A 206,307-nucleotide genomic window follows, 5' to 3' on the forward strand; every position below is an offset into this window, starting at 1 on the left:
AAGAGTTAGAGCACCAAGATCACAGTTACTGATTTACTGCACATCAGTGTTAACCAGAAAGTGCTACTGCACCACTATAATATGCATCTTGATGATTCAATTACAAGTAATTTTTTTTTATAAAAACTGTTATTTTAGTTGACTCATCAGAATTCAATAAGTGAGCTTTAAGGAGAATTGGAATAAAGAGAGAGACGCGGATCAGAATTGGGAGGGCATTCTGAGTGAAATCCAGCACTGGACAACCATAAGCCCTCAGAGTGGCAAATTTCTGATGGGTTTTGCTGGACTTTTTCCATTGAAGCCAACGTAAAGACTCCCATTGATTGCAATGAGACTTGGATCAGGACCTAAAAAAGTCACACTGCACAGACAGTGGGAAACAGAAAGAAAATTAATAACCAAGGCTCAAGGTTTGTGGCCGAAAAGCTGGACCTTTTGCAAAATGTCTATAACAAGGAGAACAAAATTTCAAAAATAGAGTCATTAAATGCATGATCCTCTCTTACCATCCATGTAATTTGCACTGAAATGCAATAGGATTACCTTGAAAATAAACAAATATATTGTCATGGATTCTGAGCAGCCAGGGAAGGAAAGCCCCCTCGCATGTGTTATCCCTTCTGTGGAGAAGAAATGAGTGGACACAGAACACCATATTCTTAGTTTGTGTTACTCACAGGTATTTTCATTCCTAATCAGAGATGCGGATGTCAAAAAGGAAAAGCACAGCTTGCAATTCCCAGGGGTAGCTCCACTTTCAGAACTACAGCACCAGCTGTAGTGTTAGAACCTTTCCAGCCAACCAGCAGCAGCACTTCTCCACTTATTGTGGCTTCTCCCAGTACAGCTGCATGTGTTTGCTTTTTAACTCTGCAGCCCAACACAAAGTAGCCTCACTGTTGAGGCAGTATCAGTCTAGTAACATGGCTTAGGGCCAGCTGAAATCAATTCCATATCAGAGTCTGTGTTTGTGGCTAGGCATATCCATTCTCACTGATCACACATGAGAAAGAACTTTGCCTTTAGGATGGTAGGTGGCAAGCACTATACAGGCACTTGCTAACCGTACTTGCTTGAATGTGGCTGCTAGAGATCTTGATGCCTGCTGGTCCCAGTGCAGTTAGTTTATCTCACTAAAGCAGTGGTTTTCAACCTTTTTTTCCATTTGTGAGCTCCTAAAAAACTTCAGATGAAAGTGCAGACCCCTTTGGAAATCTTAGACATAGTCTGTGGACCCCCAGGGGTCTGCAGCCATAGGTTGAAAACCACTGTTTTACGATAATAACAATGTTTTGCAAACCCCTTAGACATAGTCTACTGCTCTATCTCATGATGACAAGTCGCAGAGGGAAGGGAGGAATCTTGTCTTAAGATGCTTTGTGCTTTTCTGAAAGGAAAATATTCCTTTTGAAATCCATGTGACGGAGGTGCTAGCTCCAAAGGGATCTTTTGATGGCACTACCTTGAAAATTAAAGAATAAAATACTAATAGAAAGGCAATTTTAAAAAAAATGTATTAGTTAACATTACATTTAGAGCATTTGAGAAAGACTGTAACTATTGGACAAATGAACACTGATCAGCGAACAGGGAAAAAACAGAAATTCAAAAATAAACAAGCTGCATGAATTCCTGTTTGCACCTCCCAATAGGAGTTCTTATATACAATCTTTTTTTTTTTTTTTTTGTTTGGTGATAGAATCTCTTTCAAGTTTGTTGTTAAGGACTTATTTTCCAAGTCCCTATGTTGGACAGTGAATGCAATTTTGTTTTTATCTGCTTAGCTCTTGATATGTCTAGTTGCTTGAAGCACATTGAGCAAATGCGCATCTGAACTCCAGCAGACTCACATATATTAGTGCTCTGTGTCATGATTTTCTTTGATTTTCTCAGATATGGCTTGCTTTTTCTATTCTTGTTCTGATAGACATGACATATCAGACGGATATGATACTTGTTTAATTAAAAATAAACCAACTTGCTACCACATTCTTTGCTTTTGGTGAAAAGTTGCAATAATATTTCTCCCACACACTTTCAGGGAAAATATAAAACAACTCATATTTAAGATTATATTGCATATGTATATATTTTAGGACTTTGTAAGAGAGAATTTCGGCAGCTGTGCTTGTCTGGGTAACACACATGCTGTCCCCATCTCACACCATTGTCAGTATCTATCCAGTGCATGTGACCAGACCTCCCCTCAGTTCCTTCTCAGGCATCCTTGGCCTGAGACGGAGCTCCCAGCAGTGTGAAAACCAATTGCTTTATTTAGTGTTTAGAATAGCTTTTTAGAGTAGTTTTAGTATACCAGTTAGCTTTACTTATCCTTTTCTTCCCTGTTTATTTTCTCATTAAAAAATCATATATTTTCCTACCCCTTTGAATAGTTTGTGTTCGTCTTCATGGCTGAACCACCATAGTTCAAGTCATGCCAGTTCACCAGGCTTCAAGTGCTGGCTTTCCTGCCAGGAGGCTGTACTGGTATCAGATGGTCACTCTCAGTGCGTCCAATGCTTAAATCAGACACATATTCCACAGAAGTGGTCTCACTGCAGTAATCTAAAGGCTCGGGCCAGGAAAGACAGAGATCAGTATATTTATGGAGAAGTCTCTGCGCCCAGCATTTGATCCTGGTCACCAGACCCCCTCTGGACAATGATCTCCAGACACTTCATCCTCTTCACAGTGGAATGCTCATTCTTCCAAAAAGGCAGTGAGGAAAAGAGCATCAACTTCTTCCCTGAAAAAGACATGGAAAAAGAAATGGTCTCCGGCTCACTCTGTGTCCTCTGTACCGACTGCACCACAGCTGAGTACATATGAGGCACCGGGATCCTCTGGTACTGTGTGTATTGTGACAGCTAATGACCCCAAGGGGGCAGGCCCACAGTCGAGAGGAAAACAAAAGCCCACCTCCTCTGCTACGAAACCAATGGAATCACTCAAAGACATGACATTGAGACACTCCCTGCAAGCTGTGGCACCACCACCTTCTCTGATAGCGCAGAGCACTCAGATGTTGGCACTGAGGAACACAACTACATCTTTGGCACCAACCACTTCAGCGCCTAAACTGTTGGCACCATGCCATTTCCTGCAGCACAAGGACTTACTTGTCTCATTGTTGCCTGAATCTCCACTCTTCGGTACTGATGTATCTCTGGCACTCATGGTATCATGTCAACCTGCTTCACTGCTGGCCCCTCCATTTTCTAGCAAGAAGGAAGATAATGAGGAGGATGAGGAAGAGGGTGTTTTTTCATCACACCACTTCTCTCCCATACAAACAATTGCAACCTTAGGACCATGTGTATAGCCTAAACCTCATCACAGGCTTGATACCCAGACCTCTATGCTATATCCCACTCAATGACTTTATTGTGACCCTTGGGCAGTATACAGGAGACAATACTACAGGCCCCTAAATTCCTATAAGAGAGATTTAGATTTCCCCCAGCACCCTCATCAGCTGCACCATCATAGCCCTTTGAGGAAAATTTTGAGGAACAGGAAATGGCCTTGAAACAGGACATGACACCACCAGCCAACATTTCCTCCTCTTCCCCAGACGAGACTATAATGCCTCCACCACCCACAGCTGCTGATGACTTCAAACATTTTCAGGAGCTCTTCAAGAGTGCTGCAGACTCCTGGGAGATCCCTCTAGAGGAGGTCCCAGAGTTCCAACATAAGTTACTGGACATTTTGAAAACCTCATCAGTATCAAAAATAGTATTTCCAATAAACCAAGCACTTTGGAGCCAGCCAAAAAGATATGCTACAGACTAGGGACCAAGTGGCTAGTTGGCAGTTCTGCAGAAAAGGACCTGGGAGTTACAGTGGACAAGAAGCTGGATATGAGTCAACAGTGTGCCCTTGTTGCCAAGAAGGCTAACCGTATTTTGGGCTGTATAAGTAGAAGCATTGCCAGCAGATCAAGGAACATGATCATTTCCCTCTATTCGCATTGGTGAGGCCTCATCTGGAGTACTACATCCAGTTTTGGGCCCTCATCACAAGAAGGATGTGAAAAAACTGGAAAGAGTTCAGCGAAGGGCAACAAAAATGATTAGGGGGCTGGAGCACATGACTTATGAGGAGAGGCTGAGGGAACTGGGATAATTTGGTCTGCAGAAGAGAAGAATGAGGGGGAATTTGATAGCTGCTTTCAACTACCTGAAAGGGTTTCCAAAGAGGATGGATCTAGACTGTTCTCAGCAGTACCAGATGACATAACAAGGAGTAATGGTCTCAATTTGCAGTGGGGGAGGTTTAGGTTGGATATTGGGAAAAAAATTTTCACTAGGAGGATGGCAAAGCACTGGAATGGGTTACCTAGGGAGGTGGTGAAATCTCCTTCCTTAGAGGTTTTTAAGGTTAAGCTTGACAAAGCCCTGGTTGGGATGCTTTAGTTGGGGATTAGGTCCTGCTTTGAGCAGGGGGTTGGAGTAGATGACCTGCTGAGGTCCCTTCCAATGCTGATATTCTGTGATTCTATGATACGGCAGACCCCAACAAAAGTACTGCCAACTTGCAAGAAAGGGGATAAAAAAGTATTATGTCCTCTCAAAAGGGATGGACTTTTTCTCACTCCTCACCAAACTCTATAATCATTGACACAGACATCAGCATGGTAGACAACACCAATTTAAATCCACACTGCAATTTCAAATTGCCAACCAATGTGCATTGATGGATAAATATGGCCACATAAACTACTCCAAACTCACAGATTTTATTGATTACATCCCAGAAGACAAAAGGGACCAATTCAAAGCCATCATGGCTGAGGGCCATTTTCTAGCTAGAGCCACCTTACAGGCATCCCTAAATGCATTAGACATGGCAGCATGCTCCACAGCCACTACTATAGTTATGCGCCTAGTGGCATGACTTCGCTTGTCTGGCTTTCCCAGAGAAGTACAGTCCACAGTGAGGGATCTCGCCTTTGATGGACAGAACCTGTTTGCCTCAAAGACAGATTAAGTCCTTCATACCCTGAAGGATTCTCAGGCAACTCTCTGCACCTTGCGGATATACACACCTGCAGCCACTAGAAGAGAGGATAAATATTATCCCTCCCAGTGCACAAGATCCACCCCATAGGTACAACAGAGACATTATGATACACATCAGAGACAGGGACCTCCAAGGTGTTGACCACCTCCACCTCAATCATCAGTGTCCCAACTATCCTCTGTGAAACAATAATTTTGAGTTTTTGGTTGAGGGCCTGAGCGATCTTCCCCATCCATCAATGCTGACCTCACTACCAACTATCCTCCATTTTGTACAACCATTTGAGCCCTTTCTATTCAGCATGACACTCGATCACCTTGGACAAATGGGTCCTAAAAATAATCAACACAGTCTGCTCAATACTATTTACCTCCATCCCCCCTACTCACCCTCCGTCCCTGCCCCTTCTATGCCAAGAGGTGAACCACCTCCTACATCTAGGTGCAATGGAACAGGTACCACCGTGACACAGAGGCAAGGGTTTTTACTCCCACTACTTCTTAATCCAGAAAGAGAACAGACGATGGAGGCCTATTCTAGACCTCAGGAAACTTAAATTCATAAGAATCCAACAATTCTAGATGGCCATACTAGCAACAATAATGCCCATTTATCCTTTTATGTAGAGATTGTCCAGTTTGGCCGATGCGTCTGATGAAGTGGGTATTCACCCATGAAAGCTTATTCTCCAATTCTTCTGTTAGTCTATAAGGTGCCACAGGACTCTGTCGCTTTTTTCATAGTGAAGACACAGCCCTAGTGTGGACTAGCTCAGAGGGGGACTTCACTCTTCTCCACTATAATCAGGTTCCCCTTGAATTACTTCCCTCCAAAGTCATTGGCTATTGTCATAGGTTTTACTCCCCCTCTGAATTTTAGGGTACAGATGTGGGGACCTGCATGAACACCTCTAAGCTTAACTACCAGCTTAGATCTGGTCTCGCTGCCACCACTCTCAAATACTAGCTCCATTTTCTGGATAGTCTTGAGAGACTTCTTCAGGAAGTCCCTGGTGAACACCGATCCAACCCTTTGGATCTTAATACAAGGAGAATTTAACCATCCCCTTTCCCCCACTAATTAACCTTTCCCCCACCAATTCCTGGTGAGTCCAGATCCAATCTCTTTGGATCTTAAAACAAGGAAAAATCAATCAGGTTCTTAAAAAGAAGGCTTTTAATTAAAGAAAAGAAAAGAAAAGAAAAGAAAAGAAAAAGAAAAAAACCTCTGGGAGACAGCATACAAGCTGATCTCACAGACAACAGATTTAAAACACAGGATGTTCCCCTGGGCAAAACCTTAATACACACAAGAATACCCAATTTGATAATTCCCCTAATTGCACAAAGACAAGTTACAAAAGAAAAGAAACATAAAGCTATTTATTCCTTTCTAAAACTTACTACTCTGATAAGAGGCTGGTTCCTTGATCTTTTTCACTCCAGCTGAAACTGACTTTAAACAAAGGAAATTTCCCTCTTCCTTTTGAAACATCTTGTTCCCCCATTGGTTCCTCTGGTCAGGTGTCAGCTAGGCTAGGTGAACTTCTTAACCCTTTACAGGTAAAAGAGGCATTAACCCTTAACTATCTGTTTATGACAGCTATCGACTACCACATTGATGCTGAATCTATTGAGAGGATTGTCACAATCCACTACTGCATTGCAGATTGATCTTTAGAGTGTTGACAAGGCCCCAGAGGAGGAGAAAATGGGGATAAGTGGGGCTCCATTTGAATGTGGCCTTGCTCAGGCCTGGGAATAAGAAGGGCCTCCTACACTCAATAAATGTCAGCCTGCCATAGATTTGAACAACAGAGTGGGGAAACCTGTGGTCTTCACTCACCTTTTCACTGCTGCCTGGAAAGGTTGCTCTTATGAGGAAGCTAGTAGAGATAGTTCAATAAAGCTGGCCACTTGGCTACACAATAAATAAATAAATAAAATCCTCTCTCTCCTTATCCATTCACAATGTCCTCTGAGAGCTCTGGACGGATGGTGCTACAGCACTGAGTACAAACTTTTGCTCTTTCACTGAGTAGCTCAGGAACTTTACAGTGGCTTTACTTCAAGGTCTTTATTATAGCTGTTAAGGGCTTCAAAGGGGACTAGCGCTTTAAAAATGTTTGAAGAAATTTAGCTCACGTGCTGAAGTTCTGGTGATCCAAAACGAAAACAGTAATGAAAATAAAATGCTAGACATTTCCAATTCTAGATGAATGTTTTCAGCAAAAAGCCATTGGTTAAGGGTCTGTAAGAAATGCCATTAGAAATCCTTATTTCCAGGGTTTTATAATTTATAAACAAATCTGCTCAGGGTTGAAATCCAATGTACAATGTTTATTTTATTCACAGGCAACATCTGTCCATTAGATTTGGTTTAAATATACTTGGGACGTTTAAGAATCCATAAACTCTTATATATTTCCCTGTGCATCTGTATTCTAAAGGAAAATTTGCCAAATGAAATATTGCAGGCATTTAGTTTACAATTTAGGTTTGTTACTTTTACTATTTTGGAAATATTGAGAATGATAAAGTTATGTTTGGTTAGGAAAAAGTGAGCATGAAAAATAAACGTTTTGACTCAAAAATCCTGGCACCCACATTAAATGCGACAGACCTGTAAAGCCACTATGTCAATAATCTAACCAGGAAATAATTCTCCACAGGTAATGAAGGAATAACTTGTACTGATTAAGTCTATTGAATCCAAATGTAAATGTATCTCAAAAGAGACAGTTCCATTGACCCTCTTGGTCAGTGATTGGAAAATTTCTTAGATACTTTGTTTCCCAAACTTTTTGACATCTGGGACTTTGAGCTTCCAGCCCTAGGTGGATTGGTATTGAACAGAAGGATGTTGCTCAGGTTGCTCCCCTTGGAAGTGACTCTCTTACCCTAGAACTTGACAGTACTGCAATCAGCAATTTTGTATGTTCAGCCACTGCCAGCTGAAAACCAAATACCACAGAGCTAGACATAATCTTAGGCCTTTGTGAGGCAAGGTCAGACAGCTGCATGCTTGCAGTTTGCTAATCAGAATGGAAGGATGGGATAGAGAATTATGGGAGAGTGAGTGAATAGCAACCTTGGTTTTCGATGCCACTGACATGTTGTTGTTTTGGTTAGAAATACTATAAATGTTTTGAGATAATAAACAGTTTGTTGAAATTAGAAGAATTGGTGACCCAGTAGAGGTTATTATGCTGACCCACTAGGAGTCACTATAGGTCACGTGCTTCATTAGAGTTAGCTATACAAGATTAGGTAAAAGTAAATACCTCGGAGCAGTCCAAAGGAGCGGACATCTTAACTCTTCATCAGCTGGATGGAAAGAGGGCCTTGGAAGCCTGGTTGGTGATCACTCAAAATCATCTCAGACAGTAACTATATCTGGGATGTCCTAAACCTGTTGCCTCTGTATGTGTGTGTGTTTTAGATAAGAGCATGCTTGCTTGTATCAATCATTTATGAAATGGAAGCACTGTGTTCCCACTGATTGATTTGTGACACCACCTGGAGAGAACCAGTTTAGTTACCACTACTTTGGGTTCTGAAATTCCCAGGTAACAGCTCCACCGTAGCTGTGCAATTCATAATGGTTGGGGGGAAGAAGGTTTGCATATCTTCCTCCACACTGAGGGAGGAGGCGAATTTCATAAACTTATGCTGTATTGATCTCTATACAATGCAAGACAATATAATTTTGCATTTACGCTACAGAGGATGTGTGCACAGGAGTGCTGGGCAATCCCCGAGCTGAGTCCTCCCACACAGAGCTGATGGCAGACTCTGTGATTCTCCAGCTGGGTGTGTCCCTACCTCTGTGTGTGCTGGAAGGGGACTTGAGAGCCTGTCACAACAGCACAGAGTAAGGGGAACCCAGGCAGGTGGGACAGGCGGGCTCAACGGGACTGCAGCACATCAGGTGGCACCCTGGAGGGGCGGGGGAGGCAGCCCATCATACCAGTATGTAGTCTAGTATTTATGTCAATAAATTTTTTGGTTGGCACCATAGTGAGAATCTCTTCCATTTTTGGAGGTGGGTATGGTGACTGGTGGATCTCCTGCTATTTATTAACACCTGTTTCATTCTTTCTGAACAGGTGAATTCATCACGTTGGAACCATGTAGGAGCCATGCATTGAGGTGAAGTTTCTCTAGATTTGGGTGGAGAATCTGGCCTTAGTTCTGTGAGAGGAGATCCACCCGTAAGGAGAGAGCTCATGGAGAACACACTGCTAAGCGCATCAGGTAAGGGAACTAAGTCTGTCTGGGCCACATTGGAATGATCAGTTTGATATGGGCCCTGTCGGTCTGTGTCTTGTGAATGACTTGTGGGATTACAGGTATTGGTGGAAATGCGTACATGAGTGCTGTGTCCCACGTGATGAGGAAGGCACCTCCTAGGGATTGGGGTGCTAGTCCAGCCATGGAAGAGAAAATTGGACACTTGTGGTTCGTTGCTGACAAAACAAGTCTACTAACGGAAAGCCCCATTCCTGGCATATCGCTTGGAGGACACTGTCATGTATTTCCCATTTGAGCTCCTGGGAGAAATATCTGCTTAGCATGTCTGCTGTCATATTCTGGCACCCCGGGAGGGCAGATGCCAAGATGGTTACATTATAGTGAAAGCAGCAAAGAATCCTGTGGCACCTTATAGACTAACAGACGTTTTGGAGCATGAGCTTTTGTGGGTGAATACCCACTTCTTCAGATGCATGTGGTGGAAATTTCCAGGGGCAGGTATATATATGCTAGCAAGCAAGCTAGAGATAACGAGGTCAGTTCAATCAGGGAGGATGAGGCCCTTTTCTAGCAGTTGAGGTGTGAAAACCAAGAAAGGAGAAACTGGTTCTGTAGTTGGCAAGCCATTCACAGTCTTTATTCAATCCTGAGCTGATGGTGTCAAATTTGCAGATGAACTGAAGCTCAGCAGTTTCTCTTTGAAGTCTGGTCCTGAAATTTTTTTGCTGCAGGATGGCCACCTTAAGGTCTGCTATAGTGTGGCCAGGGAGGTTGAAGTGCTCTCCTACAGGTTTTTGTATATTGCCATTCCTAATGTCTGATTTGTGTCCATTTATCCTTTTCCGTAGAGACTGTCCAGTTTGGCCGATGTACATAGCAGAGGGGCATTGCTGCCAGATGATGGCGTATATTACATTGGTGGATGTGCAGGTGAATGAACCAGTGATGGTGTGGCTGATCTGGTTAGGTCCTGTGATGGTGTTGCTGGTGTAGATATGTGGGTAGAGTTGGCATCGAGGTTTGTTGCATGGATTGGTTCCTGAGCTAGAGTTATTATGGTGCGGTGTGCAGTTACTGATGAGAATATGTTTCAGGTTGGCAGGTTGTCTGTGGGCAAGGACTGGCCTGCCACCCAAGGCCTGTGAAAGTGTGGGATCATTGTCCAGGATGGGTTGTAGATCCTTGATGATGCGTTGGAGGGATTTTAGCTGGGGGCTGTATGTGATGGCCAGTGGAGTCCTGTTGGTTTCTTTCTTTGGTTTGTCTTGCAGTAGGAGGCTTCTGGGTACACGTCTGGCTCTGTTGATCTGTTTCCTTATTTCCTCGTGCGGGTATTGTAGTTTTGAGAATGCTTGGTGGAGATTTTGTAGGTGTTGGTCTCTGTCTGAGGGGTTAGAGCAGATGCGGTTGTACCTCAGTGCTTGGCTGTAGACAATGGATCGTGTGATGTGTCTGGGATGGAAGCTGGAGGCATGAAGGTAGGCATAGCGGTCGGTAGGTTTTCGATATAGGGTAGTGTTAATGTGACCATCACTTATTTGCACCGTGGTGTCAAGAAACTGGACCTCCCGTGTAGATTGGTCCAGGCTGAGGTTGATGGTGGGGTGGAAGCTGTTGAAATCATGGTGGAATTTTTCCAGAGTCTCCTTCTCATGGGTCCAGATGATGAAGATGTCATCAGTGTAGCGTAGGTAGAGAAGGGGCGTGAGTGGACGAGAGCTGAGGAAGCGTTGTTCCAGGTCGGTCATAAAGATATTGGCATATTGTGGGGCCATGCGGGTGCCCATAGCAGTGCCACTGATCTGGATATATATATTGTCATCAAATTTGAAATATGTGTGTGTAAGTATAAAGGTACAGAGCTCAGCAGCCAGTTGTGCTGTGGCATCGTCAGGGATAGTGTTCCTGGCAGCTTGTATTCCATCTGTGTGTGGGATGTTTGTGTAGAGAGCCTCTACATCCATGGTGGCTAGGATGGTGTTTTCTGGGACCAATGCATTGTAGTTTCCTCAGGAAATCAGTGGTGTCACGGAGATAGCTGGGAGTGCTGGTGGCATAGGGTCTGAGTAGAGAGTCCATATATCCAGACAGTCCTTCAGTGAGAGTGCCAATGCCTGAGATGATGGGGCGTCCAGGATTTCCGGGTTTGTGGATCTTGGGTAGTAGATAGAATAACCCTGGTTGGGGCTCTAGGGGTATGTTGATTTCTTCTGGTGTTAGTGTAGGGAGTGTCCTGAGTAGATGCTGTAGTTTCTTAGTGTATTCCTCAGTGGGATCTGAGGGAAGTGGCCTGTAGAATTTGGTATTGGAGAGTTGTCTGGCGGCCTCCTTTTGGTAGTCAGACCTGTTCATGATGACAACGGCACCTCCTTTATCAGCCTCTTTGATGATAATGTCAGGGTGGTTTATGAGGCTGTGGATGGCATTGCGGAAACAGACCTAACCAGACACCACGGTGCAAATAAGTGATGGTCACATTAACACCACCCTATATCGAAAACCTACCGACCGCTATGCCTACCTTCATGCCTCCACCTTCCATCCCGGACACATCACACAATCCATTGTGTACAGCCAAGCACTGAGGTACAACCGCATCTGCTCTAACCCCTCAGACAGAGACCAACACCTACAAAATCTCCACCAAGCATTCTCAAAACTACAATACCCGCACGAGGAAATAAGGAAACAGATCAACAGAGCCGTGTAGATTGGTGGGGTGCTATGAAGTCCGTTTGTATAGAAGTTTGGTTATTAATGAGAGTCTCCAGGTTGGAGAGCTCTTTTTTGATGTTTTCCTGTTTGCTGTATAGGATGCTCATCAGGTGGTTCCTCAGTTTTTTTGATAGAGTATAGCATAATCTCTCACTGTGGTCTCTGTAGTGAATGCACTAGTTGCACAATTTCATGCCTTGGTGCAGAGTGAATCGGACTGAGCTCCTCCTCGGTGATTGATATAGAACATGCATGCTATGTTGTTGGTCAGTGTGCGGAATAATTCATTTTGTATGATCAGGGGAAGTGCCTGCATGCATTTTATACCGCTCAGAGCTCCAGGAGATTGATGTGGAGCAGAGTTTCTGTCACTGACCACTTGCCTTGTAGGGTGTGCTGGTCCAAGTGAGCTCCCCAGGCTATTAACGATGCATTGGCTGTGATTATTAGTGATGGTGGATCCTGTTGGAAGGGGATCCTTGTGCAGATGTTTTCTGGTTTCATCCACCATTGTAGGGACGCAATAACTTTTGGGCATACTGTCACCCTTTTGCTTAGACTGTTTGCTGGGAGCATATACTGTGCTCAGCCAGCCCTGTAGACAATGCTTATGCAGTCTCGTGTGTCTCATGGCAAACGTCATAGCCGCCATATGACCTAATAATTGTCGGTAAGTTCTGGCAGATGTTTGAGGGCTGTTGGTGATGTCGAGATGAGATTGATTATTGTTCTGGCCTGTGATCAGGCAACAGGGCTCTCGCCTGTATGGAACTGAGGTAGGCGCCAATGAATTCCAGTCGTTGATCTGGGGTCAGTGTACATTTCTGTACATTTATTCATAATCCCAGTGACTGGAACAGCTCGATGATGGTCTGCACCATGTTTGTCGCTTCTTCCTGAGTTGTACCTTTCAGTAGACAGTTGTCTAGGTATGGGAAGATCATCACTCCTTTTCATCATAAGTGGGTTGCCACTACCGCAAGGGTTTTGGAAAAAACTCGAGGGGCGATGGAAAGGCCTAAAAGTAGTACACTGTGTGGAGAGTGACTGAGGCCAACTGTGAATCTTAGAACTCGTCTGTGAGCCGGATGTATGGTAATATGAAAATAAGCATCTTGGAGGTAGAGGGCTGAAAACTAATCCCTCTTGTCTAGCGCTGAGATGATAAGTGGCAAGTGTGACTATTTTGAACTTGAGATTCCTCACAAACTTGTTGAGCTTCCGAAGGACTAAGATGGGTCTCCATCCACCATATTTCTTTTTGGTGAGAATAATGGGAGTGAAAGCCCTTTCCCTTGTATTGAGTTGGAACTTGTTCCATGGCACCCAACTGTAGAAGATGGTTCACTTCCTGGTGTAAAAGGTGATCATGAGAGGGGTTCCTGAAGAGGGACAGTGAAGGGGGTAGGGAGAGGAAAGGGATGGCAAAACCCGATCTTATAAATTGCCAGCACCCATTGGTCTGTTGTTATTGCTGCCCAGACACGGTTGAATGGACACAGACAGTGACCAAAAGGTTGAGTATGAGTATCTAACAGTGCTCTATTGTCGGGGAAGTCATTCATGCCCTTGAGCAAGACTTCAAAACTGTGGCTTGTTAGTAGATGGCTGTGAAGATGAGAACTGATTTTGGAGAACCCTACATCTTTGTGAGTGTTGCTTATTTCTGTTCTGGTCAAAGTGATGTTGTTGTGGGTGATGGAAAGAGGTGTCTCTGCCCTTTTGGTATGGTTGATACCAACATCATTTGTTTGGTGGCGTGTAGATGCCTAACATACATAGAGTGGCCTGAGAGTCCTTCACTGAGTGAAGAACATTTCCAGTTTTTGTGGAGAAAAGTTTCTCCCAATCAAAAGGTAGATCCTCCACGTTGAATTGGAGCTCCTTCGGGATCCTGGACAACTGGAGCCATGAGGCCTTGTGTATTATGGCAGCTGTGGCTGGCGTTCTTGCAGCAGTGTCCATTATGTCCATTGAGGCCTGTAGGGATACATAGGCAATTAGTTGCCCCTCCATCAGGAGAGTGTTGAGTTGGGGGTGTTTTTCCTCTGGTAAGGCCTTGAGAAATGTTTGTGGCTTACTATAGTTATCAAAATTATACTTGGCTAGAAGGGCGGAGTAATTGTCTACCCTGAATTGGAGTGTATCTGATGAGTATACCTTTCTACGGAGAATGTCTAAACATTTGTGTTCTTTGTCTCGTGAAGTGGACGGGAATTGAAGTTGTTTCCTGCGATGACTGGTTCCTTTCACAACTAGGAAACTGGATTGTGGATGAGAGAAGAGAAAGTCCATCCCCTTAGCCTGGATGAACTACTTTCTGTCCACTCATTTGCTGGTAGGTGGTATAGAGGTGGGGGTTTGCCAGATATTCTCTGCTGGTTACATTACGGCATCATTGATTGGTAGAGCAATTTTGGAGGTAGTGGATTTGCAGTGGCTTGTGCTAGTTTTCATGCACCTCCCTTTCATGCACCTCTTCTACGGGGATGTCTTGGCTGGCAGCTTCTCTTTTAAAAAGAGTTCCTGAAATTGTTTCAGGTCATCCACTGTGCTTGGAGGCTTTTCCCACATCACTTCAGATCAGTGGGTCCTAAGCACAGTGGTATTTGGATACACTCTTCAATTTATTTCTATCCCCCTTTCCTACCTTCCTTTCACATCCCTCCTCAGGGACCACTCTCACGAGGAGGTTCTCTTTCTGGAGGTGGAATTTCTCCTCCTTTTGGGAGCCATAGAGGATGTTCCTCAGTTATACAGAGGGCAGGGGTTTACTTCTATTATTTTCTAATCCTCAAAACAAAGGGAGGTCTCAGACCTATCTGGAAGGGATCAAGGCATTCTCCATGAGATTGTTGGCCACCAAACCAATCAATTTCAAACTCATCAAGAGATATTTCCCCCATAAATAGGTTTGCACTTGAACAGCTTTCCTCCAATTTAGTATACTGGAAAAAAGGTGAAACTGTAAAGGAAATGTTATTCATCCTGCACAATAACTGTATTTCTTTGACATGTCTCTCTCTATGGGTGCTCCACTTCAGATGTGCATGCGTTTCTTGAGTGCTAAATCAGAGATTTTCAGCAGCATTCATTTGGCCCACTCGCATGCCCTATGCCTCCTTGTGCCAGACACCAAGGCTATATAAGGGCAGTTCTCTGCACCCCTCTTCCCCCCAATTTCTTCTCTACTCAGTCATCCCCTAGGGAACAACTGAAGCAGAGGGAAGGAGGGCAGCCAGTGGAGCGCCCATAGGGATACATCTTGAAGAACTACGGTTACTTCACAGGGTGCACTAGCTGCATAGTACCACTGCCATAGCAGAGATTGCTGGAGCTGGAGCTGATGGTACCAATAGTGATGGGTGTACTGCAGGTGTTGTAGATGTCAGGTGCCAATGATTGCTCAGTACCAAGGGAACCATTTGCACAGATTCTTCCTGCACACATACCACCGGCTGAGCTGCTTGCATCAATACTGAAGGCTGGGTTAAGGCATGTGACAGCTCCAATGGCTGAATGGGATGCCAATGGCAGGGTCAAACTCCATGGTAGCCTATGCTTACCCTCCTTACTGAAGAAGCCAATAGGTGCCCTACTGGAGTTGAGCTTCCTCTCCTTAGAGCTCTGGGGCTTTGCAGGCCTGCCAGTATGAAAGGAAAAGTCCTTGGTCTCAATGGCACCCTCAGGAGAACAAGGACCTTGACAGGGACTTGGTCTTTTTTGGAGCTGGCTCCTTACAGTGAGATTCTGCGCTCCTCTTTTTGGGAGCCTTCCCGGCAGGCTCCAGGCTTCTTTTTCTTAGGGGAAGTATGCCCTGAGGTTGTCAGGGCACTGGATCTGTTTGGGGACAGGTCTTCTGTCATGGGTAAGAGGGAAGTTGTAGGAAGCATTCCATAGCCAAGTGTCATAAACAGATGGTTACGGGTTAATGTCTCTTTTACCTGTAAAGGGTTAAGAAGCTCAGTGAACCTGGCTGACACCTAACCAGAGGACCAATAGGGGGACAAGATACTTTCAAATCTTGGCGGAAGGAAGTCTTTGTGTTGTTGTTTTTTTGATTCGTTGTACGCTCTCGGGACTGAGAGGAACGGGACATCATTCCAGGTTCTCCAAACTTTCTGAATCAGTCTTTCATGTTTCCAAATAGTAAGTAAAAGCAGGCAAGGCGGATTAGTCTTATGTTTGTTTTCTTAACCTGTAAATGCGTCTTTTTGCTGTAAGGATTTTTGCTGGAAGGAAGTTTGCTGTAACTTTGAATCTCAGGCTGGGGGTGAGGGGGGAGTCCCTCTAGTCTATATGAATCTGAGTACCGTGTAAAGCATTTTCCATCCTGATCTTACAGAGATAATTTTTACCTTTTCCTTCTTTAATTAAAAGCTTTCTTTTTAAGAACCTGATTGATTTTTCCTTGTTTTAGTATCCAAGGGATTGAGTCTAAACTCACCAGGGATTGGTGGGAGGAAAAGGAGGGGGATGGTTAAATTCTCCTTGTTTTAAGACCCAATGGGTTAGGGTCTTGGGTTCCCCAGGAAGGTTTTGGGGGAACAGAAGTGTGCCAGACACAGACTTCTGGCTGGTGGCAGCGTACCAAATTTAAGCTAGTAATTAAGCTTAAAAGTGATCATGCAGGTCCCCACTTCTTGAACCCTAAAGTTCAAAGTGGGGAAAAAACCTTGACACCAAGTCTGAGCTTTATCTGCCTGTTCTTCCTAGCCTTGGGCTTAGGGCCAAACAGAAGGAACATTCCTGGGAACTGTGGATTCCTAGAGGCAATGGACACACTTGTAGTGCCTGTCACTTACTGGTATAGCCTCCTGGCAGGAGAGGCAGTATTGGAAACCTGGCAAACACTGCCAGGAGAAGACATGTTTCCTGGAGAGAAAAAAAAAAAGATCCGCGCACCTCTATGTAGCCTCAATGTATCCCATGAGGAGGCAGAGGGCGCATGCAGAGGTCAGATAGTGCTAGCTAGAAATCTCCGACTAAAGTCTCAAGAGGCACATGTGCACCTAAAGTGAAGCACCTATAGGGACACTACACAAAGAACTATATGGATCATTAATGAAACAGGCTTATGGGACCTTACACATAGGTTTTTCTTTTCTTTTTTGTATGAAGGCAAAAAAACCCCACAAAAAAACAAAAACTCCACTCATGGTTTTCATGTACTTCAGAAATCCAAAAAGACACAGCACAATGTACAGCTCCAAGAAGCAGATCAATAATTTTGGTTTTAAACTATCTTGTCACTTGTGATTTTTTTTTAGACCTAAAAGTGAACGTGTAGACCAGCGGTTCTCAGACTTTTTGTATTGACAAATCCTTCCACACAGCAAGTCTCTGAGTGACTCCCTCCTCCCTTCTACATTAAAAACACCTTTTTAAATATTTTACACTATTTTAAATGCTAAATTTATAACCCTATTGTTTACAATGAATTTATTTTCTCACTACTTTTAAATTAAGACAAATATATTTTTATTAAATAATTGTTATAAGCAGAAAAGGTTTTTCTTCCAATAGTTACTGTTTAATATTGCAGGGGGTGGGGGAAGGCGAAGAAACTTTGTTAAAATCAATTTTCACAGCAGACTTAGCTCCTCATTGCCACCCTTATGTCTGCACTGCTGAGCAGCTCGATGCTCAGAGCACAGTGGCAGCTGGCCAGGCACCCAATTCTGAAGGCAGCACTGCCACTAGCAGCAGTGCAGAATTGCAGGAGTAAGGGTGGCAATGCCATACCATGCCACCTTACTTCTGTGTAGGATTTGACCTTTGTGCAAGGAGGGGTTGTCATGGTATAATTCCCCACTCTGAACCTTAGCGTCCAAAAGATGGGGTACCAGCATTAATTCCTCTAAGCTCAATTACCAGCTTAGTACTTGTAGCGCTGCCACCAACCAGGAATTCCAGTGCCTGGTACACTCTGGTCCCCCCCAAAACCTTGCCCGGGGACCCCCAAGTCCCAGACCCTCTGGATCTTAACACAAGGAAAGTAACCATTTCCCTCACCATTGCCTCTCCCAGACTTCCCCTCCCTGGGTTACCCTGGAAGATTACTGTGATTCAAACTCCTTGAATCTTAAAACAGAGAGGAAAATCCACCTTCCTCCCTCCTTCTCTCTTCCCCTCCCAGACTCTCCCTGAGAGAGAAAGTAATCCTAACACAGAGAGAAAATTAACCTCTCTCCCCCCTTCCCCCCCACCAATTCCCTGGTGGATCCAGACCCAGCCCCCTAGGGTCTCACCAGAATGAAAAAAAACAATCAGGTTCTTAAACAAGAAAAGCTTTTAATTAAAGAAAGAAAAAACAGTAAAAAATATCTTTGTAAATTTAAGATGGAATATGTTACAGGGTCTTTCAGCTATAGACACTGGGAATATCCTCCCAGCCTAAGTATACAAGTACAAATTAAAATCCTTCCAGCCAAATACACATTTGCAAATAAAGAAAACAAACATAAGCCTAACTCGCTTTATCTACCTAGTACTCACTATTCTGAACTTATAAGAGCCTGTATCGGAGAGATTGGAGAGAAACCTGGTTGCACATCTGGTCCCTCTGAGCCCCCAGAGTGAACAACCACCAAAAACCAACAGCACACACAAAAACTTCCCTCCCTCAAGATTTGAAAGTATCCTGCCCCGATTAGTCCTCTGGTCAGGTGACAGCCAGGCTCACAGATCTTGTTAACTCTTTACAGGCAAGAGAGATATGAAGTACTTCTGTTCTATTAACTCTTACTTATCTGTTTATGACAGGGGTGGCTATGGCCTCCATAAGCCCCTTGCTAGCACTGCCCGTGCCTGTGTGTCTGACTATTAAATCATCATTTTTGTGTGTGCTGATCTCAGTGTTCTGATTGGTCTGAGATTTAATGCTCCTTGAGCTGCTCAACAATCAAGCCCTGTAAGGTTGTCTCAGTTCTGCCTTTTTAAATCTAAAGACAACAAACCTGCACACATGATACTACAATCGCCAGAGTGCCATTTCCTTAAAATGGTGATAAAACAAATATATGTTTTGTTTAGGAACAACAATCACTGCCTTATATATTTACATATACTTTTTGAAGTAAATACACTACATTACGACAGAAAGCTGTGTGTAATTTTCCCAAAAAATGCTAGAATTACATATTTTATAGTACTTGCTCTCAGTTTTGTGCATGTACTCACAACCTGCACGTAATAACTTCAGAACACCCCATGAGGGGTCGCCACCCCTCGGTTTGAGAACCCCAGTCTAGATTTTTCACCTATAAAAACAGCAGCCATTTTTAAAAAAACTACAGTCCTTTAGTACTTTTGCAACCCTTCTCTAATACTTTGTTAAATCTTATCCTCTGCAAACCTTTTTGCTGCATTTTCCTTTAGGTGGTGTTTATCTGTAGACAAGAACAAATATTTCAGGCTGGAATCTTGTCACTTCCTCTGAGTTGCATCTTAACTTTACAAAGAGTCATATTAAAATCAATGGGATTAATATAAGTCTGGTAGAATCTCTTATATGTATCCATATTCATTGCATCACATGACTTGTCACAAAGGATTCAGTGTTTGTCTACATGAATATATATTTTAAAATGCATCATTTTGTTCACTTTTCTACATTCTACAAAGATGATCAAAGGGATGGAATGCAAGCCATATGAACAAAGTCTGAAGGAACTGGGTATGTTTAGTTTGGAAAAGAGGAGATTGAGGGAGGGGTCATGATAATGGTCTTCAAATACTTGTAAGGCTGCCATAAAAAAAGATGGAGAAAAGTTGTTCTCTTTTGTCAAGGAGGGCAGGACAAGAGGCAATGGGTTCAAATTACAGCATAGCATATTTAGATTAAATTAGGACTGTCAAGCAATTAAAAAAATTAATTGCCTGATTAAAAAAATTAACTGTGATTAATTGCCCTGTTAAACAATTGTTTAAAAATTGTGCTGTAATTGAAATCAATCTATTTGAAAATGTTGAAAACATCCAAAAATATTTAAAAGATTTTAATTAGTATTCTATTGTTTAACAGTGCGATTAATCACGATTAAATTTTTTTGAATTAATAATGTGAGTTAATTGTGATTAATTGACAGCCCTAGATTAAATCTCAGGAAAAGCTTAACTGTAAGAAAAGTAGGACAATGAAACAGACAGCCTAGAGAGGTTGTGGAAGTACCTTTCCAGGAGATTTTCAAAAGGAGGCTGGATAACCATGTGTCTTGGATGGTTTAGACGCAACAAATCCTGCATCTTGGCAGAGGGTTAGACTAGATGACCCTTACGGTCTCTTCTAACACTATGATTTTATGTTTGCCCTTCTTCTGTCAGCTGGTCGTTCAACAGATCTTATCCCTTTCCCAAACAAAACAGCTTAGTTTTCTACCAAAAATAAATGTTTACTACTTTCTTAGCCTTTGTTTTACACCGTGTCTATTCAATGGTTGAACCAAAGTCTACGTATCACACATGGCCTTTTTGGCCTATGAACCTCAGAGGCTACATTATTTGTAATCAGCATAGGACCCGAAGATACTATACCTAATAAGTGCAGCCAGTTTTGTATACCTGAAAACCTCCATAGGTGATGTTTTCTATCCAGTCAGGTGTTATGACTGGCATTACAATGCACCTCCTCCCACGTCACTAAAATTACACAAGCTGTCATAACTATAAAGGGAAGGGTAACAACCCTCCTGTATACAATTCTATAAAATCCCTCTTGGCCAGAGGCACCAAAATTCTTTTACCTGTAAAGGGTTAAGAAGCTCAGGTAACCTGGCTGACACCTGACCCAAAGGACCAATAAGGGGACAAGATACTTTCAAATCTTGGGGGAGACTTTTGTTTGTGCTCTTTGTTTTCGGATGCATTTGCTCTTGGGACTAAGAGGGACTGGACATCAATCCATGTTCTCCAAATCTTTCTGCACAAATCTCTCATATTTCAAACTTGTAAGTAACAGCCAGGCAAGGCATGTTAGTTTTATCTTGTTTTCTCAACTTGTAAATGTTCCTTTTGCTAGAGGGTTTATCTCTGTTTGCTGTAACTTTGAACCTAAGGCTAAAGGTTGTTCCTCTGGGCTCTTTGAATCTGATTATCCTGTAAAGTTATTTCCATCCTGATTTTACAGAAATGAACTTTACTTTTTCTTTTCATAAAATTCTTTTAAGAACATGATTGATTTTTCATTGTTTTAAGATCCCAGGGTTTGGATCTGTGTTCACCAGGACTATTGGTGAGGGGATTACCAACCCTTCCCAGGGAAAGGGATGTAGGGGATTGGAGGATATTTCTCAAGCCTACCCAGGAAAAGGGGTGTAAGGGCTTGGGGGGATGTTTAGGGGGAAGAGGAACTCCAAGTGGTCCTTTCCCTGTTTCTTGTTAAAGCACTTGGTGGTGGTAGAGAATTAAAATTTAACCTAAGCTGGTAAAAATAAGCTTAGTGGGTCTTTCATGCGGGTCCCCACATCTGTACCCTAAAGTTCAGAGTGGGGAAGGAACCCTGACAGAAGCACATTTACAATTTTGTAAAAACAAATTTTAAAGGTTACAAAGATTTTTTCATTTTGATGAAGGACTAGAAATGACAACCATGAGGGCAGGAATATTGGTACAAACAGGTAAAGGGAAAAAACTGGAAATCAAAGCAGAAAAAAAAAAAGTACATTCATAGTGGCCACTAAGCTAACAATCTCAAGTCTTTCACATCCAGGTACTTATTTCTAGGTCCAAGTCCCGTATTTTGCATTCGATGAAAGTTTTTCACTGAAAGTTGGGCAGACTGTTGGCTCTTTACACACGTATTCTCCAGTGCTTTAATGTCCTTTAGATACTAGATACATCAGCAGTCCCTGAATGCTTCGAGAGGTTTCCAGTTAATGAGGATTTGATACTTTGCCATCAGCAATGTTAAATGAAGAGACCTCTTTGTATAAATCCATTGCGAATCCTTCACAGTCCATAACAAGCACAATTAACGTCAAGATGAAATTTCTATATGTAATAAATTGTGTGTCTTACTGCTTATGAATACATCTCCAATTGGAGACATGTCCAGAATGCATGTAAGAGCACCAACGGGAGTGGATGGCATATGGACAATATGGAGAACTTCTTTTATATGATGCTAAACTATGCATGGTAATGTATACTTTGTGTAGCAAAGACTACACACTGTACAATTACTTATTTTGCTACATTAAGAGTGTATTTTGTATTTTTCCTGATAATTCCCCAGAAGTATTCATTTCAACATTCTTTTACCATCTGTTTAAAAAGATTATATATTTTATTTTACTTACAATATTATACCAGTAAAGATTAGAAAATGTCTTTTCCAGGTCTCAACTGCAACTCTTACTGATCACATTTCTGACCTCATTATGAAAGATCACATTAATAAAGATATTCAATATTTGCAAATAGATTCAGATTGTTTTGAAATTGTTTAAATTAATTAGACTCTCCATCAAATAAATCATTAATCAGAATCGCTTTGATTTTGAAATATTAAACAAAACATGACTTAAGTGGAAACATCTTTGTCTATATCCAGTTCTTTGTACCTAAGATTTTTCATATGTTAAATATACATTCAGAATTTGACCTTTTCTACTGCTTGCACATACAAGGTATATCGTTTTTATATACAAGTAAATACATACAAAGTTCAGAAAGCAGTTACCAGTTGCAAAGGCAAACACCTGCACATACTTCTAAAACACTGTCCCTCGCAGAAACTAAACAGTTTGCACACACACAAATCTCGTTTGTCCAAAGTGCAGTTATTAGTGTTTTAAAAGCACAGATGTAGGTATTTGTACTCCCCTATATATATAATTCCAAAATAAGGCTGCACTGAAAAAAATCAGACCCCAAAATGCTCATTTGAATTTAACTGTGCATGTCTGCTCTATTTAACAGGCTGGAGTGCCATTAGTGTTACTGAAAAAATGAATGGCAAACTGTAGTTGGGCCACAGTATAAAAATAAAAATGCTAGTCTATATGTAAATGTTTATACCTACATTTATCATAGCAATTAGATCTCTCACAGAAGTAAGATAAGAGAACTGAGTCTAGAGCTAAGTAGGAGTTGGACTAATGCCATTGCAATTACATTAATATGGCTAGTAAGTGAGGCAGTCTGCACCTGGTTCTCTACATCTTAGACTTTGGGATAATAAAGATGCATAGTTTTACTCAAAAAGCTATTCAAACTCTACTTATATGATGGAAACAGAAAACAACCATTTGTATGTAAATGTTAATATATACTAATGCACAATTGACTGCAGCCTTTATTTCCACCAAATACAAACATTAGATCTGCATAATATGAAGAGCAAGACACAAACTGACAAAAGCCAGAAAAATTCAAAGTTATAGATGTAATCATGCCCATTATTCAAACCAGCTATAGAAGAACTAGTCAAAAAAGAGTTTCAGCCTCAACTACTAATCTTGTTGCATTTGTCATTTCACAAACCTAGATCCAGACTCTGGCTGGCACAGTGCATACATGCAGGCCAGAAAATAAAACAGTCAGCAGCACTGTGCAGTGGAACAATGCTGATCACTCCAGTTCTTCCTCTGGGAAAAAGTGAGGAACTGCTCTGCAGGTCATCCGTGACTTATAGTGCACAGAGATGCAACAAGACACAGCCAAAGGGTGAGAGGATGCAATGTGCATGTTTAGGGGCGTATGCATATTTGATTCCCTGACTATACGACTGCTCCATGAAAATTGAGCTATGACCCCTTGCAAATTATTCCTATTGCTTCCAGAAAGAGCCTATCCATGAGAAAGTGCATGTAAGGATTATCGTAACCAGGATCTCTGAGCACAGTACCACTGCTTTTGGCAGAAGTCCTTCTGCTGCAGTGCAAACATCAGCCAGAGTTTGGCCCAGGTATTGAATATCCTTTAGTATTTGTCTATTATAATCTTCAGAAAAAAATTAGAATGGTTTATTGTAGTTTTAGCAAAAGAAAAGGCGCACATTTGAAATGATAAACTGAAGATATAAAAAGTCATTTTAAACTTTTTTTAAAAAAGATTTATGAATGTAATGTTTTAATTATTTTTAACTTGCAGAATAATACATGTTTCAGTTATACACATCCAGGGAGAGGAACCATTACAAAAAGAGCATTTGAAATAGATTTGCACCTGTAACAGCCAAATGGGTTCCCCAACATTTTGTAAATAGCATCCACCACATTTGCTTGCAGGCTGGGACATTCTAAAGAGCTGTACCTTACAAAATGAGAGCACTCCAAGGTAGTTGCAGATTCTCAGCCAAAACAAAAACCTCACCCAAAATCAGGTGACCACACCCCACACATTCTGAATAATCACATTTTACTACGTCTGAGTCTGTGGTAGCATATGACAGATAAAAGCCTCAAAATAAAATGAATGTAAAATGGGAATGCGAAAGTAACAAATATGGCTCTGCACTGGCAACCATTTAATTATGGATTTTTTGAGCAGAAAAGTAGGTTGATTTATATCAGCATGTATGGCTCATCCAGGCAATTGATCTTTTAAATAAAAAACAATACTCTTAACTCTTTAGAAGGCCATGGAAACATTATTCTATGCTAGTTTTTTTTAGCAGAATACATTTCAGGGTCCATTCCCATTGTTAACAAGTGAGCACAGTATTCAGAAAAAGGAGGAACACTTTTTCCACTTTAGTCAGTTTTTGCTGCTGAGTAAATGTGACCTTGTTTGAAGCTCAGAACATTCTAGCAGCATCCTTTCCCTTACTATTTGTTATAACTAAGGCTATGAAGAAGGTGACAATTGTACCTGACTTTGCTTAATCTGTCCCAGAAGATAATGGAAATTAGCTTTAGCTATCTAAGCCTTAGTAAGTGTAATTTTATATGGAATAGTTGAATTATTATTCATTTATTCTGGAGCTTCCCTCCATTGAAGAAATCCAGTTTCACAGTTGATCTGACTGATACATTTTCCCCAACATGAGCTGACTCTTTCTGCATTATTTATTCCAGCTGGTTATGTTTTGGGTCTGAACTCAGGTGTGTACAAATCTCAGCTTCACTTAGGCTGAGAAGAAACGAATCCAACTATTCTCTGCCGCATGCACTTGGAGTTAGTATAAAGCAAAGCTTTTTAAAATATTATAATAAGTGTCCTACTATATTGTTTTTGACATTGCTTATTTACTCAGTGAAAATTCAGAAGTAGGGCACACATGAAACTACATATTCTAGATAACAGAATATTAAAGATTTTTTTTTGTTAATTGATAGTAAAAATAAAGAGACATCATGGAGGTTGGGCCCAATTGTGTTCTCTAACTCTGGTCCTGAAGTTTTTTTTACTGTAGGATGACTACCTTTAAATCTGCTATTGTGTGGCCAGGAAGGTTGAAGTGTTCTCCTATAGGTTTTTGTATATTGCCATTCCTAATATCTGACTTGTGTCCATTTACCCTTTTACATAGGGGCTGACCAGTTTGGCCGATGTATATAGCAGAGGGGCATTGCTGGCACATGATGGTGTATATAACATTGGTGGACATGCCGGTGAATGAACTGGTGATGTTGTAGCTGATCTGGTTAGGTCCTGTGATGGTGTCTGTGGCATAGGACCAGACTTCAAAGAGAAACTGATGAGCTTAAGTTCATTTGCAAATTTGATACCATAAGCTCAGGATTAAACAAAGACTGTGAATGGCTAGCCAAGTGCAAAAGCAGTTTTTCCTCCCTTGGTGTTCACACGTCAACTGCTAGAAGAGGGCCTCATCCTTCCTGACTGAACTAACCTCACTATTTCTAGATTGATTCTTGCCTGCATATTTATACCTGCCTCTGGAAATTTCCATTACATGCGTCTGACAAAGTGGATATTCACCCACGAAAGCTTATGCTCCAATACATCTGTTAATCTATAAGGTGCCACAGGACTCTTTGTTGATGCCTAGAAATATCTCTGTTACCTACCAAGCTGAGACATTTCCTTCTAATATTTGATATAATCTGAAATAATGTAGAAAAAGACATGCAACATGGGGGACAACATAACACAGATTCACTGTTCAGTTTATATAAGTCACACGTTTTTACTTTATCTTTTATGAAATTTAAAAGTACCAGCTGAAAGAGATACTTAGGAATCTTAAGCAAAAATCTAAAACAGGAGGAGTTCGAGACCAGCCAGTTTTTCATCTTAACCATGTTGGCAATGTCTCTTTAAAGATGTTAAAAAATACTATAGATCGAACTTCTGACAAATATATATATTTATTAAACAGAACCTTACATTGTTATGGTCAGCAAGGCCACTATGTAAAAGCAGAACCTCTTTCTTAAGCCTTATTCCTATAAGCTGAGCATATGCAGCACAGTTATAGGAATATGAGATAATGGTTAATTAAACCCTAATTGCAGAATCTATATTCATGGTGATTAAGTATAAGGCAGAAGCAGCACAGCTTGAGTTTTGTATCTCAGGTTAAGTTTGACTGCCAGGTAATAGCCCATGATTTAGTGGTAAAGGATCAGATTTCATGTGGAAGTAACTGATATACAAACTTAGAATCTCACAACTGCACTTCAACCTGTACCATTTTAAATGTCATCAGACAAATGTTTTCTTCTCTCTCCCTCTGCCCCCAAGAGAAAACTACCAAAACCATTTTAGTTTTTAAGTTTTAAAATGTTTGAAGATTTAATGGGAAGCACAAATGTGTCTCAATCAGATTACTACAATTGCATGTACATAATGGGGTTATTCGACCTGAATAAAAAATATGCCCGAGAAAAGCAGATGCCCCAACACATCATCATTTAACAAATGAGCCATGATTTGCTAATACTAAGTAAAAGACATTTAAACATAAATTGAGACTAAAATTTTCAAAAATAATTTAAATGGCTCTGAAAATATCTATTATTTGGGGAACGTGTGATCTTTGCCTTGTGTTTATATAAGCTTGTAATAAAACAAGGCTTTGTTTTATTTATCTGAATAATACCTACAGAGAGAAACTGTGGCAATTATACAAAATAGAAATAAGTGAATACTCAAGATCTTCTTGCATGGCAGAAGTGTGGTGGAAAAACTATATGACAAAAGCAATGCACGGATGGATCATTTCACACATGGACGTTCTCACAAACTTCAGTGACAATGGAGTTGAAAAGCTTTATCTAACTGGGCACAGAGACAAGTTCCAGTGAACATATTTTGGTTGCCCTTTTAAAAATTAAACAGACTACATATGATATTTTACTTCAACTTCAGTAGTATGTGAATTAACTTTTTAGCTAATATCTCATCATTTCTCAGACCAATTGTGAATACAGCCAAGTCAACATGACACATTGGATAATTAATTTTCAGTGTTTACCTTTATTAAAAACAAGGATTTTGTTGTGAGAACAAATAATCTCTCATTTGTAGCTTGAAAGCCCAAGATAGGATCACTGGCTTCCAGGGTTGCTACCAGCTGCTTAGCAACCTGCCCTACTTGTCTTCCCTCCTTCCTGTTGTAGAGAACAGTGGATAGAGGAGTGGGCTGTCGATAGATGAACACTCGACGCAGGCACTCACAAATAGCAGCATAGGAATAATTTGGAGGACAAGCAGTGAATTTCTTGTCTTGCTTTGATGCTTGGACATAACCTGCAAAGCATACAGATATACAGAGGCAAGAAAGAAAGTCAATATATATTTCAACTGTGCTTTATATTGCCATTTCAGAAACCTGTGCTTATATTTTAAAATTAATACACAAAAGGGCACAAAAAGATAAAAATACACATAAAGGACAATTTAGTACTAATGGCTCCCTTTGTCCTCTTAACACTTATCTCTGATACCTCTATGCATGCCCCTCTCTATGCCTGAAGACTCCTTCTTGACAGAGACATTCTTCCACTGTCTCCTCCTCAGAACATATTTCTTCAGTGAGAACTATGAGGCCTGGTACCACTTCCCAAAGAAGCGAGAACAAAATAGCTATTAGCAAAACTCTAAACACCACACACTGTATTCTTCAAAAATGTACAGCACATACTCTCTGAATACTCACTGAAATATCTGTAGGCTACATCTGAAGAATTTTTATTCTTCAAAACCATGAGTTAAATTAAGTCCGTTCTACATTAAGAAATGTAGCATCCGGTGCACATCGTTTTTGCCCCAACACATCCTAACAGTAAAACACAGATCCATCAAATTCCTCATAGAGTTAAACTCATTGAATTATTATGCATAGGCTACATAAGGGGCTGAAGAATAAATATTTTCCATCACTGAATAACGTTAAACAACTGTCCTCTTTCAAACTGACTGCCATCCAATATTGTGTCAAATGGGAGAGAGGCTATAGGGCCGATCTTAGCAAAATGGGCTACCATCTTCCAAAGGTAGTTTGGTTTCACTCTCATTGAAAACTATGTGGCCATTTTGAAAAAGACACCTCTGTTAGTAGCAGAGATGCATTCTATTTCCTCCTGTTCCCCTAGGGTGTCATTGCAGGGCGGAACTTAGGTGGTTTGGGTACCTTAGCTGTCCATACCTTAACATGTTTAGATTTATTTTATGTTTAAACCTAACTCTAAACTTCCTGAGGAGGGATAGCTCAGTGGTTTGAGCATTAGCCTACTAAACCCAGGGCTGCAAGTTCAGTCCTTGAGGGGGCCATTTAGGGATCTGGGGCAAAAATCTGTCTGGGGTGTGGTCCTGCTTTGAGCACGGGGTTGGACTAGATGACCTCCTGAGGTCCCTTCCAACCCTGATATTCTGTGATTCTATGACAACACCTTCATATTAAATGCTCGTTTTTGGAATAAATACAACATTCCTGCAATGCCTGTATTCTTAAGTTACTGATATTTGCTCAACCTTAACTCCAGTTTAACACAGTTTTATCTGGAAATAACTTGTTACCACTAAGCTAGACAGCCAATGGCACAGATAAGGACCCATGGTTGCTCTAAGAGGTAGTCTAGCCCAGCCCAGGAAAAGTTTTTATAAAGAGTGCTAGCTAATACATTTAATTCACATATTTTTAAATCCTAGTGTAGACAAGGTACGTCGGGTTTAAAAACAATCCTGGGGGTGAGGGAGTCTAGAGCCAAATCGCTATCATATGATATGTTGAAATATGTCTTGGCCTGTTTACATTGCAGCTTAAAAGTAAATGAACATGTTTTAATTAATTTTTAAATGTCTTATTTTCCTAGTCTAGACATAGCCAGGGCAGCAACATTGGGTTGGTAGCAGAATACAGATTGCTGAGCAGCCAGGAGACAAGGAAGATTTCAAGTCAGTCAGGGATTTAGAAGGGGAAAGACCAACACTCCCATCCTTCCAACAAGCTGCAGAAATGAGAGGGGAACAAAACCCCTGTAGAGTTATACTACCCGCCGGATCATCGGGTAGTGTTCGATGCATTGGGGATCGATTTATTACGTCTAGTCTGGAAGCGATAAATCGATCTGCTAATCGATGCCTATACTCCACCTCAGCAGGAGGAGTAAGTGCAGCTGACGGGGGCGCTGCGGCAGTCAACTTGCCGCAGTGAGGATGGACAGGTAAGTCGAACTAAGATACTTTGACTTCAGCTACCCTCTCGCTAGTGTAGCCCAAGCCTAAGCGCGGGGGGGGGCCCCCTCAAAAACCAACTTTTCCTTTACAGATTCATGGAGCTGAAAGCCAGAAGGGACCATTAGATCATCTAGTTTGACCTCCTGTATATCACAAACCATTACATTTCACCCAATTACCCCTGTATCGAGACCAATAACTTGTGTTTGGTTAAAACATAACTTTCAGAAAGGCATCCAGAGATGGAGAATCCACTGCTTCCCTTGGCAGTTTGCGCCAATGGTTAATCACCCTCACTTAAAAATGTGTACTTTATTAGGGATGCAACATGGAAAATCTTTACCTCATCTCTCTCACAGTGGTGACTACTGCAAGGAAAGGGAGCAAAGGCATTGTTCTTTTGGCTCTACTTCACACAAAGAGGAAGATTTGGCCCCAAATGATCACAATTCTCCAATCACTCTCTCTGTACTGTGGGACTGATTTTAGACTAGGAACGAAAACAGGGAAAAGAAGAGAACAAGACTATAGGCATTGCGTTAGTGATTAAAATGAGCACTGTGGATTCTGTAAAACTACCTTCTTTACCCCACAAGATGCTCACTTACTACCACTGACTGGCTCTAGCATGATATTTCTAATGTTTGGTTGTAGATAAACAAGGTGGTGACGTATGTGTTTTCTGGCAAATAAAAGGTAAACTAGATTAGCACAGAAGTGTAAACTTCAACATGGTACTGTAAATGATAGTACAGTAAGGAGGAAAACATGGAGGAACAATGATGTTTTTACCCCCACAAGCACAGAAAGCTTGAAGAGAAATTTTAATTTTCTTCCATTTATTTCCAAAGTTATAGAAATATTGGTGCACCTAAAGTCTTAAAAGAGTATTAATAATTAATTGTGAGATGCTTAAAATTAACTACTACTAGTTTGGAAAAAGATTTGCCGTGTCTTTTTTTAAAGCATTATAAAGCCAGTTTGCATACAAAAATAATGACAAATATACAAAGACTGAGAAATGATAGCAGATTTTAAAGGTACTTGAAGCCTAATGTGATATTAGATCAAGGTAAGAAGCTGATAATAAGATAGTTCAAGTACAAAATAAAACAACAAATACAAAAGGAAAAGAAAATCAGGTATGAGAGTTCAAATCCCAAAGTAGACAACAAACACAGTCTGGTTTGATTAGGTAGGCCACTATCCAGAATAAGTGTGTTCTCAGACTTTGCTGAAGTTATAATGGAAGTGAAGGATTTCTTAGCTTCTCTCACTGATTTAATGTGGGCTTGTACCAATGACCAGTGTTTACTGGACTGAGATCTAGTCTTTTCTGCCCTCCGATTTCATCTGTTGGAAGTCATTCATGAGTCACGATGACTAGGACAAACAATGTGAAGACAAGAGGCCACCACGAGAGCAGTGGTCTGTGGTCTGTTGCATTCTACTAGCTTATCAATACCCTAGTCAGGCAGTTCATTGTTTCGAGCCGCAAGTCCTGGAAATCTATGGGATTCATAAACTTGCAAGCATGCAACAACAGTTATGTCTGCCTGTAACTGGAGGCGCTGAGATGACAGTTTAGGCGTTTTTACTGTGGCTCCAGCACACTCACTGAGGAAGAAAATAAGTTCCAGAGACCACGGGGAGGGACCTTATAGTTATCACAGTGTATGTGAAATCTTGTGCTTGAGTGATTTTGATGGAAATAAGATATAGAGATCTCAGAGCTACAACTCTTAGATTCAGAAATAGAAACCAGATTCAAAAGGCTGAAATAAAATAAGAGATATTTTATTAATAACTGGTTAATAAACTAAAGGACAACACTGGCATAAGAGAATCCTGTGGCACCTTATAGACTAACAGACGTTTTGGAGCATGAGCTTTTGTGGGTAAATACCCACTTCATCAGATGCATGTAGTGAAAATTTCCGGGGGCAGGTGTATATATGCAAGGAAGCTAGAGACAATGAGGGTAGTTCAATCAGGGAGGATAAGGCCCTGTTCTAGCAGTTGAGGTGTGAAAACCAAGGGAGGAGAAACTGGTTCTGTAGTTGGCAAGCCATTCACAGTCTTTGTTTAATTCTGAGCTGATGGAGTCAAATTTGCAGATGAACTGTGGCCAGGGAGGTTGAAGTGTTGTCCTACAGGTTTTGTATATTGCCATTCCTGATATCTGATTTGTGTCCATTTATCCTTTTCCGTAGAGACTGTCCAGTTTGGCCGATGTACATAGCAGAGGGGCATTGCTGGCATATGATGGCATATATTACGTTGGCGGATGTGAAGGTGAATGAACCGGTGATGGTGTGGCTGACCTGGTTAGGTCCTGTGATGGTGTCGCTGGTGTAGATACGTGGGCAGAGCCGGCATCAAGATCAGCCACACCATCAACCTCCCTGGCCACACTATAGCAGACCTTAAGGTGGCCATCCTGCAGCAAAAAAACTTCAGGACCAGACTTCAAAGAGAAACTGCTGAGCTTCAGTTCATCTGCAAATTTGACACCATCCGCTCAGGATTAAACAAAGACTGTGAATGGCTTGCCAACTACAGAACCAGTTTCTCCTCCCTTGGTTTTCACACCTCAACTGCTAGAACAGGGCCTCATCCTCCCTGATTGAACTACCCTCATTATCTCTAGCTTGCTTGCATATATATACCTGCCCCTGGAAATTTTTACTACATGCATCTGACGAAGTGGGTATTCACCCATGAAAGCTCATGCTCCAAAACGTCTGTTAGTCTATAAGGTGCCACAAGATTCTTTGCTGCTTTTACAGATCCAGACTAACACGGCTACCCCTCTGATACTTGACTGGCATAAGAGCAAATGGATATAAACTGGTCATGAACACATTCAAGCTGGAAACAGAAGAAAGCTGCTAACCATCAGAGGAGTGAGGTTCTAGAACAGTCTTCTAATAGGAGTTGTGGGGGCAAACAATGTAATTAGTTTTAAGAGAGAACTAGACAAATTTACTAGTGCAACTGTGTGATTTGATTGTTTTTGATGGTACGGGGGTAGCGTTCAGCAGCCCTGGGGCTCACTTCTGGTCTATGTCTTATGTTCCTAAAAGCGCACATTTCAGCTGGCCATCTGCAGGAGTAAGGAAGGGATGTTTCTCTCCCCTAGTGTATTCTGAGATTTTTTTTTTTTTTTTAAAAGCTCTCTCTGTGATGCATCAGGATTGGCTAAGTATGGAGATGGGACCTAAGATGGGGAAGGCCAAAGCTCTAAGGTGGCACCAAGCAGGTGCTTGGTTCGCTGGGATTCTTGCTCACATGATCAAGGCCTAACTGATTGCTGTATGTGAGTTCAGGAAGCAATTCTCCCCCAGGTCAGATTGGCAGTCACTTTAGGGAGGGGTTTTGCCTTCCTCTGGAGCCTGGAGTGCAGGTCACTTGCCAGGATTATCGGAGTATATCTCACTTAATCAGTTTCCTGCCATGTGGAGTCTTGTGCACCTTGTTCCTTCCTATTTTCTGCCTGTGGCACATAATATGTCTAGTCTCCTGTGGGCTGTAATACTTCGGTCTAATTTCAGCTGCTGGGTGGTGTTGATGGCCCATGAATCATAGGTCAGGCTAGATGACCTGGTGGCACTTTTTGGATTTGAACTATATGACTATGATGTCTACAGACCAGCAGCTAGATAAAAATAGCCAAGGTGTAAAAGATGAACAATATCAGTCTCCTTGCTGCCAAGGTTAATTATTTAAAAGAAAATTACACGATAGTTACTAAGATGAGCCTTTATTTTAAATGTGAAAAGCTGAAAAATAATACAAAATGTGAATGTGAGGCTACTTGGCCTGTCACCTGGAACTTAAAGAGTCATCAGACTCTGAAGACCACTTATTAAAAATGTACCTTGCCATGAACATAATACACCTATACTCTATGCCCTGCACTAAATGCCTGCTGGTTTCTGGTAGACTTTAAGACGTTTGTTGTGAGCTAAAAAGCTTGAAATTGCCTGGGGCCTACTTACCCAAGAGACTACCTCTTTTCCTGGGTCATATGGCCACAGCTGAGGTCAGCAGTGGTACTCAAGCTGAAACCCTCATTATAAAAGGGAGCGTTCTCTAACCGTTGAGCTCCCCTCCATGATCTGAAATAGCCCAAGTCTGTTGACATTTAAGGCACATCTCTTCTCCCTGATATTATGTCAAGTATTCTTAAACCTCTTGTTCACATATTTATAAACATTTAGTTATGAAGAATGATGCATTGACCTCAACGTTCTTCTAAGCTAATCTTCTGTCAAGGCACAAACATTACCTATACCTTCTGTTCTAGTATTTCTAAAATTAATCCAACATTCTCTCATCAATAGAATTAATGTACTAATCAATCAAAATTTAATTAGAGTAACTCATGAACAAAATATAGATCTAATGGAAATAAGATGCCAAAACCTTGAGTAACGTTTGTTAGAAAGAGACAGGCCACTGAACAGTTCATTCCATACCTAAAGCATTGAAAGTTGCAATGTGCTCCCACATATTGTCTGGTTGGTCAGACCGTGGCTGCCAGAGAATAGCATCAATATCATGCCGCAAACAGAAGCAAGGCATTTCTTTGGGATCCACCACTGCTGAGAAGAGATACTGGTTGCTGCCAAGATTTACCTAAAAAAGAAATTAAATAAATCTTGAAGATGAATTCAAAAATTGCAAAGTACTCACAATACAAATAGCAGCAGATTTTCTGTCATAAATACAGTTAAGAGACTTGTTATAATTTTAGGACCTGGGAATGTTTTCTTGCAATATTGTATTACTGAAACATACTTGTTTGCAATGTTGTTGTAGCCATGTTGGGCCCAGAATATGAGACAGACAAGGTGGGTGAAGTAATATAATTTAATAGACCAACTTCTGTTGGTGGAAGAGAAGCTTACAAGCTTTGCAGAGCTCTAGAGCTTGATGGTCTCTAGGATATGGGTTCTCCAGCTGGGTGTTGAGGCACCCAGGATGGGGTCACAAAAAAGGTTTCAAGCAGTTTAATTTTATTGACTCAGTTTGATCATAATGATTGGGTTTCAGACCACAGCCCTAATTATCAGGACAAATTCTATTCACTTTCCACATGTGAGTGATTCCCACTGACTGCTGTAAGATAGCTTATATGGGAAAAGCTAGTAGGATTCACTCCAGTATCCTATTTAAACACAACATGCAATTAAATGTCACATATCACTTTAATTTACTATGAAACAGTCTTCTTGGATATTTAACAACAATATGTTTATGTTACACTGTAGCTACCAAATGCTCAAGAAAGAGGTTAGTATTATATGAAAAAGGGAAAGTAATTAAGTGGCATGGCCAAGGCCACTGAAGGATTAGCAGTCACGAGTTCCTAGTTCCCAGTTTGATGCTCAGATCACAACTATGTTTTCTAGAGGAATAAATGTACCTGAGATCTCCTTTACAACTGAAAATGTTCTCACATGCCAAGAGTATAGCAGTTGTTGCTAAATTAAGATACTCTGAATTATTGTAATTTGAAGCAGGTGATGGAGATGTGAGATTGCTACACCTGGTTTCAGATCATGCTACAAGTTTATTAGTATTATTACTCCTCTAAGTAGGTTCTGTAGGATACTGAATCTTGTAGATCAGTACTTTGGTAAGGGCAGTCCCCTCAGTACTTGGAATTTTTGTATTGATTGTTAATTATTTGTATTGTGTAGTATCTAGAGGCCACAGCCCCATTATGCTGGGCACTGTACAAAAATATAATAGAGATGGTCCATTCCCTGAAAAAAACCTTACATTCTAAGGATAATATGAAAGACAGCACATAGATACAGCAGATGGAGAACAGACACAGAAAGATTAAATTATTTGCCCAAGGTTATGCAGGAAGTCTGCAGCAGAGATGGGAACTGAACCCAAATCTTTAAGTCAAGCCTCAGCCATAACAGTGAGAGATAATCCTCTTGCAAAGTCAGGCCTCAGCTACAAAGCATCTAGAGTACAGGTATTGAAGGGTATGTGCTGTTTAGGAAAGACAAAAATAAAGACAAAGGTGGTGGAGTAGCATTGTATATCAATGATGAGGCGGACTGTACAGAAATAAGAAGGGATGGAATGGATAAGACAGTCTGCCTGAGCAAAAATTACATTGGGGAAGAAAGCTACTAGACCTCCCCTGAGATAGTGCTTGGGGGTGTGCTATAGACTGTTGATTACAGATTGCTCTCACCCCTCGCTCCACCGATATGGCCACCAGGTGCCCGTTATCTACCGGGTAATGAGCGTTGGAATAGGGCGGAGGTTCGATCACTGGATGCCCTGGGGGGGGTGACAAGTGCCCAAGGGTAGTGACGGGGATAACGCAAGCAATCAGTCGTAGTGTTAAAGATTAAGGATTTATTAAATGAGTCACAGATAAGGATAAGGGACCACACGATTAGTTACAACTTGGGCTTACAATATAATACTAGAACAAATAACACAAACACTACAATTACAAATAGAAGCTGGCCCTGGTATTTTTCTAAGTCCCAGTAATTATGCAGGTCGTCCCAGGGGTTAGTAAAAGTGATATTGGTATTATTATTAACCATAAATGCAGCAGCTAATCTTACTAAACACAGGTCGTGAGGCTTGACTGGCCCCCCTTGCTTTCAAGGCTTCCTGGTTAACGGGTTTCCCCTAGCAGGAGCCTTGGGGCGGCTGGAACCAGTCTTTGCCTCTTATCTAACAGTACAGTTATACTTAACAGCTAATTCTACTTACACACACAAACCACGAAAGTTTCATTACGGCCGGCAAGCTGTCAGGCTTCAGGAAACGCGTGAGCCTGGGAGAGACTGCAGGGTGATCAGGCCTGGATACGGTTCGACGGGAATTCGTGTTCTCTCCACCTGTCCCCGGGAGGGGGCCGACAATATATAACGAATTTTTCGTCATAATTTATGATAAGCCAATTGCGGGGTCGCGAGTGGCTCATGCCCATACAAGGGAGGCAATCGGGCCCCAGCATCTCTACCCAGGAAGCGACTGTCGCGGGGGAACTTCCCCTCCTCAGGTCGGCCGACCGCAAGGTGCTGTTTCCTGTTACAAGTTCTGCTTTCTGAGCAGCTACGTGATCAGTGGCAGTTCTGGGGGCTGGGGGAAAATTCCGTTGGGGAGTGGAGGCCGGAGCACCTGTTGTCTGGCCCTGGGGCCCAACTTGGGGGTCTAACATAGACCACTGGGATCTGATTTCGATATGGATAGAGACCTTTTTAATGATTTTAATGAAGTAAATATTAATGGGAATTGTGTGATCATGGAAGACTAACTTCCCAGATATAGACTGGAGGACAAGTGCGAGTAATAATCATAGGGCTCAGATTTTCCTAGATGCGATAGCTGATGGATTCCTTCACCAAGTATCAGAGGGGTAGCCATGTTAGTCTGGATCTGTAAAAAGCGACAAAGAGTCCTGTGGCACCTTATAGACTAACAGAAGTATTGGAGCATAAGCTTTTGTGGGTGAATACCCACTTTGTCAGACGCATGTTCACCAAGTAGTTGCTGAACCAACAAAAGGGGACGCCATTTCAGACTTGGTTTTGGTGAGTATGCGGACATCATAGAAGAAATGGTTGTAGGGGATAACCTTGGTTCGAGCAATCATGAGATAATTCAGTTTAAACTAAATGGAAGGATAAACAAAAATAGATCTGGGACTAGGGATTTTGATTTCATAAGGACTAACTTTAAAAAACTAAGGGAATTAGTTAGGGAAGTGGATTAGACTGAAGAACTTGTGGATCTAACGGCAGAGGAGGCCTGGAATTACTTCAATCAAAGTTGCAGAAACTATCAGAAGCCTGCACCCCAAGAAAGGGGAAAAAATTCAAAGGAGGAGTTGTAGATCAAGCTGAATAAGCAAGCATCTCAGAGAGGTGATTAAGAAAAAGCAGAAAGCCTACAAGGAGTGGAAGATGGGTATGATCAGCAAGGAAAGCTACCTTATTGAGATCAGAACATGTAGGGATGAAGTGAGAAAGACCAAAAGCCATGTAGAGTTGTACCTAGCAAAGGGAATTAAAACCAATAGTGAAAGAGTCTATAGCCATATAAAGAAGAAAACAAAAAGAAGAAGTGGGACCGCTAAACATTGAGGATGGAGTGCAGGCTGGATAATCTAGGCATAGCCCAATATCTAAACAAATACTTTGCCTCAGTCTTTAATGAGGAGCTTGGGGATAATGGTAGGATGACAATGGGAATGAGGAAATGGAGAAAGATATTACCACATCTGAGGTAGAAGACAAACTTGACAAGCTTAATTGGATTAGATTGAGGGCCCAGATAATCTTCATCCAAGAACATTAAAGGAACTGGCACATGAAATTGCAATCCCATTAGCAAGAATTTTTAATGAATCTGTGAACTCAGGGGTCGTACTGGAGAATTGCTACATTCTTTTTTCTTAAAGATAGAAACTAAGAAAAAAGTGATCCGGGCAACTACAGGCCTGTAAGTTTGACATCTGTAGTATATAAGGTCTAAGAAAAAAATTTGAAGGAGAAAGTAGTTAAGAACATTGAGGTCAATGGTAATTGGGACAAAATACAACATGGTTTTACAAAAGGTAGATCGTGCCAAACCAACCTGATCTCCTTCTTTGAGAAGGTAACAGACTTTTTAGAGAAAGGAAACACAGTGGATCTAACTTACCTCGATTTCAGTAAGGCATTTGATACGGTTCCACATGAAGAATTATTAGTTAAATTCTAAAAGATTGGGATCAGTATGAAAATTGAAAGGTGGATAAGAAACTGGTTAAAGGGGAGACTACAATGGGTCATACTGAAAGGTGAACTGTCAGGCTGGAAGGAGGTTACTAGTGGAGTTCCTCAGGGATCGGCTTTGGGACCAATCTTATTTAATCTTTTTATTACTGACCTTGGCACAAAAAGCGGGAATGTGCTAATAAAGTTTGCGGATGACACAAAGCTAGGAGGTATTGCCAATACAGAGAAGGACTGGGATATCATACAGGAAGATCTGGATGACTTTGTAAACTGGAGTAATAGTAATAGGATGAAATTTAATAGTGAAAAGTGCAAGGTCGTACATTTAGGGATTAATAACAAGAATTATTGTTATAAGCTGGGGACGCATCAGTTAGAAGTAACAGAGAAGGAGAAGGACCTCGGAGTATTTGTTGATCACAGGATGACTATAAGCTGCCACTGTGATATGGCTGTGAAAAAAGCTAATGCAGTCTTGGGATGCATCAGGCGAGGTATTTCCAGTAAAGATAAGGAGATGTTAGTACCGTGATACAAGGCACTGGTGAGACCTCATCTGGAATGTTGTGTGCAGTTCTGGTCTCCCATGTTTAAGAAGGATGAATTCAAACTGGAACAGGTACAGAGAAGGGCTACTAGGATGATCCGAGGAATGGAAAACCTGTCTTATGAAAGGAGACTCAAAGAGTTTGGCTTGTTTAGCCTAACCAAAAGATGGCTGAGGGGAGATATGATTTGATTGCTCTCTATAAATATATCAGAGGGATAAATACCAGGGAGAGAGAGGAATTATTTTAGTTCAGTACCAATGTGTACACAAGAACAAATGTATATAAACTGGCCATCAGGAAGTTTAGACTTGAAATCAGACGAAGTTTTCTAACCACCAGAGGACTGAAGTTCTGGAACAGCCTTCCAAGTGGAGCAGTGGGGGCAAAAGACATTTCTGGCTTCAAGACTAAGTTTGATAAGTTTATGGAGCGGATGGTATAATGGGATAGCCTAATTTTGGCAACTAATTGGTCTTTGACTATTAGTGGTAAATATGCTGAATGGACTATGATGGGATGTTAGATGAGGTGAGTGGGAGCTGAGTTACTACAGAGAATTCTTTCCCGGGTGTCTGGCTGGTGAGTTTTGCCCACATGCTCAGGGTTTAGCTGATTGCCCTGGAGGAAAATTCCTTCCCAACCCCAAATATGGTGGATTGGCAGAGGCCCTGGGGATTTTTCACATTCCTCTGCAGTGTGGGGCAAGGGTCATTTGCTGTAGGATTCTCTGCACCTTGAAGTCTTTAAACCATAATTTGAGGACTTCAATGGCTCAGACATAGGTTTGATATAGGAGTGGGTGGGTGAGATTCTGTGGCCTGCATTGTGCAGGTCAGACTAGATGATCATAATGGTCCCTTCTGACCTTAAAGTCTATGATTCCTTGGACAGCAGCTCCTCCTCCTCTATGCAGCTTCCACAAGCATCCAGGCTCTTCAGATGTATTAGCAGTTGTAAAAGATGTGAAGTAACCCCGCAGTCAATAGGGGTTTACTGCAACAAGGAGAACAGCAAGGACAGATTTCCTAGCCATCAGCAGGTAAAGACCTGCCAGTATGGCTGGAGTCAAGAGCATCAATTAGGTACTTTATGGAGAGTGGGCAGTGAGATGTAAGAAATTATATTTTTACTAAAGGCTGAAAATATGCTCAGCACTGGGCAAAATGGAAAGTCCAAATAGTCTATGCACCAAAGAAGTTTATAATCTAGCAGACGGAAAAGTTCCAAGTAGTAAAGCAGAAACAAGCAGACCAGCCGGAATGGATACCGAGGAGCACAGCAGAGTGTCACAGAGAGACGTGTGTAGGAAGTGGGGACTGAAATGAAGGAAGGAAAATGGCAGTGAGGGGTTTTTGGGAAAAGAAATTAGATTTTTTAGGTTTTACTAACTGTAAACTTCAATTCACATAATCAAATATGTGGTTTGATTTTAACATTACCTATACATGTACAGATTAATCTAGCCCTTTAATTGTATCTTTGCAATTTCTAGGGTTCTTATCCCCATGGTATCTTAGAACTACAATTGCCAGAGACATTGTAGGATCACAAATGGGATCAAAATCTATGAAATGCTTTCTCAGGAAGTGGTCCACACTCTGAAAGTGTTTCAGATTCCATTGTGGGGCTCTGTTTTTTAACCACTGCTTTTTAGTACAAATACAGTTGATCTTCACAGCCCTAAAATCTGTGATAATACATTTAGATGCACTCCACACCTACCTGGTTTTCTATGACAACTCTGGCTGGCTCACTAAAAAAGCAGCTTTTGCTCTCCTGGCATTGACACCTCCTCATCAATTATTGGGAGTGGACTACATCCACTCTGATGGAATTGGCCCTTTTTTTTCCCCAGAAGTAATTGTAGTATTTTGAAAGACATGATCAGTGATGTTTAAGATGGTTTAGACATATTATTGTATTTCAGCATTGCAAATATAACAAGCATATATTTTGCATGGAACTGACATTTCTATGAACAGATCATTTGGATTCACGATGTATATTGGAACCAGCTACTTCGCAAAAGGATTATCTCACACTATTATCCAAAAGAAGCAGAAACAACCAAACAGAGGGAAGAACTATGCAAGTTTGAAGCCATCATGGCCTTGCAGCAGCAGGAATCAGACGAATCTAGGACAGAGGCCACTGCCTCTTCCCTCACACAACCCTGTTCAACTGGCTTTCCTCCCAAAAATCTATGCAAGACATCTCACGTGACATTCAGTCATGCAGGCCTAGCATAGACCTGTAGTCCAGATTGAATATTGTGTGTTCAGTTAGGAACAAGTGGCCTGCATTTGGTCCCCCTGCTGGATATGAAAGTGTGTGTGGGGGGAAGGTTGGGAGGAGCCACCAAGTGAGAGCTGCGACAGAAAGAGAAGAGAGGTGGGGTTGAGTGCTGCCACGGTTTACCCATTCTGCAAATCAGCCAGCACCCCCCAACACAATCCCCAGCCAAGTCCCAGCTTCCACCCAGCCCTTAGCCACTATACTCAGCTACCTTCCAGCTCCATGAACTCTACCTCCAACCATGGTCATCTCTCCCCAGGTCCCACCCTGAACGTCCCCACAAGCCCAGCTGTCTCAAACTTTCACCTACATTATCTCCAGATCTCTCTGCCCATCCTGCTCTCCCAATTGCTGAGCCTGTTCTCATCTTTCCCAGTGGACAGTCCTAGTCATTCCAAATTTCCACTTCTACACTACCAGAAACCCAGCTGCCCTGGCTTTTCCATTCCAGAGAGCCCCTATCCAGTGCCCATCTATGTCCCAGACACGCTTCACCATCTATTCACCTGCCAAGTTTTCTGCAGCTCCATGTCCTATTCCCACCACTGCTTGGGGCAGGATGTGTTGACCTTAAGCTGAAGTATATGGTTAGATACAAATTACCTGGGTAACACACATGCGTTATCATGCAAGATTTGACTTTGTTTCTCCAGGGAAGGGGAAGTGAAGCAGTGGGGAAAGAGACATGAATCTTAGTTGGGCATTGTGTCTTTGCACACGCATGAAGAGCAAGGTAGGGCAACTAAGAAAGACCAGAAACTGCAAGTACAGGAAGTTACCAGTAGTTTACCAGACATGCTCAGCAGCTCTTTGGAGGTAGTATGGCAAATTTTCATTGTGGGAAACCTACTCGTCAGACCTTAATTATCCTCTGAAAGCTCAGCCAGATAGCAAAGGGGAAAAGGTTAAAAATAGCTCTTTAGACTTGAGTTGATTGATTTATTCAGGACCAATAATTGTGTTTGCTGTGAGGGCTGGGTCTCAATAACTGTACCTATTCAGAGTGCAAATTTGTGTTTCACCAATACCTGAGAAGACTAGACAGCTGCTAACCCAAGGTCTGGAATGCTGTTAGCTGTGGAAATCTGCAGACTGCTTGTTTGCTGACAGGGTTCTGAAGTGTTTGAAAGACCTGAGATGCTGCCATTTCTCTGATGAGTCCAGGTCACACACACTACATACTATAATCACAGAGTGAAGACTGAGAAATCATCTCTGAGAGAAGATCAGAGGGGACGTGTGTTTTGAGGTGTGTGCTAAAGTATAGAAAATGTTATGTTGAAACCTTATATTTGAATATAGGTAACAAAGGTGGGACAGTCTGTATTAGGTACACCAGTAGATTTATTGTCCAATATCTTTTCCTCAAAGTTAGTCATGGTATTCCAAGTATTATTATTAAAATGTGTTCTGTGTACATTAAATGTGTTACTACAAAAGTCTATAGTGCTATCTGAAATCGACTGGGAGGTATTAACACTTATTTATCAAGGATTTACTTATAATAGCCCTGAGGATTAACAGTGCATAATAGTTTTCAAGAAGTCCTGAAAAGTCAGAACTGTGCTTCAGCAAGAAGTTAAGTTGAGATACAAGAAGAAAGGGAATGTAACAGTTATGTAAAATATTGCCTGATCATCCCCATATCCTATAACATTTGTAAATACACAAATTATTCAGTGAGCTAATTTATATATGTTGGAACTATTATTTATGCAGGGTTTTACCACAACACTAATTTAACAATACTTTTTTTTATTAAATCCAAAGGCCGAATGGTATTTGTACAATTTCCCTAAACATGGCTAACAAACTTAATAAGCAAGCAAATTTCTACATCCAGATAGAAACAAAACATTTATAAGCATTTGATCAACATACAAATGGGCTAAACCCAGAGGTGTTTAGACCCATATCGGTTGGCTCCAAGTTGACCAGGCAGGTATTAGCAATGAACGCTATAAGAGATTACTTTTTTATATACCCTTTAACACACAAGTAATGTCCTTGCCAATTACTGACATTAGCTAAAAACAATTTGAGACCGTTCATCCTTATTTCCAGTCTTAATCCAGATAAGATTTTCAACCTCCTCTCTCCAAGGCCTTTCCTCTTAATCTCTCGCCCTCCTTCTTGCTGCCCAACAGTTTTTCCATTGGAACTGGGTTCACATAGCCCTAATTTTTGAGACAGCACTGATATGTGAGGTGGGAAGGTCCATATAGACTCAATCTAAGACAACTTTTTTTCTCTTACTTAAAACCATCTGCAGTCACCCCTATCGGTCAGAGGCCTTCTTTTTAGAAACTTTCCTTTATTTCATGTGTTATTCTTGTGAACCAGACAGCCTCCTTATTTTATTCCTTCTGGCCTTACAACTCGTTACGTTCAAGGGCTTTCTTTTATTTGCTAGTTAGGGCCTTTCTTTAAAGCACATTCTTTTAACCACATTGTAACTTTAATTCTACAATTTTATATTTATTATACAACATATTTGCAAATAATTTGCACAAAATTTGGTAGCTGTGACCTCTCCTTCATGGTGGAGAAAGAGGAAGTGACAGGAACCACACAGTGATTCTAGACGTAAGGAGCCCCTGCCGGGAAATCTTCTCGTATCTTCATCAATCCAAAAATTTTTCCTTTTTCTTCCTTCACTCTACACTAATCAACTATTTTCAAAGTACCCAGGTCACATAGTGTGTCCAAAGCCCATCAGTGCCAGTTCTGTTCTCACACAGCTATTCCTCCACAGCAAATAGCCCGGCCTTTCATAGCAAAACCAATCCCTGTTGATTTGGGAATAAAACAAACTGAAGTTTCCAGTCCTGATCCATGATAACATATTGGGTTGCCACTGGCCTAGCCCTGGTTATTGCTGTTCATAAAGCTAAAGGAGCATGGAGAAGTTAGTAACTTTTACCTCCTAACTTTTAAAGCAAGCAATCAGTATAATTCCTTATACGGAAGTTGAACAATTCCATGTGTTAGATATGACAAGTGTTATTTTTAAACATACAGATTATTGGACTAAATTATCTTATTTTTCTTTGTATCACTGAGATGCATTATAAACCATGAAGACATCTGTTTCTGGACTACCATGCTGGAATACTCTAACAATAAGGAATTATAAACTCAACTATTAAAAGGTGCATCTGAGGAAGTGGGTATTCACCCACGAAAGCTCATGCTCCAAAACGTCTGTTAGTCTATAAGGTGCCACAGGATTCTTTGCTGCTATTAAAAGGAAAATATTTTAAAAAGTGTTTGGTGTTTTAAAATTTTAAAAAAAAGATGGCTCAAGTGATTTGTAAGCTTTGAGATATATAAAGCAATTAAATTGGAGTAGGATGGATTATATGCAAAGACAAAACATTTAGCACATCTTTCAAAAAGGCTGAATACTATGACTAGAGATTATTGCTTTTTTAACAGATAAAAATGAAAATGAATTAAAAATAGACATGTATTTATTTCCCCCTCTCCCCATCAAAGGAGTTTGGAAATGGTGCAGTTCATTAGCATTCCAGTTGATTAGACTTTCAAAGTGCAAAGCAGCACTGTTTTGTGGATGGGGCACAGGACTGGGAGTCAGGAGACCTGAGTTCTAATCCCTGCTCAATCACTAACCTGCCGTGTGACCTGTGGCAAGTCACTCCACCTCTGTGTCTCTGCTGTTTCCCCTCCCACCTTTTGTCCTGTATATGCTTTTCAGGGCAGTGACTGTCATCACGTCTGTACAGTTTCTACACTATGGGGCTCCAGATGAGCCTCTGAGCACTATTAAAATACAAACAGTCACATACACCTTGACAATTTGGTGGATAGCTCCAAAGGACAGCCAATGAGATCATAGAATATCAGGGTTGGAAGGGACCTCAGGAGGTCATCTAGTCCAACCCCAAGCTCAAAGCAGGACCAGTTCCCAACTAATTCATCCCAGCCAGGGCTTTGTCAAGCCTGACCTTAAAAACCTCTAAGGAAGGTGATTCCACCACTCCCTAGGTAACCCATTCCAGTGCTTCACCACCCTCCTAGTAACAAAGATTTCCTAATATCCAACCTAAACCTCCCTCACTGCAACTTGAGACCATTACTCCTTGTTCTGTCATCAGGTACCACTGAGAAGAGTCTAGATCCATCCTCTTTGGAATCCCCTTATAGGTAGTTGAAAGCAGCTATCGAATCCCTCCTCATTCTTCTCTTCTGCAGACTAAACAATCCCAGTTCCCTCAGACTCTCCTCATAAGTCATGTGCTCCAGCCCCCTAATCATTTTTGTTGCCCTCCGCTGGACTCTTTCCAATTTTCCCACATCCTTCTTGTAGTGTGAGGCCCCAAACTGGACACAGTACACTAGATGAGGCCTCACCAATGTCGAATTGAGGGGAATGGTCACGTCCCTCGATCTGCTGGCAATGCTCCTACATATACAGCCCAAAATGCCATTAGCCTTTTTGGCAACAAGGGCACACTGTTGACTGATATCCAGCTTCTCGTCCACTGTAACCTCTAGGTCCTTTTCTGCGGAACTCCTTCCTAGCCATTGGGTCCCTAGTCTGTAACAGTGAATGGGATTCTTCTGTCCTAAGTGCAGGACTCTGCACTTGTCCTTGTTGAACCTCATCAGGTTTCTTTTGGCCCAATCCTCTAATTTGTCTAGGCCCCTCTGTATCCTATCCCTACCCTCCAACGCATCTACCACTCCTCCCAGTTTAGTGTCATCTGCATCCTCCAGATCGTTAATGAAGATATTGAATAAAACTGATTCCAGGACTGACCCTCAGAGCACTCCGCTTGAAACCGGCTGCCAGCTAGACATGGAGCCGTTGATCACTACCCGATGATCTAGCCAGCTTTCTATCCACCTTATAGTCCATTCATCCAGCCCATACTTGTTTAACTTGCTGGCAAGAATGCTGTGGGAGGCCATATCAAAAGCTTTGCTAAAGTCAAGATATATCATGTCCACTGCTTTCCCCATATCAACAGACCCAGTTATCTCCTCATAGAAGGCAATTAGGTTAGTCAGGCATCACTTGCCCTTGGTGAATCCATGCTGACTGTTCCTGATCACTTTCCTCTCCTCTAAGTGCTTCAGAATTGATTCCTTGAGGACCTGCTCCTGATTTTTCCAAGGACTGAGGTGAGGCTGACTGGCCTGTAGTTCCCCAGATCCTCCTCCTTCCCTTTTTTAAAGATGAGCACCACATTAGCCTTTTTTCAGTCATCTGGGACCTCCCCCGATTGCCATTAGTTTTCAAAGATAATGGCCAATGGCTCTGCAATCACATCCGTCAACTCCTATAGCACCCTCGGATGCAGCGCATCTGGCCCCATGGCCTGTGCTCGTCCAGTTTTTCTAAATAGTCCCGAACCACTTCTTTCTCCACAGAAGGCTGGTCACCTTCTCCCCATAGTGTGCTGCTTAGTGCAGCAGTCTGGGAGCTGACCTTGTTTGTGAAGACAGAGGCAAAAAAAAATCATTGAGTACATTAGCTTTTTCCACATCTTCTGTCACTAGGTTGCCTCCCTCATTCAGTAAGGGGCCCACACTTTCCTTGACTTTATTCTTGTTGCCAACATACCTGAAGAAACCCTTCTTGTTACTCTTAATATCTCTTGCTAGCTGCAACTCCAAGTGTAACTTGGTCTTCCCGATTTCACTCCTGCATCCCTGAGCAATATTTTTATATTCCTCCCTGGTCATTTGTCCAATCTTCCACTTCTTGTAAGCTTCTTTTTTGCATTTAAGATCAGCAAGATCAGATGTGGAAACTCTTACTCCAAGGCCAATTATTCAGACTTTGTTTTGGTTAATGGAAGGAGATGGGGCAAAGAGAGGAAGAAAATAACAGGAGGAGATGAATTATGTAAGGCACTATATAAGGAAAAAATGTACTGTTAAAGGTAGTGATCAAGATCACACATTTAATTCGATGTATCCTTTTCTAAAACTGCAGAGTGTGTATGCGTGCTAAGTTGCAGGGTCACTGATTTAAAAACACCCATAATTCAAGTCAGGACAGAAATGACTATGTCATCTCTATCTGTCAGCTATATGGTGCTATCACTACATTTCCTCATGGACAGGTGCTGAAATCACAAAACCATCACCATAATAAGTATGAATACTTGTTAATGATATCAATAAAGACATTATCTATTGGATGATCAGGGAGGCAAAATTTCCCTCTGACTTCTATAGTTGTCCCTGCTGTCAAGGGCTAATGTTTATTAAGAGCCACTTTAGGGAAACTTTTCACTGCCTATGCACTTGTTGAATTCTGTGGATGAACAGGTTATCTTGTTTTTTCAGATTTTAATCTGGCATTTTCTAAAGCATTACAATTTGCTTAAGAGGAAAAGATTCAGTATCCACACAAAAACTACAGCTGTTTGCATTCAGTTTAATTAAGTTTGCCTAAACTGCACTATTTTCCAAAACACTTAGAATGGCTTGGGGTTTGTGGCCATGAAATATGAGAGAGGAATTTATTTAATTATTTAAGATTTTGAGCTTGTTGTGACTGCTCTAATCAAATCTGGCAAGTGGAAAGGAAAGTCTCATCTTTGGAAACCGCATAGTATGTAAAAGTGATGATATGTTCTACACTATTTGATGAAAACTACACATTTGGTGAAAACACTATCAAGTATAAATCTCTTCAGATCTGGAAAAACAGACAAACGCCATTCAAACTGGGATTAAATCAAGATTTACAACATAATTAAGAAAAAAAATTATTATTTACTCAAACTTCTCTGAGCAAGGAAAAAAATTCAGGAGTCTTGACTCCTAGTCTTCTGCTCTACTAGACTGAACTCTATCCCAAAGAAATATCATCCTACTGGTGCTGAGAGCTTTAACCATATAGTTGCACAATCCTCTGGTGCATATGGAGATGCATAGGCTCAGAGGAGGAGAAGAGGAAGAGAGGTTTTCTTCCAATAATGAAGCAAAAAAAAAAATCTATGATTCATAGATATAAAACTTAAAAGGAACATTGATCAGATTAAAATCATACATTTCAATAAATTCTTACTTCTCGAATCTTGTGTCCAGATTGGACGTTAGTCAAATAAATACATAAATACATTTAAGAAACCCCGATTTTGAACCAAGAGGGATGTCATTTTTCAAAATTAAATCCTTCTCTGTCAATGCCTCTATGCTGGCAGAAAGGAAAGCTTTGAGACTCATGTGGTGCAGATGAGCATACATGGGTATAAAAAAAGCCAAAACTGAGTTCTGTTGTTCTCACTTTGCTCTCTTCTTAACATGGTACCTGGAAACATTAGGAATAGTCACTGATGAATCTGAATGGTAAATGGGTCTGAAATAAACCTGTTTGCTGGGATAAAACACCTTGTTGCTGTTAAACGTCATTCTAGCTCAACAAGCTAAGATCCAAACAAAACTAACTCATTTCCTTTCAAAGCATGCAACCAACCTAAAGAATGTCCCTTCCCACTGTACAGAAGAGAGTAGGGTGTTGTTCTCTCAGTGTTTGGCCTTTCATATGTGTAGCTGCCTTTTAAACAGTCCCATTTTTCTCCTATATTTTACTAATTAGAACTGTCAAGATCTCCTAGCATGGACAGCTCCTACCTAACTCTTCCTGGGGCAGAGGGGGCGAGGTAGGCTAGAGAGAAAATTGGGGATCCTGCACTATGCATCTTGTGGGCACACTTTTTAAAAAAAATGCACTTAAACATGTGTTTTTAATCTATGTTAGCCTCAAAAGGAGAATAAAAATATGTATAGACAGATGAGTTTTAAACCTCATCTATGGCAGGTCACCGGTGCAACATTTATTCACAAAAAATCAATAGGAAAAAAAGCTAAGCCAACAACCAACCAACTAAATAACAAACAATAAATAAATGCAAAGTTCTGGAAAAAATTTCTGTTAAATAATATTAATAGCTAACTACTTTAAATCGGATAAAAGTACTATATTATATTTTAAATTTAGCCATTTGCACATAAAGTTGGGGATGTGAACTGGGAAGGGAGGAAACAGGGGCATTTCAGATTTTGGTTTGTGTATGACTGTGGTGGTGGTGGTGGTGGTGATGGTGGTGGTGGTGGCAGTGACACAGGACAACTTTAACCATGGTTCCTGGGGCTACGTAGGCACCTGAAAACTAGTTTTTTTTTGCAGATGAGCATACATCTTAGAAATTAGCTAATTCCTGTATAAAGAAAAAATATATATACAAACACCAATTAAAGTCACATTTTAAATGTATATGTAAGTTTAGAACAATCAGGAGATAATACAGCAAGATACTTCCAATCCCAGATCAGGCATCAGAAACATAAGTTTGATACTTTGTACGCTATCTTGAGTAGAGACAAATAAAAGTAAATAAAATATGCTTACTTTCTCTAACTTTCTCTGTGTTACTGCCATTATGTACTCTATTTTAGTCAACTATTTTTCACTCCACTAAAAATGTATGTACTTAATTTTAATGTGATTTTTTTCCTCTTTTATTAAGAACTGGAATTCATTTTTCTAATTATTTTGGGATTTATGTTTGCCAATCACAATCATGTACATAACTCACTAACATTTGACTCCATCATTACTATTAGTATTAAACTTGGAACTGCATTTATTTTCATAAGAATTTTAAGTAATTTGACAGATATAATTAAAAACTACAATTTGAAAAAAAAGTGACCTTCATTTGCACAGTGTCTGAAGTGGTGTGTTTAGATAGATAGATAGATATTTTTTTTTAAAACTAGCACTGCCTAAGGTGAATAAAAGATAAATTTACATTTTCCAAGGATACTATTATTTGATTTTAAATAATGAGTGACAAAGCACAATATGGTAATAAAAGTAATAATGATAATTACTCCAACCAGGACAGGTTAGGCATTTTAGAACTCACTACTCAAAGAATTACATTTAAGCATCAGATAATAAAATTATGAAATGCACAGATCAGTCAAAAAACTAATGTAACAATACTGTAATTGTCAATGAACTTTGAGAGAATAAAATTATAGAGAATATATGTGCACCACACATTTTGTCAGGAAGTACCAAGAAATACCACCACCACCTGTGTGTGTTTGAGAGACAGAGAGGGTGTATGTGTGTGCTTTGGGGGCAGTCTATGGGGGAGACTGTGTGTGTGTGTGTGTGTGTGTGTGTGTGTGTGTGTGTGTGCTGTCTCATTTTTTCAGTACAACAGCAGCCACAGCTCCCACTTCTGAGTCAGAGTCACCTCTCTGTCCCCCTGCCCCAGCTCAGCTGAGACCCATGGCCCAGGCATGGCCATCTCTTGCATCAACAGGCTCCCCCAGTGTCCTGCCACCCATGGATCAGCTTCCCAAAGAAGGAAAAGATGGCAGTGACAGGAGGCGGGTGGCCAGAGAAAGGCAGCTGCTGGCCGGGTGCCTAGCTCTGGGACAGTGGCTCCAGGAGGGCAGTAACTCCCTGCATACCTCCCCCTGCAATGCCCCTGATTCTTAGTCCTATAGCCAAGGTTAATCTTCCTTGAAATTTTTCCTATTATTGAGCATAAAGAATCATTTGAAGACCCTCCTTACTTACATTTCAAGTGCTTTTTCCCTGATATTGGTTTGCTTTCCTTTGCATGAGGAAGAAGGAATAGGGCTGTTAAACTGACTGCCAGTGGAATAGCGTAGCAGGAAAAAGGTGGCATGTTACATTAAAATGATTCACTGGAGAACACAGAGTACCCTCCATAATGTAATGAAATCACAATTAGCTTTGTAATTTTGTTGTGTGAAAGGCCTGTAACTTTAAGAGACTTTGCTGCATCTCCAGAACATCTAGACCCTGTTTATCAAGATTCCATAATCAGGAAAGCTGACTGAAAAGACGTCCTATCTGGATGAGGAATTTGATCCTAGTTCTTTCACAGATCTCAAAGAAAAAGAAAAGAAATGGAGACTACTGTCAAAGGTAAGTTCCTTGGGCCAGGACTATCTTTCTGATGGGTCCATACAGTATTTAGCACAATAGGGCCCAATTCAAATAATAAATCTAGAAGACTGAAAGACCAGAAATGATCTAAATTCACAGCTCTTAAAAATACTGAAGCTTTGTGGTGTTATACCAAAAACACTGGCAACTAAAGGAAGTTGTACAGAAAGTTCTCACTCCTCTACAGGTAGAAACCAATGGTTAAGGAAGCAAAATTTCTTTCCTCCACTGAAACAAACCACTGAAATTTGCTCAACATACCAGGATTGCAAAACATATAATTATGTTTATTGGCTTCATAATCCATACAATCTATTTCATGAAGAAAAAGGGAAAGAAATTAAATACTTTTCTTTCATTTCAACTGTATTATAAACTAAAGCACACTTTGTACTACATATACTGCATACACAAACCACATTTACACTGAAAATGTCAAATAGCAGTTATTAGTAAGTTACTGCTAATGAAGGGCTGACATTTAAACATAAGAAAAACAGAAGTATTCAGACATCTGCTTTTACAAAAGGCAGCACTATATTACTGAAGTCTTGGTTAATGTAAACTAAAAATAATATTGCAAGACAGTGGGAAATTTAACTTCAGGTAGCTCTGAGACCAGATTCAGGTATTCATGGTGTTCTTAGTACTCATGGTTGTGCTGTCTTGTTGAAAGGCAGACAGATCACTCACTGGAATTGAGCACATCTCTGGATTGCTCAAACCTTGGCCTTCCTTTGACTTACAGTACAAGGGGAGGCCTGTTAAGTAAGACTGAAATTCAGGGCTCTCTTGCTGCATAGTGGAGTACGGAGGCTCCTTTTCTCTTCTCCTACCCTGACCACGTCAGGACAGCTCTCTTCCCTCACTGCTAGTTAAAGCTTGTCTAATCAGGGATCATGCCTCCATTGTACTAGGTAATGTACACAGGTGTAATACAAAAAAGGTTCAGCCCCATATATCCCGCATCTTAGTACACAGTGAAAGAAAACAAGTATATACAGTAAACAAACAGGGAGGTGAAGGATAGAGAGAAGAGTGAGAGCTGGGAGTCGGCTGTGCAGGTGTTGCAATGCAAGAAAGGGTCAAAGGAGTAAAGAGATGTAGAGGGTAAATAACAGACAGGGGAGAACAGAGAAGTTAGAGCAGAGGAGAGGTCATGGACACTGATCAAGTGGAACTCACAGAAGGATTGGATGCTGGGAAGAAGAATGAGGGAATAGTGAACAATGTTGAGGGAGACAAGATGCTGGCCAAATAGGGAATTCAGCAATGGCAAGTGAGAACTGATCCAAGGCGGCAGTTTAAACAAGGTGAGTACAAAGAGACAGGAGGCCAAATGGGAACTCTACCTATACTAAAGGTATGAATTACATAATTTTCCTCTTTATAGGACCATTTGTGATGCTAGCACACCAGTTGCCAGCTTATGCCAAGAGCTCTAGGAATCAACTGAACACTGTTAAATACAGGGCTGGAACAAGGCTGGCTTACCTGTGCATTAATGTTGTTAAAATAAGTATTAGAATTATAAAAATGTCCTTAGTGTTCAGACTTTATGGAATTCTTGTAAGTTACTGCATGCATTAATCTCACTTGTACTATCTGTATCCCATGTTAGAAGGTAATATTTAAGTGCTTGCTCTGTAACTGTACATCACCAGACAGGAGAGTAGTATTTCACACTTGTTAATGCTTATTTGCTGGTGGAGGTGTTATCTCCTGCCCAACAAAAGAAGGCCTAACTACACAGGACGAAACATTATGCAACATCAGAGGCCAAAGACTTCGTTGATTTCTTCATGGGTAGGGAAGGGAGCAGAAACATGCAACTGACTTCCTCCCAACATCTGAATTGGGAACTTGAAACAGAAGGGAGGGGAATCCAAAGCCCTAATAAGGAGAAACGATATCTTATGCTGCTTGGACTCTGCGGGGCAAGGATTACTAAGCATAAGCAAAAGATCCCCAGTGCTTGGCCTAGGTTAGTTCTAAATCTGAAGTGTTGTCTTTGGTGTGAGATCTAAGATGTGACTGATCTGGGTAAGTGACTGGTCCTTTGGGACTGGGAGTAACCTGAATATTGATACAATCTATGATGTAAGGAACCAGCTATCACAAAGGCAAGCTCACCTGGATGGCAAGATAGATTAGAGTAACTAAGGGGCCTCTGTGACTCCATGTTAAGGCAGCTATAGTACTTGAGGAGTTCACATTTGATAATTGGTTGGTGAAATCTAAGTATAGAACTCATAACCAATTTGGGGCTTATCTCCTACTTCTTAACAGTCTGTTCTGAGGTTGTTACTAATGCTCTTGAGTGACTGCAGGACAGCTTGATACCATTGATGGCATAGACATTTATATTTGCTCCCTTGACTGGAAAGCTTAAATGTGTCCACAGGATCCTATTATGTGAAAAGCATCGATGCACAATCCAAAAAGGTCCCAAATCTTATTTGCAGGACCGTGATTCTAATGAAGCACAATAAACAGAGAAAAAGCTAATCCAGTAAAGCTGTTTCCTCTGGCTAATCATTCACTCCTATTGTACTTTTTGTCATTCAAGTTTTTCCAAATAATTAAAATCAACTATAAGCCTTCTTTCTTCTCTTTTCCTCATGCATTCACGTATTCAAAATATGACAGAGTTCTTCAGTTCTCATCTTTAATGTGCAGACTTCCTCTACTGACATGGAAGTACTTCATTTTGATATCTGCAGTTGTGGTTTGAAAGACTGTTTAACTTGAACTCTCCACAAATGTTATATTTCACTTCATTGACTATTTTCTCTTTCTTGTTTATCAGTTCAGAGGCTAATGCATCTTCCTCATCTACATGTGAAATAGGATTGCTGCTTCAAATCTATCAAAGTAGATTTTCAATCTTGGGTCTTGCATTCATTGGAGATTCCAGTTCTATATTCAAAGCAACAGCTATGTGCTTTCTCCCATGCTGCACCTCACGCTTAGGAAGTGTGTCCTAAAAACACATGCAAAGCTCACTCATCCTCCTTCACAACTTTCCTTAAAAGTCTTTTTCTGTGATGCCGCCAAAGTACTTGACAATGGTTAGCCTCCTGATGTGCTGAGACCACTGCCTAATGAGCTGATTGATAGTGTCTAATTGTTTCCTTTTACTCTTCCTCTCAGTCTGTCTCCATCTTCCGTTTCTTGTATTATACTTGGATTGTAAATTCTTCGGTGCAGGGACTTTTGTTCTACATTTGTACAGTGCCTAGCAGAATGGCGTCCTGGTCCATAACTAGGGCTCCTTGGTGCTACACTATTAATAAATCATATTATTTGAATTTTTAGATATGTTACAAAGTGATCACTCTATTATCTAATTTATTGGTCCTCACTCTCAAAGGAAACCTGAACACTACTTTCAAAAGACTAGCCTTGGAGCTTAAATTCATAACTTTACTAGACACTAAACATCATGGTCTTAAAGACACTGGATGAATAGCTTATTACAGCCACCTGTAATCCAATAGCCCTCCTCTGTGTCCTATGACTACAGGGGTGTCAATAGGCCACTTCACTTTGAATAGTCCCTTAGAATATCTGTTAGCTACTTATGCTAAACTATCTGTTCAATCTTGTATTTAGCTGTGACACTCTGACTATCTTTCCCAGACCCGAAGAAGAGCTCTGTGTAGCTCAAAAGCTTGTCTCTCCCCCCAGCAGAAGTTGATCCAATAAAAGATATTACCTTACCCACCTGATCTCAACGATGGCAGTGTGGCACAGAGAAAAAGTTATTCACTCAAGTAGGCAAGCCCCAACGCATTTAGAGATCTAGGTCATAACCAACACCTTTAACTACACCTAGAAGCCAATGGACAGCCAGTGAAGAACATGGAGCATCAGTAACATATGCCTCCACTGAGAAGCGCAGGTTAACAAACGGGCTGTCATATACTGCACCATTGCTAAAAACTCCCTTGAAATAGCTATGTTCAGATCACAATGTTACTTTCCATGTAGGCTGGTTCTTAATGAAGTTTTAAAATGTTCATCTTGACTAATTTTAAGATTAAAATTTTAACACTGACCAAAAGCTACTCATTAAATATATTATTATTGTCAGCACCTAATAAAGAGCAAGACAGATGGCCCAGCAGCCAAGTGAACATTTTGACTGTGTAGCTGGTTTATTAAAAAAGGAGAAGTTGGATTAGGAGTCAGTTTTAGGTAATTCTAGAATCTGAACATTATCATGAAAATTCACATTTCAGGCCAATTTAATAACACCACTGAAACCATTTTCCGCATGGCTCTTGCAAAGCAAGCAGAAAAAAACCAAATGCCTTTAAGTTCATTTAATCAAATTCTACAGCTAATTAAAATAAAGCCACCATGTCAGTTATTAAAAGAATTGAGAGTTCTGACTATAATTACATTAATTAATTAGAATCATGTTATCCCTTTTGATTTACATGATAGTATCCACCTATGTGAGATAAAAGACCAGCTGTCCTTTCTTCAGTCTAAAAAAGAGAGACAGTCAAACAAAATGATGTGTTAATAACTGCTATTAGCTTCTTGATTCCAGGGATGCACTTTCTCTCTCAAATGAAAAGGAAGAACGATCTTGATAATGCCTGGACATCAATTATTGGGGGCTTGTAGGGAGAACACACATACACCCCTACAGTATCCTTTATTGCAGTCATTTTCTTTCATAAAGGTTTGCCTGCTTAATCAATGGTTAAGTTTTCCTGCCCCAGATATAATAATTCACATACCTAGTCCTTACTTGGAAAACAGCTATATCTTAAAATCATGATACAAGAACTGTTATGGATAAAAGTTTACTTGCAAGTAGGGGAAGGGAGAGAGTGAATGAAAAAAATATACGTAATGCTCAGTGTTTCGGATATCAAAAGCCAACCCAAAGAAGTTCACACTGGACACTATCATGCATATATACTCTGTAGGCTAAAATAATTTGCATCAGTGCTCATTCCATAACATTTTAACTTTATTCCAGCTCTATCACCAACAAAAAGAATCAACTGAAAAGTAGATGTGTAACTTTAAGTTACAAATAATATAAGTGAAGATACACAGTTCATAAACAGAATTTGTTTTAGAATTTTTCTAGACAGTAATAGGCTGCTTACTAACTGTTCTTGCCATGAGGCTTTCTTTAGCCACAAATCTGAAAGTCAACTTTATTTAGATTAAAAGGGCAGGGAAGTGTCTCTCTCTCTCTTTCTTGCTAATAGCTGGTCAGACACACACACAGTATTCCCTATTACAAGACAATAACTACTACTACCACCACCACCTGAAATAAAACCCCCTTTCATCAGGTGAAATGACTCTATGGCCTTCTGGATTGTCTACAGTATCCCCTCCTGAGACAAGGCTATCTGGACAACAAATTCAGAGGGCTTTTTGAAAATGAAACCTCATAGCCCCACCATGTAATGATCAGGTCCCAAGTCTCCAAAGTGAACAGGGACAATCAGAGGCGAGAGACTTTAAGAGATCCTAGGAGGGTATAGAAAGTGACTGGCTGGTGGGCTATGCACTCTAGAAACCTTTAGAATCAGCTTGCTTGTTGAAAGTAGTCTTGCATTCTGCCACAGGAGATGGAGGTGGATAATGAGCTCTCAGAGTCAGCCTTCAGAGAAAGCCATAACTTTCCCCTTGTGGGAGAAGTCCAAGGGACAGGATCTATATACCCAAGAGAATACAGGATATGCTTTGATTCCTTAGCAGAAAACAAAGAGATTCCACCTGATTTTTAAAATCATCTCTGGTCTAATGCAGGTCCTCATGTTTTTTTTTTGATCTTCTAGTGGAATCCAGAGGCCTACAGGAAGCAAGGTGGATCTGAGGATGTCCATTTCATCCTGACAAGAATTCTTTTTACCAGGTTACCTGTCTCAATAGATATCTGACACTGATAACGAGCCAATTCTACAAGTATTTTTGGTCCATTTTATTGTTTTGATAAGTTTCCTAACAGAAAAATTGTAAACCAAATGTCAGATCTCCTCTTCTGGCTAACTTAATAACCTACACAACTTTCCTTCAATTCTCAAAGACTATTTTTCAGAAATAATCGGATTAGAAACTTTAACATCATCACTATATGAGTGTCCTGTCCAAATCTGAACAAACAAAATATAAAAGTCACTGAAGTGATCAGTCATTTAACAACATTTTTGGAAAGGATTACAGATTCTCATCCACAATTGATCATGACACACATGAGAATGAAACAAAACACAGATAGATTTTGAAGCAGAAGGCCACAACTTCTTATATTTTTAACTTTAATGAGAGAGAGACACCAACTCTCCATTTGTCTGAAAAAATTCCAGGAATTTACTTGTATCCAATGTGATGTTAAAGGGCTTCCATGCCAAATATCTAGCATTCAGGGTTGGCTCCCTTCAGCTTATCCCCCTAGGATTCAGCCAGCCTCTGAATTCTCTTGCATTTCTCACAGGACAAAATGATGGTACACTCAAAAGATACCTCAGTCTGTGAAGAACTAAAGACTCTCCTCCTTCCTCCAGACGAGCAAGGTCAACAAGCCAACTTTTGGGTCTCTTATGCAGATTCATAGAAATGCAGGGCTGGAAGGGATCTTGAGTGGTCATCTATACCAGACCCCTGTGCTAAGGCAGATCCAAGTAAACCTACACTATCCCTGACAGCGTTTATCTAACCTGTTCTTAAAAATCTCCAATGACAGGAATTACATAACCTCCCTTGCTAACCCATTCCAGGGCTTAGTTAGAAAGTTTTCCTGACATCTACCCTAAATCTCCCTTGCTGCAGATTAGGACCATTACTACTTGTCCTACATTCAGTGAACATGGAGAACAATTGATCATCATCCTCTTTTTAACTGTCCTTAACATATTTGCTGCAAGGAGGGTATAGATACTCTGCTGGTGTTGCCCTGAGAGAAAAATCCCTTCCTGACCCTAAAATCTGTCAATCAGTCAGACCACAGCATACTGGAAACACTGTTCAAACTATCTCTCTACTGTAGGGCAAGTAGGGTGGGGCAGCAAGTGTTGCTGAATGGCTGTTACCTGTCTTCAGGGATTCACAAAACAAGGAAGGTGTGGGGGAAGGGGCTGAAAAAGAATTCAACTCTCCCCCATTTCCCCACAGCCTAGCCAATGACAGCAGGGAGAGGCAGAAAATTCTCTTCTCTGCCTCAGGGAGGATCTACATATGTGCTCTAGGCAGGGGGAAAGAAAGGAGGGCTTATGAGTAGCCTGAGCCTATCCCTCACCTTGTTCTCAGGACCAAAGGGTTGTCTGTCACCTGTGGGATGAGGGGGATTTAATAAAGTATTTTAAAAACAAATCAATTTGCATTGAGCCTGTTCTTTCCTAGTAGCCAGATGCCAATTATTTGATCTTTGAGTGTAAAGAGGAGTTCTCTCATCTCATAAGCATCTCTTTGCTTGTTATATGTACAGTTTCTATAATGATCTTCCCCACAATGATTGCAGTTAATATATTAGCTTCTTGGGTTGGACACAAACAAGGTGCATTATTTATTCTCACATACAGTACTTTGGAGAAAGTGCTTTGTTGATTAGTCATGGAAGATTATTTTTCAGCAAACAGCAACTCTTATAAAACCATAAACAGATTTGTGAAATACTGGAACAATTTTCTACTAGTTCTGAAAATATTCAACTAGTATGAAAGATGTTTTCATGCACTGTTTGATCTTCAGGGATATAGCACTTAGCATCCACTGCTTTGATACACAAGACTTCTCCCGTTCAGAATCTATTTTCATATATGGTAGAGTTTATAAGTGAAATGAGTTTGGTAGTTTTAAATCTAATCCATGGGGCATATTTTCTCACATTAGAGCACCATATAATTTAGCAAATATAATGCAAATCAGAAACACAGCTATGTTGTAACCCATGCATCACATCTGCTTGCTAATACTTCCAACAATAGCAAGTGCTACTGAAACATCACTTTAATAAGAATGAACAAATTAATTCAAAATCACTTTTTATAAAAAAAGACTATTTGCAAATGACTAAACTTGCCCAATACTAGTGCAAAGACACCGGAAGAACTACTAGTCAAGCAAGTATCCAAGACAAAAGTGGAGCACAACACAGATTGCTAAACAGGCAGTATATGTTGCCTCAGACTACTGGACAGATTTCATTTTTGGTTTTGAATATTGACATTTGTTCTATCTACAGTTTGCAAAGATAAACTAAGCTCCTCTGAATCCCATCTACTCAACTACCCCAAACAAACAGATGTAACTGGGAGAATCCATGGGAAGGGAAAAAATGACTGTAAGCAAAACTTTGTGAAGCAGGAAAAAACAGAAAATGTACACTTTCCTTTTACATAGATTAGATGAGGGTATATTATTTAGGCTGATGGAACTCACAAAGACCTCATAACTATTCTCTCTGCACATTTTCAGTTCAGTAAGAAGTATCTGTGCAGATTCTACCATTATATTAGGATGCACAATGAATCACAACCGTGCCCTATGATTCTCCAAGTTCCTTAAGTGTAGGGATTTTTTCCTCCATTATTTTCCCTGAAACATACTTGCACTTGTTGACAGTCTAGCCTCAATAACTTGTATAAGCTCTGTGAACAAGAGAATTCAAAAGAGTTCTGACTTTACTGAAAGAAGCCCATAGGGAGGCATTCACACCTTCTCAAGTAATCACTGTTAAAATGTGTTAAAGATGTTAATTTAAAAAAAAAGTTATTAAATTGATTTGAAAGTATTAAAATGTTTCCCCTCCACACATTTTTTCTAATGTTCTTAAACATAATTATTCCTGCACTGATTATATGAAGATGTGCATTGTAAATGGCTTTGCAATCATTCAGCCATCTATTGTAACCAAGCTTGAAACAAATGACTCTTTCATGCAAGTCTCACAAATTTGGGGTAGGGTGTTAAGTTCCAGACATATGCGGTGCTTAGATGAAAGATACTGATCACTGTGTAAGCTACAACGACACTCAATCTACTGCTCTCACATTATTACATTGAAAATAAACACTTCCTAAGAAATCATATTTTAATAGGTGAGTTCAAGACCGTAAGATGTTTATCTCAGCATGACAAGGGGTAATTCTTACATATCAATTGTACTGTTCAGAAAGAAAACAAGGAAAACATACTTTTTTCTGGCAAACTCGAAATGCATTCAGCAGAATGGTTGGTTTCTACTTTCTTAAATCCTTAGTTTGAATTTATTCCCAATTGCTGCTACTATATTCTTTTAAAATTAGTATTAGGCTATATCAAATGCACAACTTCTAAACGCAGCCTACAATACCAAGTAGTAATTTTTCTGCAGACTGCTAGCTTCAAGAGATGAAAGATTGGATTACCATTTGAGTTCAGCTCTGATGTCTTGGTCAAATGCTCTTACCTTGGGAAAAGTGTCATGAGTTCTTTAATAACGAGTAATGAGAACCTCAGTTTTATTTCTCATCTGAAAGGTAGCACTTTCATTAGACAGTATCCTCTATCTACACCCTGGGGCATTAGTTCTGTACCAATTTATAGGTAAGAGAGTGCCACTTGCTGAATCACCTAGCAAGTGAATTTTTCTAATTAGTCAGAGCTTTAAATATTGCGTGAAAATGAAGATAAATATAATAGTTGCCAGCAAATGTTACAATTTACTCTGTGTTGAAGATGCCACATTTTATCAAACATTTGAGAACTGAATTCCAACTCATCTATTGAGCCGAACACAAAAAGTGTATAACTATTCACAACTCATGATCACAGAAATAAAACCTCTATTGACGGAAAAAAAACAACCTATGGAAAAAAATTTCAAAAGGAAAAACAGTTATATAAAAGCATATTATAAAATTTAAATTAAAAAGTCAATCTAGATTTTTAGTGGAAACAAATCTGTTTTTAAATTAAATCATTTATTAAATGTGTAAGATAAGATTAATATTGTTCTTGTCTCATATAATTACAGCCACCTGTAAAAACCAATCAGTGGTTATTCTTTAAATCTCAAATCACACGGTAACTTCCATTTTCTAATTTTATATTTTACTGATCCTTAAGAGATTTTATACCTATTAATTCTCAAGGGGGACAATCATCCCACTGCACAGTGCACACACAAGGCCCTGAGCATCACTTAGGTGCACTGCGCTGATGTGACCAGATATCAAGCTGTGGGAATGACCTCCCTTGGAGCAGAACAGGCAACACTTTGTTGTTCAAGGTGGCAAAGAGGTTTTCCCCTGGTTTACACAAGCGCTGGCAGATGTTGCAGAGAACAGGTCTTTGAACTCCCATTTGTGATCTTATCCAAAGCATCTGCAATGGGAGTCTGCAACTGTATTCTGGACACCTGGTAGATATGCTGGTATTTTTATCTGATGGGAGATGCCCCAGTTCCACAGCTTTCGCGACTCTGAGCATAAGGACTGGGATCTTTAGGGGACTGACCACTGAGAAGCCAGTCATCCAGATATGGGAACACTGATATTCCTGACTGAGCCACTACCACTGAGATCGAATGATGGAATTATGGTAGCTAATGTCATCATTCTGAACTGTTGTGCTAGGACACAGCTCAAATTCTTGAGGTCAAGGATTGGTCTCCACCCTCTACCTTTCTTGGGAACAAGGGAGGAACTGGAATAGAACCCTCTTCTGAGGAACTCTCGTGGGACTGATTCTATTGCTCCTACGAGGAGGAGAGACGGAACTTTTTTTAGTAGCTCCTTGTAACAAGTGTCCCTGAAAAGGGTCAGGTAGGGGCATGAGGAGGAGGAATGAAATGGAAGTGGATAGAGTAACCCACTTTGATGAGCTCCAGTATCCATTTATCTGAGGTAAGGTGCTCCCAGGCAAGTAAGAAGCATGATAGATTATCTCCAAAGGAGGAGTAGTTGCACAACAGCTGCCTGATGCCCTCGACTGAAGTGTCAAAATTGCCTCTTAGAGGGAGTGGCTGATTGAGTAGAAGTAGGGGTGAGAGGCCCCCGTTTCTACGGTCTGGACTTTCTCCTGAAGGGTTCCTGAGGCTTAGTGAAAGTGTGTGGATGGTAGTGGAATGATCTTGATATGTGAGTGGGATGGGATGTATTATATTGCCTTTTCACTGCAAGTACATAAATGGGACCTTTCCCTGGGGACAGACGTTCAGGATGTCCACAAAGGAATATTTTGACTCTTGGACTTCCTTTACTGGAATCTGAAGAGTGTTCACTAGCCTTTCCATGCCATTCTGGAAGGTCTTAAAATCATCAGCATAGGAGAGGGGGTGGTGCCTTGTCTGGACATGAATAGGACTTTACAGATTGAGATGACATCTCCTCAGCCAGAAATTCTTGCTCCTCCTGTATATCGCCTAGTACTGGAGAAGTGTGCAGTACTGAAGTGCACAGTACTGGAGGATGGTTTGTACGTGTTGGTGTATGGTATGATACCAGTGGGTGCTAGTGCTTTCTCATAGTGGCCCCATGTGTCCCAGTAATCTCACTACAGTGGGTGAAAGGGAAGGGATTCCAATGATAATCTCTCTCTGGGCATATGACATTTGGTGGGTTTCCTAAGATCCTCATCATGAAAGGAACATATGGTGGTAGAGTAGTATAGTATCAGGACGGATCCCAAAACCAAAAACTCTGAGTCCAACAAATCTTTCCCTGAGCTAAGGATCAGGGTGGCCTCCAATGTCTTAACTGGTACCAAAGCCTGGAGACTTAAGCAAGTCTCAACTTGCTACTTTCTCAGAGGTACTGAGGACATGGCACTGGTAGATCTTCATATTGGTGACCCTGGGTTCATGAGAGAGAATGAGATCCTCTGAAGAAAGGAACTGGGAAGGAGGTAGAGGGCTCCGATAGCCTTATATGAAGTTTGGGATGGTTCTGATTGGCGAGATGGAGGCTGTTGAGGTATCGAGGTAATTGCGGTGTCATCTCCTCTTTCAGAGGTATGGTTAGATGCTGCTACCATCGCACTGATGATAGATCTGTTTTTCTTGCAGTGCTGCAAGCTGTCAGACTGTGCTGCCTCAGTAGTTGTTCTGGTGATAGCTATGTCCAAATGAGGTTTTGCCTTTGTACCAAAGCTTCAGTACCACACTCAGTCGGAGCTTCTACAATAACCTTAGAGGGATGAGAGGTCTCCTGAGAACGGGTCTTATGGGGCTCTCTCTTTTCTTCATTTCCTTGAAGAGATAGGTTTCCTCTTCTTTAGAGTTTTATTGTCCAGAACTGCAAATGAAGCAGCAACAAGGACCGAGATGGCCTATGACCAATGCTCCTGGGGATAGGGACTTTCCAGAGCTAGGACTGAACGATCCAAGAAGTGGAGGGAAAGGAGACCCCCTCCCCTCTTCTACTAACACACAAGTGTTAAATAAAATAAATAAGTATCAAAAGAATGCAGAAACAACTACTCAAATAAATAAGGTAAAGAATTCACAAAATGAAGGCAGGAAGCTGCATACAGAAGAACTCTTTCTTAGACACAGGCAGTTGAGAAAGAACAGTGTGGTGGCAGGCTCATTCCTCCCCATAACCTCTCATTAAGAGCATGAGGCATTGCTCTCCTACAGTCACTACATTGTAGCTACTGGTTGCAATTGCATGCACACATCCTGTAGTGGAGCACCGACAGGAACATATATTAGAAGAACTTAGATTTCCAAAATAGCATGGTTGTATAAGCATCATCAATTAAAACCTGTACTGGGGAGAGATTTTCCATTTTTGCAGAAGCGTACTGCTACAGCATATATATTTGTGCAAATACGCAGCTAACTATTACTGAGGTTTTTCATTACAGAAAATATTTACAAGATTTCAATGATGCTACACCAATTTATACCAGCTGAGTGTCTGGTGTGGTTTTTAAGATGTCTCACCACAGAAAACAGAAATCAAGATTTTTCAGTATAGAAATATGAAGGTGAGATACTTGGGTAAGCATAATTGGATTTCATATTTCACTTACCACATGAGTGATTTTCAAGATGTTACCATCAAATCTGCATAAGCTTGTGCTGTCTTCAAGAAAAATATCACACTCCTCTAATTCCTGTGCATTACAAGGAGGGTTTTCTTTGTCAGGGTTTGGATTCTGAAACCAGAAAACAATTAAATGCACATAAAATCTGAAATACCTGGTACACAATATTATACTAAACTATATATTCATAATGAAGCTTTACAGATCAACAGCAATGATTTATATAACAATTTACAGTTCTGCAGCTTCTTTCATACTCAATGATCCAAAAGCATTTCATACATTTACTTATCTACCAGAAAAGCAGCCACTTCTGGAGTGGAAGGTAGTAGATAACTGGTATGCAACACAATGTGCAACAGGGTTGGAAGGGGAACTTTTTGTTGAGGAATACCTGGACAATTCTCTTCTCTTAGGGAAAGTGCCATGCAATCTTTAATATCCATGTATATCAAATAAAACTTGCATTTAAAAGATCTCTTCCAAAAACCTCAAAATAAACTTGGTAATCATGGTAATCATTTTAGCTACTGTACCCAATAAAGGGCTGGGAACCTTGCTGGAATGAGAATTAAGGTTTCACTTTGTTCAGGGCCAAATTTAAGTCAATGGATTTACATCAGGGATAAGTATGGTTCCAATCTAGGTATTTCAAACTAAAGTAATCCCTTCAACTAATGGTTATGTTACTTGTCATAGCACAGCTATACTCCTAGATTCACATGTGTATGTCAATTTTGCATTCATTGGAACTGAAGTTGTAGAGCCTTTTCATTTGCTTAGGATACTGACAAAAGAATACTCACAAAAGGAGTGTTTCTATTTTGACTTTGTTCACTTGTGGGTGGCCCTTTGGATTGTCTACACCTTTTACCAGTTGCCATGCTTCTCCCACACTTATTACATTGACGGCATAGTAAAGTGTCATCGCAGTGAGATAGGTGTTTTCACCTTCAGTTTTAAACCTAGCAGAAATGCCAGAAAGTGATGGGATGACTCACTATGTAGTAGCTCCTGTTTATCTTCCAAATACAAACCTCCTCTCAGCACTTCTAGTAATCACTTACAATTGACATAAGATTTATAGCTCTCTTATCCTTCTGATAATGGAAAAGGATATATGCTTGGCCTTTGGCTGACATTTCTCAAGGCAAAAATTGAGAGCATAGTATGTAGTGGATATGTGCTAAGGGAGATGCACTCAGGAAAGCAGATAACCAGCCCTTTTTTAAAAAAAATTCACTTTAATAAACTAGACTTCATAAAGTACTAGAATTTCTCTCTTGCTTTCTAGCTAGGCATTGATAAAGTACTCAATCTACAACTGTAAGGAACAGTTGTACATTGAAAGGGGATTTATTACTGTTGATAAGCTACAGTATTTTCCATCTCTAATTTCTAGGAATCAAAGAAAAGTGAGACTTTGGTCAAAGGTATTAGTCTGAAATCACAGCTAGTCATAGTACAGACAATTTTTAACAATATCTGGATGGAGGAAACAGTGGGCAGCCTGACTTTGGAGGTGGGGGGAGGGAGGGGCTGTTATGAGGAAAGGTTTCTTCTGAGAGAAGTTGAGCTTCTTAGTGGACAAGAGACTCAGGCCATGTCTACATCTAAAATTTTGCAGCGCTGGTTGTTACAGCTGTATTAGTACAGCTGTATAGGGCCAGCGCTGCAGAGTGGCCACACTTACAGCAACCAGCGCTGCAAGTGGTGTTAGATGTGGCCACACTGCAGCGCTGTTGGGCGGCTTCAAGGGAGGTTCGGGGAATGCGAGAGCAAACCGCGGCGAAGCTGGTCTCCTTCCCCGGTTTGCTCTCGCGTTCCCCGAACCCCGAGCAAGCAGGTCTCCTTCCCTGAGGTTTGCTGGGTGGTTCCGGGAACGCGAGAGCAAACCCGGGAAAGGAGACCAGCTTCGCCGCGGTTTGCTCTCGCGTTCCCCGAACAAGCAGGTCTCCTTCCCTGCGGTTTGCAGGGTGGTTCCGGGAAACGCGAGAGCAAACCGCGGCGAAGCTGGTCTCCTTCCCCGGTTTGCTCTCGCGTTCCCGGAACCACCCAGCAAACCTCAGGGAAGGAGACCTGCTTGCTCGGGGTTCGGGGAACGCGAGAGCAAACCGCGGCGAAGCTGGTCTCCTTTCCCGGGTTTGCTCTCGCGTTCCCGGAACCACCCAGCAAACCTCAGGGAAGGAGACCTGCTTGCTCGGGGGTTCGGGGAACGCGAGAGCAAACCGCGGCGAAGCTGGTCTCCTTTCCCGGGTTTGCTCTCGCGTTCCCGGAACCACCCAGCAAACCTCAGGGAAGGAGACCTGCTTGCTCGGGGTTCGGGGAACGCGAGAGCAAGCCGGGGAAGGAGACCAGCTTGATTACCAGAGGCTTCCTCAGGTATGCTGGGATACCTGCTTATTCCACGGAGGTCAAGAAAAGCGCTGGTAAGCGTCTATACTTGATTACCAGCGCTGGATCACCAGCGCTGGATCCTCTACACCCGAGACAAAACGGGAGTACGGCCAGCGCTGCAAACAGGGAGTTGCAGCGCTGGTGGTGCCCTGCAGATGTGTACACCTCCTAAGTTGCAGCGCTGTAACTCCCTCACCAGCGCTGCAACTTTCTGATGTAGACAAGCCCTTAGTTCAAATTCACTTTCTAATAGAAGCTTTCAAAATTACGAGGCGTGAGCACATGTGGATGTGTGTGTTTTTTGAAGTTTGACCAAAGTGAATTTGTTTATGTTTTGTATTTATTGCCTCCTTCTTGCATTTTGCCTATAGATTGGAATTTTTGATCCTGAACAAAAGAAAAGCAGTTTATGCTAGAAATTTCAATCTTGTCATGTTCAGCAGCCTTTCACGAAGGAAGGAAACAATCCAAAGCACAAGTTAACTGGTTGAGCTGTTTTAGACTTCTTCAGTTTCACACGCCTGTTAGAACTTTTTCCAGTCAAGTTTCTGGATGATTTATGTTACCTTTTTTTATACCTCTAGTAAAGCTACTTCCTTTTAGGATGCGTTGGTGAAAGGTGCACAGCAAGTAAACAACACCTTTCTCCCTTTTTTCTCTTCATAATTGGTACCTGCTTTGCTTAGGAGATGAAGAGCTCACAGCCAAGGCATGGTGCAGAATTAGAGTAGCTGATGTTTTATCCTGAAAGACAGTTACATCTAGTTCTCAGGCATCTGCTCAAGGACATTAATTCTTGAGAGTCTTTCTTAAAATTATTATTCTTGCATATGGATGCCACCAGCATAATATTGTTCAAATTGAGAAACGAAAGAAAACATTTGCTCAGAGATTACGAGTCTATTTCATGAGTGGATTGGGTGAAGTTAGAACATAAGAACGGCCGTACCAGGTCAGACCAAAGGTCCATCTAGCCCAGTATCTGTCTATTGACAGTGGCCAATGCCAGGTGCCCCAGAGGCAATGATCAAGTGATCTCTCTCCTGCCATCCATCTCCATCCTCTGATAAACAGAGGCTAGGGACACCATTCTTTACCCTTCCTGGCTAATAGCCATTTATGGACTTAGCCACCATGAATTTATCCAGTTCCCTTTTAAACATTGTTATAGTCCCAGCATTCACAACCTCCTCAGGTAAGGAGTTCCACAAGTTGACTGTGTGCTGTGGGAAGAAGAACTTCCTTTTATTTGTTTTAAACCTGCTACCTATTAATTTCATTTGGTGACCCCTAGTTCTTGTATTATGGGAATAAGTAAATAACTTTTCCCTATCCACCTTCTCTACATCACTCATGATTTTATATACCTCTATCATATCCCCCCTTAGACTCCTTTCCTTTCCAAGCTGAAGAGGCCTAGCCTCTTTAATCTTTCCTCGAATGGGACCCTCTCCAAACCCCTAATCATTTTAGTTGCCCTTTTATGAACCTTTTCTAGTGCTAGAATATCTTTTTTGAGGTGAGGAGACCACATCTGTACACAGTATTCGAGATGCGGGCGTACCATGGATTTATATAAGGGCAATAATATATTCTCAGTCTTATTCTCTATCCCCTTTTTAATGATTCCTAACATCGTGTTTGCTTTTTTGACCGCCTCTGCGCACTGCGTGGACATCTTCAGAGAACTGTCCACGATGACGCCAAGACCTTTTTCCTGATTCGTTGTAGCTAAATTAGCCCCCATCATATTGTATGTATAGTTGGGGTTATTTTTTCCAATGTGCATTACTTTACATTTATCCACATTAAATTTCATTTGCCATTTTGTTGCCCAATGACTTGGTTTGGTGAGATCTTTTTGAAGTTCTTCACAATCTGCTTTGGTTTTAACTATCTTGAGTAGTTTAGTATCATCTGCAAACTTTGCCACCTCACTATTTACCCCTTTCTCCAGATCATTTATGAATAAATTGAATAGGATTGGTCCTAGGACTGACCCCTGGGGAACACCACTAGTTACCTCTCTCCATTCTGAGAATTTACCATTAATTCCTACCCTTTGTTCCCTGTCTTTTAACCAGTTCTCAATCCATGAAAGGACCTTCCCTTTTATCCCAGGACAGCTTAATTTACGTAAGAGCCTTTGGCAAGGGGCCTTGTCAAAGGCTTTCTGGAAATCTAAGTACACTATGTCTACTGGATGCCCCTTGTCCACATGTTTGTTGACCCCTTCAAAGAACTCTAATAGATTAGTAAGACACGATTTCCCTTTACAGAAACCATGTTGACTATTGCTCAACAGTTTATGTTTTTCTATGTGTCTGACAATTTTATTCTTAACTATTGATTCGACTAATTTGCCCAGTAACGACATTAGACTTACCGGTCTGTAAATGCCGGGATCACCTCTAGAGCACTTTTTAAATATTAGCTAACTTCCAGTCATTGGGTACCGAAGCCAATTTAAAGGACAGGTTAAAAACCTTAGTTAATAGTTCTGCAACTTCACATTTGAGTTCTTTCAGAACTCTTGGGTGAATGCCATCTGGTCCCGGTGACTTGTTAACGTTGAGTTTATCAATTAATTCCAAAACAGCCTCTACTGACACTTCAATCTGTGACAGTTCCTCAGATTTGTCACCTACAAAAACTGGCTCAGGTTTGGGAATCTCCCTAACATCCTCAGCCGTGAAGACTGAAGCAAAGAATTCATTCAGTTTCTCCGCAATGACTTTATCGTCTTTAAGTGCTCCTTTTGTATCTTGATTGTCAAGGGGTCCCCACTGGTTGTTTAGCAGGCTTTCTGCTTCTGATATACTTAAACATTTTGTTATTACCTTTGGAGTTTTTGGCTAGCTGTTCTTCAAACTCCTCTTTGGCTTTTCTTATTACACTTTTGCACTTAAGCTGGAAGTGTTTGTGCTTTCTATTTGCCTCACTAGGATTTGACTTCCACTTTTTAAAGGAAGTCTTTTTATCTCTCACTGCTTCTTTTACATGGTTGTTGAGCCACAGTGGGTCTTTTTTAGTTCTTTTACTGTGTTTCTTAATTTGGGGTATACATTGAAATTGGGCCTCTATTATGGTGTCTTTAAAAAGGGCCCATGCAATTTGCAGGGATTTCATTTTAGTCACTGTACCTTTTAACTTTTGTTTAACTAACCCCCTCATTTTTGTATAGTTCCCTCTTTTGAAATTAAATGCCACAGTGTTGGGCTGTTGGTGTTCTTCCCCCCACAGGGATGTTGAATGCTATTGTATTATGGTCACTATTTCCAAGCGGAAATAGTGCTATAGTTACCTCTTGGACGAGCTCCTGCGCTCCACTCAGTATTAAATCTAGTGTTGCCTCTCCCCTTGTGGGTTCCCGTACCAGCTGCTCCATGAAACAGTCATTTAAAGTATCGAGAAATTTTATCTCTGCATTGCGTCCTGAAGTGAAATGTTCCCAGTCAATATGGGGATAATTGAAATCTCCCACTATTATTGGGTTCTTAATTTTGATAGCCTCTTTAATTTCCCTTAGCATTTCATCCTCACTATTACTGTCCTGGTCAGGTGGTCGATAATAGATCCCTAATGTTATATTTTTATTACAGCATGAAATTTCTCTCCATAGCGATTCTATGGAATATGTGGATTCGCTTAAGATTTTTACTTCATTTGAATCTACATTTTCGTTCACATACAGTGCCACTCCTCCCCCTGTACGACCCCTGTTCTGTCCTTCCGATATATTTTGTACCCCGGAATGATTGTGTCCCATTGATTGCTCTCAGTCCACCAGGTTTCTGTGATGCCTATTATATCAATATCCTCCTTTATCACAAGGCACTCTAGTTCACCCATCTTATTATTTAGACTTCTAGCATTTGTGTACAAGCACTTTAAAAACTTGTCGCTGTTTATTTGTCTGCCCTTATCTGATGTGTCAGATTCTTTTTTATGTGACTGTTTATCATCTGATCCGGCCCTTACATTATCCTCTTCCGTCCTCTGTTCCTGACTATGACCTGGAGATTCCCTATCATCAGACTCTCCCCTAAGAGAAGTCTGTGTCCGAGCCACATGCTCCTCTGCAGCAGTCAGCTTTCCCCCATCTCCTAGTTTAAAAACTGCTCTACAACCTTTTTAATGTTTAGTGCCAGCAGTCTGGTTCCACTTTGGTTTAGGTGGAGCCTCTCTCTCCTGTATAGGCTCCTCCTATCCCAAAAGCTTTCCCAGTTCCTAATGAACGTAAAGCCCTCCTCTCTACACCATCGTCTCATCCACGCATTGAGACTCTGAAGCTCTGCCTGCCTACCTGGCTCTGAGCGTGGAACTGGGAGCATTTCTGAGAATGCCACCATAGAGGTCCTGGATTTCAGTCTCTTCCCTAGCAGCCTAAATTTGGCTTCCAGGACATCTCTCCTACCCTTCCCTATGTCATTGATACCTAACATGTACCACGACCACTGGCTCCTCCCCAGGACTCCACACAAGTCTGTCTAGATGCCTCGAGAGATCCGCAACCTTTGCACCAGGCAGGCAAGTCACCATACGGTTCTCCTGGTCATCAAAACCCAGCTATCTATGTTTCTAATGATCGAATCTCCCATTACTAACACCTGCCTTTTCCTAGCAGCTGGAGTTCCCTCCCCCGGAGAGGTAACCTCAGTGCGAGAGGCAACCCCAGTACCATCTGGAAGGAGGGTCCCAACAATGGGAAGGTTTCCCTCCGCTCCCATTGACTGCTTTGCTTCCCTGGGCCTTTCTTCCTCCTCAACAGCACAGAGGCTGTCTGAGCTGAGGTGGGACAATTCTACAGCATCCTGGAAAGCCTCATCAACATACCTCTCTGCCTCTCTTAGCTCCTCCAGTTCTGCCACCCTGGCCTCCAAAGTCCGTAGGTGGTCTCTGAGGGCCAGGAGGTCCTTGCACCAACTGCACACATTTTGAAAGTTCTGTGGCCTGCAACCTGCAGGAGGTCAGACTGGATGATCATGATGATCCCTTCTGGCCTTAATGTCTATGAGTATAGGCAGTTCAGAGGTACAGACCACAGATCTATTGCTGTCTCAAAACCTGTGACAGAAATATGATCTGCTATAAATAACAGTTTCTTTTCTTTATTTCATAGAGAAAATGAAAGCCTAAATTAGATGAATAAATTATTTGCCAAAACTGTAGTTTCAGGTCAGCCCAACTATTTGCGAATTTGACACAAATCTGCCAAATAGTTTTGGACAAATAAAATTTTTTGAGCTAGATCACTAGGGGACCTATGCACCACTCACTAAACAATCAGAGGAGGAGGAGCAGAAGCAGCCACTCTCCCTAACACCCAAAAGTCCAGAGGTTAAGGACATTCACCCAGGATGTGGGTGATTCAGGTTCAAATCTCTGCTCTGGAGCAATGAGTTGAAACCAAGTCTCCCCTCTTAGTGCCTCAATCCCTGGGCTATTAGTTATTCTGGGGTGGGTCTCTCAATCGCTGATGTTGAAGATGCTCCTCTTTGTATGAATAATTAAAAACTAAATAATTAAAAATTAAAAAAATAATTAAAAACGGATTGGAGCAGGGACTCAAATTTGGTCTCACATGCTTCATGAGTGCCCTAAATACCACACTCTATAGAATCATCCTCTCTCTCTCTCTCTCTTTGTGACCCAGTGCCATTCAAGTATTTCATACAATTTGGAATGGCAGAAATCAGGGCTGCATTCTATTAATCTTAAAACAATTTTTTCAGAGACCGAATTAAGAACATGCAGACTCTACCAAGTGCAATATTGCTGTAGGTCTCATTTTCAAAGTTTATAATAAAACACAACTCTGTCTTCTAAACTTTTTATTAGAAAACACTCTCCTGGAGCACTTCAATTTATTCTACCACAAAAAGTATTCTTTAGCAAACAGATGCAAATGAATAACAATGAGCCTTCATTTCAGATCGAAAGATTAGAATCAAAGTATTGTGCATGTTAGAAAAATATATTTTATTGGATTTTCTAAAATGATTATTTTTAAATATTTTAAAAATCTGAAAATTGCAATGGCATTTTAAAAAAATTCTTACTTTGTAGCTCAGCATCGTTTTAACACAAATTAGTTTTAAAATAAAATACTAAAGTTCAGGTTTTAACTAAAAACAGTTTATGCCTTTTTAATCTTAACATTAACTAGCATTTTTGTTTATCTCAATAGCTAAATCCATTGTTTGTAAATATAAAAATTTAACACTCCTGATTCACTAATAAACTACTATGTGTATAATTTAAGATTACCTGAAAAGTCACCCAAATATTGAATCATATCACCTATACACCACAGAATTTGACTTGCAAAATTCAACAATGATTTTAATAAAATGTTCTCTGGTTACTTTACATCACCTACTAGGTTATCAGCATTGACATGAAGGGCAGTTGAGGGCACTGAGCAGGATCAAGCCTTATATAATGCATTTATAGCTATAAAAATCCAAGCTCAAAAAATTTACACTATGTTCTTAAGAAATCTGTTAAATAAGGTGAATTACTTAACAAGTTAAAACTACAGCTTAAACACTGGACACCTACCCTTCTCCCCCCACAAAAACACAAAAAAACAACAAAACCATCCGAGAGCTTTTTTTTTTTATTTAAAAAGTGTAACTCAAAAATTACATCACAAGTCGCTAATTGTGACTTAATGACCAAAAGACCAAAACTCTTTTCTCTTTAACCCCATCTGGAGGGGTGGAAAAAAGATTAATTCAAAACTTCAGTCAGGATCCACAGGGAGTCACACTTCCTAGATTTCATATCAGATACCACTTTCTAATTAAGCCCAAGGGGCAGTTAAAATAACAGGTTTTTTGTTTTAAACAGGACTTCCGGGATGATAAAAGAAGAGAAAGCTTCATATAAATGTGAGTTAAGCTTATCTTTTGAGATTTCTTGTTAAATGTCATTTACACTCAATCAATATTAAACTGTGTACAATTTCCCCAGAGAGGAAAACGTAGAAGATACTCTAATTTATTAAAAAGAAGAATTTAAATCATAGTGGTTGGAATTTTACTTATTATTTTGATGTATTCATGGGCCAAATTAATCCTTCATGCAACATTCATAAGGTCGAGTTATGCCAAGGATGAATTTGGTTCTGAGTTTCTATATACTATGCTTGTTATATTTACATGACCATAACATATTTAAAAACCTATTTAATTCTCAACCCACCCGTAACAGTATTGCAATATATACTGCAGATTATTACAGGGGGGATGGTTGCACTGCCTATTAAGGTTGCCCAACACTTCTCGCTAAAAAAAAAAAAAAAATGTTTTTAGTGGTTTAAAGCTTTGCCAAACTTTAACCACTCAGGTTGAAATTATCCATGCTGTTGTCTGCCTCAGTGATTTTTCTGGAAATGTTCAGCAAAAAGGGTTCAGCTGTTTCCAAGAATGAGGCAAGGGGGGAAAATATGTTTTTACCCATGTTACAAAATTCTAGTGACTTCTTTGAAAAGCTCTAGCTCTCCCATGCTTTATAGCAAGGACTCAAAATTTGGTAGGAAGGTAACTTGATAGGGATGAGCCTTCTTCCTTCTCTATGAAAAATTTGGCCAAGTTACAAACTTTTGAAAAAAAAATCAGTGTGCACATGTTCAGTAGCAACTTGCTAGAGCTTAATAGATAATATTTCCAAAGGTTCCATCCTCACTGAGCATGCTTGAGCCTCTCAAGTGCTAGTGTTCCAACCGAAGTCAATGGGAGCTGCACTTTGAACACAAAGTGCTATACAATGCAAAGTTCTCTGAAAAATCAGGTCCTAAGCATTTCAGTTTGGACACACGAAGCTAGTGGAATTTTTTTACCTTAATCTTTGTGCCTGTGCTCCCCTTTGTCAACTGGAGATAATACCACCCTCATTATTAATAGTCATCATTATTTGTGAAACATTCAGAATCTCTAATGATGAGCATCACAGACAAACCATAAGGAAAGCAATTATTCTGTCTTCAAACCAGGATTTGAATAGTGTGCACTAAATAATGCATAGGGCCATACAATACTGAATAGCTGCTGTGTAACTACTTTTATTTAGCATGTGTATAGTTGTCTAGCCAAGCGATGATGTGGTGCAGTTATTCGAGGCCATCGCTGAACCTAGTCAGCAGGCACTCATCGTGTGTCATCGCCTGTGTCACGCTGCAGCTGCACAAGGGGTTGTCACAAAGGCCCCAGGATACTGGCTGGCTGAACAGAGACCTTGGCTGGTCCGGAACCTGTTCAACAGGGACCATTCGTGACAGGTCAGGTAGGCAAATTGTGGGGTTGGTTACAAGGCACTGGTTGGGGATTATAACATATCCATTCCTCTCACCAGAGTGTTTCCGCTCTAACATCCTGGCATGGTGGATGAGACTATAATGGGTGACGTGACAGCAAACGTGCAGCTGGTGGTTTAAAAAAAGTCATTGTGCAGCGGCAGGCTTGAGCTGGCGCATACTTGCTCCAGTAACTTGCCAGTGGCAACTTCTCGTCTGACAAGACGAGCAACAATATTGCTCAGAACTGGAAGCCATGGGAGTGGTGTTGGACACAGGGTGCCGGAGATGATACGCTTGGCGTCATGTAACTGTGTATCAACCGGTTTGGTGTGTGATGATCGACTCCAAACTGGTGCGCAGTACTGCACCACCGAATACAAGGTGGCAAGAGCTGACGCCCACAAAGTTGGAGCACAAGTACCCCATGATGAACCTGCCAGTTTGCTAAGAAGATTGTTGTGCATCTTAAACTTTAGCTGCTGTCTTCTTCAGGTGGGCATGGTAACTCAGTCGTCTAAGGTCACACCTAGATAGATCGGTTCTACTTCATGCTTCACCTTCTGATCATTCAGATAAACACTGTCTATCATAGGTACTAAATGAGGCAGGGGGCCTATGAAAAAAATAGTATCTGATTGCATAATTAAAGTCTGTATCAAAACGCACACACACTAAGGGGTCAAATTTAGGATGTATAAGCATAGTTAATTCTAGCATTTCATACCTTTTGAGTGCTTGACTTTGCAGCCTTGTTAATTTTTCTGTATTATAAAATATAACAGTGGAATAATTATGAAAATGCCACTTGCTGTTTCATAGTTGACAGCATTGAGATTGGCACTTAAAGCATGGATTCAACTACTTTGTTATATATGAAAAATGCACCTTATCCTCCCCAAAGTTACAGCACTTTCAGTACTGAATGAATTTTCTGAGAATTTGCAAGTAAATGTGTTAATCAATTTAGGAGTTAATTTTAAAATGAGTCCTTTAAGAAATTTACCACTCTGTCAGACAAATTTTTGGCATGAACAATCTTTATAATAGAATAATTAAGACCTTTCAAAACTTCCCATATAGTTAAAACTCATTGAAAATTCATAACTGGGCTATAATTCTTTAATTACGATTACTGAACTTTTTGCCATCACTTTTCAAACTGAAACTTAAGTCTTCAGCAGGGGCTGATGAGTAGTGTTCTATTACTGAGAACTTTGCTCTTTCAAAAAAGGCTCCATTCGTTCGCAATGGGAGTGAAGCAAAAGTACCTTTCGAGGAAAAGGTTCACCCAGGGCAGAAATTGTATTCAATAATCATCATTGTGCACAGTCAGACCGTGCAATATAATGTTGTAAGATAACAGTCTCATCTCTGTGATAGTTACAGTGAGACTCATTCAAGCAGGCAATGGTCTCACCCACTCAGACATGGATAGATCTCCAGTGCCGAAGACACACTAAAATATAAAAATCACGTCCATGTCTTTGCCTGATCATCACTTCCTTAAAAGAGAAGTTCTCCCCAATATCTTTGATTCTAGAAGCAGGAAGAACCACACAGCGCCACCTTTGAAGCTCATGGACTTTGTAAGGATTACTATACGCCATGCCAGAGAATACTATCCTTCTCCAAAATCAGTTCTGGTAAAACATCAGGACCTCTCACCATTCGCAGCTGACACACTGGCCCCAAATATATATCAGCATATTACCCGGACAGAGCACCATGGTTCTTAGATACACTCACCGAGTTTAAGCACAAGGGTAGAAGCCTAGAGCACCATGGGAATCAGACCATGTGCAGTATAAGGAATTCACATGAACTTATGTCACAGAGGTGACTGAAGTCTAAAGATGCTTTTTCTTGACGATAAAAATGTGAGCAAATTTTGAACAATCAAATTGTTCCACATCTTCAATTGTGCAATGAATTTAGATTGCCTCTTAGTTACAGTTTGGCCACTTCTAACTGTGAGATACATTCCATCTACTCTGAGAATCTGAGCGTCAATTTGGGTCTGAAATAAGTGTTTGACAAAAACCCTGCACATTACTCACCACATCAGACTGGACCCAGGGTTCTCAAACTTGGTTCATGGCTTGTTCAGGGTAAGCCCCCTGGTGGGCCACAAGACGCTTTGTTTACCTGAGCATCCGCAGGTACGGCCACTCGCAGCTCCCAGTGGCTGCGGTTGGCCGTTCCTGGTCAATGGGAGCTGCAGGAAGCGGCGCGAGCCAGGCCACCACTTTCCACAGCTCCCATTGGCCGTGAACAGCGAACTTCAGCCATTGGGAGCTGCAAGCAGCCGTACCTGCGGATGCTCAGGTAAACAAAGCGTCTTGCGGCCCACCAGGGGCTTACCTTGAACAAGCCGTGAACCAAATTTGGGAACCCCTGGACTGGACCCACTCACTGCAGATAGAGATATTAAAAGACACCCAAAGGTATGTGCCTTCATCTGAGAGCTAGATAAAAATGTCTTTTACAGTCAGAAGCCCACATTTTAAATTTGGGCACTTACATTATGACATCCAATTTACAATGGTGGCTTCACAAAATGGCATTTTGGCTCTCAAAACAAGTACCTGAGTAGCTATATGCTTGTTTTGATGCTCATATGAGGAAATGACTACTTTTGCTTACATGTCAACTACAAAGACTGGGCTTTCTATACAGAATATTTCTGTGTTTTGGCTAAACAACTGAAAATGAAATTCCTAGGTTTTCATTAATTTTTTGTAGTTCATAATTAGGTTTTACTAACATCTCTCTCAGGTGAAAAACATCCTCCAAAAAATTACTTTAATCAACTCATCTTGGGACAGCCATTTCACAAATGGTAGGTGCAGTAGAAAGAAAGCCTGAAACATGAGGTCTGGTATAAGAGGCCTGAAAGGTAATAATTGGAGATATATCAGTCTCCTAGAACTGGAAGGGACCTCAAAAGGTCATCGCATCCAGCCCCCTGCCTTCACTAGCAGGACCAATTTTTGCCCCAGATCCCTAAGTGGCCCGCTCAAGGATTGAACTCACAACCCTGGGTTTAGCAGGCCAATGCTATCCCTCCCTATAGTGGTCAAGCCTTCCTGATATAAAGCAAAGTTAGTAAAAGTTGGCTTATGAGCAGAAGTCAGGCCCTGTCACAAAACATATTTGCTTGCAAGTTCACAGAATCTAGTAAGAACAGGGCTGGCATTGCAAGGGTGATGAATAGAGATGTTCTGATCTAATCAATATGTACAAGGTAAACGGTGGTAATTAACCACACCAGAGGGACAATACGTAACTTGATTGTACTAGTGTAGAAAAGAAGGGTCTCAGAAGCGAGGGATGGAAAGTCCCGCCATTCACTGAGCTGGTCCATTGTTACGGCCATACATGTGTTAGTCGTCCTGTAAAGTCTCTGGGACACCAGGACTATGCTTTATTGACAATAAATCTGACCAGGTGCCTTGGCTACTGAAATGGGTCTGTGGTTTTATTGGGCAGTTCGACTGAGATCTGCTGTGCCTTGTACCTGTGCAGAGCTGGGATAGCATACTGAAAGAACACACATGCAGCCAATGACTACATATAGTAGGAAAACAAACACACAACACACTACACTCAATCATCCTTGTGTGCTTTGTTGAGCAAACACTAAGTCAGAATGTGTGTGGTTTACATTACAATTTAAACCTCATATTGTATGTGTAGATTATGAAAAATTATTAAAAAGCTACTTAGTGCTACTATGGTTTGTTAATTGTAACTAACCAGAAGAGAAATGTTAGTCGTTATAATCCTAAATGACCTGACTGACTACATAACGTCAGGGAAGGGAGAGCCTGGCTCCTCAAGAAGGTACAACTTGAGCATCTCCATGAGGATTTTCAAGTGTTATTTTTATTTTTAATTTCTTACCATTTCTTCAGAGGTAAGATGCATCAGACGTTCAGCTACTGCAGAACACTGGGAAGAGTCCATGATGAATTCTCCTTGTGCGTCGCCTACTATAAGCTCTGGCCACATGGGTTCTTCATCTTTCTTAATTAGAGAAATCTCCAAACTAAAGGATAAATATGGGGTTGGAAGGTAAGAATTTATGTAATATTACAGATATCACTATGTTCTCAAGTTGACAATCACCACCTCTAAATGTGGATTATAGAGGGCGGAAAGGATTAACAATCCAAATATTATATCCTAATTTTTGCCATTCACATAATTTGCAATAAAAAGTTGCCTTTTGTAGTTACTCCAAAGAAATGATATCTATCAGAAAGGCAAAACAAAAATAGATGCAGGTGACAGCTAGAGTTTTTTTCCAAGGCCAGAAGGGACCATTTTGATCATCTAGTCTGATCTCCTAAATAACTTCTCCAAAATAATTCCTAGATCATATCATTTAGAAAAAGATCCAAGTTTGATTTAAAAATTGTCAATGAAGGAGAATAGACCAAGACCCTTGGTAAGTTGTTCCACTGGTTAATTACTCTCACTGTTAAAAATGTATGCCTTATTTTCAGTCAGAATTTGTCTAGCTTCAATTTGCAGGCATTGGATTATGTTCTACCTTTCTTTGCTAGATTGATGAGCTCAGTATTAAATATTTGTTCCCTATGTAGGTTCTTATAGTCTGCAATCAAGTCGCCCCTTACCTTTCTCTTCTTGAGTTAAATAGATTGAGCACCTGGAGTCTACCACTTTAAGGCACATTTTCTAATCCCGTAACCTTTCTTGGGGCTCTTCTCTGAACCCTCTCCAATTTATCAATATCTGTGGACACCAGAACTAGACAAAAGTATTCTGGCACTGGTGTTGACCACTCTAAACACACATGTAAAATTGCCCTATTTGCTCCTGCTTGAGAAACCCCTCTTTATAGCTCCCAAGATTCCATTAGCCCCTTTAGCTAGTGTTGTACTGGGAGCTCATGGTCAGCTGATTCTCCACTACTTCCCCCAATTCTTTCAGAGAATCGCTTCTTCCTAACATAGAGTCCCCTATCCTGTAAGCATGGCCTCCATTCTTTATTCCTAGATGTATACTTTTATAAATATTCATATTAAAATGCATAGTTAATTTTCGCCCAACTTAAGCAACCCATATTCCTCTGTCTCAGTGACCTGTCCTCTTCATTATTTGCCACTTCCCCCAAATTTTTGTCATTGGCGAATTAATAATGATTTTTTGTTTTCTTCCAGGTCACCGATAAAAATGTTAAATAGCTAGAACCAAAAACTGATGCCTGCAGGATTTCACTAGAAACACACCCACTCGATGATTCCCCCTTTAAAATTACATTGAGACCCATCAGTTAGCCAGCTTTTAAAGCACTTCATGTGTATCATGTTAATCTTTCTAGTATTTTAATCAAGTTGGCATGTACGACCAAGTCTACGTATATTACATCAACATCTTAATCAACTTTAAGAGTCTAAATACAGAAAGACTTATTTCTGTGAATCCTCATTGTTTCTGAGTATTCATTTTAAATTTAGTGTAATTAAAGTAGGTATTAAAATTGTATGTATGTGTATTTTATATATAAATACCTACTTTAAATATATATACTAGGTCCATCAATCACAATTAACTCAAAAATTAAAATGGTGATTAATCGCACTGTTAAACAATAGAATATCAATGGAAATTTATTAAATATTTTTGGATGTTTTCTATATTTTCAAATATATTGATTTCTATTACAACACAATACAAAGTGTACAGTACTCACTTTGCATTATTATTTTTTATTACAAATATTTGCACTGTAAAAGTGATAAACAAAAGAAATACCATTTTTCAATTAACCTCATACAAACTAAGCTTAGGGGAAGAGGTTGATACGCTGGAGGGCAGGGATAAGGCCCAGTGTGACCTAGACAATTTGGAGGACAAGTGCAGAGTCCTGCACTGAGGAAGGAAGAATCCCATGCACCGCTATAGGCTGGAGACCACTAGCTAAGCAGCTGTTGTGCAGAAAAGGACCTGGGGATTACAGTGGACGAGAAGCTGGATATGAGTCGGCAGCATGCCCTTGTTTATCAAGAAGGCCAATGGCATATTGGGCTGTATCAGTAGGAGCATTGCCAGCAGATCAAGGGAAGTGATTATTCCCCTCTATTCGGCACTGGTGAGGCCACACCTGGAATAGTGTGTCCAGTTTTGATCCCCCCACTACAGAAGGGATTTGGACAAATTGGAGAGAGTCCAGCAGAGGGCAATGAAAATTATCAGGGAACTGAGGCATATGACTTACGAGGAGAGGCTGAGGGAACTGGGCTTATTTAGTCTGAAGAAGAGAAGAGTGGCGGAGGTGGAGGGGAGGAAGAGGAGGAGAAGGGGGTTGATAGCAGTCTTCAACTACCTGAAAGAGGGTTCCAAAGAGGATGGAGCTCAGCTGTTCTCAGTGGTGGTAGATGACAGAACAAGAAGTAAGGGTCTCAAGTTGCAGTGGGCGAGGTCCAGGTTGGATATTAGGAAATACTATTTCACTAGGAGGCTGGTGAAGCACTGGAATGGTTACCTAGAGAGGTGGTGGAATCTCCATCCTCAGAGGTTTTTAAGGCCTGGCTTGACAAACCCCTGGCTGGGATGATTACTTGGTGTTGGTCCTGGTTTGATCAGGGGATTGTACTAGATGACCTCCTGACGTTTATTCCAACTCTAATATTCTATGATTCTATGGTGCAGTGCCTTTATCAGGAAAGTGTAACTTACAAATGTAGATTTTTTGTTACATAAGTGGACCCAAACAAAACAACGTAAAACTTTAGCTCCTATAAGTCCACTCAGTCCTACTTCTTGTTCAGCCAATTGCTAAGTCAAATAAGTTTCTTTACATTTACGGGAGATAGTGCTGCCTGCTTCTTATTTACGATGTCACCTGAAAGTGAGAACAGGCATTCGCATGGCACTTTTGTAGCCAGCGTTGCAAGGTATTTACGTGCCAGATATGCTAAACATTCGTATGGCCCATAATGCTTCGTCCACCATTCCAGATGACATGCTTCCATGCTGATGATGCTTGTTAAAAAAATGCATTAATTAAATTTGTGAATGAACTCCTTGGGGACATCTCCTGTTTTACCCGCATTCTGCCATATATCAGTCTCATGTGACCCAGCACGTTCATTTTAAGAACTTTCACAGCAGATTTGACAAAATGCAAGGAAGGTATCAATGTGAGATTTCTAAAAATAGCTACAGCACTCGACCCAAGATTTAAGAATCTGAAGTGCTGTCTAAAATCTGAGAGGGATGAGGTGCGCAGCACGCTTTCAGAATTCTTATAATAGCAAAACTCCGATGCGAAAACTACAGAACGCGAACCCTCCCCTCTCCCCACAAAATCAACCTTCTGCTGGTGGCATCTGATTCAGATGATGAAAATGAATGTGTGTCAGTTTGCTCTGTTTTGGAATGTTATCGAGCAGAACCCGTCATCAGTATAGAAGCATGTCCTCTGGAATAGCGATTGAAGCATGAAGGGACATATGAATCTTTAGCGCATCTGACATGAAAATATCTTGTGACGCTCGCTACATCAGTCCCATGTGAATGCCTATTCTCACTTTCACGTGACATTGTAAACAAGAAACAGGCAACATTATCTCCTGCAAATTGTAACCAAACTTGTTTGTCTGAGCAATTGGCTGAAGTAGGACTGAGTGGACTTGCAGGCTCTGAAGTTTTGCTGTTGTATTTTTGAATGCAGTTATTTTTTTGTAATTCTACCTTTGTAAGTTCAACTTTCATAATAAAAAAATTGCACTACTGTACTTGTCTTAGATGAACTGAAAAATACAATTTCTTTTTTTACAGTGCAAATATTTGCAATAAAAATAACTATAAAGTGAGCACTGTACATTTTGTATTCTGTGTTGTAACTGAAATCAATATATTTGAAAAATGTAGAAAACATCCAAAACCACTGAAATAAATAGTATTCTATTATTAAACAGCGCGATTAATTGTGATTACTTTTTTTTAACTGCTTGACAGCCCAAAATGTTTATTTAGAGTTGTTTATTGGGTAACTACTTGAAAGTACGCTTTCATAATGTGTCATCTGGGGTTAATACATCTGTTCCTTATGTTTGATAGAGATCATATAGCTACAAAACATTGAATAACTGTCTGTCCTGCGTATAAAATCAGTTTTCAGAAAGGATGTGTTAACTGTGTAAAGATAAATATGGTAAGACATGAAATGTTCCTTCCAATACAAAAAGTATATTTTGCATAATTAGGATGTATATTAGTCTATACTAATAAGAATTCTAAAACCTGTGAATAACTGCTTTTCCCCAAAAAATAATCACAAAGAAATTGGAGATACTAGGCCTGAATGAAGAAACTGTGAATCAGGCCCTTTTTGTATAAATTTATAAGATAACGTCTGATGTGCATGTAGTATCCAACAATAGAAAATGATTTTATAATTGACTGATTGCTACACCACAGTGCAAAACTATTAGTGTGGTTACTAGTAAAATGAGGAACAGTAAGTACAGTTTAATATATAGAAATGTACAACTTACTATTTAAGAATTATACCTTTCCCAGTTCACTGAAAGACTGAGAAACAGATCATGCAATATAACCCACATGATAGATAGTTTAGTGCCACTGAGTAATTTTTCACCATAGCATTTAATACCAAATTAATCACTGAAATGTCATTTTAGTACAAGTGAATTCAAAGTTTAACGTCTAGCTATTCTATTACTCTTTTCTCCCCAAAACTATCATTTGCATAGGATTTGCATCTTCAGGAAAGGGGAATATTTTTGTTAATATTAACTAAAAGTATTTGGAGTGAGAGGAACCATTAAGAAACAAGAAAAATACTTCTGTTGAAAGAAATATCAGAAGCACTGCTGTAACGGGATGCCATTCTTTGGTTTTCTTATGGCAACTGCTTTCTAAGGTACATACTCGCAATTATTTCAAAACAAACATTCACACAAACATTCAAATAGAACTAATACTCAGTTCTGAAAATCCCACTTTCATCTTTAAGGCCTCAATCCTGCAAATCACTTATGTACATGGGGAGGAGGGTTAGCTCAGTGGTTTGAGCATTGGCCTGAGTTCAATCCTTGAGGGGGCCATTTAGGGATCTGGGGCAAAAATCTGTCTGAGGATTGCTCCTGCTTTGAGCAGGCGGTTGGACTAGACGAGATGAGGTCCCTTCCAACCCTGATAGTCAATAGTCCTATTGACATCAATGAAACTATGTATGTGCTTGGCTGAACTGGGGCTTGAAGCAGCAGTTCTGGGCTTGAAATTGTATATGGGTTAGTATATTTCCTAAAAGCTGTACAGGGGTTTGTGAGATGGAAAAATGCTCTAAGACGCTGTCTGGTGAATGAAAAGTAAAGCACCTACTGGCTGACTGCACATCATGGGGTCCCACAGGGATCAGTTCTGGGTCAATTCTATTCAATACCTTCATCAATGATTTAGATAATGGCACACAGAGTACACTTATAAAGTTTGAAGATGATACCAAGCTGGAAGAAGTTGCAAGTGCTTTGGAGGATAGGATTAAAATTCAAAATGATCTAGACAAACTGAAGTAAATAGGTTGAAATTCAATAAGGAGAAATGCAAAGTACTCCACTTAGGAAGAAACAATCAGTTGCACACTCACAAAATGGGAAATGACTACCTAAGAAGGAGTACTGCAGAAAGGGATCTGGGGGGTCGTAGTGGATCATACGCTAAATATGAGCCAACAGTGTGACACTGTCGCAAAAAAATGCACAGATCATTTTGGGATGTATATTAGCATGAGTGTTGTAAGCAAGACACAAGAAGTAATTATTCCACTCTACTGTGCACTGATTAGGCCTCAGCTGGAGTATTGTGTCCAGTTCTGGGCACCACATTTCAGGAAAGAGGTAGACAAATTGGGGACAGTCCAGAGAAGATCAACAAAAAACTCCCCTGTAGGTTATTTTAGGGTAATGAATCTCTTTTCAAACCACCATATATATTCACCATATAGGTATTCTTACTTCTAAATTGACATTTTCTGGTTCAATATCTGCAGACTCTTCAGCTGGGTTATATTCCCTGCCCAATTCTATCACCAAATAAAAGATTGTTATTACAATTTAAATAATCATATAAAACAAAGGGTTGATCAAAGTGATTTTATCATTGTGTACCAATTTTCTCCCACAACTGGAGCATCCTACAGGCCGTGAGATTAATTATTTTACATTCCTCTCTCACCAACTCTCAAACGAAAGCAACTTTCCATATGGTACAGAGGTAGATGCAGTTCCTTGTACCAGCCAAAGGGATGAGCCTAGAGTAAATTTTCACTCTTACTCCACACAACCCAGAGAATTAGCACAATTCACATGGTTAAGTACTTTCATGAACTGGGGGAAACTAACAGCACCATAGCCCACTTCTATCAGTCATAAAACAAACTCAGGGTTCCATCGTCAATATATATTATGGTAAACAAAGTCCACTAGACTGGATTCAAATCTCTCTAGTAATTATACTTTAATTTTGATTTTACAATTTTTAACAAGTGTAAAGAGAAAAAGGGAGAAATCTGTATCCAGTGAAGCTTCCGTTCAAATAATAAATATTGCAGTTCTGCAATGCATTTACCTGTTGTACAGAATGCCAAAAATTCATTAAAAGAAGTGTAATGGCTGAAGCTGATTTTCAAAAAACTTAAGACAAATACTCCTTTTCTATTCAATTGTGACTTTCAATATGGATTTTGGATTAACATTAATGTCTCTACTTCAGAGAGACTTCAGATTGTAGTGCATTACTGATGGCAAGAACGTGCCATTTATAAACAATTTTTCATGGATTCAGAGAATGTAACTGGTACAGATTCAGAGAACGTAATTGGTGACAAAAGTTCACATTATAAGCTACACCTGCTTATCACACTGAAAAACTGAAATTAAGAATACTGTTTCTTTTATCTTTTTACAGAGCAAATATTTATAATAAAAAATAAAGTGAGCACTTTCTTTTGTATTGTGTGTTGTAAGTGAAATCAACATATTTGAAAATGTAGAAAAACATGCAAAATATTGAAATAAATGGTATTCTATTATCGTGTAACTGTGATTAAAACTGTGATTAATAAGGATTTTTTTTTAATCATTTGACAGCCCTACATCTAATTTATAACACCAATTATTTAACTTCTCAGTTTGATCTAGTAAGCCTAGACTAACCTTTGAGAGAATTTCAGGTGTCTGGCAGATGCGTATGTAGGGGAAGGTGTCTTGTTTTGTTTTTCTAAATAGGTAATTGCTCAAGATTTACACTTCACAATGGCAGTGCAAACCAATAAGCCATATATTATTTTTCTCAAAACAGGATGCTGTTGATACCTAATTGTTTATTTTTCACTCTAATTCACTACTACTAACTCTACCTGTGTATTAAAATAGAAATTCAATACTATGACAAACATAATTAAAAACATTGGTTAGGCTCATTCCTATTAAACTCCTATGCAATTTGCATTAGGGTCCAGCTGCCACCCTGAACATGTAACCACAATAGCTCTCACGCAGTGAAGGTAGCAATAGAACTACCTTGAGTTAAGATATATATCATATCTGCTGTACTTGGCTAATGAAAAAAGATTGGCTTGCTAGTAGTCACAGATATTCTGAGAATACCAGTTTATAAAAACAGTTTTCCAGTGAGATAAACTGGACAATTCCAGTTCACAGTAAGATAGCATTTTACAATATCTGCCTTGTTAATAAAATTTTGAATCCTAACATGACGAAAAAAAATCTTAAAATATTCAAATAAAGTTTCAGAGAGGTAGACATGTTAGTCTGGATCTGTAAAAAGCAACAGAGTCCTGTGGCATCTTATAGACTAACAGATGTACTGGAGCACAAGCTTTTGTGAGTGAATACCCACTTCTGACTTACGAAAGCTTATGCTCCAATACATCAAATAAAGTTGCGTGTTCTTGGGGGGGGGGGGGGAAGGCCCCAAAGTCACAAAGTTCAAATCCAGATCTGAACTTTCCCAAAGTTCTGGAACTGTGAGGAGGTTTCAGATGTTGGGCTTGGTTTTTGATCGGGGGTGGGGTGGGGGGGGGAAGAGGGGTTTTCAAAAAAGACAAAGAAAGAAAAAAAAAGACAAAGACCCAAATACATACTAGCTAGTCTCAACTTTAGCAAAGCTTTTGATACGGTCTCCCACAGTATTTTTGTCAGCAAGTTAAAGTAGTATGGATTGGATGAATGGACTACAAGGTGATTAGAAAGCTGGCTAGATTGTTGGGCTCAATGGGTAGTGATCAATGGCTCGATACCTAGTTGGCAGCTGGGATCAAGCAGAGTGCCCCAAGGGTCGGTTCTGGGGCTGGTTTTGTTCAACATCTTCATTAATGATATGGATGATGGGATGGATTGCACTCTCAGCAAGTTCGCGCATGACACTAAGCTGAGGGGAGAGGTAGATACGCTGGAGGGTAGGGTCCAGAGTGACCTCAACAAATTGGAGGATGGAGGCAAAAGAAATCTGATGAGGTTCAACAAGGACAAGTGCAGAGTCCTGCACTTAGGACAGAAGAATCACATGCACTGCTACAGGCTGTGGACTGACTGGCTAAGCAGCAGTTCTGCAGAAAAGGACCTGGGGGATTACAGGTCAAGATTACAGGACAAGAAGATGGATATGAGTTAGTGTGCTCTTGTTGCCAACAAGGCTAATTACATATTAGGCTGCATTAGTAGGAGCACTGCCAGCAGATCGAGGGAAGTGATTATTCCCCTCTATCCGGGATTGGCAAAGCCACATCTGGAGTATTGCACCCGGTTTTGGGCCCTCCACTACAGAAAGGATGTGGACAAATTGGAGAGAGTCCAGCAGAGGGCAATGAAAATAATTAGGGGGTTGGGGCACATGATTTATGTGGAGAAGCTGAAGGAACTGGGCTTATTTAGTCTGCAGAAGAAATAAGTGAGGGGGGATTTCACAGCAGCCTTCAACTATCTGAAGGTGGGTTTCATAGAGGATGGAGCTTGGCTGTTCAGTGGTGGCAGATGACAGAACAAGGAGGAATGGTCTCAAGTTGCAGTGGGGGAGTCTAGGTTAGATATTAGGAAAAAAAAACTTTCACTAGGAGGGTGAAGCAGCACTGGAATGGGTTACCTAGGGAGGTGGTGGAATCTCCATCCTTAGAGGTTTTTAAGGCTCGGCTTGACAAAACTCTGGCTGTGATGATTTAATTGCGGTTTGTCCTGTTTTGAGCAGGCGGTTGGACTAGATGACCTCCTGACGTCTCTTCCAAGCCTAATTTTCTCTGATTCTATGAACTGTTTAGGCTCCCAAGGAGACCATTTAGAGATAATTTGTGAAGAGACCACTTGCTCTTCATACGACAGAAACAGGCTAGGCGAAGCACAGAACAATTTAGTCCTGTCCAAATATAAGGCCAGACATTGTCTCACATCCAATGTATAGAGACACTGCTCCTCTAGAGATGAATGTGGCTTAGGAAAGAATACAGGTAAATACACTCCCTGCTTCAAATAAAACTGAGATATCACTTTACACAAAAATTGTGTTTGTGGTCATAAAGTCACTTGGTCCTTGGAGAACTGTGTATAAGAAGGCTCAACAAGTAGAGCCTGCTTCTTGCACTCACTTCTTGTGGATGTTATCGCTATCAGGAACAAAGTCTCCTGACACAAAAGCAGAAAGGGACAAACAAGATGAAGGGGCTTGAATGGAGGTCCCTTAGAGCTGTTAGGAACATGTTCAAGTCCCACAGAGGAACCAGCTCTCAGACTGGACAATGAAGATGAAGAACACCTTTTAAGAATCTTGCTATCATGGTATTAGAGAAGACTGATATTCCCTGAAGGGCGGATGAAACACCACTATCACTGCCAGATTCACTCTCAACGAGTTAAGTGCAAATCCCAAGGATTGAAGGTACAGCAAGTATTCCAAGATGTCCTGAATAGAAGTCACCATTGGGTGAAAACCACATCAAAAACAGCTTCCATTTAGCTAAATAAGCCATTCTGCTAGAGGGCTTTCTACTGTTGAGTAGGACCTGTTGAACAACTGCTGAACACTATTCTTCCTCCTCATTTAGCCGTGAAGCAGCCATGCTGTGAGATGAGGGAGCTAAACATGGGATGTAAGTTTTGTGTGAGTAGGTCAGGATGGCGAGGAAGGGAGAAGCTGAATTGACAGTGCAAGAAGGTTGGAGAATCACAGAAGAGCCAACTGCCAGCTGAGATGGAAAGCTTTGGACAGGGAGCCAGGGATGAGGCCCCTTTGAGAGCAGATCAAATGATATTTCCTGCTGTGTCTCGTGGCAACCAGATCAATCGTCAGAATGCCCCAAGCTGCAAAGATGACCTAGAGAATGAAGCCCTGGCAAGGTCCTGGACCAGTGGAAAGGTCAGGACAGAAAGGGAGAACAGGTCCTGATACACTGCTGGCACAAAACCAGCCAGTACTGGCACTGCCCTTGTCAGTATAGGACTCAGACACCCTGGGCCTGGAAAGGGAGTTAAAGGTAAGGGGTCTCTTTCCTTTCTGTGTCGTACTGCGGAGCAGTAGACGGGACCTGCTCCATCCATAAACTGGCATTCACAATGTGCTGGATTGCGCTCCTTCAGCAGGAGGCAGACAAGTCTCCATACAACCAGGAAAGGCCATGATTGGTCTTATGTGACCTTTTACTCAGTGCACTTGATGGGAAGCAACTTCTCAGTCCCTTCGGAGAGGCACAAGCTCCAGGATGTGAAATCAAAGCTTCCTCAGAACCCAAGGGTGACCTCTGATCCAACAAGGGACTCAGAGCTGAACCAGAGACTGTAAGACCTGTTCGAGCAGGTGCTGTTTTAGACGAAGAGCCATCATCACCTGAGTTCGCTTTGTGAATGATTTGCAAATCAAACACCTTTCCTTGCCTGGGCTTCACCTAAGCACAGCAAGCACGTGTGTGGGGATTACTTCTCCACACGATGGACATGTTTAAACATTGGTGAGGGCATCACCAAGGAAATATTTGAACTAAAGCTAATGAATACTAAATCTAACACTACACTAAGGTACTAATTAGTGCTGTTAATCGCAATTAATGCAAAAGATGAATTCAAACAAATTACCAAGATTTTAAAAATAATCACAGTTTTAATTGCATTGTTAAACAATAATAAAATACCAATTTAAATTTAATATTTTTGAATGTTTTTCTACATTTTCAAATATATTGAATTCTATTATAACACAGAACACAAAGTGTACACTGCTCACTTTATATTATTTTTTATTACAAATATTTGCACTGTAAAAGAGATAATTGAAACATACAGTCTCTTTTAATCTCATACAAGTTCTGTAGTGCAATCTCTTTATCATGAAAGTGCAACTTAAAATGTAGAATTATTATTTTTACTTTAGAGCCTACAAGACGAAGAATGAAGGGGCATACAAATGTTCAGCATATCTGGCACATAAACAACTTGCCATGTCACCTACAACAGTGCCAAGCAAACACCTGTTCTCACTTTCAGGTGACACTGTAAATAAGAAGCCGGCAAGATTCTCTCCCATGAAAGTAAACAAACATGTTTATCTCAGCGACTGGCTGAACAAGAAGTAGGACTGAGTGGACGTGCAGGCTTTAAAATTTTACATTGTTTTGTTTTTGAGTGCAGTTTTTTAAAAAGATAATTCTATATTTGTAAGCTGCACTTACATGATAAAGAGATTGCACAACAGTACTTGTATGAGATTAAAAGAAACAGTATTTTTCAATGATCTTTTTTACAATGCAAATATTTGTAATGAAAAATAATATAAAGTGAGCAGTGTATACTTTGTGTTATAATGGAAATCAATATATTTGAAAATGTAGAAAAACATCCTAAAATATTTATAATATAAAGTGGTATTCTATTATTAACAGTGCGATTAAAATTGCGATTAATCATGACTTTTTAATCTCACAATTAATTGCAATTAAGTTTTTTAATTGTTTGACAACCCTAGTTCTAATTAGCTGTGTACAACTAGAAAAGTCATTAAGAAGTAGAGAATTGTGAGGTTACAACCACACAGAGGTCCCACTCCAGCCATAAGCAGTAAGAAGAAATAGGGGGTTGTGGAGGCGGGGCAGTTGAGCAGTGTCCTCTCACATGGCCAAGGGAGGTGCTAGGGCCACTAGGTATGAGCGCTGGCTGTCTATGGGTACTGCTAGGCAAAATTCTTCGGCTCCAGTGCACTGGGCACATGCAGTGGAAATACATGGCTGTACCTACTCGAAGAACTCTTCACTTTCAAAATTGCTCTTGGAAGGAAAAGGCCATATTTTGAACAATAGGGGAAATAATTTCATAACCAGTTGGAACAGAATCCATGCCTCAATACAAAAACGGATTCAGATCATAAACAATTTTTTTTTATTTAACTGGCTGCTGAGAACTGTATCTGCATCTCAGGCTGCCAAATATATTCAGTACAGTCACCTACCCAACAATAAATGGACTCTTATTGAAAAAAAATGAAGCTCTGGTGTCAGAATATTAGACTGTGAATACGGAAGACCAGATTCTGATCTCACCTGATGTTTGGCATTGAATCAGCATGAACTGCACTTGACTCAGTGGCTTTCAGAAGACCTCTACAAATGTTCTTGGCTACCTACTTTTGCTCATATAATGAAACCTAAAGCTAACAAAGCTAGTTATTTGGCCCCTCATCGATTTGCTCTCTCTTTCTTCTGGAAAAAGTGTTAAAATTAAGATTTGTGTCAACAATTCCTTGACATACACTGCAGTCTGATAATTAATGTAGTATAATTTTACATTTAAACAAAATTAATTTCCATGTATATTATGCTCTTAATCATATGTTAAAAACAAGGAAAGAACATCATGACACACAATACTGGAAGAGTCAATCAACAGGGCAGAACAAGGTGGTAAATTCAATTACCAAAGGTCAATTATTTCAGAAGAGCAGCAGCCACAGCATTGTCAATTGTAAAAATAAATTATTTTTGAAGATGTATATTCATTCAACTCCTCATTTAAGGCCAGATTAGATAATCATAATGGTCCCTTTTGGCCTTAAGGTCTATGAAGATATGATATTAAGAAGGTTGAAAAAATGTTTGAATACTTTTGCCAAGTTTGCTGCAGGTGGAATAACCATTTGGCTTCCAGATTTGTCTTTCTTTAGCTGTCTGATTGAACAGCCTCTTTCCAAACTAAGAGGCTACCAGAGAGCATTTCCCACTAAGATGTCACAAAAACTTTGCTCCAGAAAGAAAAAGTTAAAGAATTTTCCATCCCATAAGTAGCCTTCCATTGTACACTATCTGAATACATCAAATTAAACCATTCTGAATAGCGGTTGCTGTGAAAGCACAGTAATTTAGTTCAACAAAAATTCATAAGGAAATCTTAAAACCTTGACATTAATGTGTATACATGGCAGTTTCACGGTTCCTTTTAACTGTAATGAAGAAATTGGCTTACAAGCTGAGCCAGTTAAGGCTTCAGTCTTTGAAGCTGTATAACCAAAAATGTTTAAAGGGGTACATTTTTAAGAGGGCAGGAGCTCCAGCCTCCCTTTTAGCATATGCATATGGAGCTCACTGTATTTGAATCTGGAGAAATGAATTGTGGGTGGCAGTCTGAGTACGTATGCCTCTAACTTCCTAATTTGCACCCACAACTGATCTTTGCATATACAAATTCTGCAGACCCTGACACCAATTTAGTGAATAGAGATTATTTCAAAACCTCTCTTCTTCCAAACCACCTTATTACTTACAAAGTTCTACATGTGTATCACTTTGAAAGTTTTAAAACATTTTCATTTCAGAGAGAAAGAATGACTGGAAAATCACGAGACACTTGTGCATGTTGAGCTACTCATGCATGAGTAACTTACAGAAGTGTTCGCAGGAGCAGGCCCTTTTTGAATAAAGGCCTGATCCTTCACTAGTTGACATCAGCTTCAATGGATTTTATATGGTGCCTGTTGCATGGACTGGACTGGAGAGAAACAAAGAGGATTTTTTTAAAAATAAAACTGTACTTTGACTTAATATATATTAATATGACAAGTAAAATCAATATATAGATTATTAATACCTATTGTCTCTAATTATCCATGTGCAGCTTTCATGGTCAATAGATGAACAGAGTTTTCCTTCCACCAAAGGAGGCTGACTTTTCAATGCTACAATGATATGATCAGGAGAAAACTGTACTTGTACGTCATCTTTAGTGATGTCTTGCGGAAGATGAATTGTTACTGTCAAATCATCTTCAGTCTGTTGCCAGTAATAGACAGGGTCTACAAATGGAAACATACATATAAAAACAAAGTCAGTTACAAAATGCAAAGTATATGGGTGTGTGGGGGGGGAGGAATTTGGTAAAGTATGTGTATTCACTTTCTACTCTGAAAACTTCATATGGAAGATATTCTGATCACTTCTTTAAAAAAGAGAGAGGAACAGAGTTTTCTGGCTACCAGTAGCTATTTGACCAAAGTCCACTTATGTCTCAGTTATGGAGAGTTGCTTACACTCATGTGTACATTTAAATATGCAGGTGTACATTCAGCTGAACAATATAAATATGGACTTGTAATTTAACATGTTTCAAAAGGCATTTTTAAATAGCCATAACTTTATGAAATCAATACACAAATTAAAGTAAGCAAAGGCACTATATATCAGTGAGCATTAATCCCATTATCTAGGTTCAGCATCTTTTGAGTTATCTTCATGAAACCACAGTAACAGTGGTTCTTTGAGATGTTTATCCACATATATTCCACTTCTGATACATGTGACCCACGTGTGTGAGGTCTGAATCTTTTAAAATACTAGTGTTCACTGGGGCCATGCCTGTACCCAGTATGCCCTCTGGCACACTGTAGCCAAAGGAATAAAGGGCAGGATAGCTGTAACTAGCCTTCAGTCTCCTAACTGCAGAACCCAGCCAGGAAGGACGACAGCTTGTGAAAATACATGTGGTCCATTTAGATACTGTATTAGGAAAAAACTATAGGAGTAGTTAAGGTCTGGAAATAGTCTTCCAAAGGAGGTTGTGGAATCCCCAATACTGGCAGTTTTTAAGAAGAGATTTAACAAACACCTGTCAGGGATGGTCTTTTTACGTGATCTGCCTCAGCACCAGCGGTTGGACTTGACTTCTTGAGGTCCCTTATATCCCTACATTTCTATGACAATAAATCACAAAAACCAGTTACCGTACTGTAAACAACAGTTCTGTTTTTGGAGTGGTTGTCCATATGGATTCCATTTTAGATGACTCATAAGGAGAGATCTCATGTCCTCGAAGTGGGTGCTCAGAGTCTAGTGAGCCCATGACTAAGACAGCTCTGCCAAAGTGGGCATCAGATCTGGAACCCTCCACCAAGGAGTAGTGATGGGTGAGTGTGTGAACTGAACTCCAGGTAGCTGCTTTACAAATCTCGAAGATTGGAAAGTTCATTAGGGAAGTGGAAGAGGCTTCTTGAACTCTGGTGGAATGGACTCCCATCTGCACAGAGGGTCCAGGCAAGCTATTGTACAGCAAAGGCTAATACAGTCCAACACCCATTTAAATAACCTTTATGTGGTTATTTGTGACCTTTCAGTCAGCATGGATTTGTCAAGAACAAATCATGTCAAACCAAACTGATAGCTTTCTTAGATAGGGTAACAAGCTTTGTGGATGGTGGGAAGCAGTAGATGTGGTATATCTTGACTTCAGAAAGACTTTTGATACTGTCTCACATGACCTCCTTATAAATAAAATAGGGAAATACAACCTAGATGGAGCTACTAGGGCAGTGAATAACTCATTAGAAAACCATTCCCAAAGAATAATCATCAGTGATTCATAGTCAAGCTGAAAGGGCACATCAAGTGGTGTCCCACAGGGATCAGTTCTGGGTCCGGTTCTCTTCAGTATCTTCAGTGATTTAGATAACGGCATAGAGAATACACTTATAAAAGTTTACAGATGATATCAAGCTGGGAGGGACTGCAAATACTTTGGAGGATAGGATTAACATTCAAAATGATCTGAAGTAAATAGGATGAAATTCAATAAGGACAAATGCAAAGTACTCCAATGAGGAAGGATCAATCAGTTGCACACATACAAAATGGGAAATGACAGTCTAGGATGGAGTACTGTGAAAAGGAATCTGGGGGGTCATAGTGCATCACAAGCAAAATATGAGTCAACAGTGTAACACTGCAGCAAAAAAAAAAAAGCAATCATCATTTGGGATGTATTAGCAGGACCATTTTAAGTAAGACACAAGTAGTAATTTTTCCGATCTACTCCACACTGATCAGGCCTCAATTGGAGTACTGTGTCTAGTTCTAGGTGCCACATTTCAGGAAAGCTGTGGACAAATTTGAGAAAGTCCAGAGAAGAGCAACAAAAATGATTAACCGTCTAGAAAACATGACCTAGGAGAGAATATTGAAAAAACTGAGTTTGTTTAGTCTGGAGAAGAGAAGAATAAGGGGGGGGAGGGATCTGATATCAAGTATATAAAAGCTTGTTATAAGGAGGAGGGAGAAAAATTGTTCTCCTTAACCTCAGAGGATAGGCCAAGAAACAACGGGCTTAAACTGCAGCAAGGGCAGTTTAGGTTGGACATTAGAAAAACTTCCTGTCAGGGTAGTTAATCACTGAAATACATTGCCTAGGGAGGCTGCGGAATCTCCATCATTTAGATATTTTTAAGAGCAGGTTAGACAAACATCAGTATAGATAATACTTAGTCCAGCCATGAGTGCAGAGGGCTGGTCTAGATGACTGATTGAAGTCTCTTCCAGGCCTACGATCATACAAAAACAAAAAGACACACGCCTTTCTAATAGAATTAGCCTGTGCATATTTCTGGCTTCTTTTAGCTACAGCTTTGTGGAAGGTTTCAAATACACATCAGTGCACCACAGCAAATGATTTCATGTGAAAATAATCCACAAATAGTGTTTCCTATAAAATAGCCCTCCAATGATCCTGATTAGGATACACTCAATAGGCAAACCAATATGACTACCTGTAGAGAGAACTTCTTTTTTTTTTTTTTTTTTTTTTTTTTTTTTAAGAGGATTTGAAAATGATTTAGAGATTATTTAGGATGGAGGCAGTAACTAGCAAACAGTTTAAAAAAACAAGAACCAATCTAATGATCCTGAGCCTGATCCAAACCCTAAAAAGTCAAGGAGAAGACTCCTGTACTAACTAGTACAATCACACAGCATGTTGATGATGAAAACATTTGGAGGATTTTGTCTGCCTGCTGAGCTAGTGGTTGCCCTTCACATCACTTATCAGCGCATGATGAAGTTAGAATTCAATGAATGTCCTCTCTCCACAGATACTTACAGCTCAATTACTATCTCTATTTCTAGATGTGTAATACTGATTTTTCATGCAACGACAATGAAAGCATGAACTTTGTGCGTCTTCTGCAGACGCAAACTCTTCTCACATCTCTAGGCGCAAGGCATCTTCTACAATTAAGAAAGGCAAACACTATATACAAAGAGAAATTACATACATAAAATAATACAAATATCTAAATCTCTTTGTCCAGGAAGTAAACATTTATAATGAAATTTAAAAACAGTGAAAAAAATATTGTAGTGATATATGGAAATTCATTAAATCATATAGCGTTATTATTTTGTTACAATAAAGGATAGTTTTGTTACAGAAGTCTAGGAAAACAGGACCAGAACAAATGTTACCTCTCTTTTTATCTGCTATTTTCCCATCTTCCTTTTTTTCAAGCTGATTCTCCTCATCCTGCATAAATCTGAATGGTTTGTAGGAGACAATCATTAGACCATCCCCATCTGGCTCTATAGCTGCATAATGAGGGACTGACTTTCCTTGGAGAATTCTGCGCTTGAAGATTTCATATCTTTGATTATCTGTAAAAGTAAAAAAACAGAAAAGTAATATTTTCTAGTAAGAAAAAATTCTATTATAAATGTGACAAATGGATTGTACCTAAAAATAATATTACAGCCAGAGTCAATTCATAATATTGCAGCCCTGAAACAGCAGTTCATCTCTGTTCTTGATACCAGAGATCTGCTACACAAACCAGCAGCCACAGGAGACTGAAATTAATCAGGATTGAAATTAAAGCCCTGTAATCAGGTACACTGTTGTTTTTCCCACCTATTTTTCTAGCCTCCCACATTAGCCACTACTGGAAACATGATAAATAAAAGACTAGATGGGCCATTAATTTCTTCCAGTATGGTAATTATTTATCATTTGTTCTTTTGTATCACCTAGAGTTCCAAGCAGGGATTAGAGCCCAAGTGTGCTAGGCACTGTACTACTACTACAACTTCAATAACAAACAACAACAAGAAAGACAGTCCCTGCCCCATGCAATTTACAATCTTAACATATGATGAACCAAAGGTGGGGAGGAACAATGGAATGAGAGAGAACAAGTAACAGTGAATCTAATTTGCTATAATGAGCAGCAATCACAGCATGCCCACTGCCTACTCATTCTTAATAATGCAGCATAATTCTTATTTTCTCCGCTACTACATGGAATTCGGCCTTGCTATTGGAAAGTTCTGTTTTTCAACTTTTAGAAATGGGCTTCCGCTTTCTTGTTTTTGTCAAATTTAAGGAAATTTTAATTTTTAATGAAGTTTGGTCATCAATTCAGTTGTCTTCCAGGAGAAATACAGAGCAGAATATCGTTTTCAATAATAATTTGCAGAAAGTTATACATGCATGGCCTGTATTTAACTGATGATGCCTTTTAGAGGTTCCACACAAATCCTGGTTAATGCTAACTGGCCCTTCTTAGTGCAAAATGCTCATCTTGTCCAGCATTTGTACAAAATGTACAGCTATCAACCCATCCCATGCCGTGCTTCCAACAATATACACCGAGATAAACAGAAGCATAACATGCTGACATTGGTATCAGCATTTCCCCCCTGCCTCAATATCTAAATTCACTCAGCTCAATAGTAACTAATCACTTTTGAACAAACATTGATGTCAGAGAAGCTAGTTAAATATTTTAGACCTTGTTCAAATTCTCTTCAGATCAAATTTATTCTTGATCATTGATTTCTAGTTGTTTTCAATACTCCATATTTAACTTCTATTTCCTTTCATATGAAACTATTGTACTTGTAAATAGGCTAGTACCTTACTAACTTAGAAGTCACTGGAAGTAGAGATGTGTTATACAAGGACACATTATTATTCCTCAAAATGTAGTGGTGTTGTCTGTTTTTAAGACCAGCAAATACAGCAATACGGACAAATATTTCAGATCTGCCAAATTTTGTACGCCAAGGCAGCTTTTCAATATAAAGGCTAGACAGACCTTTATACATATGAAAACTGTATTAGAATACATGACAGACAAGCTAGGCAAGTTCAGGCATGGTCGCTACTTGACCATAACGAACCTTTGGTCTGACCCACTACGGCCGTTCTTATGTCCAAGGAAAATTAAGATACTATTAAAGGAAATAACACTGTACAACCGGTGGCACAATTCACTAAGAGTCAGTATAGATAGGTCTATATTGCGTTGTAAACCTGGATTCAGGTTTGAGCCCAAATGCCCCTACTGTCTACACTCAAATCTTTCTGACTCAGGTTAGCAAACCCTTGGGAGGAGGGGGGCGGAAAATGTGGGTGCCTTAGTCCTGCTGGGACTTGGATCCAAGCACTGCCATTGTGCAGTATGGAGCAGCTTAAGGCTGGGTCCCCAAATTCATGACTGGAGAGTTGGCCAATGCTATCCTACAATCAATCTGGCCTGTGTATCTCTGCCCTTAAATTCAATTCCTAGGAAGTGGAAGCATCCTCGCTTGGCTCAAATACAGTTCATATGCAGCTGCTTGGCATTAAAAACTCTGCCTTTCCACTCTCACCACTCACCTGGAAACACATTTAGCAGTCGCCTACATTAGCTATGACCGTCGATAGGAAGAAGTCCTACAAGTGCACTGCTAGCCAGTCACAGGAACACAGATGAATTCTGATCAATCTTTAATGGAAGGCGAGCCAGACATTTACTTCAGTAAGAGTGCCAGAAATGATCATGTGTACAAACAAGTCTCAAAAAAAGCTTAAGATATCCTCTGGACCACCTATCAGTACAGAGATCAAGTCATGTGGCTTAAAACCAACTACTGCAAGTTTAGGGATAGTAACAGCATCTGTGAGAACTTGCTTTTTAACTGCTTCTTCTATGCACATTTGAGCAGCTTCTGGGGCTTCGGCAAGCATTGAGCCCATAATAGTGTATGACAATGCACCCTTTTAATCCCCCCAGGTCAGAGGAACTACCAGAGAAGACCAGCTGCCATCAGATAAAAAGTTATACTGCCAGTCAGGGATCTCCAGAACTATAACATTCTCCCATGGTTGCCTGCCTAAAAGGACAGTAAAATCACAGGCAGTAAAGCACAGAGAGTGGCACCCACCACACACAATGGTGGGAAACGGTGGGAATTTATAAATGATTTACATTGAATTTGTTAAGTGCATCTTATCATGATGTTTGAAGTCTTGAGGCTGAGCTAGGTAGAGCTCACAGGACTGTAAGACAATTTTTTGCATGTGAAAAACCTAAAACCCAAATGATAAAAAATAGCATCTTTTCACTTGAGGTTGCCAGAGCCCCGCCATATGCAGCAAATGCGATGTAATTTTTTTTCCTCCTCATAACATGTTTTCATTCGCCTCAGCAGGCCATTCCACCTCATGGTCTCCAAGGCCAGAAGGGAACATCATGATCATCTTGTCCAGGGGTTCTCAAACTTCATTGCACCACGACCCCTTTGTGACAACAAAAATTACTACACGACCCCAGGAGGGGGGACCAAAGCCTTAGCCTGCCCAATCCCTGCCACCGTGGGTGGAGGCCTGGGGGGAATATGGGGGGTGGAAGCCAAAGTCCAAGGGCTTAAGCCCTAGGCAGAAGGCCTGTAATCTCAGGCCCACTGCCCAAGGTTGAAGCCCTCAGGCTTCCAGCCCCAGACAGCGGGGCTCAGGCTCTGGCCCCTGGCCCCAACAAGTCTAAGATAGCCTTGGCAACCCCATTAAAACAGGGTCGCAACCGACTTCGGGGTTCCGACTCACACAGTTTGAGAACCGCTGATCTAGTCTGACGTCCTGCACATTGCAGATCACAGAACCTCATCCACTCAGCTCTGGAAATAGACCCATAACCTCTAGCTGAGTTACTGAAATCCTCAAATCACGATTTAAAGATTTCAAGTTACAGAAAATCCACCATTTACACTAATTTAAACATGCAAGTAGCCTGTATCCCATGCTGCAGAGGAAGGTGAACCCCAACCCCTAGAGTCTTTGCCAAGCTGACCCAGAGAAAAATTCTTTCCCGACCCCAATTATGGCAATCAGTTAGACAATGAGCATTTGGGCAAGACCTACATCATCAACCAGGAGCCTTGGGGTGTGAGCTGTGCTGCATGGGCACAGAGGGAGCAAGCCCGAGACAAAGTAATGGGTGAAATCCTGCAAAAGGCCAACCAGCAGCTGGAATACCGAAGAGACAAAAATACAAGGCATGGGTGGTGGGGTGGGAAGAGAGAGGCTGAATGGCATGAAGAGATTGGCAGTGCAGATTTTGGAGCAGGAATGCAAGTTGAGGGAGGAAGAAAGAGCACACAGAAAGAACTGTGTGAGATGATGCTCATGGCAATAAGACTGCAGGCTCTAGCTGTACTTCTTCCTACGGTAGCCCCATGCTACCATGTCCCGCAAGCCATGCACCCTTCGGACAACACTGGGCTTGGGTGGTTTATGTCACAAGGAATTAACTGTAGTTGGAACTGCCAAATATACTCTCTACAGTCCTCCACTTGACTCTAGTCCAGCAGCAGCCTGTGCACATGAAATGCATTAGAAGGGCCAAAGAGAACAGAAACTCCGTTCAATGCCAGTGTCTAAGTGTTTTGCACCACTGCGCACTGTATTTCCACCAATCCACTGTTCTGTGGGTTTTGCACTGTTAGTTGTGTTGTAAGTTTTTCTGGCAGCTAGTCTGCCTATCAGCTTTTTAACACTGAGTTTCTGTTACACGCTTGTTTACAAATAAAGTGTTCGACATGCACACAAGATATCATCATCATGGTTTATTACATTTACTTTGGAGGAACTTCCTCACAGTAATCCATAAACTGTGCTTTGAGTTTAAACAACATGCATAAAAAACCCTCAAATGTCAAAGTTTCAATCCCACAATTAAGCTTTGTGTTAAAACATATGGCCAAATTTTATAGACCAGCATGAAAATTTTCACACATACTATGACAGTCAAACTGTGTGATGAGGTACATGACTTGAGTATACAAAATGCATACTACAAATTCAGAAAAAATGCCTTCCAGATCTGGCCTATACCCAGGGAATTACTGTGGCACAGTTACAAATACTATTTCATTCCCTATTCACTCATATTACTGTACATATATATACACAAATTATTTCATTGCCCCTAATTCATTGGACTATGCAAACCCATTATACGACTGCACAAAGCATCTCTGATTTCTGTTGCACGTGTGAATTCTGCCCCAGTAATGACACATGTACTTTTTGGCTATGTGTATCCATCTGGATAGAAGTCTAGCATACACGTTCTTAGCAATGATGCTTCCTCCCACACCCTCATAGTTACAAACAGCAGAGTTATAAACTCATTAGGAACCAGAAGTATGCAATTAGATAGCAGCAGAGGACCTCCCCCTCCTCCCCCCGAAAAGGTGGAGGTAAATATAGTACAGTACTGAGTTAAATGTAAACTACTAAACAAGAAAAAGATTAGAAATATTTGAAAAGTAAGAAAACTGTTTCTGTGCTTGTTTCATTTAAATTAAGAGGGTTAAAATCAACATTTTTCTTCTGGACATCACAATGGTTAAAACTCTTGGTGTGGCCTAGGATCATGCCTTACTGTAGCTGTACACTACATGGGTGTAATTCATAAAGCCAAAACGGCTGAGAATTTAAAAGTTGTATAGTAATAGATTTTCAAATGCAGTGATGATTCAACTCGGTGATAATCTGAACAAAAACAAAAAAGCTCTCAATCATGCTTCCATCACATCACATTGACTCAAGGTACATTCTAGGCTTCTGAGTGACAATCCTGGAATTTTATTACATAGATTATGAAGCATGTATTGTGGCTTACTACTTAAACATGCTGTCATCTCGTTACCAAAAGATGTTTCAGAGGTTTAACAAAATATAAAAAAAACTATCAAGCAATTGGACCATAAACGAGTGATATTTGGTAGTGTTAAAAACAAAAGCAAAAAACAAAAAACGCACACACGAACACACAGTTCATTTGCACATAAGGCGGTCAGAGCTCTGACAAATTCTCTCTCTCTACTGAGACACATCTGATACACAGAGAAGCACTAGAGATATATTTTGACTCAGATAGCCATAAGTGTGTAAACATTCAATTATGTAATGTAAACTTTCAATTATACAACCAGCTACTGACATTGAACATTCTTCATTTAAATAATGTTATGACTAACATTTAATTTTAAGAAGTCGATACAAGAAATTTTGTGTGTGTAAAGCACTTTGAAGACATAAGGCATTATACAATGTCTGAGTTACTGAAGTCCTCAAATTGTGGTTTGAAGACCTCAAGCTGCAGAGAATCCACCAGCAAGTGACCTGTGCCTAATGCTGCAGAGGAAGGTGAAAAACCTCCAGGGCCTCTGCCAATCTGCCATGGAGGAAAATTCCTTCCCGACTCCAAATATGGCGATCAGTTAAACCCTGAGCACGTGGGCAAGACTCACCAGCCAGCACCCAGGAAAGAATTCTCTGTAGTAACTCAGATCCCATCCCATCTAACATCCCATCACAGACCACTGGGCATACTTACTTGCTGATAATCAAATGTCAATTGCCAAATTAATTGCCAAAATTAGGCTATCCCATCATACTATCCCTCCATAAACTTCTTGCTGTTTTGTCTTTTCACTGATACAAACCTTGTTACACAGAAAATTAAGAATTATACTTTGTGTTACTCAGCTAGATTAAAGTAAATAATATAAATGGCTCTTTGAAAGAGAAGCAAAACCTATTTGAGATATATAGTTCATGTATCATCTACAGTAGAGCTGGTCAATATTGTGGGAAATGTGTTTTTGTAAAAAAAATTAATACAGAAAAAATTCATTTGACAATGTTCTGGTTTTCTGACAAGATCAAACCAAAAAGATTTAGTTTTTGGAAACAGATTTTTTTTTCCAAGTTACTCATAAAAAATGCATGAAAATGTTATGGTGAAGTTTGAAGAAAATTAAAGAAACTCCAACATTTTCAGCAAAAAAATCTATTTTCAACTGCCTTTAATCTACAGCCCTCTTGCAGAACCTTTTCTACAAGGTTATCTGCTCTGTAAACTTTAACTGAGGGTAGGAAGAGAGGCACAAATTATTGTATTATAACAACTGTTATTTCCTGGTAAAATGAATTATTCCAATTCCATAAAGTATTATCTAAGTAAAATTATTTTCCCTTATATTTCTAGTGGTGTACATAAAGCTAGAGTAAGATTATCATTTTGGATTTCTGTAAGTGATTTCAGCTCTAATATTTTCCTCTTTTTACATACATCAAACTTAATGGAAAAAGAAAATCTACATATGAAGGCAGCATAGAAAACTGGGGTGAAGATCAGAGGTGGGAAAACTACGGCGACCTGTCAGACCTTTTAATCTGGCCCTTGAGCTCCAGCCAGGGAACGGGGTCAGAGACTTGTCCTGCTCTGTTCGTGCCATGGCTCCACGTGGCTCCCAGAAGCAGTGGCATGTCCCCCCTCTGGCTCTAGCTAGGGGGCTCCGCATGCTGCCCCTGCCCTAAGTGCTGGCTCTGCAGCTCCCACTGACCACTGGCGCTGCACCTCCATGTAGAAGTCAGAGGGGGGACATACCTCAAGCATCTCTCAGAAGCAACGGCAAGCGCCTCCTGGAGCCTGGCACCCCGAGCCTCCCCTGCACCACACACCAATCCCCTTGCCCCAGCCCTGGCTCCCCCTCCCTCCCTCCGAACCCCTTGGTCCCAGCCTGGAACACCCTTCTGTGTCCCAAACCCCTCACCCCCAAACTCACCTGAGTCTCCACACGTCCAGCCAGAGACCTCACCCCCTCCCGCATCCCAACCCCCAATTTCATGAGGATTCTTGGCCCGTCATACAATTTCCATACTCAGATGTGGCCCTTAGGCCAGAAAGTTTGCCCACCCTGCTCTAAACCATGCTCCTAAATTTTAAGTCTCTTTGCATAGCTGTATGAATACTTCTTACAAGATTATCAACTGCATTCCGAGGTCTCTCCTGCTAAGCTATCAGTGAAAGCTCTGGCCACAAGTTAGTGAGACAACTCATTGGAGAGCTAGCACACACAGCACAGCACACTGAGCTCCAATATCACTGATTAGCAGGATGAAGCTAGTCTCCACACTCTTGTTCACATGAAGTTGCCAAGGAACTTAATGGGCAGGGGCTAGAACTCAAAAGGTCTCGAGCGCCTACTTCTCATGTCCTCAGTGCATGGATTAATTGGAGGTAGACATGGAGAGGATATAGAAAATAAACTGGGTTTGAAGACAGTAGGTGTCAGAGGGGAAGGGAAGAGATTCGACAGAAGGGAAACAGATGAAGGGAAAATATGAAGCAGCATTATTAACACTAATGCTACTCTTGGTCACCTCAGTACAAATTTAGTAATGCGATGCTAACCACCATGCAATCAATCAATCAATCATATGCACAAGTACTATCCAGAAGTCACTCTTTGTGGAAGAGTAAGCAAGTCCCCCTTTACCACTTATTCTGTGCACTACGCAGAATCTAATTTAGGAAATGTGGACACATAGGTTCCCTCCACAACCGGGCTCCATGATAGCCCCAAACAGCTTGATGTTAAGGGTACTGATAGGTAGATAGCCTACAGATCTACCCCTAGGCGGAGTCCCATACTAAACAGGGGCACATGGAAAGACACTGTTGACAACCTCCCCAGAAGCTGTATGGTAGACTATTCACCCCCAATCCCTGCACAAAGCCAGCTACTCTCGCTGTTTGTGAGAAAGTGTGAATTTCACACACAGTGAATCGGTAACTTCGGGTTTGGCTACACTTGCAGGTGTGCAGCGCTGGGAGTTAAAGCTCTCTTCATACAGCTGTGTAGGGAAAGCGCTGCAGTGTGGCCACATTTGCAGCGGTGTTGGGAGTGGTGCTTTATGGGCAGCTATCCCAGCGTTCAAGTGGCTGCAACTGTGCTTTTCAAAAGAGAGGGGTGGGGTGGAGTGTGACAGGGAGCGTGGGGGGGGACAAAGAGTGGATTTTTGGAGCTGACACTGTGTCAGCTCCCTGCCTTGCAAGTTCTAAGGACTTGAAGATACACAGCACCAACCTTCAATCGTTTTAAAAGTTTCAACCCCTTCCTCCACCCCTCTCTCATTCACTAAATGCAAATAGCCTTCTGACCAGATAAGCAGCTGCTCCAAAACAGATCCCCCCACCCCCTCTCCGGGCTGCTTCTCGCCCCCTCTGCTCGAGCAAACAGTAGCTGTGTTTGTTTTTTAGATAAGCAGCTCTGGGAGCCCCGAGTTCACAACAAAACAAAGAGGCATCACAACAAAACAGAGTGTTATATTTACTTTAAAAAAATTATGGGAAGGTTCCGGAGGTCAGTTACAGCGTAGTAAGATTAATCACTGTTTACACTGGCACCCCAGCGCTGCAAGAGCAGCGCTGTTCTCTTTATTCCTCTCGTCGAGCTGGAGTACATGCAGCGCTGTAGCCAGGGAGATACAGTGTTGTATGTGCCTTGCCAGTGTGGATGGGGAGTAAGTTACAGCGCTGTAAAACCACCACCAGCACTGTAATTCTCAAGTGTAGCCAAGCCCTTAATTAAAGTCCACCTGCGTTTCAACTTAGGGCTTGGCTACACTTGCGAGTTACAGCACAATAAAGGAGCCCTGGGCACACTAGTTCACTACCAGTCCACACTGGTAAGGCATGTAGAGTGCTCTGACTCCACACCTAGAGCGCTCCTGGTACTCCACCTCAGCGAGAAGAATAACGTTTGATGTGCCCCTGCTGGAGCGCCCCAGCATCAGTGTGAACGAGGTGTTACATTACTGTGCTCTCATCAGCCTCCAGAAACGTCCCATAATCCCATAATTAAGTCAAGTGGCCACTCTTGTCATTGTTTTGGATATGCCCTTTGAAAGCTCCGTTTGACAACTGGCATGCTTATCTGCTCTGAGACAAAACCATTACTGTGGAATGCTGTGTGAGAGAGAGAGGTGGGGGGGGAGAGGGGAAGGAGTAGATCTGCTGCTGTCTGAACTTACAAGACAGCATGCTGACATGCTCTCAGCCCCCCCAAAACCCACTCTCTCTCCCCCCCACATACACACAAACACACTCCCTGTCACATTCCACCCCACCCCATGTGAAAAGCACGTTGCAGCCACTTGCATGCTGGGATAGCTACCACAATGCACTGCTCTCTGTGGCCACTGCAAGAGCTGCTAATGTGGCCATGCCAGTGTGCTGTCAGCTGTCAGTGTAGACAGATTACAGCGCTCTCTCTACTGTGCTCTATGATGGCTGGTTTAACTCAAAGTGCTCTAAATCTGCAAGTGCAGCCATGCCCTTAGTCCATGGCCTTGCATTAGGAGAGGGTTGTGTGGACATATCTTGTTGCATCAAGATGCAGACTGTCTACACGTTAGTTCTTTAAAATGACCATGGAGAAAGCTGAAGACTCTCAACCTTTAATAAAGAATATAGTACAAAACCTTCTAAAGCTCAATACAATAGAATTGGCTCCTTCTGCTTACACAGACTGCCTTAAAGCAGATATGCCATCTTAAATATCAATGCTGGTAGGTAACATAGTATGGTAACTGCACTTTCCTGCTAACACTGGTGGAATTTTCAGCATAGTGGAAAAACTCCTCTTTGAGTATATGATTTCTTATACTCTCACTAAATGTAAACCAGGATGAGCACAGAGAATTATGCTCAGTTAGTCACACAGATGGGAATACAGGGGATATATACAATTATGCATTACTCCCTTCATTCCTTAAAGCTGTACTTTAAAATAAGCAGGAAAGAGAGGGGGCAAGAAAGATCTTTACTCCAAAGAAGTAAAAAGAAGAACAGCAGCCAATACAAAGAAATTTAAAAGTCATTTAACTAAAACATATGGACTGAATAAATCTTTACACGTCTGTATCAACTTATCAGAGGATCTCAAAGCATTTTTGTAAAATTAGAAACAAAAATTGAAGTTAAACTAGAAATAAAGATAGTACAAGGAAGAGGAAACAAAACCAAAAGTATAATCAACTGAAACAGATAAACAATACAACACTAGAGCTAAATTCAGCTGAAAATAATAGCAGGCTTTCTTTACAAGCCTTAAATCCTGAAGTAGGCCTACCTAGCCAAAACAAATTTCAGCATAAGAAGCAACAGCAACAAAAAGTCAACACCCCAAATGCAGGTTATACTCATCCAGGAGGAGGGGAAGTCATAATAGTAATTTCCTTAATTTCAGGCTCCAAATTGCAGATTCTCAACTCCCTTTAAAATCCCCACCTCCCACTGCTATGATGCAAACAGGATTTAATGCAGATCTAGGCTGGATTAACCCTACAACAGTGCTCAGATGAGATTTACTGGAGGGGTGAATCATCTAATACTTCTTTATAAATGCAAAAAGCTCCTCTCCTGCAACCACTGAATTTCTGCATGGGGCCTTCATCCTTTAGAGTACTTAAGCATAGTGCTAAGGAAGGAGGAGATGGAGAAACCTCCTCAACAATACCCAGATTTTTTTATTTTATTATTATTACATCTTCAGGCCATTTATTTCACTCTTAACTGACAAGTCATCTAGAAAAGAGTCTGCTCCAATGTTAAAACATTTAGAGACCTCATAAGCATGTTCAATGGAGTCTAATTCCCTGAGAACTAGGATTATATATACAAAGTCCATAATAGACTTTAGACCTCTTGGATGCAGAAGGTATGAGTTAACAAGCCTGGACTAGTTGATTCTGCTCAGCTCTGTTACCATAATATACATACATATACATATATACATATATATATAATGTATAATATATATATATTATGGCAACAGAGCTGAGCAGAATCAACTAGTCCAGGCTTGTTAACTCATACCTTCTGCATCCAAGAGGTCTAAAGTCTATTATGGACCAGAAGGCATTGAGACACTATTTAGGCTGCAATGGACCCTTAGAGATTTGATCTAGGAGAAAAGGCTGGGGGGTGGGGGAGGGTGGCAGAGAGAGGAGAAAGAAGAGTTAACATGTTAAGACAGAGGGCTTGGCTACACTCTAAACTTCAAAGCGCTGCTGCGGCAGCGTTTTGAAGTGTGAGTGTGGCCGCAGCGCCAGTGCTAGGAGAGAGCTCTCCCAGCGCTGCACGTACTCCGCCTCCCCACGGGGATTAGCTTGCAGCACTGGGAGCCGCACTCCCAGGGCTGCGGCACTGTTTACACTGGCGCTTTACAGCGCTGTATCTTGCAGCGCTCAGGGGGGTGTTTTTTTCACACCCCTGAGTGACAAAGTTGCAGCGCTGTAAAGCGCCAGCGTAGCCAAGGCCAGAGAGAGAGAGAGAGAGAGAGAGAGAGAGAGATTGGGGGGTGGCGGCGGACCAAGATGACAGAAAAACGTAAATTAGCTGCTTCAATTTTAGTTATAAGCCAGGATAAATTAAATTAGTAAAACTTAAAAAATGCACTCTCCCCCTACCCCCAAACAATTACTGGTCATCCTACATTCTGAAACATGGGGTCTTAGAGTCCTTATAAAAGTTATCCTATTTAATGCAACTGTGGATGTTTATATTAACTCAGTCATCTAACTATCTCACCGTATACAGGGTCGGCTCCAGGCCACAGCGCGCCAAGCGCGTGCTTGGGGCGGCACACCGCGGGGGGCGCTCTGCCAGTTGCCGGGAAGGCGGCAGGCGGCTCCGGTGGACCTCCCGCAGGCATGCCTGCGGAGGGTCTGCTGGTCCCGCAGCTCCGGTGGAGCACCCGCAGGCACACCTGCGGGAGGTCCACCGGAGCCGCGGGACCACCGGACCCCCCACAGGGAAGCCTGTGGGAGGTCCACCGGAGCTGCAGGACTGGCAAGCGGCAGAGCGCCTCCCGTGGCGTGCCGCCGCACTTGGGGTGGCGAAATTGCTATATATACAAACATACTTTGCTGGATTTTACTAAACTCACTGAGTTCCACAGTTTAACCACTGTATACTAAATCATTGTCAGATGAATTAAATGTCTCCTTGTTTTTATTATAGAAAAGGTTAAAGAACATTCAATATTCTCTCCATATATCATTGATTTGTATTCCTATACTATGTCCCGTTATAGTCATTTTCTAATCCTAATTTGTAAATCCCTTTACCATTCAAATTCCAAGCCTTTTAACCAGAGGCTGAAAATAGTATCTAATTGTTCAGTGGTTTGGAGATTAGAACAAAGGTTTGCTAAGACTAAGGTGAGAAGACCTAACTCATTTTTATTTGAGACCTCTCTGGGAATTTGCATTGTATATCTCTACATGTAAAGTGCTACTGCACTAACCTGTTTTTCTAGTCACTCACATCATATGAACATTTGTATTGTTTACCCATTACTTGGCCTCAGAGATATTTAGCAAATTATAGGTTCACATTCCCCACTCCCAACTTATATTGGAAAAAAAAAAAGAAGATAGAAACTGAGTTAAAGTTTTGAAAAACATAATTAAAATAATTAAAATTGTGAAACGACTAATCAGAGGGATAGCTCAGTGGTTTGAGCATTGGTCTGCTAAACCCAAGATTGTGAGTTCAATCCTTGAGGGGGCACTTTGTGGATTTAGTTGGGGATTGGTCCTGTTTTGAGGTCCCTTCCAACCCTGATATTCCAGATACAATTTTTTTTTAAATAGTGAGGTTTCAACTTTTCAAAGTATCTGCAAAGAATATAAACATAAAATACTCACCCTCTTTGTCTACTTCTGTGATTGTAACCCATTCCAAGGACACATGGAAGCCACTTCCTTTTGCATCCAGTTCATCTTTTTCTACTCGAAGCAGAAGCCCAGCTACTGAATGCACATCTGACTTTACAAAGGAAACACTGTGGGCTATAACAAAGGGACTCCCAAGTTCTTCATTAAACATAATCTGTAAAGCAGAAAGAAGAAAAAACAAACAAACAAACAGGTTGGAGGGGGAAGGGAGGAGTCCATAGTAGTTACTTTGCTATCTACTAGAAAAGGAATGAGAAAGTTGACTGAAGCTACCCCAAGGATTTTACTGCCAACACAGATCTCTCAGTGGCTTCCACCTCCGGTTTGTTCGTCCTGCCTCCTTTGCCCAGATAGGTTTGACATCCTTTTTATTATTAATTTGTATATTAAAGTAGCAGGTAAAAGGCCCATTTTGCTTGGTGCTATGCAAGCACAGTAAGATAGTGAATACATGATATGATGGTTTTGATGATAAATCAATTTTGGAAAACAAATCAGATTTTTAAATAACCTCCTTTGGTTAACGAGTTGTTTACCATTAAACTCTGAAGGGTTCCTTTACCAGACAACTGTAAAAAGCTGTGTATGATAAATGCCTATTATTAAATGGAGGAAGAGGAGGAAGTTAATGATTTTAAAACTGCTGAAATGGGGGAGCACCTTATTAAAATCTGTGAGTGGAGTTTGGAGAAGCCCAATCTGCTCCTGCATTTTGATAAAAGCTGATCAGAACTGTCTGATCTAGTTTAAATCTTGAACGATACATTCATCTGGTAACCACTGTATTAGAATGTGAGATTGTTGCACAAAAAAAGTTCAATAGTTTGAGTCATTTAAACTAATCTAGAGATGGGAGCTACAGCAATAGAAACCTTGGTTCTGGAGACCATATCTTTTTATTCTGTCTCTGGTGAAACAAGCACTTATTTAGCACAGTATCAAAATGTTGATAAAATTGATCAAGATAAAAAAGGACATGAAGATAGGAATGTTTTAATTGCCTGTACATCTATACCAGGAGCCTATGTAATAAAACAACTGTAATTAGAATTGCTCATTTATGAACAAAAATCCACCTTAGTTGGTACGGCTGAAGTCTGGTGAGGAGACTGGCATGACTGTAAAGTTAAAATCAATGGTTATAACCTGCTTAGGAAGAATGGAGTTCAAAAGAAGGGGAAATGAGATTACTAATTTCCAAGTCACTGACAACTCGAAAGAAAATGATCTTGCATGCTGACAGATCAATGTCATAACAAATAAAGCACAAGACAGTGTACTATTTGGTGTCTCCTACAGACCACCAAATCACATCTGAAAACAGGATCACTACCTCCTTAAGCACCTACCCACAAGATGAAGAAAAACCATTGTTCCATGGTGCTTCACATTGGATAAGCAGTCATTGAGTTTTAACAAGCAACAATTGTCCCTAGTCTATCAGTAATGGTGGCACACACATATAAAGACACACACACACACAGTATAATCTTCTTGAACTACCTCAGCCTTGTGAGATAATGTGGCACAATTATAAATACTATGTCATTCCCCATCATCCATGGCACCATATAAATCCATTCTGTGGGCAAATAAAGCATCTCTGAGTTCTGTTGTGCACGTGAATACTGTCCCAATAATGACAGGCCCAGCAGTGTCTTAGATCCATTCCTGGTGAAATGGCTCAGCTTTGGCCTAGCAGACATTGAGCAGTGCTCATCAGGCCACAATGTGGACAACACTGGCATCCAAACCGTTCTGAAGGCCGCACCACCTTCATTTCAATCTACTAATCCCACATTCAACCACCATTTTACAGCTACTGAACAGGTAACTGAACCTTCTTTTTGCCAGGCCTTCTGCAATCAGGTTACGGACCCATAAAAGATGGCAAAAGGGGGTAAGCAGAGTCCACTAGAATAAAGTGGGGACAGTTACTCCATTTATAACAATGTCATTTGGTAGGAACAATTTCCCGGTTTGTCCATGAAGGTACAGTCTCAATCTCTGGAAAACACTGGCATCATGCATCTTGCTAGTAAATCCTATGCTGATGTCTATGACCTTGCCTCTCTGGTAGTCCAGGGCCTGCAAAATGATGGAGTAGTATCACTTGTGGTGTATATACTCATGTGTTCCCTGTAGAGGGGAAATTTTGGGCACATGAGTTCCCTCAAAACTCCAGGCCAGTTTGGGAAGCCCATTCTCTCAAAGCCAGCAATTATTTCAGGAACATTTTTAACACCTGTCATAAACAGATGGTTATGGGTTAATGTCCCTTTTACCTGTAAAGGGTTAAGAAGCTCAGTGAACCTGGCTGACACCTGACCAGAGGACCAATGGGGGGACAAGATACTTTCAAATCTTGGTGGAGGGAAGTCGTTGTTTGTGCTTTTTGTTTGGTTTGTTGTTCGCTCTCGGGACTGAGAGGGACGAGACATACACTCAGGCTTCTCCAAATCTTTCTGAATCAGTCTTTCATGTTTCAAACTTGTAAGTAGCCAGGCAAGGCAGATTAGTCTTATGTTTGTTTTCTCAACTGGTAAATGCGTCTTTTTGCTGGAAGGATTTTTACCTCTGTTTGCTGTAACTTTAAATCTCAGGCTGGGGAGAGGGGTCCCTCTAGTCTATATGAATCTGAGTACCCTTTAAAGCATTTTCCATCCTAATTTTACAGAGATAAATTTTACCTTTTCTTTCTTTAATTAAAAGCTTTCTTTTTAAGAACCTGATTGATTTTTTCCTTGTTTTAGAATCCAAGGGATTGAGTCTAAACTCACCAAGGATTGGTGGGGGAAAAAGGAAGGGGGGATGGTTAATTCCTCTTAGTTTTAAGATCCAAGGAGTTTGGACCTGTATAGCCTCTCAAGGCAACTCAGGGAGGGGAGAGTCTGGGGGGAAAACAGAGGGGGATGATTAATTTCTCCTTGTTTTAAGACCCAAGGGGTTTGGGTGTTAGGTTCCCCAGGGAAGGTTTTGGGGGAACAGAAGGTGTGCCAAACACAAACTTCTGGCTGGTGGCAGTGTACCAGATTTAAGCTAGTAATTAAGCTTAAAAGTAATCATGCAGGTCCCCACTTCTTGAACCCTAAAGTTCAAAGTGGGGGGAAAAACCTTGACAACGCCCAACTTGTTTAGGTAAATCACAGTCATGATTGCCTCACAAGCCTCCACAACCACCACCCTATCAGTTGACAGGCCAACACCTAACGGGTTAGCCACAGACATGTAACAGGCTGGGGAGGCTTCTCTCTGATGGCTATAGAGACCCACTTCTGAGCTTGCATGGCCCCTTCATGCATGTGTTTGGACGCTGAAGAGTCATGACAAGTTGATTACCAGAATATCTACTTCTTCATACAAAAGTTCTGGGAGCCACTGCAGGTCATCCCAGGTCCACATGATGATGTGATCCCATCAGTCTGTGCTTGAGGCATTACTCCAAAAGCACCAGTCTACATATGGAGAATCTGCAGTTACGGCAACAGGCATGAGCATGATCGCCTGGTTCCTCAGATTTTTTGTTTTTTTAAACACAGACATACTGAGCTTTATGAATTAGGTCAGATTGTACATTCCTTCAATTAGTCTTCAACTGTAAGCTGAAGTGTATGGGCTACCCTTCAGGAGGGGATCAAAGAAGAAATCAAGGGAAGACTAATTTCATTGAAAGTGGATTGTGCCACACAAAACTGACTGATCCCTTTAGGATTTGATATATTATTGTGGGACAATTTGTTCTTCTGACTCCAGCATTTAAAGAGATCAAAAGAAAGACACACCTCTAAATATTTAAAAATCTATGATTGTTAAAGTGGGTTGGTATGTATATGTATGGCTTGGGTGATTTCATACATACCAACCCACTTTATTATTGTAGTTGCCTTAGCTGTGAACACAGGAGTCCAAAATACCTTGTGTTATAGTAGACTTCTTGATGTGGGTTCACCAGAATTGCATGCATGTTGTCATCATTTATGATTTTTATTCTGTAATTTTTTTTTCTAAAACAAATGCAGCATACTCCTCTGGGTGGTGTCTTTGAGTGTGCCTTTCCAGGTTGGCAACATAGTTGAAAGGCATTCCGGTTTCCCAATTTGACAAGCACATTTTTTTTAAAACACTGTCATATTTGAAGGACTTTCTTACATGATTCTCAGTTATTGTAATAAACTATATAATTTCTTTTTAAATAAACCAAAGGCAATAGTGCAGCCCAGTTGCATATTTCCAGGATCTAATCTAGTATGGTTGTGTTTTTGCAAAGTATCAGCAAGAAGTCTGCGAAGTATTTCAGAAAGGGATGATCTTGTGTCACAAATGATCCATGCAAGGTAATTTACCTTGTAAACTTTCACAGACCTTGTTCTGACTCTAGATTCCTCCTTTCCAAATTACAAGCCCCTTCTCAGATTCTTTGAAGGTGACAATACTTTGCTAATATACTACGGGGCCGTTAAATTGGGGAGAAGCTGGAGGTAACAACCTGTAGGGAAAAGATGGAGGGGCCTAGAGTAGCTAGCTGAAGAGGCAGGAACTATCACTCCTCTAGCCTTACGTGTGAGGTTGAATGGAGGGAAGGGGAGGCTACAGACTTCTCATTCACTCTTGAGGACAACAGAAATAATTCTCTTACATATGTTTCATCCCTAAAAAAAAATGGATGGCTAAAAGACCCAGAAGACTAGGGACACTCAGAGACTAGATTTTTAATGTTTCTTTTATATTGAAGCTTAGAGATATCTAGTTTAAAGTAATATACAGCTGGTATTATTCCCAGAATAGGTGTAGAGACCCAAATTGGCCAAGTCTCCTTTAAGTGGGGAACAGAATCCAAATCTTCTGGAAGATAAATAATGAATAAGAGTGATGCAATTTGCAGTTTTGTTATTCCACTAGAGCCTCATGTTTTTATTTCAGGACAATATTTTTAACTTCGTGTTCTGGGAAGCACAAAGCATGTGGCTGTCCTAGATATAAACAGTAAGCAATGTACCATGTAGATACATTCTGTAATTCAGAAGTTAACATCAGCCATCAAGTGATTATGCAGCACTACTTCTCAGGAAACCGAGCTCATTACTAGTGGGTTTGACCTGAAAAAAAAGGTGCTAAAGAAAACTAGCATACAGCTCAATAGAGGTAATTTACTTCTAAGGACACCAACCCTTTGTTTCAGTTGCAAAGGTGTAGAAGGGTATTGATTTAGTAAGGTTATAATACCTACTACTACATGGTCTCGTGCCACTTGTTTTTACATTTTGTCATACAGCCATCACTCCCTTTACATGCTAATACTACTAAACTACTGTTGCTATGCCAGTATATAGTTATCTTCCTGGTTGCCTAAGCAAAGATACATCTGGGTAGAGATGGGTCAAAGATCCCCTGCACCTCATTTTTTAATAAGTGTCAAGCTTCAAAAAGGATTGAGGAGGGTAGCATGCTACTGTTTAGGACAACAAAAAGCAACAAGACCCTCTGATTAGATATACAACATAGCTGCTTCAATTGCACTTGAAAAGAGCCTGAAATCTTAATCGATATTTCAGATAGCCAAAGTGCTGTTACAACTTTTACCATGAAATGGAAGGCAAAATAGCTCAGTTTCTATGCTACAAAACAATGTTTACAAATCCCATCTACTGTGCGTTTTAAAACTTAACTATCTATATAAATTCAGAGTCAGAGGGAATAAGCTGTGAACAAAAATCAGATCTCACATTTCAGGAAGCAACTAATTATGGAACAGTATTGGGAGGCATGTTTCAAAAGAGTACAACAAACGAGGACAAGCCCTCTTGAGAGAGACCCCAGACTATTAACACATTCCTAAGAATATTCTGCAGGATCCTTTATTCCACTGTCAAAGTGTCATGCAAGACCCAGATAAATTGAGGTTAAACTGGAGGTTTTCCGAGATGTATGGTGCCTATTTGTATTCCATGTGCGGGTACGTGTGCACACCATGCACTTGAGATGGGAAAAATCTTGCAACCTCTGTGCCTGAATCCTGGCTCTCCTTGTGCCTTGCACCCAGGATATAAGAGGACGTGCGGACTGATTGCCTGTCCCAGGAATCTTCTCTCCCAGGAATCAAGTCATGATCCAAAGCAGAGGGCAAGGAGAATGGGTAATGGAATACAAATAGGGACCACACAAGTAAATAACCTCCATTCCTTCTTCAAGTGCTGATCCCCATGTGTATTCCGCATGTGGGTGACTAGTAAGCAGTACTCAAATATGAGGGAGACACAAGGATGCAGGAGTTATAGACGTAACACTGAAGATCCAAAGGCTGTGTCAGCACAAAAGACTTGAATCAAAGCATAATGTATTGTGAAAGCACGCATGGAACTCCAGGTTTCCATCTTACAAACATCCAGCACCAGCATTTTTCAAAAAGAGATGTTACTGAGTTCACTTGTGCTGTTGTGGAATGGACCCTCAACCTGCCCAGAGGAGGAAACTGCTTCAAATGATAGCAAAGGAGGCAAACAGAAATACCTTTTGAGAGACTTTGAACAGATATCACTTATTCCCATGCTCACTCAACTAGAGCAACAATCTACATGATAGCCTAAACAGTTTTGCTCTTTGCAGGTAGAATACCAATATCTTCTGATGTTGAGAAAATGAAATCTCCTTTTCTCACGGGAAGCAGGAAACTTTGGAAAGAATCCCAGTAAGTGAATCAATTGGTTTATGTTGAACTCAGAAATTACTTTCAGGATAAATTTCAGGTGGAGGCAAAAGGATACCCACTCTTTATAAAATATAGCATATGATGTCAGCCACGAGGGCCCCCTACTCTACGAGGGCCGACATAATTGTGACAGGAACATGATTTTCATAGACGAGTAAGACATCAAGTACACGGCCAAAGGTTTGAAAGGTAGCCTGTAAGTTTTGAAAGTATAAGACTGAGGTCTCACTGTGGTGTTGGCATGACTACTGATGGGCATTTGGTAGATAATGGGTGAGTAAAAACAATGTGTTGGAAGATGGCATACACTGATAGCTCTCTGTGGATCCACCTAGTAGCAAATAGAAAGACCTGACATCATGAGAGTGGGGAGGTAGTTTAAAATAGCAGGAATACCTGCTGACCCTTATAACTGATTCTATCGTGCCCAGGTAGAGAAATACCTCATTTGGCTAGATAACATTTTCTGGTAGAATCTTTCCTGCTGTGATTAAGTGTAGTTTATACAGCTTCTAAACATGAATGCTCTAGATCTGACATGGATCCAAATACTAAGCCATGAGGTGAAGAGACTCCAGACTGGAATGTCTGATCCCACCATTCGCCTGAGTTGGCAGGTCCAGGAAGGACTGAACGCTCATGGATTGACTTCCTTCAAGCTGGCTCAGAACAGCAAGCTAGAGTCCTGACCTAGTGCTGTTCTGGAATAATATATGCTGAACTTCTTGTTCCTCTGGGAGACAAACAGGTCCCAAGATAGTCTTCCCCACTGAGTGAAGTTGTTGTTCAGCACTGAATTGTCTAACTCCTACTCATGATCTACTCCTGGGGGAATTCTGCACCAAAAATTTTTAAAAAATTAAAATTCTTCAAAATTCTGCATATTTTATTTGTAAAAATAACCCAGTAAAATCACACCAGTTTCAATTATTTTGGTCATTTAAACTACAATACAATGGACTGAGAATAGGAGTGGGGAGCATTGAAAGAAATCCCCAAACCCCCTCTGTCTAATAGTAATGAGCTAGGTTTGATCCTTTATTTCTAGTTATTAGTCAAATATATGTGCAACAACGTGCTCAGTATTACTTCATAGGCAACTGAAAAGCAAGTGAGGGCTGAGGGATGAAATTCACAGTTTATATTGGTTATTGACCATCTCTAGAAAGGTCAGTAGTAAAGTAGTTAATGGAGCACATTTTGATAGGAAAATTTTGCAGTCCATAAATTTAGAACAGTTATAATCACTAAAACACCAAAACACATTTATAAGGCCACACTATCATTTACAATAAGGGTCCTTTACACCATTCTGGCTATGAAAAGGAAAATTAAAACTTTTACACGTGTTGTACGCTCCTGGGGGAATTCACTAAGAATGGGAACAAACCATTAACAACAACGGCAACAACTAAGCAGGCAGGCTGCGACATTATGCTCTGCCTCAGGAGACAGAGCATGTCTCACGCCTATCTCCAAACATCTCAAAGCCTGGACCGTCCCCATGCCAAGTGTGCCACAACAGCGAGCCAGAGGGACAGAGTCTCTCTCGTCTGCTTGCCCATTCAGCTCCACCCCCTCCGGCAGTGACTGACATCTCCTCACACACGCCCAGACCCTCTACCCTTCCCCCAGTGCTGATTTACATCTCTGTCAGCTGCTCTAGGCTGCCAGGGAGGAGTGAGTGACCACTTTTGTGGCTTCCCTTTCCTTCCCCTCATAAGTCATTTTTCTGTGGGGAAACAAAAATCTGAGGATGACATGAATTCTGTGCCTGCGCAAATAATTGATCAGTGGTGAAATGCTTGCTGGCTGCCAGCGCATGCTAACCACCTGGAAAGGAATGTTGCAGAGACTGTGATGTGGTTCCAGATACTCTAGTTCCAGCTGACAGCCTCTATGCGCAGCAGAAGGGATTTTATCCCTGCTTGGTTATACTGAAGATAGCCATAAAGTCTGTAATTATCTGGACATGTCGTGATTTTACACGTGGCAAGAGTGTACTGTAGGCCCTTCTAACCACTGTTCATTCCAGGAGATTGATATGAATCCTGGCTTCTCAAGGTGTCTACATGCCTTGCGTTATGTGACCACCCATATGGGTTCCCCAGCGTATGAGGGATGCATCTGTTATCATCATAACATTGGATATGGGAGGTAGAAAATCAACTCCAATGCCCCTTTAAAGTCTATGATCTGCAGAGCATTCACAGTAGACTTGTCCATGTTCATGTAGATACCCAAGAATGCTAGAAGGCAGAGAAGGACAAGGTTGCTGACTAAACCTCTAGACAGGATCCGCCTGTTAAAAACCAGTCGTCCAAATATGGGGAGATCAAATGAAAGTATCCTGAACTGGTAAAAGTTCCTGTCCTACCAGAAACCTTCTTTGGGATGAGTGAACGTAAAGTAAGCCTCTTCTGTGTTGAGAGCTGCAAACCTTTTTCCAAGGAGGAAATTACTGATGCCAATGTAACCATGCAAAATTTTCATTGGCAAATAAAAATATTTATTTTTATATATCTATATCTGGTATAGGTAAAGCATGGGCCTCCATCCTTCCTTTTTCTTGGGAAATATGAAATAGTTGGAATAGAATCCTTTCCCTTGTTGCTGAGGTGGCACTCACTCTACAGTTCCTCACTTGAGAAGAGATTCCACTTCCGGTTAGAGGATTTCCATGTGAGAGTGGTCTCTGAAGGGGAGGTCAGGAATAGGGTTTTGGAGGAGGTGGAGAAAAACTTCATAGCATAGCCAAAGTGGAAGATATCCAGTACCTACTTGTCCGTTGTTGTAGCTCTCCAGTTGCAGGCAAAATACACCAGTTGGCCAACAAAGCTGACTTTGGAAACAGGTGGGGATCGCATCCTTGCAATGGTGTGCAACTCAAGCATCCTGTCAAAAGTAACTTTTAGCCAGCAGATGAGGTTGGGTAGCTATTGTCAAGAAGGATGGGGCTGCTGTGATATTCTGTACCTCACGGGAACATCCTACACCCTCATATTCATCCTTACAATATGATTGAGTGATGCATTCTGCATCTTGCATTTTGCATCTAATGCAAAGTTTGCCATGTTGGGCGTCTTCAGAAGGCTCATGACGTACTGAGCATTGTTATGGTAATGTTATAGTAAATGGTTACAATTTCATGTATATAGTTATGAGGCTGAAAATGTTCCTCATGGCTTAAAGCAAGCCCAGGCAAAAACTCTAAGAGCAGAGGAACAGTTCACACCTCATCAGGGCGTGTATAGGATAAACCCATCCCAGCCTCACAGGAACAAATAACACTGGCCTAGGCAACAACAAAGGATCTGTTGGACTCTAGAGTGAGTCACTCCTCTTCCTTTGGTCAGCTGGGGACTGCGATGAGGTAATGCTCACCTGGCTGTGAAGAAGGGAGGAACAAACCAAGAGGAAAGAAACAACATGATAAAAGGGAGAGATGTTTGCTATGCTCTTCCTCTCTTCCACCACCATCTACAGATGACTGAAGCGCTGATCAAATGGGAGCCTGGCTAGAGGGCAACCAGCCAGCCTGTGGTGAGAAGCATCTAAGTTTGTAATGGGATGGAAGGTGTTAAGATCAGCTCAGAATGAGTTTTATTTTTATTTCATTTGACTAAATCTGACTGGCTATGCTTTGACTTATAATCACTTACAAAATCTATCTTTGTAGTTAATTCTACCTGAAGCAGTGCATTTGGTTTGAAGCGTGTCAGAGACTCCCCTTGGGATAACAAGCCTGGTACATAGCAATTTCTTTGTTAAACTGACAAACTCATAAGTCTGTAGCATCCAGCGGGCATAACCAGACACTGCAAGACGGAGGTTCCTAGGGTTGTGTCTAGGAACAGAGATATTGGCTAGTGTCATTTGGTTGCAGAATCCAAGGAGCATCTTACATGACAGAGGCTGTGCGTGAACAGCCCAGGAGTGGGGGGTTCTCACAGCAGAGCAGGGTAAGGCTGGCTCCCAGAGTTGAGGATTGGAGTGACTCAGCAGATCACCAATCCAGATAACACCAGAGGGGAACGTCACAGCTGCACACCTTGGTCTCTGCAGCGTTTGGTGCTTACGTGGCAGTTCACATGATTGTTGGTGGTAGAAAGGATATGGAAGAGGCCTTGGCTTATAAATCTGTTCATGATGCTTCCTCTTTGGGGCAGGAGTATAAATGCCCAAGGTGTGGAGAGATGTTCTGGAATCTTAATGAGTGCAAAAGTTAGCCTGTTTTCTTGTTAAAGAGATTGGTTTCACTGAAGTGCAAATCCTCAGTGGTGTTCTGAACCTTCCTGGGAAACCAAAGAGTGAAGCAGTGACTCTCGATGCATTACCGCTGCAGTCACTATACATCAGAGCGCAGTGAGGTTTTATCCGCAAGTCTACCTTCCTCAACAAGGGCTGGGAATTTAATTCCCCCAGCAGGACAGGACCCATTTTTGAACTTCAAATAGTTCATAAAATCATATTTTGCTTACATAAGCTGGTAGTTAAAGATTCTGAACTGGAAGCTGGTGGATGCGAACACCTTCTTCCCCAGTTCAAGGAATTTAGTTCCCTTGTCTGCATGGGTGGTATTAGGACATTGTTGCCTGTACTACTAGTGATTGGGGGAGGGCACGATGAGTGAAAAAGAATTCTGCCCCTTTTGCAGGCACAACTGGATCCAGCCAGTGTGACAAATGTCTGTTGGTGGAGTCCTCAGGAAACAGGTAAAAAAACTGCAGGAGGAGCTGGATCATCTGCGTAGCATCGGGGAATGCAAGGACTTTATCAACTGGACACAGGATGCCAACCAACTATAGATCTGTTCAGGGTCTAACCTGCCCAAATGGGTGTCCATATGCCGTCCTTGAAAGAAGGTTAAGATAGAACTTTATCACAGTTCATAATTTATAAATACCTACATGGGGAACAAAAAAAATTGATAGTGGACTCTTTAATTGCACAGATAAAAAATTTAACACAATCCAAAGGCTAAATATTGAAGCGAGGCAAATTCAGAATGGAAGTAACGCCCAAATTTTTAACAATGACTAATTTACTATTGAAACAACTTACTGAAGGTTGCAGTGGATTCTCTATTACTGGCAATTTTTAAATCAAAATTGGATGTTTTTCTAAAATACATGCTCTAGTTCGAACAGGAACTAACTCAGGGAACTTCTGTGGCCTGCATTATGCAGGTAGTCAGACTAGATGACAATGGTCCCTTCTGGGCTTATAAATGTATGAACTACTCTGAAAAGTGTGCAACCCTTTGCAAGACTGACTCCTAAAACAGGAATAATATGAGAATGACACTTAAACTAATATTTTAGCAAACTTACTTCCCACTTTTCAGATGCAGCATCTCCACGTTTGCCCGTTTTAATAAGATATAAACTTCCTGTTCCATCTGAAATGGTAACCCAGGTAGAAGATGAAAAGTGTATTGATGCACAAAGGCGATTATCACAAGCTGTCAAGTCTGAAGGTAGCCTGAATACTTCTCTGGGCTTTCGAAGGGCAGTGTCCTATAAAGCAAAAAGAATGAGATGTTGGAAGAATTAGATATGAATAAAATCACTTCATGCATAGTTGTTTTATTACACCTAATTCTAGATTAAGAAACCTGTCCACCAGCTTCTCAGTTAATAACCACTGCTAAATCAGACAAAATACACCCACATTTCAAATTTAACTGCATGGTACAGAACAAGCTAATTCTATTTTATAGCTAGCTCTTACATCTGTCACCACCAACATGCTAAATATTTTATTTTAAGAGATTATTTTCATCTTGGATCACTTTACAAACTGAAATAGACATAGTACAAACACAGGAATACTGCATCCACTATTGAGATGAAGCCACTTCCATGTTTCAGTTGTCAGCAACATTAGACTGTTTAGGACTGAACTGACCACAACCATATTTAACTACAGCTGCAGAAACATTTTAGTTAGAATATAATAACCCAAGTTGGAATTTAAGCAGGAGTGTGTGAAAGTTAACATCTCTATTCTCATAAGAAGTGCTAGGGGACAGAATCAGAGAAATATAAAAAGTCATCAAGCCCAATTCTCTGTGTTGATACTTAACGATCAAGAAGGGATCAGACTTTAAATGAGTCTCAAAATCTCCTTTATATACAGATCTAACAAACAGAGTGGACACAGCTGTTCCAAATATTATACAGTACTATCAAGCCTGCCTTCTCAAAGCAACAGTGAATTGTGGGTGCTCTACTTCATCCAGACACTAGGTCTTTATTGAAAGAAAAAAATTGGTATTGTAAATAGTGAAAGGTTACTCTGGATTAATAATAATAATTAAAAAAAATCACATCTTCCAGAAGCTTACACACATCCTTTGGCAAACGCTCATATTCTTCAAGGCCAGAAGAGACCAGATGGGCTTGAGATAGAACAAGTTATTTTACTTCATTAATGAATCGACTATTATAAACAATCCAGATTTTAACCCAAATCAAGAATCAGAGTTTCAAAGATGGAGAACACCATGGGAAAGCCAGTTGTTTAGATGGTCAAAAAAAATTTTTTTAATTTGATTTAGAAATTAAAACCAACTTTAACTGGCCTATTAAGAAATGCATTCTGTTTCTCAACTTTCTAGAAAAGTTGTTTTATACAGAAAGCTAAACTTTAATAGAAATGATGGCTAGCAAACAGTAACTGATATCAGTCTTTTCATACGTGACATGGGGGGGGGGGAAGGATTTGGACAGGACTGTGCATGAATTTTGATATAGTTTTTAATGTCAAGCTGACCAGCCTACGGATACCCAGGTCATCCCATTTACTCTTTTTAAATACTGGCACTATAATACCTTTCTTCTAGTCACCACTTCAGAGTTTCTTGGCCAGCTGTTTTTAAACTCTCAGATACAAGTTGTCTAGACCTAATGTTTTAAAAATATCTAATGTTAGTAGCTGCTGTTCTATATCGTCCTCGATTAATACTAGAAAGAAAAGTATATCATATGACATGACTACATCCGGCTTCTTTCCCCAAATACAGAACGGGCATCTCTATTGATCACTTCTGCCTCTTCTATATTATTAACAATTCTACCATTTCAAATGAATAATGAACCAGTGTCATTCTTCGGATTCCTTTCTGTTTTCACATTTAAACTTAGTGTCCTTAACTCTGCTGGCCATTGTTTTCTTCTTTGGCCTTTTTGCTTTATCAAATTTCTACAATTTCTAGCTTCTAACTTGTATTAGTTTTTATCAACATCACTTTATTCCATTTGTTAAAGAGAGAGAGAGAGAGAGAGATATGCTTTCACTTCCCCTCTAAGACAGTTTTTTTTTTTTTCCCCACCAGTAGAGTCATCTGTCAATTTTAGAACTGTGGGTTTTTGGGCAGTTATTAAAAAAACTTTAATCATTCCGAATTATTCACATTTCTTTGTTCGAATTCTCTCTTCCAGCTAATCTGGCGCAAGTGATATCCACTTTCTGAAATTGGTCTTTTTAAGACACCTTGTATACATACTACTGATTTACACTTTATTCTGTTTGTGCTCAACAAATGTAAGTAATGATAACTTGCACCTAAGCAACCACAGATTTTTAGTTCCCTGGTCAAGTCCTCTTTATCAAGATGAAATCTAATACAGAATTTGTCCATGTTGGATGCAACAATTTCTGAGTTCAGAAACTGCCATCGATCATTTTAGAAATTCCATCAGTGTAACCTGTTTGGATGTTCCTGTTAAACTATATTTATTACATAGCTTAATATTTGAAATTTAATGGTGAAAACTCTATTCTGCATCCAGTGATCAATGCAATTGTGTTTGTTTTTCCCTTTATGATTCTTCAGCTACAGAATAATTTAAAAACACCAAACGCCACTGTCATAACATTTCTTCCCAGATCTGGACCTCAGCATCCAAAATATGGGTGTTAGCATGAAAACCTCCAAGCTTAGTTACCAGCTTGGACCTGGTAAAGCTGCCACCAGCCAGGAATTATACAGTGCCTAGCTCACTGTGGTCTCCCCAAAATCTTCCCTGGGGGACCCCCAGACTCAGATTCCTTGAGTCCTACAACAAAGGGAAATAACCCTCTCCCCTTGTTTCCTGGTTACCTCCTCCCAGGCTCCCCTCCCTGGACGACCGTAGGAGATTCCCTGCTTCCAGTCCTGGAAACACAAGTACCGAGAGAGCTAATCTCTCTTCCACCTTACCCAGAGAGTATGCAAAGTCAGGCTTAGTAAATCTAACACAAAGAGATTTTCCCCCTGACTTTTTCCTCCCACCAATTCCCTGGTGAGCTGCAGACTCAATTCCCTGGAGTCCCCACTAAAGAAAAACTCCAACAGGTCTCAAAAAGAAAGCTTTATATAAAAAAGAAAGAAAAAGACATTAAAAATAGTCTCTGTATAACGGTGAAAATATACAGGGTCAATTGCTTAAGAAAAAAAGTGAACAAACAGCCTTATCCAAAAAGAATACACTCCAGAAACTACACACATGTAAATACAAAAAAAACCAATATAAACCTATTGTCTTACTATCTTTGTACTTACAACTTGGAAACAGAAGATTAGAAAGCCAGGAGATAGAAAAATCACTCTTATCGCCGAGAGGGCACAGACACAAGACAAAGGACAAAGAACTCACACCCCAAAACTTCCCTCCACCCAGATTTGAAAAAGTCTTGTTTCCTGATTGGTCCTCTGGTCAGGTGTTTCAGGTTACTCCTTTCCAGGTGAAAGAGACATTAACTCTTAGCTATCTGTTTATGACAGCCACACTCTGTGCTCTACATCAATTCCATCAAAAAGGAGCCAGAAATGTGCCTAAATGTTATTCTGTCTTTATTAAGTGTGATGCTGTATGACTGAAACATGACTATGTATACCATTGATATTGCCACAGTTAGACAATTGCAACAAATTTTGTGCAAAGTATATCATGCAAGGTGTCAACGGAAAGTTATGAATTGTTAAATAAGATTATCCTGTTTAAATCCATATAGTACTGTATCTGAAGTTATGAATATTGGCTACAGACCTGTATTTCAAATGTGTGTGTTCCTGGGGTAACACCCAAGGTAGTTTACACCCAGTCTAGTGAATGGCCTACTCAAGCTTGATGACCCATTAAAGACCCTTAACTCTCACAATGGGCCATAGAAGAGACTAACTTCACCCAGATGTCTCTTACTGGAGATTCCTCAGCCTCCAATGGCTACCCCCTTGTGAGTCATCAAGACATGTAAAGATACATGATATGCTCATGTGACCCTGGACTCCATCTTGTGCCAGTAAACTTTCCACAAACTACGTTGTGAGCTTTGTTTGAAATGGAAAATTTCCAGACAAATGGCAGAGGGTCTAAAAGACCCCTGGAATTACTCCATTTTGTCTCTTTCCTGCCCTGATTCTCTGGACTGTGGATTTATGACTTAAAAGGACCATACTGAACTATGAACTGAGGATGTTCCATTCTTTTGAAGTTAGCAGAGAGAACTTACAAGTCAGCAGTCTATAACATCATTGCTACAAACCTGATAAGAACATTGTAATTATTGCATGTTTATGATCTATTAACCATTTTAACTCTCCTCTTTTATTAATAAACCTTTAGATTTTAGTTACTAAATGATTGGCAGCTGTGTGATTATTGGTTAAGATACTAAGTCACATTAACCAGGCTATGTGACTGATCTCTTCAGATTAGAAGGACCCTATACGTGATTAAAATGGTTTTCAATAACCACTCCTCCTTCGTTGCCTCTGTTTTTGCCTACACTGGTCTACCTGTCTAGGCACAGAATACCACTGAATCATTTGAAACTGAGGTCAAAATTTTGCTCTTTTGGTGGCTGGTGTATACAGGAATTTCAACACTGCCTTGGAATCTTTTAACATATGTAATGTTCATCAGTTTTCAGGACACTAAAGCACAGTCTTCGAAGGGGAGATCTTCAGTATTACTTGTACTTCCACAAGAATCCCCAATTGGTGCCACAAGCAGTTCATGGGTACTGCCATCACTGTTATTCTAGGCAGTTGAGTCTACAGGATCCAGGGAAGTCTGCAGAGCAAACTTTACAACTCGTCAACCCTTCAACAGGAGGAATTGGAACTCGGCTCTGAAGTCTTCAGGCAGTTTACTGATGAACCTGAACACAGCATCCAAGTTATAATGGCTCAAAGGGCCTGATGGTGAGTTATGCAGAGCTATAAACCTTTAGATTAATAAACCTTTCTACCAAAAATCCCTTTGCATCCTTCTCTTTACAGTGTAGCCTTTGCTCTATCTTGACAAAAGTCTTTCATTTTCTGCTAACAAAACAGCAAGTGTGAGGATCACTTATGGACATCAGTGTGATACACCTGGAGCAGGGCTTGAAGTTGGAAGGCCTTGTTATAAGCTTCCCAAGTAGACGGCACAGCCTGGATCCCACAAACTATTGGGGAAGGGGAAAGGGGGAGAAGAAAGGGGGAAAAAAATGAAAGAGGATCCAAAGGGACCCCAAAACAAGTGCTGTTAACTAGAACCAGATAGACAACTAACCATGAAGGCACTTTCACAAGAGGAATCAAGCATCCATGCCTATAAGAAGGAACTGAAGGACGGACAGGGCAGCACTGCCATTTACACCCTCAGCTTGGAGCACAAGGGACATAAGGTCACAGGTATGGCTGCCCCTACTGGTACGGAAAATTCTCCCACAGCAGTGCACAAGGCGCGCGCACACACACACACACACACACACGGACATTTCCAGCACTCAAACAAAAGCTTTGTGTTATAATAAAAAAGTACACTGGGATTTTACATCTTGATATGTAATACTCTACATTTTATCTGATGCATCCTCTTTTTCTTACCGATTGTAAGCATCAAATACAATGGATTTCTTATATATGCAATTACTAACAGGAAAACAACCTCCGATTTTCATAAACAGGTGTCCATTTTATGCACAGAAAGCTGAACACCAATATCTTAAAATTACATATAAAGCCTTGCAACTGCAGTAGTATAGAAAAATTGCTCATAACCCTTTTGAAAGATGAAATATATGTTGCCTTTATTATTTTTTTTTATTATTATATTATGCCTTTACCCGAGCACCAAGACACCACGGTGATGAGTGCTACATAGCAATTAGACAAAATGGATAGGATTGGTGAGGGCATTCAATTGTATGGCCAGGCTTTCTTTCAAATACAGTTTGATTTGCATATCAAGTAACTAATATAAAATATCGAAGAAGCTCTCTTAGGTGGCAAGGGTCAGAAGGTGTTCTTCCCTTAAAAATCAATTCCATCATTGTATCCGCTTCTATTTACCTAAAATCTAAAGTTCTGTTTTTCATAACCAAGATCTCCAAGGTAACCATGCCTGAATGGTTAGCATTTACTATGGGTAAAGCATCAAACATATGGAATACATTCCTGACTTGCTTCCTGAATCAGTTTGCAGTTAGATCAGTATGTCACTCTAACCTTTCTGTTATGAGTGCTAATAATAAACAAGGGAGGTAGAGATACATTAAAGCAGCACATCCAAGCACAGTTATTAGAAACAGAAACATCTTCTTTGGGGTACTGCCAGTTTCACAGAAGAAGAAGTCTTATAAGCCAATCATGAAATCTCCACAGCAGAAGTACTGAATTTTTCTCTTATCTCTCGATGTATGATTCAAATCACTTGTTTACACGGACATACATCTTTTCAACCACCTCTATCTTTGCTATATTACAAAACTGTCCCACATTCCTCCCATCCAGCCAAATATTAAATCAGCAATTTTTTCTTCTTTGGATTTGTCCACTGGTGTATGATTTTGAAGATCGGTGGGCAGGCCCTGTAACAATTTTAAGACGTTCTTCTGTAAGGCTACAAATATGGCAAGTCGTTATTTTAAATATTTTTCATCCACCAATGTATCAGTATTAACACTTTAGAAAAGGCTCAATGAAGCATCAGTAGTGACATGTGCTACCACATGGGGGCAAGGAGGAAAGGGGCTTCAGTGAAAGCATCTTTTATTCCTACAGAAAAAGCCAGGGAATGCTCAAAGAGATAACCTTGCCCAGTGCCCCATAACCAGTCTGTCATGCATAGACCCAATTTCTGGATGCCACATGCTTCCAAGGCCAACTTGGTCTGGGTAGCTTTTTTTGGTCATTCCTCCTAGCTCTGGGACTCTCTCTGGGAGGACACACACTCAGGGTCAGACCTGTGGTTTGACACCTTTATTTGGGATGTAGGGAGCCACTGTTGAGCAGCTTTAGGCATTGAAATCAATGTGTGAAACCTCCAAGCACCTCAGTTACTTACATGCTCTCTCATAGCTCCACCTTGGCTGTCAGGATGCTGGGCTTCTAGTTTAGGGAAGGACAGGGATTTCAGGGATGACATAGCAGGAAAAGAGCAAGGAGTTAAGGCTAAGCAAAGTGACTTCGTTAAAGCACTTGAGTGTCATCGATCTTTGAAAACATTATAAGTCCTCAAACACACACACCCAGTCTCAGCTCACTCTTTCTGAGGCCTTGTCTACACTACAAAGTTGCAGCGCTGGTGAGGGGGTTACAGCGCTGCAACTTAGGATGTGTACACACCTGCAGGGCATTACAAGCGCTGCAACTCCCTGTTTGCAGCGCTGGCCGTACACCCGGTCGTGCCTCGGGTGTAGAGGATCCAGCGCTGGATCACCAGCGCTGGTCATCAGGTGTAGACACTCACCAGCGTTTTTGTTGACCTCCGTGGCATAAGCAGGTATCCCAGCATACCTGAGGAAGCCTCTCCGGTAATCAAGCAAACTCCACTGCCCTCCAAGCAGGTCTCCTTCCCCGCGGTGTGCTCTGGTGTTCCCTGACCCCCCCTCCAAGCAGGTCTCCTTCCCCGCGGTGTGCAACAGCGCTGCAGCGTGGCCACATCTAACACCACTTGCAGTGCTGGTTGCTGTAAGTGTGGCCACTCTGCAGCACTGGCCCTATACAGCTGTACTAATACAGCTGTAACAACCAGCGCTGCAAAATTGTAGATGTAGACATACCCAGAGATTCTGTGTCAGGGTGGGCAGAGTCTGCCTGTCCTCTCTCCTGCAAGTCCTGCTTACACATGGTCAATCCCCCTACACAGGCAGAATCCCTCTCTTAAGCAGACCTCTGTCTTCCCTGTGCTCCTGGGACACGCGTGGCCAACCAGTGGCTCCAGAGCTGCATGCAGCTCTTCAGAAGTTAACATGCGTCTCCTGGCACAGGCGCTGACCCCGGGGCTACAGCTATAGACACCAATTTTCCAATGTGCTGGGGAGTGCTCAACCCCCAGCTCTGCCCCAGGCCCTGCCTCCACTCCAATCCTTCCCCTTACCACCCCTTCCCCTGAGTGCACTGCATCTTCACTCCTCCCTCTCCCCCATCGTCTCCATGCTCAGTGCCCACCAGCAGCCCTAACAGCCCCCTCCTCTCTCCCACAATGTCTCCTGCCCTCCAGAGGCCGCGTCGATCAGCACTTTCTCCTCCCCTTCCCCATGCCTCCCACCTGCCGTGATCAGTTGTTTTGTGGCATGCAGGAGACTGTGGGGGAGAGAGGGGAGGAGTAAGGATGCGGCACTCAGGGTAGAAGACAGAATGGGGGGGTGTGGGTGGGGGAGGGGCAGGAAGAGGGAAGGTGGGGCTGGGGAAGGAGTGGAGTGGGGGCAGGGCCAGGGCAGAGCTGGGGGTCGAGCACCGCTCCCCCTCGCACTTTGGAAAGTGGGCGCCTGTCTCCTTGACTCTTTGCACAAGCACAGGGTGAATAGCTTCCATAGTCGTTATGTCATATCACACCTGTGTGACATTAAACGACTGCTCGCGGTGAGCACATTACTCAGTTTGGACTTGGAAATGGGAGTGTAAACATTGTGTGCGCTGCTATGGAAATTTTTAATCAAAATTTTTCTTACACCATCTAAGAATGGAAGGAAAGTGAAAATGGAAAAGAAAATACACAAATGAAAATCCAGGCTTCCACAGGACTGGGAGAATAAGTAAGTACTTTTTCGTTGAACAGAATGGTAAAGCCATGTGTCTTCTTTGCCAGATATTTAGCTCTCAATTCAAACTTTCAAACTTGCAGCACCATTTCACTTCGAGCCATGCACATACGGATTAAGAAATCCCCCAAGGTTCTGAACACCACACTCTAAAACTGAAAACTATGTAGAAGCCCAGTTCTTCATCAGATTTGCCAACCGATCGCAGGATGTAATGTTAGCCTCCTATTATATGGCCCAACACACTCCATGCGAAAAAGCCCTACTCTGAAGGTGAGTTTTTAATAACGTGCCTCACTGATGTGATTTCAATCCTGTCACCAGAGAACAAGAATCTACAGAAGAAAGTTTCTGGCCTGCAGCTTTCACACCACACAACAGAACGCCAAATCTGTGACATCAAATCACAACTGCACTCAAGACTTCAGCAGTGTGAGTATTTGAGCACCGCTTTGGATCAGTCATGCAATGTACAGGATACACCTCAGTTATCAGTATTTGTCCACGCTGTGTCTGACGACTATATTGGGAAGGGAAGAACTCCTCGATATCACGTCACTAAAGGACAGAACTTTAGACAAGACCTAAAGGAGGCATTAATGTTTGTAGTTGCAGAAAACAAACTTTCCTTTACAGAAGCTCACTGCCATTGCAATGGACAGGGCTCCATCCATGTGGGGATCTGTGAAAGGATTAGTAGGGCTTTGTAAATCTGACGAGAGCTTCCCTGAATTTTGGACATTTCACTGTATTTTTCACCAGGAGCAACTGATATCTAAAAATTTCAAGTTTGATCACATCATGAAATGTCTCTTGCACATTGTCAATTTCATTCGCTCAAATGCACTCACTCACAGCCAATTTCAAAATCTAATGGAAGAACTGGATGAAGACGACTCCCCTGCCAATTTGCCATTTCACTGCAGAATTCAATGGGTCTTGAGAGGTAAAAAATTTATTTCCCATTTTTTTTCAAGCTCCTGGAATCAGTAAAATTGTTTATGGAGTAGCAGCACAGAATACACCATGAGTTTACAGATCCTGGCGAGTTCTAGATTTGGCATTTCTTGCCAAAATGCTGCTGCATTTGAATAAACTAAACACGGACTTATAAGGAAAATTGCAGTTGCTGTCTGATCTAGTGCAAAGTGTATTTGTGCTCATGAACAAACTGCAGTTGTTTCACAGACAAATGTTTGAAGGAGAGCTGACACACCTTCCCTCAATACCACAACTTCAAGCGATCGAAAGAAGGCGCAGCAAAACCCCTAAAACAGAGCACAACTAGATACGCAAGCGTAATTAAAGATCTTAAGGACAGTTTTGGAAAGTTAAGGAAAGATTCCAAGATTTGCAGTGGAAAAGACCTCAAGTCAGATTTCTGATTGACCCTTTTAGTGCTGAAGCTGAATGTCTGAAGCTCCCTTTAGTCACTGAAAAAAGCAACATCTGTGACGGGGCAAGGTCAGATGCCTATAGGAAAGTAGTGAGAAACAGGTATGTTAGCCCCAGGTTAAACAAATCCCTGTTACCATGGTAACCAAATGGCAGCTGCTCTGGGTTAATAAAGACACCTTGGGCCAATTAAGATCCTTCTAGATAGCAGTGGAGACAGGTAGATTGGAACACCTGAAGCCAATCAAGGGCTGGCTGGAATTAGTTAAAAGCATCCCAGTCAGTGGTGTATGTCAGGAGCAGTAGGAGGAACCTGTGCTGCTGGGGAAACTGGGCAGTACAAACACTATCAGGAACAAGGAAGGAGGTCCTGATGTAAGGGTGAAGTAGACCCGGGCGGTTCTGCTATGGGGAAAGTGGCCCAGAGAATTTTATACCTCCTGTTTCAAGAAGTCTGCTATCAATAGCTGTTACTATTAGGGGCCCTGGGCTGGAGCCTGGAGTAGAGGGTGGGCCCAGGCTTCCCTCCTCTGCCTCCACTCTCCCTGATTAATCACAGAGACTGTGAGACAACACAGACTGTGTGAGCGAGGTTTGCTTCTTCCCACCTCCCTTGCTGGCTTATGATGAAAATGGCTCAGTAAGCTCATAGACTCAGATTCTAGGGTCAGAAGGGACCCATGTGATCATCTAGTCCGACCCTCTGCACAAAGCAGGCCACAGAACCCTACCCATCCACTTCTATAACAACTCCCTAACCTATGTCTGAGTTATTGAAGTCTTCAAATTGTGGTTTGAAGACCTCAAGCTGCAGAGAATCCACCAGCAAGTGACTCATGCCCCACGCTGCAGAGGAAGGTGAAAAACCTCCAGGGCCTCTGCCAACCTGCCCTGGAGGAAAATTCCTTCCCGACCCCAAATATGGCGATCAGCTAAACCCTGAGCATGTGGGCAAGACTCACCAGCCAACACTCAAAAGAATTCTCTGCAGTAACCCAGATCCCAACCCATCACGGACCACTGGGCATACTTATCTGCTGATAATCAAAGATCAATTGCCAAAATTAGGCTATGCCATCATACCATCCCTTCCATAAACTTATCAAGCTTAGTCTTAAAGCCAGATATGTCTTTTGCTCCCACTACTCCCCTTGGAAGGCTGTTCCAGAACTTCACTCCTCTAATGGTTAGAAACCTTCGTCTAATTTCAAGTCTAAACTTCCCAGTGTCCAGTTTATACCCATTTGTTCTTGTATCTACATTGGTACTAAACTTAAATAATTCCTCTCCTTCCCCAATATTAATCTCTCTGATATATATTTATAAAGAGCAAGCATATCCCCCCGCAGCCTTCTTTTGGCTAGACTAAACAAGCCAAGCTCTTTGAGTCTCCTTTCATATGACAGGTTTTCCATTCCTTGGATCATCCTAGTAGCCCGTCTCTGAACCTGTTCCAGTTTGAATTCAACCTTCTTAAACATGGGAGACCAGAACTGCACACAGTATTCCAGGTAGGGTCTCACCAGCGCCTTATATAACAGTACTAACACCTCCTTATCTTTGCTGGAAATACCTCGCCTGATGCATCCTAAAACCGCATTAGCTCTTTTAATGGCCATATCACATTGGCAGCTCACAGTCATCCTGTGATCTACCAATACTCCAAGGTCCTTCTCCTCCTCTGTTGCTTCCAACTGATGCGTCCCCAATGTATATCTAAAATTCTTATTATTAATCCCTAAGTGCATGACCTTGCACTTTTCACTATTAAATTTCATCCTATTATTATTACTCCAGTTAACAGGGTCATCCAGATCTTCCTGTATGATATCCCGGCCCTTCTCCATGTTAGCAATACCCCCCAGCTTCGTGTCATCTGCAAACTTTATTAGCACATTCCCGCTTTTTGTGCCAAGGTCAGTAATAAAAAGGTTAAATAAGATTGGTCCCAAAACCGAGCCTTGAGGAACTCCACTAGTAACCTCCTTCCAGCCTGACAGTTCACCCTTCAGTATGACCCGTTGTAGTCTCCCCTTTAACCAGTTCCTTAGCCACCTTTCAATTTTCATATTGATCTCCATCTTTTCCAATTTAACTAATAATTCCGCATGTGGAACCATGCCAAATGCCTTACTGAAATCGAGGTAAATCAGGTGTACCGCATTTCCTTTGTCTAAATAATCTGTCACCTTCTCAAAAAAGGAGATCAGGTTGGTTTTGCACAATCTACCTTTAGTAAAACCATGTTGTAATTAGTCCCAATTACCATTGACCTCAATGTCCTTAACTACTTTCTCCTTCAAAATTTTTTCCAAGATCTCACATACTACAGATGTCAAACTAACAGGCCTATAGTTACTCGGATCGCTCTTTCTCCCTTTCTTAAAGATAGGAACTATATTAGCAATTCTCCAGTTGTACGGTACAACCCCTGAGTTTACCGATTCATTAAAAATTCTCGCTAACAGGCTTGCAATTTCATGTGCCAGTTCCTTTAATATTCTTGGAAGAAGATTGTCTGGGCCCTCCGATTTTGTCCCATTAAGCTGTTCAAGTTTGGCTTCTACCTCAGATGTGGTAATATCTACCTCCATATCCTCATTCCCGTTTGTCATCCTTCCATTACCCTTAAGCTCCTCATTAGCCTTATAAAAAGCTGAGGCAAAGTACTTATTTAGATATTGGGCCATGCCTAGGTTATCCTTAACCTCCTTTCCATCCTCAGTGTTTAGCGGTCCCACTTCTTTCTTTGTTTTCTTATTATTTATATGGTTATAGAACCTTTTACTATTGGTTTTAATTCCCTTTGCAAGGTTCAACTCTACTTGGCTTTTAGCCTCTCTCACTTTATCCCTACATGTCCTGACCTCACTAAGGTAGCTTTTCTTGCCAATCCCACCCTTCTTCCACTCCTTGTAGGCTTTCTGCTTTTTCTTAATCACCTCTCTGAGATGCTTGCTCATCCAGCTTGGTCTACAACTCCTGCCTATGGTTTCTTTCCCCTTTCTTGGGATGCAGGCTTGTGATAGTTTCTGCAGCTGCTACTTAAAAGTAATTCCAGGCCTCCTCTGCATTTAGATCCACAAGTTCTTCAGTCCAATCCACTTCCCTAACTAATTTCCTTAATTCTTTAAAGTTAGCCCTTTTGAAATAAAAAACCCTAGTCCCAGATCTATTTTTGTTTATCCTTCCATCTAGTTTGAACTGAATTAGCTCATGATCACTCGAACCAAAGTTGTCCCCTAGAACCATTTCTTCTATGAGGTCCTCACTACTCACCAAAACCAAACCTAAAATGGCATCCCCTCTTGTCGGTTCTTCAACTACTTGGTGAAGGAATCCATCAGCTATCACATCCAGAAAAATCTGAGCCCTATTATTCTTGCTAGCACTTGTCCTCCATTCTATATCTGGGAAGTTAGTCTCCCATGATCACACATTTCCCATTAGTGTTTACTTCATTAAAAACATTAAAAGAGGTCTCTATCCATATCCAAATCAGATCCCGGCGGTCTGTAGCACACCCCAAGCACTATCTCAGGGGAGGCTCTAGTAGCTTTCTTTCCCAGTGTGATTTTTGCCCAGACTCTGTCTTGTCCGTTCCATCACTTATTTCTTTACAGTTAACCTCCCCATTGATGTACAATGCTACTCCATCACCTTTGCCTTTATTTCTGTCTTTCCTAAACAGCACGTAGCCTTCAATACCCGTACTCCAGTCATGACTACTATTCCACCATGTTTCTGTTATCCCTATAATATCCGGTTTCACTTCCTGCACCAGTAGCTCTAGTTCCTCCATTTTGTTCCCTAGGCTCCTCGCATTAGTGTACAGACATCTTAATTTTTGCCATTTGGCTTCACTCACATTCTTTACCCTGTTAGGCACAGACATTCTACCACTAGCATCACCTGTTAGTCTGCTATCTACACTACCCTTCCTCGTTATGCCAATTCTTCTGTCCACGGCTGTATCCCCTCTTACTTTGTTTACTTCCCTCTCAAGGATAAATTCCGGCGTGGAGATCTCCTGAACATCTCCCCCAAATTTCTAGTTTAAAGCTCTCTTAATTAGGTCGGCGAGCCTCCATCCTAGAAGTCTATTTCCCTCCTTACTCAGGTGAAGTCCATCCCAAGAGAACAATCTTCTGTCTGTAAATGCTTCCCAATGGCCGTACATCCCAAAGCCCTCCTTATAGCACCACTGCCTGAGCCATCTGTTGATCACCATAATCTTGTCACACCTTTGTTGCCCTTCTCTAGGAACTGGCAGAATCCCACTGAAGATCACCTGAGCCTCGATTTCCTTAAGCGTCTTCCCCAGTCTGGCATAGTCTCCCTTGATACATTCCAGAGAGAATCTAGCCATATCATTTGTTCCCACATGAAGGACAATCAACGGATTCTTCCCCGCTCCCGCTAGGATCCTTTTCAGCCTCAGGTCCACATCCTGTATCTTAGCACCGGCGGACAGCACACCCTTCTGTTCTCCCGATCAGCTCTAGTTACAGGCCTGTCTACTCTTCTCAGTAAGGAGTCTCCAATCACATAGATCTGCCTTTTCCTGGTGACAGTGTGATTCTCCGGTATATCCCCCGCACCCACTGGCTGCAAGTCCTCTCGATTCCTATTCCCCCTTGCAATCCTCCTGGGGCTCATATTTGATGTTGCCTCCATTGACTCCTCCCCTCCTCTTATAGGACTATCAGCTCTTCTCTTTTTCCTTGCCCTCTCTCCTTCAGCGGCCACCTGCTGTGCCCCCTCTTCATTTTCCAACTCTGCAAACCTGTTCCTGAGTTCTAGTTCTCCTTCACTGGCCCGTCTTTTCCTCTGCCTGGTTCTCTTAGTCAATGCTTCCACCGTCCACTTTCCTCTCCCAGCAGTCTCTCCTCAGAATTCTTTGGTCCTGCTTCCATCTGCACGTCTGAGCTTATCCCTTCAGCCCCCTCGTGTCTGTGCTCCATCATCTGCTCAAACCCCCTCCTAAACTCGACCAGAGTTTGCACCTGCATCTCCAGTCCTCGGATCTTTTCTTCCATCAGCTCTATCAGGTGCACTTCATGCAGACAAAACCCTTTTCAGGCACCCCCTCCAGGATCATGTACATGCCGCAGCTTCCACATCCGGTCATCCTCATTGTGTCTTTCACTGCTACCTCTGTATCAGTCATAGCCTTCCCACCTAAAACCTGGTAGTCAACACAACACAAACCCCCAGCAGGCACCAGACCACCACCCTATCCCTTAACTAGCTTGTCAGTTCCTCTGCTTTAGTCTCCCCTGCAACCTCCCCCTGGAAACTCCCACAGAAACTCCCCTGTTTACAGCTCTGTTTGCTGGCTCCTGTGCCGCTGCAGCTGTGACTCTTGCCTCTAGAGAGAGAAGGGTTACGTGGAGGGTCACAATGAGGCTAGCATAATCCACCTGGAAGTGCAGGACCCACTGAGACAAGGTTGGAGCTTTGTCACACATCCCTCAAATGGAAGTAACAGAATTTTTGTTAAGATAACAGATTGAAATCTGTTCATGTGATAGGGCACACTTGCCACACATTGGTACTGCGAGGATTAACGCCACTCTCTGGGCCAACAAGACCAAGCTTCTGCAGCCCTGCTGGGCATGCTCTAGCTGGAGACTAGGTATAAAAGGAAGCAGCTCAGCTCATTAAGGGCTGGCTGCCAGAAGGGAAAAACCTTGAAAAGCCACCATCCCAGTCCTTGCCTGCAGGAGCTGGAGATCCTGAGAGTCAGACTGGAAGTCTGTGGCCAGCAGAGTCCTAGAAAATCATCCACACTGAGAAGCCCAGAGACTCCGATAACCCATGGACAATGGCTTCAGGAAACACGGTAAGAAATGACCCAGGGAGAATGAACGAGTGGTATCTCCCACCCGAGTAAGGTCATTGTGTTTCAGTGGGAGTCCCCGCTGACACAGTGGCAGAGTGGTCTGCCACTGTTAGGGTTCTGGATTGGGGCCCAGTGGAGTCGAGTGGACGTGAGGGTCTTCCTAGCCAGGCCACCGCCCCCACCTACTGGCAGTTCTCCCGGCTACTGGTCACAAGGCCGCACTGCCCAGTGTCCAGGGGTCATGATATTGACTCTGGCTGCCAGGCTACGCTGACCTGAATGCAAGGGGCGCTGTAACTGACCCTGGCCATTACACATACATAATCATTACATATTACTGTGGCTCTTTGGCAATGTACATTGGTAAATTCTGGCTCCTTCTCAGGCTCAGGTTGGTTGGCCACCTCAGTCCTAGGAAGTTATAGATCCACTCACTTGTCCCTTTCCCCTCAAGAGCCTCTGGTAGAAAACCCATTGTTTCAGGGGGGTAGGCCAGTAGTCAAAACACACTCAAAATCACTGGCCCCAGATTGTGGTCTTTGATTTCTCTTAATGATAGCCCTTCTTAGGGAAGGCTCTGTTTGGAATGCAGTATAACAGGTTGTCTGTGGGTATGTCCAGGCTTGTGCAGTCAATGCCAATATTTCCACACAGAACAAAAGTGTGTGAAATTATAAACTCTGACATATCCCACTCCGTTGCACTCTGTTTCAGGGGAAGAATAATCTTGTTGCTCCAGTAGCAACTTATGATAGCTGCTAGGTTCTGAAGGGAGCTACAGTAGTGTTTGCAACAATAGACCCATGTTTACATTGGCAACTCACCCACACTCTTCAGCCCCTAGCCCTGGATTTCATGTCCTCAGCTGTGTTCTTCCTGTTGACATCAGCCTTTGCATGTTGGGGATATAGGGCAAGATGCAGATTTCACTGACTACAACTGAGAAACATTCCTGTCAATAGTCACAAAATTGCATTGAAAATATCCTAATACCAATCCTTAAAACTCTATCCAAGTAGATCTACTTTTGCCATGGTCTTCTGTGAATAAATGTTTGGACTGCTAGAGTACAATGGCACAAATGTGGCCCTGGAAAAAGGACAATGTGGCATAGTCAACTGTTAAATGAGTAATACTGTGACAACGTTTGCAGTGAAAGATCTACAGTTAGACAGTACCCGCCCCCCAAAAGCATACAGTCTTAAAGATGTCCAGATGATTAGGAGTCCTTGCAATAAATAAGATCAGTACCATAGAACTGATGAAGCCCTACGGATATACAATCTACAGGTCCAAGAGGCAGTGATCTATCCAGGAACAGGCAATGAAGGTAGAATATATCCTTGTTAAGGGATACCATGCTTATGTTTGGAAGGAAAAGGCAGTGAGGTGTATGTGTTGTGGGGGGGAGGGCAAGGGCTGTGGGAGAAGAGCAACCATAGAGATTAACAGTACTATTCAACAAGACATCAATTCTGATTAGGCAACATGTGAGCCAAGACTTCCACTTTTTTATTGTTACCTTATGCTCTCATCTCTACCCCACACTTCTGTCTGAGCCCAATGACTGTTTCATATCAGATAACTGCATTGTAAATCCTCTCAGGCAGACAGCCTTCTTCATTTCTTGTTAATACAGTGCCTAGCACAACAGGACCCTGATCTTTAAGTTTATACAAAATTAAAATGTTTAATAAATAGGGGCTACCATAATAAAAACAAACAGATATATCAGTATGGTACAGGTAGTGAGGGCAGCAAGCCCCCAGGAAAGGAGGAGAAAAAAATAGTAGGAGAAATGGAATGGAGTGAGCCATTAGATGAAAAGTGGTGCTGCACTTCAAGTCAGACTCTTCAGTCCTCATCCCAGTGTGGCATGGAAGCCCACATCTCAGGTCTGGTCCACACTACGCTGTTAAACCGATTTTAACAGTGTTAAATCGATTTAACGCTGCACCCGTCCACACTACACTGCTCTTTATATCGATTTAAAGGGCTCTTTAAATCGATTTCTGTACTCCTATAAAACGAGAGGAGTAGCGCTAAAATCGATATTACTATATCGATTTAGGTTTAGTGTGGACGCAAATAGACGTTATTGGCCTCATTCTTTTACAGTAGCTATCCACAATGCACCGCTCCAGAAATCGATGCTAGCCTCGGACCACGGACGCACACCACCGAATTAATGTGCCCAGTGTGGATGCGCACAATCGACTTTATAATCTGTTTTATAAAATCGGTTTTAGCTAATTCGAATTTATCCTGCAGTGTAGATGTACCCTCAGTTTAAATTGTAATCTAACATGCCTGCACTAGAACACCATGGAAGACCTTAACAGGGTGCAAAGAAGCTGGGACAGATATGCAAGGAGAACAGATGTGATCATTTCACAAAAAGGGAGGGTGGGTCTTTGGGAAGTGATTGGAGGGGTTATTTGGAAGCAAAAGAACTGTAAAGAGCTTATCTCAATTGACTGGCCTCTTACAGTTAGCATGGCTACTTCCACCTTTTCATGTTCTCTGTATGTATAAATATCTCCTGTCTGTTTGTTCCATTCTATGCATCCGAAGAAGTGAGCTGTAGCCCACAAAAGCTCATGCTGAAATAAATTTGGTTTGTCTCTAAGGTGCCACAAGTACTCCTGTTCTTTTTTTTTTTTTTTTTTTAAAGAAAAAAGAGCGACAGTAGGAGAGAGCAAGAAGGAACCTCACACAGTTCAACAAGCTTCAAGGACAAACTTCTCAGATCCATACCTCAGATGTTGCCTCCAAAATGTTTTCATAGCCCTAGCTGGAGATCTGTGACTATAAGAACAGAGTCTGGACAGAGATGAATAGAGACATGCATCTTTAAGAGAAGATTTTTTCACTCAACCAGTAGTGATGCTTAAGGCATGGATTATCTGTAGCATTGGTATGAATGAGCTGAAATACTGGAGCAAGAGAAAAGCTTGAACTGTAGCTACCTCACTCTCATGAGCATTATAGTCTTCATATTAAACTACACTAACAGGTATTTTTCACCCAGTGATGAGGAAAGTTCTCCAAATGAGTCCTACAAACTGTTTGAAAACAAGCAGCAATTACACATAGTTAATACAACAGTAGCACAGCTGATACCAGCTAGTAATAACTAAATACATAGTTGTCAGCTATAGCGTGAGACTGCATATATCTACCTATCATAAACAGCAGATTAGATAGAACTTCATACTACCTTACTAATGTTGTCTCATTAGTTTTAATTCAATTATAAAAACAGCTAGCTGGAAAAATGTCACATACAAATGTTTTAATTTGCAGTGCAGTCTCTATATAATCCCATAAAAATGCATATTAAAGTTAGGGCTGGTTGTCAAGTGATTAAAAAAAATAATTGCGATTAATCACACTGTTAAACAATAGAATACCATATATTTAAAATTTTTGGATGTTTATTACATTTTCAAATATATTTCAATTACAGCACAGAATACAAAGTGTACAGTGCTCACTATTTTTTTTACAAATATTTGCATTATACATAAAAAATTGTATTTTTCAATTCACCTCATACAAATACTGTAGTACAATCTCTATCATGAAAGCTGAACTTACAAATGTAGAATTATGTACAAAAAACCTGCATTCAAAAATAAAAATGTAAAACTTTAGAGCCTACAAGTCTACTCAGTCCTACTTCTTGTATGACCAATCTCAGACAAAACAAGGTTGGTTACGTTTGCAGGAGATAATGCTGACTGCTTCTTGTTTACAATGTCACCTGAAAGTGAGAACAGGAGTTCACATGGGGCTATTGTAACTAGCATTGCAAGATGTTTACGTGCCAGATGCCCTAAAGATTCATATGTCCCTTCATGCTTCAATCACCATTCCAGAGGACATGCTTCCATGCTGATGATGGGCTCTGCTTGATAACAATCCAAAGCAGTGCAGACTGACAACATATTCATTTTCATCATCTGAATCAGATGCCACCAGCAGAAGGCTGATTTTCATTTTTGGTGGTTTGAGTTCTGTAGTTTCTGCATCAGATTGTTGCTCTTTTAAGACTTCTAAAAGCAAGCTCCGCACCGCGTACCTCTCAGATTTCGGACAGCACTTCAGATTCTTAAACCTTGGGTCAAGTGCTGTAGTTATTTTTCGACATCTCACATCGGTACCTTCTTTGCGTTTTGTCAAATCTGCTGTGATAGTGTTCTTAAAATGAACATGTGCTGGGTCATCTTCCGAGACTGCTATAACATGAAATATATGCAGAATCTGGGTAAAACAGAGCAGGAGATATACAATTCTTCCCCAAGGAATACAGTCACAAATTTAATTGACACATTTTTTAACAAGCATCATCAGCACGGAAGCATTTCTTCTGGAGTGGTAGCCAAAGCATGAAGGGGCATACAAATGTTTAGCATATCTGGATGTAAATACCTTGCAACACTGGCTACAAAAGTGCCATGCAAACACTTGTTCCCACTTTCAGGTATTCTATTGTTATAAGTGCAATTAATCGTGATTAATTTTTGTTAATTTAGTTAACTGTGATTGACAGCCTTAATTAAAACCAACTTATAGTTGGCAATCACCACTGCTCACAGTAAGCGTAAACACATTATACCTTGATTAACACATTAAGAGTAACAGCTCTTTCAAATTAATCTTATAAGCAAGACATAACACATAGTAAACACAAAGTTGTATTGGGCTAAAAATCTCTCACAGGAGAATGTACAAGGAGGATACGAGAATACCTGGTTTGTGTCCTTTTTTGCTTCTTTATGGGTTTACAGAGGGCATCCAGAATCTCTTAACTAAAGGGTGTTTTTAAAAAAAAAACAAAAAAAAAACTAGTAGGGCTTTGTGCCGATTACGAAAAATAGGTGTATTTTTAACTGACTGGAGGTAAAAAGCCTAATGAAGACCAGACCGTTTGTAGTTTTCAGGAGTTAAACAGACTGAGTTAAAGATTAGGCCAAGTTAAGAGCACAGTTTTGTTCTCCTTATAAAGACACAGCCAAGGAATTCAAGTCTTTTACATTTTGAAAGACTAGTGAAGGTAGAACTATGAAACTATGATATTAAAAGAATTCAGAGACATCAAACAATCAAGACAGAAAATATTTTTATATTTAAAATTCTGCTTTGGAGTATTCGTGTTTTTTAGTTTAATAGCTAAAACTCCAGTGACTGATTAACATTATATAAGTGTGAAACTAATGAACTCCCCAAAAGACCCAATGGTATGACAGCCCTGATTCAGTAGTCATTAAAAATAAAACAGTCTGTGAAGTGACAGACAATTATTGGTGTTTTATCACAGCAGCTTCACTTCAAATAAGGCATTATTCTGGCTACATCCTATACTGCTGATAGAAAAAGGAAAAAAAGACCAAAGAAAAGGAGGAAGTAAAATATATACTAAAACCAAAGAGGAACATGAGAAAAATAAAGATTCTGGAGATCAAACTAAGAGCAGGTCTACACTACCACTTAAGTTGAAATAACTTATGTTGCTCAGAGGTATGAGGAAGCCACCCCGTCAGCGATGCAAATTACAGCGACCTAAGCGCTGTCCACACAAACACTAAGTTGGAGGGAGATGCTTGCCTGTAGACATAGCTTCTATCTCTCATGGAAGTGCAGTAATTATGGCAATGGGAGAACTCTCTCCTTTCGGCATAGAGCATCTTCAGCAGCTGTGCTGATGTAGCACTTCTAGTGTAGACTAGTGCTAAGTAAGCAACATAGAATCAAAGAAATTAATCAAGACTTAAGGAAGAACTGACAAATGTAATAAGGAGACAACTAAAAGTAAAAAAACTGAGGGGAAAAAAGAGCTGGAGAAATACTTTAAGGAGAAACAGGACAGGGACAGAACCTGAGGTAGACTGCTGGTTGAGACACATTTTATATTTCAATGTATTTAAAAAGTACACCTCTACCCTGATATAACACAACCCAATACAACACGAATTCAGATATAACGTGGTAAAGCAGTGCTCTGGGGGGCTGGGGCTGCACACTCCAGTGGATCAAACCAAGTTCAATATAACGCGGTTTCACCTATAACACGGTAAGATTTTTTGGCTCCTGCGGACAGCGTTATATTGGGGTAGAGGTGTATTGCCAATTGAGTACCTGCATATTTTTATAATGAAAATGGTGGATGGAACTACATTTCAAAATGAGAAGTCCTTATGTCAAAGTATTTTCTAGTGCAACAATGGAAGCTACATCCAATTTCATAAAATCCTGGGGAAATATGGTACCTATAAAAAACAAGGACAACTTCTCCAGTATTTTACTTGTGTTCAAGGTCAAATTCACCCTTTTTGTATAAAAAGTTTCCAAAGGAGATCAAGAAAACAGAGCACTGTTGATAAATAAGAAGTGTCTTGTTACAGATCCTAAAGTCACAATAACACTATTTAAACAATGTGTATGTACTTATGGAACCTCATCTTTGCCTATTATGTATTCTGATATCACACACTAGAAAGAAACAAAATGTTAGCTTTGGGTGTTTCCACTCCTACTATTAAAAAAACAAACAAACAAACAAACCCACACACCTACTCCTTGACCTGCTTGAAGCAAAAACCCCACAAAATATACAATATGCAGAGCGGTCTTTAAAATGGGTCAAAACTTTTTTTGTGAAAGCCCAGGCTTTGTCTGCCTTTTACACACTGTATTTTTGAAGGTACTTGAAACTCCTCATATCTTGCAGATATTAAAAGTTAGGCCTGCATTCACAGTATGTTCGTGGGTATACAAAACAAATTAGATTTAAGGTAAATACCATTTTAATAAGCAGTAGCAAAATTGACTGGCTGATGTGCAGATGTAAGAACATATTACTCAATTGCCTTTTGGGCCTACTTGAATTCAGATTAGAAATGACAGTATATTACACAAAGCTGTCAGGGCAATTAGAAAGCCTGTAACTGAGTAGTTGCAAATTAATTCCCTAACGGTGATATACTGAGTTGCTACATATGCATCACTACCCCGCTTGAACTACACCACTCATTTAACAAGCCTGTTGGAGGGCAGAGTGAAAGAGCAAGCAAGAGCAGAAGTAAGTCATTTCACCTCCCTTATTTTGACTTGATTTTTAAGCTTCCATTGAAACATAAGATTTTCTTTAGGGTGAAGTAGCCTATAATATCTAGCAAGTTGTGCACCGATGATTATGTGAGAGAAAAGTCTTTCCTGACCCCTGTAATACCCTATAACTGAAATAAAAGCATCCACAATACAGCAGTGACACAGGGCTACGCTCAGGTTATGTCACAGGAGACCATACATCTTTCAACCTCCAATTGAGAGGAGAGGAAATAGTGAGTCTTAACTCTAAGTGTTCAAATAGTCTCATTCAGGTTTCAGAACTGTGTGACATCACCAGTCTGGTCCTCCAACCAGAACAGGGAAAATCAGTACCTGACAGATCTAATGTAAGAAAGCAACAGATTGCAAAAAAATCTGGAAAATAATCTTCCCATTTGGAAGTACCTATCTTGAAAGGAGCATTTAACCAAAATGAGCTGCCATAAAACCCTCTTTTCAAACAAAATTGGAGGCCCAGATTTTACACCTAATATTCTATGACTCTAAACCCCAAATGTTACTGCTGGAAGGAGAGAGAAAAGAAAATTGAAAATCAGGGTTATGTTCCATCAGCCAGATTTCAGCCACTTCCAGTGCTGCCAACTCCAAGTGTTCAAATATCATGAGTTAGAACTGTCCCCCTCCCCACAAATCACAAGACTTAAACATGAGCTTTCTAAAAAATAATAAATTTGGGATTTGTCTTGTGGTTTTTGAGCCTTTAGGCTAAACTTTGGTCACATTTTCCAGCTATTCTCCACATCAACGGGGACTAGAACCTTAAAAAAAATAAATAAATAAAAATCAGAACTGTAGGACTGGAAGGGATCAAGGGGTCTTCAGTCCAATTTCATAGCAGGATTAAGTATTCTCTAGACCATCCCTGACCATCCTGGTCTAACCTGCTCTTAAAAATATCCAGCAACAGAGATTCCACAACCTCCATAGGCAATTTATTCCAGTGATTACTACCCTGGTAGTTAGGAAGTTTTTGTCCAACCTAAACTGCCCTTGTTGCAATTTAAGCTCATTGCTTCCTAGCCTATCCTCAAAGGTTAAAGAAAACAATTTTTTCTCCCTCCTCCTTGTAACAACCTTTTATGTACTTAGAATCATAGAATGTCAGGGTTGGAAGGGACTTCAGGAGGTCATCTAGTCCAACCCCCTTCTCAAAGCAGGATCAATCCCCAGACAGATTTCTGCCCCAGATTCCCTAAATGGCCCCCTCAAGGATTGAACTGACAACCCTGGGTTTAGCAGGACAATGCTTAAACCACTGAGCTATCCCTGATAGAAATAGTTTTCATGTCTCCCCTCAGTCTTCTTTTCCAGACTAAACAAATCCATTTTTTTCAATCTTCCCTTGTAGTTCATGTTTTCTAGACTTTTAATCATTTGTGTTGCTCTTCTGTGGACTCTCTTCAATTTGTCCATCTTTCCTGAAACGTGGTGCACAGAACTGGACACAATACTCCAGGTGAGGCCTAATCAGCCCAGAGTAGAGTGGAAGAATTACTTCTCATGTCTTGCTTATAACACTCCCGCTAATTCATCCCAGAATGATGTTCGCTTTTTTCCCCCCTCATGTGTGTTACACTATTGACTCATATTTAGCTTCTGATCCACTATGACCCCCAGATCCCTTTCTGCAGTACCTCTTCCTAGGCAGTCATTTCCCATTTTGTATATGTGCAAATGATAGCTCCTTCCTAACTGGAGTACTTTGAATTTGTCCTTATTGAATTTCCTATTTACTTCAGACCCTTTCTCCAGCCTGTCTAGATCTTTTTGAATTATAATCCTATCCTCTGAAGCACTTGCAACCCCTCCCAGCTTGCTATCATCTGCAAATTTTGTAAGTGTACTCTCTATGCCATTATCTCAATCATTGGTGAAAACAGGATATTGAACAGAACCAGACCCAGAACTGATCCCTGCAAGATATAACTTGATATGCCCTTCCAACTTGACTGAACGACTGATAACTACTCTCTAGGAATGTTTTTCCAAGCAGTTATGCACCAACTTTACAATAACTTCACCTAGGTCAGGGATGGGCAAACTACAGGCCGTACCTGGCCCATCAGGGCTTTGGATTCGGCCCGCAGGACTGCCACCCTAGTGGCTCCACAGGGCTAAGGCAGGCTGCCCTGCCTGCCCTGGCCTCACACTGCTCCCAGAAGCAGCCAGCACCATGTCCCTATGGCCCCTGGAGGAAGATGGGGGGGCAGATAGTTCCGTGCGCTGCCCTCGCCTGCAAGCACTGCCCCCTACAGCTCCCACTGGCTGGAAACAGGGAACTGTGGCCAATGGGAGCTTTGGTGGAAGTACTCGCAGGTGAGAGTAGTGCGTGGAGCTCTGTGCCCCTCCCTTCCCAAGGGGTCGCAGGGATGCGGTGCTGTCCACTTCCAGGAATGGTATGGGGCCAGGGAGTCTGCCTTAGCCCCGCTGTGCACCGCTGCCACCCTGGAGCCACTCAAAGTAAGTGGCACCGGGCTGAAGCCCGCACCCTGAACCCCTCCTGAACCCTACACCCCAACACCCTGCCCTGAGCCCCCGCTGCACTTCCTCTGCACCTCAACCCCCTACCAAGGCTCCTGCACTCCTCCCTGTACCCTAACCCTCTGCCCTGAGTCCCTTCCTGCACACTGCACCCCTTCACACACTCCATCCTGCATCCCAACCCCCTGCCCCAGCCTCATGACCCTGCATGCAATTTCCCCACCCAGATGTGACCGTCAGGACAAAAAGTTTGCCCACCCCAATCTAGGTTTTATTTCCCCAGCTTGTTTATGAGAGAATCAAAATTCTCATGTAATGCCATCTTAAGGAGCTGGGGCCTCAAGAAAATACAGTAAATATTGCAAGATTCTCAGTAAAATCATGAGACCTGACAATGCTGCTCTTCTTCCAGTTCTGGTCCATCTACGATCTGTGTATTTGGGATCAGTCTTGTTGGATAAGGGCTTGTTTAAAGTGCATTAGTAAACACCAACTGGGGTGTAAACTCCAGTGCACACCATCAAGTCACACACTAATGGTCTGTGTGGACCCTGCTGGCACACATTAGAAATTCCTTAGTGAGTGCTGATGTAGTGCACACCAGCGTGTCGTGTACTAACTATGTGGGACTACAATTTACACCTGAGCTTCTGCACAGTAATAGACCATGTAAACAAGTGATTAAAAAGATTCTACACCTTCTCAAATTTTTAGATTGTGTCCTCATCCTCATGTAGTTCTATATCCTTGCTATTAATTAGATTAAACCAGATTTCCACTGAGACTGCAACAGTAATGTCTGCTTGTATTCTGTCAAGTGCCTCCCAAGCCTCCTTCAGTTGCTTCTGTAAGGGGGACACCCAGGACAATTAAGACAAATTAATGTTCTTTCACGTCACACCTCTGGTTAAAAAGTGTACTAAACCTCTGTGGGCAAACTCTCATTCAAAAGTAGTGTGGCCTTAGTTCACTGTAGCTGGAGGATGTCAAACAGATAAGAAAAGTTAATAGCACAGAAGTACTTTATAGCTCTTTGACTATAAAGGGTTAACAAGTTCGGTAAGCCTGGCTGTCACCTGACCAGAGGACCAATCAGAGGACAGGATACTTTCAAATCTTGAGGGAGGGAAGTTTTTGTGCTGTAGTGTTAGTTTTGGTGGTTGTTCACTCTGGGGGCTCAGAGGGAGCAGATGTGCATCCAGGTTTCTCTCCAATACAGGCTCTTATAAGTTCAGACTAGTGAGTACTAGGTAGATAAAGAAAACAACCATAAGCCTAACTCGCTTTATTTGCAAATGTGTATTTGGTTGGAAGGAGTTCAAATGTGCATTTGGCTGAAGGGAGTTCAAATTGGTATTTTGCTGAAAAGATTTTAATTTGTACTTGTATACTTGGGCTGGGAGGGTATTCCCAGTGTCTATAGCTGAAAGACCCTGTACCTAATTCATCTTAAATTTACAAAGATAATTTTTACTGTTTTTCTCTCTTTAATTAAAAATTTTCTTGTTTAAGAACCTGATTTTTTTTTTATTCTGGTGTGAGACCCCAGGGGACGGGGTCTGGATTCACCAGGGAATTGGTGGGGAGAAAGGAGGGAAGGGGGAGAGAGAGGCTAAATTCTCTGTGTTAGGATTACTGTCTCTCTCAGGGAGACTCTGGGAGGGGAAGAGAGAAGGACGGGGGGGAAGGTAAGTTTTCCTCTCTGTTTTAAGATTCAAGGAGTTTGAATCAGTGATCTTCCAGGGTAACCCAGGGAGGGGAAGGCTGGGAGAGGCAACGGTGAAGGAAAGGGTTTACTTTCCTTGTGTTAAGATCCAGAGGATCTGGGTCTTGGGGTTCCCCAGGCAAGGTTTTGGGGGGGACCAGAGTGTACCAGGCACTGGAATTCCTGGTTGGTGGCAGCGCTACAAGTACTAAGCTAGTAATTGAGCTTAGAGGAATTCATGATGGTACCCCATCTTTCAGACGCTAAGGTTCAGAGTGGGGATTGTACCATGACAGAGGATAAAGCTCTAATGAAAAACATTTACCTGTTCTTCTGTAAGGGTTGTTCTTGGAGATGCAGGTGCAGATTTGTATTCTACTCACACGTGCGGCCACCAGCCAGAGACACTTCTTCCCCTCTCCTGCCCCACATAGCAGTATCCATTAGGGTGGCATGCATGCCCTACACCTCCTTTTAACATCTCCTGAGGCTATATAAGGGCAGTGCTTCCCCAGCACTTAAGTTCCTTCACACCAAAATAATGTTCAGTACTCCGAAGAAGGGACAGAGGGTGGGTCATGGAATACACATCTACGTTCACATCTCAAAGAACAAACAGTTACAGAACAAATTAGTAACTTTTTTTCTTCAAACAGTTGCAGATGTGTATTTTCAAGTGAATCCCAAGCATTACAACTTGAAGGTGGATTCAGAGTCTAAACCAGGACTGCAATATTGCTATATCAGAGTTCACATCAGATCTGGAAGTGGCAGTAACAACGTCAAGTGAACGGATGCACTGAGGACCAAATAGCTGACCTACAAAATGTCCAGTATAGGAACACCTCTGAGGAAAACAACAGAAGCAGTTTGAGCCATCATGGAATGGGCTGAGAAACTTTGCAGAGGAGGGGTATTAGCTACTCCATAAGCAGTTATAATACTACAGGAAGTAATTCATATAGAAATAGCCTGTGCTGATATTGTCTGGTCCTTCATATGATCACCACAGGAAAGAAATATTTCATGATCTGTCTAAAGGGCCTAGTCCTGTCAAGATAAAAGGCTAGCAATCTCCTGATACCTAAGGTATGTAGACTTTCCTCCTCTATACCAGAATCTGGTTTCAGAAAGAATAGTGGGAGATAAGTTGTTCCATTCAAATAAAAAGCTTTAGTTAAAAACTTAGGGTGAGGATGCAGGGCTGCCTCGTCTTTCAAGAATATTGTATAAGAAGGACCTGCCCTCAAAGCCTGTAGCCCTGTCGAACATAATGACCATGAGGAAAGCAATTTTTTGACTTCGGTGAAGCCAAGAGCTCAAACAGCAGATTCATAAGTGCCACCAATACAGTGTTGAGGTCCCAAGGTGATAGTGTCTTTAATAGATGGATAGAAGTGTGCGACTCCCTTGAGAAACCTAGGCACCGTAGAACTGGAGAATACCAAGCCCTCTTGTACTGAGAAATGGAGAGCAGAGATTGTAGCAAGGTACACCCTCAGAGAACTCAATAAAAGGCCAGAGGATTTCAAGCGTAAAAGGTGCACTTTGTTCTGCTGGTTGTATCCCATGAGAAGTGGGCCAAACGGAGAACTTCTTCCACTTGGCCAGGTAAGTATACCACTGTTAATTGCCTTCTGGTGTTGAGTACAATCTCTTGAATTACAAAAGAACAAGCCCACTCCTCCTGATCTAGCCATTCACAAACCATGCTATGAGGTGGACTTTGCATAAATCTGGATGCAGCATTTGACTGTTTTGCTGCGAGAGTAGCTCTGGAAGGGGGCAGAGGGAGAGGAAGCTGAACAGAGACAGAGGAGGTCTGAAAAAACAGTACTGTCTTGGCCAAGCCAATCAGGATGAATCTGATATGGTCTCACCTCAACTTGTGAACGACCTGTGGGATCTGATGGATTGGGGATAACGTACATTAGAACCTGGATTCAGTCCAACATAAAGGCATTGGGAGGGTCACAGTCCAGGCTCACTCACCAAGAACAAAAAGCAGTGACATTTCTTGTTTTCTTCTGTAACAAACAGAAGAACTTTAGGGATGTTCCACATGCGAAAAATGGGCCTCAACACACAGCTCAAGAGACCACTCGTGGTTGTGAGAGAACTTCCTCCTAAGAAAGTCAGCTAGCCAGTGCTGGAAGCTGGGAACTGTGCAGCTATCAGGGTGATGTCTTCTGTGATGCAACACTCGCAAAAATTCATTACCTGTTGGCAAAGTTTGTTGGAACAAACCCTCCCCCGCCCCACCTGTTGAGATAATATATTGCCACTGTATTGTCAGTCAGAATTTGGAGCGCTAAACCTGATACAAGGGAGGATGTCTCAATGGAGCCGATTTTTCCAGAGTTTGACGACACTAATATGTAAATTGGATTCTCATTCTGACCAGAGCCCTTGCATTTGCAACTTCAAGTGAGCACCACAGCCTATTAGAGAGGCATCTGACACCGAGCGGGAAAAGGGCACACCAGCACTTACATTGTCCCAACTCATCCACCATTCTAGAAAGCTTTGAACAGCTGAGTGGCAGTCAGACTAATTTGTACAAATGGTGCTTACTTGGACAATAGACTGACTTCAGCCAAGTCTGAAGAGAGCACAAAGGCACAAGAGGCCATGTGGCCTAACAATCTCAGGCAAGACTGAGATATGGTGGATTGGGAAAACCTGAAGGACATAAGTTTGGAAACATCTAAAATTTTTGCTGGGAAAAAAAGAAGGGGTCAATGTCATAAAACCTAACAAAGCCCCAAAGAACTCAAGTTTCTGAGTAGGGAATGATTGTTGGACTTCTATCTTTTCAGGATGAGATCCAGTAGATTAGTTTTTTCAATGATGGTAACAAACCTGATCTTGGAAGGACATTCAGACCAGGAAGTCATTGAGGTAAGGGAAGATGCACGGAGATGACAAACCAACAGCACCATGTACTGACAGCAGCGACCCCTATGACAAACTGGAGGAACTTTCTGTGGCTGCACAACACTATATGAAAATAGTTATCCGAAAGATGGAGGACAGCAAACCAGTCACTGCAATCTAAGGAAACAAGGATCAATGCTAGGGTAAGCCATGTGGAATCTCACCTGTTGATGGACTTGTTGAGAGAATGAAGATCCAAAACAGGTTTAAGTCCTCCATTGGACTTCAGGATCAGGAAACAAAGGGAATAGTTTCCTCTATAAGCTCCCAGGACATGGAGAGCTCAAGCCTCTTGAAATGAGACTCAAGACGGGTCCCTGAAAAGGGATGGAAAGGAATTATAGCAAAATATCCCAGACCTACTTATCCAAAGTTATTGCCTTCCAAGCACGGAGAAAGTGAGATCATTTGTCCACGAACTGAGGGGGAAGATAGATCGCTGCTGGTTGCCCAGCTGTCCTTGAAGAGAATTCTAAAGAGTTGTTTCCCTACAGCAGGCAAGCATGACTGGGGTGGGCTGGAATTAGATGCCCTCCTTTTCTGAGACCTCTGTCTCCTCCTAGAAGTGTCATATTGTCTAAGAAGATGGAAGTGTTGCCTGAGGTATTGTTACAGCAGGGGCTTATACAAGCATTTCTGAGTGGCTTGGGGATAGATTCTCAAAGCGTCACACCTTTAAAGGAGTGCAGTACTCCCTCTGATTTGTCCAAAAATGAAAAAAACTGTCCACCAAAAGACAGATACTCAGTGGATTGCTGAATATCAGCTGCTATCCTGCAATTAAAATATCTAGGATGCCCTCCTTTTTATGACTGCAGAGGTGATAGCCCTGGCGTAAGCATCTGTAAGAGAGCTGACTGGAGCAAGGTTTTCGCCACCTGGCCCTCCATCAAGACGGCTCTGAACTCCTCTCTGGAGTCATCTGGCCACTTGTCTGTGAGTTCTCAGAGCGGCAGCCATTCTCCTGTGCAATTCCTGGTAGGATTTGAAATCCTCTGGGACTGGAAAAGCTGAAACTTGGGACACTATCATTCAGAGAGGACAAGAACAAGATCACTTGAACCAAAGGTGCTTTTTGGGACATATGCTGATTCTTTAGCAAAGGGTTCTCCAAAAAAGATAGCTCAGGTTGTTCTGCGCTTATGCATAGGTTGCTCTGAGGTTTGGGCCAGCTGTGAGTAGGGGGAATCTTACATCCAACTGGTATGGGCATCTGTGGGAACATAGATGCACCCCAGAAGTCCCAGAGCGGACACTGATATGCAACATGGCATTGGAGGCCAGTACATAGTGAGTCAGAACGGTCTGTCCTTACTACAAAAATGGTTCCACGTTCAGTACTCATATTTAGCCTACGTGTTGCACCAAGTGTTTTGATGATCTTCCCAATTTCTTTCACTGAGGTGGAAGACTCTGACCCAGCATTTGATGTGCTGTCTGAATAGCCCCCCTGGAGGGACTATTAGATAACCTGACTTGTCGACTGTGCAATGGGGAAAGTTAACATTGGTACTGTGGAGGGAACTATGGTTGGCATTGCAAAGACATCTTGAGAGGTAGCAAGCCTTGCAGCAAGGTCCATTCAGAGCATGGGTACACAACGAATGGCAAGGGGCCAGACACATTTGGTTCCCACTCTGAAGGATCCACCAGTACTGAGGACACAGACTGTGCCGAGGGGGAGGGCAGATCAATACCTGCCCACTTGGCACAGGAGCTGCGGATGGTGCCTGATTCTGCAATGGTAACAGAGCTGAAGGCAATCTGTCCCAAAGCTGAAGAGGATGAAGAGCCAGGAGTAGGCTGGTACTAGCCCGGTGCCAATGCTCATACAGACAGACAGAAAGCAAGCCTGATGCTGCCACGTAAGCTGGTATGGTCAAGTGCACCAAAAGTAATGGTGCTGCAATGGTATCCATAGGTACCCAGTAAACAACCGCCCTGCAGATGGTTTCAGAAATGACACTATGGTGCCAGCATCCTCCTGCCTTGGTACAGCAGAGACAAGGGTTGGCACCCAAGCTCTACCCTGGAAACCTGAGTCTTGCTGATGCTGAGGTCCCGTTCTATATGAAGAGGAGGACAAATCCCTCTCCAATCTCTGGACTGTTTTAGGAGTCCTCTGAACAATGGACATTCAGAGGCAATGCACAACCATTCCCCTTCTTGAAGGGGGAATCAGAGTCCAGGGATCTGTTCTGACAGAGGTAGAGAGTGTCTGAGGACAATAGACCAAACAGTCTGAAGAAGTCCCAGTGTTGAGGCAGCCTCAGTGAAGGTCTCCAGCAACCTGAGTTCTTTTAAGAAAAGAACGATCTAACACTTTTCTTTAACATGGCCTTTGCCAAGGCACAATAAGCAGGAGGTCACAGCCCACATGATGGACAATGTTTGAAGCCCATAGAGTGCTGCTTAACCCTACAGTGATGGGCAGCACATACTAACTATGACCTCTAAACAGAACATAATAAACTAATTACACTACACTAAAACCACTACAACTACTATCTGCTGCTAATTTACATTACTAAGGTCTGAGCCACAAACTATGATGCAGAAGAAAAGCCACGAGGAGAAAAACAACACAGGGAGTTCTGATTCAGGCTGCACGTGGTAAGAAGGAACTGTAGGGAAAGCAGTCAGGGCTGTGCCAACCTCGTATAGCTTTGAGAGGAGCCACAAGGCCTATAGGGCATGCATGCCACCCCAACAGATCTTGTTACAAGAAAAATATCTCCAGCTCTCTGTGCGCTAGACAATCATACACCTGAGTGGAATACACATCTGCAACCACTCAAAGAAGAACTAAAATCAATTTACTTCTGAATAAGACCTGGCCTACACTACAGATTACGTCTACGTCATAAACTACAATGTTGCTCCTGCCGATTTAAGTCGTTCACTATGCCAGTCTAATAACTCCACCTCCACAAGAGACGTAGCTCTTGGGTCGATGTAGTTAGGGTGATACAGTATCTTTGTAGACACTGTATTACTTACATTGCCTGTTGGCTGTCAGCCCCTGGCAGCAGGGGGAGCCTCCAGCTACAAGCCCTGAGCATGGCTCACAGCTCAAGCTATTGGACTGTGGCAGCTTGGAGGGCCTCCAGCTGCAAGTCCCACAAAGGGCTCACAGTACCCTACAATGCACCACACAGTTAAGTTGATCAAATAGAATATGCATTTTACATAAAACTCTTCTCAACCTCAACGTAAATTCCAACATAGGATGCAAATGTAGAAGCACAATACTCAAGAGTTCCACTGAATGTCACTGAGAAACTGAGGTATCAGTCCTCCTTTCATTTAACCACCATGAGGCTGAATGTGATAGTGGAAGAATTTTTACATTTCCACACTGTGCTTTCGGCTCAGATAATGTTACTTCTTTCTCAACTAGGTTTAAATAGCGTTCTGAACACCATACTGCAGTTTAGAACAAATGTACATGATCATCTCTCATCTTTTTCATTTTATGTTTGTTATCTGAAAAAGAAGCAAAGACTTCCTTGTAGTCATCTCTGCATTGTGGATGGCATCTTTGGTAAGCTAGTTATAATAGTTATTTACATCATATTCGCAGGTGTATGTAAAGCACTTTGATCCTTAGAGGAAAGTTGCTACAGAAGTAGATATCTTGTAGATCCTAGCAGAAGAGAAGGTATTTACTTGCCTTTTTAAAAATCTGGTAAAGTAATGAAGGAAGGACACAAGATCTATCCCCTTGGAAAATAAATTTGGACTTAGAATATATATGTTCTTCATTTCACTTTCTATTTTGATAGATATTGCCACTTAAGTCAATGGTGATACCATTTAACTACATGATATAAATGAGTATCATTGACTGGAAACTATATCTTGTACAGATATACATTTGATAGATATGAAGTTTCTGTATACAAATTAATTTTCATACCTTTAAAAAGTTCTCTCTATTTCAAACAAAACAGTCATGAAACAAGTGATTTCTCTGCTTAGAATATGAGGATGTGACAAGTAATCACAGACTTTAATAGAACAAAAAAACTCATGGGAGGATATTAATGAGTCTTAGTGATATTTCCCTATTCGTTGCCAAGGGATTTCTGTAGAGTGAATTGTACTATGAAAAAATATCCATGTGATTTCAATTAACTGCATATGACAGATGCCAATGACTGTCTCTTATGAAGTGGGCAATTATGTTCTTGATTAAATGCTCAAAAAAATTATAGTTGGATAGAGTATTTCACTATTTTTAACAAACAAAAAAAAGTTAGACTTCGGTGTGATGGGATCCATAAAAACCTTCCTTTCTCAGCCCTATAATACAGTAAAACTACAAATAATTGGCCCTGTTGCAAACCCACTCTTCACAAATGCTTCCGTTGGACTGGTGTCTTTCTCCCAACATTTCTGCTAGGAATACTGACTGTTCCCTGAGATTTGGCAATGTCCAAAACCCATAGGTAACGTTTCTGTATCTCTAGGAGAGACTGTCAACTCCTTCTACAGCCTTACCTTACAAGAGGAAAGCAGCTTATAGAGTGTCACTCTTCCCCAAAAGCCCTACGATGGGGGTATTTCATGCCCAGTAGCTTTGCGCAAACACTTTTAACTCAAGAAAGAGAGGAGCCTCTGTCATAGTATAAATTCCCAAATCTGGACCTTAGCGTCCAGGATATGGGTACTAGCATAAATTCCCAGCTTAGATCCTGTACTGCTGCTACCAATCAGGACTTAGAATAGAGCGTCTGATAGACTCTAGTCGGCCCCAAGACCCAAATTCCTTGAGTCTCACAACAAAGGGGAATAAACTATTTCCCTTCCCCCTCCTCCCCTCCAGGTGTTCCCTCCCTGGGCTCCTGGAGAAATATACAGATTCAAGCTCCGTGAATCTAAACAAAGGGATTCCCCCTTCTCTTTTCTTCCTCCCAGATCTTTCCCGCCCTGGGTACACTAGATCACTGTGATTCAAACTTTTTGAATCACAACACAGAGAAATCAGGTGGGTTCCCCCCCACTCCTTTTTCTCTCCCTCCCTTCTCCTTCCCTGTTAAGTACAGACTCAATTCCCCTGAGCCTCAACAAGGGGAAAAAAAATCAGACAGGTCTTAAAAGCAAAACTTTTAATAAAAAGAAAAAATAAAAAGGTCTCTCTCTGCAATTTAGATGGTAAAAAGTTACAGGGTCTTTCAGCTTATAGACAATAGAAAGCTTTCTCCAGCAGAAATACAATTTAAAATACTTTCACCCAAATACACATTAAAACTCTACCAGCCAGATACACAGTTGCAAATACAGAAAAACAATTAAAAGACTAAACTGTCTTTCTACTTTTGTACTTACAAAATTGGAACAGAAGATTAGAGAGCCTGTAGGTATGTGTGGTCACTCTCAGAGCCTAGAAAGAACAAAGCAAAACCCAAAACCCACAAACAAAGGCTTCCCTCCACCTAGATTTGAAAGTATCTTGTTTCCTGATTGGTCCTCTGGTCAGGTGTTTGGGTCCCTGTTTGTTAACCCTTTACAGGTAAGAGAGACATTAACCCTTAACTATCTGTTTATGACAGCCTCAACCCATCCACATACTAAAATGCTCCAGTTCCAAGTCCTAAACAGAATGAGCAACCTGGGTTCCCTCTTAACCTTGAACTGCCACCGTGGACCCACTTAATCTCTCAGTGATTGTTTCCTTCATCCCAGAGATTTGTTTTCCAGTTCAATCACTGAAATGGATTAGCATAGCCATGGAGATTCCATTCTCCATCTTAAAGGGTCAGATATCTCATTACTGCCACTAAGTGTAATTGTGGCTTAAATACATGACAGCAGGGTTAATCCAAGTTCTGTAGAGTTCAGAGATAACAGTATAAAAAGACTGCATGGTCCTGAAAGCAATATGCAGAAGATTGTGTATCTAAAAGTTAAGGTGACAAAGCAATATGCAAATTGTCTAGGCCATTTGAAGGAAGATAGGCCTTTTGAAGGAAGATAGGAAATAGGGTAGCTGGATAATCTTTTGGTAAGACAGACCATCTCCTTCCTCATCCCCTTTGCTGAGTCAGCTGAGGATTCCCCTCCATTTTTATCTCTAACGATGCCACTCTTCAACCTCATCATTGCAGCCAACTTGCTTTCAATCAAGGTAAATGGGAAAGTATATGTAATCATCACTGGTCTTAAACATCTACAAGATTATAATTAAGTGATTACAGATATCCCTTCCCACCTCCTAAAAATCTTTAATGGCCTTCATTTCAAACCCAGACATAGCCTGGGAAAAATCCCACATTTCAATAAGGAGGCCACCATCAAAACACAGATATGAGAAAGGAACAGGAAAGTAATAGTAAACGACAAATTTGTATTTTATAGGCTTATAGTCTCTATAATTCTCAAGCTGTAACAATGTTCCACAATTCCACTGACATGTTATATAAATTCAGCACTGCTTTGAAAACTGAATTAGCTGCCCTGAGTCATTCACTACAAGAGAAAATCTTATGTGAATGAGCTATCAGCATTTTATTTTGCCTCTGACCTTAAAATGTTAAATCAAGAAAATGCATGAGGCACTGCTGTTTAAATTAACAACTAGATCCAATTATGAACAAAGTGTTTATCTAACCAAAAGAAAATGTTTAAATCCATACTGACCAGTGAAAAGTGTTGAGTCAATCACAAGTTTTCAGCCATGTTCTTACACAATACTTGGAAAGATTGTCCAATAAAATATAAGCCTCAATTGTCAGAGATATAGACAGGGCCGGCGCTACCATTTAGGCAGCCTAGGCAATCGCCTAGAGCGCCAGAATAATTAGTGGGCTCCGTTTTGCTGGAGGGAGCGGCAGGCAGCTCCGGTGGAGCTGCCACAGTGGTGCCTGCGGAGGGTCCGCTGGTCCACGGCTCAGGTGGAGCTGCCACAGTCGTGCCTGCAGACGGTCGGCTGCTCGCGCGGCTCCGGCGGAGCTCCCCCAGACACCACTGCGGCAGCTCCACCGGAGCCGCAGAGCACCGGACCCTCCGCAGGCACCACTGCGGCAGCTCCATCGGAGCCGCGGGACCAGCACGCAGGGTGGCGAAATTGCCATCTGCCTAGGGCGCTCAAACTCCTTGTGCCAGTCCTGGATATAGACTTAATTCACATGGGATGGGCATGTCCGAAACTAAAAATATTAACTTTGAAAATGACATTTTAGTATCACCAGTAACATGTTCTCCTATTCCCCATGAATCCCAATGTCTGCTTATTACAATTATTGTTAAGTACAATACCAGTCATGTATCAGAAACATTGTGTCCAGGCAGTATTTTCCCTTGCAGAATACAGAATTACCATATAATGGAAACTATTGAATCCAAATAACATAGCCTCAAAATAGAGCATAGATTCTATTACTGGAGAATGCTGATATAAAACCACAGAATCACCATCTTTTATTGTTTAGTCTAATTCAGCGTTTTTCAAAGTTCAGGTCGTGACCCAGTACTGGGTCATGGCATGTCAGGCACTGGGTTGCTCTGGTCAGTGTCGCTGACTGGGACATTAGAAGTCCCATCAGTGGAGATGCCCAGGTAAGGCAGGCTAGTCCCTACCTTTTTCGATAATGAACTGCAACCTGAAAGGGGCCATCAATGGGTCCAGCTTCTAGACAGGGGGGCCACAGGGCTTCGCGTGCTGCCCCCACCCCAAGCACTGGCTCTGCACTCCCACTGGTCAGGAACTGGCCAATGGGAACTGGGTGGGCAGGCAATGCCTGTGAGTGAGAGTCGCGTGAAGCTGCTTGCGCGCCTCCGTGCAGGAGCCTGACCTGCTGCTGGCCACTTCCGGTGCGCAGCATGGTTCGGTATGCCTGGACGGGGGGAAGGATGCTTCTGCAACCTGGCTGCGCTGCTAACTGGGAGCCGCCGGAGGTAAGTCTGTGCCTCAACCCCACATTCCAATCCCCTGCCTCAGCCCTGAGCCCCATTCCCAACCTGGAACTCCTTCCTGCACTCTAAATCCCTCATTCCTGGCCCCACCCCAGAGCCTGCACCCCCAGACCAGAGCCCTGACTCCCTCCCACATCATAAACCCCTCATGCCCAGCCCCAGACATGAACAATTTTCTTCAGCTGGATCCCCAGAAAAAAAGAAGTTTGAAAACCACTGGTCTAATTTACTCTGATTCCACTCAGTAAACCCAAAGGTCCTTCACCATGTACTTGGCCCAAATTAAGTTTTTGGTCTGTACATGCCCTAGTCACTAACTCCCACCCCTCACAACCTCTCTTCCTATGCTTATACAGTGAAGAGACTTTCAAATTAAAAAAAGAACATGTCAAGGAGAATTAAGGAGGATTATTTTGCCAACTAGAAAAGGATGCCCACTCTTTTCTTCCCTTCATCCAGCCACTAAGCACCCTCCTCTTCCCCTTTCAGAATGAAAATAAAGTAGGATACTTTTTAAAAAAGGAAGAGCTGGGAGAAAACAGTACTGAAACCCATCACTTCCTTGATTTTTGTTTCAAACACCACACCCTACCTTGCACCCTCCTCTCTTTTGCCAAGTCATAGATACCAAGATCAGAAGAGACCATGGGTGGTTATCTATAGTCTGACCTCTGGTATAACAAAGGCCATAGAACTCCCTCTCAACTTCCCTTGTAGATTCCTCCCTTCCCGACCCCTCCCCCCCACTTTCTACACTCCTCCTAGGATTTTCCCCTCTTCAGTTTTTTGAGCTTGCATACTATTCATTTTCTTTTCTCTTGTCCCACCATACCTCTTCCATTTTTTTAAAATAAATGTTATTCTTACCAGAGTCACCGATAAATTCATAACCCTTCCAAGTTGATCAACATAGTAGACATTATCCTGGTACCAAGAATCAAGATGTAGGTAATTATACATGCCAAAGGCACGCATGTGGTCCAGGGTATACTGATCATCTCGAAGTTTCACTTCTGCTACAGCTGAAAAATAAAGCCAGAAAGACTGTTTTAACAATGAGAAAATGCAGTTAATCATATTGCATTATTAACCTTTTGACCTTGTAGTTGGGTGGCGCGCCTTCCAAATTTGTGCTGAAAGCTTAAGGATTTTAAAGTTTTTTGCATGCAGGCTGGCTTAAAGAGACTGAGGATGGGAGGAACTATGTTTATGTGATCACTACTACAATCCATGCCTTGGCTCCACACTGTCCCTCCCCCACACATGCAACCTCTCAGAAGTGGTGTGCCAAGTCTTCTTTTATTCACTCTAATTTAAGGTTTCGCATGCTGGTAATACATTTTAACGTTTTTAGAAGGTCTCTCTCTATAAGTCTATAAACTATTGTTGTACGTAAAGTAAACAAGTTTTTTAAAATGTTTAAGAAGCTTCATTTAAAATTAAATTAAAATGCTGATCTTATCAGTTTAGTGCAGTGGTTCTTAACCTGGGGCGATGCACCCCCTGGGGCAGGGCCAGTGCAAAGATATTTTGAGCCCTAGGGGAAACTTCCACCTTGGGCCCCCCCACCCCGCACATCAGTTCATTGAGGGGCAAATCCCAACAAGCCTTTATAGATCCCAGGGGCCAGCTTGCCCGGGGCCAGCCGTGCCCAGGGGCTGCTCCCCAGATGAGGTCCCCCCCCACACTCCCTGAACTCCCCTGGAGGGTGCACAGCCCCCCCCATGAGCCCTCCCCACCCCACCTCAGTGGCCCCTACCCCGAGTCTACTCACTGGCTTTCCTGGGCTTGGGCCGCTGCAGCGGCTCAGCAGGGAGGAGCTGCCTTCCGGAGGCACCAGAGAGCCAGCATCCCACTTGCGGCAGCAGCGAGCCCCAGCCATGGAGGTGCTGGCGCAGTGCAGGGAGGCAGCAGCCCTGCATAGGCGGCGGCACCACTAGTGGGGAGCAGCTGTGCCCCCTGTCCCTCCTGCCCAGGCTGCGGCCCTTTTCCACCTAAGGGGCTCCTGCAGGCTGCAGTGGATATATGCGGGCACCAATCCCATGCGCCTCCCCCTCTCCAGCTCTCCCTCACCTAGGATTACGATATTTCAACAATCAAAAAGAGGGGAGAGCCCTGTCTTAGCCCCACCCCCATCCACTCCTCCTACTTCCCACCCTGACTGCCCCTGTCAGAACCCCCAACCCCACTCCTTGTCCCCTGACTGCCCCCTCCTGGGACCCCTGCCCCTAACTGCCCCTCAGAACCCCATCCCCTTCCTAAGCCTCCTTGTCCTGACTGCCTCTTCCTGAGACCCCCCTACCCTAACTGCCTCCCTAGGGCCCTACCCCCTACTTGTCCCCTGACCACCCCAACCCTTATCCATACCCCCGCCCCCAGACAGACCCCCGGGACTCCCACGCCCTATCCAACCATTCCCCGCCCCCGACAGGACCCCAGAACTCCCAACCCATCCAATTCTCCCCCTGCTCCCTGACTGCCCCCTGGGACTCCTCTTACCATGCCTATGCTGGTGAGACGCTGGCTCCACGTGGAGACAAATTCCATGTGGAGTGCTGAGGCAGTGGGAGGGAGGGAGCTGCGGGAGGGGCAGCGGCAGCTCACACTTCCGGGACCTGCAGAACCTGAGTGCGGTGAGGGGGAAGCCAGGGGGCATGCCTGCACAGGCTGTGGCCTGGTGCCCCCCCAGGGGGCTCCTGCATGCATGCAGGCGGCGGTCACCGTGTGCCTCTCGCCTCCCCGTGCTCAGATTCTGCATCTCCCAGAAGTGTGAGCCGCCGCCTCTCCCGCAGCAGGCTCAGGGCCATGTGCCCTTGCGGCTCACACTCCCAGGAGCCGCAGAACCTGAGTGCGGCGAGGGGGAAGCCGGGGGGGGGGGGGGCACGCTTGCCACCAGTCTGGAGCCCCAGCCGCCAGCCCTGCTCAGCCTCCTGCCAGCTGAGTGAATGGAAGGCCAGGCTGCCAGGATGCTGAGCGGGGCCGGGACTCCGGCCAGCAGCCGCACGCCAGGCAAAAATCGGCTCGCGTGCCACCTTTGGCATGCATGCTATAGGTTGCCGACCCCTGATCAAAAGCATAAAGGTTTCTGAGGCCTGGTCTACACTATGCGTTTATACCGATTTTAGCAGTATTAAATCGATTTAACGCTGCAGCCATCCACACAACGAGGCCCTTTATATCAATATAAAGGGCTCTTTAAACCGGTTTCTGTACTCCTCTCCGACGAGAGGAATAGCGCTGAAATCGGCATTACCATATCGGATTAGGGTTAGTGTGGCCGCAAATCGACGGTATTGGCCTTTGGGCGGTATCCCACAGTGCACCATTGTGACCACTTTGGACAGTAATCTGAACTCGGATGCACTGGCCAGGTAGACAGGAAAAGCCCCACAAACTTTTGAATTTCATTTCCTGTTTGCCCAGCGTGGAGCTCTGATCAGCACGGGTGGCCATGCAGTCCAAAATCCAAAAAGAGCTCCAGGATGGACTGTAAGAGACATACTGGATCTGATCGCTGTATGAGGAGGCAAATCTGTATGGGGAGAGCTCCGTTCCAGAAGATTAAATGTCAAAGCATTTAAAAAAAATCTCCAGATAGAGGCCACAGCAGGGACTCAGCATAGTGCTGTGTGACAAGCGAATGGAAAGCCAAAGAATCAAATGGACGCTCATGGAGGGAGGGAGGGGGTACTGAGGACTCCAGCTATCCAGCAGTCCCCACAGTCTCCAAAAAGCATTTGCAATATTGGCTGAGCTCCAAATGCCTGCAGGGACAAACACATTGTCCGGGGTGGTTCAGGGTATAGCTCGTCAATTTATACGCACACACACACCCATGAAAGAAAAGGGAAAAAAATAGTTTCTTGACCTTTTTACACGTCACCCTATGTCTACTGCATGCTGCTGGTAGATGCGATGCTGCGGCACTGAACAGCAGCACCCTCTCCTCTCCCCTCCCCGGTGGCAGACGGGTACAATATGACTGCTATCCATCATCATCATCAGCCAGTGAGCGCTCCTGACTGGCCTCAAGTGAGGTCAGCCGGGGGTGCCTGGGTAAAAATAGGAATGACTCCCTGTCATAAACAGATAGCTAAGGGTTAATGTCTCTTTCACCTGGAAAGAAGTAACCTGAAACACCTGACCAGAGGACCAATCAGGAAACAAGACTTTTTCAAATCTGGGTGGAGGGAAGTTAGTGAGTGAGTCCTTTGTTCTTGTCTTGTGCCTGTCTCTCTCTCGGCTATGAGAGGATTTCTGTCTCTTGCTTTCTAATCTTCTGTTTCCAAGTTGTAAGTACAAAAGATAAAATAGTGATTTATAGGGTTTTTATTTTGTATTTACATGTGTGTAGTTGCTGGAATGTTTTGAATTGTATTCTTTTTGAATAAGGCTGTTTATTCACATTTCTTTTAAGCAATTGACCCTGTATTTGTCACCTTAATACAGAGAGACCATTTTTATGTATTTTTTTTCCTTTCTTTTTAAGACCTGTTGGAGTTTTTCTTTAGTGGGGAACTCCAGGGAATTGAGTCTGTGCTCACCAGGGAATTGGTGGGAGGAAGAAGTCAGGGGGAAATCTGTGTGTGTTAGATTTACTAGCCTGACTTTGCATACCCTCGGGGTGAAGAGGGAAGTACTTCTGTTTCCAGGACTGGAAATAGGGAGGGTGGAATTCCTCTGTTTAGATTCATGGAGCTTGCTTCTGTGTATCTCTCCAGGAACCCAGGGAGGGAACACCTGGAGGGGGGAAGGGAAATGGTTTATTCCCCATTGTTGTGAGACTCAAGGAATTTGGGTCTTGGGATCCCCAGGGAAGGTTTTTGGGGGGACCAGAGTGCCCCAAAACACTAATTTTTGGGGTGTTGGCAGCTTTACCAGGTCCAAGCTGGTAACTAAGCTTGGAGGTTTTCATGCTAACCCCCATATTTTGGACGCTGAGGTCCAAATCTGGGAATAGGTTATGACACTCCCGGTCATTCCCAGTAGATGGTACAGAACGGCTGGTAACCGTCTTCATCATAGCAACTGGGGGCTGAGCTCCATCAGCCCCCTCCTTTCATGTCTAAAGAAAAGATTCTGTACTGCCTGGACTATCATAGCAGCTCGAGGCTGTCTCCCCCTCATTTTATCTCACTAACAAGTCAGTGTTTTTTATTCCTGCATTCTTTATTACTTCATCACACAAATGGGGGGGACACTGCAACGGTAGCCCAGGAGGGTCAGGGGAGCAGAGAAGCAACGGGTGGGGTTGTTGCAAAGGCACCCCCAGAATGGCATGCAGCTCATCATTTCTGCGGGATCTGACACGGAGTGGCTGTGCTCTCTGGTTCTCTAGCACACTTGCCCCATATTCTAGGCAAGACTGATTCTATTTTTAGATAAACCATAAAGGAGGGAATGACCTGGGGGGGTCATTCCCATTTTTGTCTTTGCGCCCCCGGCCAACCTCAGCCAGAGGCAGCCATGATAGCAGCAGACGGTACAGAACGACTGATAACCGTCATCTCATCGCCAATTTACAATGGCATGGCAGACGGTACACAACAACTGATAACCGTCTCTGCTATCTTGCAAAGGCAAATAAACGCTGCTGTGTAGTGCTGCAGTATCACCTCTGTCAGTGACATCCAGTACACATACCGTGACAGTGATAAAAGGCAAAACGGGCTCCATGGTTGCCATGCTATGGCATCTGCCAGACCAATCCAGGGAAAAAGAACGCGAAATGATTATCTGCCATTGCTTTCACGGAGGAAGGAATGACTGACGACATTTACCCAGAATCACCCGCGACACCATTTTTGCACCATCATGCATTGGGATCTCAACCCAGAATTCCAGGGGGCGGGAGAGACTGCGGGAACTACAGGATAGCTACGAGATAGCTACCCACAGTGCAATGCTCCAGAAATCGATGCTAGCCTTGGTACATGGACGCACACCACCAAATTAATGTGCTTAGTGTGGCCGCGTGCACTCGACTTTATACAATGTTTTACAAAACCAGTTTATGTAAAATTGGAATAATCCCATAGTGTAGACGTACCCTGACAGAAGTATACCACCATAGTAATGAAAGAAAAAAAATGTCTACCTCCATCACAATTGCAAAACCACAGCCTGCAGGGTTATTCCGCCTGGCAATTTGGACTTCATAATTCAGTCACGGGGTCAAATCACCAGACACTAAAACTCATAGACTCATAGACTCATAGGTCAGAAGGGACCAATCTGATCATCTAGTCTGACCTCCTGCACAAGGCAGGCCACAGAACCCCACCCATCCAATTTTATACAACCCCTATCCCAGGACCGAGTTATTGAAATCCTCAAAAATGATTTGAAGACCTCAAGCTGCAGAGACACCACCAGCAAGCGACCCGTGCCCCACGCTGCAGGGGAAGGCGAAAAACCTCCAGGGCACCTGCCAATCCGCCCTGGAGGAAAATTCCTTCCCGACCCCAAATATGGCGATCAGCTAAACCCTGAGCATGTGGGCAAGAGTCACCAGCCAGCACCCAAGAAGGAGTTCTCCGCAGCAACTCAGTACCCATTGCATGCAACATCTCCCCGCAGACCATTGAGCAGACCTGTCTGGTGGTAATTCAAGATCAATTGCCCAAATTGACGATCCTATCATAACATCCCCTCCATATACTTATCAAGCTTTGTCTTAAAGCCAGGAAAGTCTTTTGCCCCTACTACTTCCCTCGGAAGGCTATTCCAGAACTTCACTCCCCTAATGGTCAGAAACCTTCGTCTAATTTCAAGTCTAAACTTCCTAATATCCAGTTTATACCCATTCGTCCTCGTGGCTACATTAGTACTAAACTTAAATAATTCCTCTCCCTCCCTAACGTTAACCCCCTTGATATATTTATATAGGGCGAGCATATCCCCCCTCAGCCTTCTTTTGGCCAGGCTAAACAAGCCAAGCTCTTTGAGTCTCCTTTCATAAGGCAGTTTTTCCATTCCTCGGATCATCCTCGTAGCCCGTCTCTGAACCTGTTCCAGTTTGAATTCATCCTTCTTGAACATGGGACACCAGAACTGCACACAGTATTCCAGATGGGGTCTCACCAACGGCGTATACAACGGTACTAACACCTCCTTATCCTTGCAGGAAATACCCCGCCTGATGCATCCCAAAATCGCATTTGCTTTTTTAACAGCCGTATCACATTGGCGACTCATAGTCATCCTGCTATCAACCAGTACCCCAAGGTCCTTCTCTTCCTCCGTCGCTTCCAACTGATGCGCCCCCAACGTATATCCAAAATTCTTATTATTAATTCCTAAATGCATGACCTTGCACTTTTCACTATTGTATTTCATCCTATTTCTATTACTCCAGTTTACAAGGTGGTTCAGATCTTCCTGACTAGTATCCCTGTCCTTCTCCGTGTTAGCAATACCCCCCAGCTTCGTGTCATCCGCGAACTTTATTAGCACATTCCCGCTCTTTGTGCCAAGGTCAGTAATAAAAAGGTTAAATAAGATCGGTCCCAAGACCGATCCTTGAGGGACTCCACTGGTGACCTCCTTCCAGTCCGACAGTTCACCTTTCAATACGACCCTCTGGAGTCTCCCCTTTAACCAGTTCCTTATCCACCTTACAACTTTCATATTCACTCCCAGCTTTTCCAATTTAACTAACAGCTCCCCGTGCGGAACCGTGTCGAACGCCTTACTGAAATCTAGGTAAATTATATCTACCGCATTTCCTTTATCTAAGTAATCCGTCACCTTCTCAAAGAAGGAGATCAGATTGGTTTGGCACGATCTACCTTTAGTAAATCCGTGTTGCAGTTCGTCCCAATTACCATTGACCTCTATGTCCTTAACTACTTTCTCCCTTAAAATTTTTTCCAAGACCTTACATACTACAGACGTCAAGCTAACAGGCCTATAATTACCCGGATCACTCTTTTTCCCTTTCTTAAAAATAGGAACTACATTAGCAATCCTCCAGTCATACGGCACAACACCCGAGATTATCGATTGCTTAAAAATTCTCGCTAACGGGCTCGCAATTTCACGCGCCAGTTCCTTTAATATCCTCGGGTGGAGATTGTCCGGGCCCTCCGACTTCGACCCATCAAGCTGTTCAAGTACGGCCTCTACCTCAGTTGCAGTAATATCCACTTCCATATCCACATTCCCGTTTATCATCCCTCCATCATCGCAAGGTTCCTCACTAGTCTTATTAAAAACCGAGGCAAAGTACTTGTTTAGATGTTGGGCCATGCCTAGGTTATCCTTAACCTCCATTCCATCCTCAGTGTATAGCGGCCCCACTTCTTCTTTCTTTGTTTTCTTCTTATTTATGTGGCTGTAGAACCTTTTACTATTGGTTTTGATTCCCTTTGCAAGTTCCAGTTCAATGCGGCTTTTAGCCTTCCTCACTTTATCCCTACATGTTCTGACCTCAGCAAGGTAGCTTTCTTTACTGATCCTGCCTTCCTTCCACTCCCTGTAAGCTTTCTGCTTTTGTCTAATCCCCTCTCTGAGTTGCTTGCTCATCCAGTTTGGCCTGCCACTCCTGCCCATGGTTCTTTTCCCCTTTCTCGGGATGCAGGCTTCCGACAGTCTCCGCAGCTGTGACTTAAAGTAATTCCAGGCCTCCTCCACATTTAAATCCACTAATTTCTCCGTCCAATCCACTTCCCTAACTAATTTCCTTAACTCTTTAAAATTAGCCCTCGAGAAGTCAAAAACCCTAATCGCAGATCTACATTTGTTTATCCTTCCATCTAGTTTGAACTGAATCAGCTCATGATCACTCGAACCAAGGTTGTCCCCTACCACCATTTCTTCTACGAGGTCCTCACTGCTCACCAACACCAAGTCTAGAATGGCATCCCCTCTTGTAGGTGCTTCAACTACTTGATGAAGAAATCCATCCGCTATCACATCCAGAAAAATCCGACCCCTATTATTCGTGCAAGTACTCGTCCTCCAGTCTATGTCCGGGAAGTTGAAGTCCCCCATAATCACACATTTCCCCTTTGTGTTTACTTCATTAAAGACATTAAAGAGGTCTCTATCCATATCCCAATCCGATCCCGGCGGTCTGTAGCACACCCCAAGCACTATCTCAGGGGAAGCTCTAGTTGCTTTTTTACCCAGCGTGATTTTTGCCCAGACGGACTCCGTGTTATCCATTCCATTGCATCTTATTTCGCTACATTTAATTTCATCATTGATGTACAAGGCTACTCCCCCACCTTTGCCTTTCTTCCTGTCTTTTCTGAACAGCACATAGCCTTCAATACCCGTGCTCCAGTCATGAGTACTATTCCACCAGGTTTCGGTAATCCCTATAATATCCGGCTTGACTTCCTGCACGAGTAACTCCAGTTCCTCCATCTTGTTACCTAGGCTCCTCGCATTAGTGTACAAACCTTTTAATTTTCGGCGTTTGGCGTCAGTGACATTCTTTCCCCCGTCGTGCACAAACTGTCTGCCACCAGCATCACCCGTTACTCTGGTTTCTACTCCACTATTCCTCCTTGGATCAAATCTTGGGGCCACAAGGGTATCCCCGCTCACTTTGTTTACTTCCCTCTCCAGGTTATGTTCTGGCGTGGAGATCTCCCGAACATTTCCCAACCATCTCCCCCAACTTTCTAGTTTAAAGCCCTCTTGATGAGGTCGGCGAGCCTCCATCCTAGAATCCTATTTCCCTCCTTGCTGAGATGAAGTCCATCCTGAGCAAACAGTCGTCTATCCGTAAATGCGTCCCAGTGACCGTACATACCAAAGCCCTCCTTATAACACCACTCCCTGAGCCATCTGTTGATCGCCATAATCTTGTCCCTCCTTCGTCGCCCCGCTCTAGGAACCGGCAGAATCTCACTGAAGATCACCTGAGCCTCGATGTCTTTAAGCCTCTTCCCCAGTCTGAAATAGTCCTCCTTGATACTGTCCAGTGAGTAACTAGCTGTATCGTTCGTTCCCACATGAAGGATAATCAATGGATTTTTTCCCGCTCCCGCTAAGATCGTATTCAGGCTCAAGTCCACATCCTGTATCTTAGCCCCCGGCAGACAGCACACTCTTCTGTTCTCCCGATCCGGTTTAGTTACAGGCCTGTCTACTCTTCTCAGTAGAGAGTCTCCAATCACGTAGACTTGCCTTTTCCTGGTGACAATGCGATTCTCCGGTCTATCCCCCACAGCAGCTGGCCGTGATTCCTCCTGATTTGTATTCGACCTCACAATCCTCCTAGGGCTCGTACTTGATGTCGCCTCCACTGACTGCTCCCCTCCATCTGCAGGACTAGCTGCTTGCCTCTTCTTCCTTGCCGTAACTCCTTCAGCAGCCCGCTGTGTTCCATCTTCATTTCCCAACTCAGCAAACCTATTCCTGAGTTCTATTTGTCCATCGCTGGCCCGTCTTATCCTATGTCTGGTTCTCCTAGTGACATGCTTCCACCGTCCACTTTCCTCACCCAGCAGTCCCTCCTCAGAATCCTTAGGTCCTGCTTTTGTCCGCTCGCCTGAGCTTGTCCCCTGTGCCTCATCAAGTCTGTGTTCCATCATCTGCTCAAATCCCCTTCTAAACTCAGCCAGTTTCCACTTGCATCTCCAGTCCCCTTACCTTTTCCTCCAGCAGCTCTATCAGACGACACTTCATGCAGACGAAACTCCTTTCAGGTGCTCCTTCTAGGACCATGTACATGCCGCAGCTGCCGCACCCAGTCATCCTCAGTGTGTCTGCACCTGCTGCCTCTGCCTCCATCGTAGCGGTGCAACTCTGTGCCTGGCAATCCACGCCTCACACCGCACCGCAGGCCACCGACCAGCGCAGGGCTGCCTCTTCCCTGGTCTGCCTTCCTGGTTCCTCTGCCTTGCTCTCCCCTGCAACCTCCCCCTGGAAACTCCCACTGAAACTCCCCTGTTAGCCGCTCTGTTCGCCGCCTCCTGTGCCGCTGCAGCTGACTGAACCAGAGTTGGCCACATTAGCCACCATGCCACTATTTGATGGTATATTGCCTCAACACATTCACTGAAACTGAAGGAGTCTTGAGAAGGTCCTTCTTGACTAATAAATACCAAACTATTCATGGCTAATGGAAGTTACCAACACCTCCTTCAGGTAAGTAAATCTACCACTTAATTTACTTGAAAAATACAGTCATCCATCCAATCCTCAAAATAAATAAAATAAAAAGCCACAACTCAGTCCTTAAGACTGCTCAGCAATTTCCCCCCCTTGATAGTTTAGTAGGTTCACTTCTCTGAATGAGATGTTTTAATTTGCCCACTCCTGCAAAAATCATTGATAAAGTAGCAACAAGCAAGCAAACATCACCACATGACACTGGGTTTCAGACCACAGCACAGTCTATACCTACAAAGTTAGTGGAAAAATCCAGTCATTCTTACATAAAACCTTTATAAAATGACTGTGTAAGCATACCTTTTCATAGTTGTTGCTATTGTTAAGTTGCAAGTATCAACCCCATAGCAGCCCAAATTATGTGGCTTTGCAGAATTGTACAATGGATTTCAGCTTCTCTGCATTGAAGAAGACGTTACTGTCCCATTCCACAAGCTTTAAAAGGATTTTCTTAAAGTATCAAAAATGAAGAGGGGAAAAAAACGTACCAGCGATGATTGAATCAGTAAGGCTCTCTCTTATTTTTAAGTTAATTTTAACTAAATATTTTACAATAGTTAGCACATAAAGACAGCTATTACCAAAAGGCACTTGAGAAGTGTTTGTGAAATGAAGCTTTATCAAAGAGATGTTATCGTGACCTAATGAGTTTTAAAAAATTGTATATGTTTAGTGAGGAAAAAAAGACTGATAACAGTATTCAAATATGTTAAGGTTGGTTATAAGGAGGACAGTGATCAAGAGTTTTCTATATGCACTGAAGATATGACAACAGAACCTGCAGCAAGGGAAATGTAGTTTAGGAAAAACTTTCTAACTACAGTGGTAGTTAAGCACTGGAATAAGCCTGCAAGGGAGGTTGTGGAATCCAAGTCATTGGAGGTTTTCAAGAATAGGTTAGAAGGTTAGACAAACACCTGACAGAGATGGTTTAGGTATACTTGGTTCTACCTAAGCACAGAAGGATGGACTGTATGACCTCTCAAGGATCCTTCCAGCCCTTTATGATCCCAAAATAAGACCAGAGAACAGAGTGAATATATTGTAATTAATTAAAAACTAACAGGAAACAGTCCAAGACAATTATTTCAGTGGAACCAAGCTGATAATATATCAGTACATGGAGCAGATGTTAACAAAACTAATCTTTTTTGGCTTAGTAGGATTCACGCACTGAAGCATTTAAAGGATTTTCACCTAGAAAGCAACAGGTATTGTCACACTCAGTAACAAGCTTTTCAAACACAACAATGGGAGCTGTGGGGCCAAGTGCTCAGGGCAGGGCAGCACGCAAATCACGCAAAGCCACCTAGCCCTGCCTCTGCCTAGGAGCAGCAGGGACATGTTGCTGCTTCCAGGGAGCCACGCGGTGCCAGGTAGGGAGTCTGCCAGCCCCACACCAACTGGACTATAAACCGGACTTTTAATGAAGAGCAAAAATGCCGGTTTATAGAGCTTTCCACAACACTTTAAATTCCAGAAACATATAAATCAATTTATAAAGAACAGTTTAGGTATTAAAATGAAACAAAATAACCATGCCAGAAAAGATCCAGCTATTTAAGTGGTCAAGTTTTACATTCTTGGGAAATACTGTTTACAAAGAGCTTTAGAATGGGCACTAATGGAAGTGGCAAGGGAAGTTTGAAGAGTAGACTTGAATGGAATGTGGAGGTAGAGATCTTAACAGTGATTAATTTTAATTCATATTAATGGACTAACTGGTTAGTAGTAAACCATTTGTGTCCCTTTTATTGAACATTCACTCAGCTACGAAGGAAATTATATATGAAATTAAACAATATTTCAGTCCTACTGTGTAAGTTTACCAGGGAATGGATTATCAATCACAATTTACAATAAATATGTCCTAATCAACTTCTATAACATAGCTTGTTTATGCTAACTTGATAGGCTCCTCCATAAATTAATTTATTTTCCATAGATTAGATACCAATACCATTTTTGTAAGTATAATTGAACGACAAAGTAAGATAGAACATAAAGCTTTTCCCTTCAGACTTACTGCCAGAACACAAAGGACTAGTAGGAAAGCTACAGTAACCCATACAGACGTAATTACACTGCTCTACAGCCAAAATGCTTCTGAAATAAATGTAGTCCAACTTTACTAATTCTGGGTCACTGAGAATGAAAATGATGTTTAAAATTGTTGATTGGCTCTAGTTTTCAAGATATGCCATTGGGTCAGTATAGACGACCCTTGACTTGGGAATGGTGGAGGATAAGTGAGTTATAAAGGGAAGGGATCTCAATTTAAACCAGAAATGATTAAAATACATCTTTGACTGGATCTATGAATAAATCTATGACTGGGTTTGGACACTACTTGCTTTTGAGGCAAAACAATGAATGACACAATCGGAAGCTGGTATTGCGTCACACATGATATGAATTGCATCATGTTATTCCTAGAAGTCATGGATGATGCAATTGTAACGAAGCTTACATCACTCTGCTGAACAAATTGTCCTATATCAGCTCTAGAAATCATACAGTGCCGTGCTCTCTTCTTTGTCAGTGTTTGATTTTGCAAAGGGACACATTTCTGTTTAGCCAAAGTGAGCAGAGATGCCTCGTACTTGTGTGAACAGTGCAGATAACTTCTGCTATGTTTGTGGTGAAGTGACTGTTGCATAACAAAAGCGCAGTCTAACCACTATGGTTAAGAAAGCCTATCACCTTTCTTTTGGCTGCAAAATTGGAGATCAGGACAAGAGGTGGGCCCCACACATATGCTGCAACACTTGTGCAACAAATCTTCGCCAGTGGTTGAACAGGAAAAGGAAATCTATGCCTTTTGCAGTGCCAATGATTTGGAGAGAGCCAACAGATCATACCAGCAATTGGTGCCTCCAGTTGGGAAAGGTGTGTCAAAGAAGAAAAAGTGGACTGTGCATTATCCAAACATTCCATCAGCTATACGCCTGGTACCCCACGGAGAAGGACTGCCGGTTCCTGATGCACCAGAATCACTCTCACTTGGGTCAGACCAGGAAGAGGAAGAGGATGAGGATGAAACTTCTGGTCCTGGACCATCAATGTCACAGGACCCACATTTTCTCCCATCCTCCTCCTCTGAACCACACCTCATAACCCAAGGTGAACTGAATGACCTTGTCAGGGATTTGGAACTACCCAAGAGTAAGGCAGAGCTGTTGGGTTCCAGACTACAGCAGTGGAATCTCCTGGCAGGCTATCAGGGCAAATGGAGCCCACCAATGCTTGCAGACTATTGCTGGACAGTGACAAGAGATGCTCCATTTAATGAATACAAGTGAGAAGCCAAGAAGCGCCGAGTAGACACTGAATAGGACTAAACTATGTACATAATAGTTTTTTGCCTTTTGTTTCATAATAGATTTTATTTATATAACCCTTTTGCTGATTTTTAAAGTGTTACATAAACAGGATAGGTAAAATATCATGTAAAGCAACCATAAACACATGAAAAGACCTAGGTTTACAATTCATGATTAAAACTCTACTATCTACACAAAACATATTGACATAAAATGTAAAAACTTAAATATCTTAGAAATAGTAGCCAGTTGTTTTAATTGTCATATTTGAATTCAGCACATCAAAATACATAATAAATATCACATTTTATCTCTGAAGCAGACGACTTCTCAAAAATTGTAGACCAGTGTTATTAGTTCACTTCAGTGCACTGCTTAAAAGCGTGGTAATTCACATGCTGCTTGTGCACAGTTCCCCAGCACTTAACTTTTTCTAAATCAAGTTTAATCAAACTTATCAAATGCACTTATCCTGCTCAGGACCCGTTGCAAGTATTAAGTTTCATATTAAATATGATGAAAAGACCATCCTTTGTAATATAAGCACCTTTGTAATAGACTCAGAATATCAGGGTTGGAAGGGACCTCAGAAGGTCATCTAGTCCAACTCCTTCTCAAAGCAGGACCAATCTCCAACTAATTCATCCCAGCCAGGTCTTTGTCAAGCCTGACCTTAAAAACCTCTAAGGAAGGAGATTTCACTACATCCCTATGTAATCCTACAAGCAACATGTGGCTGGCTGCTTCACTCACACACACAGACCAATTTTATTTCTGAGGGATGGGCAGGATGGAAGAAAGGCACATTGGATTAGCAATTGTGCAACATGTTAGCACCTAGATAGGGGAATATTAATAACAAGATTAATACCATTCATACTTTGCTTCTGTTAGTCTATCTTGAAAAAGGAGTCTCTGCATAGGACTGCTCCTTGGGGGAAGGGACAATATTTTTTAACACAGTGAGGGCCTGATCCTTGTTAGACCTTTTGGGCACTACTGTGATACAAATATTAAGCTACTACTTATACTGCTGGATATCTCTATGGCATTTGATCATGTTGGCCATCAATACTCCTGTTGTGTCTCAGAGACAAAGTAGGGATGAACAGAACAGTCAGATGGCTCCATTCCTTCCTTTCAGACTGAATCCACAGGGTTGGAGACAGCTATTCTTTCACATCTAGAATCTTCACTTGTGGAGTTCTACAAGGCTCAATGCTCCCCTTCTACTCTATTCAATACCTACATGAAGCTGAAGGGGAGATTTTGAAATAGCATAAGCAGAAATGCCAGCAGTACATAAACCCGGCTCTACATTTTGCTAGCATCAAATGCTAACAGCATTAACTCCTCATATCTTGATGCTTAAGAGCCATCAGCACTCATATGAGGCTTAGAAGGATTAGATTTTTAATCGATAAATCAGTAAATGTCAAGTTTACCACACACAAACCACAAAAAAAATTTCCATTGATGATAAAAATTTAGAGCTATGCATTGGAAGAAAAATGATTCTTGAAAACAGATATTTACTTTGTATATTTTCATATGATGTTGACAATTTGTGCTTTAACTTTTTGAAACTCAGCATTTACTGTCAGTAAATTGTCTGACCTCCCCCCATAATATCCCATATCTGTGAAAATTTAAACAGAAAAATTGAAAAAAATGCTTAAAATCCATAATATTGCACAAGTGAAAAATTAAAATAAAACAAAATAGAAAAAAAATGCTTAAAAACAGAAATCCACCAAAACTATACAAAAAATTAGTTCTGCCAATCCTATCAATAGAGGACTAAAACTAAACTGCTGCAAGATGGAGGTTGCATGATGGAGGAAAAAAGAATTGCAATGAATTCCCCATGTATATATTACCCTCCTCCATCATAGTAATTTGCCATTCAGTCATCATGGGTCTTTTGGGACTCCTTTTTACTTTTACATACTAATAGTCAAATTAGACAAATAGTCACAGCTGCTAAAAACTCTAAGACACAACTGGCCAGAAGTCTGTGCTTCATACTACAAGATTTTGATTTGGCCACAGCAGTTCACACATTCACAATTTGATTACTGCAATTATCATGCCCAAGAATGAAGCCACCAATTCTGATAAAGGTCCCCTTGGCTCTAAATTCAGCAATCTGCTTGTTCAACAGTGTGCGCTATGAACATCCTGCTCTCTGCACTGGTTCCCTCTAGAACAACATAATTAAATTCAAGATTATAGTCTCAACATTCAAAGCACTCCATGGAACACCTCTCCCCCATCCCTCATTTTCCATTTATGCAACTACAATTTCTGTGAAGCTATGATATATCAATGAGGGTGAGCCTCATGAGAATGGGAGACAGAGCTCTTGCAGCATACAAAAAGATGAATATATTATCTGGAATGACCAGTTACTCAAGATACTGGATGGTTTGGATGTGTGCTTCAGTGAATGCACTGATTTGTTTTATTTCCCTCCTGAAATAATTTCAGAAAGCACTAAACATCTGAAACTACTTTTATATAAATCATCTATTAATGGGATCCAGGTATTGTATGAAATTGAGATGTTAAACAGGTCCCAAGTGTGGGACTTAAGGTCTCATGTTGTACTTTCTTTTAAACGTCCAAATTAATGGTTATATTAAATAACTGAAATAAGATTATGGCAAACTACTCCTGGGGGAATACTGCACCACTGCGCACATGCAGAACTCATGTCCCCTGAAGATTTATTTTTCCTCCATAGAAAATACTTTCTGCCAAAGAGGCACTGCAGTTATGTCTTTCACCTGCCAGGGGCTGCTATGGCACTAGAACTGAGGGCAGCCCACTCGCTGACCAGCAGCTGATAGAGAGGAGGAGAGTCTGCATTTCTCACTGCACTCTGATTGCAGGGCCAGGTGAGGAGGCATGGGATATGGACAGAGCATGGCACATGAGGCTGCTGGGAGTCACAGATGGGGGTTCAGAAGGCCTAGTAGGGGGACAGATTGGGGCAGGGGCTCAATGGGAGTGCAGGCACACATGGCGACAAGGCAGATGTGCTTGACTGAATGGGAGAGGCTAAGGGTCAGGCCAGGGTCTGCATCAGGGAAGTCAACTCCCTAACAATGCCCCCACCCCCAGGGGAAAAAAAAAAAAAAGAAAGAAAACCTCGTTCCATACTTCTCCCCACCGATACTCAGTAACACTCCTGGGTCACTCCCAGGCTCCTTCCCAGCAATTACTTCCCTCTCCCTCAGCTTCTCCATTAAACCTGACTCTCCCAAGCATTGCACTGCTTCTGAGCGATGCAGGAAATATATTTCTGTATTGTAGTTTAAATGAATCATTACTCATAGCTCTGTATTAATATGCCTAATAAAGAATCTATTTGTCAAAAAACCTCTGCTGTAGCATTTTTGTTGTCTGTATTGTTACAGATGTACTTGCTGACAGGTATTTTGGAATAAATAATTGAAACTGGCATGATTATATGGTATTATTTTGACTAATATGCAAAATTGTGCAGAATTTTTAATTTTTGGTAAAGAATTCCCCCAGGCGTAGTAATAAGTGTCCTTCAGGTTATACCAAAAAGTTTTGCTTAAAGTCTTCAGCCCTAAGTAAATAAAATGAAGCAGGTTCTACAAATAAAAGAAGCCTGTGCACAAGTGCCATCTGCTGTCATTTTACCAAATGCTTAGGTAGTGTTTATAGGAGAAGGGCCTAAACAATGAGGAAGTTTAGCCCTTTTTTCCTACACTCCTCAAGGGTCAAATTTTCTTGGCAGTCCTAAGAGAGGAAGAGGAAAGCAAGAGAACTGAAGGCAAAAAATAAGAGGAAGCCAAGAGAGTAAAGGAGGTAAATCAGGAACAGAGGTTAGACTAAAGGAAAATGACTGAGAATTTAAGCGGGATCAGTCAGAAAAGAAATGTTTCTACAAAAAAATAATTCTGAGGAACAGGAATGCTTCAGGAAACACAGCCTTTGACCCACTGGTTCAAATTCAGCCAGGAAAACAAAACAAAAACAAAAAAAATGAATATTTTTTGTAAAACCTGGGATTTTTTCAGTAAAACAAAATTGGTTTAAACTGAAAGCAAAGTGGCTTAAATATGGGAAAGTTCCTCCAGGACACTCAAATCAGCATCTTCATCAGCACTAAGTACTGTAGTGTGTTTTTGTTTGCCTTTTAAGAAGAGTATCAAGAACTTTCAGAAGGAACCAGGCCTCCTTACCCACCTTTGAAAGTTTTGGTATTCGTTTTTTTCTTGTTTAATTGATACTACTATTTTTCTGTACTGATAGGACATTGTCTCACAAGTGGTTTTCTAAAAATGAAATCTGATAAAGGTCTGTAATCATAAGCCTTGTCCAACAAACCAGCAGCAGCAAAGTAACTGTCTTATGACCTTTTCTAGATTTTTATTGTCTTCAATACATTCTAGGTTGAGAAAACTACCAGAAAACATTTTTAAACTGTTTATTAAATTTGCCTTCATTTTGGACAAGAAGTGCTTAACATGCTTCCATATACTCCTATTCTTTGCTTTGCAATGCCACCCTGTGGATGAAACCTGGAACTTCATGTATACTTATTGAAATACTGCACTGGAAAAAGGTCATATTAATTCTCTGCAGGTGTCAATCTGCATAGCTCTCATTTGTTGTCCAAATATATTAGTTGTGCCCTGGTTCTGTGGCCCCTCCTTCAGTTGAGGGAGTTTGAGACCTTAAAGTTTCAAGCGGGCCTAGGACCACCCTCCCAAGATCCAAATAGGCTACAAAGTCCCTATTTATTGACCATAGGTATTTTCCTAGGTAATTATTTTTGTTTTAAAACCTGCTTTAAGAAATTAAGCATAAATGTTAAATTAATAACTGTACCACTGGATTGTGTCAGCATGGAAAGAATGTAAGGATTACATCACTGCAATGAGCATGCCATTAAGGAAAGCAGGCTTCTGTATTCCTTTATTCATATGTCACATGTAAAATAGTTAGCTGGAAAAAAAAAAGATAAATAAAAGGTCATCTGAAAAATACATACTGATTGGTGAAGTATTTTTTTACTGGATTTAGTTACTAAAAAAGATATTAAACAAATGAGATCTATTGTGCACTGCACTCACAAAACAGACTAAGCAAGACAAAATAATACAGCAGATATTAATTTACAAGAGAAAGAAAATATGTTAAGGGTTAATTCACAAGTGATTTATGTCTATTGCAAGAACAATTTACATTAAATATATGTAAACCAATGGAATTATGAAGTAGGAAAAAAACTTGCCAGCATTTTCCTCCGGAATATCTGTGAGACAAGAAATTAAAATGACACAAAGACAGAAAAATACACCTCTGCCTGAGGTTCAACCCAGTTCTATGAGTCTAGGTGTAGAGAGCCCTGCCTACTCACTGATATTGATTTTCTGTTTCCCTATCAGCCTCTCTCTTATACCTCTTCCTCAGACCAATAATGAAAGGGAAAGAACTTGAACAGGAGTTAGTTGTTCTCTGGGTCAGTGCCTCTGAACCCTGTAACAGGAACACCAATTTCATTAAACTGGACTGTGTTATTGTGCAGTTTTGTTGTTGCCAATCACACAATGACATTTGGCAGATGCATCTTAAAAAAAAATGTTTTTAAAGTTGAAATTCAGAATGAAGGAAAGAGTAATTTGCAGAGTAAAAAAAAGTCATGAAAAAAAAACCTTAATTTCTAAATCCTTTACAAATGAAATACTTAAGTTTTCACCAAAGTTAAAGAATGTTTATAATACGCGCATACATGTTTATAATATACAAAAACATTCACAATCAAAAAAATTTTTTAAAAGTTATTAACATACATTTAATTAATAACCATATTATTTAATAACACAAATTATTTCCCAACTTCACTGATTTGTTTTAAAGAGTTGCCTCACCCTTTTATTTTCTAGGCTGGAGCAGTAACAGCAGATGGGAAGATTTCTTTACATTTGAGAGCAGTCATTACCTTAGGCTCTCCAACATACAAACTTCCTTAAATATTTTTTTACTCTTGGGGGAATTCTATGCCCCTATGGATGCACAGCATTCATGTCCCCTGCAGATTTCTTTGCTTCCGTCCAGGAAAATGACTTTGACAGGGAAGCAAAGGGAAGCCACAAGAGCAGTCATGCAACTCTCCTCAGCAGTATGTTTTGGGTGCCCAGCGCAGTTGACAGAGAGGTAAATCACTGTGGGGTAGGACTGGGGAAAACCTGGCTGGTTGCTCCTACCCTGTGCCAGGCTCAGCTGCTAGTCCTGTCTGGGCTGGAGAGGACAGGACTGCCTCTTCTCCTGCATGGCATCTGGGGCCGGGGCCAGGTCAGACCCACCCACAGATTTCTCCCCAGGCTGCAGGAAGTTCTGCAAACTCCCATCCCCTCCCCGCTTCTTGTGCCCATCACTCCTCAGCTGCAGGGGGGTGGGATCACTGTATAGGGAGCTGCTCCCCCATCCACCTAACTACGTGCATCCAGAGCCTCCTGCCAAGCCTCACCCCCCTGCACCTGGACCAACCAGACAAGAAACCTGCACCGAGATCCCCACCCACTGAGCTCCACACCCCCAGTATCTGGGGCTCTCACACACATACAGACCCCGCTGATGAGCTCTATTCCCTCCCACACACACCCAGACCCTCCCACCCCCTGCTGAGCCTCAATCACCTTTACCTGGATCCCCCTGCAGAATCCCATTACCACTGCACCCAGAACCCCCTCCCCCCAACAAGCCCCAGTGTATCCAGATCCCCCATGCACCCCACACTGAGCTGCCTGCATCCAGATCGCCCCACACAGAACTCTCTCAGCTCACACCTGGATCCCCCCACACTAAGCCCCTCCATACTTGGATTCTGCCGGGCTGAGCCTGCCTGCCCACACCTAGTGCACCTGCCACAGAGGGACAGGGCCTTGGGGTATTTCTAGGGCAGGCCCAGTCCCTGCGCCATGTCAGGGTTGGGTACAGCCTCACCAATAAGTCCGTGTCCTTGGGGGGAGCTGCAGAGTTGTTTCCCACCTCTGTGCAGCCAGTGGCCTGTGCTCCCTAGTGTCATGCTGGAGCCTCCACATTTATTTGACAAATAAAATTTGAAGAATTTTAAAATATTATGTGCATAATTTTTAGAGTTTTGGCACAGAATGCCATCAGGAATAATTTTTCAGAGATGACACCAGTTTGATCTTCAAGAATATGTCAAAGGCATGTTTTTAATTAGGTGACCATTCTGGAGGAAAAAGTCTGTCATTATGTTTACATCCATTTATTTATACTTAAAAAAAGATTAGCAATTTTTTTTAATGTGAAAATTATACAGTCAAAATGAAATGGTTTTCTTTAGCACCCATATTGGACACAGGATCATCACATTTAAGTCAGCTTGTGGACACTTTTGTTTAGGCTGAAATTTTCATGCTGGGAGTCTGCCTCAGGCTGACTTTTTTTTTTTTTTTTAATTTCAGTCAAAATGATTCACCCACGTTGGAGAGGGAGACTAGGAAAAATACATGATTGTACACATTAAAACATTCTGGAGACCTTTTCTGAACAGTTCTAGTGCCCCCATGCTTTGGAGCAGGGATTTAAAATTTGGCATTGGGTGGGACTTTTGCAATATGGAAGTTCTTTTTGCAGTCCCTGTGAAAATCCACCTACATTTGGTTAAGCTAAAAGCCTTTGTAAAAATCAGTTTACATATGCTCAGGAAAGATTTCCTATATTTTAGCAATTCAATTCACTAAAGATCCCATCCACACTGAACATGCTCCAGTCTGGGGCTGGGCACCTGAATGAAAAGCAGGGAGCCTGTCTCTTCTGTATTCTTAATGCCCCCTTGCTGAGCTCAAAGTGGAGAAGGGAGCTACCTGATTCGAATGCAGAGGAAACAAGGGAGGAAGCTGAGTTGTGGATAGGACTGGGGTGTGGCAGGGACGGGGAGAAGGAAACCTGCACTAGACACTGACATGAAGCCAGGTGTGGAGACTGGAACTGGAAGCTGGGGGTGGGAATGAGAGATTGGACTGAGGAGTTGGGAGACTGTGAACCAGTAAAGTGGAACGAGGGAAGATCGAGATCAGATGAGGAGCCATGGGCAGGGATTGGGAGTAGGATAAGAAGCCCAAGGCGAGGAGGAGACTGGGACTAGCTAGAGAAAGAGAATGGGACTGAGATGTGGAGCCTGAAGTGTGAAAGACACAAAACTAGGACAGAACAATATGCACCGACTGGAATACACGTCCTTCCAGAGCCTGGAATGGAATCCAAGACTTGAGTCTCACCATTCTTCTGCTGACAGAAAACATCTGTGAAACTAACTGGCCAAGTGTCCCATCCCACCTCTAGTGCTGGTCCACATAGAGAATGATAACCTACTAATGCTATTAGTTACTCCATTAGCTCAAATAGCTGAGGTCTATGCAGTGGACCTGAAGGTTCCAACTCCACTGATGAACCATGTGAGTGTCAACGTAATGTGATGGAATCTGTCCTTTCCATTTACTTTTTTAAACTAGCTTGCAATTTACACACAACAAATGTTAATACATTAGGGGGCCCTGTGGGGGGAAAAAAAATTATATGTGACCATCAAAATGCATACACAAAAGGAGGCCAATTAAAGTTGCACAGGCAACCTTAATTCTGGCTTTTGCTAACTTTGAGTGCTTAGTTTTACAATCTTAATAATAGTCTTAACAGTTTGTGCTCATGGTACATCTGAAGTCTTATATTCATGTGCTTATACAATAGGATTTATTTCTCTCTCATCCAACTCATTGTAAAAGAAAAGCCCTGATGAAGTCAAACAGTACTAACATAACTGTTTATCAATAACTTCACAGCAATGTAAACTGATACTGCATTGTAAGTGTTTAATGAAAAGTGGACAAGAAACTCCGATGGAACAGACTTTACCAAATAAATTACCCCCAGGTTCAGTCTGTACAGTAAATCAAAATATAAAATAAATACAAATACGTAAGAGCAATAATTCCAGATCAGACAACGGGTCTATTTAGGCCACTTTCCTGCCTTTGATTTTGACCGGCACACAGGTTCTAATGTAATAAAGTTCCACACATCAGTGTTTGAGGTTCTTTTACTGATCTTATTACTGCCATCATGTAAGAAGTGCTGCCAGAATAGAATACTGCAAACATCTCTGCATGCATCTTCAGGAAGCCTTAACTACTGCAATACTCTTAGGTCCCTCCAGTACAGCACATTGAACTCTGTGATTACACCTCATGACTTCAATAGGACTTCACACATGCACAGGATTCCTTCTCATGGTTCCCAGTGCAGGATCAATCCTCAGACTACAACTTCTTCAGGACAGGGTCTCCATCTTTCTACTGTACAGCACCTAGCACATTTTGGTCATTACTATAATATAAAATAATAAACTACACAGGGACTTAGATTTCAGCTACTCCAAAACCATCAACTAAAACAACAGCTACGTCTAATGTGCTCTTTGCATGGGCTGAACATTAAAGTCTTGCTTTTAAAGTTAAAGCACTTTACAGTCCTAAAACATTTATAAAAGATTTACAAAGTATGGCATCAAAACTGATCAATAAGATGTCTTGCCCATGACAATATGATTAATGTTTTATTACAAAACATGCCCTGAAACATGAAACAATACAGTGCATTATAACAATGTATATTTATTTTAATTATAAATAGAACTCTCTCAGTTGAATAAGCCATTTTCTTTTCTGACCACATGTTGGGCTCAGATATTGAGCTTCAGTGACAAAAATTAGACCCTACTATATACAGGACTAAGAAATTGTAACCTGGGTGGAAAAGTAATTGACCTACCATTTATAAAATAAATCAAAGGTTTTCTGAAACCTCCACAGACAAACTTTGCAACTCAGCTACATTTATAGTAAAAAAATTAAAGAAATATGCAAAATACGTTCCTTTACCATCATCTTGTCCTCCCATTTCATGCCTCAATTTCTTCTATTCTTCATCTGATGGGTCCAATCATAATCCTAGACTGCAAGCTCTCTGGGGCAGGATCTATTTTTATTTGCCCTTTAGCACAATGTATTACAATGACAACTGGCAATTTTTCCAAGCCTCAAACATCAAATTCTGTAAAATTCAAGCTTTAAGTTAAAAAAAATAATATCCCCAGCACTGTTGATTGTGCAGGTAACCTTCCAAATGCAAACCAAGCATAAATCAATGCAGTGTTCTCTTGGAAAGATTTGGTGATTCTAATTTTAATTCCCCCTCCCCCCCCATCCTCATAACATTTAGTGTTTTTCTTAAAGTTCCATTTTAAATAAAAATCTCAGCTTCCATTAAAAAAAATAAAAAGTACATCTCTAGCCCTTATGGCTAGAGAGACAAAGCTTGAAAATGTGAACCACACAAACAACCAGGAATCCAGTGGCACCTTAAGGATTAACAAATTTATTTGGGCATAAGCTCTCATGGGTAAAAAAAAACCCACTTCTTCAGATGAATCACACAGGCTCGAAAACCAAAAGGCATATTTAAAAACAAAAAGTTTTTAAATCTCATGAATTTTTATGGTAATTCTATGATGTTGAAGTCCAGTTCATCATTTTTAAAACACTTAAGGTTGGCAATACTAGGGTCTGCATACAAGCAGCTTCTGTATCTCTGCTACTGCTCATTATTTCCCTAAGCGGCTGAGAGTGTGAAATTAAAAGACCTCAAGGTCAGTTTCAGAGCTACTGTTCTGTGAGCAGCTTTGAAACTAACAAATAACATGTAAATTTCACCTGCAACTGTTCATATCTTAAGGAGGGCTACAAACAAAGACACTAGCACTGTTCACCAGGAACAAGGACTCTCAAAAAATACAGGCGGATGGAAAAGTACAGAAAAAACTCAACCCATAGGACTCTGGGATACAGACTGTCAGAAGTCTCAGAATGGGAAGGTAAAAAATAGGCTCCTCCTTCCCTTCCGAAACCAGAAGATCTGAGGGCTTCAAATTCATCAGGACACCTATTAGGAAGAGTATTAGAGGGGTAGCCGTGTTAGTCTGGATCTGTAAAAGCAGCAAAGAATCCTGTGGCACCTTATAGACTAACAGACGTTTCGGAGCATGAGCTTTCGTGGGTGAATATCCACTTCGTCATCTGACGAAGTGGGTATTCACCCACGAAAGCTCATGCTCCAAAAAGTCTGTTAGTCTATAAGGTGCCACAGGATTCTTTGCTGCTATTAGGAAGAGGTTGATATAAAAGATGGAGCCCAGTGCAAGCCCCAAGGACCACACTACAAGAGGACATCACTATACTACTGATGAAGGGGTATGGGGAGAGGGGAGTATTACAAGCACAACCATAGGTTAAGGAAATATTAATGATGAAATGCTAAAACCCCCAAAGCCAACAAAACTCAGAAGTTACTTGCAGACTGACAGAGGCGTTAGAGAAAGTGCAGGCCTACACCAGGAGTACTAGAGACTTCGGCCAGCACGGCTCTATCAGCCGACGATGGCAACCCTGACCACACAAGCGACCGCACACATGGCTCTAGAGGCGAATGCCCCCAAACCTGGAACAAACATATTAAAGTTTCCCAGCATGGTGATTTCCGCGGCGAGGGGTTGTCCCGAGGCCCCGGAGAACGTTTACTCAACACCTGCCCTGCAGCCGAGCACAACAGCAGCTTCCAGCCACCTGGGGCGGGCATGACTTTACCCCGCACGAACGGGCAGCCACCTCCGTCCGGGGGCCAGCAGCTGGGGCAGAGCAAAGCAATCGCGGCCGGGAGAAGACTTCAGCCAGGGCAAACAAACGCCGGCTCCTGTAAGGAGAGACCCAGACCCAGACCCAGACCCAACCCCAGCCACACCCACAGCGCTGCCGAGCCAGGGCTCCCCTGCCAGCGACATCTCCCCACTGAGGAGTCCCGAGACCCCGCTCCGCCCGACCCTGCCCTGCCCTTCCGCGGCCACGTTCCCCCAGCGTCCCTCACCCGAGTCCAGCCCCAGCTGGTAGCAGGCCAGCGGCTCCAGGGAGAGCTTGTAGCCCTCGAACTTGGGGTCCAAGAGCTGCCGCTTCACCCGCAGGGAGCAGTTGGCCGCCGCCTCCATCCCCGGCCAGGCCCGGAGTTACCGCCTGCGACGAGGGAGAAAGTTTGGAAGGAGACTGTGTGCGCGAAGCGAGCCACCTCACTGGCTCAGGTAAGTAGCATGCGGAGCGCGGAGCACCATGGGAATGGTAGTTTTAGGGCTCTAACCGCAAGGAACTGCGGCTGTCCGTCGCCAGGCATGTCGGGAGTTGTATGCCACACGGAGGCGCCCAGAACGTGGGGCATGCTGGGAGTTGTAGTTCTAGCCTCCTAGGGAATCGGCACTTCCGAGCACCCAGACCTTAGGGCATACTGGGAGTTGTAGTTTTTAAATTGAGCAAGCGACGACGTCGTCCCGGACTCCATTTCCCAAGGTCCCGCGCGCGAAGGGGAGGGCAGGAGTTTGGCAGGGCTGGGTTCTCCCTGGGAGACGGCGTCGCCTTCTCCCTTAACAGAGCTGGACGCGCCGCCGCGGGGGTGAGTCCTGGGGTCCCGAGCGAACCGGTCGCGTTGTTCGACTCTCCACAGGAGGGCCGGGGGCGCGCTTGGAGGGGGCGGGGAGCCGCGGGGCTCGGCCTGAAGTCCCCGCCCCCACCTTCGCCGCGCACCTGGGTTCCCAGCTTTGGGGCCAGGCCCGCGCTTCCTCACGCCGCGGGGCGGAGAGCTGCCATAGAGACTGGCCTGGCTCTGGGGCTGCCGCGAGCCTTCGCTTGGCGCCGTGCTCCCCTGGCCGGCCTGGCGGCGGCACTATGGCTCCCCCTCCCCCGCAGTGGGTGTAGCTCAGCCCGGACTAGGGCTACCAGAGGTCCTGGTTGTAAGGGGGCAGTCCGGTTTGCGGGACTTTTTCTTATACAGGCGCCTGTAAACCACCCGCCCCCTGTCCCGTTTTTTTCACAGCGGCTATCTTGTCACCCTAGCCCCGAGCCACAGGGCGGGGGGCAGGTCGGACGGGGCGGGTGACTCTGGCGGGGGTGAGGAGGATTGGGGAATGGCTGGAGAGAAGTGGGGGTCTGGTCAGTGCCTGGTGGGGGGGTGATCACTGGGTGGGGAGAAGATAGGTCACCGGGCGGGGAAGTGAGGGAGAAAGGGGTCTGGTCACTGGCTGATGGTGGGAGTTGGGAGGGAGAAGGCAGGTCACTAGGCGGGAGGGATGGGGTCTGGCCATTGGCTGGGGGTGGGAAGACGGCAGGTTATTGGGGAGTGGTGCTGGTTTTCTGTCACGTGTGCTATGGAGTCTCTACCCTGTGGAGGCTCGGGGATGGCGGTAGGTAGGTAGGTGGCTGGGTGGGTTGGGAGAACCGAGGCCCTCTGGTTGAACGTTATCTGAAACTCAGCTCTTCTAACGTTATAGTATCTCACCCCCACTTTACTAAATCTGTGCTGCAGTCCCAGTGCCGGCTGTTGCATCATTACACAGGGAGGTGAGAGCACTCAGCTCAGTAGGACTGACCCAAGCACAGCTGAATTTGATGGTCTCCAGTTTCTAATTTGACCATGCCATAGAACCACTCCATAGTTCAGGGCAGATAGCAGCCTTTCTTCAAATCAGGGCTGAAATACCAGATCTTGAGGTAAGGTGGTAGAGTTGTGGGTATGAAGTGGCTCAAGTGACTCCTCTTCGTCCTTTTATGAAAATTAAACCATAATTGTTTATCTGTCCTCCCTTTCCTTTAGTGGTGGAGAAATTATCATGTGTACATATTATCACAGGCAGCGCTGGTATTTAGGGGCAAAAGTTTTCTACATACCTTCATCAAAGTCTGGCAATCTCTTATTAGAGCCATGAATTTAATAACTGTAGAGAGACAAGGTGGATGAGATAATATCTTTTACAATAGAACCTGAGAGTTATGAACACTGGAGTTATGAAATGACAGGTCAAGGTCAAACACATTCCTCATTTGGAACTGCAAGTATGCAATCAGGCAGCAGCAGAGACAGGAGAAAAAAAAAAAAGCAAATACAGTATAGTACTATATTAAATATAAACTACTAAAAAAGAAAAAGGGGAAGTTTTAAAAAAAATTTTTGACAAGGTAAAGAAACTATTTCTATGCTTGTTTTATTTCACTGGGCCTCAAACTTTTTTACTGGCGACATCTTTCATATTGCAAGCCTCTGTGTAGGACCCCCTCCAATAAATGTAACACCCTTTTAAATAAATTTAACACCATTGTAACTGCTGGAGGCAAGCTGGGTTTGGGGTGGAGGTTGACAGCTTGTGACTCCCCCTCATGTAATGACCTTGTGACCCCCGAGGGGTCCTGACCCGCAGTTTGAGAACCCGTTTTATTTAAATTAAGATGGGTAAAAGCAGCATTTTTCCTCTGAATACTAAAGTTTTAAAGCTGTATTAAGTCATTGTTCAGTTGTAAACATTTGAAAGAACAACCATAACGTTTTGTTCACAGTTATGAACAATCTCCATTCCTGAGGTGTTCATAACTCTTGAGTCTACTGTATTGAACGAACTTCTGTTGGTGATGGAGACAAGCTTTTGAGCTTACATGGAGCTCTTCTGGGCTATAACTTTTCTTACCAATGGAAGTTGATCCAACAAAAGATATTACCTCACCCACCTTGCAACTCAAATATCCTGGCTACAGCACCACTGCACACAACTTCAAGAATTGTGGCAGGTTTTTTTTTTTTTTTCTCTCTTTACCAGCATTCTAAAGTGGAGGTGAATGTGCAGAAAACACTAGTTAATCAGGAAGCAAAGGTTATTGTATACAGTTTGGGTCATCAGGAGTGAACAGTAGTTTCTGAATGTATATGAGGACAGTAAGGTTCATTCATATGTGATCACCTTGCTGAGTTCTGTTAATCAGTATTTCTGATATAAACAATGTGTGACTGTCTTCAGTAAGTTGAGTTAACATCTTTCTCTTGGCTAACTGTGTAAATTAAACAAATGCCAGAAGCGGAGGGGGTCTACACTCAAAATGCTGCAGCTGTGCCAGTGTAGTGCTTCAGTGTATGTGCTGCCTATGCTGACACAAGGAGTTCTCCTACAGGTAATTCACCTCCCTGAGGTGGTTGCCAGGTTGCGGGAAGAATTCTTCTGTCAATCTAGCACTGTATACATGGGGACTTAGGTTGGTTTAACAATGCTACTCAGGGGTGTGGATTTTCCACACCTCTGACTGACGTAGTTAAGCCAACCTTATTTTCCACTGTAGACCAGGCCTAACAGACTGTACAGAAAGGGAAATTTAATTGTTTAATTACATACATGTTTTCTTATGTTGCAAATGATTAGTAAACAGTGTTATTTAAATCTTTTTTTAATAATTTTATAGATTTGCTGTGGAAATCTAGGTTTTCAACATGAATAAAGATGCGCAGATGAGAGCAACTATTAACCAAAAACTAATAGAAACAGGAGAGCGAGAACGGTAAGTAGATTTTTTTTCTTATATGTTTTTAATGCTCATTAAATGTCATAAAATGGTGTAGCATGAAGGCTGTCCTAAAAAGTAAAGAAGGTGAAATCCCTTCTATAATTCTAAATGCGCAAAACAGTTGTGAAAATCTTGTGTATTATACCAGTAAAGAAGACTTAATTAAAATATTCAAAAGTAAGAAAAAATAAACCCTCTCGGTCAGTTTTTAACTAAAACAAAAAAGCTGGTAAAATAATAAGAGGTGGGAAAGTTGGCTTATAAATCCCAAGTGAACACCAGGGTTGTTGTTAATGGAGAAAACATCTTTGTCGGATCTAAAATTACACTGTTAAACAATGAGGTTGCAATTTATTCTTTTTTCGGGCAAAGAGGAAGAGGTGCAGTTTCCTTTTTCTGTGCGCAAATTTCTTCCCCCATACTTCTGTATGGGAGAAAATATTAATACACCTCTACCGCGATATAACGTGACCCGATATAACATGAATTCAGATATAATGCTGTAAAGCAGTGGTCTGGGGAGGGTGGGGGGGGGCGGGGCGGCTGTGCACTCGGGCGGGGCGGCTGTGCACTCGGGCGGACCAAAGCAAGTTTGACATAATGAGGTTTCACCTATAATGCGGTAAGATTTTTTGCTCCTGAGGACAGCATTATATTGGGGTAGAGGTGTATCTCTAATTTAGACTTTCAGCCATCTAGTTAACAGTGAATTGGTAGCCAGAACAGACTGGATAATAGCATTTCTAAGCTAGAATTTATTTTCTTTGCTGTCTCAACTCTCTTCTTCCTCCTCCCTCTCTTTCACTCTTCATACTATATGCACTGTTTCTCCCTCTTTGTCAGAATGTTCTAAGTTTAAAATCCCTTGCATCAGTGGATCTCCAACTCCTTCATTTTCTTAGACCCTTGAAAGAGAGAGGTCCTCTCTCATGGACATTTTTCTTCCCATTATCATATTCTGTGAATCACTGCCATGTTACTTTTCGCTTATTCCCCTCCTAGTTGTGATTATATATTTTGGAATGGTGCTTTGTAAAAATGCACACTTGCTACTAGGATACTTAAAAGGATAATGAGGTATTGTTTACTCTTAAATCAGAGTAAAATAAGTTTTATCAACTTTTTTGGCAGAAGGAGTGGAGAGAAATTGTTTCCCTAAAATATTATTGCACAAATAAAATCTAAGCACAGTATCAAGATTGTGTTCTGTTACATACAATGGTGGAGCAGTAGAATTTTTTTTCTTGAATTCAATTTATCCAAAACAGCAAAGCAACCACAATTAGTTTTAATTTGGTCTTCCAGAATCCCCTATATTGTCCTTCCTCATCTAAACATCTTGCCTCTTAATATCCTACTGGTCAAAGAGGACCAGAGTTCACACTTCAGACTGTTGGTCCAACTCTTTCATTCAAAAATGGGGGATGGCTTGAGCAAAGCAGGATGATCGAAGGCTAAGTGCGCTCCCAGCCCATGGAGTAAAGGACTGGAATTTCTGCTACTAAGCCACTATGCTAGTTTATCACATCTTATTTTAATTTGTTTCTCCTGCACCTCTTTAAGTATTAGTCTGCTGCTTTCCCATATCCAGTGTACTCCCTGGCAGTTAAGGAGGGTTGCTACTATGCTAGGAACAAAATAGAGTGAAATTGTCTTATCCTTTTCAATTTTGTTCTACACTTGTTGATTGTGCTGAGAGGAGGTTATAGACCAGGCACATTCCCCCTTTCCCAGACTTCTCCGATGATAAAAATATTGTAGGATATTCAATGCCCAGTTTAAATCTCCAATGAAAACATTGTTTGGATACTTCAAATTCAGAGTTACAAGTGTTTCTTTGAAATCAGGTCACTTACACCGAAAGTCACTTACACTTACTCCTGGCCATCTTGGATCCCTTTGAATACAGTAGCTTATTTTGTTTCCCAGCATGAATTAGTGTGCAGTTGTGCATACAGAAGCTTACAGTGATGTATTTTTTATAACCTGTTTTGAAGTGAAATATTCTTTCTTTGCTGTTAAAAACACTTTTTCTTCTAGTAAGTTTACTTTGTCATCTTTACAGCCTTAAAGAGCTGCTGAGAGCCAAATTAATTGAATGTGGCTGGAAGGATCAGTTGAAGGCACACTGTAAAGGTAATTAAGGTTAACTACATTCAACACCCTTAGTTATTGCCTAAGGTAAGAGAATAGGTGCATCACCGTAGCCAAATAAGAGTTCCAGATGAAAGCTTGAGTACCTGAAGGTCAGTGTGAATAAGACAGAGATGATGCTGTTGGGCAAGAGAGCATCTCGGACAAATGTGGAAGGCAGGGTGTGAATGCTTTCTTATGGGATTCCTTCTCACTACACCTGTACTCACATTGGTGTTTTGTGGTTTTGGAATCATCTTGGATGTATCTCTGTTCACCAATTCTCAGGCAACCTGGATAGCCCAAAATGCATTTTCACATCTTTGGCTGATGCTGACTTTTTGAAATTTCCTCTGATTTGGACTTCATTGTAGTTGCCAAGGTCTATTGTATTTAAGCTTCTAAAATGTGTGACTGCTTGATTGCTAACATCTAAAGAACTGATTTTTATACAGTTTTTCATTTTGACAAGTGATTTTCATGTCACAAGAGGATAAAAGCAAAAGCAGCAAGCAGAGAGGTATGCCATAAACAATAGTCTGTGCTAGATAAAATTTATTTAAGAACCATTTTTACCTCCGAGGACAACTAAGATATTTTCTGCAGATGTGTTTGTATGGGAGGGAGGAGTGCTTGTGCATTATTTCTATTTATGAAAAATTTTAATGAAAACAAAATCACTGATTTAGATGAAGGAAAACAGCAACAGATTAACTGCTAATTACCAAAATTTTGTTTTCAAGTGTCAATATTAAAGGTAAATAGTGAATGTATTAAATTTAGATAAAATTCTTATTACCAAAATGGTCAGCTTCCATGGGGGGCTAGCAGCTTTCTAAATCAGCACGATTGTTTTCCTGTTAAGAGCCAAAAAAAAGAAAATTTGAATATTGATATTTAAAGTTTCTTCTGATAAGACTTACTGTGCCCAAATGGTGTTTTTGATGGCAGTCACAGTACATTTTTCTGTAGCTTATAGTGCTAGGATTATTTAGTTCTATTCTCAGCTGAAACATTTTACAGTATTGGTTACAGCAGTCATTATTTACAAATGCAGAGCACTTTCCAGCAGTGCACAACTATGCTGATCAAAGTTGAAATTCCTTTCAGGATTGGGTTCTGCATTTCCCAAAAGTATTTACTATATTTAAGGAAAGTGATTTTCTGAAAAATAATCCTAATATGCATATGAACACACTGAAACATGAGCAGGGAGAATACTGTGTACATGTGTACGTTAGACCTGATCTTTCTAAAGGAGTACTTTCAAAATTGCTGCTATATTCCTGAGCAATTGACAGTGTGTTTATCTCTTTAATTGTCTTCAAATCTTTACAGTTGTGCTTCTGGTTAATGTTACATATAATATTTAACTGAAATTACAGTCATGTTCTGGTCAAAGACTTGTAAATAAGTGCTGCATTGCTACATGCCCAGACAGTGCCTGTCATTGGTATATACAGGATATTTTTGCTAAATGGTGGTCAAGTGAGCTTACTGATCTGTGCATTTGTTTTTTCAGGTTCTTATACCACACCCACTGATATAGTAATCTGAACTCCATAATATGAATTAGACTAAATCCACAGTAGGATAACATATATATGATTAATTATAGGATTATATATAGGATTACATATATATGATTAACCTACATGTGCAGTTTTTGTATTATAATATTTGAATAGGCCTGTTTTTCTAATGAATGGATTTGAAATATTCAAGTGGTTTTCTTGGTCTTCCCTAGATGTAATCAAAGAAAAGGGGTTAGAGCATGTTACTGTTGATGACTTGGTGGCAGAAATCACTCCCAAAGGTAGAGGTAAGAAAAGTAATGTCACTTAATGCAAAAAATAACCATTAATGCCTCACTAAGCTTACACATTTAAATACTCTAGAAACTTTGTCTAAGCACCAATAAGTTACCCACATTGCATATAGAGGAAACTATATAATAGCCTAACTAGTAATCACAAATGGGCTACATGTGTAAATTCATATTGCCATGAAAGCCTTATTGTTTCTGCGCTGACTCATGTATTTAAAATAAATCTTTTTATATGTAACTTCCTTTTAAAAAGACAGAAAAATCTGCTTAACAATTAAATGCCCTCAGTGGTCTCATTGACCGTAGTAGAATTGTGTGCGTGGTGTATGGGAGAGATGTGTTCATATCTCTGGGCTTGTCTACATCACAAAGTTGCAGCGCTGGTGAGGGGGTTACAGCGCTGCAACTTAGGAGGTGTACACATCTGCAGGGCATCACCAGCGCTGCAACTCCCTGTTTGCAGCGCTGGCCGTACTGCCGTTTTGTCTCGGGTGTAGAGGATCCAGCGCTGGTGATCCAGCGCTGGTAATCAAGTGTAGACACTTACCAGCGCTTTTCTTGACCTCCGTGGAATAAGCAGGTATCCCAGCATACCTGAGGAAGCCTCTGGTAATCAAGCAGATCTCCTTCCCCGGTTTGCTGTCGCGTTCCCCGAACCCCCGAGCAAGCAGGTCTCCTTCCCTGCAGTTTGCAGGGGGGTTCGGGGAACGCGAGAGCAAACCGCGGCGAAGCTGGTCTCCTTCCCCGGTTTGCTCTCGCGTTCCCCGAACCCCCGTGCAAGCAGGTCTCCTTCCCTGCAGTTTGCAGGGTGGTTCGGGGAACGCGAGAGCAAACTGCGGCGAAGCTGGTCTCCTTCCCCGGTTTGCTGTCGCGTTCCCCGAACCCCCGAGCAAGCAGGTCTCCTTCCCTGCGGTTTGCAGTGTGGTTCGGGGAACGCGAGAGCAAACCGCGGCGAAGCTGGTCTCCTTCCCCGGTTTGCTCTCGCGTTCCCCGAACCCCCGAGCAAGCAGGTCTCCTTCCCTGCGGTTTGCAGGGGGGTTCGGGGAACGCGAGAGCAAACCGCGGCGAAGCTGGTCTCCTTCCCCGGTTTGCTCTCGCGTTCCCCGAACCCCCCTTGAAGCCGCCCAACAGCGCTGCAGTGTGGCCACATCTAACACCACTTGCAGCGCTGGTTGCTGTAAGTGTGGCCTCTCTGCAGCGCTGGCCCTATACAGCTGTACTAATACAGCTGTAACAACCAGCGCTGCAAAATTGTAGATGTAGACATACCCTCTGTTGTTTTGGCTGGAGACCTCTGTGAGGCTGGGTTAACAGGGCAGTGGAATATCGGGGGGAGATAGCAAGAGAGACAATTTGCATCTCATGAAGAAAGTGCTTTGTTTAAGTCTCCTTTTTGCAGTCCATTCAGTTGCCCCACAGCCAGTCAGGCCATCTAGGAAACCTCTAGTGTTAAAGAAGATAAAGCTGCTAAAAAACAAACTAACAAAGCCTATTTAGTGTACTCAGAAATGAAACTTCTGAATTCCTGTTCTCAGACCCTTGCTATTCGCCATGACAAAATTCCTTAGCAGTTCTCAAACTGGGTTGGGACCCCATTTTAATGTAGTTATCAGGGCTGGCATTAGACTTGCTTGGGCCAGAGGCCGAAGCCCAAGGCCCACTGCCCTGGGGCTGAAGCCCAAGGTCTTCTGTCCTGGGTGGCTGGGCTCAGGTTACAGGCCCTCTGCCTAGGGAAACCCTTGGGCTTCAGCTGTGGCCAGCTTGCCCGCCTGGGGCAGTGGGGCTCGGCCTTTCTCGCCCCCCAACCCCGCCTGCTTGGGCAGGCTCAGCTTTTGGTACCCCCTCCTGAGGTCATGTAGTAATTTTTGTTGTCAGAAAAGAGTCGCGTTGTCAGAAGGGTGCAATGAAATTTGAGAACCTCTGCCCTAGCTCTTCAGTTTCACAACAGAGCTTATGGGGTAGAAAGTGAGTCAGATCCTTTGCTGCTGATTGCATCCCACCTACTGCCAAATATAAATCCTTCCATCTTCTTTGGACTGCTCTCCAACCCCAACAGGAGACTGCTGAATTGGCTTGGTGGTGTTCTAGGAAAGTCTGTCATGCATCAACAGAATTGCAGGGGCAACTTATGATGTACTGTGCTGCATATATCTTTTTCTTTTTTCCCTATTTCTTACCTGCTTTTTTTATTTGTATTTCAGCCTTGGTACCGGACAGTGTAAAGAAAGAACTTCTACAAAGAATAAGAACCTTCCTTGCCCAGCATGCCAGTCTTTAAGATTGACATTAATTCTGAGTACCGTATTTTTGTGTTTCTGTATTATGTAAGTCATGACAGAAATTGGAATACATTTTTCATGTTTTAGAATTTAAGTTCATTTTTGTATGATTAGTTACAAGTTTTTCATTATGCTGCATTAATTTCTTAAACTTGCAGTTTTAATTAAAAAAAACAACTTTTGTGGTTATATGTGTTTTGAAGGCTTTTATCTTCTGTTATACTGAGTGATTTTTAAGCTGGAGACATGTTAATTTCCAGGCATCTTTTGCTACTTTGTACTAAGTCATTGTATTAAGTCAATACATTTTTTATGATTTTTGAATACATCAACCTGGTAAGTACAAACACATTCACCCTTTCAAAAATGTGTGTAAATATAATAGAAATGCAGATCTAAAAAAAGTAAATATCTGGACAATAGGACACAGTGTTCTATTGTTTAAATCCTATTTAGTGTGGTTAATAGTTGGATAGCACTAAGGAAAATAAGGACTCTGTACAAAACTTTGTTGATGACATTCTTCCCACCAAGTACTTAACCAATATCCCATATGGTGATAGAAAGTTACAACAGGTGCTTTCTTTGGAGTTTTTTTAGGTATATAATTTATAGGAGTTCTGGATAATAACTGAACCTGGATCCACATTCCAACTTTACCAAAAGATGCTTTAACTTCTTTCTTTAGTTAAAAAGATGCAGCTACTGCTGCATAACAAGTGCAGTGTTTCACCATTGCAGCATTCCAGTGGTGTATGAGATCCAGATATGCTTCAGTATACTTCATATACTGAGGCCCTTCTGGATAAAGGTACTACATACTGGCAATTTTTTTCTTTTTCATCAAGCTGGTGAATCTAAAATTCTGACTAGAACAGACACAAATTGAAACAATAAATAATTGTGCTGAAATAACTTAGTCCATCATCACTCCCATAACCGCATTGGTCGTTGGGGCACCACCACTGATGAGCAATCAACCAATTATCACCACTCCTGATGATTGTGTGTCAGTGCTTGAGTCTCTGTGAAGTCCATTCCTGTCCCCTCTTTTATGTTGTCAGTCCATCTCTTCTTCTATCTACCTCTTCTTCTCTTCCCGTGTGCCGTCCCTTGGAGGATGATCTTGGATAGGCCAGATGATCTTGTTACATGGCCATACCACTTCAGCTTGCACTTCTTCACGATCATCAGAAGGTCTTCATATGACCCAGTGTATTGGGTGATGATGTTGCGGACCTCTTCATTAGTAATGTGGTCAAAGTAAGAGATGCCCAGGATTTTATGGAAGCATCTCATCTTTACTACCTGTATTTTATGTTCAAGTTCTGCCATAAGAGTCCATGTCTCACATGCATAGAGAAAAATGGAGATGACTAATGCGTGCAGCAGTTTCAGTTTGGATTCCAGGGAGATGTTCTTATTCCTCTAAACTGGCTTTAGCTTTGCCACTGCTGCTGCTGTTTGTGCAGTTTTTGCCCAAATTTCTGCCTTGGATCCTTCATCAGTGGTGAAATACTTGAACTGTTTCACTGTCTCCAGCTCTTGTCCACTGACAGTGATATGTGAGCTGATCCCATCACGTCAGTTTTCCAACCGTGTGAAACAACTGAATGAAACCTCCACAAAATATGGCATGGAAATCAGTGCAGAGAAAACTTACAATAATATAACACTAAAATGACTGTGAGCAAGGATGATGACGTGGAGGGCTTGCAGGAGGGAAGAAGTGTTTGGCTTTTGCCATGTTCAATTTGAGTTAGCAGTGCACTCAGGAGATAATCAGATAGGAGTGAACGGAGGAGGAGCAATCAGGAGATGAATGAGGCAGTTGATCAAATTCCTTTTTATAAAGAGGAGCCACATGAATCTGAGAACTGGAAAAAGGAGTTTTTGTCATTCAAGTCACTGCTAAAGCAACCAGCAACAATGGTGTCCTAGTAGGATTAGCTGTTAAATATGAAATACCATTGAGGTTTTGTTTTAAAAGAAATGTGTGTCAAACTAGACTCTGGTGATGGGCACATTTCAAATGTGTAATGAGGGAAAGTAAACAAGTGGTAGCTACTTCCTACAATTGTATAAATTGCAGATATGTAATAGAATGCTAAATGTCATTTTTGTTCATAAAAATTGTTTTGCCATCTCAAAGTTTCTTCATCTTTGCCCCACCCAGCCAATATCTGACAGTGTACTACAGGATTCATTATAATTTGCTCCTTGTCATGCAACTTGATAGTGTTAGGTTCAGTTACTCACAAAATAACTTTGCTATGTTTGGTGTGCCACTCCTTTTAGATTTCTGCATACATTTTAAAAAATCCTAAAACATGGAGGTTGGAAGCCTTTGGGGCTGAATGGTTAAGGGCTATGGAAACACTTGGATCCCAGAGAGTAGCAACCATTTTAGATATTCAGCAGCTGGTACGTGAAATTAAGAAGAAGTAGACTCAATTCAGTTCCTAGTGTCCTTTCCATCACAATTGGCACTTTAATGATCTGGTAATATACAGATACGTGATGACTTAAAAGTGCTGTCCAGAAAAAAATGTAATCAGAGTAATCTTATTCTTCTTCAAGTGCTTGCTCATGTCCATTCAAGATGTGTGCATACCCACGTACACAGTCAGATTTTTGCCTTAGCGGTACCCATAGGTTTGGCTGTAGTGCCCTCTTGAGTGCTGCGCTCATGTGCTGGTATATTAGGCACTGCCAACCTATGCCCTCTCAGTTCCTTCTTACCATCTGTGACATTTGGTGAGAGCACCTTGTCTTGCATCACAAGAGCATTAGCGGTTCTTACAGTCCATTGTTCTGTCTCCTTTGTTGTTAGTTGATAGATACTTAGTTAGACCTTTAAGTTAAGTGTTAGAGTAGTTGTTTAGGAGAGTTCCGGCTGGGACTTTGCCTTGGAGCGGGGCATGCCCCATTCCCCAGGCTTTAAATCATGTTCCTCGTGCAGCCGGCCAGTGCCCATTAGTGACCTCCACAAGTGCTGTTTAAAGTCTTTGGGGAAGTCCCAGAGAAAAGATAAGTGCACGAGCTGCAAAACTTTCACCCTCAAACTCAGAAGGAGCAGGATATTTCCTTGAGGGCCCTCCTCATAGAGACTGCTTTGTTCTACATTGTTGCCCTCTGAGTCAGACTGCACACCTGGTGCGTCGGCATGCAGTGCACCGCTGGCACCAGAACCCTCCCAGCACCATTCCTCCTCCCTGGTGCCTAAGAAGTGCTCAAAGTCGACAGGCCTGCCAGCACTGCAGAAAAACGAGGCTTCGGGCAGAGGACCTATGTCAGGCCACATGCCTGCTCCGGAGCTGCTCAGGGGTACCGCTGCAGAAAGCCCCCCTAGTCCAGCCAGGGACTCGCCTTCAACTCCTGGAGTGGCAGGGGGTCTTGGCCCCTAGTAGGGTCATCTGTGCCCGAAGCTGGCCCGGCGGCCAAAGAGCAAGCAGGCCAACCGGCACCGCAGATACCAAGCCAGGCAATAGATCTGGTCAGGGCCTCAGCATCTATGGGCAAGCTCATTATGGAACTGGCCCATAAAGCAGTGGAGTGTCCCTGATTCTTGGACCGCAGACGTTGGTCTCCATCACTGCGGCCCTGGACCCCGGTACCGTAGCCTTGGTTCCTGATTAGAAGACACAGGTCCCTGACACTAGGGTCTCCACCTGCAAGGCACCCAACACCTAAGTTGCGATGATGAATCCTCGTACCCATGGTACCGTCGGGCCTCCTCCCAGAGTTTGCCACGGCATAGATCATCATCGCCTATGCAGTCTCCCAGGCATCAATCCCTCCCCTCAGTGTGGGATCCTTTCCGGTCGCAGCACCAGTTTACAGCTCCCCGGTACTGCTCTTTGGGCAGGCATTGGTCCTCGCCCTCTCCTTACCAGTCTCCTATTAAGGTCAGTTGGCAGACTCAGGCATCTACGGCTCTGCCCTGGTCACTGTCAGGGCAATGGTCCGAGCCTAAAGGGGAGTTCAGCCCTTGGCCTATTAAAGGCAAATAGCAGCGGCATGGGGACAGGGGCAATGTCCCTTTTGGCAGTACTGGAACCTGTGGGGTCTACCTATTATGCCAGTCCCATACTCCCATTGTTCCTCCCAGGCAACATTGGTCAAGTTGCCCCTGGCACAGCCAGCATCCAGCTCTGAGCACGGTGCCAAATCCGACGCAGGTGATACAGTGGGCCCCAATGCCCAAGGAGCTGTCCCTGGACAAGCAAGGAGAAGCCACCCCTCCCCTGCTGTGCAGTCATCTTTGTCTCCAGACAAAGCGGTGTCGAGCCCCTCACAAACAAGCAGCCTCCTGGAGACTTCAAGGAGCACCATGTCCTCAGAAGGGTGGCTTTCAAACTGAAGTTGAAGGTCAAGGAGCTAGCAGAGGAGTCCAATGACCTCTTTAATGTTATACCCTCCTCCACCCTAGCCTGTGTCATATTGCCCATCCACCCAAGGGTCCATAAAATTGCCAAGTCTATGTGGCAGACCCCCTCTTCCATTTCACCTACCTCCAAGAAGGCAGAAGAGAAATACTGTGTCCCCCAAAAGGTGCCGCTTGGTCCCTGGTGCAGGGGGATGTGGGGACTGATAACAAACGGGTCCTGATCTGGGAGATACAGGCTTTATAGCTATGAGAAATGGAATGAAGTTACTGAAAGTAAATTTGAATCTGAATGTCAGCAAAACAACATCTTTCTGCCAGTGGCTGTGGGACAATTTTCTGAATTAAGTGATAAAGTCCTATTGCTTTAGACATGTAAAAATGGCACTGCACAAAGCATTAGAAATCCTGCAAAGGGACAGTGTAGGTGTCTTAATTGGCATTTTCCAGTTCATTCCCTGATGAACTTGAGTTGCTTATTGCAATTGTAGTGCAATTGCTATAGCAATGGGAGACATAAGGCTTTGGAAACATCAGAAGACTTCACTTTGGGAAGACTTCCACCACTGTTATTCACCAAATGATCCAAAGGAACTCTCCTTTTTAAAAACATCATGTTAATGGTGTTTTTGAACAGATGCTTTTTTGTAGATACTAATAGATTTTCTTCATCTTTACCTATTTTTTTTCCTTCTCGAAATATAGATGTTGCATTTGAAGTTGCATGATTTTTTTTTTAAATTAACGATGGTAGTTATTCCATATTACAGACTTGTCAAAACTTCCTGGATTTTTCATCATTAATATGACAATCACAGACAGTTCTGTGTTTTAAAATGTGAAGGTGAGCCTATGTATTTATAAAATATTTGGGTGTTTGCATGTATTCAAAGTGTTGATTTATTCTCAAAGTGAACTATTTCCCATTATGTGTATACACAGATTATAATGTTCATTAAGTGGCTGTACACTTCTAACAAGTGTCACTGGCTATGCCATAATGCCAGTAATTCCTAATGTGCCATGCTTGCTGGTTTGCCACTCAGTTAGTATGCCCACTTTATTTCTCAGAGTTTACAGATCCGTATAAAAGCATGTGTGTATACATAAATGATCTCCCCCCACCCCTTATTTCTGTTTCCCAAGAAAGAAAACTATATTGTAGGTCATGTAGCTTTTATATGTTGAGTTTTTAAAGGGACCTTTTTTAAAAAGCAACCTCCTACATATACGCCTCTACCCTTGTTTGAGTTCAGATTCTAGTAGATCTCTGTACTCTTTAGATTTCTCACAAAGTTGCCGTGGTAGCTTGTGTCAGGAGCAATGGATGTTGGTGATTATTCTAAGAGCTTGTCTAGACAGAGAGTTAGTATGCTAAATGCAAGAGTGTAAGTGCCACTGGCAAACTATCCTTGTGGACCCTGCTGCTGCATTCAGGTTCACTAGTGTGCTTTAATCTACTCCCCTTTGAAAAAGGAGTAGATCAGTGCACTGTAGATTTATGACAGCTTGCTGTGCACCAGCTCGCCAACTAGAAAAGCCCTAAATGTCACCTGATGTAGTTTTGCTCTAGTTATATTTCATAGTTGCTGTAGAGTCAGAGAAGCTGGAATTTTTTCAATTTACTTCAATAGGTGTTAGATCAGGCTTCAAGATTAGCACCCTGCAGAGCTTTTGTTATGCTCTCATTCAAAGCTCTTGCTCTAACTTATAAGAGGAGTCAGGAAAATTTGAAGGAGCTATGTTACTTCCTTTCAAGGGAGAAATGAGTAGACATACATACTATTAATACATAAAATAAATTAAGTGAGACTACTCTTACTAATGGGATGGGGATTAGCAATAAGGGCTTTGGCTTCTTCGACCACGGGATGCTATTCGAGGAATGACTGCTAGGCAGAGATGGCCTTCACCTTTCGAGGAGGGGAAAGGCCTTATTTGCGCACAGACTGGCTAACCTAGTAAGGAGGGCTTTAAACTAGGTTCGACGGGGACAGGTGAGCAAACCCCACAGGTAAGTGGGGAACAAGACTTGGGAGATGGGTCGGAAATAGGAGGGAGCATGGGCTATAATGGCAGAAAGAAAGGAGGGTCAGGGCAAAGCTGGGAGGCAAGATCAAACCAGTATCTTAGATGCCTATATACAAATGCAAGAAGTATGGTTAATAAGCAAGAAGAACTGGAAGTGCTAATAAATAAATACAACTATGACATTGTTGGCATTACTGAAACTTGGTGGGATAATACACACGACTGGAATGTTGGTGTGGATGGGTATAGTTTGGTCAGGAAGGATAGATGGGAAAAAGGGAGGAGGTGTTGCCTTATATATTAAAAATGTACACACTTGGACTGAGGTAGAGATGGACATAGGAGATGGAAGTGTTGAGAGTCTCTGGGTTAGGCTAAAAGGGGTAAAAAAAACACGGGTGATGTCGTGCTAGGAGTCTACTACAGGCCACCTATTCAGGTGGAAGAGGTGGATGAGGCTTTTTTCAAACAACTAACAAAATCATCCAAAGCCCAAGATTTGGTGGTGATGGGAGACTTCAACTATCCAGGTATATGTTGGGAAAATAACACCGCGGGGCACAGACTATCCAGTAAGTTCCTGGACTGCATTGCAGACAACATTTTATTTCAGAAAGTTAAAAAAGCTACTGGGGGGAAGCTGTTCTAGACTTGATTTTAACAAATAGGGAGGAACTCGTTGAGAATTTGAAAGTAGAAGGAAGCTTGGGTGAAAGTGATCATGAAATCATAGAGTTTGCAATTCTAAGGAAGGGTAGAAGGGAGTACAGCAAAATAGAGACAATGGATTTCAGGAAGACGGATTTTGGTAAGCTCAGAGATCTGATAGGTAAGGTCCCATGGGAATCAAGACTGAGGGGAAAAACAACTGAGGAGAGTTGGCAGTTTTTCAAAGGGACGCTATTAAGGGCCCAAAAGCAAACTATTCCGATGGTTAGGAAAGATAGAAAATGTGGCAAAAGACCACCTTGGCTTAACCACGAGATCTTGCGTGACCTACAAAATAAAAAGGCGTCATAAAAAATGGAAACTAGATCAGATTACAAAGGGTGAATATAGGCAAATAACACAGGAATGCAGAGGCAAGATTAGAAAGGCAAAGGCAGAAAATGAGCTCAAACTAGCTATGGGAATAAAGGGAAACAAGAAGACTTTTTATCAATACATTAGAAGCAAGAGGAAGACCAAGGACAGGGTAGGCCCACTGCTCAGTGAGGAGGGGGAAACAGTAACGGGAGACTTGGAAATGGCAGAGATGCTTAATGACGTCTTTGTTTCGGTCTTCACTGAGAAGTCTGAAGGAATGTCTAATATAGTGAATGCTTACGGGAAGAGGGTAGGTTTAGAAGATAAAATAAAAAAAGAGCAAGTAAAAAATCACTTAGAAAAGTTAAGTATCAGAGGGTAGCCGTGTTAGTCTGGATCTGTAAAAGCAGCAAAGAATCCTGTGGCACCTTATAGACTAACAGACGTTTTGGAGCATGAGCTTTCGTGGGTGAATACCCACTTCCTCAGATGCATGTCATGCATCTGAGGAAGTGGGTATTCACCCACGAAAGCTCATGCTCCAAAACGTCTGTTAGTCTATAAGGTGCCACAGGATTCTTTGCTGCTTTTAGAAAAGTTAGATGCCTGAAAGTCACCAGGGCCTGATGAAATGCATCCTAGAATACTCAAGGAGTTAATAGAGGAGGTATCTGAGCCTCTAGCTATTATCTTTGGGAAATCATGGGAGACGGGGGAGATTCCAGAAGACTGGAAAAGGGCAAATATAGTGTCCATCTATAGAAAGGGAAATAAAAACAACCCAGGAAACTACAGACCATTTAGTTTAACTTCTGTGCCAGGGAAGATAATGGAGCAAGTAATTAAAGAAATCATCTGCAAACACTTGGAAGGTGGTAAGGTGATAGGGAATAGCCAGCATGGATTTGTAAAGAACAAATCGTGTCAAACTAATCTGATAGCATTCTTTGATAGGATAACGAGCCTTGTGGATAAGGGAGAAGTGGTGGATGTGATATACCTAGACTTTAGTAAGGCATTTGATACAGTCTCGCATGATATTCTTATAGATAAACTAGGAAAGTACAATTTAGATGGGGCTACTATAAGGTGGGTGCATAACTGGCTGGATAACCATACTCAGAGAGTAGTTATTAATGGCTCCCAATCCTGCTGGAAAGGTATAACAAGTGGGATTCCGCAGGGGTCTGTTTTGGGACCGGCTCTGTTCAATATCTTCATCAACGATTTAGATGTTGGCATAGAAAGTACGCTTATTAAGTTTGCAGACGATACCAAACTGGGAGGGATTGCAACTGCTTTGGAGGACAGGGTCAAAATTCAAAATGATCTGGACAAGTTGGAGAAATGGTCGGAGGTAAACAGGATGAAGTTCAATAAAGATAAATGCAAAGTGCTTCACTTAGGAAGGAACAATCAGTTTCACACATACAGAATGGGAAGAGACTGTCTAGGAAGGAGTATGGCAGAAAGAGATCTAGGGGTCATAGTGGACCACAAGCTTAATATGAGTCAACAGTGTGATACTGTTGCAAAAAAAGCAAACATGATTCTGGGATGCATTAACAGGTGTGTTGTAAACAAGACACGAGAAGTCATTCTTCCGCTCTACTCTGCGCTGGTTAGGCCTCAACTGGAGTGTTGTGTCCAGTTCTGGGCACCGCATTTCAAGAAAGATGTGGAGAAATTGGAGAGGGTCCAGAGAAGAGCAACAAGAATGATTAAAGGTCTTGAGAACATGACCTATGAAGGAAGGCTGAAGGAATTGGGTTTGTTTAGTTTGGAAAAGAGAAGACTGAGAGGAGACATGATAGCAGTTTTCAGGTATCTAAAAGGGTGTCATCAGGAGGAGGGAGAAAACTTGTTCACCTTAGCCTCCAATGATAGAACAAGAAGCAATGGGCTTAAACTGCAGCAAGGGAGATTTAGGTTGGCCATTAGGAAAAAGTTCCTAACTGTCAGGGTAGTTAAACACTGGAATAAATTGCCTAGGGAAGTTGTGGAATCTCCATCTCTGGAGACATATAAGAGTAGGTTAGATAAATGTCTATTAGGGATGGTCTAGACAGTATTTGGTCCTGCCATGAGGGCAGGGGACTGGACTCTATGACCTCTCGAGGTCCCTTCCAGTCCTAGAGTCTATGAGTCTATAAACAAAAAGCCAACAACCACTTTGTGTTTCTTAGCCAATTTCTCTCCTTGTATGTTATCTTTTGTTTCTAAAACGTTGTGTCTAACTTCCTATCCAAGCCCAGATTCATCAGGGCATGTAAATATTTTATTAATTTGAAGTATGTACGTCAATTCATCCTATTAATCAAAACATTTAAGCATGTCATGGAATTCAAAGGAATGCAATAATGGAAAAAGAGCACAGTTCCATTCCTAAACTATACTAAAAATTTAAGAATTTCAGCATAATAAATGTAAGTCTAGATGCCTACAACCAGCTGGATTAGCCAAATGTGGAGCTTGCTTCGTGAAAAACTTACTCAAAAAAGCAATAAT

The 206,307-nt window shown here is 41.8% G+C and overlaps 2 protein-coding genes across 3 annotated transcripts; one reads left to right on the forward strand and one right to left on the reverse strand.

Moving 5' to 3' along the window:
- Positions 1-27,137: 27,137 nt before the first annotated feature.
- NUDCD1 (NudC domain containing 1) lies at positions 27,138-186,841 on the reverse strand. Its single transcript, XM_050940947.1, has 10 exons — positions 186,616-186,841; positions 161,045-161,199; positions 122,078-122,263; positions 110,009-110,192; positions 96,652-96,837; positions 93,014-93,218; positions 78,786-78,930; positions 64,169-64,294; positions 34,064-34,223; positions 27,138-27,653 (listed from the first exon to the last, which is right to left on the reverse strand). The coding sequence occupies exons 1-10, from the start codon at positions 186,731-186,733 to the stop codon at positions 27,361-27,363; spliced, it is 1,758 nt and encodes a 585-aa protein (XP_050796904.1). The 5' UTR covers positions 186,734-186,841; the 3' UTR covers positions 27,138-27,360.
- Positions 186,842-187,072: 231 nt separating this feature from the next.
- Positions 187,073-196,544, forward strand: ENY2 (ENY2 transcription and export complex 2 subunit). Of its 2 annotated transcripts, none has more exons than XM_050941486.1 (5): positions 187,073-187,188; positions 190,014-190,109; positions 192,181-192,251; positions 193,996-194,070; positions 196,278-196,544. In XM_050941486.1, exons 2-5 carry the CDS (start codon positions 190,042-190,044, stop codon positions 196,352-196,354), a joined length of 291 nt encoding a protein of 96 aa, XP_050797443.1. In that variant the 5' UTR covers positions 187,073-187,188; positions 190,014-190,041; the 3' UTR covers positions 196,355-196,544. The 2 variants fall into 2 exon arrangements, with proteins under 2 accessions (XP_050797443.1, XP_050797445.1); XM_050941488.1 differs by lacking the exon at positions 187,073-187,188 and adding an exon at positions 187,466-187,525.
- The last annotated feature ends 9,763 nt before the right edge of the window (positions 196,545-206,307 follow it).

The sequence above is a fragment of the Gopherus flavomarginatus genome, chromosome 2 (assembly GCF_025201925.1).
Source record: "Gopherus flavomarginatus isolate rGopFla2 chromosome 2, rGopFla2.mat.asm, whole genome shotgun sequence".
NCBI classification, from domain to species: Eukaryota; Metazoa; Chordata; order Testudines; family Testudinidae; genus Gopherus; species Gopherus flavomarginatus.

What these genes read in the sequence shown, in the direction of transcription:
- NUDCD1 (XM_050940947.1), bottom strand. Translation starts at nt 186,733, where the DNA reads ATGGAGGCGGCGGCCAACTGCTCCCTGCGGGTGAAGCGGCAGCTCTTG. An exon ending in CTGCATCTGAAAAGTGGGAA is followed by an intron (nt 110,193 to 122,077) that starts GTAAGTTTGCTA and finishes TCTGCTTTACAG; the next exon opens with ATTATGTTTAATGAAGAACT. An exon ending in TGGATAATTAGAGACAATAG is followed by an intron (nt 78,931 to 93,013) that starts GTATTAATAATC and finishes TTTATCCTTTAG; the next exon opens with TTTGGAGATTTCTCTAATTA.
- ENY2 (XM_050941486.1), top strand. Translation starts at nt 190,042, where the DNA reads ATGAATAAAGATGCGCAGATGAGAGCAACTATTAACCAAAAACTAATA. An exon ending in GAAACAGGAGAGCGAGAACG is followed by an intron (nt 190,110 to 192,180) that starts GTAAGTAGATTT and finishes TCATCTTTACAG; the next exon opens with CCTTAAAGAGCTGCTGAGAG. An exon ending in AATCACTCCCAAAGGTAGAG is followed by an intron (nt 194,071 to 196,277) that starts GTAAGAAAAGTA and finishes TTTGTATTTCAG; the next exon opens with CCTTGGTACCGGACAGTGTA.